Source organism: Phyllostomus discolor, chromosome 3, assembly GCF_004126475.2.
Source record: "Phyllostomus discolor isolate MPI-MPIP mPhyDis1 chromosome 3, mPhyDis1.pri.v3, whole genome shotgun sequence".
Classification (NCBI taxonomy): domain Eukaryota; kingdom Metazoa; phylum Chordata; class Mammalia; order Chiroptera; family Phyllostomidae; genus Phyllostomus; species Phyllostomus discolor.
The window spans coordinates 206,386,772-206,661,641 of NC_040905.2; the positions used below are offsets into that span (position 1 = coordinate 206,386,772).

Here is a 274,870-nt window from a genome sequence, read left to right on the forward strand (position 1 = left end):
AACCTCTTGCGACCTGTCCCTCTCTGGGATTGCCCTGGCCTGAGGATGGGGACAGGATGCCGGGCTCCCTGGGAGAAGAGAGCAACCAGGGAAGCTGCCACTTTAGCTTTGGGACACTAAGTCCCAGCGTCACCATCAGGGTAGGCGCAGCCAACACCTATTAGCACCTCCTACATAGCTGGCTGGTGCTGAGCCCATCACCGCCCTAGAGCCCCAGGTCGTCTCCTCAGACCGCAGGCCACCGTCACCCGCCGTGCAGAGGAAGAAACAGAGGTCTCCGTGGCTCAGCCCTGGGTCTCCCCAGCCAGGTAGCACGGGGTCAGGGTGGCTGTGGGCGTGAATGGCAGCCGCTCAGGCAGGCTGCTCAGAGGAGTCGCTGGGGCCGGTGGGACCCGCTCAGGTCCATGAAAATCATGCCTCCGGAGGTGCCCGACCCCGCCAGGCTGTGCGGCCGGGTCCTGCCACTACCCATTCTGCTGCAGGAGCCTTCTCCGAGTCTGGGTCTGGGTCTGGGTCTCTTCTTGGGGTGACGACTTCAGAGCCAAACACTGGTGCTGTGCTAGGGCGCGGCGCCAGGGCAGACCCGTGGCCAGGGCCAGTCAAGGGGGCACCCAGGGACTGGGACTCGGGGCACAGAGGCTACCTGTCCTGTTGGCTCCAGCCTGGCTCAAGCGCTGCTGGGGCCAGAGGACGGCAGTGGAAGAGTGTCAGAGCAGCCACCCTGGGGAGGCAGGTGATCACGCCAGGCGTGGGTGGGTGGAGGTGGGGCAGGGCTGAGCCAGCCAGAGCCCTGAGGCCCTGCAAAGTGCAAGCTGCACCTAGCTCCCTGCAACACCTGTGCTCCCACCCTGGGCCCTGCCTGGTTTTCGTCTGAGACAAAATCTACAGGGGGTGGAGTGAGGTCGGGGGTAGACCCTCCACACAAAGACGGAGGTCTGGGTATTTCATTCTGGGGGTGAGGGCGCTGGTGAACCTCTTGAGGCCAGTTCATCATCTGCAGAACGAGGGACATCAGCTGCGCTGAACTGGGCGGGGCAGTTGGTGGTCCCTACTGCCTGCCTTTGCAGTGTCCTCTGACCCCTCCCCCTCACTTGCAAAGGGCTCCCTTCCCAAACTAATATGGGGCAGGTGGGACCACGAAATCCCTTCCTCTCCCCTCCACCTGCTGCATACTTCCTCCCCACACACTCTCCTTGCTCCCAACCAAAATTACTTCTCTTGGGTCCCCAGACACCGCTGGCTGACACCCCTCTGTCTCCTCACTCACACTGTTCTGTCTGGACTGCCCCCGGCAGCCGTGGTCATAGAAAAGGCACAGGGGACCAGGAGTGGCCCTGGGGGTGGACGAGATTGGCCAAGGAGGGTCAAGAAAGGTCTGCATGATGGCTCTGCCTCTTCTTCAGTCTGTGACCTCGGACAGGCCACTGCGCCCCTCGGCACCCATGCCTAGAGCTGGGAAGCAGAGATGGGACAAGCTGGACACTGCAGGCAAAGCCCTGGGAAGCCTCCTAGGAGGTTGGTCTGCTCACTGCTGCCACCAAGTGGTGGGGGAGGGGGAGGCAAGGGAATCAGTGAGAAGGCCAGGCCATGGGGCCCCAGGCTGGCCACCAGATGGACAGAGAGGGCTGGTGCTCTCAAGTCAAGGGAACCCAGGTCTGATTCTGTCCCTGCACATCACCAACTGAGAAGCACTTGCCAAGGGCCTCTCCTGGATCATAGCTCCTGCCTGAGGGCACCCGTGGGGGCGGGAGGATGGGGGATGGCACGCAGTAGGTGCTCACGTGAGGGTTGCTCCCTCCTGCCCAAGGTGGGGTCTGAGCCGCACCGCCAGGGTGAACAGAGGCTCGAGCCACGAAGGCCGAGCGTCGCCCAGGCCTGCAGGGTGTGGCAGCGTCCAGGGAGGAGCTGGAGCCCAAAGTCCCCCCACCCACAGCGCCTGCTACTCCCCTGCACCCCAGCCTGGCTCCCCGGAGTTCCCAACCAAAGGTTACCTGCGTGTCGTCTCCATCCCAGTGGGAGCGCTAGCTGGCCCTAGCCCGCCCTAGCCCGCCCAGGCCCACGCAGGAAAGTCTGCTTTGGCCCACAATGTAAACAGCCAAAGGTAGCTGGAAACTAATTGCAAAATTTATTCCAGGGCTGCAGGGGCTGGGGAATTCTTAAGGGCACTTCTCGTTTGGGGCTGTGGGTCTCTGGCTTTGGTGGGGGTGCACGCTTCAGTGGGTGGGGGTGGGGACTGAGAGAGGCTGGCAGAGGGCGGGGACGGGAACGCCCAGTCGCCTCGAACTGGGCAGACTCGGCGCAAGCTGCAACAGCAATGAGAAAGCAAGACAGGTGAGTGCCCGGCCAGGGGCCAGGGGGCAGCTGAGGCCTCTCCCTGGGGGCCTGGCCTTGGAAAGTGTCTTTTGGGACACAGGGCAGAAGGCCAGGGTGTCGAGGTCCAGCTTTGAGGGTTTGCAGCAAAGGACCCAATGGGTCGGAGCCAGTAAGGGGTGGGGGGGCTTACTAGCAATGTCCCTGATCTGGAGAACCATACACCCTCCCCAAAGTCGCCCATATTCCCACCCACGGAGTCTGTGAACCCCCACAGGGCATGCTGCTGATCACTGAGTGAGGGGGTCCCAGAAACAGTGACCCAGCACCATCGGTGGGGTCCTTGGTATGAGGGGGTGTGTGTGTCGGGGGGCATGGACTGTATTCGGTGCTAATCCCCACACCCCAGCCTCAATCCTCAAATCTGTCCCCTACCCACCACACACACACCTTTCAAGGAGCATCTAGATTCAGAAACAAAACAAAGCAAAAAACCTCTTCCCGACTGCCTTGCGCAGCCTTGCAGATAAATACCAGCCTGGCCGGGCCAGCTGTGGGCGGGGCTAGAATGTCGAGTGTGCCAAACTTCTCCTCCCGTGGGAGGGGGGCAGAAAGACGATTGTAGCAAAATTCTTTCCGGATAACAAGTCAAAGTTCTCCCCTTCGAGGCCAAATGGGGCAGAGGACTGGGGAGGGGTTCTTTCTGTCCTAGCCGGGCCCCCAGGGCCCCCCAGGACCCGATAGGCCCCGTCCAGCTTCACAAACCCAGTTATCCCCGGGTCACAAAACAGAGGACTTTCCTCCCGGTCCCTCTGAGGGGACTCTGGAGACCCCCGCTCCCCCAGGTGGTGCCATTCAACCCCTTTCTACCTCTGTTTCCAGGAGAAGGGAGGGGATGACCTCTGACCCAAGGGGCGCCAAGGCCCACCAGGGGTTCCTGAACCTGCTCCCCGGGCCTGTGCTCCAGGCTCCAGCACAGACGGCGGGGAGCTGGGAGCAGGGGGAGGGGCAGGGGGTGGTCGGCAGCCACCACCTGGGGACACTCTTGAGTGGCAGGCAAGTGCCGGTGGCTAGTGGGGGCCACCCCAACGCAGCCAGGCCCCACTGCCCTCACCCGCTTCCCAAACACGGGGCTTCCAAGAGCTCAGGGGCATCAGCCTACAGACAGGGCGGGGCTCCTGGGTCGGCAGATTAAAAGAAGCCATCGGGAGGGCCTGGGGGGGTGGCTGTGGCCCCGCCCCCGCCGGGTCCTGGTCCGCCCCGCCTGGCCCCGGCTCAAGTCTGCTTGGCCTGCAGCATCTCGATGAGCAGGTTGTTGCGGGGCATCTCGTTGCCCAGGTGCTTGTGGTACAGGTACTCCTTGGCCTGCGTGCTCAGCTCCCGCACCTCCACCAAGCACAGCAGCAGCTGCTGGAACTTGTCCCCGAAGTGCGGGTAGTGGCACAGGGTGTAGTCGAGCAGGGCAGAGTTGGCCTTCTCCTGAGCGTCCTTCACCAGGCTGTGGTTGTTCAGGAACTTCACGTCTGCAAGGGAGGGGCTCCGTCAGCACCGCCCGCCGCCGGCAGCCCCGTGACCGCCGAAGACACAGGCACTGCCACCGCCATCAGCCCCAAAACGCAGCCCCAGTCTCGCTGTCCCCACCGCAGCACCAGCACCGTCGTCACCACCGTGGCTGGCGAACACCGCCACCATCATCAGTCCCCAGCACGGACACCCCGGCGTTGTCCCCAAACGTGGCCGCCGCTGCCGTCACCCACCAAACCTCAATCGTTCCTGTCACCATCACCACCGTCGTCACCGTGGTTGGACACTGCCACCTCAGCTGTCACCAACACCAGCATCCCTGCGGTTACTGCAAGCCCAGCCCGTGTCGTCATCGACCACCCGACCACAGTCACCTGTCACGGTCATTACTGCCATTGTCATCACCGCAGGGGTCACGGCGAAGACCTCCATCGTCCCCAAGACTGTCCCCAGTGTCACCAGGTGGATCCCTGGGCATGCTATTTAACCTCTTAAGTGTGTCACCTGTAAGATGGGGGATGAGGGTGACAACAGTGCCTACTCCACAGTTCGGGGAATTCGGGGCATCGATACGTGGAAGGTGCTCAGGAGAACAGCGTCTGGCGTGTCACGAGGGCCACGCGGTCAGTCGTCACCACTGTCACCCCAGCCCCCAGCGCATCCGTGATCAGCCCCATCCCTGTCCCCGTCCCCGTGGCCACCCCCGTCCCACCTCTGTCATCCCCGTGGCGGTCACCACCAGCACCACCACCCGGCCACGGCCACCACTGTCCCCGCCACTGGGGAGCTGCAGTGTGGGTGGGGGGGTCCCCTCTCACAGCTGCGAGGCTCATGCGGCAGCGGCCGCGTTCTGGGGGGGACAGGCACATGGTGGGTCTACCCGCTGACCGATTAACAGGCCCCAGCACCCCGAGGAGACTCTCCCACGGGGCCACAGGGGCCGTGGACGTCCCCAGTGGCAGCATTCACGCTGACGGGGAGGGCCCCGGGGGCCACGCGGCGGCTGCGCCCCCACAGGGCCCTATAGGCGTCAGCAACGGAGCTGGCGCTAACACAGAGACAATGCGTGCGTCTTTAAAAGCTGGAGGCTGAGTGGAAAAGAAACAAAACCGGCGGATTCAGAAGGAGGTCTATAAGGCAGAGATCTCTACATAAATTTAAAAAGCTGCACACAAAGCAGGCGCGTTATGTAAGAGCAGGGACGAACGGGGGTGGGGGCTGCGTTCCACAAGAAGGGACAACTGTCCGTGGCGGGGGGCGGAGGGCGGCTGGCTCCACGTGGACCCACAGTCCTTTGTGCTGTGGACAGGCATGAGATTGATGCGCCCCCCCGCCCACACACACACACCCCAAGTCTAGGGAAGAGACAAAAAATAAAATAAAATGTCTTTGGACACAGATGGGGGTTCAAATCCCGGCCCCACTGTGTAGGAGCAGTGGCCTGGGCCCGGCCCCTCCTGACCTGGAAGGCCCTCTTCCTCTGAGAAAGGGGCTGTGCCCACCTCACAGGGTCAGGGTGTGGGTGCAGAGGCCGGCACAGGTGCCTGGCACCCCACGGGTGCCCCACAAGGGTCAGTTTCTTGTCACCGAGTCCTCTTTCGGTTCCTGGGCAGCACCGCCTGGAGGCCGAGGGTCCGCAGGAACCCACACGATTGGTCCCCTACCCGCAAACCCTAGCCGGGACTTGCCTGGGACGTGGCGTCCAGCGGCTCAGAAAAGGGCCACCCGCCTGCCCACCTCCCCTGCGCCCCCTCTCCCCCAGCCCGGCTGCTGCGGGGGAGCCGGGATCCCAGCGCATGCACGTAGCCCTTGGCCCTGCTAATCCCTCTTAACACCCTGTGCGCCGGGAGCGCTGCGCCCTCCTGGCAACCCTGATCCCCGGCCGCCCCCGGGCGCCCGCAGAGGCCTGTGTTGTCCGAAGTCGGATTTAGGGAAACCCGAGCTGGGCCCCGGGCGGACAGCAGGACCTGGCCCTGGCCCTCCACCCCCGCTCCCAGCCCCCCACCCCACTTCGGTGTGTAAACCAGGGTCATCTTCTTCCTCGCCTCCCCAGCATCGCCATTAGCCCGTGAGTCCACCGCTTTTGTGCCAAGAAGGAAGTCCCCCCTTGTCCACAGAAGGACAGATCAGCAAGGGGTGTACAAGCTGGGTCTCAGCCCCTACTCATCCCCTGTCCCCAGCCTGGGGGCCCTTGTGCGGCGCACAGTCTGCCCAGCTGCCCTCAGGCTGGCCAGCTCCGGACACACTCAAAGGCCGTGGGCAGCCCCCCACCCCCCCACGGAACTCCAACCCTATCCCTACCTCTCTCTATCTGAACACTGTTCCCCTGCCTTTACCCCTGCCACTCCCCAGGCCGGGCAGCTCTCCTGACACTGTCTTCTGACAATTCACAACAGGAGGCTGGGGGCCCAGAGCAGGGTAGGGACCAGCTCGAGGCTGCCCAGCAGCGGAGGGGCCCAGAGGAAACAGCCGGGGGCGAGGGGAGGACTGGCCGGGAGGCTGCAGTGGAGGCCGGAGGGGGTGGCGGCAGGAGGACCAGAGCCTTGGCTTTACTGGGATTTACTGTTCTCGGCAGCGGCAGCGGGGGACCAGGGCCAGCGGGGCGGAGGGCAGGGGCTGGGGACAGAGGAGGCACCGCTTTCAGGGACAGCCCCCCTCCTAGCAGTCCCCTGGGGCTCGCAGCTCTCTGCAGACTGCAAGCGCCCACAGTGCCCAGGCGGGAGGTGGGCGCTGGGGCTGCCAGGGGAGCCTGGTCACTAACTGAGCCCCAACTATGGCAGTGGAAGCGGATCCAGCTTCCTGGGCTCCTGCCACACACCTTGCTCCCAGCCCAGTTGACCCCCGCAGACACCCAGGCAGGCAGCCCAGTGCGGCTGTGGCCCCTGGCCCTGCAGGGGCAGCAGTGGGTGTGCCCAGGACACACAGTAGATGCCAGGACCCTGATTCAAAACCAGGTCTCTGGCTGCAAAGTGCAGCGGGTGGGCAGGGGTGGGCTCGAGCCTGGCCGTGGGCTCCTGGACGGCTGGTCGTGGCAACTTCCTGTTTCTTCCAGTGCAGGGGTTCCCTCTGAGGGCCCCCCTTCGGGTCCCAGTTTCTCCAGAGAGGCTACTCTGGGCCCCAGACTCAGCCTCGTGGTTCTGGCCTTGGAGGAGGCTGTGGTCAGGTCCTGTCCCTTCTCCCAGCGTCCCAGTGCCCCCATTTAAAGGGACTAAGTGACGGCTGTGGGAGAGCAGATGCAACAGAGCCAACACCCCACAGAGCACCACGCCCTTCATCCACCCGATGCGGGGCAGGGCTCACACACACACCTGGAGACTCTCCTTTAGGGTGTCCCGGGTTCAAATCCCAGCTCCACCACCAGCTGGGCGACCTCGGTCAAAGTCCCTCCCCCTCCCAGGGCCTCAGTGTCCCATGACCTGCGAAGGGAGGACAGACGACTGTCTGCCGCACAAGGCACCCAAGAACCGGGCCTAGTCTGTGCGCCCAGCCCTGGGCCCCGAGCTGCCGCGGCTTGGTGGTGGGCACCTTCCAGAAAAGCCTGCCTGTGCCTCCCAGCCTGTGAGCTCCCAGCACTCCTGGTGGTGGGGAGGCGGGAGGGGGCTGGAAGCCGGCAACCCCCCCCCCCCACCTCAGAGAGCAGCCCGCTAGCTCTGCGGAGCTGGGGGCCCCCAGGTTCTCAGAAAAGCCCCCTTTTCACGGTTTAATTGAATATTTGAATAATCCTTTCATTCCGGCGAGGCATAAAGAATGTTGTCCCAATAGCGGTGACTCAGGCAGGCGCCCCCGCGCACAATGGCCCCTCGAGTGGGGCTGCTATTCAGGCTGCCTTTTGTTGGCGCGGAGCAGTGGGTAAATTGCAAACGCTTAAGGGAATGCTGCCGCCGCCGCCTCAATGGGAGTCAGGAAATCGAATGTTAGGTCGATCCATTAAGCTTCGATTAAGTCCTCTGCGGAACAATGCCCGCCGGGCCCATCTTCATAAACACCGTGATTGCCAGGAGAGAGGCACTAATTTTAATTAAACCTCCTTACCTGCCTCCTCGCCTGCCTGAGACGGCTATTTAGACGCCAAATGGCACCCTTCTGCAGAGCAGGCGAGAAGGAGGCGCTGAGTGGGCTGGAGGGCAGTGCGGTGGGGCGTGGGGGGGCGGGGGGGGGGCAGGCCTCACGCGGGTTCAGGCCACCCCGCCCAGGGAGGCACTGCCGCGAGGCTGGCGCCCACCACGCCGACTGGAGGTCTACGAGCAAGTGGCCATCCTCTCTGGGCCCCGGGCCCCTCGGGGACCCGAGCCTGGTGGTCCTGGGAGGAGCACCCCCCTGCCTTTCCAGACTCTGGGCAAATCTTCCCCCTCCTGGTGCCCAAATTTCTCCACCTCACCCAGACCTCGGGCTGCGCCTCTCCCAGGGGCCTGGGCTGCCCGCCGCCAGCCTTTCCCTGCAGCAGCCAGAGCACCGTGCTGAAATGCGAATCCAGTCGAGTGGCTCCCTGCCGAAGACCCTTCCCAAGGGAAGAGTCAGGGTACTTGGTTTGGCCTTCAAGGCCTTGCACGGGGCTCAGGTGGCCTCCTCCCTCGCTGCTCTCTGTCCACTCAGGCAGGCCTGGGGCCCAGAGCCCTCTCCGCTCATAGCCCAGCCTCCCCGGAGCTCCTGGCTGGCTGGGCGAGGTGCCCTCCCCCAGCCACCTTGGACCCCCAAGGCCAGGCACCGTGCCGGCCGCAGAGCTTGCAAGAAAGATGGAGATGCACTCGGTCATTCCTTCACTCACTCCACCCATTAGCTTGTTCATTTGCACGTTAGCTTCATAATGATGGTTATGATGAAGGCAATGCCAGCACACGTGCTCATTAAATCCTCAGAGCAAGTTAAGATTGTTAGGGTGGTCATTTTACAGATGGGGCTGTAGAGGCTCGGAGAGGGGAGCGACTAGCTCAAGGGCGCACAGCCAGAGCGAGTCTAGATTTAGAATCGAGGGGGGCTGCACCTGGTCCCCACTTCTAACCACAGCCCCACCCTGCCTGGCATGGGTGCTCACACACCCAGCCACTCCTACTCCCCCGTCCTACCCCGCCAGCCGGCTCCCGCCGCACACTGTAGATTCCTGGGCTCTGGGGCCCCAGCTTCCTCTTCCAGAAACTGGGAGGCAGGTGAGCATGAGGGGGCAGGCGGGCACTCTTGGCTCCTGGCACGGCCCCTCGCCCCAGCCCGGCGAAGAGGGCTGAGCTCAGCCGTGCTGTCCTCTGTGAACCCCGAGGGCGAGTCCTGCATCGATCACTGGCTGGAGGCTGGGCTGTGCCGGGCCTGGCCATCCCCCGGGGCCCGGGGCTTTGGTGGGAAGAGGGGTTGGAGGCCACAAAGCCTGTGCCTCTGTCCCGGGGAAGTCTGGAAAGTCGAGACCTGGTCCCTGCTCTGCGGGGGGCGCCCAAGGACAGCCGGAGCCCTGGACCAGGGGATGTGTGGCTGGCGGCCCTCCCTCCACCCCACCCCACCCCAGGACCCCCCTGGTGGCTCTTGATGGTGGTCAGGCCACCTCACAAACCACCCAGACAGCCACAGAGCCCACCTCCAACGCTATGGGTCCCGAGCACTTCCCGTCAGCCTAAGACCCTTGTCTTCATCTCCTGTCACTCCCCAGTCACACTCAGACCCTCCACAACCTGACACACCCAAACCACAAGCCTGCAGAAGTTCACAGTCTGCCCTTGTGTGACAACAAAGACACAAACACGGAGGCACACCCACCCACCAGACTCCTGGAGTCCCCACATCTCCAGCCACAGCCGTCGGGGCTTCCCAGCAGTGGGTCCCCAGAGCCCAGCAGCTCCCAGATGGGGCTGGGAGAAGGGTTCCCCTGGAGGGACAGGGAGGACGGGGCTTCTTCCCCCAGCTGGAGCCAGCCTGGCCAGGGCCCCTGAGTCTCCTCCAAGGGCTGCAGGTCCCAGCTCCTGACTGGCTGCCTGAGATCCAGCCCCGAAGCCCAGCGTGGCTGTCCCCAGCAAATTCTGCAGCCCCTCGGCTCCCAGCCTGTTGAGTCAGAAGACCCAGCCCAGGCACCCAGCCCCATGGCCACTGCCTGAGCACAATCAGCACCTCACTACTGCCCCTTCCCAGCCCACTTCTGCCCCCTGAGTCCCCAGTGCCTGCTCTCAGGCAGACAGACTGCGGCTAGGACCCCACCGGCCACAAAGACCAAGTCTCAAATGCTGCCCCTCCCCATGCGACGAGGCCTTGATGCCCCTGTTCCAACCCTCCAGCCCCCCTACACTTCTGCTGAAGGATTTATGTCCCCAACAAACTCCTATTCGTCCTCCACGACCCTGCGTTGTCCCTCCTCCAGGAAGCCTACCGGGCAGCCCTTGATCCCCAGCCTGGGCTCCCCGTCCCTCTGTCCAGCCCTCACGGCACTGGCTGGAGGCCTCTCCCGGGCTGGGAGCCGCCTGCCAGCAAGGAGCAGCATCGCTGGGTACAGGAGGACACTGAGCAGAGACGGCTTAGTGGATGAGGTGGGCTGGAAGGAGGTTACCATTTCACTAATAATTCCCCTAATTTACATATTTTACAGCCACTGTAGGTTCATGTCTCTCTCCTCAAGAGAAGATCAGCTCCTCAAAGACAGGGACTTGGGTCTTTTTTTGTTCATTCTATCCCTGATGCCTTGCCCAGGGAAGTTGCTCAGCAAATGTTTGTGGAATGCATGAATGAGTGAGTGAGTGGGCAAGGGCGCCTGGGCCCTGGGGAGCTCACAGTCAGAATTTGGATGCCCCCTGCACCCAGAGCAGGGCGTTAGGAAATAAAGGGACCCCAAGAGGAGGCCAAGGACCAGAAGCTCCTGAAATCACACAGGCCTTTTCTGGAGGCGGTATGGGCCCTCTCTTGGGGTCTCAGCTGGGAATCCACCACCTTCTCAGAAGGGGTCCTTTCATCACCGCAAGACTCAGACCTGATCTTGGGCTCTGGACTCTCAAACAGAGACACCGGGGCCCAGAGAGGAAGCAACACCCCGTTGTGAGAGCCAGGTCCCCTCCCTAAGGGCCCCCAGCGCATAGCCCCTCTTGGGGTCTCAGTGCCCGCTCAGCCACCGCCCGGTCGCCCGCCACTCACCCAGGCTGAAGAGGATGAGGAACTTGAGACAGACGAACTCCTGGCGGTCCAGCTGCAGCGCGTGCATCTGCAGCGCGATCTCCTGCGCCCGCAGCACCAGGCTGTGCAGCATGGAGCCGGCCTGCGCGGCCACCGTGCTCAGCTCCACCTGGGCGGGCAGACAGGGGCTCAGCCTCCGGCCGAGCGCGGCAGGGGCAGTGTCTCCCTGGGGCCCAGGCTTGCCAGCCCCCTCCCACGGCCCGCTGGAGTGGAGGGCCGCTGTAGCAGCAGCGTTGACACAGGGCAGGTGTGTGCAGAGCGAGACTGAAGGGCCCTTCACATACAAAGACCTGCTGCCAGGCTCAGGGGCACGCGCCGCTTCTGTGTTTGCGCGGCGTCTGCGGCACACACTCCGTCGTGCCGGGCGCGGGGGCCGGCGCGGGGCCGGCCTGCCTGGGTACGCGTGCCCGGGGCCACACCTCAGCAGCTCACATTCACATACACTCCCAGGGTTGCCCGCCCGCTTTAAGAAGTGAACACACACACGCATGGTCACATCAAGGCAACACAGGACACATGCCCACGTATGTGTTCCCACTGACCAGGTGACAGGCAGATCTCGACACCCACACGTGTATGTGCCTGGAGACATTTGCACAATAAAACACAGGCAAACACATACACACAAGCTGTTCTCATGGCCTCTGACACTTCCACCTGCATGTCAACATGGACCAACACACACACACTCAGGCGGCCTCAGAGTCATCCCTGGGACCAGCATTCCCCTGGCCCTGGACACGCAGGACACCCGGCCTGAGACACCCAGAGTGAGAACAGGATGAGGACACAGAGCAGAGGGCCAGGGTGGAGGCTGGGCTGGGGAGAGGGCCTCAGCCTCCCACCCCCACCCCGAGCGGCTGGAAGCCCGCTCCCCTCTCTCCCTCCCCCTACCCCAGGATGCTCCGTCCTCCACCAGGTGCGACCCTTCTTCCTCCACCGCCTACACCTCCTCTCACCACCTGGGGGTCCTTCTCTTGGAGTGGTGCCCCCCACTCTGAGCAGTGGGCATCTGCCTCGTGTCCTCACCTCCCATCTGGCCCCGTCGTGTGCCCCAGAAATCTGGCCACGTCCTTCCCCACTAGACACTGTCTCCTTGCTCCCTGCTCTGTTTCAGGAGTGTCTGCGCCCCAAGCTCCCACCCTAGCGCCCTAATTCCCTGCCCTAGGGGTGCTCGAGTTTGACTGTGAGCCCTTTGAGTCCCAGATCCCTCCGCTCATTCAGATCCCTCCGCTCGTTCATTCATGCGCTCCTTCACTCACTGAGGATTTAGGGCCTGCAGGGTCTTGCCCAATCCAGCCCTTGGCAACCTCTCCAGCAATGCCTCTTACCTCCCCCCCACACACATACAGGGTCCCCCAAACCCACGGTCCAGCATACCAGTGGCTCCTGGTGGCTCAGGGATTCTAAACGTCCCTTCTGAGCCTTTCCCTCCTTGGCCCGCGGTGGAGGTGGGTGGCCCCCAGCACCTTTCCACTACATGACCAAGACCCGGTGCCACCCTCACCTCCTCCAAGGGCCTCTCCACCCTCCTATCATCCCTGAGCTGCTTCCCCCAGGAAGGGCTCCGAGGGGTGGCCTCCTCTCAAGGCCATGGCCAGGGCTGATTAGAGGCAGGTCAGGCCGGTGGCTATCCCATGAACTTGGGGAACAGCCTGATAGTCAGGGTCCCAGAGCCAGGCCCGGAGAGGCCTGGGACCTCTTCTTGCCCAGAACTCGGGTAGCGCCGGTGGGGTGGGGTGGGGGCCGGGCACAGTGGGGCCGGTCACCTCCTGCCCGATGACCAGCAGGATGCTGTCCTCCTTGCCATGTTGCATCTGGCGGTAGATGTGGTCGAACACTAGCAGCTCACTCCAGCAGTTCTGCAGCAGCGTCATCTGGTCGGCCACCTGCAAGGAAGAGTCAGTCCGGGGTGGCGTCTCGCGTGGGCCAGCCAGGCGCCTTCCTCTCACCCCTCCCTCCTCCCACCTCCCAGTGCCAATGGGGTGTGTGACTGGGGCAAACAGCTTAGCTTCCCTGTGCCCGCTCTGCCTATATGCCTGCGTCACCCAGGTGTGGCAGGGGCCTAGCAAAATAATAACAGGGACCAGCTTCGGGCCCCAGCTCTGCCTCGTACAAGTCATGTGACCTTAGGCAAGCCCCGTGACCTCTCTGGGCCTCAGTGTTCTCATCCATAAAGTGGGCAAAGCACTAGAAGGTGGCCTGACACACGGCACCCAGGAAATGCTGGTCTCATTCCAATGTGAGGAGAGAGCATTATTGATTTGAACTTGTGCCCATTTGTCCTGTGGTCACATCGCTAGCAGCTCCCGTCCCTCGAAGAGCCAGCCATGAGGAGGAAACAGGGATTTCCCTGGGCCTCGTGCAGAGCCTTCAGGCTCAGGACGAGAAAGGAGGGCCCTGGGTCCAGCCCCGGCAGTGACCAGTGGCGGGCCGAGGTCTGACGGCAAAAGCAGGAGCAGAAGAGCGACAGGAGCCAGATTCTGAACCCCCGGGCTGCAGGCGGGGCACTCAGCAGGAGGGTGGGGACTGCCCGGGCAAGCGGCCTTCCACTCTGGGCGATCGAGGCCTTCAACACGCCAGGCTCGGTCACTCCTGACGGTGGGGGGTGGGACTCAGAACCATGAGCCAGAGCCAGGAGGCCGGTGACAGAGCCAGCAGGGCCCTGAGAGGTGCCCTGATCCAAACCCCTTTTTCACATGGAAAATCCGCCCCCCAGGGATGCTGAGGGACCCTCCTGGGGTCACGGGGAAGCGCAGCCAGCCCAGGGCCGTGGCTGGCACTCAGTCCACTGCTCCTCACGGCAATGAACCCTGAGCCCTCCTCGGTGTGCGGGCTGCCCCTGGGCGCCGGAGGTCATCCGAGGAAGACACCACGCAGGCCCTAGTCCCTCTCAGCCTCCGCAAACAGCCCCCACCCCCCCAGCAGCAGGTACCTCCCGGCACCCTCCTGGGCGAGTGCGAACACGACAGCTAACGCCGCTGCACCGCAGCTGCACGGCCCTGCGAGGGAGGCCGGTGTGGCTCTCCTCCCCACCGACCGAGAGAGGGCCAGGAGCCCACAGGGGTCACACGGCCCCGCCTGGATCCAGAGGTGCGCTCTTAGCCACTGGGTGTGGAAAAGACTGGGCCCCGGCCGCCCCAGGTTTCATGGCACGCTCTTTACCGCCCCCGTGGGGCCCTCACCGGTGCTACCTCCCCTCTGGGTGCCCTCACCATCCTCTGGATGCGGCACCCCCAACATCTTGATGGTGCCTGCTCACGCCTCTGCTTCCCCCAGGGCCTGTGGGGTCTGGGAAGGCAGGACTGGGCCCCCATGGGGGGGGGTCAGTGAGCAGTGGATGGACAAACCCGTGCTCCCCAAGACATGCGCAGAGAGCACTGCGGAGCCACCCCTAAACCAGGGGCCAGAAAGGGCCAGGCAGCCCCGGTCTGAGCAGAACGGCCCAGGCCTAACCAACCGCTTTCTCGGCGCTGTGGGGTGGAAGCCCCTCCGGCTCCGTGACGCCCTCCTCTGCTGCCTCAGGCAGACAGAGGGGGAGAAACCGTGGACACAAAGCTAAGTGAGCAGCGGGACACACAGCTCCCTCCAGGCCTCTCCTGCCCGCCCCTTCCCCAGCCCGCGCAACTGAGGACAGGAGGGGGGTCAGTCTCTGTGCGGCTCGGAGGCCCCAGCCTCCCGTCCTCCCTTCCTCCCCCCATCGCCAGGTCGAGAACCCGGCCCCCTCCCTCCTCTCCGGCAGAAAACTCTTCCCAGAGCCAGTCACTGTCAGAACAGCACGGGGGCCGGGGCTCAGCGGCAGCTCGCCCGGGCCACAGGAGCCAGGGGAATCACAAGGATGTCTCTCCTCCTGCCCCCTTATCTGTCCTCCGGAAGTGGCCAGTCCCCAGGGCGCTGGCAGGAAGCCTCCCAGTATGGTGTCCGGGGAGGGAGGCGAGGCTCAGAGTGCCTGTGAGCAGGCCCGGGCCCAGCTCGGCCGGGACTCCTCACCCTTGCCCTATCACCGTGCTGCCCATGTCCCAGATAAGGAAACCGAGGGTCTGCCCAGATGCACCCCCAGCCGGGCTGGTCTTGGGAGAGAGGGGGGCCTGGGAACTACCGGAGGCCCCAGCCCAGCAGCCCCAACGGCCCACCTTGGGAGGCCAGTTGGAGGCAGAGGAGGAGGAGGGAGAACGTGCAGGGCTGGGCTCTGCCCCCCACCCAAGGGGGCCCTGGGGAGCAGACACCCGAGTGCCTGCATTGAAGGAACAGGGGGTGGGGACAGGGAAGGGTGAGAGCAGATAGGGGGGAGAATTAGGAGATAAGCAAGCCGAGCCTCGGGCAGAAAGCAGAAGGGGTCACGGTGACCCGGCTGGCCGAGCCCCGGAGCAGACTCCGTACCCAGACCTCAGCCCCCGACACGCAGCGGGGGCGGCCGTGCCCAGGGGGCTGATAGGGTGGCAGGGGCAACGATGGGCAAGATGGTGGCAGAGTCTGACGCCCCCGGGGCCTTGTGCGTGATTCCCAACTCGGCCGCACACCCTTCTCTGCCCTAGTTTCCTGCTCCGGGAAACGGGAAAGATAAATCCTCCCTCTTTTGGTTACAGAAAACACGTGGACGCTGAAAGGCCTGTGGACCACGGCCGGCTCCCTCCTGGGGACGGGGCCCCGGCCTGGGTTCCCCACCGCCCCAGCCAAGCAACCTCTCCTGCCAGACTTTGTACTCGCGCTCCCCCTGGACGGACAGATGGACACAGAAAGACACCAAACTCCAACACACTCACCACACAGACAAGCTCACACACACACACACACACACACACACCTCTTTTTTCATTGAGAAGAAACCCAGAGGGCCGCTACTGCCAGCCTTTCTCCACGGAAAAGCAGGTGGCTCAGGGGCTCACTTAGCCCAAGAGGGTTGGTTTTTACCTTCCGCACGTTTCCCCCTAAGCGGAAGGTCCCTCCTCTCCCCAGTCCTCCCTGCCGTCCCCCCCCCCCCCCCGGGGAACAAGGACATTTGCTGTGCGGGCCCCGGGGTCCCTCCTCAGCCCGGCCCATCTGCCCAGCCCGCCAGCCTCCCCGCGCTCCCGCTGTCTGCCACAAATCTTCCCGGAGCCTTGACACTTTGCCGCCTGCCTCGAAGACGCAGTATTTATGGCCGAGGAGCTGACCTCCCTCCCGGCAGGCCCCCCTCCGGGGCCCCCTGGGATCCGATCAGTCTGGCGGCCGAAGGCCAGCGGGCTCTGTGACTCTGTGACTCTGTGGCTCTGCAGTGAGGCCAGCCCAGTGGTCAGCAGGCCCGGCATCCGTCAGCCCGGGACGGACAGAGTTACTGCAGCTTACGCACAACCACATATCTGAGCAGTTAAATCTGTTGCCAATCGGGGGCCTCGGAGCTGGGCGTCGGGGATGAACCGATGTCAGGACGGGTCATTAGGCACTCCCGGCCCTCGCCTCCCCCTCTCTGGTTCCTGTCTTCCATCCTCCTGGGCTGTCCTTCTCGGGAGCCGCTAGGCAGGGTGGGCCTCGGGGGCCTGCACACTGCCCCCCACCAAGCAGCGGGCACAGGTGGGTTTCTGCTACCTGACAGGGAGGGGGTTGCTTCACAGACTCAGGGCCACCACGTGGGCCCCATTCCCCCCAGAGCCCTGCGCTTTCTCAGTCTTTCCAGCCAGGCCTGTGCGCCGCTGCCTGCCAGGGCAGATCAGATCTCGGAGCGGTGGGCAAGCAGTGAAGAAGGGAGCTGCTCCCGCGCTGAGTCCTCTCCCTGCCCAGGCTCACAGGGTCCTCGCCAGGGCCCTGTGTGGGGCAGGGCGGGGCAGGGTGGGGGGTGCAGTGTCAGCTCAACTCTCCCCCTCTGAGGAAACGAGGCCCTGACGAGTGGAATGACTTGCCCAGAGTCACGCCCCTGGGAAGTGGCAGGGCTGGGACCTGAACACAGTCGGCTCAGACTCTGGTCTGTGCTATCGCCCCCATGCCACTGTCTGGTCTGACATGCCATGACGTGCGAGGCAGAGAGACAGCCAAGCTGGGAGGCCGGATGGAGGAGGAGGACCCCCAGAGAGTATCCGGAGCCCCCACATCTGGGCTCCCGGCATCCCCGACAGCTCAGCAAAGACCCCAGGCCTCCCGTCGGGCATCAAGGCAGCAGCTGCGTGGAGAGCTGAGTGGGCCACCTGGAAGAGGAAGCAGGGCCCCAGGCAGTCCGGTCGGCTGCCCATCACCATCTGCCAAAGGACCCCCTCCTGGTCCGAGCTCTGCTTCTGCAACCTCTCCAGCCCCGCCCCACAGAGCCACCGAGCTCCCTGCCCACCGCAGCCTGCCCACACTTCCCGGCCTTCGCCTGTGCTCGTCCCACTTCCTGAAATGCCTTAACCTTCTCAGGCTGCTTTCTGGAAAGGCGGAGAGTAAAGAAACTTTCCCTGGCTTTCTTAGATGGGGCCATTTCCCTCCCACCGGGCTCCCCGGCCCCTGTCCAGGGCTCTCGGAGCCCGGGCACCCTGTGTGGGCGTTATCTGCGTGCACCTCTGTCTCTTCCTCCAGCTTGGCCGCCTCCTGGGTCCAATCACTTCAATGTCCCCAGTGCCCAGCCCAAGGGCTGCCTGACTCTCAGAGCTGGGGAGCCCCCGTTGCGTCTGCTAAAATGTATCATGCCTGCAGGTGGGGGGGGGATGAATGGTCAGCCCAAAGGGAGGACAGGTCACTCGGCACCGCTGCCACCTCTCTGCCTCCCCGCCTGTGGGTGGTGGACAGGTGGGAAGTTCCTCACGGCCCGTGAGAGGCCCTCTAGGGGCTGGGCTGGGACTTATCCTCGAGGCTCCTTTGCAGAGGGTGGTGGCGGTGGTTCATATTCCTGGGCTCAATTCAGAGACTCTGGGAAGGGGAAGCAGGAAGGTTTGGACCACAGAGAAACCAGAAGCAGGAAAAAACACTCAGCAAAGCCGGGACAAAAGCCCTTCCCATCCTGCGTGAAAACCCCCGAGAGACTAGGAGGGCGGCCAGAGGAAGTGCCCCGCCCCTGGATCCAGGGTCCTGGAAGGCCAGAGTGCTCTGCTCCTCCTCCCCTCTGCACAGGGGGCTGTGGGGAGTCTGCGGGGACCAACCCAACGGCGCTGAGATCCTCACCCCCACCAGAGCCTCCAGCCACGAGTAGAAGGCAGATGGGATTGCTCGGGAGACAGGATTGCCCTGTCTCTCGTCCCACCCACGAGGGCAGCCCTGAGAGGAGGCAGGGGTGAAAAGGCCCACCCATGACACATGGCGTGTCCCCAAGCCTCAGCCAAGACAGACCCTCAACAACAGAATCGGGGGCCGTCCCCACCAATTCCTCACTCCCACATGAACCCAGGCCCCCGGCTCCGCGATGCCTCGAGGGCTCAGTGCCCATCCCCACCTCATTCTCCCCTGTGCCCGGCCCAGCAGGCAGTGCCCCTGGCCCATCCGGCCACCTGCCCCGGAGGAAGCCCAGGCCCGAGTGGCGTCAGCACTGACAATGCTGCTCAAGGCTGCGGTGGCCCCAGCAGGGGGGCAGCAGGTCCTGCTGTGTACGCCCAGCCCGGAACAGCCAGGGGTGCCGGCCTGGGAAGGAAGAACTTCGGTGGGCCGAGACTAAAGACAGCCTGCGTCCAGGCCCGGGAGCACGCGCCTTGGCCGGCTTGGAGTGCCTCTGAGGGCAGCAGAGCGCCCCGGTCACAGGGAGCCAAGGTCCTAGAGGGGCGGCTGCCAGGCCACGGGCCCTCCAGTCACAAGGCTGGAGGACTGGGAAGTTCCTCCTGTCGGGCGTCAGTGTCGCCTGCTGCTTTAGCTGCAGGGCCCTCAGCCTCGGGGGAAGGCCTTGCTGCAGCGGAACCGGGCCTCACTGGGGGGATCTGTGGCAGGCCCTGCACCCCCCCCACCTACCCTCCCACCTCGCTCCCCACATACACAGACACGCAGACACACGCATGGCACCAAGCATGGCACCAAGCATGGTGCATGAGACAGCCAGACAATAAGATCCTTCGCCTCAGCTGGGGTGGAGAAGACCCAGAAGCATTCCAAACTCAGATACTAAGACTCTCATCTCCGACATTTGAGGCCGGCGGGGATCGGCGGCCTCTGCGAATGGAATGGCGGGAAGGGCAGGACCCTCTCCCTGACATCGGGCTGCGGCAGCCAGAGATGGTGTCCCAAGGGCTCACTAGTCCTTCAGGGGCCTAGGGTCTCAAATAAATACCTGCAGAGACCCGAAGAGAAACAGGGACGAAAAGGGCTGCAGACACAGAGAGGCAGAGAGACGGCACGCCAGGGAGCGTGAGAGGGAGACAGAGACTCGGGACGCAGAGGCTGTGACAGACGGAGGCTCCAGAACCGGGAGGGGGTGGAAATGAGTGAGGGGGACACCCCTCAGGGTCTCCCTGGCACCAGGCAATGCCTAAAGCCCGTGGGCAGCCTGGGCCCACCCAGGGAGTGACTGAGATCGAGGTTTGGGCAGCCAAAAAGGACACCTCAGATGCAGCTGCCAGGCAGGTGGGAGGAGGGACTCACCTCCAGCTCCTTGAAGACCATGCACCTGCGTGCCCAGTCCACGATGGAGATGAAGGTCTGGTCGGCCATCCTGCACAGGAGGTTGAAGGGTGCGGGCTGGTCGGAGCGGCCCTTGGTGGGCTCCTGCAGGCAGCCCAGGATGCGCGCCCGCACCTGGTCCTCGTCCGGCTCCAGCTGCAGTAGCTGCAGGATGAACTCCGGCACGCCAGGCCCTCCGGAGAAGGGCTCCGGGTAGCCGTAGGGCGGCCCAGGCTGCGGCGGGCTGGCGTAGGGCTCTGGGTACTCGGACTTGATGGCCCGGCCAGGGAAGCTGGGGTAGAGGTAGCCGGCCAGGGGCCCGTGGGCACCAGGCATGGCCATGGGCAGTGCTGGAGGCCCGAAGTCGCCCAGTGGCCCAGCAGGTGGACCAGAGGCCAGGCCCTTGGGCTCTGGCGCATGTAGACTGGGGGTTAGCATGTAGTCCGGTGGGGGAGGAGGTGGTGGGGGCACCCCCACTGGGGGGCCCGTCTCCATCTTGAAGCCATTGGCTCGAATCTGTGCCTTCTTCTGCTGCTTCAGGGCCCGGTCCCGCTTGTACATGGGCCCAAACTTGTTCCGGCCACCCCGCATGCGGTCAGCACGGACAGCTGTGGGCACAGGTGAGGGTCAGGCCCCCCTCCAAGCCGCCCCGCTCACAGAGCTTTCCCAAACAGATCTGACCGTGCCGCTCCCCAGCTCAGTACCCTTTTACGGCTCCCTCCGCCTGGGGGTGAAGCTAGTCACCTTAGTGCGGTACTCAAGGCCCTGCTTCCCTCTCTAGGCTGTTCCCCACAAAACCCTGTGTTTTTTCTACCCTGCTTTACTCATCTCTCTGCTCCTTGACCTGGCGCTCCTCCCACCCTCCCTTTAATATTCCCTTTGCCTCAACCCCCTTCCCTCTCTTCTGCCCAATGAACACCCAGCCCTCAGGTCACCACCTCCATGAAGCATTCCTAGATTCGTCCAGGTAGAAGCCACTGTCCTAGCCCTGGATGTCCTGCCCCTTGCCCACTCTCATCCTGCTGAGAGGTATCATGCCACGTGTCCCAGTCTGAGAGCTCCTAGGGGGGCTCTCAGGTGCCTGGCCCGGGGCCTGGCAAGGAAATGGTGACAGGAAGTAGACCCTGGACAACTTTTTTCATAGCTGGGTCCCCGTGTCCAGCTGGTTACCCACTGACTAGTTGACTCTGGCAAGCCCCTGTTGCAAAATGACTCCCGTTCAGGCTGCGTCAGGCTCTGTGATGGGGGCAGAGTCCTCCCTTGCTGAGCAGATGTCCTTCTGCCCAGCCAACAATATGTCACTAGCCAGGCCCGAATGTTGCAGCTCTGCAGCTACAGGATGGCCCCGGCCCCTCCTCAGACCGGGAGCCCAGCCTGGGCTCTGGGAGAGGGGAGAGAGCAGGAGGCAGAGAGCGGCGCTCAGCAAGGGATGGGGCTTGGGGGCCTGCCCAGCCCCCCTTCCTGCTGCGGCGGTGGGCAGCTCTGCTCCCAGAGACTAGACCCCACCAGGGGTTTCTGCCACTCACAACACCCAGCTCTGCTGAGGGCCTGGATCTGGGGACACGGGACCTGGGCACAGGATGGGAGACCTCCCAGCAGGAGTCCTCCTCTAGGTGGCAGGACTGTGGCCTGCAGCTTGGAGTCACCAGGGGTCTTCTACGTTTTAAAATACCTCCAGCCAACAGCTGCCTGCTCCCGCACAGCCCGGCCGGCTGGGGCCAGCAGGGTGGGAGCCTTCCATGTCCACCCTCAAAGAGCCTGAGTCCTTCCCACTGAAATGTCTTTCCTTCTCCTCTGGACTGAGAGCTGGAGGGTGGGGTGGGGTGGGGTGGGGGTGAGGAGGCAAGGATGGGCCTGGGTTCTCTGGGGGCGAAGGTTCCCCACTCCCCAGCTCTCTTAAAGGGGTCTGGCTAAAAACTCCGGCAGGAAGGAATCTCACCCGCTGAGTGAATGAACTGAGTGAATTTTTCGGATGGATGGAGAGATGAAGGGGGGGGGGGGCTGGCTGAGTGAGGGCTGGACCGTGACGGCAGACAGGTGATAACACGAAGAACGGTGGCGATGATGATAACAGCTAACCTGCCGAGCACTGGCCACGGCCAGGCGCAGAACTGGGAGCTATTCACGCAACTCCCTCCCACTAACGCAAGAGGAAGGCACTGCTGTCAGCCCATTTTGCAGAAGGGGGATCTGCAGCTCAGAGAGGTTGAGGAACCTGCCTAATGCCACCCAGCCCATAAGTGGCAGCACTGGGACTTTAACTCTGGCAAAAGCATTGCAAGCCCTGGCTCTGGCTGCTGTTGGGTGTCAGCACCGGTGTTGCGGAACTTTTCCCTCGCAGAGAGGGCAGCTCAGCGAGGCTCGTCCCTGCGCTGCTCAGCCCTCTCAGGGGCTGGGGAAAGGCCCGTTTCCCTGGGGCCCACAGTCAGACACTTCTCCACCTGGCTCTGGCGGGTCCTGCACGCATTCCCGCCCCGGGCCTGAGCAGGGCCAGCTCTCACCCCTTCCCGAAGAGACCCGCTCTGACGGTCACAGGAGGGGTCGCGACCGCTGGGCCCCAGAAACTTGAAGAAGGCCAGCGGCGCCCTGCCCTCGCCCCTCCTTCCCACCCACCGCGCCCGCTCGGCCCGAGGGCAGGGGCCGGAGGCGGCGGCGGCGCGCGCACCTTCCAGGCGCATCCCCACGGTCAGGCACTTCTGGAAGCGGCAGAAGGGACAGCGCTTGCGCTGCGTCTTGTCGATCTTGCAGCTCTGGCTCTCGGTGCACGTGTAGTGCTTGTTGTTCTGCACCGTGCGCTTGAAGAAGCCCTGCGGGGAAGGGGAGTGAGCGCGGGAGCGGGCCCCAGCCCTCTCTACCGCCCCGGGGGGCTTTGCCCCGCGTACCCCGCCCCCAGCGCTTGCCAGCCCGGCGCGCGCTTCCCCCTGCCCGCCAGCCGCCCCGCTCACCTTGCAGCTCTCGCATGTGAGCAGCCCGTAGTGGTAGCCTGACACCTTGTCCCCACACACAGGGCACAGCTCGTCCAGGTCCTCGTCGTACGAATAGTCCATGCCCGCGGCGTCCGCCTGAGGAGGGAGGAGGGGGTCAGCGCGGGCCGGACGGCGACCGGCGACGCGGCACGCCCGGTCCCTGGGGTCCCACAGCTCCGCCGCCGCGCCCCCCACGGCACCCACCGGGTGTCCGGCCCCTGTCCCCCGGGACGGCACCCTGGGCCAGGACGCCCGAGGCGGGCCCCCATTCGAGCCCCCTGCGCGGCCCGCGCCGGCCTCCCGCCGGGTCCCCGCGCCCGCCCCAGACTCCTCGTCCTTCCCGGGGGCTCCTGGGGCGCTGCCCGGGCGGGGCCCCAGCCCGGACCCGAAGACTCGATGCGCTTCGAGCGGGATTCGTTTGTCTGAGAACAAAACCCCGATTCTAAGAAAACGAGATGGGCTGGGCCGCGAGGGAGCCTCCAGGGAGCCCGGTGGGAGCGGCGCCCGGCGTTCTGGGACGCGGCGGGGACCAGGGACCCAGAGACGAAGTCTGAGCGAGACGGGGAGACAGACGGGCCGAGACCAGAGCGAGGGACGCGGCTGGCGGCGCGGGACAGAACGGACCGGAGCCCACAGACGCGACCACCCGAGCGCCGGGCGCACAGCAGGGCGGAGGCCGAGGAGACCCGGGAGACGGGAAAGACGGAGGGGGAGACGGAGACGGAGACGGCGAGAGGACGAACGAACGAACGAACGAGCGGCCCGAGACGAGACACCGGGAGGCAGAGGCCAGAGGAGAAAACCTGAGAGACGGAGGCAGCAGCGGAGACGCCGCGGTCGCCGAGACGGAGCGAGACGGCGGGAGAGACCCGGAGAGAAGGAGGCGCCGGGCCGGGGGGTCGGGACGCGGAGCCGCAAGGAAGGGCCTGAGCTCCCCGGGGCGGGGGTCCCCCGAGGGGTCGAACCCGCACAGGGACTGGAGCCGAAAGGGTCGGCAAACGACGGTGCCCGGGACAGAGGGCCCCGGGCGGGGACAAAGCCCGAGGCGGAGACGGAGACAGGAGGCGCAGCCGGTGCCACCGAGCCCGAGACGTCGGGCGGGCGGACGCGGAGAGGGCGCCGCAGGGACGGCGAGCGCAGCGCAGGGAGCCACAAGCCGGGCGGCGGGCAGAGACCTCGGGCGGAGAGTCCAGGTCCCGAGGAGCGAAGGGCGCAGAGCCCAGGCCGGGGAGCGCGAAGGGGCGCGACGGCGGCCGCGGCGCGGGAGGCGCCCACCTGGCGGCTCTGGCCAGCAGCAGCGTCCGCGTCCCACCCGCGCGGAGCCCCGCACCTCCCGGCCGCGCCGCCGCCGCCGGCGAGGAGCCGCACCCGGGCGCAGCGCCGCCCGCCCGCGATGACGGCCGCTCGGGGCTTGGGCGCTCCCCCCACCCGCGCCTCCCCGCCCCCGCCGCCTCCAGGGCCGCTGCACCGCGCACCTGGGACCCGGGCCCCTCGGCAGCCAGTGCGCGCCGCGCGAACCCGCCGCGCCCGGCCCGGGGCTGGCCCTTCTATACTGGCGCGTGCGGTATCCGGGGGCGGAGGGCCGGCCGAGTCCTCCCCACCCCGGGCCGGGCCCGCGCCCTCCCCCGCCACCTCTGTCGGCTGGCGCCTTCACCCCCATCCCCTGCCCCTCCCACCCCCAGCCTGTTCCCCCGGAGCCCGCGCGCCCCGGAATCCAGGCAGGTGCTGGGCGCCTGGGAGCCTCGTGCCAACCGCCGGCGCTGGGAGGAGGGGGCCCCTGTTCGTCCACCCAGCTCAGTGGTGGCGAGGGCCACGCGGGGGGCGCTGGCCGTTGTGTAGCCTGGACGTGGGTGAGGGCAAACGTGGGGGCCGTGGCCACGGCACGGGATCAAGGCGACAAACCAGGTTCTCGCCCGGGACCTGCCACGTTTCTCCCTGAAGACTGAAGCAGACCTCCCCCACCCGACTCCTTCTCCGGCCCTCAGTTTCCGCATCTGTGAAATGGGACTAAAGACTGGCTTTCCCTAAGGGCGGTCGGTCGGTCGTAGGAACCGAAGAGGAGCCGGCAAAGCCCACGCTGGAACTGGAAGGCGATCGCTAATGTCCAGCGAAGAGACCTGGGCAAACCCCTTCCCCTTCTTGGGCCTCAGTTTTCTCGCCTGGAAATGGGAGTCTTAGTTATCCCACCCTGCGAATTCTCCGAGGGGGAGGGAGAACCCGAGGCCACCGAGCGGGTGGGCGCTGGTAGAACAGACAGACCCTGGGGTGCAAGGGACCTTCCCTGCTCTCGAGCTGCGCCTGCACCGGGCTGGGCGCGGGCGGGGGCCGGGGCCGCCCCGCAGCCCTAGGGACAAAGGCGTCCTCTGGCCGAGCCGGGCTGAGCTGTCGCTCTGCGCTGGGGAACGTCGTGGTCACTCTCCGCTTTTCAGATGGAAAAACTGAGGCAGGAGCCGTCTGGCGTCCTGGCCCCGCCCCCTCGGTCCCCTAGGGTCCCAGAAAGTGTTGAGAGCGGCGAGGCCAAAAAGCCGCAATCTTCAGGACGAGAAACAGGACGGTTATGCGCCGCCGACGACCGAAAGGCCGAGATCTGGAGGCTCAGACCCCAGGCGGCCTGCGTCTGGGCCCCGGACCCGAGGCTTCCGGCTGCAGTTGGAGCTGGCGCCCGGGTGCTGCGAGCCGAGGCCTGGAGGCCCCCCCACGCAGACCGCTTCTGTCTCGCTCACCACGCCGGGGCCGGGACGGAGGGCAGGAGCTGCAGCCCACTTGCTGTGCAAGCTCGGGCAGGTCACTTCGCTTCCCTGAGCCTCAGTTTCTCGCGTATGAAAACGGAAAAGACCGGCCCTATAGAAGGAGTTCAGCGGCTTCCATGAGATTCCGTGGATGGATCTTGGTGAGGAGGAAGGAGGACCAGAGGCCCAGTTGGCTGCAGAACCCCCCACCCCGCGCCCCAAGCTCTGGAAAGAACCGCATTTGCCAGAGCTGGAGGGGGACTGGGCGCCCCTGCCTCTGAACAGCTCCGCGTCAGGGAGGGGCCCGCAGAAAGCGGGAAAGGGGGAGGAGCACCGCCTCTGCAGGGGAGTGAGGGGGACTGAAGGGGAAGGCAGGGCTGGGGCGGGGTGGGGGGGGGGGTCAGAGTCGACCTCTCCAGGGTAGAGCCCCCTGGAGTCTCCTGGACATCGCTGAGAAAGACCTAGGCCGTGTAAGCACAGCCTGGGCCCCGTGGGGGTGGGGGGGTAGGGGAACAGGTCAGGTTGGGGCTACCCTCCAAACTAGTCCCCCCTTCTCCCTCCAGCTTGACCCCCCTCTTCCCGGGAGTGTCTTGGGCTGAGCCCCCAGGCCCCATGGCACCCACCCCTCAGTCCCAGGTCCCAGCCCACTGGGGAACCACAGCCCCTCAGCAGCCTGCTCAGGGAAGCCGCACTGATCCCACCCAGCCACAGACCCCGGACTGACAGACGGACACTGGAGACGGGCGTGCAAACCCATATGGGCCCCCGAGACACTCACAGAGGCAGCACAGACATGCAGGCTGGGGGACCCGGGGAGCAGGGACACATTCACAGACTGCGAGGCTTGGGCCAGCACAGCCCGGGGGACACTGGCCACGGACCAACAACAGTGACCCCCACAGTGCCTGTCCCCCCACCCCCAGGCCTGGCTCCTCCCACCAGCCCCCCGGGAGGGAAGAAGAGGGAGCAGCAAGCTGGGAGGGCAGGTCTGGGGAGATCCCTGGCCCCTTCTCTGCCCGGAGCAGTGGGCACCGGCCACTGGGCAGAGCAGGCAGTGGCCGGGCCCGGCCGCAGGGCGGCACTGAGGCGGGAGGCTGGCCGCTGGAGGCCTGGGCCCGGGCCTTCACTTACGGAACGGAAGGCGGCTCTCACGCCGGATGAGGGTGGACAGTGGGCACCGGGGGTCCAGAGGGCGGCTCTGGCGGCCCAAGTGGGGCAGCGGTGACCGCGGGCACACGGGAACTCCTTCACGCCACGGCGGGCGGCGGGCGGACAGTAGGCTGGCCCTGTCCAACCGTCCTCCTCCTCCCCGCCCTGGGTGGGGGGGCACCAGAGGCCCAATTGGTCTCTGCCCCCACGTGACTCTGCAGGCCTCTCTCCTTCTTTGTTGGTATTTCTCTTCATTTAGGTCTATTTTTTTCTTCTTCTCCTACAAGAAAAAAAATACACCCCTATCTATCTGGGGGCCGCGGGTGGGGGTGGAGGCCAAGGCACTCCGGAGGCCTTGGCCAGCTGGCTGCTCCAGGCCGCTGTGGGAGCCCAGAGGCAGGGACCCCACGTAGGCGGGTCGGCAGCCCCGCTTGTTAGCGACCGGGTGGGAGTGGGCCCTGATTTATGGGCAGCTCCCCCACCGGCCTGCAGCCCAGCCTCTCTCCCCTCGAAGGGCTACCTCCCTGGGGCCTGGCCCAGCGGGGTCCGGTCTGGCCCAGACACCGGAGGAGAGTCAGGTTGGCCTGGTGCATGGGCAGGAGCGCGGGGAACTTGACCAGGTGGCCCTGCAACTTTGGCCTGGTTTTTTCCCCTCTTCCAGAGGTGAAGCAAGGAGGAGGGGGACGAAAGGCAAACAGGTGAGCCCACTGACCACCTCCTGCGTGCTCTGTGCCGGCTCTCTGAACGTTCCCGTGTCCGCGGGCCACTGTTGCTCCCTGCCGATCGCCGGGAGGACTGAGGCTGGGTCCGGTGGCCACAGTGGCTCTGGTTTGGGCCAAGTGGGTAGCTAGGCCGGGCCAGGGCAGGGCAGAGGGACAGGGGGCTTTGTGGAGAAGGTCAGGCCTTCTCTGGCAGCTGGGGGCATTCCTGTCCGAGCTCCAGGCTCAGGCCGGTCCTGGACTGTCCTGGTCCAGTCGGGCCCAGACTGCTGTGCTCTGTCCCCCTCCCACGGGTGACACGCTGTGTAGTGCTTTCCTTCCTTCATCACGCCTTGACTGAGGGCCACGAGGTGCCGAGCACTGGTCTGGGCACTGGGAAAAAGGGGAGAAAGGGACCAAGTCTGTCCTTGGAGGATTTGCCTCCCAGCCCTTCACCGTGGGGGGTGGGGAGGAGTGTGGAGCTCCTGGGGGAGGGGGCCGTGGGCCCGTCACTGCTGAGAACGCTCCATTTGGCAAAAGACACGAGCGACACCGAACACCTCGTTTACCCGGCTTGGAACTAGAGGGATTTTTCTGGACAATTGAAACCAACTCCATTAAAACCTAGTGTGTCTTCCTTATTGGGCCACTTAGAAGATTCTTTTAATTGTGAAGCTGCATGCCAGACAGTCGTTTTACCGTCCTAGCTGAGTCTACCGGTTGGTGTAGTCTGTCTGCGACATCACACACCCCCATTCCCCACATGCACGCCCTCCCAATTGTGCATTGTTCACTCACAGACGTTCTTGTAAGAGTCACTTCTCTTGCACGTAACTGAACCTAACCAGTCTCCCCATTTTCATGCAAGGATTTTGTTTCTGGATTCATACCACTCACCCTCTGAATTTAAAAAAAGAAATGCCCCAGCCAACACGCTAAAGGACCAACATGTCTCATACATGTGACGATGAGTCGTCACGGTCCTTTGCGCCTCTTTGGAGGGGAGACGCGGTGAGGCGGGGACCACCTGCCCTGCCATCTCCAGCAGGCCGAGCGGGGCTTTCGACGCGGTGGTGCTGGGGGGCGGACCGGCCCGCCCTGGCCTGTCTCCTGGGAGGCTGTGAGGGACTCGGGGCAGACATGCCGGGTGAAGTCCCAGTTCCGCCACTTCCTCGCTGGCTGTGTGACCTGGGACCAGTCACTGCCCCTCTCTGGGTCTCACGTCGGTTTCCATCAAGTGAGGACAGCGAGACACTCCATGCAACACCTACGGGCTGCCTGGCACGCTGCTCGTGCTCGGTAAATGTCAGCAAAACACCGAGAAACACGAGTGGAACACTGGCAGTCTATCCTTGGGGCCCCTTTCTGTGTGGAGATGACACGGTACCATCGCCCTGTGCACTGTCTGCCCTTCGGTGGCCGAGTGATGCCCCCCGGCCTGGAGAGCCCTCAAGGACAGGCCCCGGGCTGGTGGTCACTGTGTCCCAGCAGCCAGCCCGGCGCCAACAAGCCTCCGTGAGCACGTGTCCCGGCGGCCTCTGTGCCGAAGGCCCCCACATGCTGCCGGCCTCCTCCCGACCTGCCGCCTTCTCTGTGCACGCAGTCAGCTGGCATCGCCACCTCTCGGGCTGGATGGCCTCACCCCTCATCACCCTGGGTATGTGTACCGACACCCCCTTCCTCTGTGCCACCGCTCCCCCGCCCTCACCCTTAAGGATGAGGCGTGCTGGGGACGAATGGCATGGCCCTGACACAGAAGTGCCTCCTGTGTGTGGGGTCCCCTACTAGCCGGGCCACACCCATGGTCAGTCTCGAACCCTTTCCACCATGCTGGGAGGTGGGTAGCATCTTTTTTTTTTAAAGATTTTATTTATTTATTTTTAGAGAGGGGAGGGAGGGAGATAGAGAGAGGGAGAGAAACATCAATGTGTGGTTGCTGGGGGTCATGGCCTACAACCCAGGCATGTGCCCTGACTGGGAATCGAACCTGTGACACTTTGGTTCGCAGCCCGTGCTCAATCCACTGAGCTACGCCAGCCAGGGCGGTAGGTAGCATCTTGCCCTCACCCCCCATGAGCAGCATTGGAGGGATGAGGAAACTCGTCCCAAAGTCACAGAGCAAGGCTGTGATGGAATTCGGATTCGAATCCAGACCCGGGAGTCCAGAGCCTGGGCTGGCCGGCTCAGGGTCCTCTCCACGCAGCCAGAGCCCCTGGGTGGCCTTTTGTCCTTTCCTCTAAGCCCAGCCCAGGTGGTCCCAGGCCATGGGACCCACCCAGAGGGGAAGGAGAAGCGTCGTCGTCCTGACCCGGGCTCCCCCCTCCCTCCCCAAGCAAACAAAGCCCAGGGTCTCTCTTCTAAGTGGGGACTTTCCCAAAGTGCCAGGCCTGTTTCCGGGAGGTGGGATGAGGAACAAACAAGTCAGAGACCCAGAAACTGAAATGCCAAAGATGGGAAGACAGAAAAAGAAACCCTAGAGAAATGGGCGTAACAGACCCGGAGATGGTCCGACAGAGAAAGGGCGGGGAGGGGAGAAGAGGGAGAGAAGAGGGAGAGAAGGAGAGCCAGGGAGAAGGAATGAGAGAGAAATCCATGCAGCGAGAAGAAATGGCAGAGGGACGGAGACAGAGAGACACTGAGGCAGAGAATGAAAAGGGAGAGAGGGGCAGGGCCCGGAGCTGGGGGCCCGTGGGGGGGGGGTGTGGATGCGGAGACCCCTCACGGGGCAGTGGAGGGGGTGGGGCTGCTGGCAGCGGCAGAGGCTGTTTCCGCTGCACCCCTTATCAGCCTGCTGCCAGATGTTCAGATCCGATGCCAATGTCAGAGAAGTCCACAGTGCCGGGTCAAGGCCGTGGCCAGCGGGAGCCTCAGCTGCAGTGTGGGGAGGGGGGCCGGGGGGCCGGCAATAGACCTGCTTGCTCTTCCAGCTCTGCCTCGTGGCTCTCTGGGCTGGACCACCTGGTGGCGGTGGGAGAGGCCAGGTGCCTCTGGGGGCTTCTGCAGTGCGAGAGCAGGGACTTGTGCAGGCAGCGTGGGGCTCTGGGCGACATTTGGACTCGTACACCTTTGCACACCCCCATGTGAGAAGCAGCACAGGGATCCATGCACACACAGGCCCACACTTGTGCACAGGGATGCACAAAACTACATGGGGCAGCTCAGTCCTGGGCACAGCAGCGACCCCGCAGCCCTCCCCTGCCGGAGCCCTGCGCTGGCTGGTCTGCGTGGTGACTGTGGCCCCGCACCTGAGCCAGGGCTGCAGCCAGAGCAGCAGCCGGGAGGCTGCGCAGCCACAGGGTTCCCAGGACCCACCTTGCTCATCTTTGGACGGGCCACCCACAGCATCTGCCATGCCCATGAGGACTGGGCTGAGGGACCTGGGACTTTCCAGAACACCAGGCTGGTGGAGCCCCTCGGGACCAGACGCAGAGCTGGGCGAGTGGCGGGGCTGGGGCTTCAGCCTTGGGCCTGGGCCTCTCCGCCATGCTCCCGGAGCATGCAGCACAGCTGGGGCCCCTTCCTGGGGGGGCTTATCTCCTGGTGCACGCGCTCGGCCCTCAAGGGGTGACCCAGCCTTGCTCCCACATTCCTCTTCAGCCACGCAGCCGGTGGGCCCCCCACAGCCTGAGCCAGGGCCTGTACTTGGGGGTGGTCAGAACAACGACTCGGACCCACCCCACTGCCCTCTTGGCAGCCCTGTCTTTGCTTCCCTCTCCACTTTTGTCTCTGAGCATCGCTCTGATGTTGTCTCGGCCCCAATGAATCTATCACTGATTTCGCCTCCGTCTCTCTCAGAAGGTCCCAGCTTGTTTGTTTCCGTGTCTCTCTCTCTCCCTCTCCCTCTCTCTCTCAAGGGTCCTTGAGTGGGACCAAGTCTGGAGATATCTCTGCTCTTCTTTCTGGCGCCCAGTGGCCTGCCTCAATGGGAATGTATGTGAGAAATCGGACTGTAGGCAAGGGGCAAAGGGCCCCTTGGCAAGGGAGACTTTTGACGTGTGAGGGTGAACTGGAGCAGGCCAAGCAGCAGAAGTCCAGACCCACCCCCCGCCCCACACCTGCAGCCTCAGCCAGATAATGGACACCGATGAGGGCATGGAGCTGGTGGGCTCCCCGGTGTGGCAGAGAAGACGGGGCGAGGGGTGGGGGTAGGGTAGGAGGAGGAAGCTAGGGCTGGAGGTCTCCAGGCCTGAGGGCCTCCTTCCTGTTTGTTGGGAAGTGACTGCCTCAGAAAGCTGCTCCGGGGAGAGGAGGGAGGCCATGGTGACTTCCGGGAAGCTGGTCCGAGGCCACACGCCCTGTGCCCACCCGGGGCCCGCTGGCCCTGGCTTAAAATAGTGCAGTGCCTCCGCCAGGGGCTGCTGCTGCCCGGCCCAGGCCAAACCCCACGGGGCCACTCCGGCCGAGCCCTGGGGCGGGGGCCGGGGCAGGGGGAGGATTCACCCAGCTCTGCGGCCCTCCCCAGGCTGAGGCTGAGGCCGGAGGCTGTGCCTGGACAGTGTCGGAGGAGAGTTACAGGGAAAGCAGGGCTTCCCGAGTCGGAAAACCTGGATTCAAGTCTCAGCTCCAACACCGACCAGCTGTGAGACTTTGGCCGGTCCACGTGGTCTCTCCCTGAGCCTGTTCCCACTTCCATGAAATAGCATCTCCCCACCTCCATGAGATCATACATGTAAGATCTTCAGAAAGCTGCCAGGCATATAATGTGGACTTAAAAAAAAAAAAGTGGGAGTCTCCTTTGCCTCTCTCGCTGGCCGCTAGTCCAGCTCCTCGCCCCGAGGAAGGGCCCCCTTGGAGCCCTCCTGGGCTCCGGCACCGCTCCCAGGACTAGGTGGTGAACAGGGAAGGTCCGTGGAGATGGAGCTTGCAGGGAGGGCAAGGATGGGGCTATGGTCTCCATGGTGAGACTTGTTGCCAAGGGAACAAGACTCCAAGAGCCCTGGGTCTGACAGTTGAACACTTTTGCCACAGGATCTCAGGCAGGCTGATTTTAGGTGGAACGGAAACTGTGGTGGGCAACCAGGCCAAGGCCAGGCCAAGCCAGAGCGGTGCCTTCCGGCTCTGCTGCGTTTCTGCTGTTGGGGTGTGAGGGGCTGCCTCACACAGCTGCCTTTTATGGATGGACTTCACTGAGCCCCAACTTTGAACCAGCCTCGGCAAATCCTCACACGCCAGTGACACAGACACCAGCCATCTCCGTTTATCTGACAGGAAAAGTGTGGCCCGTGGAGGCATCCATCTGGGTCAAGGCCACCTATGGCAGGTGAAAGGGAACAGCTGGGATTAGAACTGAGAGGGTGAGACGCCTGGTCGAAGCGCCTGCTGTCACACAAGCTGCCTGCGGGAACCGATCCCCCGGGGAGAGCTTTAGGGAGCCGCGGCCAGCCTGATCCCAACACCGGCCCTGGCCATCCCTCCTGCCGGGTTCTGGCTGCAGACCGACACACCCAGATGAAGTTGCTTCCTCTTCAGTTACACAGACGTGATCTTACCTCGGGGGGTTTGCATACCAGGAAGGATCTCAGCACACAGATCCTCACGTTAGACACTCGGTCAATACTGGATCACACTCCTTCCTGAGGTCGCACACACGCTGTGCAACCTTAGACAAAGAACCGACCCTTTCTGGGCCTCTGTTTCCTTGTCTGTAAAATGGGACCATTACAGCACCAACCTCATAGGGTGGCTTCAAGCAACCAGTAATCGAATGCACAGAAAACGCTTTGCCTCACTCTGAATGTTAATTTATTTCCATATTATTGCGGGGCACTCGAGAAAACCAAAAAGTTCAGCATCAGTTAAGTAGCATTTACAAATTTAGAGCGGTGTCCTCGATTTTGTTCCAGGGAACACTGTCCCAACAGAATCTTAACAGGAGAAAAAAAATGTTTCATGCCCAAAGACTTCTAGGTGGACCCAAGTTAGTTTTCTGTAGGAAGGACTGCTCAGAGCCTGGCCTATGCCAACGAAGGTTGGGGATCAATAAGAGAAAGAGTAGGTGCAGCATTTCCCCGATTTTTGGCAAAAGAATTCCTACTTCTCTTCCCGTGGGGCCACCCTGTGGGTTGCCATGTTCTGGGAACCACAGGGACTCCGTGCCTGTGGCGGCCGCTATGCACCCAGGACAGCCTTGTTTTCCAGATCCATTTGGTTGGGTCTGCTTTCACCTCTTACAGAAATTAATCCTTTATGGTTGAAGAGTTTTGTTTATTGTGTTAATCGCAAAAAGTTCAACCAGAGGCCATTACTGTTACAAACTCCAGACATTCACATTCAGCACTACTGAACTGCTAAGGCTGGGCAGGGAGGAAGCCTGTTGTAACTTTGGTTATCAGATGGACCTGGATTTAAGAGCCAATCCGGCCGTTTGCCTGTGTCATCCTGGGCGAAAGGCTCCCCTTCCTTGAGCCTCCGTTTGCTTCGAGTGAAACGGGACTGAGCCCCGTACCTTGCAAAGTGGCCATGAGCATCGCGGGAGACGACGCACGGAGTGCACCAGGGCCCTGCGCACACCAGGCGGTCCGGGGGTGTGTCCCTTCCCCTCCGAGCATCTCTGTCTTATCTGTCCCCGCTTGTGGGCCGGGGAAACCGTCTACTAATTAGTTCTGCAGCATTTCCTTTGTTCTCAAACCCCTTTCACACCACAAGGGCTCTCCGGTCCCTTGTGCCGGAGGAGGCTGAGGTGTGGGAAGGCAGCTGGGCTCCCCCTCGTTGCACACGTGAGGATTTAATGGACTTCTGATCCGACGCTCCTCGGCCTTTATCTTCCCTAACGGAGGAGCCTTCATCTTTCCCATCTGTCTTCACTCGACCCTCGGCCCAAGCTCTGGCGCCTCTCTGATCGCATGAAGGACAGAATTACAGGGCAGTTGGGCTTTGGATTTGGGCAGGTCTGGGTTCACGTTCAGACTCTATGACACGTCCTGTGTGACTTTGGACACATCCCTTGGCCTCTCAGAGCCCCTGTTTTCTCACCTCTAGAACCCCCCCCCCCATTTTCTGGAAGGACAGGTATTCATCAGGTGGACCCTAGTGACATGCTAGGAGGCCACCCACCCACACACTGCTGTCCCTGAGACGAAGGGACATCATCTTTCCTGAGACCCAGCAGATGGCTGTCCTTCCCCGAACGCCCAGCTGTGGCCATCAGGGCCCCCAGGTGCTGCTCCCGCCTCAACTCTCAGGAACCCCTCCCATCTGCCACCACTCCTGCCGGGCAGTCCCTTGCTGTACGTGCATATTCTGTATTTTTTTCTGATTCACAGCTGCATCTTCAAACATGCTGTTGACCCCTCTTCCTTGGTCCACCCTCCTCCACCTGGTGGCTTGCTTCAAGGCCCACCTTTTAACACTCACCTGGGAAGCCCTCCCAGAGCAGAACAAACCACTCCTTTAGGCCATTACAACCCCGAGTTCATCCCCAGTAACAACCCAGAGCCCCCCAGACAGCGAAGTGCTGTGCCTGCCTCCCCCACGAAGATTCAGTTCCTCCAGTTGTACCCCTTTCTGGCTGGGTGGCCTGAGATGAGTCCTTTCACTTAATCTTGTTTATTTACAGAGATGAAAATCCTTTGGGGTCAAGGAGGGGCAGGTTTGCGAAAGGTGCCAACACAGAGCCAGGTACAGGAGAGGCACCTCAGTCACTGCTGGCTGACGAATCTGAGCAGCTCGAAGCGACGTCTCTCCGCCAGACCCTCAGCAAAGGGAACGGGGGGGGGGGGGGGGGGGGAGGGGGGAGGAGGTGAAGGCACGAGCTGGCTCCCTAGGGTCCCCGCCGTCCCGCCCCAGAGAACACCAGACAAGCGCCACAGACAGATGCCATGTGCAGGATTCACATTTATTGGTTCAAATACAGTACCTAACATTTTCTAAACATGCATTTCACACTAATTGGTCACATTTCCACAGGTAGTCAATTCACAGAAAAGGGCCCATCCCTCGCCGGCTGGCAGGGTGGGAGGTAGCAGAGGGCCCGGGCAGCCGGCAGAGCTCGCCAACCAGCATCTGGTCACGCAGGGCTGATGGGGCCAGGCCGGCAGGAAGCCCTTGGCCGGCCCTTTGGGGACAAGGGCTCAGAGACATCCCGTTTACTTGATTCCTGCACGGGACTGTGGGCAGAGGTGGATCTTGGATACGTGGCCCAGGGGTCAGCTGGGGACACGTGTGCCACCAGAGTCCCCGACGGCAGGGCGGTGCCCCCTGCACCTTGGATGGTAGAAAGGACCCGGAGGCCCCTCCGAGGGGGCGGCCTGGTGTGGGCCGGGCCAGTGCGAAGGCCTGCCGACTGCCGAGGCGCGGCCCAGACACCACAACGCACCCGCAGGCCCTATCGCAGGCCCGGGCCGGCCACCCAGACACAAACAGCAACGCCCCGGGCAGGCAGGGCTGCCCTCCCGACAGAAACATGTAAACAGAGCAGGAGCTACAGCGTTCCCCGCGCCCCCCCCCCACAGGATTTCTCAGAGAGGAATCGACCAGGATGTCACTCAAGAGGTAGTATTTTTTTTTTTTGTTTTTCATGGAAATCTGAGTCAACAACATTATCACCTATTATAACACATTTCAGAGGAAGGAACAATGATCACCAAAGGGCAAAAGTGGTACTTTGGCTGGCAGGGCTGGCTCCAGGACTTGGAAGACTAGCTTCTCTATCAGTAACGCGGCTTTTCTCTCGGGCTGGGAGCTACCTGCGGCCCGACCCACAGCTTCCCTTCGGGCCTGTGATCGGCTGACTCCCGAGCAGGCTGCAGCCCACCGAGGCCCGACAAGGACTGGACTGGGCGGAGGGACCGGGATCTCATGAGCAGGCAGAGGCAGGGCCGCTGGGGCTCACGTTCCAGGACAGCCGGAACCTGTCGAGCCCCCAGGTACCCCAGGACCGGCCCCAGACTCCGTACGCTCCATGGGGCTCCTGCCTCTAAGCAAACAGTCCAGGTCCGGCTCCCAAGCCCAGAAAAGCAGCTACTGAGTGTGGTGGCCGAGAGAGGGGTTTCTGGGGACCCTGTAATTAAATACACATCCCTGAGCTGTGGCCCTAGAAACCCTCGCCTCAAGGCTGACCAGTTCCCAGCACCTGGCGGAAGGACTGGCGGTTCTCACGCTGAGACGCAGACAAACCCCCTCCGCAGACACTGGATGCGGATCTAGCTTCAAGTCGAGGAAAAGGGGAGAATGGTCAGCGGCAAAGGAAGGCAGAGGGGTGTGCAGGGGGAGGCTCGTAGGTCATTTGGGGAAAGTAATCGTGGTTTTTTTGTTTAGTTTTTTGTTTTTGAGATTTTTTTTTGTTTTTCACTTTAAAAAAATCAATAAAGAAAATAAAAGGGCTGGTCTGAAAAAGACTGGATTTCTCAAAACAATTGCAAAAAAAAAATTAAAACAACAAGGAAACAAGACACAGGCCAGGGGCTCAGAGAGAGGCTGAGAACCAGTGCTCAACCCCTGCCCCACAGGGACGCTCACGCCGGGCCCCCCTGTCTCCATCTGTCCCGCTCCCCAGAAAATCAAGAATGAACAAACTATGGGAAGAAATGGGTCGCAGAGCAAGGCTGCAAGCTCAGAGAGCCCAAGGGTTTTAAGGCCCTGGGGACACACTGGCCGTGGCAGGTACTCATCTCCCTGAGAAAGGAGGGGGCAGGAAGAGGCGGGCTGGGCTGGCGTGGGGTGGGTGGCTGTCAGAGTGCCACAGAGGCCCTGGGTTCCCGCTATTCCTTCTCTGGCTCTGGAGACCAGGGCAGGGAGGCTCCTGCTGGCTGCCTCCTATCCCCAGCGGTTCGGCCACCTGACTCGGGGGTTGGGCACGGAGACTGGGTGTCTGTCCTTTGAGCCAGGTCAGGTGCTTTCAGGCAGGTTCTGGGGAGTTTCTCCAGACCAAGGTCAAGACCACCAAACCATGTGAAAGACTCCAAAAATCTACAAAGGAGCCAGAGAGCCCAAGTTGTAGGTGAAGTTCCAAGACTGCAAATTTTCGTCTTGGGTCAAGAGAACATTCCGAGGGAAAGGAAGGGAAAAGCCTGTATGTTTCAGTGGAGCGCAAGGAGGTGGGATTCTCCTTGACCACTCGGCTTGCAGGGTCATATTTTCATGGTAGAAAAATTCTCGCTCAAAATGAGTGCCGTTAGTGGCAGGAGACCAGAGAGAGGACAGAAGACGGGGGCATGAAGAAACCACACGCACAACTTTTTTCCTTCTTCCACTAGCAAAAAGGCTACCTGTTAACCAAACATTACGGGAAGAAAGGCAAAAAACAAACACACCGAACCTCCCCCTCCAACCTTTCTGTGTCCTTCAAACCAAATTCGCAAACACATCTAGTGGCTGACCTAATGTCTCCACGCTGCTAGCTACACTCCTACCACCTCCTCCTAATACCTGAGTTTGCAATGCAACACATTCATTCTACCCTGTTTAAAAAAAGCCCACGTCATAAAAGGACTGGGTGCAGAACACATTAAAGGCGGTCCACAGGTCAGGCTCCGGCTTGGAACACACGGCCACTTGGCTCGGAGATTCTGCAGGGCACTCGGCAATGAATGGGCTCTTTGTTCCGTGGAATCTGCTGCAAACATTTGTAAAGATGGATTTGTACAATGGCAACTTGCAGAACCTTTCCCCCACTCCACAAATTAACAACTTGCTCTGTTTAATGCTGCATTATTGGAGAGACATCTTCCTGCCTCATCAGAGAGCAATTTCCTTTGATACCCAACCCACTGACAAAATGTGTAAGAGAAAAGCCATTTCAAAAACAGTGATTTGACAGACGGAGGTCTAAGCAGAGAAAGATGGTGCACACGGGAGCCGTCTTGGAGAAGGGGTCTCTGATACGGGGTCTTCCCTACAGTGAGGAGAGCAGTCAGAGTCTGACCTGTAGCCAAAGAATGGGGTCTAGATGGCTAAACAAAACACCCAGGGAAACAAAAGTATTGTGAACTGAGAAGTAAACAGATACACACACAAATCTTCCCATTGATATGTGAAACAAACTCTGATTAGAGCTCTTCCTGAGAAACCCGTCTCTTCCTCCTTCCTCTCTCAGAGCAGCTGGGGGAACGGCACGGAGGGGCACTGCTCTGTGTTGGACCCATCGGGGACAAAGCCATCACTGTGCTGGTACCCGTAACATTTCAGCGGAAAGAAAAAATTACAATCTGACACGGACGACCCGGTCTGCACACGATGCGGCAGCCCCCCGGGTCCGTCTGCCAGGCCGAGCCGGGAAGAGAGCAGACGGCCTTTGACTACACAGGCAAAAGGAGGAGCCGCAGGCCCCGCAGGCCCACCCGGGACGCACCCCTCTCAGTGGTCTGTCTGCCGCAGCGGCTACGCGGGGCGCCTGGGTGTGGGCAGGAACCACGGCTGCAGTAAGGCAGAGGAGGGAAAAGCACCCAGCAGAGTTCCAAGACAGATTCGGGGTGGCTGCTGGCCAGAGCCGAGAGGGCGAGGAACACTTCCCAGGCCCAGGTGGGGCAGGTAGTGAGCGGGGGCAGCCAGGCCTTGGGAACATGAGGTAGTTTAAAGCCCCCCTTCCCTCTCCAGGTGCTCGGGGGCCCCGGCCTTCCAGGCCACGGTCAGCCAGGCTACTGATGCGCTAAGGGGCAGGTGGGCCACTCTGGGCCTCGGACTGTGTCCTGAGAAATCCTGGTCTCGTGTTGGAGAGACTGGAAGAACTCAGAGTAGAATGTAAGGGCAAAAATTCTGGTCAGTGGGCTGGAACAGTCCTTCCCACTGCGTGACACAGAGACGGCAGGCCCTGGAGTCCGTCCTGGGGCGGGCGGGACGGCGGGAGGGACAGAGAACTCCGAAGGAGGAGTGTTTGTTCTTTCAGTCTGGACTTTGTCCCAGTGCCCCTTGAAGAAAGCAAGGCGACAGGAAAATAAATCAGTAGTGGGCACCAGGACTCAGAGCACGGCATTGTGTCCAGCTGTTTTTTCAGCGGGCCAATGGGAAGTCACACTGACAAGGGAGAGGCGAACTTACGAGGGGCGGACATCTAATAAGGCAGGCAGGCCTCGGCAGACCCGGGTCAGGAAACGAGGTAGCTGCGAGCCCGAGGGAGCCGGAGGACGAGCCCCAAGGACTGAGGGCCTTACTGCCAGGACCTTGGCTGTGAAGCTGACAGCGGCAGAAACTGACAATGGTGGTTCCAACGGGGGGGAGGGGCGGGGGTCCCACAGCGCGGTGTGGGAACAGAAACCCGTCTCCCCGAGGGCTTGTTCGGAGGGAGGACACCTAACTCAGACTTGGCCGCTGTGCCCCGCTGTCTCCACGTCCACGCCCTCCAAAGGGAAGAGGTGGCCCCTATCCTCAACTCCTGCCTGGCTCCCACCGCCTCGCCCGCTGCGCTCCGCTCCGCAAACCTCCCCACGCCTCTTGGCCCTTTCGCGGCGTGTGCTTTTTCCCTGGCAGTTCTGTGGCTAGAAAAGGCAGTTGCTCTCTGACAGACAAACGTCCGAGTCTGCGGAGAACAGGTGGGAAAAGCGGGGACAGTCGCACCCCTCCTTTCCACTGAGGTAGTCGTCTTTGTCAACATTTATGGAAACAGTCATCTCAGCCCCATCCCACCCTCCCTCAAAATACAAAAAAGAACTATCTTTAAACAATGACAACACTGTAACATTAAACATCTTCACATTCTGTAAACTGCAAGGAAATGCATCGGCTGCATTCACACAAAAGCATGTGCATCGTGTTGAAGGCCATACATTCAACTCTGTCGTGAAATAAATATATAGAAAAATGAGCTTAAAAAAACAGACAAACAAACAAAAACTCTTCCTGCTATGGAGGCGGCCGGCCGAGCTGCTCCGAGGCCTCCATCTTGGTCTCTGGCTCTGGCTTCGGGAGCCCGTCCTGCCCGCCCGCGGCTCCGCGGCTGGCCCGAGGAGGGCGCCGGGACGGGTCACTCCTTGCCCACGCTGGTCTTGCAGGAATGCAGCACCACCTTAAAGAGGAGGGGCAGCTGCTCCAAGGGTACGTTCACCATTTTTCCTGGGAACAGGTGGGGAAAAGGTTAGCAGTGGCTGCTGGTGGGAGAGCGAACAGCGTTCCCCTCTTTCTGGGCAGGAGGAAGGAGGGTGCGGCCTCTCTGAGCGGCTCAGGCAAGGCAAGCGCCAGGAGCACCACAGAGACAGGCAGACTGGGCTGAGGTCATGACGCCCAGGCCCGCTCTGCTGCCCGAGGGCGCCCAGCGATGGCGCAGGTTACACTCATTGCTATTATCCAGGGAACACGTACGTACTCTGTGCTGGGTGTTGAAGTGCATTATCTCATTTAATTCTCACGATACTTCTGTGTGACAGATGTTACTTTCTATCTCCGTTTTACAGACGAGGAGGAATCTGAAACTGAGAAGTGTTCCTAGATGCCCTCTGAGAGCTCAAATACCACAAGAAACTTATGTCTGTTTTCTTCTTTTCCCCATGGATTCTCTAACCGGCGTTCTATAAAAATTGCTTTTCATGGTAGTATAATGGGTTAATAAAAGTATTGAGGAAAAAAGGAGGTGGGGGTGTCACAGGGGCAAACACACTGAGAAGTTCAGGGCTGAAGGGCGCACAGTGTCTGAACGGGAGGACTTCTCAGAGCACTAAGAGCCGCTGTGAATGTGGGGGCGCTGCTTCTCCCCGACAGTGCCTTCGAGTCACCTGGGAGTTCAAACAAAATCCTGATCCATCTCAGGGGGTGCAACCCAAGCATGGACATTTTTTAAAAGCTCCCCAGGTGTTTCCAGGTGCTGCCAGGGTGGAGAACACAGCTCTGGCCAGGGGGTATAATTACTGGCCTCCCTTTATTTCAAAGACCACGTGATGAGTATCTCATCTGGCAGGGTGTCACTTTGAAAATGCTGAGACATAAATATCAGAACACCCCCAAAATTCCAATAGCTGAGGTCCAGTTTACATCTGCTAGATTACTCTGGGCCCAAAAAGTAGAATACAAATTCCTTTGTCAAACTGAAAATTTTTTGCCTTCAAAATCGTGTCGCCCGATTTGACGAGAACAGTCTCCGTCCGGAGGTTCCGTGCCCGAGCTGCCCCTCAGCAAGTGCTGGGTAACCACGGACAACAATCTTCACCAAACCAAGGGGAGCAAAAATAACTAAAACTAGAATTCTATATTTAAATGGACCTATTAAAATGTCAAGCAGCTCAGCAGAAGTCAAGACCAGAAAAAAACAACAAAAATTCTTTTGCTAGCATAGGACTGGGGAATTATTTTAAAGATACTGCTTTAAATGAACGAGCCCCCCTCCAAACTTATGGGTGATTCTACGAAATGAGGTTCATTTTTAAAACTGAGTTGAAACCGAGTCACGTAAAACAAGACCCACTCTTTGACAGCACCCAGTTCAGGACCCAGGGCCAAGCCGAGAAGCTCTGAGCCGGCATCCCCGGCAATGGAGTGGCCGTGGTATCGCCGACACCAGGCCCGCGGAGAGTCGGCCTGAGGGTAAGTGGCCGAAAGCCACAGAGTGCCCCGCACCCCACGGGTGCCGAGGAAATGCTAGATTCTCTTCTCTACGAGGAAAAGTCAAGCTTCTCGTTGCAGCCTAATTTTCCTGAGGGCCAGGGTAGTACTGCTTCTATGCGCTCGGTCATGGGCTTGGAACGAGCATCCTGGAAACACCGCTCGACTTGTTTTCTTCACTAGCTACGAAAGGCAAGAGAGCTGGAAACCTGGCACCCAGAACGTTACCTGCAATATACCGAATCTCAGGTAAGCACATCATGAGGTCAGGAAAGCGGTTGGGCTGGTGCGTGTACTTATATTCAGTGAAGTCCTGGCAGATGTACCAGTATCGCTTGTTCAGCTGTTCCAGCTGCGAGGCGCTGGTCAGACCCCTGATATCTGTGGAGACAACCACACGGGAAGTGGGAGGGGCTTTCTACTGTGGAAGAAACACCAGCTCCTCGAACAGGTGCGTATTTCAACAGGGAGTTCTTAAACATTATTACAATAGGGGATCTTTTCTCTTTCTGACACGGAGGAACAGAGTTCTAGATCAGGGAAGAAAAATCAGATAAAGAAGGAAAAAATGATACAAGATAATCACTGGACGGAGCCCCCAGCTCCGATACGAAACAGGCACCAGTAGATGCGGAACACTTAACCGAGTGAATAATCTACCTTTCCTACTCTATCCTTCACGGTATCTTTAAACTTGCCCTTTGCAGGTACCTACATGTTCATACTTGTTCATATACTCCCATTGTCTCCTGTGTTTCTGCTCACACTACTGACATCACTCCACTTCTTCCTATTAATATATAGAGTTCTCTCTCTCTCTCATCTCCTTACACACAAACACACACACTCCTACCCCTTTTTTATACACAGAGTCTGGGTGTTCTATATACAAATATCACCCAGCCTTTGAGACCCAACTTAGACTTCTCCTCTTCTACGTGGTTGCTACTGACATCCCCTCATCTGAGGCTCAAGCAATGTGTTACGTGCCTCCAGAGTGTATTTCTTGACACCAGGGACCTGGAATCTGTTTCTCAGTGTCTTTAATCCTCAGCACAGGCCCAGGCCTAGGGGAGGCACACAAAAGACCAGATAAGTGCACGAATGGTGCAGGAGCCGGAGGAGGAGGCTCGGCCACTGTGGGGGAGGAGAAGCAAAGAGGAGGGGACTGACAGCCTCTGGACGAGGCAACTGAACACGGGACAGATCACTTTTCATGTTGCAGGCAGCAAAACAGTTCTCCAAAAGCAGAGCACTCATATGCTACTTTGGGGAAAAAAAATACAAATTCTCCTTCTCACTCTGGTCCTCAGCTGCTACCAAGCACCACGTTGCAGGCAATACTCCACATGGATCCCGTTCAGTGCACTTCTGATGAAAAGCCATACTTGATGTGCACGTGTGAGCTTCCGTGCACCCCCCTCTGCCCTGCAGGGGCCGCCAGAACCACTGCCAGCCTGTCACAGAGGCTTATCTCCAACAGTTTCATCACTCTGCTCTTCTTCAGTCACTGGTAAACTCGGTACACATTTTAAATGACGCATGTACTGTCCTTGATGTCTGCGTTTAAATGCATTGAAACTGACTAAACAAAGCGAATCCTCTTTCTTCCGCTATGAGTTATAGAGACTGTGGCATTTGCGTTTGAAGAAGAAACCCAAAGCGTGCCCTGCACCAATGACGATGAGGGAAGCACAGGCCTTCCAAGCCTGGCACCCACGCGGCGTGCCACATTCTGTGTGACAGTCCCGAGGGGCGGGGGCGTGAAACGTGAGGGGAAGTATTCACAGCAGAACAGGCCACTCACCTTGATTTAAGAAGTTAATTGCTTTCATGCACGCATACTCCTCGTTGCTGACCTTTAGCTGGTGGAACTTGTGATACAAGTAGATGAGCCGCTCGATCACCTCCATCCCTTCGTCACTGAATCTGGGGAATGGACAGGGCTGTGAACCGTGGGCTCTGAGAGCCGCAGAGGCCAGGGACAGGAAGACAGAGACCTCTGACAGCTCCCTATGGCATCTAACACAGGAAACGGACTGAGGCTGGGGGAGATGGAACCCAGGCTGTGAAGGACAGGGGGATCCACGGCTTGTCAAGGGGTCCGGCAGGTAACCCACACAAGCTGCTGTGCCCAGGGTCAGGTAGGGTTGACCAGAAAGCCAGTCCCATCACATAAAAGCTATGGAGACCCTGGGGAAGTCATATGACCCCTCTAAGCTTTGAGGTCCTCCTCTGTACAATAACAGTGCTGGACTGCTTGGGGCAACAGGGGCTCCTAAGGAGGTTTGGGATGTGAATGTGGAAAATATGACATCATTAATATGCTGCTATTGTAGAGGTACGGCTTCAGTATCGGTGGCAGCTGCCATGGTGACTCCATGCAAGCCTCTGCCACAATGCAGAAAAAGCTGCTGACTGTGTTTTTGAGGTTCACTGTTTCCAGCAGGGCTGAAGTTACGTGGTGAAGATTTTTACTGGTATCCTTGACTTCAGCTAGGGATGGAGGGAAACATGAAAGTCTCTGTGCTGGGCACTTTATGTGTATTATCTCATTGAACCTTCTCTCCTAAGGGTAGGTGACTATCATTACCACTGTACAGATAAGAAACCCGACGTCCAAAGACTAGAAGGGACTGGCCCATTAGCATGCAGCTAGGTGGTGGCAGAGCTAGAACTGGGATCTGGGGCTAATTCCCCAAGGGAGGCCTTGGTTTTCCCAGTATCCAAGGTGGCATCTCACAGCAGAGAAGGCTCAATGCTCCTTTCTTTGGGTTAGAAGTAAGCTCCTTGAGGAAAGACCAAGTTTTTAGGCAGAAGAGCACCAGGCCAGGGGACTAATATTCTGGGTAATAGCGGGGAATGTCTCATAACAGAGATGGAAATATCACCAAACCAACGAGCTAAAAGCTTAATGAGGAAGTGGGAGTTTATAAAAGCTGGGGCCAAGCCTAGTCTCCCCCTTCTAGGAGTGGACCAGGGAGAGCTCCAGACAGGTCTTAGGTGCAGCTCAGTCACAGGGAAGGTGTTCAACCCAGGGCTGCTTGCTGGTGACCGCGTTCAGATCTGGGTACCGAACATAATCGCACAGCCCTACGCCAGGCAAGAAGGCTCTCACTAGATAGGGTCCAGAACCCCTGTGCATGTACTACTGCTTTCTGCATTGACCTTGTAGGCTTCGCAAGGTCCCGGGGAGAGCCTGGCAGAGGCACCTGGACTTCTTGAGCACCAGGGGGAGCCACAGTGACAGCTCCTTCCGCTGGAGCTCCCGCCCTCGGCCTCAAGGTCTGGCTCCCGGTCGGCCTGAGCTGGGGCTTCTCTGGTCAGCTGACTGGAAGTCTGATGGCTGACTCTGCTTCTCTCTACTCCTGGCCCAATGGCTTTTTACAACTTTATGATATTTTCCCAGGCTGGCTGATAAGACATTTATATTGGAAAACCACTGTAAATAAACGTATCAGCCACTGCACCATTGGTTGAGTGTTTGCTGCTCGCCAGGCACTTTGTTAAATAGTCTACATACATTATTCCTCTGGCTACTCCCCATAAACCCCCCAAATGGACGTGATATAATCCCCTTTGTTCACACGTGGGAACAAAGGCTGACGGGTTATTATTTCTTGGGCCCCTGCTGTGTTCTTCCACTTGACGCTCCTGGCAGCTTGTGAGGTCAGTCACGTCGCCTCAGGTTAAGGGTGAGGCAGGAGAAGAGGTGCCTTCCCCAGGAATGCCCAGTAAAGGCATGGTGCTGCGCCAAGGTTTAAGCCATGTGTTCTACTTCCAGGCCTGTTGCCTTCTCAGCGCCACACTGCTCGCTCCCTGACTGCCTTGCTCTTAACCGGCAAGCGCGGGAGGCTCCCACATGCTACCACCACTGGGCACCTCAGGGGCCCTGCATTCCCACAGGGACTCGGGCCAAGCCCGACCCAGGGCTGCCCCGCAGGCTCCCGTGGTGTCCAGACCTGCAGGGGGCAGTGTCCCGGGGAGGGATGATCCCGCCTCATCACAGGACTCAGCTGGCTACTTCTGTTCTCGAGAGGAAAGGGTCTTTAGTGCAAACTCCCTCCAGTATCTGCTTGGAGGGGTGGGGTAGGCGGAGCAACAGTGTCAGTGCCGTCGTCTGGTGGCTGAGCAAGCAGTGTAGCAAGCGAAGATAACGCTGTCTCCCTTAATCAGCAGCCTCTCGCCCAAGAGCTCGCTCTGGCACTGCAGAACCTGCAGGTGTGTGGCTGTCAGCCAGACCCCCCAGCCAGGACTGGCGTCCTTATTCCTGGCTGAGTCTTGACCCGAGAGACACAAATGAGCTCCCAAGTGCCTGGCCTGAGCGCGTGGCCCCAGCTCTGCCTTTTCTCTCGGGGAAAGCACGTATCTCTTTTCCAAATTTCTTAGGACAGGCTACCATCATGGACCCGAGGCGATGGTGGGGGGATGGCAGCCAGCCCAGCAGCCCCCACTCAGTATCCACGGCCTGACTGCAAAGCTTTCCTCCACACCCCGCATCCCACCCCTTGATAAACAAACTGTTCTCTGTTTCATGGGCCGGCTTTCTCCTGCAGCCGTGCCTCCTCCACATCTGCCCACTCCACAGTTCCAACGCCCCTGTATTCCCCGTCTACAAATTATCAGCATTCAGAGCCAGAAAGTTGGACAAACACACCCATTCTTCTTCTGGGTTCCCGCTACACAAGCACGCCAGGACAAGGAAAACATTCCTGCCAGGATCCCCCAAAGCACTGGACCATTCAGGCAGCAACTGAAGCTGACACTGTGTAAGTTATGTGCCTCGAAGGGGGCTGAGAGGCCCAGTTGTCTCCTCTTCATTCAGCTACAGGCGCTTACGCTCAGAGGGAGTCACCAGCCCCAACCTCAGGGTGCCGCCACCTCAGCACCGCACAGAGACTCCAAGGTGAGAGGTGAGGCTGTGGCTCCAGGCCCCTCCTCCAGGAAGCCCCACTTCTGAGGGGGCCGAAGAGTCCAGTGCAGAGTGATGGCGGAGGGAACGGGGTCTGGAGCACAAGAGATCTAGGCAATAACCTCAACTCCATCTCTCTCCAGCTTTGTAACCTGGAGTTTTCCCCTCTCCGAGCCTCGTGCTCCTCCCCCGAGGAACGGGGATGACAGTGGTGCAGCCTCTCAGGGCGGCGGGGAGGACTAAAATAGCGTGTGTAAAGCACTTAAGATGAAATCTGGCACAATAAGCAATGTATAAGTCTTACCAACTATCATTATTAATAGCATCAGCACCATCGTTCCCACTACCACAGCAAAAAAAAAAAAAAAAAAAAAAAAAAAAAAGGAGAAAAGACTGTGTTTCCTAAACATTAAAGCTAGGGTACGAGCAGGAGCGCTGGGAGGGAAACTTCCAGAGACCTGGCAGGAAGGCAGCCCATGCTCATGAGGAGCAAGGGCCCATTAAAGCCCATCTAGCGCAAGGCATCTCCTCCCGAGAGTGAAGGAGTCCTGATTAGGGCCAGGAGCAGTCACTGGCTGGTGCTACAATCTGCTTTAAATCAAATGCACCCGGCTCACTGTCTGATAACAGCCTGATTAAGGAAAATGGGCCCCATAAATTTGATTCAATATTGGGGAAGAGAAGAGGAGGTGGCCATGCATCATCTGGGAAAAGCCCTTTCATGACAGCAGGAACTCACTTGCACTCAGGAGCTGTGAAAAAGTGAGGGCGCTTGGGGGAGCGGGATCGTGCAGGAGCGGGCAAGGCAGGAAAGAGCTACGGCCAGTTACAGACTCCGCCACGCCCTGGGTCTCTAGAAGAGAGGGGACTGCTTCACAGTGACGAACTGGACTCCGGAGGTTCTCAGGGGTCCATTTCCTCTGACCTCTTGGGCACTTCCACACGCATCTCAGACTCAGCCGGCTCCAATCAAATTCAGAGCGGCTCACCTCTCAGCCTGTTCTCCCCCGGCTCCATTACCTTGGCTAAGAGACAGGTGCCCACCTGCCTGGCAGCACCTCCGACTCGCCTGCCTACTGAAGCCCCACTGACTTCACCTCCTTGCCCTTTCCTAACTCAGTGCTGCCTGGCCCCGGCCTCGTGGAAGAGCCTCCGCCCCAGCCGCCGCTCTCTGGCGGTGCCCATGCCAATCCCCCCTGAGCTTTACAGCTGCAGGGATCTTCCTGAAGCGCAACCTGACCGCGAAACCACTCCATTTAACAGTGTCCTGGGGCGTAACACTACTTACACAATAAAATCCAAAATCTGTGGCTAGGCATTTGAGCACCTTCACAACTTGTCTTTTCTGTCCCTTTCTCTCCAGTCACCTGCCCCCCCGCTCATTTCTCTGTCTCAGATGCATTCTCTCTGTACCCTACTCCACAGACTGCTTTCAGTTCCCTGCACGAAGCAACCATCCAAGATCTCCAGCTTCTAGGACTTTGTGTTACCCTCATGCCTTCCTCCTGTTCTCTATAATCTACCAAGAAAAATCCCCCTTCGAGATGCAGCTCAAATCTTTTCTCTCTGGCGAGCATTCCCTGATAAAGCAAGCAGAGGCGCTCACTCCCCAGCCTATGCCTGGAGTCCCCCACATGCCCCTCCACCGCCGCCAACACCACCCCAGGCTGTAGGCTGTACCTGCTCCTACGTGTGTCCCAACGCCCTAAACCAAGAACAGGGACTCTCACCTCGGAGTCGGAAACCATGGCTGCATCGTCTGTCATCCCAACACCCCTCCCGCCAACACACAGTGAGTGCCCAGGAGATGGGCATGGAATCAGCACTAACGTGGTAAGTCTACCTCGCATTTTTCCATTGAAGGCTTCCATAATTGAATAAGGGTCCTAACAATAAATCTCTTTCTTTCTTTCATTAAGATTTTATGTATTTATTTTTAGAGAAGGGAAGAGAGAGAAACATCAATGTGTGGTTGCCTCTCTTGTGGCCCCCACTGGAGACGTGGCCCGCAACCTAGACATGTGCTCTGACTGGGAATCGAACCTGCGACCCTTTGGTCGCAGCCTGCGCTCAATCCACTGAGCCACACCAGCCAGGGCTTAATCTATCTCTTATCCCCGAACTCACCTGAGAGCTCAGCAGCAACATGTGTTTGGGTCCCACTTGTTCAGAAGAACTTTCTGTGATGACGGAAACAGTGTATATCTGCACTGTCCAACATGTAACCACCACTAAGTGCGTGTGGCTACTGAGCACGTGAAATGTGGCTAGTGCAAATGAAGATTTGCAATTTCAGTCCTAATTAACTTTAATTAAATTAAAAAAGCCACCTGAGGCTAAAGGCAACTATACTAGACAATGCAGCTCCAGATTCTCCTTGGTAAAGAAACTCCCTAGGAAATGTACCTTTCCTCACTTACTCAGCTATTGCTGGGCTCTGCCTTGCTCTTGGGGTACAAGGAATTGGATCAGCGGATGGGGTGCCTTATGAAGCTCAAAGCCACGGAGAGCCCTGCATGACCAGCGATCCCTACCTGCCTGTAGAAGGCCCCGGAAAACCCGTCACTCCAGAGGGAGTGAAACCCACAGGCTGACTTTGTAGGCAGCCCGGGGTGCACTGGTAGAGTCCAGACAAACAGGGAGGCCGGGCTCACGGGGCCAGCTCTGCGAACCCTGACAATATTAGAGCCGGCTAACTGCTATCCAAACACGCCGACGGCCCCGAGTTACAGAGCAGGAGATAGGGATTTGATGGAAACAATGAATTAGAGGCCCAAGACAAGGGGTTAGGTCATTCGCAAAATCAGATAGCTCTGTTTACAGGACAAAGTGTCAGCTGGGTTCAAAACTGTCATGTATAGATCACCCCGAAGCCAGTAGGCATCACTCAAAGGGAAACATTGGAAAACCAGGGGAGAGAGTCAACACCCAGACTCCTCCTCCCCTCAGCGGAGCACAGGGCCCTTGGGGGTCTCGGAGCTTTGCTTTCAGCCGAAGTCTCGGCTCGTCTTGATGCCGTGCGACTGGGTGCCAGAGGGGGGCACACCCCAGTCCCGTGTGGAAAGCGTGGGCATTCTACCCTCTCCAGCTTTCACTGCGGGGTGTGTGTCTTCTTCCCTCTTTCTCGGTGCTCTGGAATCCCCATTTTCCCACCATTTTATATTGTCCAATAGAGGTGAATTATCTAAATATCTACTTAAATGTTGCTTTAAGCTTTACTCTTCACACGGTTAAGTCAGTAAGCCAGAAAGGTCGTGTCGGCAGGTCACCCGTCCTGACTCCGGTGGCACCACGTGCTCCCGGTCTCCGGAGTGAGTGAGTGAGTGAGGACCTGCCCTACACAGGGGGGTCAGGAGGGTGCCGGCCGGCCGGCTGGGACGAGACTGTCTGCTAGGAAACCGTGAGGAGAACCACAGTCTCCTAGACCCCTGCTCCTACCATCTCGCTGTATCTCACATGTGGCAAAAGAGCCTAAGGCTATGCAGTGGGGCAGGCACAGGTTCAAATCCAGGCTCTGGACTCAAACTCGAAAACCCTCAAGGGCAGATCTCTCTCTGAACTTTAGTTTTCTCATCTATAATACAGGCGTAACCATACGTATAGTGCTGGAGGCTATGCTAAACGAGTAAGACAATCATAAAGTATTAAGTCCAGTGCCTGGAACGCAGCAGGTGCACCACAGCGAGCCCGGGCCTTGTTCTCAGACGGTAAAACTGTATCCTGGAGCCCCTCACTTTGTAAGATAAGTTTAGATTTCTGTTTCTCCCAGATTCATCATCTTACCTCAGAAATCCAGGAGTGATAAAAACAACAGCTCAGCACTCTGCTAAGCTTCACTGCACAACATCATTTACTTCTCACAACTGCCTTGTTGGGGAGGTTGTTATTATCCCGTTTGTTACTGGTACTGCTACCATCCCATTTTATAAATTCAGAACCCGAGGATCAGAGACTTGACCAAGGTCACAAAGCTAGTCAGTGGCAGAGTAGGGCTTTTAATGCCCAGGAGTGCCAGGCAACCCTGCTGCCCTGCAGGGATGACAATGGTCTGGTTGCTTGGGAACGCCTCCTTAGCCAGCAGTCCTCACCTGTGTAGTTCTTCATCAGAGGGCGAGTACTTGGCAGTGACGTCAGCCAGCTCCCCAAAGATCTGCTTGCTGTAAACGGTGAGGGAGGAGAGCAGAATTAATTCCTGCCATGTGGAACTCAGGAGGCACGTGTAATCCTTGATTGAGAGCTCGCAGAAGAAAGGCAGTTTCTTGATCCAGGCAATCTGCCTAAAGAGCAGCTCGTCGGCCAGGCGGCAAAGCAGGGCAAACAGCTCCGCCTGGGTCACAGAGTACCTAGAGGGCAGAGACGGGGGCCAGTCACTTCCAGCAGCTAGAGGGTGAGGGTGGGGGCGCAGGGAGAGGAAAACCCTAGGGGCACAAAGGGGCTCTGGCAGTGAGCTCCAGCGCCCTTCAGTTCAGTCTGAGAAAGGGGCCGGGCTGGAGCTAGCAGCAACCTCAGGGCTGCAGAGGCGGGTGTGGTGAGAAAGGGCTGCTAAGGAGAAAGGAGGCTTAGAAGTTGGTGCAGTTATCAGGGAGTATGGCTTTTAAAGTTGGTGTCCACTAGTGCTTCATGCATTAGAGAAAATTCCCAGTCACTCCAGCAGTTGTTTTGGCAATGAGGGCTCCAATGGGGGGATCTGGTGCCCACCAAATACAGGGACTGGCAGAAAAATGAACCTGGGGCCAAATGGCTGAAAAAGAACAGAACACATTCGGAAGCTGTTCCTGCTCTCACTGCGCCCCCTGGTGGTGACAGCTCAGGAACTGGAGTTAGAGTTGCTCAGCCCTTGTAAGCTACTGCAGGATGCAAAGAGCAGGGCATTCCTCATCTCTGGGCTGGATCTCAAGGCCCCTTGGCGTGACTCTTCCTCTCACCCCTGTGTCCAGATTTATAAAGCTTTTGTGTGGCCTTCTTGTAGATATTTGAATTTTCTCTCTGAAATTGGAGTCTAGCTTAAGAAACCTGAGGGTACTCTTCATAGGGGGGTCTAAAGCTCGGAAATACTCCAGCGGCACATGCTCCAGGCCAAAGGAGTACTGGGTGCAGCAGTGGATGGGTCTGAAGACCGGACCATTATCTCCTCAGGCCAAGCCGACAGAGGGCTGAAAGAGCACTCCCTCCATCCACCGGGCCCACACACAGCACACACGGCCCCAGGCCCCCATGGGCACGTTGGCTAGGGATGCAGGCAGCCTACGACCGGGTAGTGCCTTTGGCGTCTTGTTAAGGAGCCTAAACCTGATGTGTGTCATCCCCAGAATAACAGCTCATCTCTGGCTCAGAAGTGCCCAGATCCACCCCACGGTTTGGCTTACCTAGGCCCAAGTAGAAACAAAAGCCCTTTCTCCTAATTCCATAGGGATTGATTAGCAGCCCAAACTCTATGAGAAAAGATGCGCAGGAGAAAAATAAGGGACCACTGACTTCAAAAGATGAGCACCGACTTACCCTCTGGTGCTGAGTCATCACTCACTATCCCTGACGTACTCTGAAGTCTGTGATAAAGCAGCCAGGGATGGAGGTGGGTGTGGGGTGGGGAGCGCTTTGAAGCTGCAAGGGCCGAACAGGGCAGGGCTCACTCACCCATCCTCGATCAACATGGGCGTGCCCAGGGGCTCCAGGTCCTCGGCTGACACCAGCTGGTGAATCAGGCTGTACGACTGGGGATCCAGGCTGCGAGCTTGCGGGGGCAGAAGCGGCGAGTGGGCGGAATAGCTGAAAAGGTGCGGTATGTATTGATAATGAGGAGGCACAGACATCCCCATGTACTGCTCCCTGAAAGCCATGAATCCATTTAGTTCCGCGGACCTACTGGAGAGAAAAGTCTCACGTCAAGCAGGATCTGGCAGGGGTGCTGCCTACTCAGAGGAAACGGGCCAGAAGGTGGCTCAGGTGTTCTTCGGCCACGTCGTCTGCCTTCATTAAGCCGGGGACATAACGAACGGTGACACGCACCTCTCCCCTATTAGACAGGGACTCTGTGGGTGTGTGCACATATATGGTCTACCAGCGGACACCCAAGACCTGGCAGAGCAGATGCTGAATAAATACTGGCTAGATGAATTCTTCAGACGGGTGCTGCTTTTAGGGCTTTTAGTGGATATGCATAGACTATGATGACGAAGGTGGGTGTTTTATTTTTTTTACTGCTAAGAAAACTAAGGCTCGGACAGGCTAAGTGCCTCACCAGGCCACAAAACAAATCTAGTACTTAGAAAAAAAAATCTGGCATGTGGCAACAACTCCCTATACGTTCAAAGGACGGAACAAACTAAGGAACCGAATGGGTATAGGTTATAATGAAACATGAAGAAAAAAGCAGATTCTTATCTTCCTTCCCTATTTTTGGAGAAATCTAGCTTCTCTCAACCAATTAAAGAAAACCATCCTACAAGTTTACCTAGATGCACTCCTGTAACGGGGATCAGTCCGCACACCGTGGCCCATGGCCCGTTCCGGTGACTTAAGACTCACTGGAACACAGCCACTCAGTCCCTGACACCCTGTCTCTGATTATTTTTCACACTGTGGTGGCAGAGCTCAGTAGTTGAGCCCTAGACCACAGACCTTCAAAGCCTAAAGTATGTGCTACCTGGCCCTTACAGACAGTTTGTTGATCCCTTTTCTATAAGAAAGATTTCTGGGGAAAGAAAGCATTCTCTGGTAGCTGATGGCTTTATTTCACACCTAACAACTAACTTAAGTTACCATTCTTGAGCCCAGGGTCTCCAAACTGGTATTCCATGATAACAGCAGCAATTCTGACTAGGTTAAAAAGTTTCTCCTGTTTCCTAAAATTTATAAAGTGAAAATCTTCACTCCTGCCAAGGCAGAGAAATTATAACTTAATTGGACATTGTCAGTGTGGCTTGTTCACTTCAGTGATAAAGTAAATGAGAGGAAACAGCTCTAATTGAAATGTTGCGCCGTTCGGTGAAGCACGGACAGCAGCTACAGCGCTTTATCAGTCTGCAGAAGACACCTGCCATTTTCAAGGTCTTTAGCAAAAACAAGTTGCGAAGTGCTGCTTTGCATCATCCTGGACCCTACCCCAAAAGACTGAGGGAGCAGGAGCACAACTGCTGAGACGGACTAGCAGGAATACCCAGCCCAGAGGGTTCCTTGCGGGTCTACTATCCGAGTGACCTCTACATGATGCCGGGTTTGCCTTGAAGCTCACCTGGAGGACAGAGTGGAGCCCGGCGAGGGCTGGTTGCTCTCCGAAGCCCTGTTCCCAGGGGAACTGTGGTCGCTGTCCCCATGGTTGCTCCAGTGATTGGCCTCTTCCTCAAATTCCTGCCCAGACATGATCCTTTCAATCTCTTCCTCTGATATCTTTGACAAAGAATTGACACGTTAGACTGGGTGCTCAGGATGTCCTCTGTTCCTTTTTTAGGACTGAGAACTTACACGGAGATTCCCACACCCCCTGGAGAGAAACCCAGACACCCTTCTCCCTACCCCTGTACCCCAGGTCTCTCGCTAAGTTAAGACAGCTCAGCTGCTTGCTTCCCAGCACTGTGGCTCACTCCGGCACTTCTCTTGCCCACTTACCCCTCTCAAGCCATGGGGTCTCTAGGTTCTTCAGGACTGCTCTGTGTTCTTGAGTCTACTCTTTCCTAAACCACCCTTCTTCAATAATAAGTTATTACTTGCCCTTTAAGACTCAGTTCAAATGTCACTTTCTTTGCGAATCCTTCTATTACTCCCTAGACAAAATTTGAGGTCCTATTTCTATCCACTCGATTCTGTGCACTGAGAGAGAGGATGAATAGCATAATGGTTAAGAGTCTGAATTCTAGGGTCAGACCACTTTTGTTCTAATCCAGGCTCTACCCCTTTCTAGTTGTACAACCCCAGGCAAGTTATTTAACTCTTTGAACCTAAATTCCTTCCTATGTGTGGTGGAGAGAATAATAGTATCTATCTCATAGGACTGATGCCGAGGATTAAATTAGTTACTACATTAACACATGTTTAGCAAAGAGCCTAGTGCATAGCAATAATTATGGAAGGCTGAAAATATTCATTGTTAATGCTATTTTATAACATTTATAGTAATGAATCATAAAAATAAAAATATCCTCTATGAGACCTAAGGCCATGAGAAGATTTCTTAAAAAGTGCTCAATAAATGCATGTTGGACAAATGAACAAATGCTCACTTACTACTGACCACAGACCTTTACACAGATTTTCTGAGTTAAGAAAGCCGAGATAAATGAACTGACTCGCCCAAGATCATACTGTACGCCCACGTCTGGGCCTGAGTTTGAGAAAGAGGCCAAAGTATCCAAATGTTCGGTCCAGTGCTTAAGCTACTACACCACAGAGGGAGGGAACGAACACTCCCTAATGTGACTAACCCCAGCTGGCTACGCTCAGCACGCAGGACGAGCATGAGTGCTGGGGGTGGAGGGGCGGGGGGGGGGGAGGCCGGACACACTGTTATCCCCTGTTCCTGTGAGAAGGATGAGAGGACATGGTCTCCTGGGTCTGTCTGACTCGAACCTGCGTGATTCTTTGCTCTAGGAGCCCGTGAGGAAACCCCGAGCTGTTCCGGTCATAAATATAGGAGGCATTCCGCACTGAAAGGCAGCCAGTGCACAGGGATCGGAGGGGAAACAAGAAACATTTAACTCGTGTACAGGTTGAGCGACTGGTCTTAAACAGATTGGACCACACACTGAATCGAAGGCGATGTCTTTCTTTCTTCAGTCACAAGAGCAATAAATAAATAAATAAGGAAGGAAGGAAGGAAGGAAGGAAGGAAGGAAGGAAGGAAGGAAGGAAGGAAGGAAGGAAATAAAAGGTGTGTTATCTTAGGGGCCTCGAGAACCCTGAAATTGCTGTTTGCACTTCTTAAGTCATGTGAAGACAGACGGTGCCACCCAACTACCAGACACCTACTGAGGCCCTGACGGCAGCGGCCTCAGTGACGGCGGTGAGAGCAGACCAGAGCCTGGTGGGCGTGGAGTGACTGGCGCTGGGTGAACAGGGCCAGTCCTGGTAGCATCCGCTTATTCCAGCTGGGCGCTCCAGTCAGACTGCACCTGTCTCTCCCCGTGGGTGCCGTGGGACACTGGGACATCACTGATGCACTGGACAGGTAGGTGATGGGACATGCTGAGAGTGCTTGAAGCTGCGTTCAAATCTCACCTGCAGTTTCCCAGCTGGACTTTTACTGTTGGGCAAGTCACTCAAATTCTCTAAGCCTTAGCTTCCTTATCTGCAGGAGACAATGGAGATAATGCCGCCTCCCTCATAGCCCAGGGTTCCCTCACAGGGTGCCGGAGCAAAGAAATATGCAGGGTTGAGTCAGAGAGACTTGGGAGGTTAATCTAAGATAAAGTTATAAAGTGTGGGTATACAACAGGTGCTCAATAAGTGAAAATTCTATCCCTTGTTATTTTTTAAAAAGATTTTATTTATTTTTAGAGAGGGGAAGAGAGGGAGAAAGAGAGGGACAGAAACATCAATGTGTGGTTGCCTCTTGAATCCCCCCTATTGGGCACCTGGCCTGCAACCCATGTATGTGCCCTGACTGGGAATCGAACCGGCAACCCTTTGGTTCACAGGCCAGCACTTAACCCACTGAACCACACCAGGCAGGGCATATTCCTTGTTATTTTTAATTATGCATAAACACAATTAAGAACTTGGCAAGCACAGCTCTCTTTTTAACACACCCTAGAAACAGTAAGGGACTAAAAGGAAAATTAAATGCCCAGTGGTGTCAGTAAGTCAAATGCAATGGCAGATGAAACAGGCTTCTCTGAGCATCAGCTCCCTCAACTCTGCCCAGAGTCAAGAGGTGCACAGGGAGCCAGGCAGGGTACGTGTCCATGGTGAATACCATGTGCAACGGTGAAAACTGAAACCTTTTCCTTGAAGGTCAGGGTCAAGGCAAGGATGCCCACTCTTAACACTTCTACTCAACACAGCACTGGAAGTCCTAGCAGGGCAACCAGGCAAGAAAAAGAAATAAAAGACATCTAAATCAGAAAGAAAGAAGTAAAATGATCTCTGTTAACAGATGACATTATATTGTAAGTAGAAAACCCTAAAGATTCCACCAAAAAAGTCAGAACTAATAAAAGAATTCAGCAAGTTGCAGGATATAAAATCAACATACAAAAATCAGTTGCATTTTTACACTAATAATGTATTATCTAAAAAGGAAATTAAGAAAACAATGTCATTTACAATAGTATCAAAAGAATAAAATACTTAGGAATAAACTTAATTAAGGAGGTTAAAAGCCTGCACACTGTTAAAAGAAATAAACACTGCTGAAAGAAATTAAAAACATAAGTAAACAGAAAAATATCCTGTGTCACATGGAAGACTTACTATTGACTGTTAAAATGCCCATGCTAAATCCCTACCAAAATTCCAATGGTATTTTTGCAGAAATAGAAAACACAATCTTAAAATTTTTATGGAAGCACAAAGAACTCCAGCCAGAACAATCCTGAGAAAAATCAACATAGCTAGAGGCCTTATAGGTCCTCATTTCAAAATACACTGCAAAGCTAGAGTAATCAAAACAGTATGGTACTGGCATACAGACAGACACATGGACCGAGGGAATAGAACATAGAGCCCCCAAATAAACTCATGCATATACGGTCAAAAGATCTTTGATAAAGATGCCAAGACTACACAATGGGGAAAGAATAGTCTCTTAAACAAGTGGTATCAGATGTAAGATCTAAAAATATAAAACTAAAAAAATACAAGAAGGAAAAGCTTTTTTGACATGGGCTTTGGCAATGATTTGTTGACTATTACACCAAAAGCACAAGCAAAAAGAGCAAAGACAGACAAATGGAATTACATCTAACTAATATACTTCAACAAAGCAAAGGATACAATCAACCAAATGAATAATCACCCTACAGAATGAGAGCAAATATTTGTAAACCATGTATCTGACAAAGGGTAATATCCAAGATACATAGGGAATCTGCAACTCAATAACAAAAAGATAAATAACCTAATTAAAAAGTGGTCAATCAATCCCTGGCCAGGTGGCTCAGTTGGTGGAAGCACTGTCCATACACCAAAAGTTACCGGTTGGATTCCTAGTCAGGGCGCCTATGGGAGGCAACCAATTGATGTCTCTCTCTCTCACCATCAGTGTTTCTCTCTCTCCCTTCTCCTCTCTCTAAAATCAATAAACATATCCTTGTGTGAGGATTAAAAAAAATAAGTCAAATGACTTGAATAGACATTTCTTCAAAGACATAAACAGCCAACAGGTATATAAAAAGATGCTCAACATGACTAATTATCATGGAAATGCAAATCAAAGTCACAGTGAGATACCATTCCACATCTATTAAGATAGTCATTATCAGGAAGAAAAAAAAAAACTCAGAAAAGAAATGCTGGAGAAGATGTGGAAAACGGGAACCTTGGAGCACTGTCGGTGGGAATGTAAAATGGTATGGCCATTATGAAAAACAGTATAGACGTTTCTTAAAAAAAGACAAATACCATATGATCTCACCTACAAGTGGAACCTAATCAACAAAATAAACACGTAAGCAAAACATAACCAGAGACATGGAAATAAAGAACAAACTGACAGTAACCAAAGGGGAGGAGAGAGGGGGATAACTGGGCAAAGAAGCAGAAGGGTCACCAGGGAACACGTATAAAGCACCCATGGACAGTGACACCGGGGGGCGGGGCAGGCAAGAGAGCTGAATGTGGGAGGTGGGGGCAGACAGGGCAGGAGAGAGTAATGGGGGGGAAAGTGGGGACAACTGTAACCGCACAACAATGAAAAAAAAAAACAACTATGGACAATTAAAAAAATTAAAACTAGAAGTACCACATGACCCAGCAGTCCCAGTAGCAGTTGAGAGAATCAAGGTGAGCAGCCACAGAAGCACCTAAAACCCTGGGCTTCCGGGATGGATCATACAGAGTGAGGCCAAGAACTCACCTGGACTGGCCCAATGCTCTTGTTCCGGCCCCCAGGCATGCCGTCTTCTCTGATTGCTGGAAGGAAACATAAGCAAGAGAGTCAGAAGCATGCTCACGGAAGCTAGGCACCAAAAGAGAACTTCTTTGGCCAAAGCACAAGGTAGTAATGGGTGAAGCCGAGAGTAAATCGTAGGCCTTTTTGGCCTCAAAGCACATATTCTTTCCATTATTCCAGGCCACCTCATAGGCAGCAGATACTTTTGGGTCCCCAAGGTGCTAGGTACACACTACCCACACTGTGCATTCAGTGTGCTCAGCTCAGGAGACAGCATTAACAGCCCCACAGTCACACATATCCCACCAGGATAATGCAGCTGAAGGCCGGTAATTGAAGGAGAGGAATAGAAAGAGTATGTTGTTACATATTTTTTATTTCCAGTCAAAGTTTGAGTCTAATTTGTAGAATGAAGAGAACAGCGTTTTTTGTTTGATTTTAAATTAGAATATTGACTTCATTCACTGCTCCTTACAAGGGCAGTCGGTGGAGTTCCCTTACCATTGATTTTCCACTCAGGTGATTCAACGAAAGTACGAAGTTGTTCAGCATTCTCTAACGGTAAAAAGCATCCTTTACACAGTACCAGCCTCACTAAGGATTACAACTACTAATACTATCGCTTTCATTGTTTATGGAGCCCTTAATATGGGGCACAGAAAAGACGCTCTTGATTTGCAATTATAGAAAGGCTCTGGTGTTTGGCAAAGCTTTCTAGAAAGGCAACTTCTGAACTGACCTTAACAGATGAACAGGATTTATGCAGACAGAAAAAGGCCTCTCCAGACCGAGGGCACAGAAAAGCTGCGAGTTGCAAGTAAATATGGAGCACTATTTCTGGGAATTCCCCAGTGGCTCAAACTGGTGAGTGCATGCACGCGCATGCGTGTGTGTACACGCGAGCACACGTGTGCAGAGCAGCGCAGCAAGAGATGAGGCTGGTCGGGCTGGATTACAGAGAGCCTTGAATATCAGGCTGAAACTATGGACTTCAGCAGAGGAACCTGAGGATAAGGAAGAGGGCAGGTGAAGCTGGCATTTTTAAAAAATCCGTGATGATCACGGCAGAGGGTAGTTGGAAGGCATCACATGACAGCAAGCTTTGCTAGAATATACCTACTGGAAAAAAAACTACCACGAAGATGTAGAAAGTCCTCGGGCAGTGCTGGCTGCCTGAGAAGGTGAGGGCTCCAGGTGTAACACTTGATTCCTGTGATAACTGAAAGGCTGGGAGGAAGTTCATTCCCCTTAAAGCAGACATCAGTCGTGGTATCCTCAGATTATATCTGAATCAGGTAAGTTTGAGCCTAAATCCTGTGTCTGCCTCATCTGTGTAATTACAGACAAGTTTCTTCATATCTCTGAATAAATAAAACTTCAGAATAAATTAAATTTACTGAAAAATAAAGAGGGGCTATTGCAACCTGTCTTGTGGGGTTATTGTAAGGATTATATATAAAATAATACAGCTAAAGCTCCACGCACAGAGCCTGGCTTATAAAGTACGTGCGTACTCAGTAACTAATCCTTCCCCCTCTCCGGCCCCTCTTCTCCAAACACAGAAGTTAAAAGAAACCAAGGTTCAATTCTCAACTTTGCTAGAGTCTTAGTAGCTTCATCTGTGAAATGAAGTCAACACAGTCTTTTTTACAAGACTGCTGTGAATTTGGAGGAAGAAAAATACACAGCCTACATCCGGGTAGAAGCATGCCTGACTGTCTGGGAGCTCTCTCTCAGCTTAATTTCAAGTCCTGGAAAAGCCTTAATTCCTTCTCTGCTGTCCCAGGGGCAATGGCAGTCTTCAGGCACTTCTGTTCCCAACACCGACACCTCACCTGCCTCTGCTTCGGCTCACAGGTACAGAACAAAGACCACTGGCATATAAAACACCGAATATATTTCACGTGAAATCTCCCTCTCACCGTCTTGGAGATGGTGAAGGAACTCGACATGCTTTCCTCTTTGTTTAAGGAGCCATAAGCTTCAAAGACTTACATCTTGACAATTTCTTATGCTGGTATTTAAAAGCTCATGTTGTCCCTCAAACTCATTCATACACCCACTAGGAAAGTATCAGTATCACTCCCATTGAACAGATGAACCTAAGGCCAGAGAAATGAATGAACTATTTTGCCTCGGGTGACAGAAACTAAACAGCAAGATCAGGGTTGGAACCCGGACTACCAGACTAAGGCCAGCTTCTTGCCAGCACTAGTATTTCCTATAGTGTGTGCATCCCACCGGAAAGACATAATTTTAGGCGGTACACAGATAAACCGTTAATTATACATTTATCTTAACATGTACTAAAAAGTACTGACTTTTCATTCACCAAAGAGATAAAAAATTCCCTTTGAAAATTAACTCTGTCCTGACTCAAGTGGCTCAAAAGGTCACTGGTTCGATTCCCAGCCAGGGCACATGCCTAAGCTGCCAGTTTGGTGCCCAGTCGGGGTATGAGAGACAACTGATCAGTGTGTCTTTTTCACATCGACGTTTCTCTCCTTCTGTCTCCCTCCCTTCCCCCTCTCTAAAAATAAACTAACAACCTTTAAAAAAAAAGACAATTAACATTTTATAAAAAAATTGATTTAAAGAAAAATAAAAAGTAAACAGTCCTGGTTTAGTCAGAGACGGTAGACTCTGTCAAGACGGCATGAAACTGCCTGAAGTATGGGAAACACCACAACGGGTCACAGCGCCTCTGCTAAAACAGAAAGTTGGGTCGCATTATAAAGCCTATGATGACTCACAGGTTATCGCATTTGATCCTCAGAACAACCCTGGGAGGTGTACATCAATATTATCCTATGCAGCTCAGAGATGAAGAAAACGGAGCTCAGAGAGGTCAAGGGACTTGTTCACGGTTACTCAGGAAAGGGCCAACAGAGCCGGGGTTTCCATCTGGCTCTTCTGATTCTCAAGCTGTGCTTGTTCTGCGATGCTGCACCGGGCTAAGGGCAAGTGTTTCAGCAGGGCTGAGAGTCAGTCTTTCCGGTAGTGAACTGATTAAAAAGAAACGAGCAAACATAGGGCTTCTGGGTACCAGAGCACAGGGATGGACTGCTGCAGCTGCTGTCCCACCCGAAGAGAGCGGCACCAGTTACGGTTCTTCTATCTGCTGAGAAGCACAAATACTCCTTCTGCTCGGGAACACATGCATCTGCCATCCCTCACTTAGGCCTGGGCAACCAACTGAATCCAGAAACCAGAGACACTAGCAGGACACAAAGCTAACTCCATCGACGCCCTGCTCAAAACCCACTGCTGGCTCGCTCTGGTCTACGAGCTAAGTCCGAGCTCCCTAGCTTTACACTTAAGACCACTTGTGATCTGGTTCCTCTGGGGTTCTCCATCCTCACCTCTTGCCACAAATGTTACACTGTACGCACCCACAGAGAACTGTTCGTTAGTCCTTGAACATGCCATGCTGCTTTGCTTACATGCTGCTGCCCTGACTCAGAAAGAAAATTTACAGTGAAAAACCCTGGCAGCATCACCTTACTCAAGCGCGTCGAGTTAACATGAAGAATAAGGGGACAGACTTAGACCATGTGCTCCTGCGATAATGCACTGAGGGGACACATCACTTTCGTGGACTTCTTGCTAGCAATGCGTAACCTGGATCGCATCGTGAAGAAGCTGACAAACTCAGTCCAGGGATAGTCTACAAAATAAACAACTTGTTTTCTTCAAAATTGAGAATGTTATAAAAGACAAAATAAGGCTGAGAAATGACTTCAGATTAAGATTAAAGAGACATAAAAACTAAATTTGACATGTTGGCTCCTAGATTTGCTCTAAAGGACGCTGCGATAATCAGTAAAATTTGAATAAGATCTGCTAATTAGATAATAGTATTATGTCATGTTAAATTCCCCACTTTTGATAATAGTACTATGATTATGTTAGAAGCAACCCCCTTTGAATGTCTGTAACTCCCCCCTCTCTCTCTGAAAAGAGGGCAAGAAGGGGGATGGGGTGGGGTCATTTTTAAAGGGCTCTTTAAGTTTGTAAGGAGCCTGAACTTCTATTCCTTCAAGACTGTTTGTGAGGTTTCTCAGGGCTCCATCTTTATCCTGGGTCAGTGATACGGCGATGCCACAAGATCCCCGTCTCACAACACCATTCTACAAACGTGAACCTTCTCCAGGAAGCCCTCCTTAACCCTTTTAGAAATTCCAACTAGTTAACTAGGAAGTTATGAGACAACCAAGTTAAGGGAATTCTACATTTTCCACATAATGACTTAACTGACATGAATTCCTCCATGAGGCTCAGTGTAGCTTCCTCTTGCCTCTGAAGATTTTACAGTGTAGCAGTCCCCTTGTCTGTGGTTTTGCTCTCCGCGGTCGTAGTCAGAAAATATTAAATGGAAAACTCCAGATCAACAATGCGTAAGTTTTGAACAGCGTACCGTTACGGGCAGTGTAATGAAACTTTGTGCAGCCCTGCCCCGATGGGAACCATCCCTCTGTCCAGCGCACCCACACTCTGTACGCTATCCACCCACTCGTCACCCTCCACCCACTGGCCACCTTGGTTATGAGAAAGAGAAACCCAGGCCACATTCACAAAACTTTTATTATAGCATGTTGTTATACATATTCTACATTATTAGTCGTTATTAATTAATGTTGATCTCTTACTTTCCTAATCTATAAACTAAACCTTATCATAGGTATGTATGTATAAAAAAAACACAGTACGTATAAGAAGAGACCACAAAAAAAGTCCTGGAATTAATCTAGTAAAAAAATGTGTATTTACTCTCACATGTTTAAATTGCAGTCACCTTCAAAGCACTCTCCATCCGATGCAATATACCTTTTTTTTTTTTGCCCTGCCTCAACTCAGGTTTATTTGCCCAAACACCACAGGAGGGCCCCAGCCCTGGGGGCACACCAGTCCTCCTGTCCTCACATCGGCAGACAGAGGCCTCTACTATGGAGCCTTTGCAGGGGCCTGGGCACCTTTGGGAGCCTGAGCTGGAGCTGCATCTGCAGCCTGGGGCTTGGTTTGGGCCTGGGTTTGGGCCTGGGCCTGGGCCTTGGCCTTGGCCTTTGTAGAGCCAGAGACCCTTGGCAATGCAGGCACGAGCATGTTTCCCCAGCTTGGGGTGAGCCATGTAAGCAAGTCGATTGAGCTTGCAGCTGCTGCCCTTTGGGATCTTGGGCTTGACCTCCTTGGACTTGACCAGGGCCTTGATAGCCCCAGTACGTGCGCTCATGGCCTGGGCGTGGTTGGCCTGCATGTTCTTCAGGCCCTTCTTGTTGTGCTTCTTGGCAAAGTGCATGTTCCCCAGGAACTTGGGGTCTACCCCCTCGAGAGACTCAGATCTTTGTGATCGGGGTGTCTTGATGCCATTTCTGTACCATTTGGGGGACTGGCTGTGCGTGGTGTGGTTCTTGGACTTGGCTATATCTACACCCAAGGCCACAGTTCTCAAAGTGCCTGGGACTGAAAGAGGCAAAATACCCATTGAGATGTTTTTTCCACTGCTAAAAACAGTTTTTGAACTCATTGGTTTTGATGCCTTTTTAGTGCTTCTGCCACTTTTTGTTTCACCTCTTCCACATCAGCAAAACAACTCCCTTTGAGGACTTTTTCCATCAGGGGAAACAAACAAACAAAAAAAGTTGCTCAGGGCAAGATCAGGTGAACAGGGAGGGTGGGGCATGGGGATCAGTTCTGGTCAACAACTGCTGACCACTCAGCTCTGTGTGGGCAGGTGCACTCACTCATAAATCACCCATCACGAAATGGGCAAACGCATGGCAAGAGTCTTAAAAAAAATTCACTGAAGCCAAATGCAGCCTCTCATAACACCAGCTGGTGCACTGATACAGATGGGTTCCTAGAGCACCCACCTAGTGGGGGAAGCCTGTACTACAAGGGGCCCGCCCTCCAGAAGATAATTTTGTGGTTTTTTTTTAAAGCTCCTCCCTTGTAGGGTTTAGTATTAGCCATGGTTTTCAAGCATCTACTGGGGGTGGTGCTAGGACATACCTCCTGCAATTAAGGAGGGGACTATTTTATTTCTCCCATCCCACTTCCTGCCCAGGCCCCGCACCACAGTGTACCCTACCTTAACTGCGTTATCTGCTGAGGGACACAGAGAAAGTAGGACTTGGTCTGAGTCCTTGAGGGGCTCGTTGTCTGCAAACGAGGGTGGGGGGAGGGGCAGACAAAATGACAGACAGAGACAGCACAGGTGACCAGGGCTAAGGGCAGAGGGAGACAAGGGGCTGCTGAGGCGCAGGATCACCTGGTAGGAGGAGGGTATCAGAGGAGGCTTCTTAGAGGACGCCATACATAGAAGCTGAGCCTCCAAAAAATTTAAAAAGCATATACGGCAGGGTGAAGAAGAGGGGATAGAATACTCCAGGAAGAGAAAATCCCATATACACAATCCCCCCAGTGGAAATATCCCGGGGCTGGCGAGCTGGGACGGAGTGAGGACTGCGTGTGGGGAGCAGCAGGGAGAAAAAGGAAGGGAGGAAGCGGCTGAGGCCAGAATCGGTAGGGCCTGGACAACCACCCCAAGGCGCCCCTCCATCCTGTAAACGGTAAGACAGCGAGGAGTGTGTGTTCAGAGCACGGGGTGAGCAACGCGGACGGACACACAGGGCCCAGGCTCCACTCACGGCCCTATTTAAATCTCGCTCAATGTCTTGCTAATTCATTTCATAAACAGCCAACTTTCAGGTCTGAAAAGATATTTATGTCCAGAAATGGTGAACAACACAAGGCTGACTCATACATGGCAGCTGCATTTTTTAATTAACGTTTAAATTTTAAGGGAAGTTTAAACTTACAGAGGAGTTTAAAAAATGGTGGAGAGAATTTCCACATACCTTACTCCCAGCTTCCCCTTCTGTTAACATCTTACGAAACCAAAGGCCGCTCACCAAACACTAAATGAACTTTGGTACAATACTATTGTTATTAACTAAAGTTACAGACCTTCCGTCTCCCCCAGTTTCACTGAATGTCTTTTCTCTGTTCTGGAACCCAACCTGGGATCCACAGAGCACGGAGTTGTCATGTCTCCACAGTCTCCTCCCATCTGTGACAGTTTCTTAAGTCTCTCCTGGTCTTCTGTGACTTTGACACTTTCTGAGAGAGTGTTTTGTAGAATGCAAGTTATTTTAAATGTCTTTCCATTTGAGCTTCTCTGTTTTCTCAAGATTAGATTGAAATGAGCCTATCCCTGTGTGTGTATGCCTATGTATATGTTTGTGTATACACAGAAATATCTAGATCTATCTATTTATACATGGGGGGGGGTCACATGATGTCAATGTCAGCACACTGGCGATGTTACCCTGATTACTTGGCTAAAGTGGTATCTATCAGAATTCTCTACCAAAATTTATTTTTCTCTTTGTAATTCCGAAATACTCTGAGACTATGCAAACATTGCCCTCTATATTTTGGCATGCCCTCTATATTTTGGCGTGTACCAATGGATCTTATCTACAGCAGCTCTAACTGGACTTCTAATGTTCTATTTCCCTCGTTTCTTCTTTTTCTTTCTTTTTTAAAAAATATATAACACTTTCTGGCACCACAAACTGATCCAGGCTCATCTTTTTTTTTTTTAATTTGTTGATTTCTAGGGAGAAAGGAAGGTGGGGAGAGAGGGAGAGAGACAGAGACAGTGATATCTGTTGTTCCACTTACTTATACGTTCACTGGTTGCTTCTTGTATGTGCCCTGACTGGGGATCAAACCTGCAACCTTGGCCTATCAAGGTGACACTCCACCAACTGAGCAACCTGGTCAGGGCCTACTCAGGCTCACATTTTCCTACCTCAGTCCTAGATTCAACCAGTAGTCCAAGGAGTCACGATTCCTCCCTTTTATTGATACTTAGAAACCAAGATCTGGGTGCTAGGTATGCTCATTGCTTTTAGCCCCTCTCAATGGACAGAGCTAGAATGTATGTAAGTGGACTGGAATGCGCATGCATGAACAATGACGCCTTCACTGTACTAGTCAGTGGGAACAGTAGACAGGACAGCAGACACCCCTGAGTGAGCATGTGCACTGTGTGGCTGTAGCATTCAAAATGACTGAGCGAGTAGATCAATAAATCTGCATCAAATTTTGTGTTAAGCTTGAACATTCTCCACAGAAACTGTGTGAATGATTCCGAGGCTGCAGCTATAGGCAACAGGTGATTGGCAGCTTTGTCGCAACAGTGCGCCTGCTCATGCATCACATCGGGTGCAGAGTTTTTTGCCAAAACATCAAATCACCCAGGTAACTCAGCCCCAGATATGGCACCCTGTGACTTCTGGCTTTTCCCAAAAGTAAAAGTGCCTTTGAAAGGAAAGGGATTTCAGATCATTGATGAGATTCAGGAAAATACAACAGGGCATCTGATGGCATTTGGGAGAACTGTGTGAGGTTCCAAGGTGCCTACTTGAAAGTGGGGACTGAGGTGTCACTGTCCTATGTGCAAGGTTTCTTGTATCTTCTTCAATAAATTCCTCTATTTTTCACAGTGTGTGGCTGGATACTTTCTGGACAGACTAATATCTATACACCTACCCGTATTTTGCTGTGTATAATATGCACTTTTTTGCCCAAATTTTGAGGGAAATACAAGGATATGCATTATACATGGGTGGTACCAGTACATAAAATTTCTTGTACCATAATATGTTGAAAAATAAATGCTAACATTCCTTTATAATACAAAAAACCAAGTGTCTAAATAAATAATAAATACTTGAATTAAAAAAAATTAAAAGGAAAGAGTTTCCCCCCTCAAAGTTTAGGCCCAAAACGTGGATGTGCATTATACATGGCAAAATACGGTACCTGTTGATCTCGGCTCATCATCCGCACACATCTCTCTCCATACTCTCATCGACCTACCTAAACACGAATCCATGTGGGTGCCCCTGACTCCAGTCTGGCACCAGGGGTTTTACTCTAGTCTCCCCCTTGCCTGATGTATGGCTTCCTTCTAGGAGGTGAGGAACCAGACTCTCGTCATCTACAATATAATGGCTTGTTTGTCCAACCCTAGCATCCAAGGAGAAGTCATGAATTCCAAGCCCGTGGCCCTGCGAGATTTACGAACTAGGGTGCTTTGTTTGCGTATAGTTCTTTTTGTCTTCAGCCTTATGGTATACAGTCAAAACACTGTTTTTCCAAGGTCAGCAGCTCCTGCCTTCCCATTGCTTTCAGTGTGGCTATGTGATTCATCTCCTTGTCCTGCAGGTAGACCTTGTACATCAGTTAGATTCATCTGTCACAGTCTGCATTCTACCCCCACCCCTATCACATATGGGCTGCTTTAAAACAAACAAGCAAGCAAGCAAGCAAACAAGCAATAACACTGCCCTGACCGAGTAGCTCAGTTGGTTGGAGCGTCGTCCGGTACACCAAAAGGTTGGTTTCCATCCCCAGCCAGGACATGTATGGGGGGCAACCGACCGATGTTTCTTTCTCACATCAAAGTCTCTCCCTCTTCTCTCTTTCTCTCTCAAATCAATAAACACATCCTCAGGTAAGGCTTTTTAAAAAACAAAAACTATATACATTAAAACTGTGGTATATAAATTTACAGGTTTTAACAAATGTATAAAATTATGTGTTGAACATCATAGTTCAATGCAGGACAGTTCCATCACACCAAAAAAATTCCAATGGCAACTTTAATTTTAATTCCACTTTTCCAGCAGCAACCAGGAGGTGGCAGGGTTTCTCTCTTAGATCCAGCCTTCGCAGGCAGCTGAGCCTGCCGCTCCGCCTGCAACTGGACCTGGGAGGCAGCTCTCCGTCCCTCACTTCCAATTTGCCATCATCTTCTGGCTATGATTGTAAAGGTTATGAGGTTAAACTTCTTCTTCCCTAAAGTAAGTGAGTTTGGCTGGAAGGCTCAGAATCTCACACTCCCACTAAATATGTAGGGTGATTCAGCTGAGTAGTCAAGAAGGCATCCCATAAATAAACTCTGAGAAAATAAGCTTCCCAGTGAAGGCGACAAAGGGACATGAAAAAACTAGAGACCAACACAAAACCAGATGAAGGTGGGTGGATGACCACACGCTCTCTTTTCAAGACATTTCTCATTTGATACTGGTGGCTGCTGGGGACAAAAAAAGGGATTCCATGGAAAGTAACCTCCCGAGGTGATCTGATCATAAATTCCTAACTGGGCAGGTCACTGTCGGGCAGTCATGTCCTAGGCGTATCACTTCCTTAGTAAAAGGCTTATCTTTGCCTTAAGCAAGTCCTGTCCATTGTTTCAGCGCATCTAGGTTAACACATCTTTGAAATAAACCTCCCTCAAGAGAGCACGTAATCTTAACTACCCTGTACTCCAATCCACGTGACCACCCTAGAGACAGCACAGCATCTTAACTACCCTGTAATCTTCTTACATTCTCTCCTTAATCTCAAATGCATACTAAGAACCTGCTGACTGTTCTTCTCTGAAGCATTTGTCGCAGTCTGTTGAAATCTTACTTCCAGGTGTATCCTCTTTCTGGCTCAAGTAAATTGGCCATTATTACCTCGACACTGCCACTAAACGAACAGCTGGGGTAAAATCATTTTACTTCCCTAAACTACCTCTGTAAACTGAGCGTGACAGTTAATACCCGGGTTGTTGTGTGTATGGGGTAATGCAGAGAAAGTGCATAAGAGTTTCTAGTACATGTAGTGCTCATAAATACTAGCATTATAAATAAATTACAAGTGTTCTAAATTTATCTCAATGACTTTCTATGTATCTCTCACCTTTCTCCATAATGGGCAAATTTTCAAGACTCTTCCCATCCCACAGGCACACACAAAAACCAAGCTGAACTGTATCAGGATGCCTGCATTCTTTAACGTTACAAGCCAGTGTGAACGGTTCACTGAAGCCGATTAACTCCCACCCCTGCACGCTGCTACCAGGACTTCCTAACGCCTCGCTGAGTACTTTACACACATGGTCACATTTAACGCTCTACAGAGAACTCTGAAAGGTACGTATTATCGTTCCATTTCAAAGGTGAGATCATTGAGCATCGGAGAGAGGGAACACACTGCCCAAGGTCACAGAGCGAGGCCATCTCCAAGCTCTGCCTGCAGAGCCTCCATTCTCTCTACTGAACCACACGGCACCACGCTCCCCCACCCACGACAACAGTCCTCCAGCTGGGGCACTGGCCCCCTTCTCTTCTGTATCCAAGTTCTTTTTGGGTGATTTTTGCACAACAAAATTTTCCCACCTCTATGCCAACGGCTCTACAACAGCTCTGCAGGCAGGACTTCCACCTCAGTGCCCGTCCTCTTCCTCGGAGGACGGACATCTGTGCGTGTCCTCCTCAGGCACCCCCAACTCAGCATTACCAAGGCCAACACTTTGCCCCACTTGCATTTTTAGCCTGACTTTTTTTTCTTGGTAGGATCAGTACTATTAACTCAAACCTTCTACCTCAACTCCGGGTGCTGCCCGACAGCCAGTGTGTCACCAGCTCCTGCCAGGTGAGCTTCCCCCACACCTCCCGACTCGTGCCATTCCCTTCCCTTCCTTAGATCCTTCACGCCTTTCTTTGTACTCTTCTGCAAACTTTCTAGGTGGCCTTCATGCTTCCCCCACCCTAATATGTTCTTCAAAGCTGCCCTCTGAATAAATCCTCTTAGAATGTCTGTTTTTTTATGTCGTTTTGGGCTGATGGCTCTTGGAAAGCTTCCAAATAAATCCCAAATTCTTCACCAACCTGGATGCAGATTCCTGAGCATGCCGTGATTCCAGCAAACAAAATGGTATTACATTTAGGACTTACTGCCTTCCTACCTTTTCATCTAAAATTGCTACTTCCTGTCATCACGCCCTGAGAGAAGCACTAGTTCCGTGTGTTAGTCCCAGTTAGGACTTGTTAGTTGGGATCTTGCCAAATGGAGCCTGTGCGCTCGCTCTCACAGAATCCTTAACATCTCACCAGTCTTCCTCCCCGTGTAGTCTGGAAGGTCCCTGTAGGCAGGAACTGTCCCAGATTCGTTTCTGCATTATAAGTACACAGTACAAGGCCAGGCATACAGTGAAGGCACGGGAAGTACATAATTCCGAGGCTCTACCTCTAGCTGATACCGAAGGTCAAATGGGTGAAGGGTGGGTGGGAGGGCCACAAACACCACTTACCCTTCCGATTCATCCCCATCTGGAGGCATTTGAGCAGGCGGCAGTACTGGCACCTGTTCCTCTGCTTCCGCGACATGACACAGTTCTTGTCACGGCTGCACCGATACACCCGCTTGTTGCAAATGCTCCGCTTGAAAAACCCCTTGCAGCCCTCACAGGAGATGATTCCATAGTGCAAGCCTGTGGCGCGGTCCCCGCAGATGAGACAGGTTCGCTGTTCAGCCCGATCATCTGGAACAGAAACTGAACATACTCAAGTTAGGATCCAGTGGGAAAGTGGCTGTAAGCCTGCATTTCTAAAGCAAACAAGCCTGCTCTGGCGAGATCAAGAGCATCTCCACCTCCAGTACAACTGGCAAACAAGGGACATCTTTAGAACTTGTCCTTGGAACAGACTCCTGCTTCTACCTGCAGATGCCACAAATACAGCCTATCAGAAAAAAGAACTCATACTCTCCCCCCTGGATTTCATCATCACTTGGACCAGTATCCAAGTCAGAAACCTGGGAGATATCCTTCCTCTCCCTTAGCTTCCTTTACTCCTCCCTCTCTCTTAGCTTCCTCCTGCCACTGCTCATTACTTTTACCCTGTAGGAGGGTGTTAAGGATTACTGAAAATGTATATAAGTGCCCAGCACATGGTATACTCCCCCAAAATGATCACTATGATTGTTAACAAGTGAAGAGGCTTTAAGCACGCCCAGCTAATAAGGCAGTCAGCCATTCAACAGATATGCACTGAGCAATTATTCTAGCCTAGGCACTACTCTAAGGCATGCATACAACAGCGAATTAAAGTCTCTGGTGAACCTCACATTCTAGCAGAACATCTAACTCTGCGCCTAGGTTCTGTCCTAGGTACCGCGTATTCAGAAATGAATCATCATAAGACCCAGACGTTAAAGAACTCACTGTCTAACGAAAAACGAGTTAGTCAAAGAGGAAAGTCAGGCTGGAATATAGCTCTCCACTTCCTCTTCCCTCAAATTCCACTTACTCAGGACCAAGCAGGTGCCAAAGAACATGCACATGACAAAAAAGTGCCCTGGTACACTGTGATGTCAGACCTCGTTAACAGGTGCAAGAAACCTCCAGCAGAGGTTTTGATCAGAGGCCAAGGCAGGGAACCAGAGATCTGAGCCCCTGCTGAGTAACAGGCAGGGTATAATGATGAAGTACACAGCCCTTAGAATTATTTTTTCCAATAAAACTTTTATTTACAGATGCTGATGTTTGAATTTCATTTGATTTTTGCATCTCAAATTATCCCAAGCATTAAAAAAAGTGTAAAAACCATTCTTAGTTCATGAGTTGTACAGAAAACAGGTAGTTTGCAAGCCTCTGCTCGAGCTGTTTCTAACACATAGTTAAATAGATTTTATTTTTTATTTAAGTATTAGGTTGTCAGCAAAATTAATTAGAGGGTACAGAGGTCGATAATGGTGGAGGCTACGCATGTGTGGGGGCAGAAGCACAGCCCTTAGAATTAGAGGTGCTTATTTGAACTCCAGTTCTTTACTTATTTATTTTTAGACAGAAGCGATGGGAGGGAGAGAGTGACAGAAAGAAACTTCAATGTGTGGTTGCCTCTTGCATGCCCCCCACCCCCACAGGGACCTGGCCTGCAATCCAGACATGTGCCCTGACTGGGAATTGAACCAGCGACCCTTTGGTTCATAGGCCTGTGCTCAATCCACTGAACCACATCAGCCAGAGTGAACCCCAGTTCTGATATTCATCAGCTGGGTGAACCAGGCAGTTAAGTTATATCACCTCTCTGAATCTAGTTTTGCTTATCTGTAAAATGGGGGTTATAATGGTACTTATATACCGTGGATAAAGTATTCAACACAGTGCTTGGGCTACAGTAGACAGTTAATAAATAATAGCTATTATTTTCATTATCATTATTATCCTAACAAGTCCATACTTAATGTAATGACATTCCTGAAAAGCATTTGAACATAAGGTTAAAGGAGGGGCATGGTGCTATATACAAGGTCTATCCAGAAGGTATCCAGTCATGTGATATAAAAAATAGAGACATTTATTGAAGATACAAGAAACACTGAACATAAGACAATGACACCTCAGTCCCCTTCAAAGTAGACACCTTGGGACCTCACACAGTTCTCCCAGCCACCATCAGCTGCCCTGTTGTATTTTCCTGAATTTCATCCACTGTCTGAAATCTCTTCCCTTTCAAAGGTGCTTTTACTTTTGCGAAAAGCCAATAGTCACATGGTGCCAAATCTGGGGCTGAGTCACCTGGGCGATTTGATGTTTTGGCAAAAACCTCTGCACCAGATGTGATACACGAGCGGGTGCACTGTTATGACAAAGGTGCCAATCGCCTGTTGCCCATAGCTGCGGCCTCTGAATCATTCAGGTAGTTTCCATGGAGGAACATTCAAGCCTAACGCAAAATCTGATGCAGCTGTTGCTCCACTCAGTCATTGTGAATACCATGGCCACACAGTGCACATGCTCACTCAACAGCGTCTACTGCTCCTACTGATTAGTAGGATGAAGCTGTCATTGTTCACGCATGTGCATCTCAGTCCATGCTCCTCGGCTGCCGGGTCACATCAATGTCACACAAACCGTTCTAGTTATATTAACAATGGCTGGAGTTTTTCTGGACAGACCTTGTATAAAGGCTCTTGCTCAAAGTCATAAAGCAAACAGCAGGTATGCAGAGAGAAGCAGATATGTGAGACCACACAGGGAAACAGAGAAAACAGATATGTAAATGAATAAACTAAAGTAAAACGGCCCTAATGGTGCCCAGCCAGAAAGCACAGAACAGATTTCGACACCTCCTATTCTTGTAAAGGGCTTGAAGGATATTTAAAGCATGTTTACATTCATTATCTCACCGGTACAAGGCCAGGACAAGGGTTATTCTTACAGATAATGGCAAAGAACACTCGGTGAGCACCAACTGTGTGATGTTCACGGAGCTCTTGCATGTGCCGTCTCCTTCATCACAGTAACTGGGAGAAGTACCATTATCCCCATTTCGCAGGGCTTAGAATCTGAGAAAGTGCCTTAAAAATTGCCTTGTACAATATTTACCTAAACTCTCTCTACAATACAAGATGAGGCAAGAGTAGGTGTACAGTTGTTCATATGGAAAATCATACAATAATAAATAAGAATAAACTGTTTCACATACTCACAACTGTACACCTACTTTTGCCCCACCCTGCATGTAATAAGAGTCATGATCTGCCCGCGATTTCGTTTCTGCAAAATGTTCTAAAAGGAGCTTGCTGAATAATACAAAGGAGCTTTATTACTCACAAATATAGCCATACATGAACATTATTAGAAAAAAGGTAACATGCTTGTCTTCGCTATAGTCTTAAACCTTAGGAACAATCTTTAGGGTTTTTTTTTTAATCAGAAATTATTCTAGTGCAGGTAAACAGGGACCATCATATTAAATTTCATTACTTCAAATGTAACACTGCTGCTGAGACAGATAAGGGGGCAGATGCAGAGCTTGGTTGGAGTCTTTATGGACACAATTTTCAGAGGCAGAAGTGCCAAATTCAAAGGAAATAATGAAAAAGATGAATAAAGCGGCTGATGGGTTGGCCTGGGAGATTAGTAACAATCTGAACCAGGCACGGAGCCCTAGCAACATCGCTTCAGAGCACCACTGACGTGCGTCTGCTCAAACACACCAATGTTCTACAGCACTTCTACAGCACTCGGTAGGAACGATAAGTAAATACGAACAAAGATATTTATAAACAAATCTGGTCACCAATCTGACCAGAATTTTATAATACTTAAGTTGTTTCATAAAAGCGGAAGGACTCCTTAGTCATAACTAACCGAGGTTGCACTGCAGGTTAAGTCTCAAAGAGATTATTAACAGTAATATCTGACACCATGATTTCTGCAGAGATGCTCATTTTATTGAATGAAAGAAAGAATGAATGAATGAACAATAAATGAATAAAATAGTATGTGCAGGGCTTTCCAAATTACAAGTCATAATCCATAGTATCATGACTAGTATTTTTGGAATAAAATAGAAAATATCAAAGTGCATCCCATGTAGTACAGGTATTGTGAAAGCTTTCTTTCATTTAAGGCACGTGCAAGTTGTGTGTCAGTATATACACGTGCATGGCAGAGTGCTATGAATCACTGACTTAGTGGTTAAGACACACTAAGTATAAATTCCAGCTCTGCCTGCTACTTCCTAGCTTTGTAACCATGGACACATGACTTGATTCTCTAAGTCTCACTATCAACTATAAAATAGAGATAACATCAGTACTCACACCTCATGAAGTTACTAGGGAATAAATGATATAGACATACAATGATAACAGCTAACCCATACCTGGAGCTTATTATGTAATAGGCTTTGTTCAATATGTGCTGCATATAGCAAGTCACTCATTCCTTCCAATTCTATGTAGTCGATATTAGTATTATCTCCATTTGACAGATGGAAAACATGAGGTACACATAGGTTAAGTAATATGCCCAAGGTCTCATAGCTAGTAGCCAACAGAGCCATGGTTCAAAGCAGACAATTCTGCACTAGGATCTGAGACCTATACCATACTATACCATACTGCTGCTTAGTATAATGCCTAACATAGAGGAAATGCACAATAAATGTTAGCTGTACTATTGTTATTAAAGATAGGTTTTCTGTAAGATTAGAACCTGATAAAAATTTGCAACTTTATGAAACATTCTGAGAAGTACTTTGTTTAAAAAAATCAATCCCTAAACAAAAGCAAAAGATAGTGCTTTAAAAAAAAATGTGCCCTGGCTGGTGTGGCTCAGTGGACTGAGTACTGGCCTTTGAACCAAAGGGTTGCAGACCAGGTCCCCAGTAGGGGGTACTCAAGAGGTGACCACACACTGATGTTTTTCTCCCCCTCTTTCTCCTTCCCTTCCCCTCCATAAAAATAAATTTAAAAAAAAATTTAAAGGGTTTGGTAGAATTCAATACTTAGCAAACCAGGAATAGGGAGAAACTTGTTTAATATGATAAAGGTTATCTAAAGAGACATCAAATATTACACTTAACTGTGACATGCTTTTAAAAAGCTTTCTTTTTGAAATTGGAAGTAAGACAAGGATGGCCCATTACCAATACCTTCATTCAACATTATATAGAGGTTGAAGCCAGCAAAGTAAAATAAGAAACATACAAAAACTAAACATATTTCTATACTAGCCACAAACAAATGAATTTTTAAAAGATAACATTGACAATAGCATCAAAAAACATAAAATGGCTAGGATGCAATCTTATAAAGATGTAAGATCTCTATTGATAAATTATAATACTTATTTTATGTAAAATATTTCTAAGATAAATTGAGGAAGACTCCAGTAAATGGAGACAAACACTGCTCACAGACTGGAAAAGTTATTACTGTAATGAGATAGATTCAATAAAATCCCATTCACAATCTCAACTGTGTGTGCGTCTAACTTGACAAGCAATTCTAAAATGTATACGGCAATGCAAAAGAACAAAAATAGCAGACACCTAAATATAAGACTTTATCTACCATATATCAATACCCATTTCAAAGCCATAGCAATTAAAATACATTTTACTGGCTCAAGGATAGACAAACAGACCAAAGGAACCAAACAGAGAATCCTACAACATAGTCATGCATATATAAATACTCATCTTATGATAAAGGTGGCATGGCAAAGCAGTGAGAATAAGACGTACTTTCCAGTGAACAGTGTTGGGACAACTAGACAACTCTAAGGGGAAAAAAAAGAAACTTGATCCTACCTCACATCATGCAAATGTTTAATTCCAAGGAGACTAAAAAGCTATGTATCAAAACCAAAATAACATTCCTCTCAGAATCAAGAAGAATATCTTCAGGATCTTGGGTTAGAAAGAGATTTTTAAAAGAGGCCACAAAAAGCAGGAATCATAAAGCAAAATGTAATAAAATTGGATGGTATTTAAATGAAGAACTTTAAGAGGGAAATGGCAAGCCACAGTGTGGGAGAAGATACATGCAATACAGATGACCTACAAAGAGCTCATACCCAAAGTATAGAAAACTCCTACAGATCAATAAGGAAAAAGCAACCTAGTAGAAAACTAGGCAAGAGACCTGAACATGGATTTCATGAAGGAGGCTAAATAAACTTACTGAAGATGTTCAAATCCATCAGTATTCAAAAATATGAATTAAAACCACAATGATATATTGGGTTGGCCAAAAAGTCTATATAATTTTTCCATAAAATAAGACATGTTTTTCATTTTCACAAATAACTTTATTGATTAGGATATTTTGAGTAGTCTGCTATCTCCCATGTGGTATAATGTTAATTATTCTCAATTCATGTCTCGATTTGATTACTATCAACTTCAACCAGTCTACCCAACTGTGGAGCACTGTTCAGAGAGAAATCTCTGGCACGAAACTTTCAAACCACTTTTGACATATTCGATCAGTCACAGCTTCTCCGTACTGTGCACAATTTTTTTTTGCATTTCAATTGCGCTTTTACCTTTTTTAAAATAACAAAGCATAATTTGCCAAAAATGTTGCATCTTTTCTTCCATCTTCAGTATTAAAATAGCTACACAAAAATTCACAAACTTTGGTATTTTAAAATGCAAACTGATATGATAGCTGCTGTCACAATACAATCTAACAAAACTGTTTTGAATGAAGTTAAAGACAATTAAGTGCTACCGGAGCCATCTTACGGAAAAACAAACAAACTTTTTGGCCAATGTATTACCATTACATATCCATTAGAATGGCTAAAATAAAAAACGACTTCAAGTTATGGTAGCAATTTGAAGAAACTAACTTTCACATACTGTTAGTAAAAGTATTTATTGGTACAACTACTATAGAAAAGAGTGTGTCATTGTTTTTAAAGTTGTGACCCATCCCCCAGGATCTACCCAACAGAAATGTGTGCATACGTATGTCAGAAGACAAATTAAAGGATGTTTAAAATGGCATGCTTTGTAAAAAGCCCCAAATTAAAATTAACCCAATATTCATCAACATTGCTATAGACAGTGTAATTCCTACAATGGAATACTATACAGCAGAAAATATATTTGAACTACTGCAACAACAATGACATACGATGTTGGGTAAAAGAAGTCAGGAAAAAATACTGTAGAATTCCATTTATATTAAACACTTAAAACAACAACAACGACAACAAAACAAGCACAGAGGAGAAAGGAACATAGTGAGAAGAGTGCTGGGGTGGAGAGGGGCTTTGAGTCCTCTATTTCCTGACTTGGGTGGTACTAGCTTTATATTAATGCATTAAACCCTATGTTTACTTGATGTACTTTTCTCTCGGTGTTAGATTTCACAATAAAAAGGTTAAGAACAAAAGCTAGCAGGGCACGCCAGGAAAGGGAAATGACATCAGCAATGGCAAAAGGAAGGAAAACGAATGTTAAGTTGTGTTTGCACAGCTTACACACACACATATTATATATTACATATTGTAGTTAAGTAGTGAGATCTTATGAAGCATGGTCAGAGATGAGTCTAGAAAACTAGTTTGGAATAGACTGAAATAGATTTTACCCCACGGATAAAATGGTACTGAGATTTTTAAATAGAGGTATGTCTGGATCAAAGTGAGATTAGGAATATTAACCTCAAATGATGTGCAGGTGGATGGCATGAGCCATACAGATTCTAGAGGGGAGATTCTAGGAGAGGTGAAAGTGTCAAAAATAAACAAGATTCTAAACCAAAGTGGCTATGAAAAATACGGTATCACTAATAAAGTTGGAAAGCAAAAGCTGAGTGAGGGACAAAAATCAGTGACTTTAGTTTAAGAAAGGAAGACGGGTGAGTCAAGCAGAAATACATCCCAGGCAGTTAGTTATTTAGGGGGCAATGGTTAAGGCTTGAGGGAAGGATTTGGAAGTCATCTACACATGGAAGAGTTGAACTATGGCAAATACTCCAAGGAAGATACGTGGAGAAGCAACAGTAGGACGAAACATGAAAAACAGACAAGGGAAGGGAAAGTGACAGGACATGATCAGAGAAGAGATAGGTAAAACACAAAATCCACGGTGGGTCACAAAGTAAATCAGCCAGTGATGAGGCTGCTTCAACCTCATTACTTTTCGGAAGACAAACTTCCCATTACACCACACTACCTCCTGTGGGGGTGGGGTGTACGGAGAGAGGGATGGTATGAACCAAAACTGAGCCTCAGCGCTGCTACTGCTTTTTGCTTTTAAGCCAAAGAAACATGAGTTACTACAAAATCTGAGAAAACAAAGAACTAGCAGTATTCTCAGGATCCTGTGAGTGAGCACTGAGTACCTTCATATTAGTGACCAGTTCTACTTTAATTTGGTTAAATACAGACCAAAGCCCATAACCAAACCACTGCTTACTCTCTCCCATACCTGCACTCAGCCCTGCCATTAACAAAAATACCTCCTCCACCCCCAAGACGAGCATTTTACCCATTCCAAGGGTTCAGGTTACACAAATTACATTTGTAAACTGATTTTTATCAAAACCTGCTTTTCACACTGTGATGAAGGCCAGATTTAGGAAATGGAGAGTACAGCTGCTCACTCGACCAAAATTATACTGACATTTAAGGCAATCTGGACCTTGCCTGGCTAAAGGGTATTTAAAACAAAGGGGATCTGTTTCAAATGGATTACTGGTTCCAGCTCCCTGATCAGTTGCACATTGCCAGCATCTGAAGTGAAGGCGAAGGCCTCAGGTAATGTGGCAGAATTGGAATCAGAAATAGGTATACTCAAAATTTCCTTTGCAAACAGAATTTAAACAGAGGTAAATAAAAGTCATAGGATTTCTCCTTTACTCATAAACTTCTCATCTTCCACTGCACATTACCACTACAAAAACCCATTTCCAGAGGCCACACATGAGTTCCTCAGGGGACATTTCTAAAAAATAACATCAGTTGAATGGAAACAAGTGAACAAATCAGAAGACTAGCATGAACTGAATGACTGGGAGTTATCCTTACAGGCCACTGAATAAAAAAATGAAAAAAAGATAAAAGAATACATTGCCATCATTAACTTCTTAGGCCTGGAAACAAAGGTGAAATGGCCCACAAATTACAATGAGCTGAAGCCACAGGAAATGAATCCAGGGAAAGGGCTACCTTATCACCCAACAGGTGGGCACAAGAACATAAAAATTCAGACCACATTCCCTAATTCCTTCATGTCTCTTATATGTAGGAATCTCTGAAGAATTAAGAATCAAGTTTCTATGTATCATGAAAAATTTTCATATTCATGCATTTAGGTTTTCCAGTTGGAGGAAAGAACCTGCAAATCCATGGTTTGTCCTACTTGGACTGTTAATGGGAATAGGAAAAAGAGAGTTAGTTGAGTTTAAGGAGTCTTCTTTGAAAAACAAAAACAGATATTTAATCAATAATAGATAGCATGGACCCACATGCTATCGTTCTAAACAAATATGTATTTTTGAAGTTGGAAGTATAAAGTAGACATTGATTCACTGATAATTATTACTTCTCGCTTTAATCATCTGGACACTCAGTCACTGGTAACTGTTGGAAGGGTTCCTCTGTGCCCATCACAATATTGAAGAAGACTCGGCCAGGCTTTTGATCCCAGGCTGGTCATTTTTCTACATATCAAAAAGTAAACTAATGAGTATAGAGGGTTTTTTTTTTTAAGTAATTTTTTAAAAGATTTTATTTATTTATTTTTAGGGAGGGAGGGAAGGAAGGGGGGGGAGAGAGGGAGAGAGAGAGAGAGAGAGAGAGAGAGAGAGACATCAATATGCAGTTGCTGGGGGTTACGGCCTGCAACCCAGGAATGTATCCTGGCTGGGAATCGAACCTGAGACACTTTGGTTCCCAGCCCGCACTCAATCCACTGAGCTACACCAGCCAGGGCGAGTTTTTTTTAATAACAAAATTTCTTTTATTTTTTAGTTATATTTTTTATAGTTATACTTTTTGCCCCAGTTTTGAGACATAATTGATACACAGCATTGTGTAAGTTTCAGGTGTACTAACTTCACTCAATAGATTGTGAAATGATTACCACAAGTATAATGATTAAAAGGATGAGCTATAAAATCAAACTGTCTGAGTTCAAATTTCTGCTTTTACATTGATTAAATACATGGCCATACTGTCTCAGTTCCCTCATGTGTAAAGGTGGGTTAACAACAATACTTAAATCACAAGGTTGCTGTGAGGATTAAGTTAATACATGTAACATGCTTAGTGCTGAGAAGAGAGTTAATACATGTGAAGTTCCTAGCACATAGTAAATGCTCAATAAATCTGAGCTGTTATTATTACTGTTATCATAACATAACCATTTTGTTTCAGGACCTCCATCAGTAAAATAAGGACAGTGATTCCCCCTGACAAGTTCCTATGAGGACCAAATAGAAATGTTTGAGAAAGTGGCCCATATATTCTGAAGTTCAGGGTACCTATGAAGAAGGAGGTAATTCACCTGAATGAGCCTCTAACTCTTAAATGCCTGGGTCTTACAGGGTTTGCCTAAAAGTCAGGTACAGAAAAGCACCTTCTTATGGTAGCTTTAGCATATCTACCTCTCCTCAGTGGACTGACTGCTCCCCTTCACACCCACCCATGGTTCTGGAGATTACTGCTTGGGTTAGAGAACCAAAAACTTATTTCTTGACCTTGTGCAGTAAATTACTCTTGACATTTTTTGTTTATTGTTACCATAATTATAAAGTCAAAAGCAAAAGTAACCAACATCCACTAGTTGATCAAGCCTAAAATCTCGGAGTCATTTCTTAAGCCCTTTACTATGTCCCAGCACCCAAATGCCAGCAAAAGGTTAATTCTCCTTCCGAAACGGATCTCAGGTCTACTCCCCCCTCTGCTACCACCAGCCCTGGTCTCAGCTATCATCGTCTCTCACCCAGATGACCAGTCCAGTCTGCTCCTCTCGGACCCCCTACAACCAATGTCCCAACCCACTCTACAACGCAGTGGGGGGAGGGGAGATCTTCAAATATTCTTCTGCTCAAAACTCTCTAATTACTGCCCCTTGTACATGAAAGAAAACCTGTGGCCTATCTATATATAGCCTTCTATGATCAGGCCCTAGCTTAATTCTTTGACCTTAACTAATTCTACCATTCCTCCACTCTCTATGCCATACACTGGAAATAATCCTTCCCCATTGCCAAAGAGCAGCAGAGGATTCCAGAGGACGACATCATGATGCATCAATTCAGTTGTTTAACATTTCTAAATCTCATACAGCACTGTAGGATCGTGAGAAAACTCCCTGTGTCATAAAGTATAGGCTGGCTGTTAAAGAAAAAGGCTGTGAATTATAAAAGGTTTGAGACAAACTAAGACTTTAGAATTACCTGGAAATATAAGCAAATCGTATCCCTTTCCGTCTTTAGTCACTTAACTTTTGTAAAGAAAACTTCTCCAAAAAAGGACCATATAAATAACTATCAAAATTCAATAATAATAATAATTTTTTAAAAACCAATTAAACGTTTTTAAAAACTTGGACACTTCACCAAAGAGGATATATACATGGCTGGCGAAGAAGCATATGAAAGATGTTAAACATCATCAGCCATTAGAGAAACGAGAGAACACCACATACTGGAATGGCTAAAAATTGTTAAGTGACAACACCAAATGACGGTGAAGATCCTGAGCTCAGGTGGCGAACACAAGGCCCGCGGGCCAAACCTGGCCCCCCACCTTGTTTCATCCCACCCAGCACCTTGTTTCTACCTGGCCGCAGTGCTGAGCTCTCGCTTAACAGTTAAGGAGCAGTTACATTTATACAGTCCTAAAATTATATCTGGCCCTTTGAGGGCAACCTCGAGGCTGATGAAAATGAGTTTGGTGGCCTCTGGTGAAAATGAGTTTGACACCCCAATCCAGAGCATTGCAAGTAAAAATGTAAAATGATACAACCACTATGGAAAACAGTTTGGCAGGTTCTTATAAAGTTAAACATATACTTACTATATGATCTATCAAGCCCACCCAAGTATTTACCAGAAACAAATGAAAACTTAAGTTCACACACAAACTTGTATGTGAATGTTTATAGCAGCTCCAGTCATATTTGCACTAAACTGGAAATAAACTAAATGTTCTTCAAGAGGTGAATGGATCAACAAACATACAATGGAATACAATTCATCAATTAGAAGAGAATGAACTGGTGATATATGTAACAATTTGGAATCTCAAAGGCACTATAGTGAGTGACAGAAGCCAACTTCAAAAGATTAATTATATATACGATTCTAGTCACATAACATGGTCAGGAAGATAAAATTACAGGAGCAGAGAACAGATCAGTGGATGCTGGGCGATAAGAGTAAGGTTAGGGTGTGACCACAAAGGGTTAACGAAACTGTTCTGTATATTTTAGTGATGATTACACAAATCTATATTCATAAAACTGCACTTTCAATTTTACTGTATGTTAATTTTAAAATGAAAGCACCTAATACTACCTTACCCAACAACATTAGTATAAAGCTTTGGCCACTAGGTCATCAACTATTTCACCAAGATCTAGGTAAAGTTACAATGATTATCTCAGTAAAAACATACACAACTTGCCCTAGAAATCCAAAAGAAACTCTTAATCTGAACCAGTGGAAAAGTCTGGGTAAGCCATTAACACTCTATGTCTTCATGCATTCAAAACAAAACAGACTCCATCTCAGTTTGGAACATCCCCCCAGAGCACAGGCGGTCCCTAGGCAGTGTGTGTAACTTACAATCCTTTAACCGGGGCCTCTCCCTCCGGCACTCTGCAACCAGGTTAAGTAAGTAAGGCCACTACTGCGGGCTCTCCCTAAATCCAGCAACAGTGTTCAGGCCTCTAGCTCTGAGGTGCACCTGTGCTCCTTTAGAGCAAAGTGCACTAACTTCTTCAACACATTTGCAAGGGAAGGACCAACAAGAATGTGAAGACGGCTCTCTTCTGCTCAACGGGGGCAGGAGGCATCCATTCACAGACCAAAGCTCTCTAGGGTTTCCCTTCCATCTAGAACAAACCAATCTTTCTGTTTTATGAGCCTTATAACTCACCCCACACTCTGTCAGGTTGTTTTATATTGTCATGCCTTTGTTTACACTGCTCCTTCTGCCCGGGAGACTCTTTCCCACTTTACCAGCCTGACAAACATCAACCAATCTCTCAGGATACCTTCTTGGTTAAAGCCTAACCTGACAGCCCAAGCAGAAATGAGCACTTCTACCTCTGCGCAAACTCTGTACCTTCCAGAATTGCTAACGCTGTGCCTCCAACGCTTTGTTATACTTACCTATTTATCTCCCTCCGCTAGGCTGTATGCCCCACGGCCTGTATCCCTAACACATACCAAGAACAGAGCAACCACTAGTGACTGTCAGTTGAATGAATGGTGTAGCTTGTCTACCTGCAAATCAAAGCATACACTTTATAAGAACTCTAGGCAACAGACTAGTGGGCCAGCCCAAAAATCTTGTGCCAATGCTCGAAGCTTAGTACTCAGTTCCATGCCCAATTCTAAGGTCCTGGTGAAAGAGAGATCAATTAGCATGCTTTAAATGAAACCATCTGTTTTAGGAGAGTGGAAAATGTAGCTGCCACAATGTCTTACCAAAAGGTCACTTTCTCCAGAATTCTGATCAGATTTAGTAGAATGTACCCAGAACCCAGACATTTACATTAAAGGAGATTCCCATCCTATTGGCCAATCAGTGTTTTTATAATTACATCCATGTGTAAAACAATGATCAGAGTAAGTGCTGGAGTCTCTCTGCACTCATCACTAAGACCACAAATTACGAAACGTAAACAGTGCATATGAGCATTACACTCCCATGGCTAATGTAGCCATCAGAACCCAGGGATTTTGCTTCCCTGAGGCACTGGATCAATACTTTCATAAAACTAGCACTCCTTCACCTCACTCAAGACCCCCTTGACTTCAGCATTCTCTTACTAACGCTAGAGTATGACTAATGCTGTAGAAATGAAGAACAAAGAAATGGAGCCGAAATATTTTTCCACACATGACATCAACTTTTCATACAAAAACTATTCTATGGTGGGTGGTTTTTCTCTAGTATCAGACTGGTAACCCCCACGGCAAGTGTTTTAGTGTACCTGACTCCAAAAGGCACGTGGGGATTCGAGCAGAGGTGCCAAGGGAGAATTAATTTCTACAGATTAAAAACAACAACAACAAACCTAGAATCCTAAGAGCACAGTGTGATGGTCAGTTTCTTAAAGTACCACAGGAATACAGCATATGGTTAAAACAATGGGTGGCTGGACTCTATCCAGTGACAGGGAAAGACACTAATTGGGGCACATCGTCACCTCACCTCTATCCTGCCCTAATCAAATGAAAGAGGCAAGGGAAGTAGATATTCAGTCAGTAGCAATTAACAACTACCTCACAGCGAACTTAAAAAACAAAAACCATGACTGCACGTGAGACTATGTGAGTGTAAACATACTCTTACAATAGCCAAGACTTCAGCACTAGTGGCGAGCCTTTCACTGCGTATCTCTTCTTTCCAAACTGACCCACGTGCATGTGTTTGTGATTAAATGGCCACTGAGATGGTATGTTTTTTTTTCCTTCTCTTTTTAAGTGTATGAAACAGCCATGGCCAGGTTGTTCAGTTGGTTAGAGCATCATCTTGATACACCAGCCTTCTAGGTTTGATTCCCCGGTTAGGGCACATACATAATGTGTATGTTTTGCACATTTGTAGGGCAACCAACAAATACATAAAGAAGTAGAACAGTGAATTCATCTCTCTCTCTCTCTCTCTCTCTCTCAAATCAATAAATAAAAAAAAAAAAAAAAGAAAAAGAAATGTGCAGCCCTGGCTGGCGTAGCTCAGTGGATTGAGCGCGGGCTGCGAACCAAAGTGTCGCAGGTTCGATTCCCAGCCAGGGTATATGCCTGGGTTGCAGGCTATAACCGCCAGCGACCGCACATTGATGTTTCTCTCCCTCTCTCCCTCTCTCTCTCTCTCTCTCTCTCTCCCTTTCCTCTCTTAAAAAAAAAAAGAAATGTGCAAAACATACATTTGTTGTACAGCAGTAATTTAATAAGCTGTAACTGATATTTACCAAGTTATCCGTAATGGCTACTTTGAAAAGCAAAGCTAGGTTGCTGTAGCCATCACACTGAGGGCCCATGCAGAAACTTCACCAACAGAAAACCTTTTGCTAGCAGCAAACAGGAAGCTAACACAGAAACAGAAATGATGTTTACAGTCTCTCCCACACTTATGCCCTGGATGCCAAATGCAATCCAGGACTCTGAATTCTACTATATTAAGAAAAATATTTTAATATTCTCTTGTGCAACCATACATTGGAAAAGCAAAAAACAGTTTAATAAATGCCTGGCAAACATAGTTTAAAGAAAAAAAAAACACTAAAGAAATACAGGACCCCAAAGTGAAAACAAACCCCACTGCCAGTTTTGAATAATGATTTGGCTGCCAGGTGGTCCTCCTTCCCCTGCAATTACTCTTTAAAAAAGTCTATGTTTTAACTGATGAATAGTTAGTATCTGTTAAGTAACATTAAAATTATTTTTCCATCTTCATAGTTCAAAAGATGAGCTGCAGTTCAGGTAAGGAATTACGTCTGCTTCACCTATGATCCCATGGTGTAGAACACAGTAAATGCTCAACTGATATTGGCTACATAAATTATAATTTTATACACAGAGATCAGAATAATGAGCCACCGATATAACCTCTGAACCCCCAGAAGGCAGGGAGACTTAAGATTCAAATGGTTAAGCAGAGCAAGGATTAGCATGCTAACGATATTCCCACCTTTACCCCTCATGGTAAAGCTTCTGATAAGGGACTATTGAGCTTGGCGATGGCAACTGTCTTGGCATCTATTTACCTACCACACCACATGGAAGAAGGTATGAATAACGGGCTATCCTTTTCCTGATTATGATTTAACCTATGTGTTCACTCACAGCCCATCCCTTCTCCTTTTTCAACCAATCAACCTAATTGTACAAGACTCTCCTAGGGAAAAAGCCTGATTTTTGCAGGGTTCCACTAATTATGTTCATTAGCTCAGGAATAGCAAAGCAATTCCTTGTAGGAGGCGACTCAAGCAGCTCATGCCACTAGTTGTTCAGCATTTTCAGGAAAAACTCCCGAAGGGCCCAGCCCTGCGTGCTGCCCGCTGAACAGAGACATCATTCCCTGGGGACTTTTCTACTTGGTATAGAAACAGCACCAGCCACAAGCTCACCCAAGAATCCTGTTCTTCCTAATCTCCCTAAATTTGCTGCTCTTTAAAACTCATTTCAGCCCTGGCTGGTGTGGCTCAGTGGACTGAGCACCAGCTTGTGAACTAAAAGGTCACTGGTTCGATTCCAAGTTAAGGGCTCAGTCAGCCAGCCAGGCTGGGGGACCTCAGCCAGCCAGGTCCCCATTTAGGGGCATACATGAGGTAACCATACACTGATGTTTCTCTCCCTCTCTTTCTCCACTCTTCCCCTCTCTCTAAGAATAAACAAATAAAATCTTCAAAAAAAAAAAGTTAAAAAAACCCAAAACCCTCATTTCAATTTCAAGGTATGTGTTGGGCCCTGGGACAGAGGTTCTCTTACTTAATTCTTAATTCCTACAGCAGCCCTGAGACACTGGTGTCACTACTTGCTGCTGCACACGTGAGGAAACTGAGGCTCGCAGAGGTCAAACGACTTGGCCAAGTGACAGAGTCAGGCTGCTCCCCAGGTTCCCTCCCCGACACTGGGAATCCTGCAGCCAAGCTTCTGTGAGCCACCAGGGCAGCAGGGCCCAAGTCCTTACCGTGCAGCCTGAGGGAGCTGCATGGGGGCCATGCAAGCAACAGCAGGGGCTATTTTTGGTTTGGTTTGGTGTGAATGGCTAAAAATCCTCCAGGAATTCTGACCAGCCCCAATGACAATTCGCCAAGGCCCACCAGCCAGTCGACTCCTGACCTTCCATGCTTCTCATCCTAATTATGCAAGGTCCTTGGATCACAGTGTGAGCATCAAGACCCTGTTAGAGTTAGCAATGACCTTTACATCTATCAGGCTTTTCAAAATATGTAAAGCAGCTGTGCACCGGAACGCCCCCCAAACTCGCAACCTTGAAATATGAGTAGGTCCATTTTTCCTAATTATAGTATTTTTACTAAGTCTTTGGGACATGACTTTTTATGTCTAAAAAATATTTGAAGAGTGACTAAGTTTTTCAGTTGCCTAAGCAATCCACTGAAGCATGTAAAAAGAAGATTCTTACAAATGAACTGATTTTCTTGGCTTAAAAAGAAACCCCAGTAGCAGGGAAGGCAGAGAAAAGAGAATGATCTGAAAAAATTTGGGGGAAGGGAGAATGTTTGGCTTCCTTACTTGTGCCTCTGATATCCTTTTGTTCTCTACCTCATTGTATTAAGGATGCTAAATCAAACATGATTGCAGTGATGTTTGTGTGTGAAAATGACAAAAGCAATGGGCTAAAATCCCAACCTCATCTTGAACCCTGAAGACTTTTATGGCTTTTCCTTCACTAGGCCCTCCCCCTAAAGCACATTAAAGACCACATTGTTCAAAAGGGTCATGGTAGGTTTCATACCGTATTTTAATACAATGTAAATGGTAACTCAAGTTCCAAGTTTTGTTAGTAATATTTGTATCTCTCTGGAAAATGCTGATTAAAAGAATTGCTCCCTCAGTTTAAATATTAATGTGGAATTATAATCATGTCAGAGAGGCAAAACAATGGTGTTAAGGAGGCGCTGTTTGTGATGATTAGATTCTTTTTATACATCATTTTCCCTAGGAAAGGGGTATAGGTTAGAGGTGGGTTAAAAATATCCACGTGACCTTGTGAATGTCTAAGTATTCTGTTAAGCCTCAAAACTGTCCGAAAGAATATGTCAGGTCTCCATTCAAGAGGCACACAATGAATTAAATCAGGGGCTCATTTCAAATGCAGGCCTTCTCCCGCCTTTACTCCATTTGTATGTTTGTGAGGCACATTATGGCCCCCCAGTTTGTTGATACGTTTACCCCTGGAAGACATCATATTGGGAGAAGGTTATTAGAGGCTCTTTACAATTTCGTTTTCCACAGCTGTTACTATCAGTGCCACCAGCACTTTGGGGGTTTAGTGGAAGAGAGGGAGCAATGACTCCAATACTCTTTCCCACTGCCATAAAGAATTTGCATCATAAAAGTACCTACTGAATCACTGCCTAATCCACTGAAAAAGGATACAGTAAAACAGGGATGTTACAGTTGAGCTAGGGAAAGGGGACCTGGAAAGATGGAAATCTGGGCTGGAGTAGAAGAACAACAAGCTTGGTAGCGCTTTTAAAGTCATTATTTCTCATGGACGTGGGCAACAGGGTGGTGACTGCTGAGGGGGGGTGGTATGAGGGGACTAAATGGTAATGGGAAAATATAATAAAGATTATATATTTTAAAAAGTCGTAATTTCATTGGTGGAACTGCTTACTTTCCAAAGTTCACGTATCTGTTTAACACAAATATAATATGCATTAAATGTGGCATGATATCACAACTTAAGGTCATTTTAAAATTAGACCTATGATTTTTGTGTACTTGTTGGCTACAAAATAACACACCAAGAGCATCTGTTTAGCTCAGTTGAACTTTCCAGAGCCAATGCCAGCTGTTGGGGGAGGGATTTCAAACATGTGTTAGTGAAATCCTAACTAAAATTTGTTCTTTTCATTCCCTTAATGATGCCTCCAACACTAATAGGGTAAAGCAAATGTTAGAATAAAAAAGAAAGGGAAAGAAAGAAGGAAGAAAGGAAGGAAGAAAGAAAGAAAGGGAGGGAGGGAGGGAGGGAGGAAAAGAGAAAGAAAGAAAATTACTCAATGCTTTGATGCATGGACTAAGACCAAAATGATCACCCTCTCCAATTCAATACAGTATTAGCATGAGCACAAAAGGCGTTTAAAAATCAATTTGGAGTTATTTCTAGTGGGGACTGCTGATCGTAGCAAGTTGAGGAATGAGAATATTCCTAACATTAAAAGGGCATTCGTAAGTATTGTTTCTCCTTTAAGAGCAATCTGATTTTTCACAGGGAAATCATTTGGGGGCATTGTTTTGGTTTTAGGTGTCTGTCCTGCCAGGCAGGGGCTGTGCACAAGGGCTGCATCTATCTTGAAGTGCGCACAATGGCCTCTCTTGCGGCTTGCTCTCTGTTATTGATCCTTACAGATGCTCCAAGGCCCTTCCCCCACCTTTCTCCAAATCCCAACCCCCCATTCTGAAAGATAGCTTAAGAAATAAGACTTCCTGCCTAGCGACTGGCAGGGCTGAAAGACCAGATTGTATGACTCCACAGATCAGGCCTGCCACAGTGAAAGCTTGAATAGAGTTAACCCTCTGTGAACTAAAACAAAACATTTGTATGCCCAGCTGTGACAAAGGTTAATTTAAGTGGACAAGGGCCCAATATCTAAAACGGGGCAGTGCTTTTTTTACAGTAGCATTTTCACTGGTCTCTTTTGTAAGTAGTTTGATTTTTCTTTTTAAGCTTCCACAGAGACCCCCTTTAGCTGGGATAATTCGTTTTGCTTTACTAGAAATTTTGTATGAAAAGATTCAGGTGAAAATTTTAAAATTCACTTCCTTATTTTATAAAAGTTGTTATTTTGGTACCGTGAGTTATTTTCTGCCATTGAACACCTAAGAAAAATCAAAGTTTCAACACTTAAATAAGCACTGAGGGAGAACTTTCTGTTCAAACATTTTTTTCTCTTCAAGAACTTGTGAACTATGTATCACTAAGAGATTCAAGCTGCTGAAAGGAAAAAAAAAACAAAACAAAAAAGCCAGCCAAATCCTCCAGAGCTGTGCCTTCCAAGCTCCCGTCACCACTGCTGTTATCTCTGCCTACGCCCAAACTCCCATTCCAGTGGATCCAGAGCAAATCTTATTTCTTAAACTACTGCTTTCTAGAAAAGCTACTACATTCAGAACAGTTTAACTAGGACTTTCTGTGTGACTAGGGGGAAAGAGAGACCCTGGCCAAGATTAAAAAATAACAGGTCTTGCATGTAACTGGTCATTTCTACAAACTTTGCTGTTTTACTAATTTATGATAAAAACCAATGACGATACAACCCGGTATATAAGAACATATGAGGGAGCGTTACTATGAAGTGTTACTATAAATAAGAATGTTACGAGGGGGTTCCAACCCACTTCCCGAGGCTGTGCATCCTCAGAGTGAGACTGAAGCTGCAAAGCCGCCCAAGGGGGATGTTAGCCACGCTGCAAGGGGCTGGGAAGCTTTCCCAGGATCAGCTATTTCATAGGTTAATGCCCTAGAAATTTACCAACTACTTCAAAGAGTCTCATACTCTTCTGGCTCTACAGCTCAGCAGTGCTTGCCTATAAGAAACCAAACTTTTGGCAAACTCTTAGACTCCACACTTTATAAACACATCAAACAAATACAGCACACCTTAATACTAAACGTGTATCTTCTAGCTGTTTCTTTAGCTGTGTAGGTCTTTCCTGGCCCAAATTATAAAGGTGGGGGGCACTCACACGCCAGTAGGAGCCTATCTCCAAATACATAAATTGCAACACTCCGTAAGGGCTACTAATGAGAGAGAAAAAAATATTTACCCATTTTAAAAACAACCCACTTAAAAAGAAATTAGCAATGGCTTAGTCACATGCCCCAGACTGCGGAGTATCTAAGTCGCCCGAAGGGACCGAGGCTGCCTTATCACCAGCCTCATGACCCCAACACTACCTACCATTAACAGCACTAAATAAGGCTCTGGCAGATGGGATGAATGGATTAAGGAATTTAAAATATAAACAAATTCTGTCAAGAGGTAACAGACAATTTTTTAAAACGTAAATTTTACTTAAGAACTGTGATATAAAATTAAGTTCAACATTTTTTCAAGTCACTATAACATTTAAATGAAGTTTTTTCCTTTTTTCTGCCTTTTCTCTTAAAAACATCAACCACAACAATCAATTCACTACAGTTTTCCTGGATTTTCTCTATTCCAAAATGTTCATAGCCAGCTGCTCCACACACGAAAACTTGTTGGCTGAATTCTGCCAAAACACAAAAGAGGAGTGGACTGTCTCCCTCCTCCCTCAGGCTACTATTTGCGTTAAACCTTCAAAGAATTCCTAACCCTTAGATTTGGTCCTGGTCTCCAACAGTCAGTTCCCTTACCTTCCCATGTCTCCATTTCATGCTTCTTGGAGTTTGGTGAGAAGTGCTATCGCAGCCATGAAGAAACAGAGTAGAGGACAAGTCCAGCTTGATGACCACCCTTCCGACACTTGGCCAATTTCTCTCTCTTAGCAGGGACTACGACAGTCATCCTCACAGGTCAGTTTACAAGCCAGTCATGTGATTAGAAAGTTCAGGCGCTAAGGTCACAGCGTGTATGGAGTTCGTTTATTACCAAAGGTTATCTAAGTGGAACCGATGGACTGATTTTCTTTAGTTAACAATAGTGCCTAGCATGTCTCTCTGAAAACTATAATGGAAACATTTAACAGGAAATACTCCTCTGATGTTCTTTAAGCCGAGCTTCTAAAATTAAAGGGGAACATTTTAGAAGGACCTGGTTTTCATTTAATTTTAGAAAGTTCTAATATGTGGGATTTCCCCCCTCCCCTCTTCCTTTCAAGAACTATTCTATACTCTGGATTAGAAAATTTAAGAGTTGAAACATTTGGCACAAGGAAAAGACAAACAGAAACTCCATGGTATGCATGTGTTTAGGGAAGGGGGGAGGGGGGAGGAGGGGATTCCCTGCCTTTTGTCATTATAATAAACAATGACAAGGCAAATTTTTCTGAGAAAATTACAACCTGGAGCTCTGAGTTATTTGCAGGGTTCACTTTAACTCTGGGTTCACTTAATCTCTATGCTCTGGTTATACACACTGGTCTGAAAGAATGTGGAGAAAGGAAGCCAGGCCTGCAAAAATCCTGTTAGAAAGCAAAGGTTAGACATCCCACCCACTGCCCCCAGCCAAATTCTTAAATCTTTAAGCAAGCTTCCTGCTTCATTCCTTTACAACTCCTAAAATCTTAAGCAATGTCTCCCTGCTTCCTGAGCAGTACCAGTAATACGTGACAAAGTGCGTCACACCAGGTATGCAGAACACTGTTCAAACCCTGCCACACAGCCGAACAGGATGGCAAAGCTGAGTCACATGCTAACAGCACATGATGCCAAACATCCAGCTATCCATTCAGATGTCAGATCCTAATAAGAGGGCAAGTTCCACTCGGGAGGTGGGATGGCCCAAAGAGAGACTGATTCCTGGGGATAAATGCTTTTTAAATGCACGAAGTGTTTCATCCTATGAAAGCTCCCTTTTACTCTAGCTGTGGGACTAACTTAAAAGCCAGGCACGTTTTCCAGCAGTGTTCCAGAGAAAAGGAGACCTTCTTGGGGTGGGAGTGGAAACTGTCACTTGGCAGCCGTACAACTGAATGGCAAATATTGCTACCGCTGTTATTAGAGGGCCTTCCCAACCAATAGAGAGCATTAGGGTCATCTTACAGAGTAGGACCTAAAAAGAAAGTGACCAATGATTTAGAGAAGGAGAAAAGGCTGTAATTTATGTCTAAAAATAAATGTTCTGCCACTGCCACCACACACCTCACCCCAAACACCAACCAGCTTTCCTACCCTAACTCCTATCCAGTCAAGAGATTAATATTTTTGTCTCAATCCCTGTGGAACTTAATGTAGCTCTTACAATTTCTGCAAAGTGACTATAAATAGAATGGGGGGGGCTGAATAAGGGGAAAGTCCATTAGCAAAAAGCTATTCAACTGGGAATACTCATTCGAAGGGCAGTTCCCTGTTTCTCTGAAGGACACAGGTTTATCTGAGCTCAATTCCTACACTCAACAGAAGTAGAGAAAGCCTCTCTGCTTCACGGAACCAGTCTTTGGAGGAAAAAATGAAATGGGAAGCTATTGGTCTGGCTTCTAGTGTCAAGACTGAAGCAGAGCCCTTGGTTTTTTTAAGGGTGGGTCTTAGCAATAATCCTTGATGTACCCATAAGCCTGAGAACAAATCTTTTATGTAGTTTAAGAAGCCGGGTAAGTCTTATCTTTGTGCAGAGTCATATTTCTTCAGCATCCTCAGTCCCACAGGTTTTTAAGGGCCCCTCACAGGCTCTACTGAGGGGAAGGGGGAGAAGAACATGACATGTACCTTATCGACCACACGAACACAAAAGACTAACTCTAAATCCTAACTAGGGCTCACAGTAAGATTGTTACAAACTGGAGAGGAAAAAATCTTTTAAAAAGGTTAAAAGGATTCTCGGAATTTATGAGTAGTAGGAAGAGGAGAAAAGGAAATAAGAAATCAGCACATTTTCCACTTGCTAATATTAACTTTGTACTGTAGAGAAAAGTAGATGAACAAAATTCTGCATCCCACCAACATCTGCAGCATTTGCATACTGCATATCTAATAGAATTCAAACTCCGAGTTCCAATTGTGAATGGTGGAACCTTAGTTAACCTTGTAAGAGACTGGCTCCACTTTTATTTTAAAGATATAAAATCTTTATATAATTTGGGTAAACTGAGGGCCAAAGAAAGAAAGAAAGGAAGGAAGAGGAAGGAGTCATCAGACCAATTGAGAAGAAAACCAAACATCTTAGTCCGTCATTACTTCCATTATACCACATATCTTAGACAGAAAAAAAAGTCTGTAGATGTTACTGGTCATGGTTATTTCCCATCTGTTTGTTTATTCAAATGGCAGTTTTCAAAAAAGACTGCAGGTGTTGAAGTGACAGGGGGGCATCAAGATGTAATAATATGCTTAGCCCTTCCATGTAACACAAAAGGTAGCATATGTAGTGGCCACACAATTGCTGGAATCACTGCAACCTTATTTGTTCCTAACAAGTTTCAATGCAAAGTGAAAGCTATTATGATCACTCTGATGGAGGGGAACTATCCATTTTAGAAAACCAGAAATATGCAGAAAATGTCTTAAATTCTTTTTAACCTTGAAAACTACAAAAAATAAGAGCCCAAGCTCTCTGGTTCTTATCTGTCAGATCCTTGATGCAGACTCTCCCTATAGCAAGGGACAGAGTTTAACTAAACAGGAATAATGAAACATAGCCACATGAAGTTCACATTGTGGGACTAACAAGAAAACCCCCTAAGTGAAGGAAAAAACAAAACAACAAAGAACATACTCTGATATAATTTCCAGTTTTGCCTTCTATTCCTGTAGTTGGAAAGGGGAATTCATAGTTCAGTAAACTAAAAACAGCTAAGTTTTAAATTAAAAATATTCTAGAAACTAGGTTTAAAAAAGAAATCCAATTCTACAAATACTTGCTGAGTGTCTCCCATGAGTTAGGCACTATGCTGGCTGAGGTGACAAATTTTATGTCACCCTTACCCTAGAGGTGCTAACTATCTGCTATCTCTCCAGCTTCATTTTCCGCCCCTCCATATTGACCCACTTGTAGTCTAGTACAAACGCACTGAACAAATAAATGACAATATGATCTTGTGAGCACTGTAAAAGAGGTAAGTACTTACTGTGAGGGAAACAGATGAAGGAACAATTCGCTGGACTGGAGTGGAATGCCACAGAGAGGGCAGGACATTTGAGCAGAACCCTCACGTTCCCCAAGTAGATAGGAGAGGTGTTTCAGGACTCAAAGGAATGGGTAGAACTGGGAAAACCTCAAAAGACTTTTTAATGCCTATGCTACAAAGGCAGGAATTAAATCTGTATGCAGAAGAGTAATACACACACACACACACACACACACATACATATATATGATACATATATATGTGTATAATATGTATTATGTATATAGTATATGCATCCCAATGAAATGTATGTACCTTATTTGGATCCTGATTTGAACAAATCAACTGTGAAAAGACATTTCTGAGACAATCAAGGAAATATAAATATGGGTAGGGTATTTAAATAGATCAGTTTCCACCCTGGCTGGTGTAGCTCAGTGGATTAAAAGTGCCAGCTGTGAACCAAGGGGTTGCCGGTTTGATTCCCAGTCAGGGCACAAGCCTGGGTTATGGGCCAGGTCCCCACTGGAGGCCACGTGACAGGCAACCAAACATTGATGTTTCTCTCTCCCTCTCTTTCTCCCTCCCTTCCCTCTCTAAAATTAAATAAATAAAAAGACAAGTTTCCACCCACAAACGGAAGAACCTGGAAAAAGTAAGCCTTCCCTCCATTAGTAAATTTCCCAGTAAAGATTTTGTGTGTGAGTTTTTAAAGTATCACAATCAAGAACAGATTATAGTATAAATAAGTCAGTCACTTTTGAATGAAAAGAAAAAGAAAAGAACCAGATATACAGCATATAAACACAAATGCGACCAACTACTACATATCCTGGGAGGTCGGAACAAGTTGGAATCAATTATCCCAATTTGGCATCCCTTCACAATTAAAAATCTAGGTCAGCCCAGAGATGAATGCAGATAAATATTATAACCCTGAATATAGCAACATTTCAAACTGCTGTTAAGCAACATGTACAAAACAAGTTTAAAAAAAAAGTTGTAAAAAGCAAGATTTCGGGGTAGGGCAAATGGACCCACAGCCTTTCTCCTTTGGTGTGACTAAACAGGAAGACCACGTGAAGTCCAGTATTTTCCAGATGAACTTTGGCTTGAGTCCTGACTTAAGCTGTTTCATTTGCCTATCTACCCATTCGCCTGACTTAGAGGGAAAAAAGTCAGATGACACAGGCAGTGACTTCTGCCTACCATTAACTCCTCCAAGATAAAGACCCTGAATTACTATTGCATGATATCACCGTGCCCAGGCAATGGCTCCCAGGCACCTAAAATACAAAGGTCCACACCCCAAGGCGCTTTACCACCAGCCCCTGCTGATCTCTCCAGCCTCATTTACCACCACTCCCAGACGCACTCATCACTTGAGCAATACGGACCCACCTGCAGTGTGAGTATCCATCTGCCTGGGTAACTCTCCTCACTGCTTCCTCATAGCTGCCATTACCACTTACTCATCTTCCTGGACTCAATTTAAGTATCACAGCCACTGCAAGGTATTCCAAGACTCCATCCTCCCAGCCCTCAAATCAGACAGAGTCAAATCATGTCTTTCTCCTATTCTGCCTCAATCCCTAAAATATACCATGATAGTACATACCACCTAGTATTTTTATTTTACAGCTCCATCTTCTTTATTAATCTGAATGTACCCAAAGAGTCAAGCCTTGGTATTTGTATTCCCAGGGTCTAGCCTTGGATTTAGGTTATATAGGCATTCATAATATGCTAAAGCCATTAGAAGGTTCTCAGTAAGTGTGTGTTGTGTGGGTGGGTGGGTTGTGGTACATTTATTTCATTAAATTCAATGGCACATTCATATTCTACTTCATTTTCACATTTTCTAATTCTTTCGTCTTACTTCAGAGGCCGTTTTTACCCCCAAAACTTCACTCCAGAGTCCTTTATGTGTTGGGCCCTTTATTTTATCTATTTTGTTCTGATTTGTGAGCCTACCTGACGATGAATCTTCCGATAATGAAGGCCCAGAACTGGCAGTAAAAGATTTTTGGCCAACATATGCCATTTGCCGAGCTCCTGTATCGGTGAGGAAGCACACGTTGCTGGTGATCTTTTGATTAACATGCGCGTAGGTCTACCTTGTTAGCTACTGCTTTTTTCTACATGTCTTTCCTCCCCCTGCCATCTTTCCCCCAGATCCATTCTCTACTCTGGCTACTTTCTAAAGCTCAAATAAAACCAGGACACTTCAAATCTGTCAGGAAGGAATAAAGCACCTTCTGAAGATTACAAGAGCCTCCCTGACTGAGCCGCTGGCTCCGCTCTCCCTGTCTCTCAACACACAGCGCTACCTGCCGTGTCCCAGGTGTGCTTTTGCACATGCTGTTCCTTCTGCCTGGCCAGCTTCCGTGAGGTATTTAATTTCCAAAGAACCTCCAATTCTTCCCTGCCCCGAAGGTTCCAGTCCTATCCATTTCTACCGTTTCATCCCTTTGTGTGCCTGCCCGCCACGGGTCTGTGAGTGCTCCCAAGACTGGGGACAAGATCTGATTCCTCTCTGTATTCCTGGTACTTCCTTCCCACAGAACCTACGACAAGATGGTACTTGATTCATGTTTGCTCATTTTTCCTTTTTAAAAAGGCCTAGGCTTCCAAAGAATCCATCATTCTACAGAAGCAGCTAAATAAAATAAGTAGCCTGAAATTACATGCTTTAGAATTGGACGAATTTGAAATCAAGTACCAGCTACACAACTTACGCTACATTTTGTACATTTGGACAATTTCATCAATTCCCTGAGCTCCTGGCCTCCATATCTGTTAAATGGGAAGAGTTATTCCACAGGGTTATTGATTAAATAAGTATACAGATCCAAGTAACTAAAGTTACTTTTAACAACTCGACACAGTGCTGCGCTCACACGTCTGTGACAGAAGCGCACAAACCCCAGGACCGTCACGTTCGCACCCTCCCTCTCCCACGGGCGGCCTGTCTAACCCCGAAGGCCGTGGCCCTGTTCCCCTCAGCTGGGTCAACCCCCTATGGCTTGGCAGGTTGAGGAGGGGAGAGATTGCTTCCCTCCGCCTTCCTCCTGCCTGCGGCCTCGCTGTGCGCATTCATTCATCTGCTTTTCCCCTCCAGTGAACCCTGAAATATGACCCAATTCTGGGCTTTGGAACTCAGGTTTTTACAAGCCTGACCTTTAAACATGTTGAGTAAAGGGAACAGAGATATCAGCGGCTGGGATACACACTCCAGAGCAAGGGACAAAGACCTTCCATACTGTCCCAGGACACCCTGGAGCTGGGACTCAACCACATCCTTGCATCACATGCAGGGCTATTTCTTTTTCTTTTATAGGAAAATAAAGAAGGTAAGCAAACAAGTTCTGGGGTTAAACCTAGATTCAAATTTTGTATCCTGTGTTTACTGGCTATGTGACTTTAGGCAAACTGTGTAACCTCAGTCTTAATTTCCTCATCTATAAAGTGGGTTAACCGGCCCTCGCTGGGTCACTCAGTTGGCTAAAGCGTGATCCCGACACCTCAAGGTTGCGGGTTCAATCACTGGTCAGGGCACGTACAAGAAGCAACTAATGAATGCATAAATAAGTGGAACAACAAGCCGATGTTTTTCCCCCCTCTCTAAAATCAGAAATAAATAAATAAGTTTGAAATGAGTTAACAGTGCCTACCCCCAAGAAACTCTATGGGAACTGAAAGAGAGAATCTTACGAAAAATACTGAACACAATGCCTGGCATATTCAGTAAATTCTCAATAAACTTATAGTTGATATTATTTAGAACAATGTTTCTTTTATTATTATAAAGTAATATGTGTTCAGGAGCAGAAAAATCCAGAAAATAAAAAGGTAAAAGAAAAACACTTTCATCCCGCTACCTTAATAGACTTGCAAGTAATATCAGTTACATTTTGGTCCACTTCCTGCCATCTTTTCTTTTTATGTGTACATACTTTTCTTTTTTTTTCTTTTTACAGTTTATACATATTATATACATAGTTTTTTCTTTCACTCAGCATGTTATATTTGCCAGTTATTCAATATTATTGAAATATTTTAAAACTATATACTATATTTAATGCATACAAATGTATAATATATATTAAATATGTATTGTGATTTCATAATTACTATTTGTAAAGCTTACATGTAGCAACAACAAAGTATTCCACTGATGGATGTTGCATGATTGACTGATCTAATTTGCCATGCTCTTTTTGAGTCCCTTCTCTTTTGGTCTGAATTTATTTACTTGTTTTTAATTATATTTTATTGTTTATGCAATTACAGTTGTCCCAGTCCCCCCCCTTTGTCTCCCTCTCCCAGGCCTCCCCACACCGTTGCCCATGGGTCACGCACAGATGTTCTTTGGCTACTCTGTTCACCTGTGCTGTCCTTTACACCCCCATGACTATTCTGTGACGACTTATTTGTACTTCTTAATCCCTTCACCTTTTTCATCCACTCTCCCAAGCCCCCTACCATCTGGCAACCACCAAATGTTCTATATACATATGATTATTTCTGTTCTGTTTGCTTATTTTGTCTTTTATATTCAATTGTTGATAGATATGTATTTATTGTCATTTTATTGTTCAGATTTTTGATCTTCTTGAAGAAGATCCTTTAACATTTTATATAATACTGGTTTGGTGGTGAACTCTTTTAGCTTTTTCTTGTCTGGGAAGTTCTTTATCTGTCCTTGGATTCTAAATGATAGCTTTGCTGGGTAGAGTAATCTTGGTTGTACATCATTGCTTTTCATCACTTTGAATACTTCTTGCCAATCCCTTTAGCCTGCAAAGTTTCTTTTGAGAAATCAGCTGACAGTCTTAAGGGAACTCCCTTGAAGGCGATTAACTGCTTTTCTCTTGCTGCTTTTAAGACTCTCTTTTAACTTTTTTAGTAATTTTATTGATTGTGCTATTACAGTTGTCCCATTTTTTTCTCCCCTTTATTCCCATCTGCCCTGCACCCTTCCTCCCACCAGCATCCCCCTACCTTAGTTCACGTCCATAGGTCATACATATAAGTTCTTTGGCTTCTCCATTTCCTATACTCTTCTTAACCTCCCCCTGTCTATTTTGCACCTACCATTTATACTTCTTATTCCTTGTACCTCTTCCCCCAGGCTCCCTTCTCTCCCTCCCCACTGATAACCCTCCATGTGGTCTCCATTTATGTGATTCTGTTGCTATTCTAGTTGTTTGCTTAGATTGTTTTTGTTGTTTTTTAGGTTTAGTTGTGAGAGTTTTGAGTTTGTTGTCATTTTACTATTAATAGTTCTGATCTTCTTTTTCTTAGATAAGTCCCTTTAACATTTCATATAATAAAAGCTTGGTGATGATGAACTTCTTTAAGTTGACCTTATCTGGGAAGCACTTAAAAAAAAAAACAATGGAAGGGCAGATAAAGATTTTATTTATTTATTTTTAGAGAGGGGAGGGAGAAAGACAGGGAGAGAAACATCAATATGTGGTTGCCTCTCTTGTGCCTACTAGGGACTGGCCTGCAACCCAGGCTGGCCAGGAATTGGCCAGGGAATTGACTGGGAATTGGGACCTGTGACTCTTTCATTCCTAGGCTGGCACTCAATTCACTGAGCTACACCAGCCAGGGCTGCCCTTCCATTCTAAACGATAGCTTTGCTGGACAGAGAAATCTTGGATGTAGGTCCTGGCTTTTCATGACCTCAAATACTTCTTTCCATCCCTTTCTTGCCTGCAAGATTTCTTTTGAAAAATCTGCTGACAGTCTTATGGGAACTCCTTTGTCCCCTTTTCCTTGCTGCTTTTAAGATTGTCTCCTTATCTTTAATCTTGGGTAATGTAATTATGATGTGCCTGGGTGTGTGCTTCCTTGGGTCCAACTTCTTTGGGACTCTCTAGGATTCCTAGACTTCCTAGAAGTCTATTTCCTTTGCCAGATTAGGCAAGTTCTCCTTCATTATTCTTTTCAAATAAGTTTTCAATTTATTGCTCTTCCTCTTCTCCTTCTGACACCCTGATGATTTGGATATTGGAATGTTTAAAGTTGTCTCAGAGGTTCCCAAGCCTCTCCTCATTTTTTTAAATAAAGATTTTATTTACTTATTTTTAGAGAGAGAGGAAGGGAAGGAGAAAGAGGGACAGAAACATCAATGTGTGGCTGCCTCTTCCACGCCCCCTACTGGGGACCTGGCCCACAACCCAGGTATGTGCCCTGACTGGAAATCGAACCAGTGACCCTTTGGTTTGCAGCCTGCGCTCAGTCCACTAAGCTACACCAGCCAGGGCTCTCCTCATTTTTATTTTTTTGAATTCTTGTTTCTTCATTCTGTTCTGGTTGAATGTTTATTTCTTCCTTCTGCTCCAAATCATTGATTTGAATACTGGTTTCTTTCCCTTCACTGTTGGTTCCCTTATGGTTACAAAACCTTATCAGCAGATGCTGAACCTTAAATCTTTTTAAAAGAGATGAACAACAGAAGAATGATTATAGTAAATTAAAAAGAGCCATATCTAGAATAACAGAAGTCAAAAAACCTCTGTAACTTATTACTTATATAACCTTAATTTTCAACTATAAACAAGGATTATTATATCTACTATCCCAACTCAGGAGTATTCTGAGAGACAAATGAAAATGTATATGGAAGCACTTTATAAACAGAAGTGCCCAATGGTTACTATTTTTAGTAAAAATAACAGGAATTTTAAAAAGATACTTAAGAAAAATACAATAACTGGGACGGAGAAGACAGGAGGAGAGCAGCCTTGGTTCCAAGTTTATAATCCAAAGGAATCATCCCCGAAAGGGCACACTGCTTTGGGTTTTCTGAATTCAAAATTCATCCTTTTTTCTTTTAAGCCATAAAATTTCTATTTTATGAGCAGCAGAAGAGGTAATCACATACACAAAAAATTTAACTGGAAAAGTACTGGAATAAAAAAAATAGAAGAATATATTTTTTACTATTGGGGGAAGGAATGTCTTTATGCATAGTGTAAAACTCAGGTATCATCTAAAAAAAGATAATCATACCTAGATTTATATAAGTGTCTAGCTTCTGAAAGGAAAAGATATCTAAACATAGCAACACATATTAATATTTATAAACACAAAGAAATCCTATAAATCAGTAAGAAAAAGACAAGCAAATTCCCCAATGAGCAAAGAATATGACCAAGCAGAGATGCCCTAATATGATTACAGTATAAATAATGAAAACATCACTAATAAAAACTCAAATTAAAGCAATTATTATATACCATTTAGCATCCAACAAACTGGCAAAAAATTTAGAATGCTGAGAATGTTTCAGTGCTGGAGAGGTCTGAGAAAATGGAAATGCTCATGCAACATTGGTGGCTGATTCGCAGCTTGAATACAGCTTACCGGCATCTATCGACACTTAAACTGCGCACACTCTTTGACCCAAGGGCCCCACTTTGACTACTCTGTCTTACGGAAATCCTCACACATGTTCACGAAGATACCTGATAAGGATGATCACTAAAACATGTTACAATGTTTAAAAGCTGGAAGAAACTCAAATATTCATCAATATAGGAAAAGTCAAGAAGTGGACAAATGCCTAAGGAAATAAGAGACCAGACTTTTTGACCACAGCTGGTCACTTTGCAAGACTCATTCTGGATTTTACTCAAGCTGTCAATCCTTCAGCCATCCCTTCTCTCCACCACTATGTGCCTAAGGTGATGTCCAGCAGTAGTAAGCAGGCAGACAACCCATTCTTGGTCATCTGCACAGGCCTTCCCTGACTACCCCCTTCCCCAAACAATTCGGACAGAATCTCCAGCACAACAATGCAGGCATTTCTCCTGGTGTTAAGATCCTTATATGGAAATGGAACAAAGGGGCAGAAAAGTATATCCTTGGGGCAGGGTGTCAGAGGTAGGTACCTAGGACATACTGGCAATGGTTTTGAGAGAAATGCGTAAATTCGCTGTTGATGTCACAGGAATGCTCAGACTATCTGAAGGGCAAATCACACTTTCAAGGATTAACTCATTAGTGGGCTACTCCTCCATGTGCTAAACCCACACACTGAAAGCCAAGTAGTTGACTACTAAAACCTGCTCAACTGGACAGCTGCTTCTAGAGCCCTGGGTCCCTGGGCTCTAGGTCCAGGCTTAGTCTGAGAAAGGATAATGAACAATCTATCCCATCACACCAGGAATGGTGTTTTCCCCAGATCTGAGCGCAGGGCCTAACAGAGTAAGTACTCAGGGGCTCTTTGAGAAACTGGGCTGATCCCATACTTATGTGAGCCCAAGCATGACTGTTTTCTTAAATTTTACACTTTGGGTATCTCATTTGCCTCATTCTAGTCCTGGCCCTCCTGAAAACTGAGTAACATTACTTGTTAAATGAAAGGGGACCAAGACGTATGAATACTTTTTACTCCCACCCAAATGTTGTGTGGCGAGGTGCTTAGTTTTAAAAAGCAGAAGTTTTGGTGTTTTGAAAAGCTCCTTTCCCTCCTAAAGGCTCCTTACAAAAAGAAAATTCTCAGAAATATCAGATAACCTATCCCACTGAGCATCGTTTGAAGTATGGACCCACACAGGGAGGCAAGTCGGGTCCTTGTCACATCCCATTAATGTCTGCATTCTAGCTGGCCGCCTCTAGTGTAGGAGAAACCACAGGTGAAGAGGTTGCTCAGGAAACCCCTGTTGCAGCTGGGGTGCCTGTTGCAGTGTTGCTTCCCAGCACACCATCTTACTGTCCTAGGAAATTAGGTCTAAAGGAGGACTATACATCATAGAAACATTTGTAGCAGCCACTCAAATGTCAAGTATTTGTTTCAGGAGAGAAGACAGCATAAACAATAGCACAGGAATGTATGGGCTTACTGTTTTACTAACAGTATAATGAGACATCAAAGGAAATTATCCCAGCTTTGACAACTATTTTTGAGTATTCCAGATTAGCCATTATCCCCCATAAGCGATATCCCCCCCCATGACTGCAATTGGTATATTCTGCCTGGTCTTTGTTTTGTGATAAATATTTTCATTCTTCCATGTTGTCTTTTACATAGCCAATTTTAGCAGCTGTAAGTATAAACCCAAGTGCTGGACCTACTATTTTGCTACTATAGATAATGTTATAACACAAGTCTCAGTACTTGCATATTTTCTAATACCTTCTGAATTATTTTCACAGCAAAAATTCTTAGGACTGGCTCACAAAGTTGGAGACTGGAGAACTTGACAACTCTGGCTCCATACATCTGTGTCAGTCAGTTAGTTCCCCTAGTGATCAGACCCATCCCAAGTTGTAGCTGTGCTACCGTCCACCAGCAGAGGGCAGCATCCTCCAGACTAAGGGCCTCAGGATGGGGAGTAGAGAGGAAAGGGATGGTCAGAAGACAAAGGCAAAATCTACAGGGCAGTCCTAATCAGGGCTCCGGAGATCTGGAAGGTGTGGTAGGCCTTGGCTCATGCAGGACAGGTAGGGATCGCCCACAACTAACAACCAGCAACACTGACCACTCCTGTGTCCTTGACTCCTCTACTGGCACCGTGATAAAAATTTTACCTCCCCTTGAACACGTGTATCTAGTGCTACACTGGCTACAGAGACCATGCCAACTTGGATCCTGCTAGTAAGAGACACGACTGGAGCCTTACCCATGAAGAGGCTAAAAGGACACAGCATTCATTAGGCTGTTGGCTTCACTTTGGCTGTTTTTGTTGAGGGAAAGAATAGAAAGGGCAAGCACACTTATCTATCACAGATGTCCAAGTTCTCAATTCCCCTTTTCTTGACTTCACTTTAAACTCAGTTGGGCACAAGGCAGGGATATTATAGGCAGAAACGAGGCAAAAGGTAACCAGGAGACCAGAGAGTGAGGGTATAGGCTGAAGAACATGGAAACAACTGTAGCTGAAAGGTCTCGGTGTTTATTTTACATTGTCAACCAGGCTGAGTCATACTGAATTAATCTGACCTACAGTTTGGGCTACTCCAGTACTGCAACTCTTGAGGATCTAGATAAATGCCAAATCCTTACCAGTCAAAAGTCTGGAAACTAACAGGAAGCTACTCACCACCACCCCTCACTGGAACATTTATATGACTGATATCATAGCCCACATTACAGAGATAACGCAGCATGATGAGGGTGGAAAAACAGGGTTTCATATCCTGAGTGCAGGGGTGAGGGAGGTTGGGGGAGGGGTATTATTTACCACCTTGCAGTGTGAGTGTGGGGGTGGGATTTAAAAGCACCAAAATGTAAATGCACAAACTTCTCACTTGGAAATCCCACTTCAGATTTTATGCTGCAAAAGGAATGCCGCATGTAAGCAAAGCATTGTCCAAGTATATTTGATGCAGCCCTGTTCATAGCAGAGAACAATTAAAAGTAACCAAATGCCCATTCACAAAAGATGAATTAAATAAATCCTGGCCTATCCATTCAATGTAACCATAAATGGTTACATAAAAATAATGAGACAGATGTATATAAATCCTACCATGGAACAATCTCTAAGACAAAATAAGTGAAATAAACTACAGAATAAGGTAAGTATATACTTTTGTTTTTTTTAAAAATGATAAATTTTGGAATGTCTAGCAGAACATACATCATATTGCCCAAGTTTCAATTTTGACTCTGCCACTTACTAGAAGTGTGACTTCACATTTAATCCTCTAATTTCAGTTTTCTCATACAATGGGAAAAATAGTATCAACTTCCAATGATTGCGTCATTCATCCTTTCATATATACCTATATATTATATAAATGTATATTTATATCTACCAGGTCTGTCCAGAAAGTATTCAGCCATGTAATATGAAAATTAGAGATATTTACTGAAGAAGATCCAAGATACAAGAAACATGGTACATAGGACAATGACGTCTCAGTCCTCTTCCAAGTGGGCACCTTGGGACCTCACACAGTTCCCAAGTTCCTCGATCGTCATCAGCTGCCCTGTCATATTTTCCTGAATCTCATTGATGGTCTTAAATCTCTTCCCTTTCAAAGGTGATTTCAGTTTTGGGAAAAGCCAGAAGTCAAAGTGTGCCAAATCTGGGCTGTAGGGGGCCTGAGTCACCTGGGTAATTTGATGTTTCACAAAAAAACTCTGTATGAGATGTGATGCATGAGCAGGTGTATTGTCATAATGAAGCTGCCAATCACTAGTTGCCCATAGCTGCTGACTTCTGAATCATCCGAATAGTTTCCTCAGAGGAATGTTCAAGCTTCATGAAAAATTTGACGCAGAGATTCGTTGCTCAGTCATTTTGAATGTGACAGCCACACAGTACACATGCTCACTCAATAGCATCTACTGTACCTACTGACTAGTACGGTGAAGTCCTCATTGTTCATCCATGTGCATTCTAGTCCACTGGCTGCCAGATTACACTGATGTTGCACAAACCATTCTTGTTATATTAACAATGGTTGGACTTTTGCAGACAGACCTCATATATATATATAGATAGATAGATAGATAGATATAACTGGATTAAACTGCTTCCCCACAGATACAGCAACACAGTGCTAACATACAGCCAATGCTCAGAACACTCAGATGATGATGATAACTATCAGTACTACCATCACCGCCTGCGGGAGGTATAATTAAGGGGGTGACTGACTTACTAAGTTTCATACATTCATATATAAAAAATTTTCAGGGCAAGCATGTGTTACTTTTATAATTAAAAAATGTATCTAAACTCAAAAAAAGAAAACATGTGTCCACACAAAGTATGTGAATGTTCAAAGCAGCAGTACTAATAACACCTATCATACCCATCACTTGGTGAATGGATAGACAAAATGTATAGTATATTCACACAACGGAATACTACTCAGAAAGAGAAAACTACTCATCTGTGCTACGACACAGATGAACCTCAGAATCGTTAGGCTAAATTAAAGAAACAAGACACAAAGAACACATATTGTTCGATTCCATTTATCTGAAATGTCCAGAAGAGGCAAATGTATAGTGACGGAGAGTGGATTAGAAATTGCTTGGAGCCCTGGCCAGCTGGCTCAGTTAGTCGGAACATCATCCTGTACGCCAAACAGTTGAAGGTCTGATTCCCGGACAGATGAGATTGGGCGCGTTCAGGGTGGTATGGCCGTAGACCAAAGAGAAAAGGAAAATCAAGCTCAAGGTTACATACGTAGCCTGTAGCCACTGCTAGCAAGCAAAGGAACCAGAGCCCAGATCCGAAACACAACTAAACCAATCAATGCGACAGTGAGAATGTGCCAAAACTGCAAGATGCCGGGGATAATCCAACATTGACTGCACTTTAGATAAATTCTGGAGGATAGAAGTTTTTTAATTCTTCAACTTTTTTAATAAATGTACATTTAAGAACGCTTACATAAAAGATGTTATCCCCCCCCCCCTTATATACTCTGGCTAAAAGTGAGGTCATTATGGATACACACCAATTCCCAAAAGCAACAAAAATTTCCATTCAGTAGCTCATAAAATGCTCAGCACACAGTGCAGAGTCAATGTATGCTTCTAATGTCTAAGAAAAGTAATTGAAATTTCAAAAACTTAATTTGAGCATTATTCTAACTGTATCCCATACTTCAATTTGTACAGAAAAAACTGTAGAGAAATGACAGGAGATAAAATTCAAACCATAAGCCATATGGAACATTCCCTCTCCCTTCCCCCTCCTTCTCTCCTTTGGCTAGATCACTAATTTTCAGCAACTATATTTCCTTAAAAAGTACAAAAGGCTGCCTGCATCTGCAGTCTCCACAGGCCCCAGAACCAGGACAGCAACTAAGAAATCAACAAAAGCCCAGTATGACCAACGCACGTCTTCCTGACTAGGTACGGACTACGACGGTAGGGAGGAACTGGTTCTGTGTGAAAACTCCTGTGTCCATCACACTAAACTGGATCGATAATGTGAGTAATCTCCCTTACTCCCACTTTAAAAATGCAAAATTAGATCAGACAAGCAAAATAGCATAGCAAACGTTTCCTTGGCATTTTCTGTTGATCACTGCCAAGAAGATCAGGGCTCTTGATTTGTTAATTCAAACACTTTGAACTAAATCTTGACAACTGAGATAATTTTACCAAATCACATTTTCTGAAAAGGAAGGCCTTACAAATAATTGATAAACTAGAAAAGATCTAAGGTCAGCAAATTACAAATCCTGGACTACTAACCTATTTGGGTTTATTTTTGTCTTCATACCCTATATTTAGGATTTAGGTACCTAGAGAAGTTAGAGGCTGTTAGGAAAAAGCCACAAACAAATGGTCTTGAAATTCTAGTCAGACCATGGAAAAACCTAACAAAAAAGCAGGAAACTAAGCTCAACCTTGGCTCCTGGGGCCTTCTCACTGAGATGCAGATCCTGACCAAGCAAGGCACAATGTACAAATGGGTTCCATTTTTACATGATCGTATGCATAGAGAAACAGACCCTGGAAATAGTTTATAAACCCATGGGTGCTAAGGTACCTCAGAAGACTCTTAGCGTAATAAGAACCAGAGTAAGGGGGCTATGAACCCAGCACCAGGCAGAGTACTTCTAAAGGTCCAGAAATACCCATAGTGTGCCATTTACATGTCTGTCTCCGTAGGGGGTGGCAGGAGTCTCTTGGTCCCTTTTACCAGTCGGCCCTCTGCAGAAATGGTGGCATGACAAAAAAGGAAAAAGAATTCTCAAAATTGCCCTGGGGGGTGTGGCTCAGGGGACTGGGCACCAGGCCCAAGAACCAAGAGGTCGCTGGTTAGATTCCCAGTCAGGGAACATGCCAGGGCTGTGGGCCAGGTCCCCAGTTGGGGGCACGCGAGAGGCAACTGACTAGTGTATCTCACACACTGATGTTTCTCTCCCTCTCTTTTTCCTTCCTTTCCTCTCTCTGTAAAAGTGTTAAAAAAATTAAAAAATAAAAAAGAATTGTGAAAATGGAGTCAGTTGAAGAAAGGTAAGGATATAAGAACAGGGCACAAAACTTTATCTCCGGTAAGTCCCGAATCATCGGAGGGTTTCGAGGTGGGGTGGGCAGCAGTCCTGGCCAGCCAAGAGCTAGTGAGGAAAGCTGATTCCCTTCACATAACCAAGAGCAACAGTCTATAACCTTGTGAGTCCAGCTTCTTAGAATCATAATGTTTGTCTAAATCTCCCTTTCCTATCCCTGAGTACTAAGTAAAGAAAGCCTGGTTTAATAACTCTACCCTTATCTCAGTGGTACTGTAAGGCCCTGAGCGATAAACCGTTTATCTCTGCTCGGACTGAGTACTGAAGAGTACAGTTCTAACTGCCCACTGACGCCTGTTTGGTAGCCGACTTAAGGCTCACACCCCGCGCTTTTTCTTCCGCCCTTACCAGGCCCTCACTGTGCGTGGCACCAGTGCTAAATGTTTTATGTGTATCATCTTACCAAAATCTCATAGGAAGTCTAGCAGCAAGCTCATCACCATTTCAGTGATAAACTGAGGTTCAGAAAGGTTAGGTAAGTTGCCCAAGGTCAAACAGCTCATAAAGGGCAGAGCTAGAATATGAACCTAAGAATGTCTGAGTATTAAAGCAGAAGCTCTTAACTACCATGCCGTAGTGGCGGTGGCAATCAGTAAGGTAATTCAAAGGTATGGTGACTTACAGGGAGGACAGCCAACCCGCTTGTGAGGACTCTTTTCCAGATAAATGACAGATGTTCTATTTTTCTTGAAGGTTGTGACAGTTTCCTTGTACGTGGTGGCAGCAGTGGGATCACAGTCACAGGAGAACTAGGCTGGCAAATCAGAAACCCTGTACTCAGAGGGATGAAAGTATTACCTTCGGCCTTTTTCTGGGTCAATTTTCTAATACCAAGTTGAACACTGATAAGACTTCCTCATGTCATTTTCTCTCTGAATAGTAAGACCCCAATTATTTTACATTAGAGATCTTCTCTTCCAAACCCCTGTTGGCGTCACGCCTCCTGCCTAGCCTGAGGACACGGAGGGACGACAGACCGCGGGATGGGAGCTATCCTAGGACACAATGACCACCTACAGGACACCGTGAAGCAGGCTCCCAAAAGCTGAAATAAAAAGGTAGGTCCCCTGACACAACAGTTTCTCCAAACAACATGAAACAACTCTTTGAGATATCAAATATTGCTCAGAGTCAAAACCTGCCACCTGAGCACTGCCATCGGCCGAGCCTCTGCATTCTGCGCGGCGCCCTGGGTTTTGCTCCAGATCCATCACATTGCATTAGTGTCCTTCCTCCTCGCTGCCCGCAGAAATGACAGCCTTGAACATGGCAGCGCAATCCATTTGTCCTGCTCTAATTCCTTTCTGACATCACTTTTTGCCGCTGACATCTTCCTTCCCTCCCCTTTCCTCCCACTCATCCTCTTCTTTCCCGTCCCTGCCTGCCTCCCTCCCTCCCTCAGGTCATCCTTAGAGTTACCTGAAAAGAAGATGTTTAGGTTCTGCCACCAAATATATTTTGTTAACTTTCTATCATGAAATGGTTCCAAGACAAAGGAGGATATTACTTGTAAGAAAAGCTGCAAGCCTCTCAAAATCACTTCCAGAATCCCCCGGCTGACACAAAGAGAATGGCCAAGAGGGAGACACTTGGGTTTGAAGTCACAGAGTCTCAGTAACTCGTGCAAGAGTTCTGCCACTCACTGGCCGTGAGACCTTGACCAAGCCTCCTCACCCGTGTCTCAGCCCTAGCACTCGCGTACACGAACTCGGTCACACCTCCACTCCAGCAGCCTCACGGAAGCTGCTATGATCAACGGCGATAATATACATGAAAACGCTTGGAAAGAGCTGCAGTCAGTGATGTTATTATTAACGGGCACAAAAATGATGATCAATATTGACAAGAATTTCTAAGTCTTGTGTTCTTCACTAAACTTAGTGTGATGGTTAATGTTATGTGCCAATTTCATTGGCCATTAGGTGCCTAGATATTTGGTCAAACATAATTCTGTGTGTTTCTGAGAAAATGCTTTTGGATGAGTTAACACCTGAACTGGCAGACTGCGAGTAAAGTCGATTGCCCTCCGTAATGTGGATGGGCCTCATCTAATCAGTGGAAGGCCCGATTAGAACATAAAGACCAGCCTCCCCTGAGCAAGAGAGAATTCTTCTGAAGACTTCCATTGGACCTGAATTGAAATATCAGCTCTTCTGGTCTCCAGCCTGCTAGCCCACCCTGAAGATTTTGGACCTCACAGCTTCCATAGTTATGTGAGCCATTTCCTTATAAAAAAACTTTTATCTACACCTACACACACACACACACACACGCGCGCACACACACACACACCACCCCCCTACACAAAAAACACCCACACAACCCATACTGGTTCTGTTTCTCTGGATAATTCTGGCTAATACATTAATACATCTAGTTTTGTTTAGAATGCACACTGATCATCCTATGCACTAATAATAAGGGACAAAAATGTCATGGATAAATTAAATCCAGAGGTTTATCTCCAGAGCTCTTTTTGCAAGGCAGATCCTGATTTATAAATTATATATGTTCCCAAAGCCACATTTAGGCCAGCTTCCTGGAACTTAAAAGGCTTTTCTCAATAATAAAATGGAGCTTAAGGATGAAGGATTGAGAAGCTATCCTTGCAGGAGTGATTAACACAGTGATTAATACGTGTTTGCTGGGTAAGTGCAAGAATCAGTGTTGCACTATTTAGAAAATGCTTTTGGAAGAAAAGAGTACAACATTATTGAGCACTTCCCATGTGCTAAGCACTATAGTAAATGTTTCACATATACATTTTTTTTCAACACGTAGCACCTGTGAGACAAAAACAATGTCTCCCATTTCTGCAGGTGACAAAACTGAGCCCGAGAGACGAGATGGTTCGGCAGAGGCCACACAACTGGAGCGTGGAAGAGCTGAGGCCAGACTGACTCTACTGACCCATGTAAGCTACAGCACAGGCTAACATGCCCCCACCCTTATTTTTTCTTAAAGTGGGGGTGATGAACTGTGATGTATCTCTTTCCCCTTCTTCCACTCACCCCTAGATACGGGATGGCAAAAAAGCTCAAAAGGCAGAAGACAAGAAGCACTGGGCTGCAGCAGGCTGTGAAAACGCACAGGGTGAAGGGTTTTCAGCAGGATGTCAAAGTGAACAGCTCCATTATAGCCAAAGGATGGGTGTAAAGAGCACACCTTTGCAAACAAGAGTAAGGTTTTCTTTTAAAACTTTGTTTTGTTTTTTAAGGAGTGCAACAGAAAATGCAGTGGTTCCAATGAACATGAGGGAAAGATAGTGTGTGGGGGAGGGAGGCTTTGTGTTTAATCTTAGCAAGCCAGCACATTCTCTGTGCTCACCACAGCGCGTGCCAAGACAGGCCAGAAAGGTCTCTGTCTCCTGTAGTGCTTCCCTTTCCCGTCTCGGATGGCTTTCAGAGTCCATCCTGAATTCACATCATTCCTGCCACAGATGTACATACACTTAAAAGAGAAAACTATTCCTGCATTTTGTTCTGTTGTACAGAGCCCACCGACCATGAACTGGAGCCTGTAGAACGATGAGTAATGAAACAAGAATTTTTACTATTAAGCCAAATTAGTTAAATGAATTCCATTTTAACTATATTAAAATAGGCCAAGCAGAAACCAGATGCATGAGAAGGTATTTTTCTACAATAAAGTATGGCAGCAGGTTACTTAAATGTAATTACTGTTGCAATTACATCACTGGTAAAATGTTGCAATTCAAGTAGTTTCAAAACACAGTCCTCCACCTTGATCATTTAAAAAATCCTCTTACAACCATGACTTCAAAATAACTCTGGAAGAAGGCATCATTATCCCAATTTATCCCAAGTGCAGAGAGCTAAGACCCAACTCCCAAGTTTTGAGTGTTTTTTTCTTTCTCAAAGCCATTTCTCAAAGCTTTCAAGGTCTTGTCTACTAGGCCCCTCACTTTCTTGAGGCGTCCTGCTTCTAACTTCCTCCATTTCCTGGGAGAAAGAATGGTTTCTTCCTGTTGTCTGAACACATCGTTCTGTGTACAGTGCTGGATAAACACTTCTGTAGTTGCGGCTTCTTAGGCATTCCAAGCTAGAGAATGAAGTCGTATCTGCCAAGTTCTAAAGAACTGGCGTGGTTTTCTCGATAAAGAGGTCATTGGCACAGATAAGATTAACTTGTAGTGACTCTGATTTTCCTCCAAATTTGGGGGGAACTTTGTCTCATAAATCATTTGTTAAACTGTAAACACTTTGTGAACTAAAAGCAAGAGCCTTTTCCAAATGAACATGAGATACTGAAGTAGTAAATTACATTTTTTAAATTTTTGCATCCATATAATCAAGAAAGTAACACAACCTGCAACATGACAGTTCTAAGTCAAAACAAATGTTTATGAACACACAGCTATATTGAATTGTATTTTATAGTACAATAACTATATAAATCCCTCCCATTATATTTTGAATTATTGTACCTTTCTGAACTGAGCCAGTTCTACCAATTATCATCTTCTTAAAACTAGTAGAGGCTGCCTACTTTGTAGGGAAAAGAGCATGGATTCTGAGATCAGAGAGACTTGGATTCCAATTCTTGCTTTACTATTTCATACTTTTAATCCTTGGGCAAGTTACTCAGTTGCTTGTGTGGGTGTCCAATCTGCATCCCTAGGGCTGCATGTGGCCCAGGATAGCTATGAAAGTGGCCCAACATAAAACCATAAATTTACTTAAAACATGATATGATTTTTTTGTGCTTATGTGTTGCAATGTATTTAATGTGTGGCCCAGGACAACTCTTCTTCCAGTGTGGCCCAGAGACGCTGGAAAGTTGCACACCCCTGGCTTAGAGCCTCAGTTTTCTTATATAAAATAGATACACCATCCCTTACCTTTATGGTTATTTTAACACAAAGTAAATGAATACGTCAGGCAAGCTCAGTTCCTGGGATATAGGTAGGCATGTTCAATAAATGGCAGGGGGTGCTTAATGAATGCTTGTTATGAACTGTCCCATAAGAAATGTCTCTTGCTCCTCATATGACCCAGAGAGAAGGGAATGAAGATTAGTGATGTGATACAAAGCGGTAAAAATAATCTCCACTTTCAGTATTTCTGCAATTTAGCATTTCTTTCCCAAATCAGTTAGAATACACAACTGGAAGTTGACTTTAAGATGAAATCTCTGGATAAAGGGATCTGTATCTGTTGATTAAATTAAAAAAATAAATCTATGTACTAAATAATCTCCAAATTGCTACAAAGCAAAACCATTGCTGCACGGTTTACATTTCGGCAGCGTAGCTTTAAAAGAAATGAAGCCACTCTATAATCCCACAGACTATGCCTAAAAATAGAACGACGGGCCAGCTGTCAGATGCACACACTGTAGGGAAAACGGGGCCAAGAATCTCTCCCCGAAGACCACGACAACTCTTCTGGCACTTCCTCCCGTAAAGATGAAAAAACAGTCTATTCAATTCCAGCAGCTACTGCTTTTTTACTGGACCTAGCACAAGGGTTTGGAATTCTGAAGACTCGTGAAATCTTCTCAAATTTGCAAAGTGCTACTCCTATCAGGTTTATTAACAGAAGTGTCACACGTGATCTGGAATCACTGCTTCAACATAGGTCCATTTTTTTAAAAAAATAAATTTTACTCTTCTGTGAACTCTTCTTTTCAGAGTTCTTTAACATGTTTTTAAAAAAAAATTGAATGTGATCAGGATGGGGTTCTAGTCCAGACTCTGTCATGAACTTACTGAATACCTTAGGCACAGTATGCCCATGTGCGGGTCTCATGTTTCTCATCTGCATAATGAGACAGTTGTAGGAGATACCCATGTAAGGACATCATTCAGCTGTGATGCTCTAGGATTTTCTGAGCCTCAAAACTTACAGACAGGACTGAACAGAAGTGAGAGCAAACACCCCTTTGCAGCTAACCAATGTTTTGAACTACTTCAGTCCCAATTCCATAAGCAATGCTCCCTTCTAACTAACCAAGAACTCAGTAACCCTAAAAAGGTGACCAGAAGAAATTACAGTATCTTTTCTGCTGGTTGTTAAGGAAGCCTAGGACCAATTACTATGGGTAAATAAGAGAAGTGTTCTGATGAGAAGAGGGGAAAACGGTATCTGTCTGAAAACACTGGACACACACGTCAAGGAAATGAAACCTGAGTCCTGTGTAGACCACAAGTGCGTTATTTAAATACTTACTGAGCACTGGCTACTATGCAAATGGCCACTGTCCAGGTGCTAGGAGAGAATGGTGAACTAGACAGAGACACTTCCCTCGAGAGTCTCACCAGCATCTTTCTCCCCAAGGCAGGCACAAAGCCTGCCCACGTCAGTTCCAAACTCTGACCCTCAACAGCCAAATGCAAAGAATGTAAAAGGCCTCACATCTGATACACGCCATACGTACTGACGGAACATGGGTAAGAACCCAGCTTACTCCAGTGCCTCCACAAAGTTGGCAGTTTCAAAGAAAAACAATCACATATTGAGTTTGAGTGACAGATTACATATCGAAATACTATGCCAGCCATTGTAGGCACGTGTTTGTTTTGTTGTTTTTCCCTCCTCAGGGAACAGTGGTTTTTTTCATTAGTAAAAAAACTCACACAGTGGGAAACGCAAGAGAAAAAAAGCCGAGTTAGTGAAAGAGTTGTTTACTCTGCACTACAGCTCAGAACCTAAGGGAGCACCTTGTCAAGGACGCAGGTGTAGGACCCTGACCATGGCACTGCGATGGCAATCAATCTGGTGTGGGATGTTTTCCTCATAAGACTGTAGGCTTATTCTTTGCTAAACCTCTGAGACACCAAACATGTACAATGTTGAAACAACCTGAGGACTCTGGGAGTATGAGGATTCAGTCACTGTTCAACAGGTATTTATTGGGTACCCACAATCCTCACGATGGGGATACAGAGCAAGCAAGACTGGCATGCCTCTGCCCTTACAGACTACTAGTAGAAGGGCAAACACTAAGCAATCATGTAAAAAAAAACTAATCCTAATTGTGACTAAGTGTGATACAGGATGCACGTGTAACAGTGAAGGGATCTAACCTGGCCTGGGAGGGGTGGGCCAACATTCAAGCAATGGATTATGAAGAGAGTGGACAAAGCCCAAACTATGCAGAGAGTCAAACATGATTTTTTTTTTTAAAAAATGGCCTATCTTTTTCTGCTCCCAAGTCTCAGATGCCAGTCTTTTCTGGGTGCTTCTCAATACCCTGAGCTTCTGGGTATTACTAAGTTGGTCTTACTGCAGTGTGACAACCAGTTTGACGGATCTCTCTCACCCACCAGGCTGCACACTCCTCCAGGACGAGAACCTCATTCACCTTATTCCTGCGGCTCTGGTACCTAGCATTGGGCTAGAGCCTGAGGAGGGCCTCAGAAAATGACGGTTATTATCGTTATGATTACCGCCCTCAGACTGGTTATTAAACAAGTTCTGTAACTCTGTTCCTGTTAATTAAGATCCCGCTCCCACCTGGCAGAGAAATACCAACAAGTCAGTCCCAGGGACAGATCACCCACCACTGATCTCAGTTTCTCTCAGTGCTCTCAGTTTCCCTGTAGTGGTGATTTTGACTTGTTTACAAAGGCGGTCCAGAGCAGCCTTTTCCACTGGGCTGTGGTGACTTTTGATGCAAGGCTACTAGCCAAGAATAGCAATGTCTTAAAAGACAGTGATTTTTAAGATCACAAGGTAGGAAAGGGGTAGGGCGAAGAGAATTAGGACACTAATTCTGTAGCGTTCTGTAGGCTGAAAGAGAGTCAATGTGTCACAGAAAATTAAATCAGAGGCTGAATGTAATCCCTAGTCTCCTGAATAAACATAAGCAGGACTCATGATACTGTGTCACTGGCCATACTGGGGCCATGCTAGGTCCTCAATGACATCCTGTCCTATAACCCAGGATCATCCTAAATTGAGGAGGCAAGGTCATTGCTCTGCCAAGCCAAATTCTACAAAGCTCCAATTGCCCCAGACAGAAAAAAGAGGATGCCAACTGCTAAATCCACTTCGATAGCTAGAGAAGGATTAAAGGAATTGCACACATGGTGATGCTCAAATCTGAGCAACGAGATTAGCCACGTGGACTGCCTACACCTCACAGCGGTTTAAAACAGAGATGTGCCGTCATATTTTCACTCCTAGAATTCGAACTGGAGAAGAGGCCCTAAGAGAGATACAGTGATACACCCTGCTGCCTCGGGATTCTAGAGAAACACTAACACAGGGGCAGTGTCCTCTAGAAACTGTGGGGCAGACAGACCGGGAGATTACCTACAGTGTCATGAGAAAAGCACGAGCAAGGTACCAACGGGAACTCACAGGCAGGAGCGATACATCTGTGCGGGGTGGGGAAGGGCCTGATGAAAACTTCAGTCAGAAGTGGCATTATAGCTCAGTTTTGAAGGAATAGGTTTGAAAAGGGCAAAGAAAGGGGAGGGAGTAAAAAGTGCACTCTAGGCAAAAGCAGTCGCATATACAAATATACGGTAGCATAAAAGCACAGGTTGTTCTGAAACGACAAGTAACTGTGTGTGGCTAGAGTTTAAGGCACAGGACAGTGGGTGGCAGGAGAGGAAACTGAGGGCCGTTGAGGAAGGCCAGGTCGGGAAAGGTCTCGTACCAGGCTAAACAGTTGGACTTCCTCCTGTGGGTGGGAACAACATACCTTTACTATTGTTACTGTTCACTTTATTGAATACCTATAGTGTACTAGGCAAGGTGTTTTACATACTTCATCCCATTTCATGTTCAAAACTCTGTCACACGGGTATTTTTCTCCCCATTGTACACACAAGAAAAAACACTCGAGAGGTTAGGTAACTTTCTCAAATGAGGTCTGTTTAACTTCAAAGACACAAAATCGCACTCGAACAGGATTGTTGGTGTAAGAACTCCTAGATGCCCAATTTCAAACAACCTAGAGCTCTTTCCAACATACTACAGGTTATAATGTAAGTTTCAGAACACTCTCACCTGCTCTACTGCAAACTTAGTGAGTGGCATATAAAATGTTCATGAAGTCCTTGAAATCACTGGCATCAGGCTGAGTAGGTTCATCTACTATTTCTTAGCAGTCTCTGAAACACAGAGATCCTAAGAAATCTAAGATCAGTTTTTCTGATGATCCTTGTCACAGGGTTTCTCTTTCCTGACATTACTACAGCATTTGACTTCAACAGCTACTTCAGCCGACAAGGTAGCCAGATTCCAAAGCTGAGACAGGAGCAGGATCAGACTGTGGCTCAGATACTACCGTATCTGGCATCCAACCGTAACAATTCAATAATGAGAAAATAAGGATTATGGGCTCTGAAGCTTATTTGCTGGTTGAATTTTTTCATGTTACTTAACCTTTATGAGCCTCGGATTTCTTATATTTAAAATGTAGTAATAACCCTGATGAATATAGATGATAAAATTCTCAACAAAATATTAGCAAACTGAATACAGCAATGCATCAACAAGAACATACACCATGATTAAGTGGGATTTGTTCCAGGAATGCAAGGCTGGTACCACATAAACAAAATGAATGATAAAAAACACATGATCATATCGATTGATGCAGAAAAAGCATTTGATAAAATCCAGCACTGATTTATGATAAAAACTCTCAGCAAAGTGGGACTAGAGGGAATATACCTAAACTTAATAAAGGCCATATGTGACAAATGCACTGCCAGCATCATGCTCAATGGGCAAAAACTGTAAGTAGTCTCCTTAAGATCAGGAAAAAGACAGGGATGTCTGCTTTCACTTCTCTTATTTAACATAGTAGTGGAAGTCCTAGCCACAGCAATCAGACAAGAATAAGAAATAAAAGGCATCCAAATTGGAAAGGAAGAAGTAAAGCTGTCTTTATAGATGACATAATACTGTACACAGAGAACCCCAAAGATTCCACCAAGAAACTACTAGAACTGATAAATGATTAAACTGTAGTAATAAACACTATTTTCAAGGTAGCTATGAAAGCTATACAGAATAAACAATGTAAAGGAAGGCCTCAATACCTAAAGCATGGTAGGCACCCACACCTGCCTACCTGTCTTGCTTATGCACACACTTAGCTAGCATTCTGTCTGCCTGTCTCACAGGATTTCTGTGAGGCTCAATACGGTGATGTCTGTGAAAGTCCTTAACCAAGTAAAATATAACTATGTCATTACAACTAAGTTCAAAACACTGCCCAGGGCACAAGAATGAATATTTTATAATCCTTGTCTTCAAGGGGCTAACCCTCAGACGAGAGTTTACAAGTACACAAATGAGTATAAAACAGGTAGAAGTAGTAAGAGTTAGAAGAGTGGTAATAACATAATTGAGCATTTACCATGGGCCAGACCTAGTCTAGGTGCTTTACCTATATTATCCCATTTAATCCTGAAATAAGCCCTGTGTAGCAAGTACTATTATATGCACAGATGTGGAAACTGAAGCACATGTTGGCTAGGTTATTTGATTAAGTTTACACAATGAGCGGTGCAGCCAGGATTTAAGTGCAAGAATTCTGACTCCAGAGCTCATACTATTAGAGATACAGAGATGTGCATTAAAGAAGTGCACGAACAAAACGGTAACAGTGGGGTCTAATAAAGGACTGATACTCATTCAATAAGAGTGTACACTGTGCCTGGCCTTGTGCTAAGCACTTTACATGCAAGCTTTCACTGAATTCCAAAATCCCTCAGTGAGCTCAATACCCTCCTGATTCCACAAATGAGACAAAGGACTTAATGAGGCTGGGTCATTTGCTCAAGATCTCAGTTACCAGCAGAACCAGATCTCAAACCTAGCCTGTCAGTGTATAAAGCACATGTTCTTAACCTCTCTGCTGTGCGGCTCAGCAGCAGGCGCTGTGTTCAGTCCAGGTGCTGAAGGCCAAGTAGAATATGAATAGTTGGTAATGAGTTTGTGTGAGATTCCAGACGGAGGATGCAGCATGAATAAAAGATTACATAGAGGAAGTCTAGGGATTTAAAAATAATTCTTAACATTTATTGGTGTATAAGTACCCACAGTTTTTAACACACACACACACACACACACACACACACACACAGTATTTTAAATAACAATAGGATCACTTTAGATTAGGATCCCTGAGTTGTCAGATGGGCTAGATTACCCTTTCCACCATTAAAAATAACCTTTTAAATTACAACAACAGTATATGTATATAGAACATTGGAAAATGTAAAGAATGAAAAACAAAGCATGTCACAGACAGGCTGAAAGTGAATCATGGAAAATTAGTTGGGAAGGCAGTTCAGGGACTGACTGCAGCAGCCTTGGCCTTGAGTGCCAGGCTGAAGAACCAACTTACATACACTCTGCATGTATCAGAAGACTGAGCAGAGAGGCTGTGTATAATTACAGCCTTATGCTATGCTTAAGACAGACTTAAAGGAAGAGACAAGAGGCAAGAGGATCAGGTAGGAGACCACTGTAAATAGGCCAGGCAGAAGTTAAGGGCTTATTAAGCACAGCATAAGGCTTATGAATAGCCTGTTCTCATGACAACTATAAGCTCAGGCTGAGTCAGGCCTAAATTTGAATTTGGCTCCATCACTAGCGGTGTGACACTAAGTTCCTTAAACCTTGTGAGCCTCAGTTTTATCATCTAAAACAGGAGTGTCAAACTCATTTTCACCGAGGGCCACATCAGCCTCACGGTTGCTTTCAAAGGGCTGAATGAAATTGTAGGACTGCACAAATGTAACTACTCATTAACAGTTAAGCGAGAGCTTGGCACTGCAGCCAGGTAGAAACAAGGTGCCAGGCCTGATAAAACAAGGTGGAGGGCTGGGTTCAGCCCGCGGACTTTGTGTTCGCCACCTGTGATCTAAAAGCAGGGATAATAAAAGCCATGTAAAGAGCTGTGACAACTAAATAAGACATGAAACAACGTAATTCAAGTTTTTCAATTTCTACACTATTGACATTTTTGACCAAATAATCCTTTTTTAAAAGCTTTTTTATTAAATCAAGGGGCTGTCTGGCATTATGGGATACGTAGCAGTATCCCTGGTATCTGCCTACGCACCCTTCCCTTGCTGTGACAACCAAACACGTCCCCAAACACTGCCAAACTAACTCTGGTTGAGAACCATGTGGCATAGTTTCTGACATATAAAGTAATAAAAAAAACATATAAGCTGCCCTGGCTGGTGTGGCTCAGTGGATTGAGCACTGGCCTACAAACCCAAGGGTCACCGGTTCAATTCCCAGTCAGGGCACATGCCTGGGTTGTGGGCCAGGTTCCTGGTTGGGGCGTGCAAGAGGCAACCAATCAATGTATCTCTCACACCTACCTCTCTTCCTCCCTCCCTTCCAATCTCTCTAAAAATAAATACATAAAATCTTTAAGAAATTAAGTGTAAGCTTTTAAAAATGACTGCTGAGGAGAAAGGGAGTAGATCGGTGGCTACTTGATGATGAAGGCAGAAATCTAAAAGGCAATGTGTAAATGGAGATGATCGAATTGGCTGGCTGGAGGCCATGAAAGGAGATAGCAGACGTGACCACAGCTTTAAAGCTATGTTATTCATCCCACCAAAAAATAAGAAAGACAGCAGATAGTGCAGGTGTGAGGGACCAGAGGGGCACACAGATGGAGATAATTGAAAGGCATTAAGAATTCTGGCCTGTAGCTAGGGAGAAGGGTGAGTGTAGGTCTCTGTATCAAATATCAAAACCACTCTTTATGCTTCCTGAGCTTTTAACGGTTTCAGTTTTATCTAATAATTCCAAAGTGAGTACTTGACATGCGACTTCACTGTAAAGCTCTCAGGAGAAATAAACTTAGAAGACATGTTTAACAAACGTGTATGCACTGCCTTTCAGATTAGAAAAAAAGGTGTTCCGTTTTCAGAAATACAATCAGAAAAAATATATATAAAGCAAATAAGACACAAAAAATTGCTATAAATTTATACACAGTAGTGACAGACTCATTTTCCATGCTTTCAGTGGACAGTTGAAAAACAGGTTATGTACTGATCCTCCTGAAAATTAAACCAATTTCTGAGCTTTTAATATGTGCCACATATTTTAGAAATATTAGTGAAGAAAAAGTGATTGGGACTTCTGGCCAAGATGGAGGCACAGTAGATACAGTCTGCCTCCTTGCACAACCAAAAGAAGGACAACAACAAACTTAAACACAAAAAACAACCAGAAATGCCAGAAAATTGATCCGTATGGAAGTCCAACAACCAAGGTGTTAAAGAAAAAACATTCACACCAGTAGGAGGGGTGGAGAGAGGCAGCCAGGGTAGAGAGGATTCATGGCAAGGCAGCAGCTGGTGGAGCTGGTGGTCTCACATTCGCGTGAGGATAAACCGGGAAGAATAAATGGAGAGTGAGACAGACCGTGCAACCCAGGGTTCCAGTGCACCAAAATAAAGCCTCAAAACCTCTGGCTGTAAAAACCTGTGGGGATTGAGATGGCAGGAGAAACTCCCAGCCTCACAGGAGTGTTCACTGGAGAGACCCACAGGGTCCTGGAATGCACACCAAACTACCCACCTAGAAATTAGCACCAGAAGGGCCCAATTCACTTGTGAGTAGTGGGGGAAGTGACTGAAAGCCAGCTGGAAGCCGAGTAAGCAGCACTGCTCCCTCTTGGACCCCTCCCCCACACGCAGTACCACAATGCTGTGATGTGGATAGTCCCACCCTAACGAATAACTAAGGCTCTGCCCCTTACTACGTAACAGGCACACTGAGACAAAAAAAATATGGCCCAAATGAAAGAATAGATCGAAGTTCCAGAAATATTACAACTAAGCAATGAAGAGAGAGACAACCTATCAGATGCACAGTTCAAAACACTGGTAGTCAGGATGCTCGCAGAATTGGTTGAGGAAGGTTGCAAAATAGAGGAAAAAGTACAGACCACGAGAAGTGAAATAAAAGGAACCAACAATGAAGGGAAGGAAACCAGGGACTCAAACCAACAGTCTGGACCAGAAGGAAGAAATAAACATTCATCCAGAACAGAATGAAGAAACAAGAATTCAAAAAAATGAAAAGAGGCTTAGGAACCTCTGGGAAACTTTAAACGTTCCAACATTTGAATCATAGGGATGCCAGGAGGAGAAGAGGAAGGGCAAGAAATTGAAAACCTATTTGAAAAAAATAATGAAGGAGAACTTGCCTAATCTAGCAAAGGAAATAGACTTCTAGGGAGTCCAGGAGGCTCAGAGAGTCCCAAAGAAGTTGGACACAAGGAAGCACACCAAGGCACATCACAGTTACATTACCCAAGATTAAAGATAAGGAGACAATCTTAAAAGCAGCAAAAGAAAAGGAGACAGTTACCTACAAAGGAGTTCCCATAACACTATTAGCTGATTTCTCAAAAGAAACTTTGCAGTCAGGGAGGGGCTGGAAAGAAGTATTTGAAGTCATGAAAGGCAAGGACCCACATCCAAGATGACTCTATCCAGCAAAGCTATCATTTAGAATGGAAGGGCAGATAAAGTGCTTCCCAGATAATGTCAAGTTAAAGGAGTCCATCGTCACCAAGCCCTTAATATATGAAATGCTAAACAAACTTATCTAAGAAAAAGATAAAAAATATGAACAGTAAAATGACAACAAACTCACGGGTATCAACAACCAGATCAAAAACAAAAGAAAACTAAGCAAATAGCTAGAACAGGAACAGATTCACAGAAACAGAGATCACATGGATGGTTACCAGCAGGGAGGAGGAGAAGGGAGAATGGGAGAAAAGGTACAGGGACTAAGAAGTATAAATGGTAGATACAAAATAGACAGGGGGAGGTTAAGAATAGTATGGGAAATTGAGAAGCCAAAGAACTTATATGTATGATCCATGGACATGAACTAAGGTGGGGGAATGATGGTCAGGGGGGTACAGGGTAGAGGGGAATAAAGGAGAGAAAAAAAACGGGAAAACTGTGATAGCATAATCAATAAAATATATTTTTAAAAAGTGTCTGGGTCAAAACCAATGTGCTTTCAAATTCTAGCTATATGCCTTTAGGAGCCAGATCTATCCGACTCTGTCGTTTCCAGAAGCCCACCAGCACCCGTAACAGCTCCTGCAGCCTTTGCAAGCCACGTGAGCAAACAAAAGTGCGCCCCGTTCCTCACCTACTCTGCAGTCTATTCCATGGCCCCCCTGGAGCACTAACCAAAGCAGGTAAGCACTGGAGGCACCTACATATAGTAACTGTACCTTGGGTTTCCCAAGGATATTCTGATCTGTGGTCTCCATGAAACAATGTTCTCTAAATTCCAATATTCAGGAAGTCAAATCAAATCTCCACCTTAAAAGCCCATATGATATCATGATACATTTGCTAAAACCCATAGTATGTACAATACCTAAAGTTAACCATAATGTAAACTGTGAATTTTGGGTGTCAGTGTAAGTACATTAGTTATAAAAACTGTACCATTTGGATGCAGGGTGTTGATGGGCGGTAGGGAGGACGCTGTACAGTATATTTGAAGGGTGAATACGGCAACTCTCTGGCAGGGCTGAACGCCAACCCTAGACATCCTTCCCCATATCTGAGTGCTGACCCCAAGTCACATTTAACAGCTCACTTTTCAGTAGCCACACCCACACACAGAAGCTAGGTCTTACATGGCTATTACTTTAAGAAGCCAACATTAACTCAGGGCTAGACTGAGTAATGAGATACAAGTGCTTTGGGGATCTGTGGGTTCCCAGCAAAACGAATGAGTATTATCAACGGTATTCTGTCCAAGACACGGACATAGCCAAGTGGCCAAGAGCTCACTGTAAAATGCAGACACAACAATCGGAGGAAGAATGTCTCTGCCCCTTCCTATATAGCCTCTGCTTGGGAAATTAACATTTCATATAGTTATTATTAAAGGTCATTTGTAGCGATTTTTAAAATTATATTTGATTGATTATGCTATTACAGTTGTCCCAGTTTTCCCCCTTTGCCCTCCTCCACCCAGCACCCCCCACTCCCTTAGGCAATCCATGGGTCACGTGTGTAAGTTCTTTGGTGACTCCTGACTCCGTTTCCTTTGCTGTATTTTACATCCCCACGGTTGTTCTGTAACTTCCTAACTGTACTTCTTAATCCTCTCACCTCTTCACCCATTTCCCCCCTACACCCCTCCCATCTGCCAATCCCTGCTAGCCTGCAAAGTTCTTCTGAGAAATCAACTGACAGTCTTATGGGAACTGCCCTGGAAGTAACTAACTTCTTTCTCTTGCTGCTTTTAAGATTCTCTCTTTATCTGTAACTTTTGGCATTTCAATTATGATGTGTCTTGGGAGTGGGCCTCTTTGTATCCATCTTGTTGGGGATTCTCTGTGCTTCCTGGACTTGGAAGTCTATTTCCTTCACCAAATTAGGAAAGTTTTCTTTCATCATTATCTTTTCAAATAGATTTCCAACTTACTGTTCTTTCTCTTCTCCTTCTGGCACTCATATAATGCCAATGTTGGAGTGCTTGAAGTGGTCCCACAGGCTGCTTACACTGTCCTCGATTTTTTTAGATTTTTTTCTTCTTGTTGTTCTGATTGGTTATTTTTTTCTTCCTTATGTTCCAAATCATTGATTTGCAACTCAGCTTCATCCACTCTACTGTTATTTCCCTGTAAATTGTTCTTTATTTGAATTAGTGTATTCTTCATTTCTGACTGAATGTGTTTTATGCTGCTGAGGTCCTCCCTAAGTTCTTTGAGCATCCTTATAACCAGTGTTTTGAACTCTGCATCTGATAGATTGCTTATCTCCCTTTTGTTTCGTTCTTATTCTGAAGTTTTGATCTGTTCTTTCATTTGGGTGGCGTTTGTCTCTTCATTTTGGCAGTCTCCCTGTGTTTGTTTCTATGCATTAGGTAGAGCTGCCATGACTCCCTATCTTGGTGGTGTGGCCTAATGTAGTAGATGTCCTGTAGGATCCAGTGGCACAGCCTCCCCTATCCCCCAAGCTGGGTGTATGAAGTGAGCCCTCTGTGTGGGCCGTGTACACCCTCCTCTTGTAGTTGAGCCTTGACTGCTGTTGGCAGGTCAAATGGAAGGATTAATCCAGCCAGTCAGCTGCAAGGACTGGCTGTTGACCACTGACCATGAACCTCCACCCTCCCTGGAAGGTCAGCTGTGCAGGGACAGGGTGGCGTGCTTCCATATGGTCTGTAGCTGTCCACTGGCAGGCTCTGAGGTTCCCCTGGATGGTGCAGGCCAAGGCCAGCCCCATCTGTGTCCCCCCATGACCCCCCTGCTTCAGCTATAAAGCAATCTGAGGTGGCTGCTACTTGAGCTGGGTTTGAAGATTCCCAGGTGAAATCAAGCTGTGAATCTAAGACGACTGCTACTAGTGCCAGGCCTGGGGGCTCACTGAGGCCAGCTGTTGCTTGTTGGAGAGGATTTAGAAAGTTGTGAAGCACGAGCCAAGACCAGCCATTCATATGAAAAAGTCATGGTTAACACTGTGGGTGGGCCTTGATTGGGTGGGATGGAGTCTCAGGGGATTTCCAGGGCAGGGCAAACAGTGTCAGCCAGGTTGATGGAGTCTTAGATAAGGCCCCCACCTGCCAGCTCTGTGACTCTGTGGAGGGAGGGCTCAGAAAAGAGACAATGGCAACTGCCTGCCTTTGTGTTTGGGAGAAGGCTGTCCCCCAGATCCCGTCTTGATGCCACACACTTCAGTTCTTCCCAGTATGGCACTGGTGCCTTTCAAGCTGCTACCCTGGTGCTGGAGCTCAGAGGGAGTGAGTCTAAGACTGCGTGTGGGATCTTTAAGGGGAACTGCCTGGGACTCCAGAAGTTTCTTCCACTGACTTAATCCCCTGCTGTTTTTTTGCAGCCAGAAGTTACAGGGACTTACATTCCTGGCGCTGGAACCCTGGGCTGGGGAGGCAGGTATGAGCCCGGGACTCCTTGCTCCTGTGACACCCATCCTGAATTTTTACCCACCACACATGGATGTGCAACCAGCCCATTCTGCATCTGCACCCCTCCTACCCGTCTGGATGGATGTGGTGTCTTTAATTCTGCAGTTATCAGACTCCATCTACTTGATTTCTGATGGTCCTGAGTGAGGGCTGTCCTATATTTTAGTTGTAATTTTGATGTGGTTGTGTGAGGATGCGAGCCGTGTTGACCTGTGCTGCCATCCTGACCGGAAGTCTGTGGTGGGTTTTTTGTTTGTTCAGTTTCATTAAAGGTTAGTGTCACTTGGGAAACTATATAATGTGGTAGAAAAAAATAAGGCCTTTGGAATCACGCTTTTTGCTTCAAGTCCTGGCTCTGCCACTTCACTGCTATGAACACTAAACAAGTCATAACCTCTTAGAGCTCGGTTTTGTCACAGTGCTTTCCAAAGTTCAGGCTGCCTCATCAGTGAGTTTTAAATTCAACTTATTGGCTCACAGATAACACTTTTAAGTAAAAAAAAAATAAAAGAGAAAATATCAGATGATACTACCTGTAATAAGGACAAGTACTATTTTATAAAAGTGAAGTTTTACATATACAGATATTGATATATAGATAGATATGTGTATACATTAAAATACAAAATATCTTTCTTACACTAAATAATGGTCAAAAAACTTGAAAGCCACTGACCTACAAAATGAGACTGTCAGATGTGTGTAGTGTTATTTTCTGTGTTCTTCAGAATATTTGAGATTTGAAAAAAGTAAAATAACGTGGGTCACATGTTAGCAATTACCCTTCCTCAAGTCAGATTATCTGAATACAACCTTATTTAAGAACACTAGGAAAGTTCCTCTTTATTGATCAATTTCAGATTCCCATCAATATGCCTTTAAGTACATGATACAGATGAAACAGTCAGCCATCATCCTCTGCCAAGGACACGGTCTTCTAAGTTATTGACACAGAAAGGTCAGTTCTAATTAGGAACTGACTTTTATCTTAAATTAATATAAAGAACCAGCCTGCCAGAGCCTATCCAGACAACAGTAACATGTGAAATCACCTAGAAGCAACTCTTGCTGAACAGGCTCCCTCGGATGGAAAAAGCAATGAAACCAGTATTAGCCCCAGAAGTGTTCCAGAGGACACATCATTTCGCTAGGACACCCAGAGCTGGCCACTAGCATGTGAAAGCCTTGACAAAGTCCCCTCCTTTGGAAGGACTCCAGTTAAAGGTAGTGTCAGGAAGCCTCAGGAACAAAAAAAAAAAAAAAAGACAAGAACTGCACAGAGGGAATTCCGTGGCCTGCAGAACAAGTCACTCTCCTGTGTAAAACCTTCCAATTTCCTATCATTCAGGGGGAAAAATACAGATGGAAAAAAAATCCAAATTTCTCACCACAGCTTACAAGGCCCTATGTGATAGGGCCTCACCCCACCTCCGAGACACCACCTCCTGCCTGTGTTCACTTTCCTCTGAGGCCACACTGCCCTTCCTGCTCCTCAAATGCGCCAAGCTCGGAGCTCTTGTTCTCGCTGCCCAGATCACACTTCCTTCAGCTCTTTGCATGCTGGGGTCTTCTCATTGTTTGGCTCTCAGTTTGTGTATTTCACTTCCTCAGGAAGCAATGCCTTTTCCTCATTAAAGAAGTCCCCCATCCAACTGGCTGAAAACGGTGAAGGAATTGAGAAGGACAAATTGGTAATTCCAAAACAGTCATGAGGGTGTAAAATATAGTGTAGGGAATATAGCCAATAATACTGTAATAACGATGCATGGTGCCAGGTGGGTACTGGATATATCGGGGGAAACACTCTGTAAAGTTTATGATTATCTAACTACTATGCCATACATCTGAAACTAACACAATATAATCACAAATGTAAACTTTAATTGAAAAAAAAATAAATAAGTTAGATGAATAAAAAAGTCTTCCATCCCACCACACCCCTAAAGCATTCTCCACCATCATCTTACACTATTTTCTTCACAGCAGTTTCCTTCCCATTTTACCTCACCCTACTCTGTTAACTTATTTTTCTGTCTCCTCACTAGAATACGAGTTCCATAAATCTTTTCTCTTTTCATCTTGACTCTCTCCTTGGCACCTAGAACAGTGCCAGTTACTTACTCGTTCCCCTATATATGTATATGTATACCTACCTACACACATGTGTATGTCTGTGTGTGTAGCTGCCAAATGAACAAGTGAATAAACAACATCAATGCATTCGTTCCAGTGTATTACATTTGACTGTACTTTGAAAACAACGAGAAGCAAACTTTACATACACGGGAGTACATGTGAATTGAGTTCAACCAGGAATCATTCAGCTTTCCACCGAGCATCCATCCACTCATGAACCGTATCTACAATACAGCTCCTTGTGTCCAGTGAAAAAATATGTGATTTGGTTTCAAAGCTTAGGCTAAACCTCCTGTTTATAAACCCACTGACCACCACCTCACTATGAAAGCTGCCTCTAAAAAAATGGCTCTGAAGCCAAGAGAGACAGGGGTTCTATTCCAATGATATCTTTATATGCTGTTAGGCCTTAAGCAAGTTTCCTCATTACTAAATAAAGACAACAGTACTGTTTTGAAGAGTAAATAAGCGAATGTTTAAAAAACATTCGGTACATAATAAAAACCCAATTAAAATTAGCTATTTTCTATCAGTATTCATGCATTCATATTTTCCCCAACTAGCACTCACTGATGTCTACTCGGCTACAGGGCCTGTGCCTGGATGTCAGGCACAGTTCACGGGCACTGGCTGCAGCACCTGCCCAGGAAGAGCTCACCATGTGACAGGAAAGGCAAGCCATAAACAACAAGTATGAGAGAGGGGAGTGTGGTATGTATTGTCTCGTCCAGGAGGGCTGAAGAGAAGCTATGTGCCCTTCTCTGGCGAACCTGGTATGAGGGTCCGGTCTCAACTTAACAGGTAAACCCAAACCTTCCAACTTATAAAACAAAACGGCTTCTGCGATGGGTCAGAGAAGCTCTGTGAAGGAGCCCTCACAAGACTGTAAGAAGAATGGTCAAGAATGACTGTCATAATGGCCAAAAGGTGGAAACAACTGAAGTGTCCATCACATTTAAAAGGATAAATAAAATATGGTATGTGTGTTTGTGTACACAATAGAGTATTATTCAACTTCAAAAAGGAAATCCTGATGCATATTATAACATGGATAAACCTAGAGGACATTATGCTCAGTGACGCCAGTCACAAAAAAACAAATATTGCATAACTCCACTTACATAAAGTATTTCAAGCAGTCAAAGTCATAGAGACAGAAAGCAGAATGGCGCTGCCAGGGGCTGGAGAGAGGGAAGTTAGTGATAGGCACATGATTTCAGTTGGGGAAAATAGTGAAAAAGTTCTGGAGATGGTTGGCGTTAATGATTGCACAAAAATGGGAACACACTTAATGCTACAAAACTATATACTTAAATGGTTAATATGGGCCCTTGGTTGTGTGGCCCAGTCAGTTGTGTTGTCCCGTACACCCAAAGTTCGTGGGTTCAATTCCTGGTCAGGGTACATACCTAGGTTGTGGGTTCAGTCTCTGGATGGGGCATGTACGGGAGGCAACCAATCGATGTGTGTCTTTCACATCAATAAAAATACATCCACTCTTCTGTAACTTTTACCATTTTTATATCTGGTAGTATATCAACCCAGCTTTTCCCCAGGTTGAAATGACATGAGAAAAATCCCGGGGCAGACCTCATACACAGGACACTGTGTGATGTAGTTAACACCTAAGAAATTACAAATACCAATATATAAATGCCCAAACCCTAATTTATAGCAAAATAGAGAGATGCTATACACACTGAACATGGGTTTACTTCTCCAAGGATAAGAGAGGCAGAAAATAAGCCTAAGTATTTTTATGTCTTAATATCAAGTTTGGATCATATAAGCTAATTCCTAAAGAGACAAGAAAGTTCCCGGAAAAAAATAAGAAGTTAACATTTTTTTAAATGTTAATTTGCATTAAACAATGCAACTCTCATAGACTAGGCAGAAATGTCACAACTGACTGTCTCATATAATGACCTGGTTTCCCAGTGGCCCAGAAAGATGGAAAGCAAATCCCCTGAACCCTCGTTTAGGCAGACTGAAGAGCGCAGACTGCGGCTGTTTGCACGATCAAAGGCTGTGCCGCGGCGCGATGGGGCCTGTGCTTTGCTCGCTTCCCCCAGGAGTCCCCCCACTCCTGCCCCGGACTGGGGACTGGGAAAAGAGCGACAGCTTCACCCTCGTATCTTCATCAAAGACTCCAGAATCCAAAATTTAACTTGTCTGCTGTCTACTCATCCAATTTTCATTAAGAGCAATTTATATTATCTAGAGAGCTTCAAAGTCAAATGCCACCTTTATTTTTACTTTATCAAACCCATTAAAATCAAGACAGGGGACATGGGACTTAGGGTCACAAAAAAAGTCTCAAGTCAAATAATTGGTTTAAGTTAGAGTCAAGTTCACCAACAATAAGATGACAGCTTCGGGCAAAGTCGGCTGCCTTCCTGCATTTCAGAAAGACCAGCATTGCTTCTGACACACTACATAGGTATAAGCAACCTCTGGGTGGGTAATGCCACCAAACAAAAGCAACACCTTCAAAGTATCTCTCAGTGACGAGAGGCAGCCAGACACTCAAACTGCCAGTCCTGAATTACGGCCTCTGAATGGTGAGGGCTTCACATTTCACTGATCAGGGCACAGCCCAATCAGAAGACAAACCCCTGCACTGCCAGGGACCAGCAAATCCGCTTTCTTCCAGTGTGCACATGACTGAATGTGCTTCTGTCCATCATCTGGGTCATATATAGTTCAATGCGAGCCGAGCAGACAGGGCTGTAAGGAAATCTGGCGCGGTTCAATACCTCGTCTAGCCTGGGTTCCAGTATCTAATTTTTTTTTACTGACAAACTCATTTCTCTACTGGGACAGGATGGTGTGCTGGCTGGAAGTTCCATTTCTACAGCAAGAATTCTATCTGGAAACACAGAAGTTGTCCTCTAGCCACAGCAGCTCGAACTTTTTTGATTGTTGTTGCTGCTTTTCTCCCATCACCCCCACCCCCTTTTGACAAAGATCCAACTGTAAAAAGTCTTACGTAACAGTTCAGGACTACTTCGGTTCTTTTACTGGGTAAGCACTTTCTTTTTTTTTTTTTTTTTAACTAAAAACCATTTTAACATTGAATCTGTTGAGAGGCTTGTCTAAAATCTTTTAAGTAATTTGTGTAGTGAAATACTGTCAGCGGATTTTTTAGTCTCATTTCTGCACGTGCTCCTTTGTTCTCAGAACAGAAGCTTTTTATACACACCCCATAACGCAGCTGGAGAGAGTTATGAAGTCAGTTATTATAAGGAACACAAAGGTTGCTTTGCATTCTTTGCCTTTAGAGAATTAATTTTGTATTTGTTTTCTTACAACAGAGTATTTAATGAAGGGAGAAATTCAAAAAAGAATAAACTGTTGGAGAATCTAGCAAAGTTTGAAGTTTTCACCACCTTTTCTATCTGTAGTTTTGTGTGGCCAAACACTTGTGCCGCCTGGGGCGTTGGGGGGAGAGGCAAGCGTAGACAGAGAGGAACTAAGCCAGACATGGACAAAGGCATGAGCCAAAACCAGACAGTCCTGGCCGCTCGATAGGCCAGCAGTGGGTGAGACAGGTCAGCCAGCTGCAGGGGAGGGAGAAGGGGGGGAGAGGGGCATGGATGTGTGAGGTGCTCATGCGTGCGATCGTGACTAGATTCTGAAACTGCCAGCCATTTTCCCAGCTATGCTTTGTGCAATCTAAAGGAATGCATCTTCTCAGGAGCAGTCTTGCCGGAGCCCAGTGATACGCGGGAGTGTGATAAATACAACATATGGAATCGGAAAATACTGGGATCTGGGGTGGGCAAGAGGGAATGCAGGGGGTGTGGAAATTTTTTAGTGATCTGGAATGTGTTGAGTGACAGGAAGTGCTCCAAGCTCCCCCCTCCACAACCCAACTCTTCTCAGTCGCGCCTGCTTTTGTCTAACTCTTGTAATCTACACACTACTGCTTACAAAGCTGTCTGAGTTTAAGACAAAAAGAAACATAAAAGGCTCTCCATCCCATAGTACCTGTGATATGGAAGGAATGTAGAAAGCATGGCCCTTTAAGCCTGTGGACATTTTTTCGGGGATACAAGAGAAAGATAAAATAATTTTCCGAGGATAAATGAGAATTATTAATTATAGCTTAGCTTCCAAATCTGATTTTTAAAATCCTGATTCTGCAATACTTACAGATGCTTAAGTTGGTTCCTAATTTGAAGGAGGCTTGTTTTGTTTGGTTAATATGTTGTATTTGAAGTTGTATTTTCTTTGTACAAATTTGGACTTTGGGAGAAAAAATGCAAATAAGCAGAATGCACTGAAAAAAAAAAAAAGGAGAATTTTTCCCTTCATTGGTTGAAATGCATTGAAAAGGTTGGTTTCTTGGAAAAAACAGCTTGCTGTCTCTCATTTTTGCATATATGCTACAAAGATAACTTTATGCCATAACAAATATAAGGTGGAAAACTTACGACAGAAAATAATACAGTGTTCTAAGTGAAAAACATTTTCCCAAACTTCTGTATTATCAACAGAAACAGTAAACTTGAAGAAGAAAAGTAGTCAAATAATTCAATGGCTAATCCTACTTTTGGGTGATGAAATGGAAAATTAAGTGTGAATAAAATGATGCCTGAGAATATTTCTACCTCCTACCACAAAGGATATTAGTGGTCCGTCTAGGAGTTAATCTTTCCTAGCGTGGCTCTGAGCCTTCATGCCGAGCAGACGTTATTCACATGACGATTCGAAAAGTCCATTCATATATCTCACTACCTGGATTTGAATAGAAACCAGACAGCAATTCTTTAGTTCCAGCCACCATTCGCCCCACTGGACAATAGCGATTTGTTAGCACAGAGTCACAGGCTGTGGGACACAAAGCTTGGAGCTGCAGAAAGATGGGGGATTCGGAGAACAGGAAATTACAGGCCCGATGCACTCCTGGCAGCTCTGAGAATACAAAAAAAAAAAAAAAAAAAAAAAAGGCAACACAGGGATGCCATGTTTGAGAGCTACTTCTAGCTTTTTTAACCACCTCCAATGTCATAAAAGCTCTATTGTTGGAGAACATAAATTCACGAGTCCCATGTGCTCTCTTTTCTCACTACAGGGAACTTCATTCAATGCTCTGGCACAGTCAGAAAAATCAAAAGCATCCAGAGTTGATTAGTTGTGGGCTCTGAGATAAAAGAGAAGAGCGTTTCCGAAATAAAATGTTAGAGAAAAAAAATATGCTTAATTAACACAAGTGACGCATAATAAAATCAGTATCTTTTACAAACTATTTCATAAGACAAGACAATCAAAATGAAACCAAAATGTATCAAAATTCTAGGAATACAAATTTTTCTTTAAAATATCATATAAAACCTATTATCTAATTCATTAAAAGTTTCTTTAGAAGATACATATCAATTTAAAAACTAATGTTACATACTACCTCTGAGTGGGCTGTATTTTCCCAAACAAAGAACTAAAATCAAAGTCCTAAGGAATGACTTTGGAATGTTGGAAAGGAAAGCTCCATTTTACTTTGTGGATTATTAAATTATTATAGCTCTCTGGTTAAATTTAGAAATCTCCTCTACTTCCCTCACTTCAGACTTTAAGGAATAAAACTAATGGACGTTCCAGGGGAGGGGGAGAAAGAATCCCCTGATCCCAATTGCGAGCAGAAGGAGACAGTGCGCGGGTTCCCACCCAGGCCCTCGTGCTGCAACCTGAGCACCGGCAGCCCGGCCGGTGTCCGTTTCAGCGGGAGACCCCGCACCACCACGTGGTAAACGATTTTCTTCTTCTGCCTTTCTTCTGCGACCTACCAGCAAATACAAGTCTTAAAAGATGTCACACCTGATATACTCATTGAATGAGATCACAAACGATCAAAAGTGCTTTGGAAATGTTAACTGCTCCACTCACTCGATTTGGCCCCACGGCTTTAAGTTGAACACGTGGCAAATTTAACATTGCTGAAAAACAAGTCAGCAACTATAAACTACCAATTATTGGTTTTTTCTCAAATTCTATCATTACTCATCAAATACAAGCATCAGTTATGACCTTAAATCGCACTGCCATCCAATACAATACCCACCAACCACATGCGGCTATTTTTACTAGAATTTAAATGAACCAAAACCAAATAAAATTTAAAATTCATTTCCTCAGTCGCACTAGCCACATTTCAAGCACTCGATAGCCCCATGCGATCAGCGGCTGTCACACCGGACAGCGCAGACATGGGACGGTTCCCTTACTGCACAGAGTTCTATTGGACGGCATTGATCCAGACAATGCTTGTCTCCACACCACCTGTCTTCAGCTACACACCCAGCTGGACACGAAAGAAATTAACCTCTAGGTAGAAAATACCATGATAAGCACCATAATACTTGAGAAATGTCTTTTAAAAAGCATTTTGAAATCAAAGGTTTCATTTTTCTTCTTGGTCTACAATAAAGAGTTTATAAAGACTATTAAGATAACAGTGACAGACAGGCAGTAACAGCCAACATAATTAAAATGTTCCAGAATGGCATTAACTTAAGTGTCAGAAAGTTCTTCCTGAACACAAAGCAACTAATTTTCTAGTCTCCTTTACAGTATCAATGTCACAGACCACAAGGAATAGCAAAAGGGGCCTTTGAAATCAGTCAGACCCGAGTTTGATTACCACTATCCACTTTACTAGCCAGATGGCATTAGACAAATGAATTCACTTCCCTGAGATTCAGTGTCCTTATCTGCAAAATGGGGAAATAGCTATTCTGCAGGATGTATGGAAGGACTCTATATAATAAAGTATACGAAGTAAGGGGATGGGCATGCAGTAGAGATTCAGAAAAGGGTAGCTAATATTTATTATTATATTTTCCCTCCATCTTCATGATATGACTCCTTACAGACAGACAGATGCTATTCAACACAACAGCCTGCATGAACGAGTATCTTAAAATACCAATGCTGACCGTGTTAGTAATTCAACTGGAATAAAAGGAAAATATCTGTACGCTAGACAGACAGTTTTACCCAGCCAGTGTGTGACCATGCTGCCCCATGCAGCCCGGCTTTGCCAGAACAATCTCATGTCATACTTGGCTCAGATACTCAGCATGGCCCCTGTATGTTCAGTCTTGTGTTTATGAATCTGAGCTGAGGTTTCAGATGAAAGGACAATGCTAAAAAGTAGCTAAAAAGTAAACTCTACCAAATACAAAGCAATGGTTACCAAATACTGGAAACCTGCTGCCTGTTCAAAAAGGAAGAGAAAGGCTATTTTAGAAATGCAATGATAAGAAGCCTCATTCTCCCTTGTTGAGATGACCAAAGCACAAAACTGTGGATAGAAACTGTTAAAAAAAATACTGAACTGAAGCCTTTTTGAAGGAACATTTTAATAACCTACATTATAATGATGGCAGTCTTGAGCCCTGGCTGGCGTGGCTCAGTTGGTAGAAGCATCATCCCGTAACAAAGTGTTGCGGGTTTGATTCCCAGTCAGGGCACATACCTAGTCTGCAGTCCGATCCCCAGTCTGGGATCTCCAGTCTGGGCACGTACAGGAGGCAATGAATCAATGTTTCTCTCTCCCCCCCTCCCCCGCCTTCCTCTCTCTCTAAAAGCAATGGAAAAAACGTGTCCTCGGGTGAGGATTAAAAAAACAGTCGTCACAAAACAGGCAAAATTTTCAGTGCCTTATGACCTTCAATGACTGTGAACTTGGTTTATGGCCAAGACCAGATGCAATGAGTGGTGCCCCTCAAGGCTTTAGTGGTTTTTTAAAATATGCAAGTAGCTTCCATTATTATTACATGTCTTAACCTCCATATCTATCATCAAGTGAACTGGATGTGATAAACAAGGATATGAGGTTCTTAAATTTGGATACCATTCTCAACCCATACTATGCCTGCTAGGCCCAAAAAGCGTGGGTCTTAGGATCAAGTTGATACGGGTTGGAATCCTGGTTGTACCCCTTATTTACCATGTAATCCTTAAATTTGTTTCCTGTTTTTGCCTCAAACTCTTCATACATCATATATGAATATTAATATCTTACTGACAGGTCACTTTAAGGACCATATATATAAACCATCTTGAACTGCTCCTGGCACATGGAAAACACTCTGGAGATGTCTATTCTGTGAAAACACAGAACTGCGTGTTATCTGAGACTCTTCCCAAAGAGAATAGAAATAGAAGGATTCCAGGCTGATTTATAGCACAGACCATTTTCTGTTTAAATTTTAATTAAAACATACAAAGATAAAAGCTGTCAACACTAAACAGAGAATTTCAAGTCTTAGAAACATAAATGAATTGACTGAATGGATACAGGGAAACTTAGTATTTGAAAAGTAAGGTGGTGGCCTGGCTGGTGTGGCTCAGTGGATTGAGTGTCAGCCTGGGAACCAAAGGACCACTAGTTCGATTCCCAGTCAGGGCACATACCTGGGTTGTGGGCCAGGTCCCCAGTGGGGGGCGCATGAGAGGCAACCACAGAGATGTTTCTCTCAATTTTTTTTAAAAGAAAAAGAAAGAAAAGTGAGGTGGTACATCAGATTTTAATATTTAAAGTGCAATTTAATACTGATACTAATTCTTGGTCATTAGAAGAAAAACACCAAAATTCTAAAATATTGCCCAAGATTGAGAAATTAAAATAGTCTACTACAGGTATGGGAAAAAAATTCACCTTTCCAAAATCAAAGCCATAGAAGAAATTCTTGGGTAAAACATTTTCCAACTATATCTGTAGACTCATTTTAAAATGGAAAATAATCCAGCAGGAACTAGAAATAGTAGGTGTTTCTTAATTATGCCAAATAACCAGGAAAAAAATGTTGGATGTGCTACATAACCTTTCAGAGTATGTAAGGCAGTAGATTTTCCAAAGATAACAGAAAAACTATACAGGAGATAGTGTGGTGGGAAATTTGAAAAGGTACATTTATCTCCCAGAAATGGGCTGGATCAGAAATAACATTAAATCTTAGCTCTGCTACTATCTAGCTAGGTGACTTTTAAAAGTCACTTCTGAGGCTTTGTTACCAGTGGTAGTTAAAAAAAAAACAAAACACACATCCGTACTAATGGCTAAAGAACAAATGGCACTTAGAGGTGAGAAATTTGAATTTGCCAGACGGTGTTCAAATTTCAGTCTCAGGTGGGTGGAGTTGGAAGAGGGTATGGGGGGAGTATTAAAAGGTAATGGGAAGAAATGCAACAGAAAAAGAACTATTACAAGAAAAAAAATCAGCCTGGCAAAGCCTGGCTACTGTAGTATGTTTTACGGGACTGCTTAAGCAGAGAGCTTAGACAGACAGGACAGACACATAGATACTGTAGATCTGACAGCAAGGATTTCCACGGATGCCATCAGCATTGATAAATAACTCACAAAAGGCCTTCAGAGAAAAGGTCCCTCAGCAGGTGTTTCTGGGTTCTTACTGAATGTTGATCAAGCACAGCCCTCTTTCTCCAGCCATTCACCCAACAAATATTAAATTCCCAATATGTGTAATGCACAGAGCTAGACCCAGGCTGAGTGGTGAACTAAACAGATATATCAGCTGCCTCCATGAAGCTGACAAGCTATACAGACTGGAATAACTATGGCCAAAAGCCATATCATTTAAATAATGGTAGGAATCTTGAGTTTAGAAACTTTCAGAATGGGTCCAATAACTGGGGAAATACCATCCTGCTGAAGCTGAACATACTTCATACAGTAATAACAGAAGACTGTACACCCTTGGTTCCATTTGATTCAAGCAAAGAGATCTAAAAAAACAAGATCTTTTTTTTAATCCTCACCCAAGGATCTGTTTATTGATTTCTGAGAGAGCGGAAGGGAGAGAGAGAGAAACATTGGTTGCCTCCCATACAGTCCCCAACCCAGGATGGAACATACAACCTAGGTATGTGCCCTGACCAGGAATCAAAACCACAACTGTCTGGTGTACAGGACGATGATCCAACTAACTGAACCACCTGGCCAGGACTAAGCTACAAGATCTTAATGGATTTTAAGCCATTAAGGAAATGAAATATCTTCAAACACACACAGGCTCATTTCACAATGACTTACTTACTACTCAGATCTGTGGTAAATCACTATCTTATGTAAAACTTCAGTCTCCTTGTGATGATGTTTAAGAACAGGGTATTTTCCTTCTTCTTAAGGAGGGGATAGAGAAAAGGGGGTCTGGGCAAGGAATGACATTCCAGGAGCAGATCGTGATAAACTCGAGCATTAAATGTGATATAAATTTCCTTCACTCCTTCCCCAAGATTGTGTTCTTAGCATATTTACCATTTCTTTTAATGGTGCATGCCATGATCACCACGATGAAACAGCTAGCTAGCAATCAACCCGTGACTCACCTGGCCCTTAGCAATCAAAAATATTTGAGACATATGATAAGTACAAAGAGGAGAGACAAGAGTCATGACAGCTTCTGTGGCAATTCATCTCACAAACCAGAACCATTTATGTCTGTGAGGTGTCTACATATTAAACTTTCTTCCAATTGGAATACAGTCTTCATTGCCATAGGTCTATATAGAGAAGTCATTGTTACCAAGTGCATCCATGTAAAGAATATCGATGCACCAAAAAGGCATAATGTTATCTCCACAAAGCCTGAGGCTCCCAACATCCGAAAGTCCCAAACAAGGAATTCCCATCCTAGTTCGTTGACACAGAACTTGAGTTTCCACCCAGACTTTTTTCTACTGATAAAGACTCAGCACCAAATGCCTTTTGCTTTTTCACTCAATATCAAAGTCAAGTGGAAAAGAGATCTGGCAAATGCACTGACAACAAATTAGACAATTACATTTAAAAAAAAGGGGATCCCAACCCAGTCATCTATTACTATGACCCAAATTTTAGAAGTACCTCCATTTGGCTAATAGCATTACCTTTTTGCAGGATTAGTTATCTGTACAATCTCATATTACTATAACAGAACAATTTCTTCTGCTTGGCCTCTTAAAAGCTTTCAGGTATATAGTTCATTCATTCAGGAGATTATCTGTTGAGTTCTTAGTATATGTTCTAGGCACCGCATACATAATAGCTAACAAAATAAAGGTCTTGTACTTGGGCATTGTGGTCACAAAGACTTGAATTCACCCTCAGTTTGAGCATTCACTGACTGTGTGACTCTAGACAAATTTGCCTCTCTGAACCTCAGGAACCTTCTCTAGGAAAAAAAGGGAAAATTATACCACTTCACAGAGCTGTTAGGAAAATTATATAACGTTTGTCAGCATCTAGCATAGCACCTGGAACACAACAGACACTTGACAAATAGTAGCTGTAATTTTACAAATAGCAGGTATGTATTACCATTACACATCCTTTCATATGCACCTATGAAAATCACTCATTTTCTTTTAAATTACAGGTTTCAAAGGTTTAAGTGTATCTAAAATATTTGTTTCAGGTGTTACAAACTAAGCAGAATAAAAGCTATTAAATGAAGAAATACTACTTCTGGCTACTAAAAAGCTTCTGGCTGTATATGCTACACACAAGACAGCAAGAATTTATGAGTACAATACAGGATAGGGCAAAAGTAGGTTTACAGTTGTTCATATAGGAAAAAATACAGTTAATAAATAATAATACAAGAATAAACTCTGTTTCGCATACTCACAACTGTAAACCTACTTTTGCGCCATGCTGTATTTTGAGGTTAGGATGTCAATGGTGAAATAGATCACCGCACTGTATCCACACAGATTTCAAAGTGCAGGGCACCGTATCTCTAGTAGTATTACTGTTTCAGCCAATTTAACCAGAAATCGTATAGAAGAAACATATCTAAAAGATTTATAATCTCAAATCTACCACAGCCATCAAGAAGGGCAAAGAAAGTTTTTCCTCCAAAATTAGTATCATTATAAAGCCTCATATTATGAAAGCAAATCCTGGTAGGTATCCAGGCAGCAATTATTCTCTATTATAAATAATACTGTAGTGAACTCCACAGTTCTGAGATATATATATATATATATATATCAGGAATATATATATATTTGGTCTGACCAATTTGTACTCCCACCAACAGGAACTGATAGCAACAAACCTTCCAACAGGACACAGAGCAGTTGTACATTAGGCTCCGAAAGTCTCAAAAGTAAAAGCAAAGCAAAGCAGTAAATCAGAACAAAATAAAATGAAACACTCTATCTCGTGGATGAGTTTCATTACTTGGAAACGATGACATGAATAAAGAATCACAGTTTTCAAAAATGACACGAAAACTGTTGATAAATTAAGATGTACAAAAATCAGTATTTTCACATCTGAATTATTTTCAAATTTTAGTAGTGAGCAAAGAGTACTAAATCTGAATATATATTTTTGGTATCCAAAATGTAACAGAAAATCCCACAAATGATTATCAAGGCAAAAAGACAACCAACATCACTTATTCAATAAATCTTTATTGGATGATGCCTTCTTTTCAGGTACTTTAAATTCTTTGAGAGGTCTTTACTCAAACAGCTTGCCTTTCGTATCCTTCACAATCTGGCCATCTTACATCACGGAACATTTGCCTGCCTAACTGCTGGAACAGAACATATCTCAGACCATGGCTAGAAAGAGGAAATCCTTTCAGGGCACTGTACTGAGTGACCAAATTAAAAATCAAGATTTCCTAAGAAAGGAAAAAAAAAAAACAAAGTCAATACAATCCAATTGCATAGACGGCGCTCACATGGCCTCTTTACAGCACACAGTAATGTTTACCCAAGTACCTCCAGTCAAGAGGAATTCAAATATTGACAGGAAGAAAAAAAAAAAAAAACCTTACTTTCCATAGAATAGCTAATAAAACTACTATCATTTTCATTTCTTTGTAATTTACCTGTAAATCCTGCTTAATTTGAGGCTTACAAAAGGGATTTCTCCTTAACAGGACCTAATGCCCCAGGTTTCCTACAGATGTCTGAGAATATGTGTACCACATAGAAAAAAATTTGTCACAGCAACTGCATACTCCAGAAATGAAAGCTGATCAGCTTAGTGTGAAAGGTCAGATTCCTGGGAAAGCTTTGCATCTGCTGAAAGACTTTGATACTTGCTTACACCTAATGTGTTTCAGACAGCAGCACTGTTATTAGCCTCTCTTTCGTTGATGAAGATACTGAAGCTTGGAAAGTAATGACTTGTTCATTGTCAAAATTCCAGGAAACAATAGAGTCCACATTTACATGCAGACAACTTGGTCCTGGAGCCTGGCTCATTTCATTAAAGCAGCTGGAATTTCTGTGGTTTGGTGGGACATTTTCCTTCTTTAAAACTTTTTTACTGTTAGAGACTAGATAAATTTTTTTTCTGTTCCTAATTTCAAAAAGAACTGGCTTCCAAGATCACAAGAATGTGGTATAGTAGAATGCAATTTTACATAATGATGAAAATAGATTTCTGGGTATCAGCAAGTATACAGTCTCAATTATGCATGGAACTTTAACAAATGGCTAGATATCATTAATTTATTAGTCTTCAAGTCTCCAGAAAAAAAATAGGAAAAAAATACATGACCTCTTTAAAAACTTAGCTAAGTATAGCCCTGGCTGGTGTGGCTTAGTGGACTGGGCGCCAGCTTTCAAACCAAAGGGTCACCAGATTGATTCCCAGTCAGGGCACATACCTAGGTTGCAGTATAGGTCCCCTGTGTGTGTGTGGGGGGAGAGGGGGTGGCGTATGAGAGGCGACCACACATTGATGTCTCTCTTTCTCTCTCCCTTCCCCTCTGTCTAAAAATAAATAAAATATTTTAAAAATTAGTTAAGTATAAACAATATAGCCTAATTTTAAGAAATACATTCAGTGCTTGCTAAAATGCAGTTTCCATTGCACCAGTGCTCTGTGCCAATATTTTAATGTTGTTTAAAAGAGTATATAATATCTTAAAAGAATGATATCGCTGGATTATCATATGTGAATGTGAAAGCCCTTTGTAAGTGGTAAAGCAAATTTTCATTAGCATTATTATTTTAAGGCATTTGTTCTCCTTTAAAATAGTTCCTAGAAATTCATTTGTTACTTTCTGTTAATAAATGACAAGATCCTTAGTGCGGGCAGAAAGCAAAATGTGGAGGAAAAAAGTACAGACTGTGAGGCAACATGCGTTTAATCAAAGCTTCATTAGCAAATTTCTAAATAAAATTCTCTGAGCCTCAGGTGCTTCAACTGTAAAGTGGAGAAATACTCAGCTAAATCAGAGTCTTAAATGACAAAGTATCTGGTGCCCAGTACAGAGAGCAGTGTTTAATTATCATTAGTTCTCTTCCTCTTAGGGCGTCTCTCTTTCTTTACAGGACACGGCCTGTATAGGAAAAAGGACTGCACTGCCCAAAACTTGTGTCTGGAAATCAACTGACTTTTCAGTAGGTTTGGGATTTGTCTTTCTGTCAAACACTCAGTCAGGCACTTTTTTAAAGCACCGATTAACAGTACAATGTGTTCATTCAAAGACTCACTGAGCACCTACTCTGCAACAAGCTAAGCACAAAAATGCCCTTAAACCTGCCCAAAAGGAGCTCACAGTCCAGTGGTAGAAACGAACCTTCAACAGCTAACATAGTGCTCTAAGTGCTATGACAAAGAAGCACTTAACCCGGTAAGGGGAAGGCAAGTTGGGAGAGGAATCTGAGATGAGCCTTAAAAGATAAAGAGAATCTGTAGGAAAGTAAAGAAAAAGACAAGGAGCTTCTCACGCATAAGCAACAGTATGAGCAAAAGCAGTAACAGGGGAGACCAAATCATGTATTCAGGAAACTACATGTGCGATGTGGCTGGAGCTCAGGGCGAATAGAGAAGGTTGATGAAGTAGGTGGGGGCTTCCTATGTCAGACTGGAGCTGTGAAATGCATTCCAACACTGTGCAGTAATTTGCTAAACTTGTGTAAAGAGGGGTGACTTTAGTCTCATTTGAGAGTCTAATATGTTAGTTCCCCCTAAATCTAACTACCTTAAAACACTTGGCTTTGTGATGGGTCTATGAACCCCACACACCAGCCATTTCCCACCTAGCAGTCAGACAACACTGCCCAAGAAACCAAAGACGTTACCTGAGCTGGATAATGACTGAGGTATGTGCAGCTGCTCAAAATGTGCAAAGCTCTCTGGCAGTCTTTCACCTGGTTGACTCATGGAACTGAATATACAGCAGGCCCTCAGTACTCACTAAATTAAATTATGGTGAATGAGAGGGAGAAACCTTTCATGCATTCTTTGTTCAAGGGCCAAGTAAAATGAAGACTATCAAATAAAGACACTTCCTTTGTTTCCCCCTAGCCTTCCCTTCACATGAATTTGGTTAACATATTTCTTAAGATTCATTTGTTTGTTTTCAGATCAGACTATTTTTGGTTGTTGAGAAAGGTCTTTTAAAAAGCTAGGAAATGGGAAGTCTGTATTTTATTACTAAATTATTGCATTCTGACATTGCCTCCAAGTTAGCTCCATGCAGAGACAGCTGACAAAGATAGTTATTAGCTTTAGTAAAAGTCATGATTCACGGTCAACATACAGTCACTGGGAACATGAGAGTCAGCATGATCAAGGAACAAATTCAGAGTGTGTGAAGCGAAGAGTTGTGTCTATTTGGGAGCAATGAGGAAAGGATGTTACTTAACAAGTCAGGTGAAAGCATTTAGGTTTTATCTAAACATAGTCAGGGCACAAAGTTTTCAAGCAAAGTCAAACCTGCATTTAGCCACCAGATGGAAGATAAATTAGAGGTGGGCAAAACTGGAAGCAAGGAGACCACTTGGGCTGTTGCTGTTATTCAGAAGAAAAGATGATGGTTCTGACCACATGGTAGCAAAGACGCAAAAGCTGCCACATGCTACAAGGTGGATGAATCTTGAGGGCGTTACGCTAAGTGAAATAAGCAAACCACAAAAGACAAATAGGATTCCACTTGTATCACATACCTACAGTAGTCAAACTCATAGAAACAGAAAGTAGAGTGGTGGTTACCAAGGGCTAGGAGAGAGGAAAATGGGGAGTTAATAGGTACAGAGCTTTAGTTTTAAAAGATGAAAATGTTCTGGAGATCTGTTGACCAACAGAATAAATACATTTAACACTACTAAACTGTATATAAAGAGTAAAGATGGTAAGTTTTGTATTATGTGTTTACCACACTCTTTTTAAAAAGATGTAAAGGGGAGGTGAGGCTTTTTAAAATTTGTTTTGTCTTAATATTCTGCTCTATTCAACCTCTGAGCAATGTCTCCTGCTATTTTATTGAATGGTGAAATTAACATAGCTAAGTGAAATCTGATTTGCAGGGCATCAAAACTCCTTCCACATAGCCCCAAACGTCTTACCCAATTACGTGTCATGCTACTTGACATCTCCTTTCATCAGTCATTGCTTGTATTTTTTAAACACTTAAAATATTACTGAAAAATAACTCAAAATGCCTGTAAGAAGTATTACACAGAATAAAAAGCAAAACCCACCAATTCTCTCAACTATCCTGCTCCTGGTGGGTATGCAGTAGTATGGATGAGCGTGTTTTCTTACTTTCATTTTTCTGTTATCTAGTGATGCTGAATACCTTGGGGCAGAGTCTGATAGATATTGAGAGGTAGACTTAATAAATCTTAGTGACCAACTGGCTGAAGAGAAAATCTAGCCAATGGCAGAAAAAGAAAAGATGTGTAGGGAAGGAGAAAACATACTAATTTCTGAAATCATTAGGTCTGAGTTTGCCAAAGGGAGTGAGCGAAATATGAAATTCTAGAGCTAGCTGACTGCGACTACTGAGACTCAGTAGGACATATAAAGGTTCCCACATAAAAAAATAATTTAAAATAAACAAAAATCTTCAAAACTTGCCATACCTCAGGTGGTAAAAAAAATAAACGTATGATCCTAAGGAGGCACACCTCAGAGACATTATGGATCCAGTTTCAGACCACCACAATAACACGAGTATCACAGCAAAGCAGGTCATAATCTTTCTGCTGGTGGAGGGTCTTAACTTCAGTTTAAAATACACAACATTTGTGAAGCACGATAAAGCGACGCACAATAAAATGAGGTACGCCAACCCAGTGCAGCATTTCAAAAGTAGAGCCACATAGATGTGTAACGTCTCCCCATTATAAACTTCCGGGAAGTTCTGTGAAGATAACAAAAAAAAAAATTATAAAAAGTGGTAACTCCCAGAAAATGGAATTAAAGAAAAAGTCAAAGTCCTAATAAGACAGGTTTACCACATGCCGTGATGTCGTAAAAAGGTCAGACAAGAACTCGTTTTCAGACAAGGCGATCTCTAACGCCCACCACGTCTCCCTGTTGCGGGAACGTGAAGAGGTAAGAACAGCAAGGTCATGACTATCAGCAAAGTCTGTGAGGATTAAGGATGAGGACAAACAAGGTCTGGAGCAAGGCTCTGTCCTCTGAGATTTACCTCATTACTGGAGTGTCTAGCTAATTACAGCTTCCCACCGAATGTTATGTGGGAGTTAAGAGTTTGGGGTCTGGTGCCAGGCAAACCTGTATTCAAATCTTGGCTCTGTCACTCCTTAGCTATCTGACTCTAGGTGAGTGGCCTTCTCTGGCTTCGGTTTTCTCATATCCAGGACGAGAATGATAGTCATTATCCACAGAACTACAGTGAGCATTAAAGTACATACAAATAAAGCGCTTAGTATCGTGCCTGACCCACAGCAAATGCTCTGTAAACCTTAGTTGATATTATCATCTGTAAAACGTAACCAATTCACATACCCATAATATCGAAAAGAAGTAACCCCACGTGGTAACTTGCTACACCTTGCTACACAGCGGGAAATCAAATGGTAGATATTATTACCCCCTCACTTTTGGGAAACTGTTATCATTCAATGTCAAACTGAGCATGTTTCAAATGGTATAGTGCACTGTTTAAAAACACAATGGGTCTGGAAATTCTGCATTCAGATTCTGACTCTGCCACCACTTATTATCTATGTGATCTTGAGCAAATTAATTTACTTCACTTTGCCTTTCCATTTTCAGCTGTAAAATGGGAAAAATAATAAGTACCTACCTTTTTGGGTTGTTGTGAGAATTAGACAGTCTCTCTTATAAGTGCTTTATATATAAAGCCCTAAAAACAAGACCTGGAACAAATACTATATAAGTGTTAGCTGTTCTTTTTTTAGCTTTATTTTTATTGTTTAGCTGTTCTTATTTCCATAGCAGCACTACATGTTTTGTCTGAGGCCACTTTGCATCAGAGAAATGACGAAATAAGTCTGGATGTGAATCATCGCTTTGCGCAGCCCCGTAGCCACCTGTGCATGCTACCCGTCCATTAGTCCCTCGCCAGCTGTCTCGGTTATCAGGTCGACTGCTGCAGTACTGCACAGTGCTTGTGTTCCAGTAACCCTTATTCTACTTAACAACAGCCTCAAAGCACAAGACTAGTAATGTTGGCAATATGGATATGCCAAAGAAAAGCCACAAAGTGCTTCCATTAAGTGAAAAGGTGTGTATGCATAGTTATGCACCACTTAGCAAATGAGAATATGTTCTGAGAAATGCACCATCAGGAGATTTTGTCGTGCAAACATCACAGACAAACCCTTACACAAACCTAGATGGTATCAACTACTACACGCCTAGGCTACACAGTATAATCCACTGCCCCTAGGCTGCAGGCCTATGATACGTGTTACTATGTACAAAACAGCATGAGATTAAATCAAGCACAAATGAAGCTGACACAATCAAAGAGATGCAGTAAACAAGGAATGTATGAGGCTTCTGTGGGCATGGCACAGGACACCGTTTTACAGCAAACTTTCTTTTTAATAAGCAGAAAGAGTACACTCTAAAATAATGATTAAAAAGTATAGTACATACATACGCCAGTAACACAGTTGTTTATTATTATCAAGCCTTATGTACTCTGCATAGTTGTATGTGCCACACTTTTACACAACTGAACAGAGCAGGTTTGCTTACACTAGCAGCATCATAAACACGTGAGTAATGCACTGCGCCATGGCACTACAACAGCTACTACACTGCCACGAGATAGGCACTTTTCAGCTCCATTATACTCTTATGGGACCACCCTTGTATATTTGGTCCGTCATTGACCGTAAGGTCATTGCATAACACATGACTACAGAGAAAAACACAGCACATAGGCTACAAGGTTCAGTAATATCCGAGGCTTCAGTCATCCACCGGGAATCTTGGAAACGCACCCCTGCAGACAAGGGGGTGTCTACTATACTAGTATTTTCTTTACACGCTCCATAAATCTCTAGCCCTGAGTAAGTCAGAAGACATATCTAAAGAAGCAAAAATGCTAGTAAGCACACAAGCATTGATGGGAAATCTCATGTTTGTTCTTAGAAGGGCACAACGTTAGTCCTGTCAGTTGGTCTTTGTGGCTGACCTACAAACTGAACAAAATACTAAATGGCATGAGCAACAATAAAATTGGTGAACTGAAGTTTATTTATAATAAGAATCTGTGCCTCCCACCAGACTGTGGGCTTTTTGACAAAAAGATCTTATTCATCACCAGCATCTAGAACACTGTCTGGTGTACACAGAAGGTGTTCAATAAATGGTGACTAAATCGGTCAGTGAGTACCTCCTCCTTGTGTGGAAGGTAGCATGTTAGGGGCCTGAGAGTAGTGGCATAATGGTTCATTTATGTTGATGTGAAACATTTCAGGTTCTTTAAACATTAAACATAGGCCAGATTTGGTTAAAGAGCTGCAGCTGCAAGGGCACCTGCTCTCATCCCAGACTCACTCCCAATGGCAAAGCTACCCTCCACTACATGCCCTGAAGCAAATCAAGTGTTTCTCTCAAATGATGGAGAGCCACTTCCCACGCAGCCCTGGTGGTGGCCTTTCTGCTCAGCAAAGGAGGCAAACTCTAGAATCTTCGGTCATCAAAATGTGATGGTTGGCAAGAGCAGGTGCTGAGTAAGCCTGGTACGCTTCCAAACAAAGTCCTGCCATCTAGAATTCTGAATTGAGCATGCCAGACTCGAGAACATCTGGATTTGCTCCTCTGGCTTCGAACTTTCCCTGAGAGGCCAGGAAAGAGTGTATTGTTGCCAGTATGTGTAGTTGCATATCCAAATACTGTACTCTGGATGAGCCCAAGACTTGGCAAATAGATGGAATGTAGCACATGGAAGTCCTGAAGAGAGAACCATGCAAAGGGAAGGGTTTCCTTGCAAAACACAAACCAGGAAAGGTGTAAACTGCCTCTCTGTGTCACATTCTGGAAGAATTCACCCAGGATAATAAATACTCGAAAGTCAGGTGGGAGGAAAATGCTCAAGGAGTATGTGAGAGGGAAAACAGCACCATTATTACCTCGGAGAGCAGTAAGTTTATCATACAATAACTCTTTATTTCCCCTCCTCCGAGGAGATAAACATATATGTGATTATAAATTGGTACACGCAGAAAAAAAATATTGAGCTGTGGACTCTGGCAGACAGACGGTGTTGAAATTAAACAGTGTGAGCTTTGGCAGCTGCACTATGTACTTTTTCAAATTCTTACATCATTACTCTGGCGAGGGACCTGTACCAAGTTGGCATGAGTTCTAACGTGGTTTGGAGAGAGAATTTCTTGCCTTTTCAAAAAAGATGACTACAAACAGCTTTTTTATACAACAGGGAAATAAATATTTCTCTTTACTCCAGATTTTGTTTTAAAGGACAAAGACATATTACCAAGTTATTAAGAAAGTGTTAGAGAGCATTCTAAAATTTTAAAGGATGCTCAACACAAACTCTGTAAAGACCTCTAAAATAGTACATGAATGTTTCTTTAAATAGTGATTACCCACATCTGTGGCAATAAGAAGTCAGTTTCGAGGAATAATAATCACCATTATATTTATACTCTGACACTGGCAGCTTAGGACGTATCCTTTAGAGGTCAAGAATGGGACGCCCTCCCAACTTCATCCATGAGAACTTGAACAAGTTCCTTGACCTCAGTGTCCTCAAATGCAAAATGAAATAGTAATGCCACCCTACAAGGTAGTTCTCACAATATCAAGTACACGGCAAATCCTCAATAAGCAGTAGGTATGCTTAGAAAAGACAGAACCTTTTAAACTGGTGTTTAATTAGACTACCACATACTTAGTGGAGCGAAGTGGTCTGACTTTTCACCACTCAGATTCAAGAATGGAAAGAATTTACATATCACCTGGTTTTGATATCAAGATTGGGCTCGAGCTCTTTGAACAAGTGATACCACACAAACAAAGCTTTATTATCTGTATCTCCCCCAAAACATCAAAGAATAACACGGAATTCCAAACCTGAAAAATAACAGGTTAAGGGGAAAAAAGCAGGGTGGGGGAACTTTAGCTCTCATAAAGTAGATATAAATGAATATGTTTATGAGGGGGACCCCCAAAAACCCAGAACTATCTTCTGGAGGGCAGGCCCCTTGTAGTACAGGCTTCCCCCACTAGGTGAGTGTTCTAGGGACCCATCTGTATCAGTGCACCAGCTGGCATTGTTGTGAGAGGCTACTTTCGGCTTCAGTGAATTTTCTTGAAGACTCTTTTAGCATTTGCCCCTTTCATGATGGGAGACTTACGAGCGCTCCTGCCCACCCTGCTGAGTGTTCAGCAGTTTTAGACCAAAAATGGCATGATCCTATGCCTCACCCTCCTTATTTACCTGATCTCTCCCTGATCAACTTTTTTAAGTTTCCCTGGATGAAAAAAGTTCTCAAAGGGAAACGTGTTGCCGATCTGGAAGAGGTGAAACAAAAAACAGCAGAAGCACTAAAAGGTATCAAAATCAACGAGCTCAAAAACTGTTTTAAGCAGTGAAAAAAGGTCTTGATAGGTATATTGCATCAGATGGAGAGCACTTTGAAGGTGACTGGAGTTTAAACATGTAAGAATAAACACATAATTTTTTAGAAAGAAATTCAGGTTGTTTTTATGGGCTTCCCATCGTAGACCGATGGGAATTTTGTCTCTCATTTTTACCATAAAATATTTCAAATTTTCATAAAAACAGTAACAATAGTAAAATGAACTATCACTCATACCCAACAACAATCAAGATTTTAACTTCACATATAATTATTACTATTTACTTTTTGAGGTATAATTTGCATATGGTAAGGTGAACAAATCTTAAGTTTGATGGATTTTTACAGATGTGTGCATAGGACAAATTATGGAACATTTATAGCAGCTCACGAGATTCCCTCACAACCTTTCTCCCCCAGAGGTACCTACTATTCTGCACTGGCAGGTGTGGCGGCTCAGCTGGTTGGAGCATTGTCCCATAAACCAAAAGATTACAGGTTCAGTTACTGGTCAGGGCACGAACAAGAAGGCACCAATTGATGTTTCTCTCCCTATCTCTAAAAGCAATGAAGAAAGGTCCTCAGCTGAGGATTAACAACAACAAAAAAAATTATCTATTATTACATTCAAAAAGCATTATTTCTCACCTGTTAGGGTCTCCTTTCAAAACTAATAATAAGATCTAGATTTTACTTTTTCTGTTTTCTTTAAAAGTTTCCCAGTCTATTTTAATCATACATACTTTAGCCACACTGACCCCGTGCAACAGAAGTGTATATAAGATTCTTAATATCAGTAGTAATAGTAAAAATAGGCAAAAGACCTAAAAACTGTACTTTAAAAGGTCTACATATTTAGAGTGCACAACCCCCCCCCAACACTTTTAAATGGGCAGAATATAGAGAATGCTAGTATAAAAGAGAACGAAGGGAAACGTGGAATTCATTTTTACTTAAATAAATTCTGAAGAAAATACACTAGACAATTTGTAAATAAGAAAGCTTGTAATCAGTATGTGTTTCTAAACTAATTTAAAGAGAATATTTAATTGAAAATTTAAAACCTTAGTATGTTCATTTTTATTGCCTGTCAGTGTCTAAAAAAACCCCACCCCAACTACACTTTCTTTAAAGTTCACAACCATGTTAAGGCCATGCTCCCATGTCTAGAAGCTGACATTCTTCCTAAATGAGCCACATCCTCCACAATCTTAGCCCCAGTTACACCTACACAAATTAAAAGAGAGCCCTAATAAACAGCTTTTTCACGGAATAAGGTCCTAAGTCTGAACAATGTACATATCACCACCCTTCAGTAACTGCAGAATTTAGTGTTTCAATCAAATGATACAACCTAGCTGATCTTACACCTTTAGCAATAATCACCACTGTTAAATTAATATGTTCGTGTGACTGGACAACATATGACTGTAAACTGCTTTGACATGTGTAAACCAAGCACTTCTATGGCCAGCTGGAGAACAGTGGAGTGGGACAGAATATCTCAGCGCACTGACAAATGCAATAACCACCGCCTTATCAGAAGGGTTGTTGGAAGCATTAACTAAGATAACACAAAGAAAGGGTGTTACTTCTCTCACCTCCCCAGCACTCCTCACCCTCTTAGGCTAACATGGAGTGAGCTATGATTTGACAGCAATGCCCTTTCCTCACCTCCACATCCTGGAGCAGCACAAATAAAGACTAGATCCACTAACCAAAACTTGCATGAATTCATTTGTGTAGCCCAGTATCTCAGAAAGAGTTAGGAAGGAAACTTTGGGACAAATTCCTTTAATCAGTTTGCTTTCACATACCCTAGTTAAGATTCTATTGTGGAAATGAAATTTTGGAAAGCAGTTAAGAAAGCCCCAAAGGGAAGGTACAAAATTTGCATGTGGCTTATAAAGAACTGACAACTACTCTCATGCCTCTACCCAGATCTCAGTTTCCATTCAAGATGCTAGCGAAGCATTTACAATTAGTCACTTCTATAGATGTTAGCCTTGAAATGATCTATAGAGACTGCACAAAAATAGAGTAATTATCATAACTGGTTGCTTCTGATCACTGTTTATTTTAGAGACATAATCATCTGCCAGTTACTGGATCTGCTGTAACCAACATCTTATGGAGGATGTTTTGATCTCCAAATTGATTAAGCTGCAAAATGACTATTTCTTATGTTTAAAAGATTAGCAAGCTAAACTTTTACAACTTTCTTCTATCTGCCCTGATCTAAAAAACAAACACAGTATCAACTCAAGTCAGGAACCCCTCATCAATAATCTTACCATAGAACCCTCTCTAAGCAGCCAAAGAGGGCATTACTTAATTGACAATGAAAAATGTCCATATTTTTCATTGCTTTTTAAACTCAGAGGTTGAAAATAAGACATTTGACACCCCCCCCCCCAAAAGATGCACACTACCAACTTCTAGAATGAACAGATTTTGGGATTATTCACATCTCAATGAAATACTGAATTTATTTAAAAATTAACAACATATTTGTAGCCCTGGCTGGTGTGGCTCAGCAGACTGAGCACTAGCCTGTGAACCAAAGGGTTGCCAGTTCAATTCCCAGTCAGAGCACATGCTTGGGTTGTGGGGCCAGGTCCCCAGTGGGGTGCATGCGAGAGGCAACCAACCACACACTGATGTGTCTCTCCCTTTTCCCCTCCCTCTAAATGAATGAAACCTAAAATAAACAAATAAAAATAAAAAATAAAGTCTAAATAAATAATCTAAAAAGTAAATAAAAGTATAAAAATAAATAAAATCTAAAATAAAATTTTCTAAAAACATAAGTTAATACATTTGAATGACTTTATATTCTGTTTAGAAAAACAATAAATTAAGCAAGGGACACTTACAGTTTACTATAAACATTTATCAATGCCATATATATATATGTATATATATATATATCTGTACAAATGTCTCTTTTCACTTAGTAGAAAAGGTATGCCTTGTACACAATTCTAATACAAGGTACACCATGAGAAATGTTATAGAACCTAGGAGAAAAAAAAAAGAGCTATTGGGAAGAAATCTGGGAAGAAGTTAGGGAGAAGCTAGCACTAGGAAAATAATTAATTCTACCCAAACCAGTACCAGTTCATATTTCTTTCACCTCCTCTGAGCAAAAGGCATTCATGAAAAGTCAGGCACCAGACAAACCAAGGCTCTGTGACCTTGAACATATCACATCTCATATTAGAATTTCATTCTTCATGTATAAAGTGAGTATAATGCCAAATACCTGGTGGGACTACGGTGAAGATTAAATGTGAGTGATGTATATATTTAAAGTAGATTTATATGTACTATCTGTATATAAATATATCTATGTTTTTATATATACTCAAAATTTATATACTTAAATTGTGACACATATACAGGGGTGGGCAAAAGTAGGTAAGAACTCTGTGACAAAGTGTGCTTGAGCAGAGCAAGTAGACTACAAGAATGCATAAATAATAAAGGCTGGCAATTTGAACACTTATGAGATTGTACCTAAGAGTGCTGTGCACATTCTGACATTCTTTTGTGTTCATAAAGCTACTGTAATAGTCATAAGCTATAACCTGCATGTCTTTCCCCCATATTAACAACTATAAACCTACTTTTGCCCACCCCTGTATATTGAGTATGTATTGTATTTTCATATGCATGTGTATATATGTGTGTGTATCTATATAAGCTTTACTTATATAGATATAAATCACAATGCCTGACACTGAAAGGATGCTCAAGCAATGGGGGTGTTTATTACAAATAAATACCTAAATGCTGAATCCTATGCCAGGCACTATTAACACCTGCATCTGAACACTGCTTGCTATGTTTTTTAAATTTATTTTTTTCAAGATTATAAAAAAGCGAATGCCATGTAATTCACTTCTTATCCCCCCACAATGTGAATAAAACACACATAGAAACAATATTTCTAAACAATAGCTATTAAATTAACTTAGTTATAAAAGGATAACTTTGAACAAACAGATCAGCAATACTCAAAAAACACATGCTGTTTACCATGAGAACACAAAAACTGATTATAAAGTATGTTTATAAGAAAAAGTTGAAAAATATAATATTTAGACTCTGTGTTGATTGGTCAAATTTTACTGAGCATACTAAGCCCCCAAATACTATGCTAAGCCCCAGGGAGATGCCAAAACAACACGCCAGGGGTCTCTCCTGTAGCTTACTTACTGCAGCCCTTGAGTCTCAACTCCGAAGGGATTACAGCAGCTTCCACAATCTGCCTAGAGTTTCCTAATATCTGGACCCCATAGCAGTGGTTCTCAAAGTGGAGTCCATAGATATCCCCAAGATCCTCAAGAGAGTCTGCCAGGTCAAAATTATTTATGTTTTAGTGATAAAACATTATCTGCCTTTTCTACTATGTTGACTTTTTACACTGATGGCAGTGTCAAAAAAAAAAAAAGAAAGAAAAAATCCACGCCATTTTAACTTAAGAATGTCTTTGAGAAAACAACAAAATCTCTTGATTTTACTCAATCTCGAGTATATACCTTTTTAATATGTGTGAAAACGTGGAAGTATACATAAAGCATTTCTGCTATACAATGTGTGTCTCAAGGAAATGCGCTTTGAGCTACTGTCCGAGTTGTAAGCCGAACTAGCCAATTTTTTCATGGACCGCCATTTTACCTGAAAGAACTAACAGAAAATTATGGTTATTCAGACGTGGCTGTATGACAGATATTTTCTTGAAAATGAATGAAGCGAACATGTCATTTCAGGAAAAAGAACTGACAAAATTTGTTGCCAGCAATGAAATTTAAGCCTTCAAACATAAATTAGAATTTGGAAAATCTGTGTCTGCCACTGTAAGCTTCATGGCTTTCCAATATTTAAAAGTGTTTCCATAATATTAGTGGTGATATTAACATAACTGATTTATTTGATATCATATAATAAACTATGACAATATTCAGAAAAATCTGCATAACTCAGTGAACCAGATGGCCAATATATATGATGTTACAGAAGCTTGCATGGGTAAAAGGCTCATGCAAAGTGCAAGACAGACTAGTTGATTTTAACAGAACAGAATATGAAAGTTTATTGCTTTGGTTTCAGATTCCATACTGTAAATAACCTTTAAGGAACTACCAAGTATGGAGATCTGGTACAGATCAAAGTAGAATATGCATGATTATCTGAAGAAAGTAAAATTCTCCTTTTTCCATATATCCCAAAAACAGAGTCAAGATTTTCTTCATATGATTCAGCCAAAACAACATATTGAAAAAGATCAATGTAGATGCAAATGTATATAGATATGCGATTTTAATTCTTTTAAAACCTTAAAGGGAGTGGCAAAAATATAAAATAATAAAGATATTCTAAGATTTTTAATAACTTTTTTAGACTGTATTTATTTACTTTTAGAGACAGGGGAAGGGAGAAGGAAGGGGAGAGAAACACAGATGTGCAAGAGAAACACCCATCGGCTGCCTCTCACACGCCCCCAGCTGGGGACTTGGCCCACAGCCTGGACATGTGCCCTGACTGGGAACTGAACCAGGGGCCCTTGATTTGCAGGCCAGCACAAAATCCACTAAGCCACACTAGTCAGGGCTTATTCTAAGTTTTTTAAAAATATATATTCTTATAGTTATTTTTACTGTAAAATGTTATGTTGATATGCAATGTATTTATTTTTATTTTAAATGAATTAAGAACCATTTTAATTTCTCAGTCTTAATTTATAATATAGTAAAAAGTGATAGCTATAATCCACATTAAAAAAAGCTCTTTGGAACTGCAATAATTTTTACAAATGTAAAGATTCTTTGGGTACCAAGAGATCTTAGAGATGCTGATTTTCTTTGGTTAGTATAATTTTTTAATGGAAATTAAAGTAACATATAACATAGCCAAGACTTGAATCTGGGTCTCCTGACTTCAATTTTCCATTCAATCTAAACCACAATTCCTGAATTCACCATGACAATGGTTTAGAAACCCCTCATTCCATTCCTCCCAGTAAACAGGACGTTTGACCAAATAATTACAATAATAACAATAACTGAAATTTGAATGTTATGTGCCAGGTATTTTTATACTCCTATTTCATTTAATTCTCACAACAATCCTGTGATGTAAGTACAATTAATTACTAACCTCCACTTTATAGACAAGAAATGGGGAATAAACCAAATACCAAAAGTAATACAACTACTAACTGGCAGAGCTGAGATTTGAAAATAACACTTCTAACAGAGATACATCAGCAAAAATGCTTTCTCATAACTGCCCATCAAAACATCTGTGTGGTCACCAGCAGTGGCATTTATGGAGAGGACCTGTGACTCTGGCCCAGCATACCTTCAGATACAGACAGAACAAAACACTAGCCTGGAGTGTGGCCAAATTTATTTCTACACAGAAAATGGCAAGAAAACAAGCAAATAAGGAGATGTGCTACATATCATCAAGCCGCCTCTCTTCTGTACCCGTCTGGCATCTCTGCCATCGCCCATTAAAAAGAAGTGTCAGGGGGCCAGGGTGAAGAATCCGTCACTGACACACAACCGGGGCAGTGAAAATTCTTGGCAGGTGTTCTCTGAGCTGTAACTCCTCTCCTATGCAAACTAACGCCCAAGCTGAGTCCTGACTTCATCACACTCAGCTGTGACAAGAGCCATCATTAGTGTCCAAACTCCACCTTTTCCAGGCTGATGGCATGTGTCAGGCCTTGATTCCTGTGCCATTCCTGCCTGCCAAGTCAGGAAAGGCAATGCCTTTGGCTTTTTTGAAGTACCTCAAGTCACTAGGCAGCAGCTGACACCAACTCGTTCCTGAGGATGGACACTTGGCCAGGAGCCAAGCTTAAGCGTATCTGGAGGTTCTTGATCTTTATTGAAATCATTTCTGCCTTCTCACTGGCACAATTAAAATAAATTCCTCCCCAGTGAGCTTCTGCAAGCCTCTTCCATCCAGTGGTAGTAGTCAACTTTGATTAGAGAGAAGTGTTCAAGTGCAGCAGCTGATAAATGTCAGAGCCTGGAGGGCCTTCACAGAATTTTGATCATTTATAGCTATTTCTCATTTCATGCTATGGACAGTTTTTAAGCCAACACCACTCAGTGTTGCTTACTTAGTCAAATGCTTCAGGTCAGCATACCAAATTCCAGTCAATGGTCTGGTTGTACTGGTTCCCGGTACACCCCTAAGGCTAAGACATTTGACCTAGCAGGCAGAATGATTTTGCAAACGCACTTTGCAGATGGCCAACGGGACATTAGGAAACTTCTGCAAAAGGCATGCTTTTTCATAAGGAAGTGGTAGTGTGGTATAAGTAAACACACACACACGTACGCACGCACACACAGGGCCAAGGATTCCAATTCTAACCCATTGTGTGATTTGGGTTTTCATTTCGATTCCAAATCAGCCTCCTCATCTACTAAAGAAGGATCTTAGCCTAAATGAGAGATTCCCAAATGTCCACAAAATGGCTACATCAGAGTCCGCTGGGGGCATATGAAAACTACAGAACCCACTCCTAGAAGATATCATTTACATTTCTAGGATGATGCCTGAAAATATACATTATTGGCAATCTACACTTCCTAACACTACCACAATTAATCCTGATGCAAAGTCAGTTTGAAAATCACTAGATTAAATGACCTCTAAGATTCCTGACAGCTTTGAAAGCTATAAAACTGTACACTGGAATTTTGTTTGTTTGTTTTTTATCTCAGAATTGTCCCCCTATCTATGATTAGCATTCCATTCAAATAGAACAGTCCATCAGGTTACCAATGAAGACATAGGTCTAAAAACAACATGTCGAGTATTAATAGCTTACCCAACCTAGTAAATTACTATTTCATTTATGAAAATATGGGGTACATCTAAGCATAGCATTTCTAGAAAATATACACTCAAAAATAAAGCTTTTAAAACATCATATTTTACAAAGATTCAATTACATACTGGAATTAGCCAAGAAAAGCAAAATTTAAACAACATTTTCTCTAAATGTTATGAATAACTAAAAAGTTAGTTATGGAATGACTATGACTCATTACCTATAACTTAAGATGCCTTAACACAAAGCTATAATCTACCTCAGGCAATAATAAACTTCATAATAAAAATCAAGGTTTTAAAAACAAGTGCCATATGCTTAAATTTAACCCAATAAACTAAAATAGGTCAAAGGAAGAAAACCACAGTCCTATATTATTATTGGTGTATCATCAGGGTTTCATTTTTGTAAAAAAGGAAAAATTGAGTCCTTTGATCACTGTTCTTGTTTATTTCATTAACTAGTGGAGGAAAAAACACAGGCTCTTGGCACTAAAGGACATTAAAAAACTCTGCCAACACATTTCACACACAGCAAAAAACCCCAAGATTCTCTCCAGCCCATTCCAGAATCCCCGTGAGTATCAGCTAACACATGATTGTGGTTCCTGTTTCCCTTGTGACTTCATATTCCTAACTCACACACTCACTCATTCAGCTCAGCTGAACAACAATCCTTGGTACAGTTACTTCGAAGAGTTGTTCATTGATTACAGATATCCTGGGAATTAATTTACCATGGAAAAATGAAGTCCTGCTTCCCCCATGGGTTTGCAAAATAATCTAAAATAAAGTCTCAAACACATGAAATCATTGTTATTAGGGGATGAACAATTCAGGTGGCCCTTAGAATATTTTGATAGGTTTTGAAGTATGTGCCCCATTTGAAGAGAAAATACTCACCGCCTTTGGTACTAGATCAAATTATCTCAGTGAGTTGCCCTCCTCTTGTCTTCCAGACTCGTCTAAAGTATCTGGGGTAACTTGATATACAGTTACCATGTCAAATAGCAAAATGTTCTAAGCTATTAAGTTTAAATTTCTATTCCTACCTCTCAACTCTGGCAAAACCTCAAACAGGCTAAATATAAGAATGACCTTCCATATACAACCACAACCTGTGGCACACATTTTTTTCCCTTTTCCTAATATTCAAGTAAACACTGTGGATTACGCAGGCTCCTCTGTAAGCATTGTCTTAAAATAGCACATTCTTTCAGCCTAGCTCAAAGCCAGAATTAGTAGTCATAGTGCTGGAATCAGATCCAAACAAATGGGCCTGGGGCAAGGCAGGGGGAGGGGGGACAGGGACGGTGAGAGGGTGGAGGGAACTGTTGCAAAATAAGATAGCTAAATTAACTCAAATATTTGTGTAACTCCTCATCTGGAAACTTCTTTTGCAGATTCTACTTGTATAAGCAGAACTAGTACTTAATAGCTGTTATCTCCTATTAGTAAACAACCTGACGAAGTCTAAATAACCACTTTTCCAGCAACTACCATTGTCTGGTTATCACTGTCTGGTTACACCACACAGGTTATGCTTTCGGGAAAAGGTGTGACTAGATGATGGCGACCATGTGCACTACTGGTGGCAAGAAGCCACTCAATAAAATGAATATCCAGACTTCCAATGACAATGACCAGTGACAAGACTAGACCATGAAATCTCTTGGTCTACAGCTCTGGTCAGAATTTCTTAACCTGAAATGCAGAGGGAGGCTACCGATGGGTTCTTGGGAGTCCGCAGCTGAAATCACTTTCAATATTTTATTTATGTGTATGTATTTAAGGGAGCGATTCCACGGCTTTCTAGAGAGTTTTTAATTACACTATCTAACTTAATCCTCACTGTCTATGTGGCAAATACTAATATGATTCCCATTTTTATAGATTGAGGAAATTGATGCTTATGGAAAATAAAAACTTTACCTGAGGTCACAAAGAAAGTGGTAAAGCATTAATTTCAAAAACTTCTTTAAATGTGCATATAAATAACTAGTGGGAGGACATTTAATTATAAAAGAGGTTTTTTACATTAATGTATATAGACTAGAAACCAAATTCTGGGCAAAACATGCAATTCATTTAGTAACATGTAAGTAATAGTTGCAAAGGATTTTAACAATTTAAATACTTTGAAATAACATAATTCATATGGCTTTTAACATGTGTCAGGTCTATTTCACACACTTGACATATTTTACCTCGTTTAGTCCTCATGGTAGTCCTATGAGGCAGATACTACCAACATCTCCATTTCACATGTAAGGAAACAGAGAAACAGGGAGGTTAAGTAATTGCCCATGGTCACAGAGCTGCAAAGTCAAGATTCTAGCTTCAAAGTCTGTGCTCTTTATTAGGCTCTAATAGTGCTTCTCCAAATACTTAATATACCAACATGTTCAACTATGGTCACTTTAAAGGGAAAAAAAAAACATAGCCAAGTAAGATTCCAATTTGGAAACGTCTATCATGACAAGGTACTTTACTCCACTTAGCACATATGAACCAAAAGCAGTGAGAAAGTGAGACCTCGCAATTACATTTGCACGCTACTTGCACGTACATAACCCTCACAGCTTTTCACAACTCTGTGCAAAAGGAGAAGTGCTATTTGTCCTGCGTCTTCACTGATGCTCTGAGAGGCTAATCTCACTATACACCACTCTCCCTCTACTGGAATATCTTTCCTTCTCTGTCAAGTGAAAATTCAACTAAATATTCGCGGCCCAGATCAAATGTGACCAGTTAGATGCACCTTTCCTGACACTTCTGGGCAGAGTTAACGTTTCTCTTCTGTTATCCCAAACATGGTTCATGTCATTCCACCAGCTCAGTGATCACCCTCTTTATCATCAGCTGATGCCCATGTCTAGTTCCCTGGGTGGACACTGAGCTCCATGATGGCAAGGGCTGTATGTGGGAGAAATAATTCTCAGGATTACGCTGCTGAATTAGTAAAGGAATGAAGCAGAACACTAGTGGAGTGGCTAAGAGGAACATGAATTCATGCAGACACGTCATCGTCACAACTTTAGATTTACCCTCAAGGCCAGCAGCATCACCCCAAACACATCACGAGACCCTCCCTGCACGGTGCCTGGGAAGTGCCTGGGCAGGCAGCAACCTGCGACAGCGACGCCACTTCTATGGTACCAATTCCTAAAATACTTCATTTAACTGAGTTTATGCTTCTTGTTTTCTTTCAAGTATATCAAGAGGCCTCAAGAGGACCATGGAAACATTTACATCTCCAAATTAAAGCTAAGTGGGCTTCAATATTTTGTAGCACCTCTGCAAAACGACAGAAAGGAGGTAAGTGAAACGATAAAGGACGGCACGGTGAGTTCTGACACACTCAAAACCCATCTAAATCAAGAATTAAATAGCTGGACCAATTTATTAAATATGCAGCTTCTATAACTCTGCTGATTTAACCCTTAGACTTTATCCTTGCGCTGAGTACATAAACCCTTTAGCCAAACTCACTTGAAAGATGCAATGTGTGCCTTAAACTCACTTGATAATAAAAAATGAAATTATGAACTTAAAGCAAATCAAAGGAATGAGGGTGCTGAAAGCTTTCCTGCCATGAAAACAATTACCTCAAACACAATGAGAAACCCCCCGTGTCATCTGGAAGCCCACCTTTCACTCTTCTCTCATTTTTCAAACCATGGAAACCATTCTTTGTCCAAACGGTATAAAGCACTGACATCCCTTCATATGATCAGGGCAGAGGGCCATTTAAAATAAACCCATTTAAGATTTGCAAAGATAACACACAAAACAGCTGCTTAATTTTTTACTCTCATTTTTATACAACTTCCTGTCGTATCACTGAGAACTCAATGAAGCTGACTAACTGATGTGTTTGACCAAGGGTGAAATAACTAAAGTAATGGAGAATATAAACAGTTCCCATTCAAACAAAATTCTCAGTGGTTGTTTTTTTATTATGTACCATTTGTCTGCTTTAAAAAAAATTGAGAACAGTCAACCTTTAATATTTAAACCTAAAGCGAATGGTAATAACTATCCCTGATTAAAGATTAACCTAAATCCAGCCAGCAGTTCTGTAAGCCCGTATTGCCACTGAGCACTCCTGGATCCCTCCCATTATAAACCCTGCATTCTGAAGAGTTCCATCCACATAATTCATTCATTTTCCAGATGTTTCATCAAGGACGCCAATAGCCAATACAAATAATCAGCATGTCTACAACGCACTGATACCCTTTCTGCCAAAAGCAAAGGCACGTGACATTTTAGGTCCTCTCTTGTGAACTCCCTGAGAAATGTGGGCTTTTCTATTAGGTGGGGGATGGGGGGGGTGTTCCTTTTCTGGTTTGTTTAACATAGAAAATAACCTGCAGACTGCCACCAAACCTCTGATAACCTAGTACTCCAGGCTCTTAGCTAGGGAGACTATCAGTTATGAAGGTTAATGTTTTTCATCTTCCTGTACGAAACATTTCATCTACAGCCTCACCAACTATTACTAAAGGCAAATAAGAGGATGTCTGCTTGTTTGAGACTTCGCTCTCACCGAAGGCTCTACCCTCAGAAACTCAACAGGAAATTTTGTTGTGCATAAGGGAGGAGGAAGTATGGCCAGTGAGCTCTGCAATCACGAAGTCCAGGGTTTAAGCTCTGGCTTTAACGCTGGCTTTCGGCTACGTGACTTTGGGCAAATCAACCCTTGATTCCTGTAAGACTCAGATTTCCCCTGAGGTAAAGTGGGTTGCTGAGATTTTGATGAAATAAAAATATACAAATCTCAGCAAGCAGTAGGGTACTCTATTAAGTTCTTTTTTACCCTCTCCCTTTATTATCAACACAGACTACTATAAAATGGGATATTTGACATTTTCAGAATTTAAAAAATGTCATTCAGAGCCATCTTCTCAGACATCCACTTGAGTCTGCTTGTATAAACACTACCGTCTCACAATCCTGAAGTTCATTAGCTCTCAGCAGTATACAAGTACGTTTTCAAAATTTAAATACTCTCCAACTGAAACCTGAAAAGAGGACACGCGGCCAAAATGGAAGCATAGGTAGATACACTGTGCCCCCTCACACAACCAAAAGGAAAACAACAAATTTAAAAACAAAAAAACAACCAGAACTGCCAGAAAAGCTAACTGTATGGAAGTCCCACAACCAAGGAGTTAAAAAAGAAACATGCATCAGACCGGTAGGAGGGGTGGAGACGGGCAGCCACGGCAGAGAAGACTCTCGATGAGGCAGCATCTGGAGGACCGGGGTGTCTGGCGCCGGGAAGAGCAGGCAAGGCGACGGCTGGCAGAGCTGGCGGTTCCACATTTGCGTGCAGATAAACCAGGAGGAACAACCGAGGAGCGGGACAGACCACACAACCCAGGGTTCCAGCACAACCCAGGGTTCCAGCACCGGGGAAATAAAGCCTCTAACTGGAAAAACCTGTTGCGGCAGTGGGAGAAACTCCCAGCCTCATAGGAGAGTTTGTTAGAGAGACGCACAGGGTCCTAGAATGTACACAAACCCACCCACACAGGAATCAGCACCAGGAGGACCCAATTTGCTTGTGGGTAGTGGGGGAAGTGACTGAAAACAGGCAGAGAGCTGAGCAGGCAGCTGTGAGCCCTCTCGGACCCCTCCCCCACATTCAGCACGCTAGGCAGTAAAATGGTTGCCCCGCCCTGGCGAATGCCTAAGGTTCCGCCCCTTACTACAGAACAGGTGTGGAGAGACCCAAAAAAAAAAAAAAAAAAAAAGCCCAAATGAAAGAATAGATCAAAGCTCCAGAAAATATACAACTAATCAATGAAGAGCTAGCCAACCTATCAAATGCACAGTTCAAAACACTGGTAATCAGTAAGCTCACAGAATTGGTTGAGGATGGTTGCAAATTAGAGGAAAAAATGAAGGCTATGAAAAGTGAAATAAAGGAAAATGTACAGGGAACCAACAGTGACAGCAAGGAAGCCGGAACTCAAGTCAACAGTTTGGAGCAGAAGGAAGAAATAAACGTTCATCCAGAACAGAATAAAGAAACAAGAATTCAAAAAAAAATGAGGAGAGCCCTAGGAACCCATGAGACAACTTTAAACATTCCAACATCTGAATCATAGGGGTACAAGAAGGAGAAGAGGAAGAGCAATAAATTGAGAACTTATTTGAAAAAATAATGAAAGAGAACTTCCCTAATCTGGCAAAGGAAATAGACTTCCAGGAAGCTCAGAGAGTCCCAAAGAAGTTGGACACAAGGAAGCACACACCAAGGCACATCATAATTATATTACCCAAGATTACTGAATAAGGATATAAGGGTAATAAGGATAACGAAGGTAAGGAGACAATCTTAAAAGCAACCAAAGGAAAAGAAAGAGTTACCTACAAAGGAATGCCCATAAAACTATTAGCTGATTTCTCAAAAGAAACCTTGCAGGCAAGAAGGGGCTGGAAAGAAGTATTCCAAGTCATGAAAGGCAAGGACCTACATCCAAGATTACTCTATACAGCAAAACTATCATTTAGAATGGAAGGGCAGATAAAGTGATTCCCAGATAAGGTCAAGTTAAAGGAGTTCATCATCACCAAGCCATTATTATATGAAATGTTAAAGGGAAAGAAAAAGCAGATGATCAACATTATGAACAGCAAAATGACAACAAACTCACAATTATTAAAAACTGAACCTAAAAAAAAACAACAACAAAAACTAAGCAAACAACAAGAACAAGAACAGAATCACAGAAAGGGAGGTCACATGGAGGGTTATCAGCAGGAAGGTGGGGGAAGAATGGGGAAAAAGGTACAGGGAACAAGAAGCATAGGTACCATAGGCATGGGAGGTACAAAATAGACATGGGGAGGTTAAGAACAGTATAGGAAATGGAGAATCCAAAGAACTTATATGTACCCATGGACATGAACTAAGGGGGGGAGGGCAGGGAATGTGGGTGAGAGGGGATATGTAGGGTGGAGGGGAATAAAGTGGGGAAAATGGGACAACTGTAATAGCATAATCAGTAAAATATATATATTTTTTAAAAGGAAGGAATTTGGACTTCCGGCCAAGATGGAGGCATAGGTGGACACACCGTGCCTCCACGCACAACCAAGATTGGAACAACAACAATTTAGAGGCACAATTAACACCCAGAACTGACAGAAAATTTATCTGAATGGAAGTCGGACAGCCAAGAAGTTGAAATAGACCCATTCATCCAGACCGGTAGGAGGGGCGGAGACGAGCAGCTGGGCGCGGGTCGGGGCACAGAGAGCAGGGAGAGTTGGGCACATAAGGCAACCAGGGGTGCGTAAGGCATCTGGGGCGCACAGGATCGCAGAGGGTGGACCCTGAGTACACAAGCAGCAGGTGGCGGACCCAGTGAGGTGGCAATTGTGGAGCAGGGCAGAGCGCGCAGCCCAGGATCCCAGGGAAGGGACTGAGGTCCCACAGAGAGCAGAGCTACCGCCACTGTTCCCTCTCGACCCCACCCCCACATATAACGTCACAACCCAACGACTGGGGTGCCCGGCCCTGGTGAGCACCTAAGGCTCCGCCCCTCACCACAACAGGAGTGACCAGACCAAGAAAAAAAAAGAGAGAGAGAGAGAGAGAGATGGCTCAAACAGAAGAACAAATCAGTGCCCCAGAACTCATCCTTTTGAGCAACCAAGACATAGCTAGCCTATCAGATGCACAGTTCAAAACACTGGTGATCAGGAAGCTCACAGAATTGGTTGATTTGGGTCACAAATTAGATGAACAAATGCAGGTTACCATAAAAGAAATGAAGGAAAATGCACAGGGAACCAATAGTGATGGGAAGGAAACTGGGACTCAAAACAATAGAGTGGACCAGAAGGAAGAAAGAAACCACCAAACAGGAAAGAATGGAGAAATAAGAATTGAAAAAAAACAAGGAGAAGCTTAGGAACCTCCAGGACATCTTTAAACGTTCCAACATCCAAATTATAGGGGTACCAGAAGGGGAAGAGGAAGAGCAACAGATTGAAAATGTATTTGAACAAATAATAAAGGAGAACTTCCCCATTCTGGCAAAGGAAATAGACTTCCAGGAAGTCCAAGAAGCTCAGAGAGTCCCAAAGAAGTTGGGCCCAAGAAGAAACACACCAAGGCACATCATAATTACATTAGCCAAGGTAAAAATGAGGGAGAGAATCCTAGAAGCAGCAAGAGATAAGGAGACAGTAACCTACAAAGGAGTTCCCATCAGACTGTCAGCTGATTTCTCAAAAGAGACCTTACAGGCAAGAAGGGGCTGGAAAGAAGTATTCCAAGTCATGAAAGACAAGGACCTATATCCCAGATTACTCTATCCAGCAAAGCTGTCATTTAGAATGGAAGGGCAGATAAAGTGCTTCTCAGATAAGGTCAAATTAAAGGAGTTCATCTTCACCCAGCCCTTATTTTATGAAATGTTAAAGGGACTTATCTAAGAAAAGAAGATTAAAAAAAAAACATGTATAATAAAAGGAGAGCAAACTCACAATTATTAACAACCACACCTAAAGCAAAACCAAAAGAAACTAAGCAAACAACTAGGACAGGAACGGAACCACAGAAATGGAGATCACACGGAGGGTTAACAACAGGGGAGCAGGAGGAGGAGAGAGGGGGAAAAGGTACAGAGAGTAAGTAGCATAGATGGTAGGTAGAAAATAGACGGGGGAGGGTAAGAATAATATGAGAAATGTAGAAGCTAAAGAACTTATAAGTATGACACATGGACATGAACTAAAGGGGAGGATGTGGGTGGGAGAGGGTGTACAGGGTAGAGGGGAGTGAAGGGGGGAAATGGGACAACTGTAATAGCATAATCAATAAAATATATCTTTTAAAAAAGGAAGGAATTTTAAGAGGAAAAAAACCCTGAAAAGAATGTGAGAGCCACATCAGAGTGGTCTCACTGCTCATGGCTCCTGAAAGGCGGGGACAGACTGGAGAAAGGCTGCCAGAGCCAGGACCCAGCCTCCAGAGGGCTCCAAGGAACATTCAACGCTGTCGGTGAGTTTGGGATTTGGAAAAAACCACCGACCGTTGACTGTACCCTGGGGTCCTTACGAACACCACTGTATCTCCTGAAGCAAAGGAATAGGCTGTACCTTCACACATTACATGAGACCACCAGAACCAGTCCCACTGCCTGTCCCCCAAAGCTGATTTTTTTAAAGCTCCCTTCTATTTCTGTTGCCCATTTTTTCTTGCTTTTGATTGTGCTTTTGACAAACATGCGTTTTGTTTCAACAAGATGAGAAGAACTCCACGATAATAAGTGTACCTAAATGTCTCCTAGAAATATGCCATTCTGGTGAGAAATAGCATGTAGCAAGGAGAGTTTTTTTTAAAAAAATCTACTTTATTTTGGAGCAAAATTCAATGAACTATTTTATACTTATTTCTCCCATATACCCTCAAAACTTTTAATTAGGGGCAAGGGGAGGATTTAATAAGCAAAAATAGCACAAAACTTTCCAATGTCTGCACAGTTGTTATCACATTCTGCCTCAAGTTATAGTTAATGTGGTTAGGTTTTGACAGCCCCATTAGAATATGAGCTATTTGAAAACAGCTACGGCCTCACTATTTCCATCCACACATATGCTCATTTAAATGTCGGTTAAATTCAAGTAAAAAGTCAGGTCTGGAGTGAGGCAGATCTGGGATGCATCTTGGCTCCACTCCCCAGCTAGCGGGGTGACTCTGGACAAGTGTCTGAGTCTCAGTGATCTCATGTAAAAAGTAGGAGATGACAAGAATACCTACCCTCGTGGAATATTTTGCAATTCAAGGAAATGAAAATATAAGGTGCTTTGTACCATTCCTAGAACACACAGCAAATGCTCAGTATATGTAAGCTATTAGTATTATTAACCCAAAATATAACCTGTGCTAATTTAACTTGAAAAGTACGCATATTTCCCAGTACAAAAGAGAGAGAAGGAAGCAGGGTCCTCAACTACTGTTCATACCTCCCAGTATTCCGGCACTGCCTGTGTGAGCACAAGGCTACTCATTGGCTTCTCCAGGAGCCCCTTCTCTTCTCTGAGCCACAGTTCCCCATCTTTAAGAATCCCCAGCTCTAGTGTCAATGTTATCAGTAATTACATGGGTTCTCAACCGTTAGCTACTAGGAGAAAAGCCACACGTCGAAGAAACCGGTGTGAAAAAGAAGAGCCAGGAGCTGGGGAGAGCCCAGGCAACGCCACCGAAAGGAAACACTGATGGCTGCACTCAACATTCATTGCTGTCGGTGGGTTTGAGTCTGAATCAACTCACTGATCAATGAATGCAAACTGCGGACCAAACAACCCAAGGGTAAGGCACGTGCAGAGAATTCACCAGCTACTGTGCTAGGTGGCAGCTGCTGTGGTCTCCAGTATACTGGCTGAAGTCTCTCTTGCTCTCTTTGCTTCTAACAGGAAATAGGGTCTCTAAATGCCTGGTACTTTCATTTTTCCATAGATGTGCTAGAGTTAAAGAAATGATATTTTACCAGAGGAATAAACTATATACCCTGACGTCATACCATATTTAAAAATAATCAATGTTTTCATAACTTTTAAATTAAAGAGTCAATGTTATTACTTTATATTCAAATATAGGAATATATAAAGTAAAAATTGAAAGTCCCTCTCTCCTAATCATCTGCAACCCATTTCAATTGCAATCACTTGCAAATATTATAAACAAGTTTAATAACTTGTTATAAATGAAATATAATGAATTTAGTTTATTACCTCATCTACTCATTATTAAGGCAGTATAAAATAGTTATCCTTAGAGAACTTTTTTGGTTTTTTTTTTTTTTTTTGGAGGGTGGCTTAAAACAAGTTCATCTTTTACTTACTGCTGTATAATCTGCTTTTTCACTCAGTTATACATTATACATGGCCTTCCACAACAAGCCTTGTTACATTATTCTCATTCTTCTAAATAACTCTGCAGTCTTAGTATGAATGCCTTGCTTATTATTGCTCAAACGTACTTAAGTATTCTCTTTTGACCAATGCTATTAGGACCATTAGTTGTGGCCTTTGCAAACGATGTCCTTCAAATAAAAAAAAAATCTAACTGATTTAGGGGATGCACATCACTTTTCTTAATAAAATTTAGTATCAATCTGTGAATCCTATAAAATAAGCTAAGCCACTAAATCTGTCATCATAATGACAGGAAACAAGGGCCTTGTTTTCCATATGCTTTTTTACCATACACTTAAGTCTGAGATAGAAACAGATTCTCATAGCAAAATTCAAATTAAAGAGAGCAGTAGGAGGACAGTATTGTCAATTTAGCCTTCCAAAATTGGAAGGAGAGAAAAGTACAGGGTTAGTGAGACAAAAACTAAAAAGAGAGACCAAAGACAAAAGAAAAATGCAAAAAGTGACAAGAATTCAGAAAAATACGAGGCTCGGGCCAGCGTTTCCTCAACCTGGCTGTGCACCACAGGCACCTCGAGTTGTTTTTAAACATACAGATTCTTAAGTTCTTCCCTAGACCAGCGGTAGGGCCCTAAACTCTGTATTTTATTATAACAAGCCCACAGATGATTCTGAGCTACCAAAGGCTGGTCCAAGAAAAGTCAAGCTCACCAACTTCACACCAGCCTCTACCACCACACTTCACGTCATCCACTTTTCAACTATTTCCCAAACTTCTCTGCCATCATCTGATATTGCCACAACTCTTCTGAGCACAGACAGGTATATCCATACTCAAGCTGCTACCGAGTATCTCTCTTCATAGAACATACAATTTTGCACCAGGTTGTGGCAGCCAAATACATATCAAATTGTGTCTGATGTTATTTAAAGACTGATGCATTTGAGTTTATGCTTTCTCAAAACTAAAGCCTCCCTGAAAGAAGCTAATGGACAACATTAAATTCAGATGACTGTTCCACCTAAGAAGTACTTAGAGAAATCAAAGTTTTCTTTTCTTTCATACTGGTGGACACAGAGAAAGTAATTCAGATAGAGAAAATTATTTCCAAGTTTTCTGAAAAATTAGAAAAGAATGTCTGAGATGTTCTTTGAAAGATGTACACCTGAGCAAGTATGCCATTTACTTACAGAGAATCAGCACTCTCGAAATAGGCCAATGAAAAAAATGACGTATTTCAGTCACCAAAATCCTGTGCAGTTCCTCTTAGATAAAACTAAGTGCTGCAGGGAAGAGAGACAATTATGTGATTGCAAGGGTGTGGTTGTTTTCTGCAGGTGAGACTGTAAATAAGTATCAGCAACCAAGAGAATGCGTGGCATGCATAGGGGACAAGAGCAGAGGAGTTCTGGGATTGTGTCGAGGGTCATGAGAAACAGCACCGGGAAGGGAAAAGAACAAAGTACAGAAGATCTTGTGAACGAGGTAGAAAAATTCATAGTACAACAGGAGGCCTCTTTAAGCGCTAAGCTGTGGAAGGAGACAATGCAAGCAAGACTTCCGGAAGGTTTTCCACACTGATGTACAGGGAGAAGGGAAGAGAGACTGGAGGGGGAAAGAGGGAGAGAGAGAGAAAGAGAGAGACAGAGAGACAGAGAGACAGAGAGAGAGAGAGAGAGAGAGAGAGAGACCTGCTGCGTGAAAGGACTGAGGCAGCAGGGTTGGAGAGAATGGAAAGGCTCTCTCGAAAAGCCACCTTACTAGCTTTGTTTTTGGTTTGTATTTCTCTTTTCCGCATTAGGATTTTTTTCCAAATATGTAGTCACTAAAAAAATTCATACAAAAGGGAAAAAGGAAGTCCACTAGTTGGCACCTCTCATCATTCTGTTCAGTGTATATATTCTCAAATATTTTGGAGACATTTAAAATATATGTATTTATCTTTAGATAAAATATCACAAGTTACACATAATGTTCCATAACTTCTGTTACTTAAAACACTGTGGCCATCTTTTCAGCTCAATAGACCAGATCTACCTTCCAAGAAACGGGCTCAAACAGAAAAGACAGCAGGAAGTCGAGAATGCTGCCGAACTCTCTTGATTAGATTAGGGGCCTGGGGTGCACTAAGAAATGAGCAATTCTGAACTGGAAGACAGAAGAGCTTTTTTTTTTTTTTTGAACAGAGAATGCACATTTATGATTTGTAAGCTTGGAGTTGTGAGTGAACGCACAGAAAGTCGACAGGTGACACAGTTATTGGACACATACTGTGCACCTCACCTGCAACAGATGCCAGGAAATGTGGAAGAAACAAAAATGCAAATGGCAGGCCAAATAATCCCAAGTGTGAAAAGTTCCGCAAAAGAGAAAAAGAAGGTACTATGGGAACAAATATTGGAAGAGACCAATCTGGTCTTGGAAGCGAGAACGGTCTGGGAAGTGACCTCAAGAAAGTGACGTGGAAATGAAGGCTCGCATGGTTAGGTGTAAACCGCGTGAGAGCGACAGGTGGGGTGAGCATTCCAAGCAGTGGGAATGGATGGCAAGTGTACACAGGGCGTAGTGCTTTCAGAAAGCGTGGCTTGAAAGTGTGGCTAAAGCACATAGAAGGCAGAGAAGAGGTCATGAGACAAGGTTAGAGAGGAAGGCAGAACATTTTAAAAATTACTAATAGTCTTAGAACAATTTTTTGGAGTGATAGCCATGGATGAAAACAGATTTCAGGAAAGGTAGTGATGAAGAGCTTGAGCCATCTATGTGAACCTAGACAAATTACTTACCCACTAAATCTGTATAAATAGGAGATATGATAATAGTCTTTGCTTGACAGGGCTACTTGAAGAGTAAAAATACATGTAAAACATTTTGCACAAAGCCTGATACCAAACAAAACACTAAAATCTGTGTGTGTGTGCATGCACTGGCTGATAGGAAGTAAAAAGCAGAGTGAAGGTCTGGAAGCGAAACTATGGACAACTGAAATCTCTAGGTTTTAGAATGAGAGGTGACTTTTATTGTATGTTTATTATTTTAACTCATCTATGTCTTCCAAGTGTTCAGCAATAAGCATGCACTATTTCAACAATTAAAAATTATTTTTAATGTCTTTTTTTAAAGCAACAATTTCCTTAAAATGCAAGGCCTACCTATGTTTGGCTGAAAACCAGATGGAAGGATCCACAATGCATAAGGAAAAAAATGATGGACTATTTTTATCCAGAAAGGGGACCTGTAGAAAGCACAGCTGCAGGGACAGCAGCAGTAAGTCCACGGCGGAAGCGGTCACTTTGGAGCGCAGACACACAGCGTCAAAGAATGAAAACAATGAAGAGAATTCCAGACTACTCCTGTTCTCTCAGGCTGTCTCTCAACAGGATCCACCTGGATCTTGTGATCCCATATCTTAACAAGAGGCATGGCAGGGAGTGGACATTCCGTAAGTGGCAAGTGAATTTCCTTGTGATTTCTGGCATAATAATATTTATAACCTAGAATGTGGTCTGCCCCTTTAACCAAGTCCAGAATACCTTCAAGTCCTCTGTGCCATGAATTACACCTGTTCCAACCCAGGTATAATTTTGTTAGCTACCAGGTATCAAGATAAACCTATCCTGATTATCCTGGCAATAGAATCCCTGAACTTATACTAAAGCCCACCTTCTCCTCCTATTCTTCTGAATCTACTGAAAATACATTAAGTCAATCAATCAAAATCACATGCCCCTTTCTCTCCTCTTTCCATTAAACAGTTGAGGCAAAACAGTAGCATATAGAAGAAATGATTTGAAATATGGAGTCAGAAAACCTGAATTTAAATCCAGCTCTGCAATCGTTGTGTGCACTTGGACAAGTCAGTCACCCTGTAAGCTTCACTTCTATAAAGGGGGTACAAAGGATATGTCTCCTATCTCACGGGACTGTTGTGCAGCCTGAGAAAAAGTGAAAAGTATGCCACACACAACACACAGCAATACAGTCCAAAACATCAGGTCTGCGATGGTACCATTCCACGGGTTGTCTATTTCCAGTAGACAAAAGTCTCTTACTCCCCAAACTCTCACCAGTTGTCAACCGGCAGCACATGTTTGTAAAATGTCTGTCTTGGCTGGGGCTAATCTAGAATCTGAGGCTGAAAGCTGGCATTTTTCTGTATCATCAGCTTACACGGTCCATCAGAGCCACACTCCAAAGAGCTGAGCCAGTCCTCCCAAACAAGAGAAAGTGGTTTCTCCACTTGACAAAGTTCTTTCCAATGGATTCTTTAGTGGGGCAGGGTACAGGGCAGGGTCTGGGCAGCAGAGAGGGAGGGCACAGGCCCCAAGGCAAAGATTTATTAGAAGCATCACAAATCAACAGGCCATCACCTGACCGATGAACCTAAAACCATTTTATCCAAAAGCATCCTCCTTCCAACAAATCTTAGTTCTTTTAACAGCTTTATTTAGGTATCATTTATGTACCATAAAATTAATCCACTATAAGTATACAATTTGATGACTTTTATTCATTCATAGATTTAACTATTGCTGTAATTTAATTTTAAAACACTTTCAGCACCCCAAAACTCCCCTTGAGCCCATTTCCAATCAATCTCCACTCCTACCCTTAGCCCCAGAAAACCACTGATCTGTCTTCTGTCTCTGTAAATGTGTCTGTTCTACACATTTCATATAAATGGAATCATACAACATGTAGTCTTTTTGAGTTTGGTTTCTTTCACTTAGCATAATGTTTTTGAAGTTTATTCACGCTGTAGCATGTGTCCGCTGATTATTTTTTATTGCTGAATAGCATTCCATTATATGACTATTCCATATTTTGTTTATCCATTCACCAGCTGATGGGCATTTAGATTGTTTTCAAGTTTTGGCTATTATAAATAATGCTGCTATGAACACTGACATGAAGTCTTTGTGTGTGAACATATGTTATTTTTCTTGGGTAGACACCTAGGTAGAATTGCTCTATCATATGGTAAATTTACACTTAACTGTTTCTTAAATTGCCAAACTGATTTTCCAAGTGATTATACCATTTTACACTCTCACAGCAATGCACAAGCTTTCCAGTTTCGATACAGACTCAGCAACACTTTTTAGAGTATTTTTATAGTCCTTTGGACTATAAACATTCCAGAGGGCGTGCAGTGAAAATTCACTATGGTTTTAACTTGCATTCCCCTAATGACTAACAACATTAAGACATTTTATGGCCCAGAATATTCTCAGAGGCTGCTTCATGTACACTTGAAAAAAATAGATATTCTGCATGAGGTATTCAACAAACATGAGCTATATTAAGTTGGTTGATAGTGTTGTCTTCTATATCCTTGCCAATTTTCTGTCTAGTTCTTCTATCAATTATTGCAAGTAGGATATTGAAATTTACAATATTGTTGAATTACCTATTTCTCATTTAATTTCTGTCAGCTTTTGCGTCATGTATTTTGGTGTTAGATAAATATTTTTAAAATTTTTTTAAGTTTTTGTTTATTTACTTTTTATGGCGAGCAGAAGGAAGAAAGAAACAGAGAGAATCCTGACTGATGTGGCTCAGTGAACTGAGTGCCTCCTGCAAACCAAAGGGTCGCTGGTTCGATTCCCAGTCAGGACACATGCCTGGGTTGTCAGCCATGTCCCCAATAGAGGATGCATAAGAAGCAACCACACACTGATGTTTCTCTCCCTCTCTTCTTCCCTTCTCCTCTCTCAAAAAAACAAATTAAAAAATAGAAACATTGATGTGTGAAACATCATCAGTTACCTCTTCCACACTGCCCAACTGGGGACCTGGTCTGCAACCAAGGCAGGTGCCCTGCCTGGGAATCGAATCTGCAACCTTTTGGTTTGCAGGCCACCACTCAATCCACCGAGCCACACCAGCCAGGACTGTTGGGTATATTTTTGTAATTGTTATCCTTTTCCTCTCATAGTCATCACTTTTCTAAGACATATCTGTTATTAACAGCGTAGAGCTGAGTCCTCCTGCCTTTTTATCCAGGCAATCACCCTACCTTGTGAATAGGCACTTAGTCCATTCACGTTTAATATAATTATTGATATGGTTGGACTTATATATATTTTGAATGTTGCTTGTTTTCATTTGTTTCATGCCTTTTTTATCCTTGAGAATATATTTTTATTGATTTTAGAGACAGGAAGGGAGAGAGAAAGAGAGAATACTGACGTGAGGGAAACACTGGCCAGCTGCCTATCATATGGCTGCCTCCCGATGTGCACCCGAACGGAGGATCAAGCCTGCAACCCAAGACTGGGGGTCAAACCCTCAGCCTTCTGGTGTATGACACAGTGCTCCGCTCACTGAACCGCCCAGCCCGGGCTCATGCCTTTTCAAACCTCTCATCCTCCTTTACCATCTCCTTTTGTGTGAAATATTTTTTGGTGTCTTATTTTAATCCCTCTGTTGACTTTTTCACTCTGTATTTTTTGTTATTTTCTTTATGGTTGCTCTAGGCATCACAACATGCGTCTTCAGTTATCACAATTTATTAACTTAATTCCAGAAATATAGAAACTTGCTCCAATATATCACCTATTCTCTCCTTTCTGTTATTAATATTGCCATATATGCCATATAAATTCAATAATATTATAATTACTGCCTTATATAATCTTATGCCTTTTTTTAAAATTAAGAGAGTAAGAATATAAAGAATTACATTGACCATTTCCAATGTTTTTGATTTCTTCTTACAGATTCAAGTGATCATCTGGTGAAACTTTTTTTAGACTTAAGAACTTCTTTTAGTATTTTAAAGCAGGTTAGCTACCAACAAATTCCTTGTTTTCTTTTTCTATGTGGGAATATCTTTACTTTGCCGTCATTTTTGAAGAGTAGTTTTGCTAGATGCACAATTCTTGGTTAACAATGTTTTCTTGTTTTTATTAGTTTTCTTTAAAGATTTTATTTATTTATTTTTAGAGAGGGGTGGGAGGGGGAGAGGGAGGGAGGGAGAGGGAGAGAGAGAGAGAGAGAGAGAGAGAGAGAGAAACATCAGTGTGTGGTTGCTGGGGGCAGTGGCCTGCAACCCAGGCATGTGCCCTGACTGGGAATCGAACCTGCGATGCTTTGGTTGGCAGCATGAGCTCAATCCACTGAGCTACACCAGCCAGGGCGGTTAACAATGTTTTCTTTCCATGCTTCAGTATGTCATCCCACTACCTTCAGGCCTCCACTGCTGCTGCTCAGAAGTCAGCAGCCCCGAAGCCCACTGCAGTTCCCTCGCATGTGATAAATCACTTTTCTTCCTGCTGTTTTCATGATTTTTCTTTTTGTCTCTGTCTTCCAGTTTGCACATGGGGTTCATCAATTTTTTTGAATCTGTAGGCTAATGCTTATCCTCAAATTCAGGAAGTTCGGGGCCATTATTTCTTGTAATACTTTCTGTTCCTTTCTCTCACTCCTCTCCTTTTCTACACGTGTATCCTTATGTACACACTTTTATTTATTCGTTTTTGTTTTTAGCCAGGGGAAAGGAGGGGGAAAGAGAGGAAGAGAAACATCAATGTGTGGTTGCCTCTTACTCGTCCCCTACTGGGGACCTGGCCCACAACCCAGGCAAGTACCCTGCCTGGGTATCAAACGGGTGACCCCTTGATTCGCAGGCCGGCCAGGGCCCTGATGTATACACTTGACGTTGTCCCACAGAGCTCAGAGGCTCAGTCACTAGTCTTCCATTTTTTTTCTCTGTTCTTCATAAAAAAATGATTTTTACTGATCTATCTACAAGTTCACAATTCTTTCTCTTGCCATCTTGAATCTGTTTTTGAGTCCCTAATTTTTCATTTCAGTTATTATACTTTTTAATCTACCACTTCCATTTTATTCTCTTCCACTTTCTTTATTGCGATTCCCTATTCACTGAGTCATTGCCATCACAGTTTCCTCAATTCTCTGAACACAGCTCCCTTCACGTCTTTGCAACATCTGTAACAGCTGCTGTGAAGTCTCTGTGCGCCACACCAACACGTGGGACCACTCAGACGTAGTTGCTACTGGCTGATTTGTTTTTTCTGAGTACAGGTCACACTTTGCTTCTCTAAATGTCTTCTAATTATTTTGTTGAATACTGAACATTTAAAATAATGCACTGTTAACAACTCTAGATTCTGATTTTTTGCCCACTAAAGTTTATGATACTGGTGGTTTTTTGGTTTGTTTTTTTTTTGGTTTGTTTTGTTTACTAACTTGCCTGGACTACATCTGTGAAACCTGTCTCTCCTGCAATGCATGGCTTCTGGTGGCTCAGGGTTCCCTCCGCCCTTGTTTTTATTTTGAAGCCTGGCTTCTACCAGGTCACCCCTCGTGTCTGCACAGCTTACTGGTTGGTCAGAGGAGTTCGACCACCTTGAGCCTTTTTGCTCTCTGCTGACTGACCTGTGGTTGGGATGGCGAGCAGAGTCACACTTTCAAGTCTGCTATAGTTTTTATTTTCTGCTGGGCTTTCCACATGCCCTTGGCATTGCCCAGAGATGCGTAGGTGGCTTGGGCTCACACCGGTGTACACAAAACTTCTAGTAAACCCAGCGTAGCTAGAGAGATTACCAAGCTCCCTGCAGCTGTCTCGCCTCCCAGACCTCTCTGCTGGAGTGCTGTCCGGCCTGCTGCTCCACGGTTTGTCGGAAACAGGACTGTAACGGGGCTAGCGAAGTTGCTGGCTCTTCCTACTTCACGTGTCACCAAGATCATCACGTTCAACTGACAACACTCCAAATCAAGTGAGCCCTTTCCACAGGAGCGGTGAAGCTGCTGGTTTCCATGGCCCACCTCGCCCTGGCTGAACTCCTATACTATCAGAGCGGGAAAAAAATGGCATCAATCCTGGGCAAGATCACAAACTTGTGTCCTTATTCAAAACTCAGTGGTTTTTATGAATAAATGCTTCTCAATTTGTTATAAGCCTATGGTTGTTTTTGACGATTTTGTCCAATTTTACAGCTGCTTTGTGGGGACAGAATTTACTGATATTCTCACTCACTCATGCCCAAAATGAATCTCTTCCTCAGGTATGTTTTTACAAATTTCATAAATGATCAAATCCTAAACTTGGTGAAGCCAAACAGCAAGTCTGTAATCAAATCTATTTTCCTAGGATTAGACCCAAGTGTCATGACATCTAAACTGCACAAATACACCTCAACCCCAAAATACACTGAGGAGGAAAAACTTCCCAGGGAGGGCAAAGGACTGAAGTCACTCTAGAATACTGGAATTATTTGCAATTCCAGAAGGCAACAATACAAAACTCTGAATATCAAAAAGTTAGCTTCAGTTCCTACTTCCCCAAAAGCACTACCTACTGAAGCCACCACTGCCTTCTTTGTGTATGTATAAACTGCGGAACCAGTCCCCGAGTCCAACTGTGGCTCAGGCAAGGGTACACGGACAGTCTCAGATTGTGTCACCAGCTAGTTACTCAAACAGGTCCTACACAAGTAACTACACTCAGCGCTTCAGCTGGCCCTGGACACTGCAATTAAGCCTATCAGCATGCCCGGGTTTACCACGGGTCCCTTGCTCACCAGCCCAGGCTTACTCTTGCCCATCTGAGCAGTACAATCCAAATACCCAAGAATTACGAGTCTTGCTGCTTATACTTCCAGTCAACACCTGGGTGGTTTCAAAAAATCTTTTCTACTTGCCTAACTTTAGGCATTATGTAATGCCTGGATTCTCAGTGCATTTGCTAAATCCCCATCCTCCCAACCCCACAGTTGTGGAATATGTAGAATTACTTAATTCTACATAACCGTGCCCTTAAATTTGCCCTACTAAGCCCTGGCTGGTATGGCTGAATGGATTGAGCATTGGCTTATGAACCAAATTCGCCCTCCCTGTGCACTGTCAGATACCAGACTTAATGGTGAGCTTCCACAACCTCCATCCTGCTTGTTTCCTGATTGACATCATCAAAACAACTTGTCTGCTCCATTCATATTCATCTTAGAATGCGGCTCTAGCTTCTACTAGGTAGGCAATGGGCCACAGCTCCTGACATCTGACCAGTGCTAGGCTTACACCCTTTCCTGCACTGAAAACCTTTTGAACACAAGATTTGAACACAAATGCTTCAGTCAGTTGTGATGAGCATGTGTGCTGGAAAGACATGATAAGGAGGGACACAGCAGGGGCACCCATTTTCCATCATGGACAGAGAAGCAAAGAACAACCATTTGAAGGAGAACAAATACACGAAGTTGAGGCACCAGAGAAGGAGAGAGAAGCACCAGCGTCACTCCACTCACACTCTAGTTAAACCACTCTCCACTATACAGGTCCTTGTGTTCAACACACATTGTTCTGGCTATGCCGAGTGTCTTTACAAACCCCTAAGACCAGAGCACATTCTCTAAGCTCTGAAGTTTTCTTCGGCTATGATGAGCAGGTAATGAGAGAGAGAGTAGTCTTAACCTTTTAGCCTTAGCTGCCCTCTGGGAACCGCCACCTACTTGCTAAGGGTGTGATGGGGATTGTGTTAGGCGAGAATAAAGTGGTTGGCAGAGCATCTGACACATGGCAGACCCCACTAACGGTAGTTCTTTTCTGTATTACCTGGACTAAACTTGTAATTGTTAGGTAATAATCACATCACTAATGTTCAGGATATGGCGGCATCAAGCATGTGAAGAACACTAAGCAACAGGACGTCCTGCTGGCCGGTGTTCTTTCCGCACGACAGCACCGTACCACTGACTTGTGAGCAGCCACGCCAACTCTCAGTCAGCATCTGCTGCTCCCAAATTTGTTCCTGGCCCCATCGTATTTCTGAAGCTTTGAAAATGACTCTGATTTTTCATCTGCATTTGTAGGATCATCTCCACTAACTTGCCAATGTCGCTTATAAGATTTGTTTGTTTGGTGATATTTTTATCCTGATGTTTCAAAAGAGAAAACAAAGGTAAGAGGTTGAAATTAACTGGTCGGAATTCACATTTAGCAAACTTAAGTAAAGAGAATGTAATATATTTTTGGTGAAAGATAACTAAGGGTCAAAATTATCATGACTGTTAGGAAAGGTGATTAAGGCATTTTAATTTAAGTTTTTGTCTGACAAAACCTCTCAGAGACAGAGAAAGGCACAGAGGTTAAATTTCACAATTAAGATTATTTTGATAAAAATCATGTTTAGGGCTTGGCTCACTGCAACTTAGTTATATAGGACTCTGGACAAGATGCTACACAATCCAGACACAACAAATCAACAAAAGGCCCAGCACAAAATCTTTACATAAAGAATTTTATTTCCTTCTCAGTTACATAGATGTACTGCATTCAACATAGGAAAAGCAATTCCTAGAAGAATCATTTGGTGTTAGATTCACATAAATATTCATCCTGCCAACAGAACTGGTCACACACTGAGTAGCAATTCTATCAACAGTATTAGAGCTATTATTATACACATGTCAGCATATACACATATACCCAGAATGGGAAGACTTTTTGTTTTTAAATCATAAAAACACCCGTTTTCATTTCACACCTAAGTTCCAAAAGCCTGTTGCACTGAGCCTCCTTGTAACTAGGCTGCAGCTATTTTTCTACCTTCTCTTCTTCCTCTCCAATCTTTTGGCCCTAAGAGTCTCAAGGTATAAACGTAAAGAATCATCCTGGTGAATTCATAACCCAGCATTCATCTCCACCTTATGAGTGACTGATGTTCAATTTATTTCTGTTGATGAGTGAAGGCTACCTGTAAGTAGCTTGTTAACGGACTGCTAATAAAATTCAACTAAATCTAACCCTAATCCTGAAATTCAACTAAAATTAATGAGACTCTTTACTATTATATTAAGAAGACTGGTTACTGCAGAATGGATGGCAACATTGCAAATATCCTACTGCAAATACATACATAACATCAGTTAAAGTCTATAATTCTCACAATTCCACAATAACTGTTGGGGGAATTAATAGCAGCTTTCGATTGTTGCTATTCTTGCTTTTTAATCTTCAATTATGGCTCAATCAGCATCATTTTCAAATTAGTTTGATGTATGTGTATATAATGATAGGTATATTGCCTCAACAGCATTCTTATTTTAAAATTTTCCAGTAGACTTTGAAATGTGTATGCCACGTTTCAAATATGAACCATACCACAACTGCTAATGCACACTGATCATCCTTCCCCTGAATTTATTTGTATGTAATACTCTACTGCCAATGAGTTATTTTCAACTGGAAAGTGGGAACAGGCAGGTTAACTAGGTAATGGGATTCCGCCCAAGTCAGCTGTGGTCAAAAAAGTTGGCATCACTGCCACAACCAAGCAAGTAGCTTAGGGGCCACCAGGTCACACTCTGCTTCTAGTCCCGTTATCCTCCCCAACTTTTTCTCTTCTTAGCTACTTCAGGAAATATTGCAAACTTATCACGTCCATTATCTTTTAATTTTCAGAGCCCCACAATTCTACCCATGGCTTCTCAGAATTACATATCCCCTTAACTGACCTTCGTCGTTATCTTAAACAATTCCTTGTCTAGGAAAATCTCTGTTCTCCCAATTTCCGTTTGTATAAGGACAATCCATACCGTAGACTACAGCATTCATAAAGGCTCCTTTCTCCACCCCCAAGGAAAGGAATCTCAGACCCAGGGGACAGCACGGAGTGTCGTCTTCCAGCTGTCTCCCTGGAAGTGCATTTCAGCCCTTGGACATGAGAGCACATCCTTCTTGCCCCCACACCCCAAACGCTTAGCATCAAGGACCCACTCTATCACCTCACTCCTCCATCCCCCCTGCAGTCAAAGAAAAGCAACTGGATAGCCACTGAGTAAGTCAAGATTCTCTAGTTTGAAATGCAACAAAAGGGAGGCAGCAACGTGAATTCTCATACATTTTTAATCAGCATTTTCATACATGCTCTTATAAAGAGCTAAAGGCTCATTCCTTCTCTCACATGTTGAAGTCTAACACTATTATTCTTCAGGAAATCTTAGTTATCTGTTGTTTAATTATGAGTTTTACAAGCATTGTTTTCTTCTAGTTTTCTGATTCTTTTGCTCTTGGCTCTTTGGTTAGTGCCTGTTGCCACCTAGTGGACGATATAAGAATAAACGCCAATGCATAATCACAAGTTCTCACGTCTGTACTTCCAGAAGATACCACTAGATGGAGACTTCAAGCTTGAAGTAGGACGATTCCTAAAGCTACCCAGAAAACCAGTTAGTTGGTTTATGACTATACCAAAAAAAAACCCCTAACACACGTTAACACCAATAAAATGAAAATAAATGTGTCCAAAATAAGGAATTTAAAAAATCTTTTGGAGGCAGTATGGCACGAAGGTTAAAAATACATGCTTTGTAGAACAGGAGCCATTTTCCTCACATGCCCAACCAAAGCAGATCCCTCCCTTCATACGGTCAAATCTTGGTCTGTTTGGTCCTGATAAATTCTGCTGGCCTCACCCTGATGATTCCCTGAGACTCCACCCCCATACAAAGGTGTGTGAGCACCCAGCGGGTGGCAGCTAGGCTCGGTATCCCCAGGGACAGCTGAGGACTGGCCTCAGACCCAGCACTGGCACCAAGTGTGAACCTCTGTCAGTCTGGTGAACAACCACTTACCCCTACCCCTACCTGGTGACTCACTGTGACGCTACCTACCTCATGCGACAGCCAGACATACAGGTCAATGGAACAGAGTACAGAGTCCAGAAATAAATTCATGCCTTTACATAGTCAGTCAGTTTTTGACAAAGGAGGCAAAGGCACACAGTGGGGTTAAGATAGTCTATTCAATAAATGGTGTGGGGAAAATTGGACAGATATGTACAAAAAAAACCCAGAATGGATTAAAGATCTAAATGTTAGACTTGAAATCATAAATTCCTAGAGGAAACATAGGCCGTAAAATCTCAGCTATTTCTTGTAGCAGTATTTTTATGACATACCTCCTCAGGCAAGGGAAACAAAAGAAAAAACAAACAAAAGGTTCCACATCAAACTAAAAAGTTTTTGCACAGCAAAGGAAACAATCACAAATGAAAAGACAACCCACAGAATGAGATAACATATTCGCCAACCATATATCTGATAAGGGTTTAATATCTAAAATCTATAAAGAACTTATAAAACTCCACAACAAAAAACAAACAATCCAATTAATGGGGGAAGACCCTGAGTAGACACTTCTTCGAAGAGGACACACAGATGGCCAAAAGAGATAGGAAAGGGTGCTCCATGTCCCTGACCATCAGAGAAATGCACATTAAAATGACAATCAGGTATCATCTCACACTTGTCAGAATAGCTATCATAACAAATCAACAAACGAGTGCTGTTGAGGACGTGGAGAAAGGGGACCCTTGTGCACTGCTGGTGGGGAATGCAGACTGGTGCAGCCACTGTGGGAAGCAGTATGGAGATACCTCAAAAAATTAAAAATGAAACTGCCTTATGAACCACCAATTGTACTTCTGGGAATAAATCCAAAGAAGCCCAACAGACTAATCTGAAAGAATACATGCACCCCTATGTTCATTGCACAGTTATTTACAATAGCTATTATTTACATAGCTATTTAGTTATTTACAAGATTTGGAAGCAGCCCAAGTGTCCATCAGATAAGTGAATAAAAAGCTGTGCTACATTTACACAATGGACACCACCCAGCCATAAGAAAGAAGGAAATCTCACCCTTTGTGACAGCATGGAAGGAACTGGAGAACATTATGCTAAGTGAACAAAGCCAGTGAGAGAAAGAGAAGTACCATACAATTTCACTCCTATGTGGAACCGAATGAACAAAGTGAACTAACAAGCAAAACAGAGACAGGCTCATAGAGAGCAGGCTAACAGCTGTTGGGGGCAGCTGGGGGGCTAAGGAGGTTGAAGTGATTAAGCAAAAAAGAAAAAAACTTATTGACAAGGACAATAGTGTGGTAGGTAATTGCTTGGGTATAGAGAGGATGAGGTGGGTATTGGGGGAGATAAATGGTGATGGAAGGAGACTCAGGTGGTGAACACTCAATACAGCATACAGGTGTTACGCTGTGGAATTGTGCACCTAAAACTTGTATAATTTTGTTAAGCAGTGTCATCCAAATAAATTCAATGAAAGAGAAAAAAAGAACATATGCTTTGACTCTTCATGAACATAATCACAAAAATCCACAAAAAATTACCAAGTTTATTTAGAAATACATAAAAATTATAATATATCATGACCATATGAGGCTTACTGCAGGACTGCCAGGCTGCTTCAGTTTTCAAAAATGACAATACATTATGACCATATGAGGCTTATCCCTGGATTGCAAGACTGATTCAATTTTCAAAAATCAATCAGAGTAATTCACCATGTTAACAGTCTATATAAATACATGCAGATGTAGTATTTTAAAATTCTGACACCAATCACAATAAGAAGAAAAAAAAAACCCCTTAGCAAACTGGAAATGCAAGAGAACTCCCTCAAGCTGATAAAGGGAATCTACAAAAAACACAGAGCTCCCTGATTTCAAAAGATACTGCAGAAGGTTTTGTAATCAAAATGGTATGGTACTGGCATAAAGACAGACACAGAGACAAACAGAATAGAATGCAGAGCCCTGAAATAAACCCTCACATATACTGTAAATGATTTTCAGCAAGGTTGCCAATATCATTTAATGGGGAAAAGACAATCTTCAACGCTGATGACAAAGTTGAATATTCAGATGCAATTGAATAAATAAATAGAATGTGAATAGAATACTGACAGAATAAATAGAATGTGGATATTATCTTACACTATATATACAAAAATTACCTCAAAATATATCAAAAATCTAAATGTAAAACTAATACTATAAAACCTTTGTAGAAAAGCACAGAATAAAAGCTTCATGACACTGGATTTAGTAATGATTTCTTAGATATGACACCAAAGGCTCAGGTAACAAAAGAAAAACTAAGCCCTGGCTGGCGTAGCTCAGTGGATTGAGCGCAGTCTGTGAACCAAAGCATCGCAGGTTCGATTCCCAGTCAGGGCACATGCCTGGGTTGCAGGCCATGGCCCCCAGCAACCACACATTGATGTTTCTCTCTCTCTTTCTCCCTCCCTTCCCTCTCTGGAAATAAATAAATAAAATCTTTTTAAAAAATAAAAAAAAGAAAAACTAAGTAAATTATACAATATCAAAATGAAGAACTTCTGTGTATAAAGACACAATCAACCGAGTGAAAGGCAATCCATGGAATGGCAGAAAGTATTTTCAAATCAAAAATCTGATAAGGGGTTAATATCCAGAATATATAAAGAACTATTACAACTAAAGAAAAAAAAAAGACTGATTTAAAAATGGACAAAAGACTTAAAACAGGCATTTCTCCGAAGAAAATATGCAAATGACCAATAAGCACATGAAAAGATGTTTAATGTCTTTTATCATTAGAGAAATGCAAATCAAAACTACAATGTGATATCACTTTACACCAGTTAAGATAGCTACTAGAAGAAACACAGAAAGGCCTGGCTGGTGTGGTTCTATGGACTGAGAACCGGCCTGCAAACCATAGGGCTGCCAGTTCTATTCCCAGTCAGGCCACATGCCTGGGTTGCGGGCCAGGTCTCTGGTGGTGGGTGCACGCAAGGCAACCACACATTGATGTTTCTCTCCTTCTCTTTCTCCCTCTCTTCCACTCCCTCTCAAAATAAAAAATTTAAAAAAAAAAAGAAACAAAAGAAGTATTGACGAGAACGCATAAAAATTAGAACCCCTGTGCACTGTTAGCAGAATGTAAAATGGTCCATGGTCCAGCCACTGTGAACAACAACAGTACAGTGGTAAAAAATTACAATGACCCTATGATTCATCATTTCTGGGAATACAACCAAAAGAATTCAAAATAAAAACTTGAGTTCAATCACCAGCCAGGGCACATACAACCAATGAATAAGTAAGATGAGTAAGTAAATGGAACAACAAATCGATGTTTCTGTCTCTCCCCATCCCCTCATTCCCCCTCCCTCCCTCTCCCCGTCCCTGCCTTCTTCTCTCCCTCCCTCTCCCCCTTTCTTTCTCTAACATCAATACAAAAAAAAAAGTTTAAAGAATACAGCAACCCCACGTTCCAAAAAAAAAAGACTTGAAGAGATATTTCTACACACATATTCATAGTAGTATTAATCACAATAGCCAAAAGGTATAAACAACCCAAGTGTCCATCAACAGATGAATGGATAGACGAAATTTTCTATATACATACAATGGAATGTTAGCCTTAAAAGGAAGGAAATTCTGACCCATTCTACAACATGGCTGAACCTTGAAAACATTGATGCTAAGCTGTGAAAGAAGCCAGGCACAGAAGAATAAATACTGTGTGATTCCGCTGATATGAGATATCTACAGTAGTCAAATTCATAGAGATAGAAAGTGGAATGGTGGTGTCAGAGGCTAGGGGGCTGGGGGTATATTTTTAATGGGCACAGAGTCTCAGTTTTGCAAGATGAAAAGAGTTCTGTGGCTGGATGGTGGTGATGGCTGCACAACAATGTGAAAGCACTTAATGCTACTGAACTGTAAACTGAAAATGGTTAGGATGCTAAATGTCATATGTATTTTACCATAATTTTTAAAATCAATGAAGAGGAAAAAAACCTATTAACTAATATACTTGACAGCGTAAACTCTTTACCCTTAAGATCAAAAACAAAACATGAATGTCACTCACCACTTTTATCTACAAGTGGACTGAAATCTTACCCAATGCAATAGATAAGAAAAATAAACATCAAAAAGAAGCAAAAAAATTGTCTTTATTCAGATGTACACAAAAGTCTAGAGAAATTTATTTTTTAAAGTCCCTACACCTAGAAAACAAGTACGATAATGTTGTACAATATAACTCAATTCCTATATACTAGCCACAATTAAAAAATAAAAATGTTTTCATTAAAAAATATATAGTGTAAATAATATCATTCATTATAGCATTAAAAAATAATAATACATAGGGCCAATTTTAAAGAAAGATGTACAAGATCTCAACACTAATCATTTAAAACTATTGCTGAGCCCAGGCTGGTGTGCTGAGGCTGGTGTGTTGCAGGGGACTGAGTGCTGGCCTGCAAACCAAAGGTCACTGGTTCGATTCCCAGTCAGGACACATGCCTGGGCCGCAGGCCAGGTCCCCAGTGGGGGACATGTGAGAGGCAACCACACATTGATGTTTCTGTCCCTCTCTTTCTCCCTTTCCCTCTATCTAAAAATAAATAAAATCTTTTTTAAAAATTGGCTGAGAATAAATGAAGTTCTAAATAAGTGGAAAGACAACACTGAATTCATAGAAGACTCAATTCTAAAATGACAACTCTCCCCAAATTGATAGGATCAATGCAATCCAATCAAAATCTTAACACTTTTTAAAAAAAATTGCCAAGTTGATTCTAGAATTTTTAAAGAAATGAAAAAAAAACCCCAAACACTAAAATAGTTAAAATAGCCAAAACAACTTTGAAAAGATGGAATGGAGTTGCAAAACTAACACTACCTGATCTCAAAATTTATTACAAAGCTATAATACTCAAGACATTCGGTACTGGAGAAAAGTTAAATAGATGAATGGAAGAGAATACAGAGTCTATAGACTCACACATATGAGGATCAAATTATTTTTTAGCAAGTGTATTAAAAATTCAGTGAGGAAACTTTCAAAAATGATGCCAAAACAAATTAATATTCTTAAGATTTTGATTCCTATCTCATACCACACACAAAAAATTAATTTAAAACAAGTTATGGACATAAATGTAAAAGGTAAAATCATCACGTTCCTAATAGAAAACAGAAGAATACCTTTGCAAAGTCTGGTAGGCCAAGATTTCTTAGGGAGGACACTGACAGCACTGATCATAAAAGAAAAAAGTAATAAACTGGACTTCATAAACACGTAAAACTTCTGCTAATCAAACATCACATTAATAGGACTTTTCCGGTCAAGACTAAGGCATAAGTAGACAGAGTTCACCTCCTCCCACAACCACAGAGATAATCACAACTATTTCTCAAAACACCACCAACCAGAACCATCAGAAAATGGAGCTGTATGGAAGTCTGACAACCAAGGATTTAAAGAAGCCACATCCATGCAGACGGTAGGAGGGGCGGACTTGCAGAGGCAGCAGAGCTGCATGGAGACACAATCTGATACAGAGTGGCAGCGCTGGCAGTGGTGGAAAAGGAAAACCCACATTCACGTGTGGTGAATAACAATTGGGAGGGATACCTTGGGAGGAGCGATCCCAGCCCCTGGTCAGACTGCACAGCCCAGGGTTCCAGTCCTGGGAAGTTAAATCCCCTAACTTCTGGCTGTAAAAAACAGTGGGGGTTAGGGTGGCAAAAAAAAACTGCCGAATTTTCAGGAGAGTCCATTTAAAGGGCCTGTATGAATTTAAAATGTATGCAAACCAGCTCTGGGAATCACCACCAGGGAAACAGCTGGAAGGGCACCAGTCACATACAGGACGTGGGCGGAGTGACCGGAAACAGGGAGAGTGCTGGGAAAACCTCCAGAAGCTAGGCAGCTTGGCCCCTCTATGAGCGCTCTCCCCCCACAGAGCCCCAAAACAGTGAGATGGGTTGCCCTGCCCTGGCAATTAACCAAGGCTCCACCCCATACAATTTACAGATGCCTTTTATAGGGAGTTTTAAGCAGTTCTACCTAATACACAGAAACAAACACAGGAAGGCTGTCGAATTGAGGAGACAAAGAAATATGACCCAAATGAAAGAACAGAACAAAACCCCAGAAAAAGAACGAAACAAAATGGAGATAACTAACCTGTCAGATGCAGAGTTCAAAATACTAGTGATGAGGATGCTCAAAGAACTCACTGAGCACAGCAACAGCATAAGGGAAGAAATGATGGTTACATTAAGTGAAATAAAGAAAAATCTACAGGTGAACCAACAGCGGAGTGGATGAAGCCAAGAATCAAACCAATGGTCTGGAACACAAAGAAGGAAAAAGCATTCAATCAGAACAGCAGAAAGAAAAAAGAATTCAAAAAAACAAGGATAGATTAGAAACCTCTGGGACAACTTTAAACGCACCAACATCCAGATCATAGGGATGCCAGAAGGAGAAGAGGAAGGGCAAGAAATCAAAAACCTATTTGAAAAAATAATAAAGGAAAACTTCCCCAATTTGGTGAAGGAACTAGACATGCAAGTCCAAGAAGCACAGGGTCTCCCAAACAAGAGGGACCCAAAAAGACACATCATAATTAAAATGGCGAAGTTTAAAGATAAAGAGAGAATCTTAAAAGCAGCAAGATAAAAGCAGAGTGTTACCTACAAAGCAGTTTCCATAAGACTATCAGCTGATTTCTCAAAAGAAACTTTGCTGGCAAGAAGGGACTGGAAAAAAGTATTCCAAGTGATGAAAGGCAAGGACCTCCAACCCAGATTCTTCTATCCAGCAAAGCTACCATTTAGAATGAAACAGCAGATTAAGTGCTTCCCAGACAAGGTAAAGCTAAAGGAGTTCATCATCACCACGCCATTATTATATGAAATGGTAAAGGGACTTATTTAAGAAAAAAGAGGTAAAAACTATGCACATTAAAATGACAACAAACTCACAACTACCAACAACTGAATCTAAAAGAACAAACTAAGCAAACAACCAGAACAGGAACAGAATCATAGATATGGAGATCATGTGGAGGGTTATGAGCTGGGAGGGGGAAAAAAGAATGTAGGAAAAGGTACAGGGATTAAGAAGCACAATTGGGCCCTGGCTGGTGTGGCTTAGTGGATTGAGCGCCAGCCTGCAAACCAAAATATCACTGGTTCAATTCCCAGTCAGAGCATATGCCTGTGTTGCGGGCCAGGCCCCCAGTAGGGGGCGTGCAAGTGGCAACCACACATTGATGTGAATTCTTCTCCCTGTCTTTCTGCCTCCTTTCCCCTCTCTCTAAAAATAAAAAAAAAAATCTTTTTAAAAAATCCATAATCGGTAGGTACAAAATAGGAGGAGCTGTGTCAAGAACAGTATAGGAAATGAAGAAGCCAAAGAATTTATGTGCACAACCCATGGATATGAACTAAGGAGGGGATTGCTGGAGGGAGGGAAAGTGGGAGGAAGGGGGTACAGGGGGAAAATTCGGACAACTGTAATAACAATCAATTAAAATATATTTTTTAAAAATTAATAAAGCAGAATGGAAACACAACTGATTAGAAGAAAATACTCTCAATACATATTTCTGAGGAAGGACTTGTATTGTAGTAAACAATACCCACAACTCTATAATAGGACAAAGAACCTGATTTTTTTAATTGTAAGGACTCTGAATAGACACTTCTAAAAGATAATGTATACATGACCAACAAGGGCATTAAAACGTGATCAACATAATTAGTCATCAAGTAAATGCAAACTAAACCACATTAGTCCCACCCTGGCCAAGTGGCTCAGTTGCTTGGAACATCATCCCATACACCAAGAGGTTACAGGTTCGATCCCTGGTCAGGGCACATACGGAAGGCAACTGAAAGATGGTTCTCTCTCACATCGAAGTTTCTCTCTCTCTCTAAAAATAAACATATACTCGGGTGAGGTTAAATTGAAAATAAAACACCCACCCTGGCTGGCGTAGCTCAGTGGATTGAACTCGGGCTGCGAACCAGGCATCGCAGGTTTGATTCCCAGTCAGGACACATGCCTAGGTTGCAGGCCATGACCCCCAGCAACCGCACATTGATGTCTGTCTGTCTGTCTCTCTCTCCCCCCTTCCCTCTCTAAAAATAAATAAATAAAATCTTAAAAAAGAAAAAGAAAAGAAAACACCCACATGAGTCCTATTACACTGCTCACTAGAACGACTGAAACTTACCAGCTGACAACACACAATGTCTACAAGGATATGGAACCGGAACTCACACACTACTGGAAGTGTGAAATGTACAAATAATTCGGCAAGTCAACAAAAAGTTTAACATACATCTACCATATGACCCAGTAACTCCTGGATACATGTCTAAGAAAAAAAAAACATCCAAGAAACCTTGTACAATGTTCATAGCTGCTTTATTCTTCATAGCCAAAAATTAGAAACAGCCGAGGTGTTAACAGGTGAATAAGCTGTGATACTGTTAGTGGAATACTACTCAGAAATAAAAAAAATAAAAATATTAAAACCTACAACATGGATGAGTCTCAAACATCATGCTAAAAAATGCTGAACACAAAACAGCACATGTTGCAAGATTCTACTTATATAACACTTTAGAACAGGCAAAACGAATCTGTCATGACAGAAATCAGAAATTATTGCTTCTTGGGGTAGAAGAGTGGGATCAACTGAGAAAAGGCATAAGGGAATTTTCTGCAGGGATGACAATGTTCTGTACCTTGATGGAACAGGATTTACAAGGATACGTACTTTTGTGAAAACTGTTTGAACTATCTGTCCATTTCAAAGTATGTAAATCATACCACTATTTTAAAAGGTAAAAGGTACATTGGCTTTTGAACCACAGGCTCCAGCTCTGCAACTCACCAGCTATGTGACCTTAACCAAGCGATAAACCATAAGCTCCTCATCTGTAAAGCGGGGAGAACAAGAGTTGAGAACCTGATAGAGCTAGCACAGAGAATAAATGAGATGTTTCAAAACCATTAGCATAGTGAATGCTCACTAAATATTAACAAAAAGTCAGAAACCCTTTGTCATGTATTTCAGCAAAGGAGAAACATGAAGGAATGGATAGAACAGCTAAGTGCTAGGCAATTCACATATATTATCTCATTTATTTTTTAAAACAGCCCCTACCGTAACTCCTGTTGTTTAATAGATGAAGAAACTGAGCTTTATAGGTTGCCTATGGTCACTCAGCAAGGAAGCGGTGAAGATGCAAACTCGCCCTGGTTTTTCCACTGCACCATGCTGTCTTCCAGCAGGGTCACTTTCAGGGACGTAATAACCCTGCGACTGCCAGGAGAGCACAATTCACATGAGAAGCTAGTAAAGCTCCCTTCATTCTTAATAGCACCCTAGTGTCAAGCCTGCCGCTAAAAAGGAGGCCAATTCTAATAGCCTGATGGGTGAATGGAGGCACAGCTGCCAGCAGAAGCCTAAAACTACTACTCTAGGCTTCTACCATGCTCTTGGGCTGCAAGATGGTTCCTGCTACTTGAAGATACTGATTTCTCTTCCTTAGAGCAATCTCAAGGTAAGAGAATTCTGAATGTAAAATCTTTTTCTTTAAATATTATTACTATCCCATTGATTTTTTAAAAGATTTTATTTATTTATTTTCATAGACGGAAGGGAGGGAGAAAGAGAGAGAGAAACAACAATGTGAGGTTGCTGGGGGCCATGGCCTGCAACCCAGGCATGTGCCCTGACTGGGAATCGAACCTGCGATCAATCCACTGAGCTATGCCAGCCAGGGCTGAATGTAAAAATCTTGATCTAAGTGGGAAGCTGGAGCCCAGCTGACTCAATTTGGCAGAACTGCCTTGGAAAATTGGTAGTTAGAAATGAGAACCACAGATTTCTTTTTTAAACATACTGTATCTTTTTCTTAATACAAGAGCCTTGTTAAAAAAATAAAACATAGAAATAATGAAAATGACCCTGTGATCCCATCTGCCCAAAGATACCACTAATAAACAACTCAGCGTATCCTCTTCCAAACTAAAACCTGCCTTCTCCTCAATGTTTCCATAGTACTCCTGCTGCATGGGTAACCACAGCCCACTTAACTAGTCCCCTATTCAACTTATGAGCTGTTTCCCATTTATTTTTACTATTATAAATGCTGAAAGGAGTATGTGTGAGTATATATTTTGCACACTTGTCATTTCTTGTAAGATAAACACACATGAAAACATGAATATCTAGGAATATTTGTGAACTGCTAAATCTGCAAAAACACATGTGCACACTTCCAGTTTTAACAGATACTCTGAGACTACACTTGGAAAAGCTTCCACTTCCCCACACCTTCATTTGCGCTTCATTCTTCAATGTGGGAGCTGAAAACTCGAATGCCTAGTAAGGCTGGCAGGAAACATGAATGCACGAAGGCGGCCACACGGGTCTGTGACGAGCCCGAGAGGGCATGCTCACTTAAAGGGGACAACCACTACTCTGTTCCAGCCAAAAGGTGCCACGCAAGCCCAGTGTTAGGTTTTTCCAATTTATCCACAAGGCCAGAAACACAAATTTTTATGAAACTCTTGCAGGCTTTAAATGTTGGCAAACTAACATGCTTTTATTTAACAACAGCAGCCAAACAATATACATCTATAGGCCAGACTACATTAGGCACATGGCATTTTGTGCTAGGGTAAAAAAGATAAAATATCTTTTCACTTTAAATCTTATTATTCATGAAGCTTATCTTTTCCTGTGCTTACCAACCAAGGATGTATTTGTTCAATTCTGGTTCACAGTGACAGCACCCTTAGAAAAAAGATGCTTATCTTTCTATTTTCAGATTCATATCGACAACAGATACTGGACCAAAAAAAAAAAAGTATGTAAGTTGAGGTACAGAAGCTAAGCATGGGCGTGGCTGACCAAAGCGTGCCCGGAAAAGCATGCGAGCACTCATTTCGGACTGAGTTGCTGTACTCTCCTCAGCATACACAGAGCACTACAAGGTTTTATAGAGAAAACACTAATTTGTAAAACTAAGCATAACTTTGAAGAGGGGGCGTGGCTGTAACAATCGAGAGCTTCCCTCCATGACTTGGTAAGTTTACCTAACACAGCAAATGTTCTCTTTGGTGGGACATCAAAAAAGGTAGAGAATTCTCACACATCCCCCCGTTATCATATTGAATTTAAACAAGCACTTTCAGTCTTTTTAAAAATAAAATGAAACACAGGTGTATACAAATCTGTCTCTGCTCTCAAAATGTTGCTGCAGGACTGCTCCCACAGGAAGAGGCTTCAGCAGACTCCCCAGGGCCAGAGTGTCTCCTCATTCCTTCTTAGTCATCCATTACAGATCTCCAGGCCCAGATGTTCATTCCCCGCACCCGCCCGAGATAATGACAGCGATCCATGACTCTCCACCGTCCCAACAATGACTTCTGAATGCAACTATCTTTTCACCAATTGTAAACAAGCCCTAAACTCGTGGCTCCACAGGGAGTCCCTACCAAGTTAGTATAAACTCTGAAACAGGGGCAGAGGTCAAGGGGATGAGAGCACAGTCTAAGCTCTGGATCTCATGCCACCCCCCACCCTGTTCAAAAGAATCCTTATCAGAAATCCAGGCCTCACGTTAGATCTTCCCAGGGAAAGGTCACAGTCAGGAGACCTGATCCAGCAGATTCGGCTGCAGTTTCAGAAGCAGGCTCTTGGAGCAGTTACCAGTGCTGAATACCTAAATCACGAACAGAATGTTGTGGAGGAAAGGTAACATAAGGGGAAAACAGGACATTTGTGAACTTAGTTTCATTTTTTTCAAGAAAGAACTCGGATAAATAGTGGATAAATTCTGAACCTGAGTCACAGAAGAACTCTCTTCGGGAACCTAGCCCATAGTGAATTATTCTACTTTGTGTCCAAAACCATTCTAAGATATGCAAAAGAGCCCAAATGACCCTTAGTAAAAAGTCTTTATTCTTCTGTACATAAAAAGTCCCAATGTATATGTTGTAAGTCATTATACTGTCTCAAACTCCTTCACTAGCTGTTGTGACTTGTCACAGTCAAGAGTCCTAGAGACAGGATAAAAGATCAGTTAGAACAGCAGGTCTGAAGTCTGAGACACTTCTCCACTATGGGCTCTGGGGTGAGCCATTCACCCTCTCCAGGCCTCAGCGTCCTCATCTGTAAGACAGGGGTAGCATCTTTGTGAACAAGTTCTTGGAGTGCTTAACAAAAACGCATGTGAGGCATTTAGTGTGTATTAAATATTAGTCATCAGTTTTTAAATAATCACCTGAGGATATATTTTTTATTGATTTTAGAGAAACAGGAAGGGGGGGGGGGAGGAGAGAGGGAGAGAGGGAGAGAGAGAGAAACATCGATCAATTGCTTCCCATATGCCCCGACCTGGGATTGAACCCACAACCTAGGTTTGGTGACCAAGGATCAAACCTGCAACCTTTTGGTGTACGGGACAACACTCTGCCCAGCTAAGCAACCCAGCCAGGCCTAGCTAGTAGTGGTAGCAGCAGCAGCAGCAGCAGTAGTAGTATAAGCTGATGGTGATGGTGACAATAATGATGTTGTAGTAAAAGCCACGTATCATCAAATTTTGTGTCTGTTTTCCTAACTAAACAGAGTCCCTCAAGGGCAGGAACTCTTGTCTTAGCTCGGCACATACATCAAAGAGGAAAAGGAAATGGGAAGGTAGAAAAGAACAGTGAACTAGATATTACAAAGTCAAACTTAAAATCAGATATATTTACATAATATAACCATCCTCGCTCCTAATGAATATATGCAAAGTGCCTAACACATACAGAATACCCAATAAATGTTCGTTTTCTTTCCTTCATTGATCTCAAACAGGCAGCCTTAAGTCCATTCTCTTTGGACCACACTTGGGCTTATACGAATTATTTTCTGAGACCAAAATTGAGACATATAGTTTGACAACTGGGAATGGACCCATTAGGAGATGGTACAGAATATTAGAATTCTGAATAGAAACTACGGTTACTCTAACTGAAATGTACATTTCTCTTTTGTAGCTTGAAGGATCCACAGAAAGTCTCCCTGGAACCTCCAAACACTTGACAGACAACTGCAAAACCGGACAGAGCAGGCTAGCAGTGTCGGGCTGTCTGGTTCTGAAGCTGTTTTTATCTTGCCTGTTCCACCCACGGGCCCCCGCTTCATGGACGTCTATCAGTCTGGCAAGAACGAGCAAAGATTAATTCAACTTTCAAGTTTCTTTTAAAATGTTCATTTTTCTAGGTCTCTGCTTAGTAGAAAACAGTATATACATATACATGTTTTAAAGTCTAGGTCAGCAAAAATCTGAACATGCAGTATTTTTTAAACGGTAAGAGTCATTGTACACGTTTTTACCTCAGTGCACTCTCTATAAGGTCGTGCTACTTGCCAAACAGAAAGTACATAATGTATTTGTTTTAAGTAAGCAGAGAGTTAATTTCCTAAGAGGTTAAATAAATGGGATGGCAGATGGTCATCTGGGAGGTTACCTGCTACTGGCTGGGGGAAGGGGCCCAAAACATTCTAACAGTCAACCAGATGGTAAAAACCAGTCTTGGCCAAAGTGGTGAGCTCTGCTCCTCAGAGGGAGCTACTTGCGAAGCAGTAACTTACACCTGCTAACATCTGGAATGATTTATCTCCGCGTCATTAAGAAATACAGGCAAGTCTAATTGAATAAAGCGCAGTTACAACAGCCCACAAGAACAGAGAGACTGAGCATTTTAACATTACGTTGCATAAGCTTAATAGTGTTTACCATTTGTCAAACATTATTCTAAATACATTTATCACTTATCTTAAGCCTCACAACAGCCCAATAAAGGAGAAGTAACTTTTTATTGTCCCCATTTTACAGATGGAAACACTGAAGCACAGAGAGATTAAATAACTTGGCCAAGACTGCAGAGTTGGTAATTATTGAAGCCAAGCAATCTTAAACCAGAGACATGTTCTCAATTCTAAAGAGTTTTGGCTTGTATAAAAAACTAAAAGAGTTCAACTGAAATGCAGAGAAAAAACTTATATAAAAACATGTTCACTGTGACATTATTTGTAACATACAAAAAACCTGAAGCAATCTAAATGTCCACCAACAGGACAATTGAAAAATAAATCATGGTAAAGTTATTACAATGAAATATTCTGCCATTAAAAATATTTATTAAAAAATGTTTCATGACTTGGAATAATGTTGCTAATGTAATGCTGAGTTGAGAGAATGGAGTATAAAATTATATTTATATTACAATTCCTATTTATGTAAAAATAAGTTCATGCAAATGGAAGGACAGTCTCAAAAAGAAACAATGGCTATTTCCAGGTGGTGAGATTAGGGGTGTTTATATTTTTCTTTTCATGTTTTCCACAATGAGCATGCACTGTCCTACTATCAATGTAAACAAAGGCATTCTTTTTCTTTTAATCAAGCTACACCAAGATCCTTCAGCAGTTGGTAAAAACAGCTAAAAAGCTCCTACTCTTAACTTGCAAGTAGTTACTTTCCCTGGGATAAAACCCTCTGAACATCAAACAACATATTGTAGTCAGCACATACCAAAAAGAATGCTCATCTTTACCTCCGGAAATGGAATTAAAATGAGTATTTTCAATTCTGGTCAATGTTTACTAATTATTTGTACAATTGCTTTGTAACAAGAAAAAAATGGATTTAACTATGTACAAGCCAAAAACTCAAAAATGGCTTTGCTGAAATAGATAATTAGGGACAAAAGTTTGACTTTGGAGGAAGAACAGCTGTTGCTAATCCAACTATTTACCCTTTGACCCTCTCTTGGCCAATGACTGAACAGTATCAATTGTTTTCCTGTGTTATGTGCTGTTTACAATCCCTGAGAGGCATGAAAGGAATTAATAATTTAGCCTAGAAAGCTGACAGCCTTTATTGGGGAGCCCCTTGTCTACGGGACAGAAATCAGAGCAAGGAGCTGTCCTCAAGTCACAGGTCCCTTTACTGTTCCTGTTTTATAACCTAATTGGCCCCCAAACATAAATCAATTATTTCTCCTGTTTTAAGCAACAATGACTTCCATTGGCTGACTTCCCTTGTATCAAGTCAGTCCTTGTTCTCTCGAGTTTTACAACTACGTGGTAAACATGGTAGCTGAGGAAAAAACTTGGGGAGCATGGCAGACTGGGGTTATTTGGAAACAGAAGCACAGAAAGGTTATGCTGTTTTGAACTCCTCTTGACCTTTCCCTGCCCTTGTCCCTAGCTTATGCTAATAGGCAGGGTACAGAGATGCTTCTTGTAGAAATGAACTTAGCCTGAACCTGTGCCCTAACATTGGACTCCAGGAAGCCCAGGAATCATAGGAAGGCAGCTAGAGTGTGAACAGCTGCCCATATTACAAACCTGGCTGGCTACCTATCTGCTCTATCGCAGAAAAGGTGCCAAAAAAAAAAAAAAGGTCATTTGAATTGAACAAAGTTAGTCCTTCCTCATCCAGTTCCAACACATCCCACCTGTTGTCTCCAACGTACTGTCTACAACCACTGCCAGGCACAATGGGAAATCAGCAACAATGGTACTTCCTGTTCCAAATTAAACAAGTATGAGCAGGCTTTCCCCATCAGGAATTCCGGAATTAGGGAAGCCACTGGGACCTCTAAATTCCCAAGATGCACCACAAAGAAATCCCTATTGTTCTCAATTTTATGTGCAAAAGCCATGAAGTATTAATATAGGAGATGTCCTTTCTTCCCAGGCACAGGCCAAGGACTCTGCAGTATCAACAGTTTGCAAACAATTGAACACAACACACACAGGCCATCTTCGTCTTGAGATTTTCCCCATCACTCAGCAGTTAGGATGAGCATGCTCACTTGAACCTCAAAACTAGTTCAAATCAAAGTGATAAGCTTTTATTTCTGCCTGCTTATTATAATAACATCAGGCCTTCATGTATCTCTTCAAAGAGAAAGAATAAAAACACTACTAATTTCAGAAAGATAACACAGGTTTTATTGAGAATATTAGCCACATAAGCTAAGCACAACTTTCAAAAGAAAAGTGACTTTTTTTAGGTGACTCCTATTTTGTACTAATACATTTGTTCATCCTCCCAGAATGGAGAGGTCTGTAAATCATCATATCTAGGTAGAGATTCTATGCAAAAAATGTTAAATGAGTTAGAACTAGTTGGTCCAGAAAGATTTATTATTCAATAACAATCTTATGAAAAAAATGTAAGAAGAAGGGCATGATCTGTTTTCAATTGCTACTAAGTGCAGAAAAGGAGAATAAGTTTGGGTACTTTGTGCCTACTTGAAAAAATGTTTTTTAAAATAACTCCAGACAAGAAAATATTTTCCAATAGATATTTAATACATGAAGGTAGGACCCAGACTTATTTGTTTTATCCCTGGAGCACAGAAATGGGCCTAGAGCAGAAAAGAACACTCAATATTTGAGTTCTCAATTATCTGGAATGTTTTATACATAGTTTTGTCCAAAAGATTACAGGACACCTCAATGACCTTCCTAGTGTACAAAAGTGCTTCTAAGGAAGAACCATAACTCAAGGCTATTCATAAGAGAACCAAGAGACTATACTGTAGTATGTGCACACATAGGTACTGGAATCTCGGGTGGCAGGGCAGGGTAAACTGAACCTACACTACCTACAAAACTGATTCTGAACTTTCCAATTTCTAGAAAGACCAATTTATGTCCCTGGTGTTTGATAAGTATTCTGGGATTTATTTTGTCTTGCAAACAATAAGTATTAGTTGAACAAACACAAATGTTTATTTATACTATTAAGGTGTGAGGGGCAAATATATGAGAAGTTCCACGACATCACAGAGATGACATCAGCCAGGATGGTGAGAAGGTGGACTGCAGCACCTACCCCAACAATAGACTGGTGACAAGAAGCCAGTCCCATGACCCTAAAAAGTACCAGAACTAGAAAAATAATTCTAGATCATCTCATTGACTCTCAATCTAAATCATCATTATACTTTTGGAATTATAGCAAAATAAAGTCTGTATACACTGGATATTCCCACATCCTATTTCTAATAGTGCCCTGGAAACACAGATGATTATCTATGACCAAGACTTACATAGTCCTGAAAAGCATCATTTAATGAGACTTTGAAATGGTTACTCTCATATTTTAATCCCTTAAGAATGTAAATGAAAGTGCTTCAGAAATTAAACTCTAGCATAAAAGTTATCAATTTTAAGTGCCTACCAGGGGTGTCCAACCTTTTGGCGTCTTTGGGCCACACTGGAAGAAGAATTGTCTTGGGCCGCACATTAAATATAGAAACACTAATGAAAACTGATCAGCAAAAAAAAAAAAAACCATTTTAAGTAAATTTACAATTTTGTGTTGCGCCACATTCGTCACCATCCTGGGCCACATGTGGCCTGTGGGCCACAGGCTGGACACCCCTGGAAACCATGCACAACCCATCTTTGAAAGAAATTATGTCAAAACTAGTCAATACTTTAGAAAAGTGGCTGTGAATGTAGGCTGTATGTGTACAAAAATGAAAGCACAGTGTGCATTGTTACTGGTTTCATGGGAGGATGGATGGAGAGGGCAAGGAGACTAGAACCAAATGGAAAGTTTCAGCAGCCCAATTTTCTGTGAAATGGCTTGATCCTGGCCACTACATAATATCAGAAGAAAAAAATATATAACTAGAAAAGATACAGTGCCCTCCCCATAATAACAAGTTAAAATGAAAACAAAGTGAGTCAATAAGGACTATCAATGACACCTTAAGTTATACATTTAAAAGCACACACACATACACCCTTTTCTAGTCATTAACCCTAGGGAATAGTCAGAACTTACTACTTCCTGGGTCGAGCTCTGTCAATTCATCCTGACAAAAACCTACAGAGAAAACAACAGGGAAAAATGATTATGATTTGTGAATTACTCCAAGGTAACTCCAAATATGAACATGCAAACATCATACAGTATTTTAAAAATCTACATTCAGAAGTCGAATTTGGATTTAAATCCTAGTTCTGTAACATTGAGCTACTAGCTATCCCTCTCTGAGCTTCCATTTCAATACCTTTATATCGAAAAAATGGGTAAGTAACCAAAAAATAGATAGTAACAGCATTTACCACAGAGTAGTAATGAGGATTGCGTGAGATACTGATATAAAATGCTTATTTAATACATAATACAGTCCTTGGACACAGTGGGATCTCACCAAACAAAAAGCACAAATAATTATGAGTAAGCATGCACTATTAGCTAGAATAAAAATTCATGGAAAAATTACTACTCATTTAATATTTGTCATGTGCTACTTAATCATTTTCCAGAAGAAAGCAAAATATACTAAATAGTAACTTACAACAAATACAAACAGGGTGACTTTACTTAAAAATTTCACAGATGCTTAAGAATTTTACTTATACTCATAAAAAAGAGCAAGTCTTCTATTATTAATAAGTGTGGTGTTCAGGTAGGAATAAACACCTCGCAAAGCACACTCGGGCCCGAAAAGTCTGAGCTGCGTGCAGCCGACTGGTGTGCGGCCATCACACTGAGGACAGACACCGAGCACAGCAAACGGCACACACACGGTGAGTGTTCTCTACGCAGCTGACGGTTCTTTCCTCCTGCGGTGACTGCCTACTTTCTCCCGTTTGCTTTCCACTCTTTATCAGTTCAAGTATTTCCTCAGAAAGCTTTTTCTTTCCTCTCTCACCTTTGTCTCAAAAGGTCAAAGAGCCGTTATAATTTTCTATAATCATTCATGTACTCATCAACAAGGAATTAATTACTTGTTCAATGTCTGACTGACTCCACTATTAGAATGTTCCACAGGGGAAGGGACCTGGCCTGTCTCGCCCACCGCTGTATCCCCATTACCTCTCACAAGCCTAGCACAAAGTAGCTGTTCAATAAACATCAACTGTAGTATCTCAATGGTAAATTCGAAAATTTGGAGCAAGGCCTGGCCAGGTAGCTCAGGTAGTTAGAGTATCATCCTGATATTCCAAGATTGAGGGTTCAATTCCCCAGTCAGGGCACATACAAGAATCAACCAATGGATGCATAAATAAGTGGAACAATAAACCAGTGTTTCTCTCCACTCCCCTACCCACTCCTTTCTCTCGCTTTCAAATCAATAGATTTTTAAAAGTTTATGGAATAAAATTAAGACTGGAGGGATATGAGAGCATTTTCTGTCATCAGAGCTGGGCAACCGAAGGCCAGGCCAGCAACTGGGAGTCAGGCAGAGAGGAGGGATTCAAGTAGCAGGTAAACTGTTTAAACAACTTTGAAAAGTCCTCTGCAATCCTGAATGTTCTGGCCACACCATTCACCAAACATGCCGCATCCCTTCCTGCCTTCCTGTGTTTCCTCCTCCTCCTGCCCTTGCTGAAGAGCTGTTCCTCCCTCAAGGTCCAGCTCCAACAACACCGCCGGGGAAAGATGGAGAAAAGCAGCAGCCCCTCCTACAGTCACCAAAAGACCAAGGAAGGATTTAAGTATCTGTGCCCTCTACTAGACAGCGAGCTCTTCAAGGAGAGGGACCGTGCCAGGTATCTGTGGAGCTGCTCCGAGGACTAGAACAGTTTGCCGATATTCTACGAAGATGCTAAGAAGCAGGATAAACCAAATAGAAAACACAAGCCTGCCTCTACATCACAGATGGAGGGAAGAGAGTCACAGAATCAGAAAAGTCTAGCCCAAAAAGAGTGTGGAAGGTTTAAGAGAGAAAATATAACCTAAAACCAGAGTTGGGAAGGTGCTAAAAGTGGCTGAGATGCCTGGGAAGGCTCACCTCGGAACAACTTTAAAGTCTTTACAGATAAAGGCAATGGGAACAGGAAAAGCTGTGGAGAGATGCGAGGCAACGAAGAAATAACTCGTCATTACACACGCGTTCAACACTGCCATCTGAGCATCCTGCCCGAAGTGAAACTGAGAACATTCATTTAATATGAACTAACTCAAAAATAAGACACATGCATGGGAAGGCAGGGTCATATAAAGTTAAACCTCTCCTAAGTCTTCATCCAAGCCATTTTGTAGTTTAGTTATATGACTTTAAGCAAGTAATACCCTAATTTGGACCTCAGATTCTGGACATTAAATGAAAGGGCTGTACTAGAAGTCTCAAGGAAGGACAAAGCCTAATGCATTTTCTGAAAACAAACAACATTCTGAACTCAGAGTAACTAGATAAAATACGAGTGACTAAAAAAAACAAAGAAAACCCTAAGAAAAGCTAATGTGGCCATCTAGTATTTGCCTGGCAACCACTCTCCCATTCTTCCATTAATGGCATTCTGGTTTTTCTTTGCAGACCTATCCCCCTTTACACTCTCAGTCCATATGCCCGGAGTAGGGTGGACCCTAACGTTACTATATACAAGGATTAATAACAGCATCTACCTTACAGGTCTGTTAAATGAGATAGTGTATGTAAAGGCTTTGCACGGTACTTGACAAAGTCAGAGCCACTACTAACTAATCCCTAGGGTCCATCCAACCCAGTGCTGTGTTTGTGGGAGCAAAGAGCAGATTACAGGAGGCTCACTACTGACCTTTGTATGACATCCTCCTCAAAGACCTGGGATGGAACATCACTAACGTCACTTTAGTTACCTGCTCTGATTCCTGAATCTTTTTTGCATGGTAAGCCTATAAATTGCTTCATGTCATGATTCCAGATCTATTCTACCTCCTGAGGAAAAAAGAACTCTTTATATTTGCCTTTACAAATTCCTTTCACGGTCGCAAAGAGTGCTTATTACGGAATTCGGTAACTATGTCTAAAATCCCCCCCACCCAGCCCTGAGACCATTGGCTAGTGGTGCTGTCCCTGGTTTTGCAGGTCAACGCTAAAGCAGGAGGCCTGAGGAGACACAGGGACGGATGCTCCTCCCATCTCCTGATGACAAACAAGTTAACAGAATGGCTAGATCTGGCTGCCATTCTCTAGATCCTCAGCAAACAGATCTAGCCAGCAAAATGATTCCTAACTAGAAGAATCCCCATCACTGCTAGGAGTAACCCCAACATGTGTTCAATTCTATTCAACACAAAGGCAAAGGATACCAGAGTTGTTCAGTAAAAAGCAGACTCCTAAGCCACATCAATACACAAACGTACGCCCCAAACCATCTGCCTCACAGAGTACAACATATTAAACAGATCAGGAAATGTTCTGAGAAATCAGGGTCTTTGGTAGGTGACTTAAATAGTTTTAAAAGAGGATAGACAAGAAACACAGACTGGTTCCTAAGATGATATATTACCAAGTCAGCATGCTCATAAGCCATCTGAAACTGAGTGCAAATTAACTTAGCACATTTTAACTTAGAAGGCAGGGCATCGGTCTGAGTAAGAGTTGGATTCAAATCCCAGATTTACCACTATTTTTATTTAATTAACTACCCTGTGCCTATTTTTCCTAAAATGGGGGGGGATAACCATCTTGTTCAACTGTTGTGAGAGCTGGAGGATATACATAAATCATCTACTTTAGGGCAAGTGATTGATAAAAGGCTCCAAGCTTAGGAAATTTCTTTAATTCAAAGACCCAGTTGACAAGCTTTTCTCCAACAGGTATTTGGCAAAAAGAAAAAGATCAGTGACTCCTCGATCTGTGACTGGCTACAATGACATGTTAAAAAGTGCCTTATATTGCCCTGACTGCTGTGGCTCAGGGGGTTGGTTGGGTGTCACCCTGCAAACCAAAAGGTCCCCCCAGCTGACTCTCGGTCAGGGCACATGCCTGGGCTGCGGGTCAGGTCCCCTGTTGGGGGCGTGTGAGAGGCAACCAATCTATGTTCCCCTCACACATCAATGTTTCTCTCCCTCTCTCCCTCTCTCCCTCCCTCCCCCTCTCTCTAACAATGAGTAAATAAATCCTTTTTTTAAAGTTACTTATCTTTTTCTTTATTTACTATTGTGACTATATAAAATTATGTATTTACCACAATGGAATCTTAAACTTTCTGAGTACCCCCTTTTAGTTTTGCCAGATGTGAACAAGTAAAATTTGGGTAATGCCAGTAAGCAAAGTCAAGCCTGACACACTAGCTAACTGTAATCTACAGTGTGTCTTTGACACAAGAACTTAACTGCTACTCTAGGAAGGCTTTAATTTAATTGGACAGTAGTAAGGCAGCCCCGTCCAGCGGAGACCTGGACCTTGGGCAGGTCTCGGACAGACACTCGGTCCATTCTGAAGCCTCAGCCGCCAACAAGCAAAATTAATGTGAGACCCTTAAAAGGTAAATTAAGGGTACAATTGTAATCAAACATCCTACCTTTCCCAAACAGAAAAATTTTTTTAATTTATTGACTTTAGAGAGAGAGGAAGGAGCGGGCAGGAAGAGAGAGAGACAGACAGACAGACAGACAGAGAGACACCAGTTTGTTGTTCCACCCATCCGGGCATTCATTGGTTGACGGGTCAAACCCGCAACCCTGGCACATCGGGACAATGCTCTAACCGAGATATGGGCTCGGGTCCCCCAAACAGAAATCATATCTATCCTTATATGATCTGCCACTTCAACTTTATTTCTCTCTTCTCACCCCATCCCACCACAGCACAGTGTATACTCCACCCATACTGAACTATAGGCACACCTCAGTTTACTGTACTTCACTTTACTGAGCTTCAGAGAGGTTGCCTTTTTTAGAAATTGAAAGGAAGAGGCGCCACCCCAGCGAAAAGAGTATGGCTCATTTTATTGCAATACTCACTTTATTGCAGTGCTCTGGAACCAAACCCACAGTATTTCCAAGGTATGCCCGTACAATGCAGCTCCCTGAATTCAACATGCTCTTCAGCCTCCACCCATTTGCACATGCTGTCTTCTCCACCTGAGCCCACTCTCACTCACCATTATGAGTCAAGACTCAAGTCACGTCTCTAACCCTTCCCCCTCCCTCTTACACACACACACACACACACACACACACACACACGAGTCCAAGTTAGACAATATAAGTACGATAACTGAAGCTATGGTCTTTTCAAGAACCTTTGAAAAAGAGAAGAGAAAACACTGCGTCCAAAATCCAAGAAAAACAAACCAGATCTGCAAATTTGAAGTTAAAATGTTTTCATTAAATATGAGATATAGCACTATTTCACCTAGTCCAGTGTGATTCAACCTTTATATACTGCTATTTTAAATGTGAGATATGAAATGAAGCAGGCGTTCCAGAAGGCAGTCAAGGGTCTACAAGGACTCTGAAGCTGCTCTGGTTCGTCAGGTCCCCTGCTCTGTGCTCCCACAGGTCCCTGTGCTTCCCCCGCAACACATCACGATCAGAGCCACTGGGTGGGGATTCAGGTTCTACGGAAAGCTGTTTTCCATATTCCCCAACAAAAAGCTAAAAATCTTCACCCAAGGTTTGTACCAACGGTTATTTCCTGGTCCTTCCTGGACCAACCAGCTATGGTCATTTGTACCAGTTTCCCATCTGCTTTGCCTCCCCTAACTATGACTGGGTCCCCAATGAAACTCTGTATCCTTCTTTCAGTCACATCTGATCTCAGGCTTAACTACACCCCCAGCCCGAGGGCGGGAACATATCCCAGGATGCCAAGAAAAACTGCTCAGTAAATGTCGAGGAACCACTTTCTCCAAAAAGCAATGGTACTAACCCACAATGCCAACACAATGAATTTCTTGCCAAAATACCAAGTTCTAAGAAAAAATAAGTTCACTATTCTCTGCCTTTAAAGTGTAGAAAAGCACCCTGGCTAGAGTGGCTCCTTGGATTGAGCACTGGCCTGCAAACCAAAGGGTCACCAGTCTAGGGGGACACGCCTGGGTTGAGGGCCAGGTCCCAAACGGGGTGAGTGAGAAGCAATCACACACTGATGTTTCTCTCCCTCTCTTTCTCCCTCCCTTCCCCTCTCTAAAAATAAATAAATAAAATCGTTTTTTAAAAAAGAAAAAGAAATCCTACTGTAATAAATAAATAAATAAATAAAATGTAGAAAAGTGACATCCAACAGAAATTCCTACAATGGAAATGTTGTTCTCTGTCAATTATGGTAGCCACTAGCGACATGTCACAGGTCACCAAGGAATGGAAATAAATATATACACCTAGGAAGTTTGTAAACACCAGTTCAACTCAATACTTCAATAAAGGAACTCTAAAATTTTAATAAGTAAACTAAAAGCACAAAGAGCTACAAGAGAAAAAATGTGAATATATATTTAATGCTACCTAACTATACACTTAAAAATTATGAAAAAGGCCCTGGCCGGGTGGCTCAGTTGGTTGGAACATCATCTGCACACCAAAAAGTTGCAGGTTTGACCCCCAGTCTGGGTGCATATAGGAGGCAACCAAATCAATGTTTCTTCTCTAACATCATCACATCGATGCTCCTCTTCCTCCCTCCCCCCCCTTTTGCTCCTCCCTCTCTCTCTCTAAAATGAGTAAAACAGATCCCCAGGTGAGGATTTAAAAAAATGGTTAAAAAGGTAAAAATTTATGTTACACATATTTTACTATAATAAAAACATGTTTTATTAAGCCTAATACAATAAGGATTGTGCAATTAATAATTACTCTTTAAAAATATTAACTGTAGGGAGTGAATGATGGACAGATAGGCTGAGATAGATGGACAAGATGCTAGTGGGAAGTAGTACAGAGTACTAAGTAAGAGCATCACTTTTGATAGGAGAACAGGTTTGAGTCCTGGCACCATCACTTACCAAGTATGTTAGCTTAGGAAGTGACGTCACCTCTTTGAGCCAATTTCCTCATCAGTACATTGTTGTGAGGATTCAGTGAGATGATACACTTAGGTCAGTGCTTGATACCTGTGATCATTATGAGTGAGAGAGCAGCTCTGGCTGGTGTGGCTCAGTGGACTGAGCGCCCGCCTACAAACCAAAGGGCTTGCCAACTCGATGCCCAGTCTAGGACAGATACCTGGGTTGCAAGCCAAACCAGTAGGGGGCATGCAGGAGGCAACCACACATTGATGTTTCTCTTCCTTTCTCCCTCCCTTCCCCTCTCTAAAAATAAATAAATAAAATCTTTTTAAAAAGATTACGAATGAGAGAGCAGAAGCAGCAACCATGGAGCCAGGGTCATGTGGAAGGGAGAAGCATTCAACGGACAAACAGGGCTATTTGAGAAAAATATGCAGAGGAAGCCACACGTAAAAGGCACGCACAGAGAGAGGAATCAGAACATCACCTGGTAATTTGATTTGACTGGAACCCTTGCCAGGGCCATATCATAAAGGGTTTTAACTGTCATACATGAAGAGTTTTTTTACTTTTCGTCTATAGGCAACAGAGTCACTGAGGAAAGGAAATAAACATATACACCTAGGAAGTTTATAAACACCAGTTCACCTCTAACTACTTCAATATAGGGGCTCTAAAATTTCAACCAGTAAACTAAAAGCACAAAGAGCTAAAGGAGAAAGAGGAAAAAAAGCTTTGTGGAGGTAGCCAACAGCTCCTTAAATTCTAAGAGCTCTTCCCATTTTTCAGGGCCCTCCCCCACCTCCATCTTCTAGGCTCCTCTTGGTACAATGAATGGATTGGATGGAGGCTGAGAAGGAATGGGGGAGGGGGAGCACTGTTTGGGTTTGGGGGTGGTTTTTGAGTGTCAAACATTAGCTAGCCAGACCATGGCCTGCCTTACAGCCAGGCCTGCAGCGGGGAAACTAGTCCCAGAACCAAGCAGATGCAGAAACACTTGTCTTTGGACTGGCTGAGCACTAAATTCACATCCGCCTCTTTCCTTTCCATCCAGTGAATGGTGTGCCACTTGGGCCATTAGCTTTTGTTTCTCATAGGCAACCTGAAAAACATATTCCAGAAACAACAAAATGCTTTTCAGTGCAGGAGCATAGCACCACAAGTCCATAAGCAAAAGCTGGTTGGCAGAGCTTCAAGTCATATTTCCCATTCTCCACCTACAAATGTCAAGGTCACATCTTTCAAAGTGCAACAAAAACAATGCCCTTTTTTGTAATGTTATTTTCTTGATGTGAAATCTTAGGGGCAAAGAAGAGGAGTGGGGGAAGCCAAGGATTCTCAATTATATAACCTATTGTGCCCATGTATTTGCTCAGCTTAAATGCTGCTTACGAGAAGTGTCTACATTTCTATGGAAACACTAATAACTTTCATCTGATCAACCTACATCACCTTTCATAGTTCCTCGGGCTTCCAGCTTTGTAATTACAGCCTTGAAACCACACTGATGGCAGAAAAGCCAGCCCAAGATCATGACATTTCAGTTTTAAGAAATTTTTTTAAAAATGAAAACAGTATACAGCTTCAAGGCTGTGACTACAGAATCGGAGGGTGAAAACAGTTTAGGAAGGCAATTCGGTTTGATGAGTCAGAGGTCACTAGTGTTTCTATGGAAATATAGTACAGGCATTTCTCAGAAAACTGCATGTACTGATGAGCCTCTGACATTTCTCATTTACAATTTCTGTTCCCTGGTGTAACAAAAGGGATTGTTCGTAATTCTTCATTCAGCCTGGATGTTAGAGAAATTTCAAAATGCACACATATGAAAAATGTGTAAATGAATCTGTCAGTTGCCATTTATTCAATCTGTACTATATGCCAGGCATTGGCTTGATGCTCTACATGAATTTTACTGAAAGTTGCTAATATTACCTCCGTCTTACAGGTTTAAGAAATGTGTATTCTGTTACATGGATAGAACCACAAAAATCAAAACAAGGTAACATATCCTTGGCTATGGAACATATCCAAGGCTAACACATGCTTTGTAACACCCAGATAGGTGAGAATTTCGTTATTTCAAAAAGCAAACCCTGATACTCTCCCAGAAGCAGACCCTGAGAGTCCAAGAGCCTTAGATGAGTCTCCTCCCGAATAATCCAAGGTTTCCATGTCGGAAGCAGCTAAAGTAACTTCACCAATCATATCAAACCAAAATAGAAAACTTTAAATGAACAAATAAATAAAATTAGACAAGAACTAGCTTCTTTTGAAAAATTATACGTCGCTCCCAATAGGAGTAAGGAAAGATTTTTTTGCTCATTTTCATTTTGGAAACTGACTGAAGGAGAGTCTTACAGACCAAGAAGTTCACTTGAACATGAGTCAGAGAGCTTTCAAGGTCATTTCAGAAAGTGCCCCATACCATCCAACAGACACTCGGATGGAACAGCAGAAGCCACCTGTGTGCAGGAAATTGGTAAGGATCAGATGCGACCACAGAGGTGCCCGCCCGCAGCAGCAGAATGCACCTCTCTTACATTCTCATTGAAAGCCCCCATATAAAAATGGAACACGGACGCACAAAGGTCTTGATAATATTTGTTCTTTGGGGTCAATTCTGGAAATTTATCTGAATTAAAGAGTCCGAAATGAATAGTACAAAATAGGAAGCCACTTAAAAATTCAACCGCAGGAGCACGATTAATGAAATTATGGTACCCTATTCAACAGAGTAATTTTCCAACATTGTTAATATTTATCAAAAGTTTATAATGGGCAAATACTATATTCAAAAACATGATATAAGATTGTACTCTCAGAATGAGCTCAGCTGTATTCCAACACACATATACATAAAAAGGCACATTTTGGTCTATTTTTTCCCAGTGACTATATTAAGTGTGGGTATTGTGGCGGGGTGTTTCTCCCCCCCACCCCCATACTACTTTTCTGATTAAAAATATGTTGTTTTCCCTGGCTGGTGTAGCTCAGTGGTTTGAGTGCAGGCTGCAAAGCAAAGCATCGCAGGTTCGATTCCCAGCCAGGGTACATGCCTGGGTTGCAAGCCATAACCCCCAGCAATAGCACACTGATGTTTCTCTCTCTCTCTCACTCCCTTCCCTCTCTAAAAAATAAATAAAATCTAAAAAAAATGTTGTTTTTATAAACAGAAAAATGCACATTTCAAAAAATCCTAAGAACAAAATGATTTCGCTTAACCCTCTAAAATCAATCACATCAAATGAAGAGGAAAAAAACTACCAGACATTCTAATTCTCTAAATGCCTTTTGAATTACTTATTAGAGACACAAGTCTGAGCACTAATCTTCCTGACACAGTAGTTAGTCATTAATGCTAAAGCTCAGTGCCATCTCTCCTGTCCCAGCTTCAGAAATCTATTGTGTGGCAACAGAGATACACCACCTTTAACCTTTCACCCAGGATCTTTGAAATCCGAAGTAAAACTAGTTCTATGAAAAAAACCCGTAAGAAATTTTTAAAAACTATTTGAATTTGAAGTCAAGCTAGGAGAGCAACAACCAACATGTTTAACCAATATATTTCTAGCACTACATACAAAGGACACTCCACAAACATGATTAACGTAAGCCCTGGCCAGGTAGCTCGGTTGGTGGCAGTGTCATCCCCATACAACAAGGTTATGGGTTTAATCCCTGGCCAGGGCACACGCAAGATCAGCCAACGAATGTATAAATAAGTGAACAACAAATCAATGTTCCCCCCCTCTAACTCAATTTTTTAAAATGTTTTTAATGATTATGAGTAGAATAAACTCCTGCCTCTGCTTAGATGCTAAACTTCCCCACATCCTAAAATGAAGTTCAACAACTATTTATCTACCATTTTTAATGTATAGGGCATTTACGGTGGTAGATTACAAAAGGGATACAAAGATGAATAAAGCTGGCTACCTGTAGATCCTTACAACCTGAAAGGAAAAGTGGAAAACTAACTGCATCCAGGAATTATGAAGCAAGTGATCTAACAGAGGAACTAGCAGCACTGGCCAAACAACACTTACTTCTTCCTAGGGGCAACTGGAAAAGACTCAAGGACTAGCGGGACTTGAATCAGACCAGCCAGCATGGAAAGGGAGAACGTAAATACAGACAGTCGATAATACTCCTCAGTAAGCCACATGTATCTTTTGAATGTCCTTACCCACAGTTGGCAAGTATTTCCCCCAAATGCAGTCATAACCTAAAAATGAAGATTATACAGGTCTTACCTGACATGTTCTTTCCCTAAATGAAATCAAGGGGACAAGAAGGGCCTACCCCAGCCCACACACTACCCTCCCATCCTGGGATGGGATCGTTTTAGCTACCCACAGGTTTTTTCACCTATGCTTTCCCAACTGGTGACCCCCACACTTTCAATTCCAAATGAAACTGTCCTCCCAAATCACAGACCCAGCTATCCAAAGGCCTACAGCCAAAATCTCCTAGGTGTATCCTACCAGAGGCTCCAACAAACTCAACATGTCATATCGAACCTATTATTTTCTCTTTGAAACCTGCTTCTATGTTCCCAAGTCAGGTTCTAAGTACCACCAACTCTCATCTCAACCAGAGATTACCAGGGACTCCTCCTAGGCTCCCCACTTCACCGTCCTCCCCCAAATCCTCACCCCAACCAACCTTATCATTCACCAAGGCATTTTCATTCTTCCTCAAATCTCCACAGACCTAGTTGGAGCCTCCTCACCACCCCAGAATCTTAGATTACTCTGTTCTCCCTGCTACCTTTCTTCTCTCACTTCCTGGAATTCAGATTTCCTAATCCACTCAAAAAGCCTCTGTTAGCAACTCATCTTCAATTCTTTAGCATGATATTCTTGGAGTTAATTACAGAAATAAACAAATTCAATATATGAAGAGCTACTTTTTGTAATCTTTATCTCCCTGGCACCTCCTGAAGCTTGAAAAGAGTAATACATAATTCCTATTTCCAAACTCTAATTCTTTAAACAGAAATAAAAATGTCTATGACAACTTTGGTATTAAAGCAATTTCCTAATAGTAAAATATCAATAAAATGATATACAAGGTAGGCAATTACCTAAACATAGTTTTGCTCTGGTGCAGTCAAAGCTCCGTATCTGCTAGTATTGAATCCACGGATTCAACCAACCAAAGATCAAAAATATTCCAAAAACCCAAAAATTCCAGGAGTTCCAAAAAGCAAAATTTGCACCAAGCACTATACCGACACCATGCAAATAAAGTGGTATGTAGGCTTACCCTATATACAAACACAGGTTATATGTAAATATTATGCCATTCTATGTAAGAGACTTGAGCAGCCACAGATTTTGGCACCCAAGGGGAATCCTGGAACCAATCTCCCAAGGTTATCAAGGGACCACAATACTAATAAGTAATAAGCCAACTGTGCAATGCTGAGTGATCGACTGTGCTCCATCTTCTCTCCAGTAAAAGGAGAAAGTCTGGCCAATGTTCTCAGTATTCCTTTCAGCTCTAAAGTCTATGAGTTTATCAAAAATAGGCAGTTGTGTCCTAGGGGTGCAAATCATGTTAACCTTTGAGGAACCCTTAAGAGACTGCCAAGATTCTTTGTTTGTCTGTTTTTTAACTGGAAGAAACCTTAAAAATCATCCCAAATCTCTTCCATCCCACCCCAGCCCTCATTTTACAGGAGAAAGAAATTCTGTAAAGGGAGTAACATTTGCAGCATCTCTCTGTAACTTAACACTAATTGTGGTCCTCAAGGCTTTAGCATTTTCCTTAACCCAAAAATGGGAACAGCAATAATACTTACAAGCCACAGGGTTGTTGAGAGGATTAAATGAAATTCTAAAAATTTAAAGCACTCAAGAGAGTACCTGGCACACAGTAAATATTCAATAAGGGTTAGCCATTATTATCATAGTTGGTAAAGTCATTCTGATTTTCACCCTCCAAACCATGAATTTAAGTTTACTCAGGAAACAGACTTCTTGATTTAAAAATGTAAACCACTTTGCAGCAGCTCTGGAGAAGCTATTCTACCCTGCACAAGCATAGGGAATAGGAGCTCTTATTAAGTCATCACTCAGTGCTATTACAGAGAGTTGGCTCCTCGACGAGGCTACGGCATTCATGTGAAAACTGACCTCTGGGTCAACCATTCAGAACTCAGATCACTGGACCAGTAAAATAAAACGATCAGGGCATGTTTAAGAGTTACAGATACTAGCTTACCCTGCCCTACTAAGACTATACTATACTCGTATAATACATGCTTCCTTATAGTCTTTGATACCTATTGTAAGTTCTATCAGCTTAGAGGTAAAGTTCTTTTTCTACTGAGTTGGCCAAAACGTTTGTTTTTTTCCATACCATGGCTCTTAGTAGCGCTTAGTTATCTTTAACATCATTCAAAACAATTTGGTTTTGTATTGTGACAGCTGTTATATCGGTGTACATTAAAAACAGTTATCAAATTTGTGAATTTTTGTGCAGCCATTTTAATACTGAAAGAAAATACGCAACATTTTTGAAATATTATGCTTTATTATTTCAAGACAGGTAAAAATACAACTGAAACCCAAAGAAAGGTTTATACAGTGTATGGAGAACGTGCTGTGACTGATTAAAACGTGTCAAGAGTGGTTTGTGAAGTTTCCTGGTACTACTGACATTTTGGCCAAATAATTCCTTGCTGTGGGGCTGTCTTATACACTGGAAGATGTTTAGTAGCACCCCTGGCCTCTACCACTAGCAGCCAATAGCAGGAGATAGTCAACATACTCAAAATATCCAAATTAATAAAATTATTGGTGAAAATGAAAACTGTGTCTTTTATTTTATGGAAAAAACGAAATGGACTTTTTGGCCAACCCAACAGCATTATCCTACATTAGCATTAGCACAAAGATAATGTTAGGGTAGCATTCTTACTTCCCTATTATCTCAAAACTAAGTGAAATATGGAGAGAGTCATGCTTCCAAAGCAGAGACCATTATTTGGTATCCAGCTGTTCTGATCTGACGTTAGCAATCCTCTCTCTGAATGTGCCTCACATTCCTGAGTGAGTCAAAATGACCATAATGTTCAAAGCAAATACTGGCTAACACTGTCAGGTGAGAGGAGCACACACATGGAAGGTAAACATGCCTGATGGAAATACAAGATGACTTGCAAATTTAAACTGTGGAAACAACTAGTTACTTACAGTCCCTACCACATTACAGTTTTCATGTTTTTACTGAAATAGTTAATGTTACTCACTTTAATTTTGTTCCAAATACTGAAGTATTTAAGTAGCCTAATGCTATCTTTCTCTTTCCTAAAAGGCATTAAGTATTAGCATTTCCTCCCATTCCACAGAGAGATATCAGCTGGTGTGTCACAGGCCCGGGACCAGCACAGCCTCCCAGTTGGCAAGGATCTGTCCTAAACCCCGCGGCAACATTCTTCTCCAACACCACAAACTGGCTTTTGTACTTTGTTCTTTTCCAACACCTCTTTAAAAAAAAATCGTGATCAGTTAAGGAAAAAAGTTACAAATTTTAAACAAGTAATTTCCAAAGAGCACACCTGTTCCCATGCCTAAAACTAGAGGAGACATTACTCTGAAGTTGGGCTTTATTTTGCATCTACCATTAAAGCAAGTCTTCTAAATACTAGACTCCTCAAAGTACAGGCGACCCTTAGGATCCTCCTCTACCAGAAGCGGATGCTGAGATTCCAAGAGTGTGAGCCCTGGAGTCCGGAGACCCGTGGATTTGAATCCCATCTCTCCCATTTATTTGCTGGGCCAAGTCACTCAGCTCTCTCATCTGCTAAATGGTGGTAATAATGTAACTCCCCTTATGAGACTGCTGCATATAGTAAGCATACAGTCAGCACATAATACATTTCACTTTAAGAAAAAAATTTTTTTCTTAAATTTTTAACTACAAAAATTTCAAAGGAAAACAATGGTCAGAGACCAAGTGTTAATCAGGCTAATTTTGCATATGAATAGAGTTGCTAAATCACAATCAGCTAAGAAATCAGTTTAAGACAAAACCTAGAAGAACAAAAATAGTGCAATGTATGCTCTAAACAAGAAAGAAATTAAGTTTTTGTTTATGACTTACAATTTAAGTGGTAAAATTCTAGACCGAACACATAAATTAATAAAATTTCAAACCCTTGGTTTGAAGTTGTTACTGGTAGCATGCTGATAAATCTCACCCTTGGCTAAGCTCTGGGTTGAAACCTGAGGTTCAAAGTGTCTTAGAGCAGTAAATTATACATTTCGGTTTATGCCAAGTATTAGAAAAATTTTATTAAGATATGAATGAACCCAAGTTTGGCACACCATACACATCAGTCTGGCCCCTGGGATTGGAAACCCATTAAGACTTTATTTAGGCCAAGATGGAGGCGTAAGTAGATACACTTTGCCTCCTTGTACAACCAAAAGAAGGACAACAACGAATTTAAAAACAAAAATAACCAGAACTGCCAGAAAATCAAACTGTATGGAAATCTGACAACCAAGGAGTTAATAAAGGAACATTCATCCAGACAAGTAGGAGGGGCAAGACAGGAAGCTGGGGGGAGAACTTGCAGCAAGGCAGTGGCTGGAGGACCCAGGTGGGCAAGGTGGTGGCTTGCAGACTGGGTGGTCCCACATTTGCATGAGGATAAACCAAGATGAACAACTGGGGAGCAAGAAGGACCCGGGCAACCCAGGGCTCCAGCACAAGGAAATAAAGCCTCAAAACCTCTGATTGGAAAAACCTGTGGGGGTTGTGGCAGTGGGAGAAACTCCTATCCTCACAGGAGAGTTCTTTGGAGAGACCCACAGGGTCCTCCTATAATGTACACAAACCACCCACCCGGGAATCAGCACCGGAAGGGCCCAATTTGTTTGTGGGTAGTGGGGAAAGTGACTGAAAGCCAGCTCAGAGCTGAGTGAAAGGCACTATTCCCTCTCGGACCCCTCCCCCACATACAGCACCACAATGCAGCAACCTGGGTTGCACCACCCTGGCAAATACCTAAGGCTTCGCCCCTTACTAAGTAACAGGCGAGTGGAGACAAAAAATATGGCCCAAATGTAAGAACAAATCAAAGTTCCAAAAATAGAACTAGGTAATAATGAGATAGACAACCTATCAGAGTTCAAAACACTAGTAATCAGATGTTCACAGAAATAGTTGAGGATGGTCTCAAAATAGAGGAAGAAGTGAAGGCTATACCAAGTGAAACAAAGGAAAATATACAAGGAATCAACAGTGAAGGGAATAAAACCAGGACTCAAATCAATGATTTGGATCAGGAGGGAGAAATAAACATTCAACCAGAACAGAATGAAGAATTCAAAAAACGAGGTGAAGCTTAGGAACCTCTGGGACAACTTTAAATGTTCCAACTTCTGAATCACAGGGGAGCCAGAAGTAAAAGATGAAGAGCAAAAAACTAACTTATTTGAAAAAATAATGAAGGAGAGCTCCCCTAATCTGGCAAAGGAAATAGACTTTCACGAAGTCCAGGAAGCTCAGAGTCCCAAAAACACTGGACCCAAGAAAATACTACACCAAGGCACATCATAATTACATTACCCAAGATTAAAGATAAGGAATCTTAAAAGCAGCAAGGGAAAAGGAGACATTTACCTACAAAGGAGTTCCCATAAGACTATCAGCTGATTTCTCAAAGGAAATCTTGCAGGTAAGAAGGGGCTGGAAAGAAGTATTCCAAGTCATGAAAGGCAAGGACCTACATCCAAGATCACTCTATCCAGCAAAGCTATCATTCAGAATGGGAGGGCAGATAAAGTGCTTCCCAGGTAAGGTCAAGTTAAAGGAGTTCATCATTACCAAGTCCTTATTATATGAAACATTAAAGGGTCTTATGAAAAAGATGATAAAAAATATGAACAGCAAAATGACAACAAACTCAAAACTATCAACAACTGAACCTAAAAACAAAAACAAACTAAGCAAACAACAAAAACAGAAACAGAATCAGAGAAACGGAGATCATAATAGTGGGGAGGGGGAAATGGGGAAAAAGGTACAGGGAATAAGAACCGTAAGTGGTAGGTACAAAACAGACTCGGGGAAGTTGAGACTAGTATGGGAAATGGAGAAGCCTAAGAATTTATGTGTACAACCCATGGATATGAACTAAGGTGGGGGAATGATGGTGGGAGGTGACATGCAGGGCGGAGGGGAACAAAGGGAAGAAAAAAATGGGACAACTGTAATAGCATTATCAATAAAATATATTTTTTAAAAGGAAACCCATTAAGAATACATTTCACAAGATGATTTATCAAGAATCGTGGTAATCCTGACCAGTGTGGCTCAGTTGGTTGGGTATCATCCCAAAAAGCAAAAGGTCACCAGGTTCGACTCCCTAGTCAGGGTGCATGCCGGGGTTGAGGGTTGGTCCCCAGTAAGTGCACATGCAAGAGGCAACCGATCGATGTTTCTCTCTCACATCCCTGTCTCTCTCCCTCCCTCTCTTCCTCCCTTCCCTTCTCTCTAAAAATAAATAAATAAAATCTTTAAAAAGACATATTTAAAAAATCCAGGGTAAATATTCAAAGATACGCCTAGCACAAAGTACAATAAAACAGACAGAGGAAAATCAATTTGCAAAGTAAACTCCCTGAATAACAACTCTTCCATCTTTAGATCTGCATATTATCATCACTGACTTCTAAGAAAATTCCTAATAATTTCTTTCCAAGCACAAAATGTTTCTATGAAGAACTGTATAGCTGTTACTTAAAATAATTCAAAATGAAATCTTTTTCTAGTGTAATAGTGGGACAAGCTTGTTAAACAAGAGAACTACAAAACTCCTCCTTATGTATTTTTACAGAGCAAGTGACACAATACAAAATCAAATAAGAAAAAATGGCAGTAGAAAATGTTTATTCTATTCAGAAAATTTTAAAGATTAAAAATCAAATTAATATGCACATAATATTTTTAAATAATAGAATTTTTAAAATTCAAATTATAATCTAGACTCCTATTATATCCACTGGAATATAATGCAATAAAATGTTAATTAAATTTATAATTATTTAAATGTAAATTATAAAACTATGAAAGACAATAAAATCAAAGAAATTGCCTTTTATGGCACTGAAGATAATATGTTTCAAAAACTGCTGGCAATTTCCTTTTTCAAATTTGCTTTTATAATAGTATCCAATTAGAAAGCAAAAAAAGGTTTATAATGTCTTTAAAGGTGTTTCAATAAATACGCAGGCATACAAATACCTACAAAATTACTGTTATGTTTTACACCCAACTCCTAGAATTCAGTAAGCAACATGAAATGTCATGTTTGGAGAAAGACCTGATTTCTTTAAGATAAAATCCTATCTCACCATAGTTGAACGGGGTGGGGAGGATCAGAAAAATGCATCTAAACATCTCCTCCTCTACACCACTCCAGGGTCAGCTGAATTCTCCTAGAAAACGGGGAAGGAAAAAAGAAAAGGTGAGGAAAGAGGGAGGCAAAAGGAATGATGAAAAGGGAGGAATGAGAGAAGAAAAAGGGAGGAGGAGGGCAGCCTCAACAGTAAGGTCTGTGAAACTAGTGATTCGACTTGGAACAAGTTCCCTCACGTGGAAAATGAGCACACCATCACCTGTGTCAGTGTTTCCTAAAGCGAGGAGACCACTGGAAGATTTTACGAAACTAGTGCAAAGAAAAAGCATTTTAAAACATTTCAAAGTCGTTCCCTTTTCAATTCTCCTTCAATCCTTCTAATCACATCAGAAGAAAAATCTCTTGTTTGGTGCTAGTTTGTCTATTACCTCTCTAATGCTCCTTCATCACCCTTCCTAAAAAAGACCTGACCAGAGAGACTTTGGCAGACAATCTCTTAGCTAGAATATTACACAATATTACTTTTATTAAGTTTATGTTTACTGTTACCTTCTATTTATGGCAATTTTTTTCATTTAGTATAAAATTCCCCTTTAAAATAAATATTGGGATGCAAAGTATTAACTAACTACCCAATAGTTAAAAGGTGAAATAAACAATGTGTTAGGAAATGACAAAAATCATGATGGTGATATAGGAAAGGCTAAAGTTCGAAAAACACTGGTTTAGTGGAATAGTGGTAAGTTATTTTCAACTCTAAGCCACAGTTCACTCATCTGCAATATGGGACTATCACCACGTATCAAAGAAAAGTGGTGGAAAGGATTACATTGGTTTGGTACAGTGCCTGACACACACTGAGCACTCGCCAACCATTTGTTCCTTCCCCTTTTAAGGATATAACCAGAAGGCCTTTTAGAGACCTCCAGAGAGGTGGGGGGTGGGGAAGCCAGGCTTCCTGTGTGTTACAGACAGGAGCATTTGTTCTGGTTGTGATACTTCCCACCAAGAACCTCCAGGGATCTGGCCTTGCTTTTTACTCCGATAAAGCAGCAGTTTACTCTCCTAAAGCTCATAATCCTAGTTACAAGCGACTGGACATACTAAAGTACTTCAGAAAAGTGATACATATCTTAAATCACTGAGAAATCAGACCCTAAAGGGTAACAAAAAAGACAGGGCCATTTTATAACAGATGTCCAAGCTAAAAGAAGGTATTTCATGTGGGCAAATTTGACAATGCTGTAATACAGGGGTGTCAAACTCATTTTCACCGGGGGCCACATCAGCGTCGCAGTTGCCTTCAAAGGGCCGAATGTAATTTTAGGACTGCATAATTGGAACTACTCCTTAACTAGGGGGCAAGGAGCTCAGTGCTGCCACCAGGTGAAAACAAGGTGCCAGGCCAGATAAAACCAAGTGGAGGGCCAGATTTGGCCCATGGGCCTTGTGTTTGCCACATGTGCTGTAATGAATGTTCCATAAAACAACCTTGATCACTTCATCACTTCCTATTGCCCAGCTAGAGCCCACAGGTGAGAAAATCCTGGGGGTTTAGGTGTGGGCAGTTCCCAGTTCCCTGAGTAGAAGTGCTTAGAAAAAAGGAACTGAGTACTTTAGTTAAGTCCAACTATTGTGTAGTAATAGGTACTTTATTTTACATACATTGCCTAACTTCTCCAAACATAACTGAGAGGTAATTCCAAGTCAATCCATGAAATGACCAAATCTTCAAATAGCCAATTCTCAAAATTTTATTTTAACTACTTAGAGAGTTCACAATAATTTGTTTTGAGGGGGCAATTTAATTAACTTTTAAAGATTCCTGCCAAATTAAGAATGACAGGATAGCAGCATTTTCAAGAATGTTTCATTTGTCTCTACCCCAGTGCTGTGCTGCTACACACGGAGAGCCTGGGCAGAGAGGGGAGCTCTTGTGCAGAAAGATACAGCCTGGTCTGAGCTGCAGGGCAGGGGGACAAGACAGGGCACAGGAAAAGAGGGAGAAGGAAAAGGGGGGAGATGGCAGGATAGCAATGAAGGAGATGGAGCATGAGAACAAACTCTGTAAGTTCAGACGTGGCAAACTGATTTTGTTGAACTGGACACTGGGCACACAGAACACACTTGGCAAGCTAGCTTCAATGTCCTGGATCTGGGTAAACTGGCTTGTTTGCGTATGAACCAGGAGACAGTAACCTCACTCACGGATCAGAAAATTGAGAATGTTAACTAACTTCCCTAAAATGTAACACAGCGATATTCTAGGTTTTTCACACGCCACCTCACTTCATTCTCCAGGAGTCTCCACGTGGTGATTCTTCCTCCTTTCACCACCACCACCTTCCCCCCAACCAAAAAAAATCACAAAAGTAAGAGAGAAAGGATTTTAAACTAAGTCAAATTCTAAAGCTCATGCTCTAACACACCTAGTCACCACTCCACAGTAACAATTTACCAAAATAATTTGTAACTGCCACCTCCATCAATGCAGTTTTGTCTGCCATAATACAATAACCATTAACTCTACGGCACAGCATTTGCTATTCCAAGGTTGAGTAGAACTGACCGACTAAAATAGGATAATTTCAGGAAAAAGCCAAATTTTTATTTTACTTTATTGTATTTACTTATTTTTAGAGAGAGGGAAAGGAAGAGAGAGAGAGAGAGAGAGAGAGAAACATGGGTATGGGAAAGAAACATCTATTGGTTGCCTCTCCTGCATGCCACACCCCACAACCTAGACATGTGCTCTGACTGGGAATCCCACCAGCAGCCTTTTGCTTTTCAGGACAACACCCAACCAACTGAGCCACACCAGTCAGGGCAAAAGTCAAAATTTTAGAGATATTATTTTATTTAGCCTGGACAAGCTTATTATATATATGATTTCAGAACAAATATTGCAAAATTAAAATCTCTTGAGAAACCTGTCATTTTTACAGACCCCAAACTGGCAATTCCTGCTGTATTTTACAACTTCTTCCTTTCATCATGTTGGTTACATACACACACACACACATGCATGCGCGCACACACAAGCATACAATTTTCTGATCAATTATTTCTATCAAAGTCTGGGCTAGTTTCATTAAATAAATGTAAAAAAGAAAATAATTCTAAAATCTACAAGATCCATATATAAGGATACAAGTGCTTGCTCAAACTATTTGCCTTACTATTGGACTCTTCAGGGATTCATCACGTTTATACTGATGCTGGGAGACATAACCTATCTCACCCACTGACACATAAAACCTGACTTTTCATACAGCACCAATGAAGCTTCCTTCTGTCAATCAGATTGTAGTATCTCAAGGATCTCTAAACAACTGAAAGTACATTCTGCCCTTCATGGTAAGCAGAAAAACTCTCTATTCCATAGATCTTATGACACAGTCCATATATAAAGCATTTTAAAAATATTAATATTTTTACTTTTACACTGCCTGAGAATATTCAAAAACTTTCACTAGCAAACTTACCTTTCCTGTAAAATATTTTAAGAACCAACTAAACTGGTACTTTTAAAAAGCATTAAACATTTGCTGTGATTCCTCATTGATTTCAAAAATCTCTTTGATGTTAAGACAGGGGAAGGGATCTTTTCAGCAAATCTGAACATTGCAAACTGACACAATGGAAATGCCACCCGACCTTAGAAAATTTCAAGTATGTATTTTAAACGCTTAATGAAGAGATGACAAATTTAATTTTTAAAGTCCATTTCAGGGGTTTCTTTTGCACTTAATAGTGCCTCTTTAATTATCTCTGATCTTCAATGTACATCCAAGGCTACCCTTAATGTTTTAGCAAATAGAATGCAATTCTACCTAACCTCTTTTGAAATCAACAAAAGCTATAAATTTAACTCAAGACAGCTTTTGTAGTTCAGTTAGACTCAAGGTCATCTCAAGGCTTTTAATTACTAACCAGGATTTGAGGAGGTTTGCAATTGGTATAGCTGAGGGAAAGAGCAGCTGGCTTATTCACTTTCTTATTAAAGGGCATTATAAAAACCGAGTCTTGGCAAATTGCAACTTCTCTGACCACCAGTGGTGAGCACAAAGAAGCAGAGCAAATGATCTTCATTCGTGTTTACTCTCAATCAATATAAAGTTTCAAAATTACTCAAAGACTCTTTATTTTTAATTTCAACAAATATGATTTATCATTTAATCTAAAATTTGTACACAGCAAGTTTCCATTCTGAAACCACCCTTGTTAAAAACTGTGAATGCCTTTCAAATTAGCCCAATATTTATTTAGGTCTCTTCACTATCAAACCCTGTGCAGGGTCAGCATAGAAGTCAGCCACTGGAGAACCCATGCAGATTCTTCAGACTTCTAAAGGAATAAGTTTCACTTCACTCTTCATGCACTTAATTTCTAATCAAATTCAGTTGTAAGTTTCAGACTTACCGCCCTGAAGTTTCAGGAGGGAAATGATGCAGTTGTGTGACACAGACACACACTCACAAACCATCCTGAGATTTTTGGAGGCAACCAGAGGAGGCCCGAGTGTCTTCACCACCCGTTCTCCCAGAGTCTGTAATACAGAGAAGGCAGCCACAGAAGAGACCCTAAGCACTGCTCTGACTAGGCTAGAGATACTGCGGCGGGGGTGGGGGGCCCGGTACCAGAAATCTAGAAGATTCAAAGGAAAAAAGGCATTGAGAATGACTGTATCTCTCCCCCCAAAAATGAGAACGGAGCGAATAGCCCACCACAGTGCCTCAATTCTATCTCAAGTACCAGGCATTTATGTAAAAAATAAGTGCTGCTGACAACCCTAGATTTTATTATACAAGATAATCTTAGTGTAAATTAAAATGGTTGTTGGCAAAGGTACGTAAGTACTTCTAAAAAGCATTAAGCGTCTTTGCACAGGGGTAGTACTGTAGCCAATGAGGTTTATCTGAGGCATGATTATTGCCAATTGAAAAAAATAATTTTAAAAATGAGAAAAAATAAAAACCATCCCTCCAAAATAAGCCAAAAATAAAAGAAAGCACAAGAAGGTCTGGGCAGTACTGTTTTATCAGGAAGAAACTAAAAACTATCCCAACGTCCAACAATAAACAACAATGGGCTGTCATATAGCTATTATAAATTTTAAATAATTTCATGTTGAGTAAGTTCCTAACATAAGAAAAATAAAGTTTTAAACAAAAAGCATAAAACAATGACACACATGATCACGACAAGCAAAAAAATGTAGGATGTGAAGTCCAGAAGAAAACATAAGAAAACTTTAATAAAAACTGCTTGGAGACAAGATTACATATATGCAACTTCCCCTTAATTTTCTGTATTTTCTACAGTGACCAAGTATTTCTAATTTTAAAAACATTAGATTCCCTAAGCAGTTGACACCTAAGGACCTACGGGCCACAGGCAATTCAAGCCCAGGGCTGAGAGAGCACACCATTTAAAATTTAAATACAAGATACAGCTAATTCCCTCCTGCTTTTATTTACATGCAAGCACCTCCAACTGCGTTCCCCTGGCTGCATCCCTCGGACGGGACTCTGAAGCTGCTTTACAAACGAGGCCCTGGAAGCGCTGGGTCTTCTCCAGCCTGGAGCCCCATCTATGCTCCTGAAAACTAGCTTTGGAGAATACATGTACGGTGCTCCACATATTTCACATTACCAATAACTGCTCAGTAACTGTTTTCTATTAATGAGCACACTATATGAAAATCAAACTTACTTTGAAAGATTTTGAAAAGGCTCCAAGCAAATAAAAAGTTTTATCTTCAAAAGTTAAATGCATTTCTTCATCACAGAACTACTTCCAGTAACTGCTTGCCATCAGAATTCCAGCCAGCCCAACTATCTTTCAGATTTGATCTATCAGCAAGTAAGGAAATATTTTTTGTAGGAAAGCAATTGTAATTTCCCACATTAGGTGATTGATTAAGTTCTCTCCTCTAAAAGGCTGATTGGTTTCCTGGTGCCAGTAAAATGATTGATGAATATTTCAACTGCAGCTCCCTTGCTGCCCCCCCATACACCCCTCCCCCATGTGCTGCCACTCCTTTCCTGCTGGGTTCCCTTTTTACAGACCAACAGCATTTAAGGAGGTTTTGCCCTTTTCCTTAATAAATCCACATTCTCAAATGTGGCATTGAATCTTAAGAGGATAGAACTCTTCTCAATGTTGAATGAGTTTTGCAGATAAAAATCCTTTCACAAGGAATGAGGGAAAACTCTGAAATTAAGTACTGGTCTGATTCAGTAATTAAAACACTTACAAAAGAGAAAGTGTGCCATAAAGGGGTTCTAAATGGGAAGAAAGTGACCACGTTAAAAAACAATCAAAAACTACATCTAATTTCAAATTTACATTGTCAATTATCAAAACACTGGACCTTTAGCTGCAAACATTTCTATCAAGTAAACCTGGAGAATGGAATTTACATGTAAAGTATGTGACCCTACAAACTTTAAAGCAGCCAGGAGCTCTAAAATCAAAACAGGGCAGCAGTGTCAATGTTCTCGGAGGGATGACGCAACAGTATCTGAAGCCAGGCCATCCCAGAGAACCTGGCTGTCAGCACCGCAGTTATGCGCTTCCGTCAGGGCTTCCCTAAATTGCAATTTCCTGTTTTACCAGCTCATTCCATCATCCAGCTGAAAAATCTCTTCAGGAATTATCTAATACGGCTCCTTCATTTTATAGGTGGGCCCACAGAGATGTGCCTTTTTAAACTGAGCTAGAATCAGAACCTGGACAAAACGAAGGCCCATCAACGATTTCCTGGACCTCCTCTCACAAATCTTTTCCTACTCAGACTACACTGCTACCATAATCTAGTAACCCCCACTGCCACACTCTCTCTTTGCCAGGAAATCACTTTCTGTATTTTACAAGCTTTGGACAACTAGGTCTTCTAGTTCCATTTTAAAAGAGTCACAACAACTTTCCGGGATTGGTTCTCCTCTCTTTCATATAGCCAGCTTTTGTGTGGCAGGGGGAAAAGGGTACAAGAGACAAAGGCCATCTTTTCCTCAACTGCATTTCCCAAAGCAGTCAAGCACGTTTGTATCTGGTGTATCTCCTCACTTGAGTTACAAGGAGAGTCACATTTCTGAACAGAAACTACATCTAATTCCAGCAGAACCCATAAAACCTTGGATTTAGCTTCAACACTCTTGACTTATATACCGGCCCCAATTACCTAAAATAACTGAAAAACACATTCCCTTCCCTATAGCATTTTGTAAACTTCCTCTGACTACCAGCAAAGGACTGATTTCTTTCTTTCATTCATTCAACATTCATGAAACACCAAATCCTTGTGCTTAGTGCTGAGGATACACAAACAAGATATGGCAACCCTTCCTTGAGTAGCTCAAACCCCTTTCTTCCTTAGCACCCCTTGGGTTCACCAAGGATTGTCCCTGATTCTGTGAAACTGTTTTCTGGTCACTTGTTTTCTGGTTGGCTTATTAAACCCAACATAAAAGAAAAGTCACCTGCAACTTTAAGAGTGGATCTCTGTTGCCTCTAATCTACAGGCAGTTGATTTCTGGGCCTCCTCAACAACTGGAAATGGCCTAAATTAACAAATGCTTGCTTTGGGGCGGACACTATGCTTGGCACTTTGTAGACTTTGTCACTAATCCTAGCAACCCTGAAGTAAATTTCAGAAACATCATGGGGGGGGAGGGGGTAAAATATAGGAAACAAATTATTAATGCTGTTGCTGTGAAATCTGGGGTTTAACTTCTGTGGTCTTCGGTTTTCACATCTGTAAAATGGAGATGATAATAAAACACCTACTGCATAAGGTTATGAAGATAAAGTGAGTTAATACATATAAGGTGCTTAGAATATTATATACAACACGCACTATGTAAATGTTAGCTGCTATTATTAAATGAGAACACTAAAGTTCAGAGAAGTCAAGTGACAAAGTCACATAGCTGTGATCTTTGTTCTGCCACACTCCGGAGTCCCTGTTCTTTCCCTCTCACACCACCTAACAAAAATCCTTCCTCCCCAGCAGAGACTACTACTGCCACTTCCAAAAAACAAAGCCCTCTAAACAGATATCAGTGGGGGGTTTCCCCCAGGTGGTTTATTATCCTGCTAAAAGTGCATTTTAGAGGGAGGGTTGTAAGGCTAGAAAGGAAGTCTCCTGACAGGTTAGATTTCAACAATACAGCAAGAATATGGAAGAAGAAAACAAATGTGCCTCAGTTATTGAGTTTAGAAATTAAAGCTTAAACTTAAACCAATTGATTTAACTCAACTGATGAAGAATGCACTCAAAGATGTCATCTGAAATCTAAAATAAAATCCAAGCATTAAGATGAAAAAGAAAAGGACTGTTTCTTCTTATGACTAAATTGCAACTCCTACAGAATACAAAAATGCTTTAAAGGGTACATTACGTGACACTCCAAGAACATCAAGATAATTACAGAGCTCTCAGGAAGGAAACCCAAATATCTCACTGATCTTTCATCACCCACCAAGCTTCATCTTAAATTCTGATCCAATAACTCCTTTCTGTTATTCACATTGTTAGGTGACATTTCTTCTGCTAGCAATCTCTCTGCAGAATGAGTTCTACCTAGCAACTAACCTAAGAAATAAATCCCTGTTTAACAGCACAGTAATTGACTTACACTAAAAAGTTACTCACACTAGGAAAGGATATTCTTAAGCCAGAAGAGGAGATGCTTCTCCGAGATGGACTTTCTTACCACCTCCCTCAGTGAAAGTCAGGTTAAATGGTAAAACGTCTACAAAATGACAATCGCAACTTTGGAAGACAAAAAAAATCAAAACGTCTACTGAGAGCAAATAAGCAAGCTATTCTTGATGGAAGTTTTGAAAGGCAAGGCAGAATTTTTCTCTCTTACATATTTCATTATTTTTATAGCAATGACTCTTAATAGTAAGAAAGTATTTTTGTGTTGTCAGATTTATTTCCGTAATTACAAATCTACCTTTTGTGGGGAAACAGGTTCTATTGGAAAATTTCTGCCACAAGATAACTAACAGTTAAGCAACAGGTTTCAAGTAGCAGGTAACAAAGCCTTATCAGAGAACTCAGTGAGGGTGAACTACAACACACTTCATTTAGTCTCAGCAAAAAAAAAAAAAAAAAAAAAGGTATGAACTCATTTTCAAAATTTTTCCCTCTGTAGCTCCTCTACAGAAGGCAGGGGGGAAGAAAATGAAAGAAAACCCCAAAGTAATTGAGTACTAATAATATCTGGTGAAGTCACCATTTTCTTACATTTTAAGTTGAGTCCTTTAGAACAGAGGTTTTTCTCACACATTTTAGTCTGAGTGTTATTAACTCATTACATATTAACATAAATCACATTTTAAAAGAAAAGTAACTATATTTTCCAACAAAACAAACATTCAGTGAAAAGAGTGGCACTTTACACTTTTGCTAATCTCTAGCATCTGGCTTAATTCTGGCAGCCAGATTCTCCTATATGCATTCAGTATATTGTTATACTTGTATATTGTTTTTGTTGAAGTATGGAGGCAGAAAATCTGGCCTTACACAGACTTATATTTGGAAAAGGAAGAAATATATGCTTATTAAAATAACTGTAGATTTTTTAATAATATACCAAAACTCAGTAAGTGCTGGTTTCTTAAAGGTTAAGTTCAACCTGAAATCTAAACCCACATCAGTAAACTCTGTATACTGTGTTACATTAAAATCCATTGCTCTATATAACATTTTGAACAGATTTTTTGCTCATGCAGGATGTGTAACATCACATAACCAGAAATTTAGGAAATAATTCCCTCACTGAAGTAAGATTCTCTTTAAAATGCTGACATTTAATCACACAATATCAAAAAAATCAGAGTTGTTAAAATCATCAGTCTCATCAGTAAAGGCTTTAAGTATTGACACACCATCAAGCTCAAAGTGACAGGTACAAGATTTCCACAATTCTGCTGCTGCTTGAAAGCTCAAATTTTATTTACCGGCAATAAATATTGGCAGTTTTCCTTGGAGTTGCAGGCTACCCAAATTTGAATAAACCATAGTTTTATCTACTGTTCTTTCAAGGTAAAATGGTGTTGGGGGCGGGGGGGGGGGGGCAGCTCACAACATAATGAACTGAACAAGCACTTTTCCTTAAAACAATGATTCTATTTTGGTATGCAACAGAAATGCTGTGTGTGTACCTGCCATAGAATATCAAAAAACAAGTATACTCAAGGGTTGAGTAGTATTAATTTAATAAAAGTAATCGTTCTTACTCCTCCATCTAAGACATTCTTAAGTGAAGATGCCTTTCTTTTTTAAATAAAAGTGTGTGGAGGTGAAGAATACATAAGACCACTGTTATAGTTTGGTTCCTTATTTTTCTGCTGAGGTACCAACAGTTTTTATTCACCGCTGTTTTTGCAACATCAGTGCAAATATCAACATGGTGAAAAAGGCAAATAATGTCAGTATTATTATAAAAATACTTTTGAGCCCAAGAGCTTCCTTGATAGGGTCTCAGGGACATCCCCAGAGGTTCATGGACCACAATATGAAACCTACTGGCTTAAATAATACAATAAACAACAAATTTAGTGACTCAATAAGTGGAAGGAGATTAAGTCTGAAATAATACAGTACTGAATGATCAACAAATGATGAATGGAAGAAAAGAATACAATCCAACTAAGTACTACCGCATTAATCATTTATAAATTTAAAAAGCAAAAGATAAGGAAGCAGGCTTCACAGAATTGTAGTGTCATCTTTTTTCTTGTGCGGGAAACACTGCACTGCATAAACTGCAGTTAACTTATGTTTTCTTTAATATAAATGTATGAAGGCGAGGACTACAATGAGCACCACCACAGTCTGTTGCCCTGTGATAAAAGGAACACTGCATCTGATCCAGTACAACATAAGGGTGTTTTTTTAAAGATCAAGACAAATTTTTAACCCTTCCAAGACGATACAGCTTCAGGATTGAAATGAGTACATGAATTAAATAAAATTAATGTTTTTCTTTTTATTGAATATATTGGGGCGGCACTTGAAAATAACTTTTCTAAATGAAAACTCGGTATAGGTTAAGTAGCTTCCTTCACTTAATCAGTCTGTCCTTCATTTTGGCACAGATTTGTTACTGAAATGTTTCCTCTGTCTTAATTAAGACTCTGAGGAAATATCATAGGACGTCTGAACATCTGTTTAACCAATCACATCCTTCTTCAATCAATGGTTTAAGAGAAAAAAATAAAGAACACGAATTTTGACACCACAATGATGCACTGACAAAGCCAGCAGAACCCACTTGTAGACCTCTGAAATGCTTTTACAGCAAGACCTAAAATGCTATGATGCTATGAAACATAAGAAGTTAGAAATAAAAGGCCAAGAAGGCTATCTACCTCTTCCACATGAGGAATTTAGCAGTGCATATCTCTCTCAAATATAATTCTTGAGTATATTTTTAAATGAATTATAAGTAATTTCCAATGCGAATAGCTGTTCAGGCAAGTATCTTTGACACCACCACTACAGTTGCAATAAGCTCAAGCTTATTAGGCAAACAATTCCCTCTGTCCCTATTACCAAATTCTTCTTATAATTTCTCACTGTGACAACGAAAGAAAAGTCACTACTCTGGTTCGAACCACCCACAGAGTATATCTTCAAATCAAACAGCCAGGATTTGTTTCCAGAATACATTACATGTTGCTGCCTGGGGAATTGATTTTGGAAACATTACACTTACCAGCTGACTTATCAACAGTGCTGGTAGAATTGACACCAACTTAAAGGCAAGAATCCTTCCAGAAAATACAAAAATATGCTACTACTGCCATCTGTAGTTTATGCTTGAATAGGTTCCCAGCGTCAACAAATTGAAAGGTGTACAGTTGGCAATTAGGATCCAAAGACCTCATTAAGTTGAAGATACTTTTCAAAGTTAACTTTATATAACAAATTATAGCATTTATTTAGTATATGACAGGAAAACCTGTGGTTCTTTTTGTGAACTTATTACACAATGCTGACAGGGAAAACCACAAACTGCCCTGAATGAAAATGGTTACAATGCATACGGCTAACTTTTGTTTTCCCCAAACTTCCACACCCCTAAGGAAATTCAAAAGAATGCTTCCTGCGAATTTGTAAGTAGGATGTCTTCTCTTGAAACAGTGATTGTCAATAATTAAAACATCCCCAAATTTTTTAAAACAACAAATGTACTTTTAAAGAAATCCAGGAATTTTCTACTTAGACATGAGAGTTTGGTCTAGTTTGCCTACTTCAAGTTAAATTTTAAAGGTTCAATTATTCCTATAGTTTTCAGCAACAAAAATTCCAAAATGCAAATGAAGACTTAAAGTAGGCTATTTTCACAACTTATTTTCTCTCAGTTTGCTTTCTCAAATGACAACCACTGTAGCTTAGGGATCAAAAGATTTGGTGCAGCTGGGGGTGGGGTAAAAAGCAATTCAGCTCCCCAACAGCCAGCTGAGGAAATCCTGGTTCTCTCCTCCAACTAAATCACTGTTAATCAGAATTACCAGGTTACATAGTAAGGTCTTATTTAAATAATCATAACCAGAGGAGAAAAACGTTTTCTTGAGAATCTGTTCTACACAGGCTACTTTTTAATAGCGGGTAACAAGGAAATAACGAAATAAAGTACAAAATGGTTTATTCTTTAAAATCAAGTTCTCTGTTCTACAGTTATTTCTAAACCACACTGAAAAGCAGGTTAGACACAACAGTTTTTTCTAATTTTCCATTATTAAGGAAATTAAGGTCTAACAGATAAGGCTTTTATCTGTTTTGTAAAGATAAGCCATGTTGGAAACCAAGCAATAAATAAATAGCAGACCGGATTTCATTCTATGAATACTGTACATCAAAGTCATATCCAGAGGTTTTTGTGGGTTTTTTTAAGATTAAGCTCAAATGAATCTGAAACATCAGCTCAACACAAGAAAAGGCATTACTGCTCAGTCAGTACTTCTTGCCGACTTTTAATAATTCTGGTATCTCTAACCTTGTTATCAATCAAAGGCATCCGTAAACCTCTAAGAAATTACCTGAGCCAGGAATAGCTGACATTAAGAATGTGAAAGTTTAAAAGAAAACATTTTCTTTCACAATTTGTTGGTTTTGTGAATATTTTCAAAGTATAACAGAGAACTGGGTGTGCTGGATCACTACTTGTGGGACATATTCAATACTACCTCCCGTTTAAAATTGTTTCAGAGACCCTTTCGTTCTTTGCTGAAATGCAAGTTTTGTTTTTAGCTGTTGATTCAGAATTTTGATTTTTCTGATTATGACCCTTTCTACCTAACAGATGACTGGTTCACAAGCACACAAAAGGAAAAGACTGGACCAACAATTTCAATTTACTCTGAAAGGGCATCTTCCCAAATTTAACTTTCAGCTTAATTATATACCTGGAAAAAATGCTTAAACAAAGCAATGTCATTTAACTTGGCTACAACACAAAAATAAACATAAGAACAAAAAATTAAGATAAGGTTCCTCAGGATCTAGAAGGGTATGCTGAAAAGGAAGTCTCCCATGTCAAAGGAGTTATCCTGAATTCTGAAGCCAGAAATTGCCATCTGAACACAATTCATTAATGAACCAACCTACTCAACACAAACCAATAAATATCTACTTATAATACAGATGAAATTCACACAGCCCCAGGTCCCAAAACAAGCAAGTACCATTAGCAATTTAAAGCCAACCTGCATAACAAGCACTACAAGTGATATAACAAACTTCCCTTCCCAGTCTCGTAGTAGTTGGCATTTCTACCCTTCATCTCCCACTAGCCTAAAATGAGGTATTTTAATCTAAAGTTTATTTTCTACCGTTGCTCTACACCACCAGAAAAAAGGGGAAAAAATGACAAACCAAGAAATTATGAGTAAAATATGGGAATGTGTGATTCAGGGATATTTTAAGAAACGTAGTTTTTTTTTTCATTTGCTCCTCTCTCTTTGTCCTCCTCACCTAACTCCCTTTCACATGCATGCACACGTGCGTGCACACACACACACACACACATACACCTTTCTGCTATAGAATTCAGAATAACCTACAGATCAGGAAGCAGGTCATGATCATATTTTGATTCTATGGGACAGAAATACCCAAACAAGAATTTGGTGGATGGTAAATCTAAGTTTAGAGATGTGGTCATCTCACACTTCCGCTGTTCAAAATCAACAGTGAATCTTCAATGTTGTTTGGACGTCACAGAACCTACTGAAAAAAAAAAAAACAACAAAAAACCTGTGTGCTGCTTGTTCTACAGAACAGCAGTGCTATGGTATGCATTTTTTTGTAGTGAAAGTAGAAAATTCTGAGGCGACTCAGAATTAACTTAATTTTCCAAGTCACAAAACTGAAGTTAAATTGTCGTGGAAAACAGCTGTTAATTTATTTTCAGGGATAAACATTTGGGTAACAGTGATAACAGGAAAAAGGCACCCGATTATTTAGTGAACTTCTTCCATTTCTCATCAAGTGCTTGAAATATTTAAGTCTACTCCCTCATTCTCTTAAGGTGAACAAATTCAATATTTAGCACATACTTCCTCATTCATCTGCCTTTGAAACTCCAACAGAGAGCAGTCCTCTAAAAGAGTTCATTTTTGTTAGGAAAACCTACAAGCACACATCTGAATATCCAGTGCAGTTAGCACAGGGAATTCCTGGAAGGGTGATGGTGCATCAAAAGGTTTGCAACTCTGTTCCGACAGAATAATAAAAACCATTTAAAAGACTGTAAATTCAGCATCAATGGCGTTTCCGGCGAGAAAACATTTCTGAAATCCCACCCCCAGTTTATTTCTTCATGACAGAAACCAAAAGACCTCACCATATCCAGTTAGCTATCTATGCACATATTTCAGACAAAGTGGAAATCAGTCGGTAGGATTTTAAAAATGAGAAAAATTCATTTTCTCTTAGAACTTTTGCAGTTTCATTGCTTTAGAGAAAAATACATATTAGTAAATATAAAAGAAAAAAATGTCCCCACCTTTCCAGAGGTAAACTCTCCTTCCCCCACCTTTTTGGTAAGTCTTCTGTGAGCATGTTAAGTTATAAGAGACAGTGAACATTAATTGTAAAACAGGACAAAATGCTCATTGTTACACTAAAAAATAAAGCATCCCTCGACAGTCTAATGTTTCCTGTATTTTCTTTTAAGCCCATCAGACTGTCAAAAGTCCCATGTGTTTGCAACAAAAAGGAAATATTTGTAGCACTAAATAGGACTGATGTAAAATATTAAAGCCACCTCAGCCTAAATGGATTGCTCGATAACAGTCTTTTAAATGGTTCTGACCAATTGAGGAAATGAGACTATGAATGGGAAATTTGATTGAGTTAAAATTACCATTGAGTTCTTTAAAATGTACTAATGAATAATTAATAGTAAATGCAGTTCCTAGGCTTCCCTCACAACAATATTCTCAAGTAGAACTGAAGTCTGAAGCAAAATCTATCATCTATGTGTTATGCACAGGTGGGTACAGGAAGTATGCACACACAGAAAGACATTATGAAAATACACTACTGTGGGCTGTAAGATCTAGGGTTGGGTAAAAAAGAAATATCGCTGTGGTAAACTTGGGATCAGATTTGCAACATTCACACATTGATACAAAACCAGATCTCCACTTTGAAAGCTTGAAAAGTCAAAAGCAGTAAAGAAATCCTTTGTTCCTATGATACTGTCTCCTACCCTAACTGGATTCCAGCCCTTCTTTGTGACACGGGGTTTTATTGATCTCAAACATGTTCACATTCAGAAATTAGTCTCCAAAGACATCCCAAGGGACTACCAACCACCTAGATACCACACATCACAGGCATCTTTAAAAAGGACAAGAGCTCTGAAAACACGTCACTGTTTGGTCAACAACATCAAGTGAAGTTAACCAGGCTCTCCTCTAAACAGACTTTTCCCTTAACTGGTAAAAAGAGCAGGTCTACCGAATTGGCAATAAACTTATGGAGGTTCAGATCCACCCCAAGATTCCTCTCCTTCGGTAGCTCATCCATTCAACAATTGAGCGCCCGAAGTGACCTATATTCAGGATACTTGCTTCACACCTGCCAGGTCACACTGTCCTGACTAAGAAACTTCTTGCCGAAGCAATTAATTTTTAGTGCCTCCTAACTGTCCCGGGTGTTTGCATTCAATTTGAAATCTGTTACTTGTTAGACACTGTCCTAGATCTTTCAGAGAATTGCGAGTTTATGGCGCAGAGAGGGGAGGAGGCAAGGTTCTCCGAGAGCCTGCCCTTTATTCGGAAATGAGATGTGAAAGGTGGAAGGCAGGGCAAATAAATAAATAAATCGGGTTTGCTGCCGGAGCGTTTGCCGGCCCGTACGAGCACCCTTTGTAATGCGGGCCTCCTGGGGCTATCGCCTGCGCTAATTGCTCCAGGGCGCTTTCCAAGTTCAAAAGTTCACCTTTTACGACCTCACAAAAGCTCCTTACACGTTACCAATAAAAACATTCCGCGGCAAACACCGAGGGGGGAAAATATCAAACAGATACAAATAAAACGTCCCGAAGGGGAAGGGAGCCAGGGGGCGGAGGACGAGCCAGCCCCAGAGACAGCCCCGAGGAACCTGAGGACTTCGCCCGGACTTAGGGGCAGGGGAGAGAGGTCGCAAGGGCCGGGCCAGGTGAGGAATTCTCGGGGCTCAGGGTCCGAGACCGCGAAAGGGACGTGCAGAACTGCGGCGGGCGGGCGGGCGGGCGCGGACCCGGACCAGCCGCCAGACGGAGGGGGACAGGTGTCCCTAACACCGGATCGGGCCAGAGATCCGAGCCAGTAGAAAGTCGTCACCTTAACAGAGAAGGGGAAGGACCAAAGAGAAATGGGGCGCGGAGCACGCAAAGGGGTCGGAAAAGGAAACGCTGGCCGAGTAAAGTGATTCGAGGGTCCGCGCAGAGGTCGAGTACGGGGGTGGGGGCGCAAGGGAAGTGCGGGGCCGCAGAAGCGGCTCCAGAAAGGTATGGGGCAGCGAGAACCGAGGGCGTGGTGTCGGGTCGGCAGAACCGGGAGGGAGCATCAGCGGAGGGAGCACCGAGGGGACTGGGGGGAGGGGACAGGTCCGCGCGGAAGGGACGCCAAGGCGGAGAGGCCCCCCGCGGAGGGCACCGGGGCCGGGGGATAGGAAGAGGAGGCTGAGGCAGAGGAGACCCGAGGGGGAGGGGAAGCCCCCACTGACGGGACGCGAGGTGCGGGGCTGGGGGAGGATCCGGGCCGAAGTGACCCAGGGGAAGGGGAGGGCTCTGCTCCGAGAGGACCGGGGGAGGGGGAGAGGGGTCCGCGAAGCAGGGACCCGGGGTGGGGGTGGGGGGAGGCTTCACACACAGGGGCTGGGGGAGAGAGGAATGAAGGTCGGGGTAGAGGGAACACGGGGAGGATCTGCGCTGAGAACGAGGAGGGAGAGGGAGGGTGCGCACTAAGACGGGGGAGGAGAGGGAGGGTCCGCGCTGCGGGGACCGGGGTGAAGGTCCACGCCGAGGAGACCCGGGGGCGCTGCAGCTTCCCAGAGTACTAGCAGGCTGCGAGGGGAGGTACCCTGGGATCCGGGGACAGGGGGCCGGTTCTCGATCGGCCCGGACTCCGCACGCCCCTCACCCACCGTTGCGCGGCGGCGGAGGGAGCGCGGCGGGCGGCTCCAGGAACCCCGCGGAGCCTCCGCCGCCTCCCCCTCCGCTAGGCGGCCGTTCGTCCCGCTCCATGCGGTGGTGCTCAGGGCCCGCGCTCAGTTCGCTGCTCCGCCATGACTGGTCCCCTCGTCGTCCGCCGGGGGGAGGGGGCTGTCAGGGGCCTGCGGGCTCCCGGCCGCCGCGCTCTCTGGGTCCCGAAGCGCCCGGCTCCGCGCCCCTCCGCGCCGCGCCCCCTCAGCACTGGCCAGCTCCCTCCCCCGACGTCACGCGCCGCTGCCACGCTCGGGGCTGCGGGGCACGCTGGGAATTGGAGTCCGCCCCGCGAGGCCGGCCACGCGGGACTCCAGCAACTGAAGGGGTGGGAAGAACGATTAGCAGCTCTGAGGAGGGAAAGCCGAGGCCTGTCTCAATCGCAAACCCTAATGAAAACTTCTGTCAAAATTTAACAAATATTGCTTCGGGGCCTTTTCTTCATTGTGACTTATCCACGGTCAACTTTTCCTGTGACTCGTGGCATCTCCCCGCCCGGACAGTGAGTCTTCCCTAGGAGGTGGGTCGCCAGGGAACCGGCCGAGCACGTGCACCGAAGCCCAGCCCCGGGGGCGGGGCTCGGGGGGCGGAGTTTGGGGTATTTCTGAGGGTCTCCCTCCGCGGCTTCGGGACAAATTGGACCGGAGATTAAAGGGCCGGAGTTTAACTCGCGGTGACTGCGTTCGTATGCAAATAGAATCTATAAAACTCTCCTCTCCGGGGTACTCTTTAAAGGCTTTTACCTCCGGGTGGGCGGGAAAGACTTAAGTTTCTCTTCCTTTTCTTTCATTTTCCGCCTGCCCGTTGAACGGAAAGGCAAACTAAGCTCCAGGCCATTGATGCCATTAAAAAAACTCTAAAGACTCTTAACGCCTGGTGTCTTGAAGCTCTCCGTTTGAGAGACTCCTTACCCATCATCCTTGTTCCCCTTCCGTTCTTAGTTTCCCTGTCTGTGCAACGGAGTTGGACTAGGGACGGGGTCCATTTGGAAGGTCCCAAACACCCCCCCAGCCCCCGCGCCCCGCTGCCTGCCTCAGTTTCCCGGATTTTGTAGTCTCTGCTCTTCTCGGCTGAGCCCACCTCCTGTGGCCACCAGGAGGCGTGCGGCCATAAGCCTCGGGCCTTCCGGCGCGTCCGCCTGCGGCCACCCGCTCACAGAAGGACTCGTCGCGGCTGCCGCCCTAGGTCGAAGACCTTACCTGGCCTGCTTGAAAACAAAGAACCAGAACACGGATGCCTTGCCCGCCTCTACTCTGCCGGGTTCTGCCTCGGCTTCCTCACTGGCTGCTTGTTTCCCGCCCTCTCCCCACGCCGCTCTACCAGTCCATTGGCCCGTCTATGTCATTGCTTAATTTTCAAAAAGTCCTCATCCTGGCATTTCAGTCCCTGTCTGGTCTGACCTCTGCCCACATTTCTCCTCACGCCCCTTCCCTCACCTGCTATGCAGGAGGTTTTGCAACTTTCCTGCAGTCGCGGGTTCTTACCAACAGGAGTTAACCTGTACTGTGTTACCCTTAATCTGTGTCGGCCACTGTTCTGAAAGAGATTTACATTAATGCAACGTTGCATGAACCTCACGCCCGTTCTGTGAGGTAGCTCCAATGTTGTCCCTTTCGGACACTGATGGAGTCACATAGCAGAGGTGGGGATTCCAGACACCAGAACCTGAACCTTTGGTTCCTCCAAGCTGGAATGCTGCTGACTTTGCCCCACTCCCAAGCCCTCATTCGTCTTCCACAGTCAACTGTTCAAATATCTCCTGGGACACCATCCTTAATGTCTAGAGGATATCTAGGTCCCCTCTGTGCTCCCTTAGGGTTCTGTCGAGTTCCCCATGGGCTGTGAGAAATGATCTCTCTGTGATTGCTTCCCCACTACCAGTCCCAGGTGGGGAGGAGAGCCTTTAGTGGGTGGGGGGCGGGGAGAGGGGTGGGCGGATCAGCATAGGACAGAGGAGATGGAACCTCCGAGCTGTATCCTTAACTCGGGGTTCTAACCTGTGTCCGGTGCAGAACTGCCTTTCTGCCACAGGCCTCTGCAGAGGGACCCTTCCTTGGAGATCTCACTAGGGGCTTAGGGCACTGCAGAAACCCCTGCAGCCCTGGGGTTTCAGTGGTGGACAAAGAGTCTAACTTAAATCTAAGTTCAAAGGTGGGCAGAGCCCTAGCTCAATTGGTTGGAGTGTTGTCCCGATATGTCAAGATTGTAGGTTTAATTTCAGGTCAGGGCACATGTAAGAAGCAACTGATGAATGCTTGCATAAATGGAACAACAAATTGATATCTCTCTCTCTCTCTCTCTCTCTCACCCTTCCTCTATCTCTCTAAAATCAATCCATTACATTTTTTTAAATTAAAAAAAAAAAAGGTGGGCAGAGAGTTAAGCCAAACACCCAGCCCTGGGAAACAACTCACCCTGCAGGCCAGCGCCGCCATCTCTCGCTCCCAAAGCCTCCCTGGAATCTCCCTGGCTAGTCGACCCCCTTCTTTCTCACCCTCATCATTATAACTGCAACTGCAGAGCACAGGGCTTGCCCATGGTAGACACTCAATAAATAACTGCTGAGTGGGTGGATAAAACAGATCTGACTTTTCCACGTAATAACTGACCTCGGGCACTTGACCGCCAAGCCTCAAAGTCTGGTTCCAAGGGGTGAGGGATAACAAGGATAGTTGCTACTTCACAGGATTGTTACAAAAATTAAATAAGATGATACATACAAAGCAATTAATACAAGGTCTGGCCTAAAAAAAATGGGGCCTGTTACTAACGTGACCAATGTATACAGTAGTCCCAATACCCAGTTACCACTCTTCCGAAAATGCTTCTTAGGAGGAATCTACCACAAAACTGAGAAAGGTCAGGGAAATGATGATGGACTCAGTCCCTAGCCACTGTCCTGAAAGGTACACACCTACTACACGCTTAACACCTATTACGGAGTCTTCCCCCACCAGGGTCCCCCAACAATCCTAAGAGGTCAGTACTTCCCCCCAAATTTACAAATGAGGAAAGAGGGGCTCAGAGAGATATGCAAAAGACTTTCACCACCAGGAGCACTCAGGACTGACGAGCTGGAAAGGAAAGCATCTCAGGATAGGGAGAGGTCTGCAGGGACGTGGTCCTGAGGCCAGAAGCAGACAGACTAACAGGACTAGACAGGGATACAGCTAAGAACAAGGCAGGTGTGAGCCCCTCATCATGGGGCCCTTGCCCCCGTGATGGGGGAGACGGGCACTAGTCACACCAAATAATCACACAAACCCACAACCGCACGTAAGTGCTACGATGGAACACGCTTAGGAAGTTCCTGGTGCTAAGGAGTGTGTGACGGCTCAGTTTGCCCTGGGGTGCTGATCAGGGGAAGCATATTGGGATAAGGAGCATTTAAATAAGATGCCAAGGATGACTAGGGGTGGGTCAGGCTGCACACAGAGAGAGAGCTTCTGGGGAAGGAGAAACGTGTGCAAAGGTCCTGAGACCAAGCTGGAACCGACAGAATCCATGATGACTGGAGCCCCCTCAAAAAGGGGCAAGAAAGAAGGTAGAAAGGAGGAAACCAGAAACCCAGAAACCGTGGAGCCATGTGGGGAACAGCCAGCAGGGGGCAGACTTCTCCGGTGACAGCAGCGTTGCTCTTTGAGGGCCCCCTCGCCAGAAAGTTGGGGCCAGGCTGCCTGGGGAGAAAGGGCTGGGAAAGGAAAACGCCTGCCAGGTTCCGTTCAAGTGCGTTTCGTCTGTTGTTTGGATAGATAGGTCGTGCATTACAAAACCCCCTGGATGAAAAAAAAGTATTCACTGAAAAGTAAGCCTTTCTCCTCACTCTGGTTCCCAAGAGCTGGTTCCCCTCCTTAGCCATAACCACTACCTCGATTTATCGTATTCATTCCCGGATAGTCTATGCCACCAATTTTCAACAATTTTCATCTCATGGCACACATAAACTGGTAACTAAAATTCTGCGGGACACCCACAAATATATTTTTTGCTAACCTGACCAAAAAAGAGGTAGAATTTTGATTCATTCATACCGGACAGCTATTGTGTTGGCCGCTGTCATTTCTTTGTTATTTGACAATTTCAATGAAAAGAGGTCAGTGCCCCTGACTAACTAGTCAGGTACTGCACGTTTTAAAAATGCTGGCAGCACACCGGTTGAAAATCGCTGGTCTCTGCACATAAAAACACACACCACATTTATTTTTTTTACATTAATCTAGCCCTGGTTTTGACACCTTCGCAGGGGCCTTCTAATTATGAAAGAAGCTAATTTATACTGAACACCTATGATTCTTTAATTCAGCTGAGACTTATGGAGCAGCAGACCTGGTGCTAGGCTAGTGGTTCACAAACCTTCAGTCCCCTGGAGAGCTTGTTACAACACAGATTCCTGGACCCCGCTAGGGTCCCTGCTTCCTTAGGTCTGGGGTGGCAGGGCCTGAGCATTTGCATTTCCAATGAGTTTCCAGGTAATGCTGAGGCTGCTAGTCCCCCCAGCCACACTTCAGGACCACTGAGCTAGCTGCTCCTAGACGAAGTGTGTGCACTGGTCGCTTTATTTCTCTTCCACGTGGGAAGGCACCAACGACACAAAGAAACACATACCAAGTAGATCATTTCATCGAGTGATCAATGCTACAAAGAAAAGGGATGTGCTTGCGGGGGTTGTGCTGGAGAGTAGGGGTGGGGTAGGGGTGGCGGGCAGCAACATTTGTGGCACAAGTAAGTGCTCCTGTTTGAGCGGTTGACGTTTACTAGGAAACAGACGTACAGGTGGATGCCCTGTCTTGGGCTCAGGGGAGGTCGCCTACAGAGACAGGGTGGGGACGGAGGAGAACAGGTGCAGCCCCACCCTCCCCCGGGCGCGCCGAGGCGGAAGGACTTGCTAAAGTGATTGAAAGAGGGCCCAGGTGAAATTCGAGGGGCGATCCGAGAGAAACAGAGAGGAGACGGTTTGAGGAGGGGTGGTCGTGAGAGTGCAGACAGGTGCCGTCTTGAGCTGTTTACAGGAGGTCTCGGGGACCCCAACGAAGCATGTCCACGGGGAGCCCGAGGACCCCTGGAGCGGGAGTATTGGCAGAGAACCTGAGGATTGGCGATTACAGACGGCTCCTCGGGAAAGTTTTGCTGCCCAGGTGTCAGAGAGATGAGGCACTTTGTCCTGAGAATGGGGACCACAGAGGGCGTTTAAAAGGTCGGAGCTACTGGGGGTTGACGGGAGGGCTCTCGAAGGGAGGAGGAAACGGAGCACGCGGGAGAGAGGGGTTTGAGCCACGAGAAGGGTACAGCTGGCCGCGTCCAGTATTTCGAAAAATCAAAGTCCTGCCTGCCCGGGAAACCGCACTCATCTGCACTTCACGCCACTCCAAAAAGAAGGCACTATTTTCTCCATTTTACCCGTGAGGAAGCTGAGACTCAAAAAGGTAAACAGACACGCCCAAGGTGCCACACGGAACAGGACCTCAGCGCGTGTGGGGAGCCCGTGCTCCTCTCACTGCCCCCGCGGCTCCTGCGGCTCCCAACAAGTCCCTTTTTTGTGTCTGGACAGGGATGCCCTTTGGAGAGCCGCCCAGTGGCAGAGGCACCGTAGCCAGCTGGCCGCGCAGGGCGGGGTGACCCCCTCCACCCTAACTCCTCCCCCTGCGGCGCGGGAGGGGGCGCGGGGCGGGGAGCAGCTGGCGGGGGGCGCGCCGCGCGGGCAGAGCTGGAGGCGGCCGCGAGTTCGCAGTGCAGCCCGCGATTCCCAGCGTCCGCGCCCAGCTGCCCGTGCCCGTCGTGCCCGTCCCGCCATGGCTGTGGCCACCTTCCCTCCCTGGCCTCTGCCTCTGCTTCGGCTGCCGCCGCTGCTGCTGCTGCTAGTGCTGCTGCTGTGCGCCGACCCGGTGCGCGCCGAGAGTAAGGTACTCGACCCGGGCGCAGCTCGTCAGGGAGCCAGGCGCGAGGGGGCGCTGTGGCGGGAAGGCGGGTGTGTGCCAAGGAGGGTGCCTGAAACCCGGAGCGGAGGACCAGGACAGGGGAGCCCCGACCTTGGGCTTAGCATGGAAGCCACTGGGGCCAGGACCCCGGGAGAGGAGCGCGTGGGGAAAGAAGCACTGGAGATGATAGTGGTGCTTGGGACCCGGAGCCTGAGGAAGGGGCACTGGGACCCAGTCCAAAACGGAATGGAGGTCAGCACCGAAACGCAGGACCTGGGAGAGGGGGCGCTAGAAAGTTGGAAGGGTCTCAGACAGGAGATGCAGCCCGCAGCCGAGGGAAGGGATTCCCAGAAGCCCGGGAAGAGGCAGTGTGGAGATCCGGCTCGAAGTTTTCGTGGAAGGCTGACTCCCTGGGTAACTGCTACCCAGCGACTCCCAGGTTTGCAGCCGCCCCTGGGCCAAGGCTTTCAGGCCATGCTGGGGATCCAGTGTCCCTCCCCAGTGAACCCATCTGGACTGGCCACGTGCCTGCCAGGGATCCCGTGCACCCTCTGGAGGACACTGTGCCTCCAGCAGTGACGTGAGCTGTGTTCCCGTGTTGGCTACGAGGTTCTGCCTTGGCGTTTGTCCAGCAGATCTGGGTTCTGAGCCCACCTTCACCTCTTAGCTGGGTGACCCAGGGTCTTCACCTCTCTGAGCCTCCACTTCCTGCATCCTGCGTCTGCGATCTGTATGTTAGTGGAGGTCATGCCTGTAAAATGTTTAGCCCCTGCCCTGGCATCTCGTAGGTAACCAATAAATGATACTGTGATTATGAAGTCTCACCACAGGGACCCTGAAAAGGAGGGTGAGACCCAGAATGCAGAGAGGATAAGCACTTAAGGTGTCAGAGAGGGGCCCCTTGAAGGTGATCTGGGAATGAGCCAATGGGGATGAGGACAGGGCTGGAGCTAGGGAAGGGCAGGAGGGAGGGAGGGCCCTGCCCATGCAGCAGGAGAGCGCAGGAGTGATTTCTCTTGATGTCTCTCCAGCCTCTTTTCTGGAGAGAAGGGAGGCTGCCCTGTCCACAGGCAGCAGCCAGGAGCCACACGGTAAGTACATGAGCACGGTAAGTGGGCACTGGTGATGACTCAGCTCAGAGTATGAAGACAAGTGTGCTGAAGTCCCGGCCACATGCTCTAAAGACAAGAAGGGAAGGAGTATCATTCCCACTTTATAGATGGGGAAACCAGGGTGCATGGACAGGCAGCTGGCTTGTGAATAAAACAAACAAACAAAGAAACAAACAAACAGCAACCCCTCGCTTCTGATCCTTTGTTGTTCTCTGACTGTGTGACCTTAGGCAAGTCCTTGCCTGTTTTTGAGCCTCAGTTTCCCCATCTGAAAAACAATGCCTCCATTCCCCTCCATATAGGACCTTGTAGGACTCCCTGGCCTAGCTTAGGTACAAAGCCCCTCCCCCGCATAACCTGATCAGCGCTCTGCCCCTCTCTTCTGTCTGGCTGGGAGGAGTATCTGGTCTCGGGCATCCTCTGAGCGACGCAGAGAGCAATGCCACAGCACTTGTGGGGGAGGGCTAGCATTCGAAACAAAGGGAAGACAAAGAAAACCCAACACCCTGTTTATGTAGTGAGTCAGTCAAACACTTGCTAGGTTGGGTGTGTGTGTGTGTGTGTGTGTGTTCAGTTGTCCCAGGGCAAGATGGGGCTGGTGGGGTGGGGAGGCACATCCTAGGGTTTGGAGGACGAAGCAGCTGGGGGACTCAGCACAGCCCTCCCCCCGTACACTTTCCACCCCACACTGCTTCAGCCAGCTGGGAAAAATAAAAATCAAGTGATGGGTGAATTTACTTCACATTCCTCAGCACAGCCGGACTCCTGCTGGCTCTGTAGAGGGCTGTTTTCATTATCACCCTCTCCCTCCCACATAGCAATCCTTCCTCTCCAAGCCTGTCCTGTTTTCCCAGGTTGGGGGGCAGGGGGTCCTTGGGAGGGCCAGCCTGGGACTTGGAGTCCATCTAGGGCTCCAAAGGGTTAAACTGCGCCCCCCCCCCCCCCCCCCCCCCCCCCCCCCCCGCCACCTCAGGCTTTCTGCTCCTAGGAGGTCCAGGCCCTTCTCCTGCCCTGTACTTTCTGGGGTACAGGGGCAGCCTCACCCCAGCCCAGGACAGAACTCTGCAGCCCAGCCAGCAACTTGCTCAGTGTGTGTTGATTTCATGTTTATAGCAAGGTCTCCTGATCAGCATTTGAAGTTTCCATGTAAGGAAGTGCTTTGTCCAGCTTGGGAATAGGAGAGGGAGTCCACAGCGTCCCTGGCATTTCTGAGGGGCAGCCGGCGTGGAGGCTGGTTGGAAGGGAGAGACAGGTAACCACGTGAAACCCAGCCATGGCACTGGAGATCTCTGGGAACCTGCTTTTGTGCTGTGCATCCTTGGAATGTGGCTAATCCCCCACTTCTACCTCAGTGTCTCCATCTGTGAAAAGGCTGCTGGTGCCTCACCCCTCCGTGAATTCGGGTGTGGGGAGGGGTCTTTGGCCAGCGCCGCCACGGGGCCTGAGGAGGGGGGGAGGCCATGACTTGGGGGAACTGGGCCAGGAGAGCAGGAGCGGCTGGATCAGATGTTCCAGCCCAGGCGGGTCCCCGGGGCTTAGGTGTTGCTGTGCCTCCGCTCCAGGAGTTTCCGCCTGTGGGCGTAACTGGAAGCAGGCTCCGCAGTAGGCCAGGGATGCACAGTGATGGAGATCTGCACACAGAGAGTGTGGGGCCAGTCCCCCAGGGTCTCTCTGCAGGGAAGGTCTTCCCCAACAGTCCTGTGGGCTAGGGGACCCAGGAAGGACAGCTCTGAGCAACATCCTGTGTGCTGCCCCCCCATGCCCAGCACTTACATGCAGGACCTTACACGACCCTCCTGCCGGTACTCTGAGGCTTCAGTGGCTCCTCCCCGCCTGACAGACTTGGACACGGAGGGGCAAAAGAGTCAGTGTGGGGCTGCCCAAGCGCCCTGGAGGGAGCTGGAGGAGTTTGGAGAATCTGGGGTTCCAGGATGCTGGGCCTTTGGGGGGCATCCAGATGGTCTGGGGAGCTTGAGAGTCTGAGGCAAGGGAGACGGAGCTGAGGCCAGGGCACCCGCATTCTTCATGTGCACCCTAGCTAATGCTGAGCCACATCCCCCAGCCGAGAGAGAACTCATGGAGATGACAGGGAGTCATGGAAGTTTGTGGAGCAAGAAAGTAACAGGTCATCGAACAGGAGCTTTAGGAAGATGAATCCAGCAGAGAGGAGGTTGCTGGGTTGCCCAGGTAGCAATTAATGCAGCCTGAACTCAGGCTGTAGCCACGGAGTGAAGAGCAAGGGAGAGAGACGGGAAATACTTTGGGGGAAGAAGCAGAAGAACATGACTGGTGGGTTGTCCTGAGTAAGGAGGCTCAGAGATCTCGGCTGGGCAGGAGGGTAGGTGGACTGGGTTTGAGAGGAGATGCTGGGTCCAGTTTTGGATAGATGCCTGTGGGCATCCAGGAGGAGGTGTCCAGCCCACAGTGACCTCTACAGCAGAGAGGTCTCTGCCTGCAGGAGGACATGGGAGCTGGCCATGAGAGGAGAGAGAAGGTGTCACAATTTGAACCCATTCCATTTCTAGAACATTTCACAGCTTCAGTCCTCCCCTTCCCAATTCTAGCCAGGTGTCTCCACCTCTCTTCAGAAAAATCTCAAGGACGCCCTCTCACCATCTTATTGTGGGATTTCCTTGCAAATACCTAGGGACCTTTTTAAACATGATCCACCCACTACTCTTCTGGGGGCTTTGGCAGTCTGTGCTGAGTGGGGCTGCAGGGAGAGATGAGGGGCTGAGGTAAGGACTTTCTTGCTCAGCAGTAGCTCCAGCCCTCATGCCCAGGGCAGGTTGGGTCAGGCCCAGTGGGAGCCCCAGGTCCTGTGCTCCCTCATGGCCCAACCCAGGACTGCCATCTCTGTCCCCCGTGCCAGAGAAGCCCTTGCCTGGTGACCGGCTGGTCATGGGAGGAGCAGCATGTAAAACAGATCTTAGAGTCAGGCTGTGCTGTGTGACCCCGGGCAAGCCCCTTGACTTCTCTGACGCTTACACTTCTCCTCTCTAACGTGGGGTTGTGGTGAGAGCAGAGAGAGGCAGAAAATGACGTGCAGGTGTGAGGGAGGGGAGTTGGCAGCTTGTGTAATAACACGTGCCACTTAGAGAGCGGTCCCTCGGTGCCGGGCTCGGTGCCAGGCGCTCTGCATGCATTGGCTCATTTGGGCCTCGGGACAAGTTTGCAAGGAAAGGACTGTCATCCTCCCCATTTTCCAGAGGAGAAGGCTGAGGCTCAGAGGGGTCAAGGCCCTGCAGGGAGGGGATGTGGGAGCTGGGATTGGAGTCCAGGTGTGGCGTCCCACCATGGAGCTCTGCCTCCCGCAGTCGAGCACCACAGGACATAGTAATCACGGGACCTCGGGCCCTGCCTGGGCTCCTGGCAGCTGCGGCTGGGAGTAGAGGCCCCCTTCCGCCTCCTCGGGGCATCAGGGCGGCAGCCGCCCCCGTCAGGACGTAGGACCTCCTCCGCAGAGGGAAGGAATGTCACAGTCTTCTGTGGAGGCTGCTGCCGCTGGGGTGTGAGTTGAGATGAGGGACAGTTCCAAAGGCGGAGGCCTCCCTGGCCTGGCCACACAGAACACACCCACGTCCACCCGCTGGGCTCTGAGCCCAATCTGGGGGCGTGGGTGGACGTGGCTGGGATCCCGGCAGAGCTGGGAAGGGGTCCAGAAGTCTCGAGGAGAAGGTGCTAGCGGTGATCCGAGGAATGAATGTTCAGGACACCAAGCCCGGCCGTTGGGAAGACGCGCCCACAGTACCGGTCGCCCACAGAGGGGCCAGGACGAAGCTTCCACCGTAGCTGCCCCCTTCCCCGCCGCCCTCCTTCCCCAGGGGCCTGGGAGTCCACCCGTTCTGGGTTCTAATCCCCTTCAACAAGTCCTTGGATGGCTCTGGGGCCCAGTTTCCTCCTCTGTGGGGCAATGCTAAGAATACCTACCACGTGGAGAAACAATGGGCCAAACAGCCCCCGTTCGGTATGACTGGTGGTAATAATAGCTACACTGCCCAGACTTCTGTGTTGCTTCTGGCACTGGACTCAGCACAGTTCTCGCATTCCATCTCAGTCCTCACGCCGCCCTGTGTTGGGTAGGCGCCAGTAGCGCCCTTCCTTTACAGCCGAGGAAACCGAGGCACAGAGAGGTTAAGCCCATGGCTGCGTTCTAACCATCACCCCACACTTCCCCAGCACGCAGCGAGTTCCCAATGAATGTCTCCTCCCTGTCCTCTGTGCTCCAGGTTCGACCCCCTCACCTACCGTCTGTCCACGAAGCATCCGCCGAGAGCGCTTCCCATGGTGCAGATTCGCCTCTGGCTCCCCCTGATTAAAACCCTTCTGTGATGCCCGGGCGTTTTCAGGAAGGAGCCAGGATCCTCCTCAGCCAAGCTGCAGGGTCCTCCACAAGCCAGGCGCTGCCACCCCAAGCCTTACCTCCTGCCACCCAGGAGGGGGGCTCCTCCAGACCCCCAAGATGCCAGGCTTGTCTTTACGTATTTGACTCGCTCTCTCTGAAATGCTTCCTCCGCCTTAAAGACACCCCGAGGGCCGCGCTGCTCTGAGCAGTCTCCGCGGGTATCCCTGCGCTCTCAGAGCTCACCGAGCCGGCTTCTTCCTGGCTCTATTTCTTCCGTACCTGCAGCCCTCACCCGGGGGCTAGAAGGGGCCGGGGGCTCCGACAGGTGTCGGAGGGCCCAGAGGAGACGTGGAGTGCCCACAGCCCATTCCCAGAGGGCCCTGAGACGCGCGTGGGTGCCGGGCTTGGCAGAAAGCCCAGGACCCAGCGGGCACTTGGTGGCTCCGGGGAGAGCTAAGTAGCCATGAGCGCTGGGGTGTTTGTTAACTGAGCCATAAACAGCTGTGTCCCAACAGCCGGAGCTCAGGGTGAGCGGGCTGAGCCAGCGAGGGAGGTGGCTGGTTGGGGCTCCACAGTCCCCCTGGTGTGTCAGGGCAAGGCCCCTACCTCACTGAGCTGACTCCTACAGGCACCAAGTCCTGCTGACTGACCCCAGTGACCGGTGACCACAGCTAGACATTGGGTGCATGGAACCCTGGGGTGGGACTGAAGGAAACGGGAGGAGCTGAGGGAAGCCACTAAACGGAGGTCACTTTATTTCATTTGGTCCTCCCCACGAAGAGGCTGGATATGGAAAGTCCTCCATTTTACCAGCGAGGAAATGAGGCTCAGAGAGGTTGTGCAACCTCATCAAGGTCACACAGAGTGTGAGGGAACAGCTCGGGAGGAGAAGCAGCACAGGCCAGTGATGTCGACCCAGAGTCGGCCTGCAGCCAGATCTTCCCAGTCCAAGCTGTGTGACCTTGGACAAGTGACTTCACCTCTCTGAACTCTGTTTCTTCAGCTGTATGAGTAAAGGCTCACTCTCACTAAGTGAGAAGCTCTGTTCTTTACCTATATTAACTTGTTTATTTAATCTTTCACAACTACCCCACAGAACAGGAGTGAGGAAACAGGCACAGAAGGGTTGAGGTGCCCGCAAGGTCGCAGTTACTAACCCAGGCTCCAGCCGCCATGCCATTCGCCCTGCGCTCCCGCATGTCTGCAGAGTGCAGGCTCATTTACCCAACAGGTACTCTCAGAGCTCCCACTGCAGGCCGGGCAGGCACTATTCTGGGGACTTGCACGGGAACTAGACAAAGTCCCTGCCTCTAAGGGTGCCTTCAGTAGAGTAGGGGAGACAAAAAAAATAAACATGGATATGATATTTCAGATGGTGGTAGGTGCAATAAAGAAAAAGCCACTAGAAGAAAGGACCAAGAGTAATGGGAAGTGGGTGGTCAGGAAGGGCTTCCTGGAGGAGGTGACTTGTAAATGATGTGAGGGGAGGAGCCAAGGGAGTGTCAGGAGGATAGGGGTGTCAGGAGGAAGGCACCGCATCTGCAAGGGCCCTGAGGCTGCAGTGGGTGAAGGACAGGGCGGCAAGAGAAGGGGCGGAGGGACGAGTGTCAGCTCACGCAGGCCTGGAAGGCTGTCGAAGGGACTTTGGAGGTGGCAGTGCCCTCCCCACGCAGGTGTTATTAAAGGGTGTGACGCCCACGGCATCACTGGGATGTCGTGAGTGCCCACCGAGAGGTCTCCGTGTGTTGTTACTATTGTGGTAAAATACACATAACACAAAATGTACCATTTTAACCATTTTAAAGTACACAGTCCAGGGGCGTTTCAAGTTCACAGAATCGTGCAACCACTGCCTCTACTTAGTTCCAGAGCAGTTCCTTCACTCTGAAAGGAAGCCCCGTGCTCGTTAAGCAGTCAGTCCCCATCCCCCACCCCGTCCCCCCTAAGTACCGGTAACCATTAACTGCCTTGTGTCTCTATGGGCTTGCCTGTTCTGTGCGAAGCACAGCCTCTTGTGTCTGGCTTCTTTCACTCGGCACCATGTTTTCAGTGCTCGCTCATGCTGTAGCAGGTGTCAGTCAGCACCTCGTTCCTGTTCATGGCTGCATAATACTCCATTGTGTGGGCGTACCACTGTTGTTTATCCATTCATCAGCTGACGGACGTTTGAACTGTCCCCACCTTGTGACTGTTGTGAACCATGCTGCTGTGAACACGTGTGCCCAAGTCTTCGTGTGAACATCTGTCTTCAATCTTTGGGGTATATACGTAGAAGTAGAATTAGGGGGTCATACGGTCATGCTACGTATTACTTATTGAGGAACAGTCAAGTCGTTTTCCACAGCATCCACTCATATTTTAATTAGTGTTATTATAACACCCCGTTTCCTTGTAAGGGCTGCTAGCTAATCCGCCACCTCGGACCACCTCCACAAAGGCAAGGCGGGTGGTGGGGGGAGGGTGGATCCTGCTACCCCGCCCTCTCCTCTTTTTCTCCTTCCCTCCCCCCAGCACTGGCCTTTGGCTCACCCGAGCCCCTCTTTCAGGTCTTTGGCGACGTGGACCAGGTGCGGATGACCTCGGAGGGCTCCGACTGCCGCTGCAAGTGCATCATGCGGCCGCTGAGCAAGGACGCGTGCAGCCGGGTGCGCAGCGGGCGGGCGCGAGTGGAGGACTTCTACACGGTGGAGACCGTGAGCTCCGGCAGCGACTGCCGCTGCTCCTGCACCGCGCCGCCCTCCTCGCTCAACCCCTGCGAGAACGAGTGGAAGATGGAGAAACTCAAGAAGCAGGCACCCGAGCTCCTCAAAGTAGGTTTTCTCGGTTGACAGTAGGGACGGGAACACCTTGGGGATGAGCACCTGGCAGGGGCTGGCACCAGGCTGTCCTGCCAGTGAAAAGTCCTCACGCTCTGAGGCAGGTGCTGTTACCGTCCCATTTCGCAGGTGAGGAACCAGAGGCTCCCTGTCCCTTGAAGGGAAGCTGGTAGGTGATGGAGGCTGCATTCTTTGGCTAGTTACCCGAATACACAGCCCCTGGCCATCTCGTCCAGTGTCCTGTACTTTACCCAAACCAGTTCCTCTGTTGGAGCGTCGATGTGATATTTTAAATTTTGTGATGTTATTGTTTTCTTTTCTTTTCTTTTTAAAAGATATTATTTATTTATTTGTAGAGAGGGAAGGGAGGGAGAAAGAGAGAGAGAGAGAAACATCAATGTGCGGTTGCTGGGGGCCGTGGCCTGCAACCCAGGCATGTGCCCTGACTGGGAATCGAACCTGCGATACTTCGGTTCGCAGCCTGGGCTCAATCCACTGAGCTACACCAGCCAGGGCTTATTGTTTTCAATTAGTAGTAATATTTCCCATATTCAAGCGCCACCTGCCTGCCGGGTGTTGTGCCAAACTCTTTTCACAGATTATCCCTCTTAATTCCTAAGCCACTCTGTGAAATACAGGAGCTTTGTCATTTTATAGGCAAGAAAAGAAAACTGAGGTTTAGAGAAATTCGGCCACTGGCCCAAGCTCTCACACAATGACCTGTGGCCTCGAGTCTACCACATACTTTATGTGACTTTAGTGCCCACACCCTCCTTACCGCACGCCATAGGCAGGTCAGAAAGAAGCACCAGCTCCAGGGGACACAACACAGCCCGTGCCGGGGCCCCCCACCAGGGCCCATGGCTTGGCTGGGCATGTGCAAGCCAGGTCAGTCCCCACAGCCAGCCAGGCACCTTTGTGCCCTTCACACAAGGCTCAGCTCAGGGCTTGGTGGGGCTGGGATTTGAACCCAGGTCCTGCTGTGTCCAAAGCATGCGTTCTAAATCACAGTGCTTCCCTGTCTTCCTTTCTGTAGTGGACCAGACAACTGTGGTGCTTTTGAAGCTGTCCTTTGTTTGTTTGTTTGTTTCATAATTTCTTCCAAACACGTGGGTGTCAAGAATTGTGAAGTTCAGGGAGCTGTGACCCTACTCGAAAGCCAACAAGTTAGTCTGCTGTTGTTGTGGGTGCTGGCAGAAGTCACAGGCCTCCAGGGTCAGAGACAAAGGACTTGATTTCTCAGAGCAGCCAGAGTTTCTGTATTTGCTTGCCCTGGTTCTCCCACTCGAACTCCCACAGTGGGTGCAAGTGAGGGCCAGCTGACACCTGCACACAGTGGGGTGGATTTTTTTTCTTTTAAAAAAATTTTTTAAAAATTATTTACTGATTTCAGCGTTAAGACAAAAAATGGCCCAAATGAAAGAACAGATCAAGCTCCAGAACAAATACAATTGAACGATGAGACAGCCAAGCTGTCAGATGCACAGTTCAAAACACTAATAATCAAGATGCTCACAGAATTGGTTGAATATGGTGGCAAATTAGAGGAAAAAGTGAAGGCTATGAAAAGTGAAATAAAGGAAAATGTACAGGGAACCAACAGTGACAGAAAGGAAAGTAGGACTCAAAAATTATTTATTGATTTTAAACAGAGAGCCGAAAGGAAAAAGGAGGGAGAGAAACAACTGATCTGTTGTTCCACATATTGATGAGTTCAATTGATTGGTTCTCGTGTGTGCCCTGATCGGAGATCGAACCTGCAACCTTGGCATGTTGGGACAATGCTCTAACCAACCAAGCAACCCGGCCAGGGAAAGGTGGGGTGTTTTTCAAAAGAGGCATCCCCACTTGGAGAGTCCAGTCTGCTACAAGGGGCCCTGCGCATGCCTCCCCTGCCCGCCGCCCCAAGGCTGCTCCCTGCACGACCAGACGGCCTGGAACACGCAGTCAGTGCCTCCGCAGGCCAGACATGAACAGCTGTCCCCACATTTGGCTGAAAATGTGTTCTTTACATTTAACTCTAGCCCTGGCCGGTGTGAGTTGGCTGGAGCATTGTCCCGTAGACCAAAAGGGCGCGGGTTTGATTCCCCATCAGGGCACACAGCCAGGTTGCAGGTTCAGTCCCCCATTGGGGCACGTCTGAAAGGGCGACCAATCAGTGTTTTTCTGTCAGGGCACTCTGTCTCTCCCTGCCCCTCTCTCTAAAAGCAATGAAAAAATGTCCTCGGGTGAAGATTAAAAAAATAAATAAAGTTAACTTTAGCTTTATTTTTGTAACAACTGGATGGATACCAAAACTCTCAAATTTGGTGGTGGTGGTGGGGGGGTGTTGTAAATTTTAGGCCAAGTGGCCCCTTGACATCTGGGCGGTCCCCGGACCCCACGGCCTCCTTGGGGTCTCGCGAGGGCTCTGCAGACACCAGGCGCGGAGGCCATAAGCCTGTCTTCCGTTACAGGGATGAACCCAATTTCTGCCCAGGCCCACTCCTCAATAACTAAATACCCTCCCAGACTACTGGGCATGAGGATACGCAAAACCTTCTCATAAAAGCTGGCTAATTTAGTGCTTACCAGCACCCCTTGGAGAGGGAACCTCGGGTCGGCTTTGCTTGGGAAGGAATCTGAGGTGCAGAGAGGGATCACGACTTGCTGACGATCACACAGGAGGAAATTGGCAGCACTGAGACTTGAACTCAGGAACTGTCTGCCGTGGCCCCTCACCCAGGGGAGAGGTCCCCAGGCAGCTCTCCCAGTCAGGAGCCCATTGTCCTCGGGGCCTTTCCGGTACACAGCAACCTTGGGGTTCCTTTCAGCCTTATAGGAGTGGGACGGGGTGGGGGCGGGATTGACAGCGGGTGGGGGTGTGGGAGGAAGAGAAGCTATTCCACCTCATGACGCCCTAGGAACAGGGCCAGGTACAGGAGGGGTACCCAGAGAACCCCAAGAGGAGAAGGGGGCAGGGGAAGCCCTCTGTTTACGACAGAGGGCTGCGGCCTCGCCCATGGGGGAGGGGGAGGGGGGGCACGCTTGCCTCATACCTGCCCCTTGCCCCTCCTCCATTCCTTCTTCTCCAGCTAAGAAACCCTGCTACGATTTGGCCTCAGTTGCTTCACTCTGAGTAGCAGTGAGGGGAGCCCAGATCCCCTTTCTTGGGGAATTTGGCTGCAGGGGTGCATCTCACCTCCTCACCCCTCTTCCTTGAACACACACCAGGCATAACCCCACCCTTGAGGAATCTCCAGTCTTGTGGGGACATAGCTCCTGACCCCGATAATGGCAGTGCGATTGGTGCTGGGTTGGGGATGTCCCAGGGACTACGGGAACCACGAGAAGGTGGTAGCATTAGAACTGGGCTTTGAGGGTTGCGTAGGAGTCCCTCCGGCAGAGCAGAGAGAGGGCATTCTGGGGGGAGCGAGTGGAGTGTGCCCTCTCTGCTGCAGCCCCACGGGCCGCCCGCCAGGGTCTCTGACACAGCGCTGCTCGGGCTGTCTGTGACGAAAGGCCGGCTGTTTAAAAACTCGGTCAATAACCCGTCCTTTTTTTTAAGATTATTTATTTATTTATTTTTAGAGAGGGAAGGGAGGGAAAGAGAGAGAGAGAGACAGAAACATCAATGTGCGGTTGCTGGGGGTTATGGCCTGCAACCCAGGCATGTACCCTGGCTGGGAATCGAACCTGCAACACTTTGGTTCCCAGCCCGCACTCAATCCACTGAGCTACGCCAGCCAGGGCTTAATAACCAGTCCTTTTGTAAAATACTCTAAAAATGCACCCTTAGGAAAATGACACATGCACGATACTAGTCCAATGTTTGATTATTAAGAGTCAACAGATATAAAGTCACTCCATCAAACGGCTGCAAAAGTCCATGGAAGCCTCTCTCACTTTCCATAATCGCCTGATCACGGACAGTCGGGACCAGCACCATCCGCAGCCCACGCCCGGGGCAGCACACCGGGACACACCATGTCTCTTCGCGCCGCCAGCTCTTCGCCCGAGCCGTTCCCTTGGCCTGGAATGCCTTTCTCCTGCCACCCTGGCTTTCTCAGAGCTCGGCTCCAACACAGCTTCTTCCTGGCACACTTTACTAATCTGTGCCCGCTCCCAGACAAGGTCACACCTGGTCGTGAAGCATCTGGGTCCCTGGGTGTGGCCATCCGTCTGTGTTCCCCGGCCTGGGCACCTCTCTGTTACTCTCGGCACGCCCGGCCAGCCTGGGAAGGACCGTGAGGCCTCGTGTCCGTCTCGCTTATTACCGTCCTTAGTGCCTGGCCCGGAGTAAACATTTGCTGAGGCTGAAGAGGGTCGCTGGGACAGACCAAGGAGGGCCCAAATGCCAGGCTCAGGAGATGACAAGCCACACGTGGGCAGCGGGGAGCCACAGGAAGTTATCTAGCAGGGGACAGACTCGCAGTCAAAGCCAAGCTGTGGGGAGCCAGCTGCGGTGGCTGGAAGGCTCCCACTTGGCCCCGAGTCAGTCGTCATCATTGGTGCCGATGTTCACGGAGCCCTCGCTGCGTCGTGCTCGCTCCGTGCTGAGCCCTGTCCGGACCTCACTGCTGCTCACGACCCTGTTGACCCCTTTCACAGGGAAGGAAGCTGAGGCACAGGAGGATCCACGGGCATGTTTCTCAAACTATGTTCCACAAAGTCCCACAGGAGCCGTGCAGCCTGGAGGCCTGAGCAAAGTCATAGGGGAGCAGAAAAGGCTCAAAGCCCCGCCCCTGCTCCCACCGGAGCCCCGCCCCCTTCTTCTGTTTTAGAGATCCAAGTCTACTCCGAGAAAAGTTCTCAGGCTTAAAACAGCTGGAATGCCCCTGGGAGAGGGGGGGGTTTTGCGAACTGTTTTGGAAACAGCGGGCTAGGACTGAACAGGAGCACTGGCCCGCGCAGGCCCTAAGGAACGCTGTAGGCCTGGGAGCGGGGCTGTGCTGGAGGGTGGGCTGGAGGAACCGCCCTGCCCGCGAAGCCAGGGGAAGCTGATTTCCCAACCTGTCGTTTGGGCCATGGTGTCCCTGACACCCTTGCTGGCATCCCAGCCATCGGGAGGGGAATGTCCTATTCTGACCAGGTGTGACAGAGGGGAAACGGGGAGGCAGCTATAGAGAAGAGCCCTGGGCCAGGCAGGGGAGACCCAGCATCTGCCACCGACCTGTCGTGCGAGCCCCCCTTCTTCCTTGTCCTGAGTCTCCCCTTCTGGACCCAGGACAGGAGCAGTACAGCATGACAGGAAAGAGGTTTGGGTTTCAGCAAGCTGGGCTCTGCTCCGGGCTCCACCATGGAGCACCCTGGTGACCTGGGGCGGGTCACTTCACCCGTCCAAGCTGCAGCTCCCCAGTCTGTATGATGAAGATTAAAAAAAAAGTCCTAACCCTGCCTGCGGCTGGGTCCCCAGAGGCAGACCCTGTGGCGAACGGTCTGTGTGCGGGTGTTTCACAAGGAACATGCTCCCGGGAGACACTTGTGCGGAGCGGGAGGCTCGGGTGCAGGAAGGGAAGGAAGCCCAGCAGGGCTGCAGTCTCAGGCCAGCACCAGCCCCAGCCCCAGCCCCAACCCCAGCCCCAGGGGATGCTGGAGTATGAATGACAGCTCAGTTGTCCCACTGGGACTAGGGAGCTGGTTCTTTAGGTGCCCATGCCAGGCAGACATGGCCTCAGGGCTTTCCCAGTAGGACATACGCTCTCAGCCGTATTTTGGGGCAGAGTGGCTCTTTGAAGTGAGCCACAGGTGCAGGCCAATACAGTGGGCACATGCAGGCCAGGCCTGGGCACAGGAAGGAGGAAGAGGGACCCAGGGGATGGTTGGAGCCTGCCACCACAGACCTCCTGGGGCGGGGTGAGGATTATGTGGCACCGCTCACGGGAGCCCCAGCACAGTGATGCCACACGGTGAGTGCTCAAAAGATGGGGCCTGTTGCTTTTCTCCGAAGGGCCCAAGAAGGCCATTCCGAGAGCCTGGGGTTCCGGGGTTCAGGGGTTCCGGGGTTCCACGCTGTGGTGGGGCCTCTCTGCTCTCTGTGTGCAGGCCCTGTGCTCTGCTCCCCCACTAACCCTCGCCCTTCCCCGGCAGCTGCAGTCCATGGTGGATCTCCTGGAGGGCGCCCTGTACAGCATGGACCTGATGAGGGTGCACGCCTACGTCCACAAGGTGGCCTCCCAGATGGACACGCTGGAAGAGGTAAGGGCAGGGCATGGGCCAGAGGCCAGGCTGCTACAGTGCTGGGGGCTGAGGGCAGTGTCAGCAGGGAGCCTGGGCCATTCTGTCTCAGCCCTGGTGGCTGTCGGCAGCTGGACTCCAGCAGTGAGAGGGGGAGGGAGACACAGGCCACAGGGTCCCAACTGTGGGGCAGAGATCTGACGGGCTCAAGGGCCAAATGGCTTTGTGGAGAAACTGAGGCACCTGGTTGGGCCCTGCCGGTTGTATGAAAGGGAGGAGGAGGGGCCTGGAATTGCAGTTGTCCTCAGTTCACCAAGACCAGGGCCACTGTTGACACAAATGCTGCGTGAGCAGTGCCCCCTGAGGTGGTGCATCAGGGTGTAGGACTGGCTGCACCCATGAGGGGCCAGGCGTGAGGCACCTACCATGGAGATGGAGGTGCTGAGCACCTACTCTGGGTCAGAGTGACAGTGCGGGAGGGTGGGCCAGCAGCTGGGACTGCCCCCTGAGGTCAGGGGCGGAGGTGGGCGAGCACAGGCTTCCAGGCCGCAGGTTCGAGGTTTGCATCTGTGCTGGCACAGCCCGGCCTCCGCCTGTTTCCTGCATCCGGCCTCTGCTGGGAGCCTGGGGACCCGCAGCTGCCAGGAGCGGGCGTGGGGGCTTCCTTTCCCAGCTTCCTCTCCAGAGGGAGGGGGCACCTGGGCATCCTGTGCCCCTGGGTGGGAGATTAACCCCTTCCTGGCCCCGAAGTTGAAGTCACAGTGGTTTTTAATTATTCAAAAAGCATTTGGTGAGTATCCACTATGTGCCCGGCCCATGCCAGCATGGGAGAAAGTAATAATGACTGATTCCCACTGAGCACCGGCGTTTCCCGCGCACCGAGTGCATGCCAGGCCCTCCCATGGCCAGCTCTGCAGCCACCCTGTGCCCGCTCCTCTGGTAATCTAAGGAAATGTTAACTCGCTTCACATAACCGGGAGCAGCCCGTCCGGAGGGCATGTCTGCTGGCCTGGGACAGATCAGAAGTGACTTCCACAGCCACAAAGAAGTGATTTCTAATTATCTTCTGTTTTGCATTATCTGTGCTTTGCTTCTGTTCACTAAGTGATAATTCTATGAAGGAAAAATATTCCTTCCTTGCTAACCTGGGAGGAGGGGAGAGAACAGCCCCCCTCGGGAGGAGCTGGCCCCCTCTGCTCTGTTCCCTGACCACAGAGGTTCTCGACCAGGGGCCGTTGTGCTCTCCAGAGGACAGCTGGCAACATCTGGAGGCATTTGACTGTCGCAGTTTGGGGAAGGTGGGTGGTGGGTGCTACAGGCTTCTAGTTGGGTAGATGCCAGGGATGCTGCTAAACACCCTATAACGCACAGGACAGCCCCCCGCCCCAAACACAGCTGTCTGACGGATGTCAGCAGTGCGGAGGCTGAGAAAGTTACCTTCTGCCATTTGACTCCTACCTTGCCTGTGTTCTGGTTCAGAGCTCACTTTCTTGTTCCTTAGCATTTCTGGTCCTCACAGTCACCCTGATAGGCCGTTGTCATTATGATAAAGACCCTCATTTAACAGGCAAGGAAACCGAGGGTCAGACAGGTCGCGTCGCTCACTCACTCTAGGCGACTCAGCCAGGAAGCAGAGAGCAAGGATTTGAACCCTGGTCTGTCCAACTCCTGCCTGCTGCCTCTGGGGCCCTGAATCTGTTCACACCCAGGCTGACCAGACATCAATCACTTGTAGGTTCTCTTCTCCTCTATAAAAACCCCTGTCCATGAAATTCTGAACTCGTAAGCTCCAGGGCTGTGCAGCAAAGAGGTGCTTCCTGCTTCTGACTCTAGCTTCACCTGCTCTGGCTGAGAAGTAGACTCAGACAAAGGAATTCCACACATACCCCCGACCTGCCTGGGCTTTAGGGACCTGGGACTGACACCAGGCTGCCCAGCTTTCCTGAGTCCTGCCCAGTGGACAAGGCCAGCCCGGGCGAGAGCCCAGGGACAGGGACCCCTGGGTTACAGGGTCCATAGAGAGGAGCACAGAGATTCTGAGCAGTCCTGTGTCCAGCAGGATTCAGAACCAGGGGCCATGAGGGGGTGGTGGGGGACACTAAGGCCAGGCAGGCAGCGACCCCAGCCAGGGGAGTCGGGCAGGCAGACAGAAGAAACCTGGAAGTAAAAGCAGGGGCAGTGCCGTGGGCAGAGCCAACACCACCTGGAGAGAAGTCAGAGGCTTGGGGGTCAGAAGGGATCCGAGTCTCACCCATGGCAAAACTCCAGTTTCATTGTTCGAGCATTTCATTAACAGGTTTTTATATACTTATGTATCACTTGTGAAATTAAAAGGTAATTTTAAAGTGGCAAAACGTTGGTAGCAAGTTAAATCACGAATACTCAGGGACTGACCAAACCCACTACGCCCGGTCCATGCCGTGCGGCCAGGGAAGGAGTGGCGAGCGCTGCACGTGCAGACGCAGAAGAGTTCTCAAGGCGGGCTCACGTGGGAAGGCAAAGTGTCCAAAAAATAAAAGGGAACCCAGAACAATTGGCTGAGAAACAAAGGTGGGAGGAAGATGTTTTTATACCCATTTGTACTTTTTAATTTAGTACTGTGAAGATATTATATCTATTTTTCTCCCATTTACTCTTTATTTTTTAAGATTTTTTAAAGAAATATATATATATATTTTTTAAGATTTTATTTCTTTTTTTTTAGAGCGGGAAGGGAGGGAGAAAGAGAGAGAAAAAAAAACATCAATGTGCGATTGCTGGGGGCCATGGCCTACAACCCAGGCATGTGCCCTGACTGGGAATCAAACCTGCGATGCTTTGGTTCACAGCCCATGCTCAATCCACTGAGCTATGCCAGCCAGGATCCATTCACTCTTTAAATAAAAAATTACTACAGGGTCTCTTAGCAGCAGGCTTTTTTCCAGCCAAGCTCACGAGTGCTGCCTCTGCCCGCAACAGTGGGCCGCAAAGCCCGTTGGCAGGTCCTGGGTGTCCCCTCCCAGGACAAGGGGTGGGAGGCTGTGAGAGGAGGCTGGAAAGACTTCGGTCCCACCCCCACAGAGCATCAAGGCCAACCTGAGCCGGGAGAACGAGGTGATGAGGGAGAGCATGCGCCACCTCAGCGAGCAGATGAGGCACTACGAGAACCAGTCGGCCATCATGGTGAGCATCAGGAAGGAGCTCTCCAGCCTGGGCCTCCAGCTGCTGCAGAAGGACTCCGCCGCGGCCCCTGCCGCTGCCCCAGCCACCAGCCCCGGCAGTAAGGCACAGGTGAGACCGTGGCTCTGATTACCTCTGGGCTTCGGGGCACTGTGAGCCAGGACCTCGCCTGGGACTGGGCGGGGCAAGGGGGTGTGTGCACTGCTGGAGAGTTCACGGTTTGGCAGGGTCCTCATTCCCATTTCCAAACCAGTGGGGACAAGGGCATAGAGATGACCCTCCCCGCCTGGCCCTGGGGGCCAGGTCTGCTGCAGCAAAGCACGTCCAGCCTCCCCTGCTGTGGCCGGGCCGCTGGCTGGGTCAGGCCTGCTCAGGGGCCGCCAGGCAACGCCTCGGGGACCCCTGCACGCGAACACCACGTCCTCCAGCCAGCCCGGGGCGAAGGACTCCTGCAGCAAACCCTTAGACATTCCATGTTCAAGCTCAGAGCTCAAAGTGAGCAGAGGTTTCGTCACCAGGAAAGCCACCCTTGACAAATAACACACCTTTGTGCAAATTTGACAAAGGCCCTCCAAAGGCAGGCAAAGGCAGGCAAAGAGCAGAAAAAGCTCTTCCTCAGGGAAGATAAATTAGAAAGAGGAGCCCCTTTGAGTGCACAGATTGTACAAAGGCACCTTCCTATGATTGACACGCACCAGAGCGTATGGCTTGGCGAGTGGAGTAAGACTAGGTCTCGGCTCCATTCATGCCCCTTCCGCCGGTCACCTGCGCATGCGCGGGCCGCACCCGCACCGCCCTTGGTGGCCTCGTTTCGGCCGAGTGGGGGATGGAGGGAGCTGATGTTGTAGAACCTGCTTCCTCGCAGACGTGTTCTCGGTTTATCCCGTGACCACCTGCGAGGAGGGTGATCCTCGCCCGTTTGGCAGATGAGGAAACGTGGAGTGAGGTCACAGCAGGAGAGGGTGTCTGCACTGGGACCAGAAGGGGTTGGGTTGCGTGTGCCTGCCGAGCCGGCGCGCGTGTGGCATTGGCCACGGAGCCGGCGCACTTTGTCGCCAGCCGCCAGCCTGCCGGCGGTGCCTGGAGGAAGCCTGGAGCCTTGGCCCAGAGCTGGCTTCCTGCTCGGGCGGAGGCCAGTTCCACAGGCGGGCGAGTGGTGCAGAGGCCCAGATTCCGCTCTCCCCGCTGTTATCTCCTGAAGACTCTGCCTAACAATGGTCGGAGTCACGGGCCCTGTGTTCTCGTGCCAAGCCAGCAGCAAGGACATTTAAAAGGAAATGAAAACAGCAAAATTCACAAAACGTTAGAAACTGCATGCTCTGAGGGCAATGCCCTTGCGACCAGCCGTCCCAGGCCTGAGGGGTTTCCCAGGATGCAGGGCTTTCAGACCTCGAACTGGGGACGTTCCAGCCACACTGGGATGAGCTGATCACCCCGCCCCCGCCAGGGTCCTGAGAACCTCCCTCCGTCTGTAAACAGAGACCGATGAGTGAGAGAGCCAGCGTTGGAGAAGCGGACCTGCCGGTCGGCTCCCTCCCCAAGGAGCTGACCACTGTAGCCAGCCCTGTTTGGGGAGTGACAGGCGTTAGGAAATGGGACAGGAATCCAACCAGTCAGGCTGGCCTTCAAGCCTGGAGGGGAGCAAGAGAGCTGAGTGGGGAAACTGAGGCACGCCCCAGTCATGGATGCACCCATTATGGGAGGAAAGCTGTGACCTGATGACCACCCAGGATGTATGGCCTAGGGCAGCGTGGCCACTCCAGCCCCCACATGCCGAGCCTCCGTGACAACCCCCCACAACGTCCCTTCTACCAGCCCCCAACTCTGACACTTCCCTTCTCGTCCAGGACACGGCTGGAGGGAAGGTCAAGGACAGCAACAAATACGGCAGCGGCGTACAGAAGAGCTTTGTAGACAGGGCCCTCCCGAAGCCTCCTAGGGAGAAGCTGCTGAAGGTGGAGAAGCTGCGGAAGGAGGGCGGCCAGGGCCGATTCCCCCAGCCCACAGGCAAGCCCCGGGCCCTGGGCCAGCAGCAGGCGGTGATCCGAGGCATCACCTACTACAAGGCGGGCAGCAAGGAGGTGACCGAGGCTGGTGAGTTGGAGGGGCACTGGAACCTTGGGGAGTGGGGGCTTGCGGGTGGACGGCCACACCCAAGGATCTCGCACAGGGCTCCAGGGCATTCTCCGCAGCCTGGAGTTTCAACTCCACTGCTCGCCTGTTTGTTGGTGCATTGGTTACACAACGGCATACTGTTCCCTCGGGGGTTATGGGGGATGGAATGATATGACCGACACAGGGGGCCACTCAGTTCCTTCCCAGTCTTCACAGCCATCTCTACCCTCACTGGACTTCTCCTCCTCCACTCAGAGATTTGCTGAAAGTCCACTGTGTACTTGCTGTGTCACCCAGAGATTCTGCCTAATATGGAGCTCACAGTCTAGTGGGAAAAACCGTGCCCACGACCAGACAGCTGCCAGTCTGGGGCGGGAGAGTGCAGGGGCCGTGGCCTGGCCCGGTCTCTGAAGAGTGACGTAGGCCCTTTGGGGCACCGCCTGTTTGCAGACTGGCCTTGGAACGGACGGCCTCCCCAGCCCCTGCTCCCGTTTCTTGTCCCCCCAGAGGAGCGCCCACAGACACCTATACTTTCCCTGCAGCGTCTTGCCGGACCACGGTGAAGGATGATGACAGTGACCCACTGAGAAACAAGGGACAAGAGTCCCTAGAGCACCCAAATTGCAGGCCATCCCCACTAGCATGGCTCCTCACTCTCCTCTGAGACCCCCCAAGAGGCCTGCCTCCTCGGATGTCCCTGAGAAGTGTCCCGAGCCTGCTCCCCCTTCCTGGGCCCTGCTGACCACCTCCTCCCATGAGGCCCCCTGCCCAGCCCATGTCCAAGAGCGCTGGGAGGTGGAACTGTGAGGAGCCCATCTCCTTTGAGAGCCCCCTCAATTCTTGGTCTCTCAGGGGTCAGGGGCCTGTTCCCTCAGTGCCTGGTGCCAGCTGCTGGCCCTGCGTCCTGCCAGCTCAGCCTGGCCTCTGACCCCAGGCTGGGACACTGCCCAAGAACAGCTGCAGGCATCTGACGCTGCCAGCACAGCCCGTGGGAACAAGCCCCCTGCCCTGGCAGGCTGCCGCAGCCCAGCCTCCCAGAGGGTCCCCTAACCAGAGGGTGTAGCCCGTTCCCAACAGGCTCCAGGGGCTGCCCTGCAGTGGGACGCGGCTAAACCTTTGTGCAAAGAGGAAGCCCAGCCTGGAGAGTACAGGAAGGAATCAAGTCACTGTCCTGGAGTCAGGGACCTCCGGGCACCTGCTGGGGGCCACTCCGTCGCAGTAACCTTGGCACCTTTCCTTTGGCCCTGGCATCACGGTTTTCTGAGTTCTTTCACCTCGTGTTGCCCCTGAACTAGGGGAGGAACCAGGCTCAGAGAGGTGAAGTCACTGGCTCCAGGTCTCATAGCGAGTTGTTGGGACTGGAACCCGGGTCAGCAGGCTGCAGAGCCTGCCTTAGACACCTTCACAGCTCCGTCCCCAGAGCTGAGGAGTCTCTGTCCCCGGCTGTGTGGCACTGAGTCTTCCTGCTCCCCCTACCCAGACCCCACCCAGCCCAGCCCAGGGAAGTGTGTGGGTCAGGGACCACCCAGATGGCTCCCAACCAGGTCCCATGGATTCAGAAAAGTCCTCCTGTGAGCAAAGCCCATGCCAGCAGGGGAGAGAGAAAATGGGGAGAGGGGTGCTGAGAGAGACAGGAGACAGGAAATGAGTGGGGGACGGACAGAGACAGAGACCTGGCTTCCGGAAGCCGACAGGAAGTTGGGCGCACCTGCCCCTACTTGCTTGCAGGGTGGAATACTGGGTCAGAGAAAGCAGGGGGTGGGCTCCAGGGGGCAGGGCTGGGAGGAGGTCTGGGGATGGCTCTCTGCCTCCGGGAACTGAGCCTAGGAAGTGAGAGAATCGGTCCAAGGAGTTTGACAGAAAGCAAAGGGGTCTCGCATTCAGCAGAATCGGTGCGAATGTTTTGTGCACATTTTCCTCTAATCAACAACAGCCTAACGCAGTGGGCCTCACGACTCTCATCCCACTGAAGGGAAAGCCACTTGGCAGGGGGGCTCGGAGCAGGCCTGCAGACCGCAAAGCCCACTTTTCCAGGCCGTTCGCTCACCAGGGCCTCCCCTGTCCACTTCCCAGGGCCCCAGATCAGGGACCCCACTGGCCTGGGGAGGACCCTGGGGAGCAGCGGGTGCAGCGAGGATGTGAGCTCAGGGTCTTCTCTCCGCAGACAACGCCCTCCTCAGGGGCACTTCCTGGCTGGAACAGCTGTCGCCCAGGGTGGAGGGCAGGCCACCCGAGCCCAACTCTGAGAAGGCTGGGCCCAAGGCCTCGGAGGGAACGGACTTGGCCCCTGACACTCCCTCTTCGAACCCAGCCATCACCCCCACCCCTGCCACCAGTCCCCTGCCCAGTGAGCCACCTTCCCACCCTTCGGTCCCCAGCCAAGGTGAGTAAGCCTCTTGGGTTGGCAGGCTCCTCCCCTGCTACGGGCCAGAGCCAGCCTGCAGCCCGTGTTTGCAAGCCTTGGAGCTATTGGTACATGTTTAAAGGGCTGTAAAAAAAAAAAGAGAGAGAGAGAGAGAGAGAAGATGGAGCAAAAGTATGTGGTCTGGGAAGCCTAACATGTTTACTATCTGATCCTTGACAGAAAAAGCCTGACAACATTTACAGTGAAACCAGTAGCATTTTCAACAAGTTCTTTTGTAAAAGTCCCCTAGAATCCCATCATCAAATCCAACAGCTACTATCTTCACATCTTTCTCTCTTCTGTCCAGTGTTTGGCTCTGTTTTTAGGTCAACATTTGTCGATTTTGGCTTGTGCCTTTTGGTAGAAGTCCTCCTCATGAAATCACCACGCCGCGCCTTCTGACGGGCATCCTGGCTGCCGGGGCCGGGAGCCACGCTGGGTCCGAGCGCGCTCCGTGTTTAGGGATCTTCCCTAAGGGTCCGTCAGCCGCTTGGGCAGCAGCTGCAGCTTAACTGGTTTCCCCGCAGCCTGTTCCTAATGCCGGGGAACGGGACAGAAGCTAAAGGTCTGACACAGAGGGGTCTGGCTTAGGAACTTCAAGGGCACGGCTGTCTGGCAGCCTGGAGAACCCTAAAATCACATCACTGAAAGGCCAGTTAATGATGGGAGAAATTGCTCAGTGGAGGGAAGGAAAAAAAACCAGACAGGGCCCATGAAACTGTGTTCAGAAGGACCATAGGTTTGAAAGTATGTCTGCATGACCGGACGTGTGAAGAGAAGGAAGGAAATACAACATGTTAGAAAATTTCTTTAGATAGCAGGATTTCAAATGAGTTTTATTTTCTCCTTTTCTGAATGTTCCACCTTTTTGCAATGTTCAGACATTGCTTTGATCGTGAGGGAAGACGACACGAGCCCTGGCTGCGAACCAAAGCATCGCAGGTTTGATTCCCACTTAGGGCACACTCCTGGGTTGCAGGCCAGGTCCCCAGTGGGGGCCACATGAGAAGCAACCACACATTGATGTTACTCTCTCTCTCTCTCTTTCTCCCTCCCTTCCCCTCTCTAACAAATAAATAAATAAATAAAATCTTAAAAAAAAAGAAAGAAAACATGAAAGGTTTTGAACAAAACATCAGGAGGGATTTAAGCTAGACCCCGAGAGCACGCCCAGGACTGTGGCTCTGACTGGGGGGGGCGGGCACGCGTCTGAGTGCCAGCCCCTGCACCCCTTGCTCCCCACAGGCAGAGAGGCTGGCTGCGAGGGCACTCTCCGGTCCGTGGATCCCCCGGTGAGGCACCACAGCTACGGGCGCCACGAGGGTGCCTGGATGAAGGACCCCGCTGCGCAGGACGACAGGATCTACGTCACCAACTACTACTACGGAAACAGCCTGGTGGAGTTCCGCAACCTGGAGAACTTCAAGCAAGGTCGGGGACCCTGGAGGTGGGGGTGGGGCAGGGGTGGGTGGCCCGGGGGGAGGCCCCCGTGGAGACTCGGCCCCCTCGCCTTGTGGTTCCCTGTGATCCAGACTTCCCCAGCCTGGCCTAGCTCCGAATGGTCGGCCAGCCCAGGAAGGGGCATCCAGGGCACCCCGTATTTGCTAGCACTGTGTCAGGGGTTGGAATGCCCCAGCAAATGAGATAGACATGTCCTGGCCCTCAGGGGTGTAACTTACTGCCAAGGGAAATAATCCTTCTGGTTTCCACTAGTGCTTCTTCTGTGCTGATCACCTGTGTGAGTCAGCTGTGTTATCTTTATGACTGCGGGAGGTCGGGGTTATCACCCTGCCTTAGAGCTGAGCGGGGCCCGGGCCTTAGAGGAGCTGCAGGTCTCGGCAGGGAAGGACAAAAGTTTGGTTATCAGATCTGGGGCATGGTGGGGGAAGGGGTCATTGAGACAGGACCCACGCTCCAGAAATGCACAGTCTTGTGTGGGAGGCAGAGACGCAAAGCAACGATTTGACCAGAGTGTTAGAGGGAGAGCTCAGGGGGCCGTGAGAAGCCAGTCTGGAGATCAGGGAAGACTTCCCAGAGGAGGTGACGCTGAGCTGAGCCCTGGAGGAAGAGCAGGAGGGAGAGGAAAATGTGTTCCAGGCAGAAGGCCCAGTGCATGCCAGTGCAATGGGAGGACTCGCAGTGGCACGGGAGGGGGGAGGGTACAGTGGGAGAGGAGGCTGAGGCAAGCCTTGTGAGCCTCATGAGAGGGTTTGGACTCCCCCTGAGCAGTGGTGTCACCCGGTATTGATCCGGAACAGCTGAAGTCCTTCCTCCGCCAGACCAAACTGACCCGGCCCCTGCCTCGAGGGGCGCGTAGGCTGGCGCTGGAAAAGCCAGGGAAAGGTACCAAGACAGAGGGTTATGGGAAGCCAGAGCAGAGGCCCTCACTCAAGGTGGGGAGATCAAAGAGGGCTTCCTGGAGGAGGTAACATTGGCCCAGGGCTGTGAAAGATAAGGAGGCATCCCCCAGGCCAATAGGACAGGGAATGGCAGTCCAGACAGAAGCAAGAGGGGCTGGCGTCAGCCGGTTTCTGCGTCCTGGCTGTGCCACTCCATCACTGGTGACCCTGAACTCCCTGAGCCTGTTTCCTCCCCAGCAGATGGGTTACTGGAAGTCCTTCCTTCTCGGGCCGGCCGGGATAAGATGTCTGGCCCAGCTCCCGACTCACAGAACACTCAGAATCTGGCTTGCTGAGCCACTCCAGAGCCCTGGGCGGCCTCCGTGTCCCTGGGTGGGCCGAGGGTCACCAGAGGCCTTGGTGTGACCAGCCGCCCTGTGCACGCAGGCCGCTGGAGTAACATGTACAAGCTGCCCTACAACTGGATCGGCACGGGCCACGTGGTGTACCAGGGTGCCTTCTACTACAACCGCGCCTTCACCAAGAACATCATCAAGTACGACCTGCGCCAGCGCTTCGTGGCCTCCTGGGCGATGCTGCCCGACGCCGTGTACGAGGACACCACGCCCTGGAAGTGGCGCGGCCACTCGGACATCGACTTTGCCGTGGACGAGAGCGGCCTGTGGGTCATCTACCCCGCGGTGGATGACGGCGACGGGGCCCAGCCCGAGGTGATCGTGCTGAGCCACCTGGACCCCGGCGACCTCTCCGTGCACCGCGAGACCACGTGGAAGACGCGGCTGCGGCGGAACTCCTACGGGAACTGCTTCCTGGTGTGCGGCATCCTGTACGCCGTGGACACCTACAGCCAGCGGGACGGCCAGGTGGCCTACGCCTTCGACACGCACACGGGCACCGACGCCCGCCCGCAGCTGCCCTTCCTCAACGAGCACGCCTACACCACCCAGATCGACTACAACCCCAAGGAGCGCGTGCTGTACGCCTGGGACAACGGCCACCAGCTCACCTACACGCTGCACTTCGTGGTCTGAGCGGGGACGGCGCTCGCAGGAGAGGAGGGGCAGTGGACACAGGGGCTCTCCGTAGCGACTCCTGCGAGGGACTCCGTCAGCAAATACTAGCTGGGGACCGGGCCGGGGGGTTAGGTGCTATGGCACGCGAGGCAGCCGGCCAAAGCTTCCCGAGCACCGGGGGGAACCGTCGGTGCCGCCACTTGCAGAGCGCTGCGCCGAGAGCGTCACGTGCACTGACCCGCTCTGTCCTCCCGACAGCGCGCTCGGAGGCAGAGACAGTTAAGCCCATTTAGCAGGTGAAGACACTGAGGCTCAGAGAGACAAGGTCCGTTGCTCGCATAGCCTCGGTTTGGATCAGGCGGCATGCTGCCACCACAGCCCCACCTTACAGACAGACTTGACCGTGCTGTCCCCTGCGCATACCCCACTCCCTCCTAATCTGTCTTGTTCTGGCAACTCTGCCTCCTTCCCCAGGGCTTCTGGAAATCAGAGGCCTTCAGAACCAAGGAAGGGACTGATGTCGGGTGGAGGCCAGGCTCTGGGTGCCACCTCGGGCCCCGTTTATGCTGAGCTGTTGGTGGCCCTGGGCTTCAGGCCCCTTGGCTAATGTCCCTGCTCCTTGCCTTTGGCCAGCCCTCCCCGCTTCCCCACCCGCTGTCCAACCACATTCCAAACCGCCATGGTCACCCAGCCACCAAGTAGAAACCACACCCCAAGAAAAAAAAACCCAGCCCCCGATCCAAGAGCCCCTCCCTCTGTACTCATTGCGATTTTTCTCTTCCTCGTCAGTGCCGTCACTTGTTTCTGCCGCAGCAGCTGAGAAGGCTGCAGGCAGCTGCCTGCCAGCCACGACGCTACCCGGGTGGGGAGCTGGGCCAGGCCCCAAGGCTCCCTCTCCACCCAGGAGTGCTGCCTTTGGCCACATACCCAGACCATGAGACCACTCCCTGTCCCCTCCCAGAGCCTTTGGGCCTGGGGTCTACCTTGACCTTTCTCTCTCGTCCTCTCAACCCACAACCTGTGTGTACTCAGGGATTCCTCCAGGTCTGCCGGGAGCAAGACCCTAGGCTTGAAGCCAGGGTGGGACAGGAATGAAACAGCTTCCCTCTTCCTTGTCAGTCCTGACCTGGGCATTAGGTGGGATGGCCAGCAGTGGGGGGTGGGGGGGGGGGGGCGCTGGGGGAGGCTGAGATCCGAGCAATCGGGTCCAGGAGAGGCATTGGACCTTCTGGTCACAGGGAACAGCCAGAGCCCCCTTCCTGGCTTCAGAGATACTGGTGCCAGGGCGGCCCCGAGCCCAGCGCCGGGGGCTGAGGCTGCACTGATGGGCCCCCCACGCAGCGCTGCTGGCGGCTCCCTGAGCCTCAGACCCACAGGCCTGCCCCTCACCTGCTTTGGGCAGTACTGGGAAGAAATGGCTCCCTCTTTCACCGAAGGAGAAATAGGCCCAGAGAGGTTTGAAGCATGGCTTGGAGCCCCACTGGGAACAGGATACAGCCAATTCCTTCCAGGTCTTTGTCTCCATCCCTTACTCCCCTGGCCTAAGAGGCAGTTCTGCCTGAGAGGGCGGGGGCCTACCCAATGTCCAAGCCACCCCACAGCTCCGAAGGGCATTTCCTTCTGAGCCCTGGACACCCCCCAGACCCCGCTCCCCTCACTCTGGCCCCACGCCAGCTCTGGGTGCACGTAGGTCCGAGCACCGGTTGCCATGGTGGGAGATCTAGCTGCGTACCTAGGAGTGCAGGGACGTGCATTCTGTGCAGAACACATTTCTTTGTACCGTCGGGGGATCTTGTATCGTCAGGCATTGCCAGGTGACGTCGTTTTGTCGAAGCTGGAACCCACCCCTGAAATAAAGGAGGACGACGTCACCCAGCGGAGCAAGGCCTGACTCACGGTGGGGGACGCAGCCAGCCTCCCCCGCCCACCCGTCCCGGCTCCGGGCGCAGGCTCTTCAGGGGGCTGCGTTTCCTCTGGCTTTGGGCGTGGGTTTCATAAGCCTGTGTCTTTTATGATATCACAGCCCAACCATGTGAGCCGTGTCCGTGCTCCTCTCTCTCCACTAATCGAGAAAAGGGAAAGGGAGAATGGACCAGTTTTGCAAAGTGAAAGTGCAAAAGCAACGTTGTCGTCTGGGGAGATGGTTCTGGCGGCAGCCTCCGAACGGCACTCAGCCCCTCGGGCCCCGGCACGTGGCTTATGCGGTAGCAGCAGGGACAGTCCTCGTTTTACAGGTGGTCACACTGCAGCCGGGAGAAACGGAGTCACTCATCATGTGGGTGGTTAGGTGGAGGGCCAGCTTCCAAAATCAGGTAACGGGACCGACCACCTTCATCGTCCGAACATCAGCAGTGGGTGCCGAGCACGCCATGTGCCTACATCGCCATAGCAACAGAAGGCGTGTACTCCGAACGTGTACATCCATTTCACAGATGAGGACACCGAGGTGGAGGGACTCACCCAAGTCCCTTCACAGAGCAGCTGGGTCTGCGGCAGAGTTGGCTTTCCAGGGCTGGTCGGCACCTCTTCTTTGCCGCCCGTGTGCCTCTGTAATAGCAGCTCCAAACGGCGGCCTTGGCTTTTATTCAGCGTGGCCAGACCGCAAACTACATCCACGTGTGAGACCCAAGAAAGAGGCTCGGGGCAGCTGGTAAACAGCCTTGAATGCCGAGCCAAGCTGAGGAGTGACTGCCTCCCATCACATTTGGAACAAATTAACGGAAAAGAAATCTCTGGGTCAATTGGGTTTATACCGAAGCCCCAAACTAACTGTTCATTGTTAGGGATCTTGTAAGCTGTCATGTTTTTTGTTTCATTTTGGCCACTGGGAAGCTCAAGGTCAAATTTGATATTATTTTGAACAATTGTACTGAGTCTCCCACTGGACTCTGGCTTCATTCTAGCCTCCTGCTTTTACCTTGACTCTAACCCCTTTGTTTTTATTCTATTGTATCTGTTTGTGTAAGTTGCCACAATACCTTTTTTGCAACAAGGTGGCATATACCTAAATAAATACATGATCACAAGCTTGATTTAAGACCTTTGACTAAATGCCACGGGCTACAGTCCTTATGTGAACACAGACATTCAACAAAAAAATATTTAGTTCGCCATGAGACTTGGCCTTGTCACCTCACTGTTGCTGGAAACTGATCTGAATAGTGAACAGGGCGGAAGAACCCAAGTCCGGCCGCAAACCTGACCCTCCCGGGGCCGAGGAGAAGCGAATCGGTCCCAAGGTGTTCAGGTGCTGCCCCGCAGCGCCCCCTTCTCCTGTGCAGAGAGGGAGGGCGGACCTACGCTTGCTCCCTGAGGGAGAGGGGGGCGAGGGGAAGAAATGCTTTCGTGGAAAAGGGCATCATGGCATTGGGGGGGGGCCCTTGAGCATCACTTTGTCCATGTTCCCCAAACTTGAGTTATTTGCATACAGACCTCCTTTGAGGTTCCTTTTTGTGCAGCATATCTGTCAAGGTCATCCATAAGTCAGGTTCCACGTGGAAAACTCTAGAATACAGTCTCGGATCATGAAAGCTGGGAGCAGGCGGGATATTCCTGGTGACTTTCTCCATCCTACAGTTCTATGGAAATGAGAACACCCAGCGACTGGCTCAGCAGAGAAAGCGGTGGCCTTTCTGTCATCTGTGGCAGTAGCAGCACACACGGTGCCGGACACGACAGGTGCGCAGCTCTGTGCCCCAGGTCAGGGTTCAAGGACGCTCAGTGGCTGGCAGAGGCCAGAGGCTACAGAGTTCACCGGGTTTGGGGACCAGATGGAGTTCTCTCTCACCCTTAGCAACCTGGCCCATGGCATTCCCTGCCAGAGAGGGCCGTGGCAATATTTGTGTGGCTTTTTAAACCCCGAGGGGGATGGCCAGCGAGCTGAGGGCACCCAGGAAACCGTAGCCACTGCTGCCGTTGTGACCGGTCCTGCACTCCTCCAGTTCCCCTGGCAGTCCGCGTCACGCACTGTGGGCGATCCAACATGACCGTCACCCCTGTGCCGGCCACAGGGGCGCTGAGCTGAGCAGGTCTCACCCCTCTGCTGAGACCTTGCTGGGAGGTGGGAAAGCCCGGGGGCCACCACCTCCTCGTGGTGGCCCTGTGGAGCAGAGGACCCGGAGGGGCCCCACGTGCCTTGCTAAGGAGCGTGGGCTTCTCTTGGAGCCACAGGAGCCACGGAGAGACGGACACCTCCCAACACACCTCCATGCGAGAGCAGAGCCCCCTCTGGTCACCTCCAGTGCTGTGGTCCTCAAAGGGGACTCCTCTCGGCCCTTCCCACATCCTCCCTGAGATGTCAAGCCCTAAAATCTCCCCTTGGCTGCAATGAGAAGGGAAGACACAGCCATAACTAGCCAGGGGAACTCTCTCGGCTATTGTAACATCATGAGCGAGTGCTCCAGGCCAGCCGCGGGGCCCAGTCTTCACGGCACTGTCTCATGGAGCCCTCCCAGTACCCCATGACAGAGGCTCTGTTGCTGTCCGGATCTTACAAATGGGGAAACTGAGGCACCAACTGCTCCATCACATGTTCAGGGCTGGTGGTGGCTGAGCTGCAGCACTAGCCTCTCAAAACATCACACCAGTGGTTCCCGAGTCCGGCTCCAGTTGGAGTCACTGGGATTGATTTAAAAGGTGCCCTGCCAGCCCTGGTATAGCTCAGTGTACTGAGTGTGGGCCTGCAAACCAAAGGGTTGCTGGTTCAATTCCCAGTCAGGGCACATGCCTGGGTTGCAGGCCAGGTCCCCAGGGCGGGGGCAGATAGGAGGCAACCACACATGGGTGTTTCTCTCCTCTTTCTCCTTCCCTTCCCCTGTCTCTAAAAATAAATAAATAAAACCTTTAAAAGATGCCCTGCCTGCGAGTCACCGTGGATTCTGACCCCAGATTCTGGGGACAAGGAGTGAGAGCTGCTGTGTTTTAAAAATGCCCGCCGGGAGGTTTTGCCATGCATTTGAGGTCGAGGGCTCCTGCCCCTCGGGCTCCTGCAACTCAGAAGGAACACTCCAGGCATGACGGGGGAGGGGTGGGGTGGCCAGATGCCAGGCTGCACCCAGGAAAGCGCCGTCTGCCCCAGAAGAGGAAGCAGAGGGAGCGAGGGTGTGTGTCAGCTGTTTCTCCGCAGGGGAGCGACGGCGGGCGGGGGTGGGCTCCTGGCCCAGAGCACAAAGGCTCCCTCTGCCCCAGGCAGCGCCCAGACACTGCCCTGCTCACCCGGGCCAGTCTGAACTCTGCCTACGTCTGGGGCCAGCCTCCCGACCCCCCACATTCCAGCAGGGACCCCGTGAGGCGGGAACAGACGGGGCTTTCAGGATGCACGCCTGCCGGGGGATGAATTACTACCGAGAATTATCTGCCATGAGCACAGGGTGGCATTTCACGTGCCAAAGGTTGTCTGGCCCCGCCCCGGCCCTGGCTGCTTGGCTCCAGGGCCCTCATTCCAACTGTGCGAGGACAGAAACTTTATTCTCTCCCACTGCCAGAGGCCTCCGCCCCTCACCATCTGTGCGGCACCCCTCCACCAGCCCCCACCCCAGCCCCACCCAGGGCCCAGAGCCTCCCTTTTCCACAGCTCAGCACGGAGCGGATTAGATAAGGGTGATTCAGAAGTCAAGTTTCCCAGGTCTTTTTAAGCCGGGGATTTCTATCGGCAGGGAAAGTCATTGTTACCGAGATGTCAGCCCCAACCTGTTCGGGCTTTTCTGCGGGAGGCCCTGACAAGTGCAGGCCGCTGGTGCAGTGCGCACGCACGGGCTCCTGCTGGAAGGAGCCGGGGCTTTTGGAGCCAGACCCGTCCTTGGTTTGAGTCCCGGTCCTGCCACCTGCTCGAAGCCTGTGACCTCAGCTTCCTCATCTGTAGAATGGGGACGACAACCTCGCCCTCCCAGGGGTGTGGTGGGGTGGAAACGAGGCAATGGGCGTGAAAAAGCTCTCGGTGGAAATGTGGAGGGCACACAACAGGGTGAGGCTCCATGACCGAAAGGGGCCTCAAAGGCGAATGTGGGGGCTCCCCCTCACTCCCATCCCCGGGCCTCAGGCTAGGGGAGCCCCAATGTGAATCGCCAGCAAACCCAAGCGTAACCACGAAACTGATGACTCTCCTT

The 274,870-nt window shown here is 46.6% G+C and overlaps 3 protein-coding genes, 2 long non-coding RNA genes and 1 pseudogene across 13 annotated transcripts; 3 read left to right on the forward strand and 3 right to left on the reverse strand.

Moving 5' to 3' along the window:
- Nucleotides 1-2,498: 2,498 nt before the first annotated feature.
- NR5A1 (nuclear receptor subfamily 5 group A member 1) lies at nucleotides 2,499-26,476 on the reverse strand. 4 transcript variants are annotated; one of them, XM_036022206.1, is made up of 8 exons: nucleotides 26,324-26,420; nucleotides 25,187-25,349; nucleotides 22,443-22,559; nucleotides 22,163-22,304; nucleotides 19,480-20,105; nucleotides 12,741-12,860; nucleotides 10,933-11,080; nucleotides 2,499-3,833 (listed from the first exon to the last, which is right to left on the reverse strand). In XM_036022206.1, exons 3-8 carry the CDS (start codon nucleotides 22,542-22,544, stop codon nucleotides 3,586-3,588), a joined length of 1,386 nt encoding a protein of 461 aa, XP_035878099.1. In that variant the 5' UTR covers nucleotides 22,545-22,559; nucleotides 25,187-25,349; nucleotides 26,324-26,420; the 3' UTR covers nucleotides 2,499-3,585. The 4 variants fall into 4 exon arrangements, with proteins under 4 accessions (XP_035878099.1, XP_035878098.1, XP_035878097.1 ...); XM_036022205.1 differs by having other exon boundaries at nucleotides 24,723-25,349; XM_036022204.1 differs by lacking the exon at nucleotides 25,187-25,349 and having other exon boundaries at nucleotides 26,324-26,476.
- Nucleotides 26,477-39,586: 13,110 nt separating this feature from the next.
- Nucleotides 39,587-237,610, reverse strand: NR6A1 (nuclear receptor subfamily 6 group A member 1). 5 transcript variants are annotated; one of them, XM_036022209.1, is made up of 10 exons: nucleotides 237,314-237,609; nucleotides 201,391-201,432; nucleotides 70,612-70,854; nucleotides 58,422-58,477; nucleotides 53,646-53,800; nucleotides 52,049-52,273; nucleotides 50,503-50,757; nucleotides 43,310-43,431; nucleotides 41,731-41,883; nucleotides 39,587-40,023 (listed from the first exon to the last, which is right to left on the reverse strand). In XM_036022209.1, the coding sequence occupies exons 1-10, from the start codon at nucleotides 237,411-237,413 to the stop codon at nucleotides 39,935-39,937; spliced, it is 1,440 nt and encodes a 479-aa protein (XP_035878102.1). In that variant the 5' UTR covers nucleotides 237,414-237,609; the 3' UTR covers nucleotides 39,587-39,934. The 5 variants fall into 5 exon arrangements, with proteins under 5 accessions (XP_035878102.1, XP_028376271.1, XP_035878101.1 ...); XM_028520470.2 differs by having other exon boundaries at nucleotides 52,049-52,276; XM_036022208.1 differs by lacking the exon at nucleotides 39,587-40,023 and having other exon boundaries at nucleotides 41,484-41,883; nucleotides 237,314-237,610.
- Nucleotides 129,321-175,009, forward strand: LOC118499807. Its single transcript, XR_004902341.1, has 4 exons — nucleotides 129,321-132,343; nucleotides 162,203-162,307; nucleotides 169,135-169,325; nucleotides 171,911-175,009. It is a non-coding gene; the product is annotated as an uncharacterized LOC118499807 (long non-coding RNA).
- On the reverse strand, nucleotides 135,343-137,767 carry LOC118499808. Its single transcript, XR_004902342.1, has 2 exons — nucleotides 137,738-137,767; nucleotides 135,343-136,796 (listed from the first exon to the last, which is right to left on the reverse strand). It is a non-coding gene; the product is annotated as an uncharacterized LOC118499808 (long non-coding RNA).
- LOC114513692 lies at nucleotides 224,533-224,618 on the forward strand (annotated as a pseudogene).
- Nucleotides 237,611-242,296: 4,686 nt separating the features above from the next.
- Nucleotides 242,297-271,812, forward strand: OLFML2A (olfactomedin like 2A). 2 transcript variants are annotated; one of them, XM_036022211.1, is made up of 8 exons: nucleotides 242,297-242,794; nucleotides 251,290-251,553; nucleotides 257,629-257,736; nucleotides 260,776-260,985; nucleotides 262,722-262,968; nucleotides 265,154-265,372; nucleotides 266,639-266,824; nucleotides 268,180-271,812. In XM_036022211.1, exons 2-8 carry the CDS (start codon nucleotides 251,317-251,319, stop codon nucleotides 268,782-268,784), a joined length of 1,812 nt encoding a protein of 603 aa, XP_035878104.1. In that variant the 5' UTR covers nucleotides 242,297-242,794; nucleotides 251,290-251,316; the 3' UTR covers nucleotides 268,785-271,812. The 2 variants fall into 2 exon arrangements, with proteins under 2 accessions (XP_035878104.1, XP_028371866.1); XM_028516065.2 differs by lacking the exon at nucleotides 242,297-242,794 and adding an exon at nucleotides 243,019-243,271.
- Nucleotides 271,813-274,870: the final 3,058 nt, after the last annotated feature.

Excerpts from the sequence above, each read along its gene's own strand:
- NR5A1 (XM_036022204.1), bottom strand. The coding sequence starts at position 22,544 with ATGGACTATTCGTACGACGAGGACCTGGACGAGCTGTGCCCTGTGTGT. Across the intron at positions 22,305-22,442 it reads TCACATGCGAGAGCTGCAAG|GGCTTCTTCAAGCGCACGGT; the intron begins GTGAGCGGGGCG and ends CCTTCCCCGCAG. Across the intron at positions 11,081-12,740 it reads TGCTGGTCATCGGGCAGGAG|GTGGAGCTGAGCACGGTGGC; the intron begins GTGACCGGCCCC and ends CTGCCCGCCCAG.
- NR6A1 (XM_036022207.1), bottom strand. The coding sequence starts at position 237,413 with ATGGAGCGGGACGAACGGCCGCCTAGCGGAGGGGGAGGCGGCGGAGGC. Across the intron at positions 70,855-201,390 it reads AGAGCTCGACCCAGGAAGTA|TTTCTGTTCCAGATGATCGG; the intron begins GTAAGTTCTGAC and ends GAGTATGTTCAG. Across the intron at positions 41,884-43,309 it reads AATTAACTTCTTAAATCAAG|ATATCAGGGGTCTGACCAGC; the intron begins GTGAGTGGCCTG and ends TTGTCTCCACAG.
- OLFML2A (XM_028516065.2), top strand. The coding sequence starts at position 243,161 with ATGGCTGTGGCCACCTTCCCTCCCTGGCCTCTGCCTCTGCTTCGGCTG. Across the intron at positions 243,272-251,289 it reads CGGTGCGCGCCGAGAGTAAG|GTCTTTGGCGACGTGGACCA; the intron begins GTACTCGACCCG and ends CCCCTCTTTCAG. Across the intron at positions 266,825-268,179 it reads CCTGGAGAACTTCAAGCAAG|GCCGCTGGAGTAACATGTAC; the intron begins GTCGGGGACCCT and ends CTGTGCACGCAG.